This window comes from Streptopelia decaocto (assembly GCF_964273445.1).
Source record: "Streptopelia decaocto genome assembly, chromosome: 16".
Taxonomy (NCBI): domain Eukaryota; kingdom Metazoa; phylum Chordata; class Aves; order Columbiformes; family Columbidae; genus Streptopelia; species Streptopelia decaocto.
This window is the reverse complement of record NC_138671.1, coordinates 5,773,290-6,061,647: the sequence shown is the minus strand read 5'-3', so window position 1 is coordinate 6,061,647 and position 288,358 is coordinate 5,773,290. Positions and strand designations below refer to the sequence as shown.

At 39.4% G+C, this 288,358-nt stretch overlaps 1 protein-coding gene across 3 annotated transcripts; it reads left to right on the top strand.

Moving 5' to 3' along the window:
- The first annotated feature begins 85,365 nt into the window (after nt 1–85,365).
- On the top strand, nt 85,366–247,212 carry CA10 (carbonic anhydrase 10). Of its 3 annotated transcripts, XM_082067049.1 has the most exons (11): nt 85,366–85,425; nt 85,510–85,566; nt 86,251–86,722; nt 120,726–120,800; nt 149,654–149,796; nt 209,174–209,359; nt 236,871–236,966; nt 237,311–237,383; nt 242,476–242,630; nt 244,924–245,098; nt 245,999–247,212. In XM_082067049.1, the coding sequence occupies exons 3-11, from the start codon at nt 86,662–86,664 to the stop codon at nt 246,019–246,021; spliced, it is 987 nt and encodes a 328-aa protein (XP_081923175.1). In that variant the 5' UTR covers nt 85,366–85,425; nt 85,510–85,566; nt 86,251–86,661; the 3' UTR covers nt 246,022–247,212. The 3 variants fall into 3 exon arrangements, with proteins under 3 accessions (XP_081923175.1, XP_081923177.1, XP_081923176.1); XM_082067051.1 differs by lacking the exons at nt 85,366–85,425; nt 85,510–85,566 and adding an exon at nt 85,837–85,925; XM_082067050.1 differs by lacking the exons at nt 85,366–85,425; nt 85,510–85,566 and adding an exon at nt 86,059–86,154.
- The last annotated feature ends 41,146 nt before the right edge of the window (nt 247,213–288,358 follow it).

Genomic DNA, 288,358 nt, shown 5'->3' with positions numbered 1-288,358 from the left:
CAGGGTTCAGGTCTCAGTCCTACCCTGAAAAGCAGACAATGCCCAAGGTATCATGAGTGCCTGATCAGGGGACTGTGAAATCATGACTGTATTAGTTGGGGAAGGAGAGGAAAGATATGGAAGAGGAAATAATATTCCAAACGTTGATTTAAGATGAAAAGAATTAATTATCTGTTGTTTTAAGCTTGTATGCTCTTTAAAATGCAGATCTTTTATAAAAGAGATATGGGAGCTTCTCAAAGAAATAGCTAAACATATAGAAGCTTTTTTCTTTTAGAATATAAGGCTAGCTGATGTTTGCCTGTGTGTTCTGTACAAGCATGCTCTTATAGTTGATAGCAGCCAATTTTCTCGTTAAGTCTAAGAGACTCTTCCATGTTCTAACTCTTCAAGACCCTGAGTCATTCTTGAGTCATGTTCGCAAAGTAGGGCATGCAAACTAACACAGCTCAAACCACTCGGAGAACAGATTCCGAGAAGCCTAAAATAGGCACTTCAGTCATAAACGTGAAACAAGGACAAGTATTAAATCAACAATGCACAGAAGGCACGAGCATACAGGCCATGTTGAAGATGACACAAGGAGGACAGAAGGGAAATAATGTCACAAAAGTTTTGAAGAGATGTGGCACATTAAAGAATTACCACAATATTTTCATCTCTATTTTTACCTCCAAGTGTTTCACCAACATGAATACTGTGACTTTGGGGGCATAAATGGAATTAATGATTATAGGAAAAGTTCAGTTCTGCTCTAGCAATTGGATTATTAATTTGTCGTGCTTTACAACTGAGAGGAACATGTGTCTATAGTTGCAAAGAGTTTCTGCATTCCTCCCCAGATGAAGCACAAAAAAGTCATTTCTAGGTTTGGAGATGGCTGGATTTGAGAATGTGAGGAGACTTCCTATGAAAGACCTTGGCAACCTCAGAAGTCCAAACCAGCAAAATTCCTGTGTCGCAGGACATCAGTGTAGCACCAAGAGGGCTCTGGCAGCAGGAGGAGACATTCAGTTCCTCACAGAAGCAGATTCAGAGCACGGTGTGAAAGGCTTTTACACAAACAAGCAGAGCTTTATGTTGGTTTTGTATTTAGCGATGTGACAGATGATACCCATGAGGGGTATATTTCAGTTTCCTTGTAATCAAGCTGAACAACAGCACTTAACTTAATTCATGCAACTGCCATAGCCATACAGGAGATGTCACAACAATATGAAAATGGAAAACGTGACTGCTGAAAAGAACAGTTAACAATAACTTTCTAAAAATAATGTCACATTTTTAATTGTGCTCTGAGAAAAATTTAATAGAGATGCAATAAATGAGTCTTCAACATCCTCCCTATCCAAAGACTCCTATGAATTAGCTGCCTAATTCTGGAGAGGCATATTCTCTTGTTGGGACCTGGCATTATAGGTCTGCCTAGAAGTGTGGGGGATCCAGGCAGATGACCCGGAGCATCCAAACTTCACCAGGAGAATTGTTTCTGTACATCTCTAGCACCTTTGCTGCCAGACTATGATTGTTTTTATTGTCATGAATCCTCTATAAAATATGCATTATACCAGAAGGTAAGGACGGTTCATCCACCCAAAGGAGTCAGTTTTCCTTATAGAAATGTGCCTTCTGCAGCACAGAATTCAAGGGACTTCCCCGAGGCCATCCATAAAAGCGGGAAGAGTAGGGAAATAACTACAGCCCCACACCAGCACCAACTATTCCTATTCTTGGTGATTAGAGTGTTAAATCACACGTTGATCCAGGGTCCATTAGTTACTGATTTTCGTAATTAACCTCTTGCTTTGCAGATCATAATTAGTGCGCAAATTGCCTATGAGTAAAGCAAGATCACACAGAAATGAAAGGCAGTATTTCATCCCATGCAGGTATTCATATGGAAGGCATCAGATAACAAATATTATCAGTAAAATGTAATTGGGATAATCTCACTCAGCTCAGCAGCGTGTCACAACAACCCTTTGACAAAAGAAGAGCCCAAAGAAACAAAACGATTTACAACCAGGGATAAAAAAGATTAATCACTCAAAGACAGAAGAACTAGGTAGGCAAACATTGTACAGTCATCATAAAACATGTATCATAATGCCACAAAAGAAAATTACTAAATTTATTATCTTTTCCCAAGAACTCTTCTGTTCATTGAAGAAAAAAAAGGGTTCTGATTACACCGCATGCAAGAGAAAACAGAGAAAATTTGTTTTAAATGCTTCCCCACTACCACCAATTTCAACAGCAGCAAACGTGCAAATGTACCATCCGCAAGTCCTACCTGGCTGACTTCTAATGATTAGCGTAAGCTGATTTTCTCTCTCCCTGGGCACTAAGCTTTCAGTTATTTGTATAAATGCAAGCGCTTTCAACCCTGCACCCACTCGCCAGTAGTTTAGTCAGGTAGCTATTCATGTTGAAAGTGAAAAGAAATGGTGTGGTGCACATCACAGCCTGTAACAAAGTCTAAACAGAGAGACTCAGAACCTTTCTCAGGGGCTGCAGAGTGCCGGCTGTTATCACAACAGATTTCCCATGTGTTTTTTTCTCTCTGTCCAGTAGGTATATATGGCTTGAAACCATAGGTTGTCCTTTCACTTCTCCTCACCTCACTGTGTCTCTACTGCTGAACTCTCAGAGAGCAGAGACAAAGCTTGGTCCACAGTCTGAAAGAAGTGTTTATTCCCTTTCCATTCTTGGGTTTCCCGAATTTAGCCAAACCTCACTGGCCCCTCTGTGTCCAGGGTCTGGGGTCTAATGTGGAGCCCAACAGAGTGAAGCGGGTAGGGAGGAGACATTAACTTTGCTTATTGGCTCCATGACAGACCCAGATGAAAACCAGGAATATTTTAGCAGCTTTACTCACAGCTCTGTTATATTTTCCCATCCACCTTTTGAGAAAATAATCAGTTTTTTGGCAACAAATGACATTGTGACAAGTAATTGGAATCTAGGATGACATTGCCAGCAAACTTTGAAAGCATGGTTTTGCGGTACAAAATAAGCTATATGAGATTAAATCAGTATGTAATAGCATTTATACCAACCCTACTTTGTGTAGGAATCAACTCGTGTAGATCTTCAAGTCAGTGTCACCCATAAAGGCTGCGAAGCCAAAGGACTTTTGTTAAGTACAATTTAATTGCATGAGGCATTAGCCCTGCTGTCACCCTGGTCCTGCCTTAAATACGTCTTACAGGATTACCATATTTATAATGAGTCATTTATTGGCTTAATTAACGTGGAACAAAATATGGCTCACTAAAAAAGTCTGAAAAATGGCAACATATGTATATATATGCATACATGTATTTGTGTGTATATGTAAAAAATAAAATGGAAAACAGTTTTCCTTGCTAAACTGAACAAAATCACTACAAGCAAGTTTTCAAAAAAAAAGTTCATACTGTCAGAAAATGTTTTAGCTGTATTTTATAGAAATGAACACAGGAAGCAGTGAAATCCCAGGCCTTCTCTCGGGACTATGTAAGAGTTTAGAAGCTGGAGAACTAGTTCCTGTTTCTATCAAAGGATTTGGATTAATCAACTCATTTCCCTGTGCCTAAAATTATTATACGGCACTTGCATCTTTATTATCAGAAGTCCACAGATGAAACACACAGTGCAAGGATTAACTATTATGAGCAGAAATGAAGAAATTGCACACAGCTTTCCCTCTCTCCCTCTCCTCCCTTGTCCCAAAAGTGTCGAGGTTGTTTTTCACCTGGTGTTTATCAGAAATTCCTCTTAGCAGACATGCTTCTGTCAAGCCATAATTCTTAGGCTCAGTACTGTGCACTTGGCACTCCCATTCGAGTCACTGGGAGTTTGGAGACAGCAAGTGTTATGACCTTTATTATGGGCTGTCAGTGTGCCAGAAATACCAATCCGTATCGCTGACATTGAAAAAATAACTCCATTACTCGAGAGTGCTAGTAGGATCTTATTCCTTTTAGGCTCAAGTTCTAGAAAGAGATATCACCGTTTACTCAGTGCATTTTGTGGACTGTAGGAGAAGGTGGCTTATTTAGATATACTGTTCATGGAATACCTCAAAATTTTCATAAAAATAAGGAACTTATACTGCAAAATACTGAACAACATTTTAAAGACATTGCTATCTGAATATTGTGGGAAAAACACATTTCTTTTGACCAGCCTCTCTTTTGCAAGTACTGGCATGTGATCCAATTAGACCTGGCAATATCTGCTATTAACCCACAGAAGTGCTCCTCTCTTTCTATGCAGTTGCATCATGTAGAAAGAAATCCCTTCCAGCTCCTTGAAGCACCACCGATCAACATACTATTATTGGTAGTGAAACTTCAAGAAGACAGTTATATTGATCTTTTTGTATAAATTGATGCTTCCCAAATTCTGTCTCTTCCATGCTGTTACATTTCCTTGTTGCCAAGTGAAAGTCAGAGCTTCCATTGAATTTTTTGCAGCTCATAAAGCCCCAGATGAATTCATTCCTAGACCCGACTTTAATCTCATTAAAAAAATTTCATACATCGACTTCTATGTCATCGGGCAAATTAGCAGAGGAAGAATAATTTTTTTTGGACTGCATCTAGTTTAAAATGTTAAAATTTTGTTTGAACCAATATTGTCATAGGAAACCATACAAGTTAAATACATAATAATAAATGCCTATTGATTTCCCCAAGGATGTAATCTCAATTTAAAATGTTTAAGATTTTGTAGATGGCCTCTTTTACAGCTTTATCGGAAAAGTAGTATTATTTAGAAACATTAATAAAAGTATTAATATTTCCCAGGATTGTTTAAATAATTGCCTCTAAGACTATGGCTTAGTTTTTTCTACTCTAGTATACACAGTTAATATCTAAGCAACATGAAAATAAATCCGTCAACATGACTGGAGGCCTTAGAGGTTTGGTAAGAGGATATAGAACCTTTCACCCAAAGGTCATTGTTTCAATGTGCCCTTGGCTGGTCACAACAAACTCATCAGCATTCGAGGGCTCTTCAGTGCTCTGCAAACCTGGATCGTTCAAATTCAACTTCTCGAGCAGTCAGACTTGGCCTTGCAGGGGAAATTCCTCCAAAGAGGACCACATATGCACAAAAGTAATGGACTTCTCTTGCTGACAAGCAGGACATGTTTAGTCCTAAATGAAATTCAGAGGGTCATTTCTATCTGCCCTTGTAACAATGTTCAGTAGAAGATGTTTGCCTTAGCACTTCTGGGGGATGTGATAAGTGAAAGGAAATCACTGGTGAGGTACCTTCCTGCCTGTAGAGAGGGTCCAGCCCCAACAGCCTTGAGATGAAGTTCCAGAAATACTCTCAGTTAAGCTCAGCCTACTCAATGAATAAACAGAACTTGAGTCTCTAGGGCTGTCCGCTCAGGACATTTCATAAGCCCTCAATTCTTGTATGAAGTACAAACAGAGATATTTTATATATGAGAAGTGTAAGAAATAATTGATGGTTACAGTGCCATTGGCTGCAGTAGAAGGACGATCAGGTCCATCGTAAACTACTGATGTGCAGGTTCTAGCGACACAAATCAGCCGTGACAATGTGTCTTCTGCTCATTAATGCTCTATTCATGAAACTCCAAGAATTTGCCCAGTGGAACTGCACAGATGCCATTATTTTCTTCTCATCCTCTTCCATGTGCCAGGCATAAACCCAAGTCTTCCCTGGTCCTTTATTAAACCTCCTGAGCAGACTACTTGATGGAACTTGAGAATTATTTAAATTCCAACCTCCTGAATCGTTCTCCCTTTTGCTGACAATGTCAGATGCCCCTGTGCCCTTTCTACCTGGAAGCAACATGAGTCAATGGGAGCTGAGAATTTTCCTTCCCTTAGGATTATGTCCTTTAGCTATATTCTCAGACAGAGAAATAAAGCTCCCTAATTGTGTATATGGTTTATCTGAATATATTTGCTTGTAAAGTTAAACAAGCATTGCAGCAAATCTTGAACACAGCTCTACAGACACTTGAAAATCTGAATCAAGTTGTTGAGGCATTAAAAGCACAGTGAATAGCATATAGCAGATCACCAAAAGAGGGGTTTCCATTAATTCTTGGAAATAATAAATTTTTGGCAGAAAACTTTTCAATACCCTCAAGGCTTTGTCTGTTCAAATTTAATGAAAAACTTCACTATAGTAACAGAATTCCTTAGGGAACCCATAAGATTCTGCTCTTAAGAGCTAGGTAGGAGAGGAAAAAGAAATCAGAATAAATAAGGGAAAGTATTCCTGAATTAATTAAAATGTTGCTATTGAATTTGTCAGATGGGTTTGCTTTTTAAAATATACCCCTTATAGGCTTAGAAATAAGTAAGGTCAGTTTGTGAATTGTGTTTAGAAGCAGATGCAACTGAATATGTAAATTATGAGAAAATAATCACTGGAATGAATGGTCCTCAGCCTATAAGCAGTTCACAGTATATTAAAAATCAGCTTCTACTTTTTACACCTCCCTCTTTCCTGCCTAACATTCACAGAACTAGGTCAGACATAATGTCCTTATACTAACAATGTAATTTCTCTCTCCCCATTAATTAAATTCATGTTTTTAATCATATCATAGCATAGGTATATTAAAATATAGATGGAGCTCAAACCACTGATCAAGAAGATTTGTAGAATCGCTTCAGCTAATAGCTTCTACATCAGTCGTGGCATGAGAAACAGCTTATGGGCCAGATCTTTAACTAGAGTAACTCTTGAACGAGCCTGATTCTGTCTCACTGGAGGACATGTTGTTCTCCTCTGTTCCTGGGAGCTGTTTCGGTACCACCCGCCTCCCGCCATTCCCCCCGTTCCAGCCTCAGCTTCCAGTACGAGAGATTCATCTTGTCATTCTCTCAGGTACCACAGAAGCCGCTGTAACAACTGGCCGCACGTTTATAGCGCACGCGTCATTCAGAAAGATCTCCGGTTCTTTACAGAGTGGGTTTTATGGAATCATTTTGTTCACTGGTAAAATAGAGCCAGCTCTGGAAGGATATAAAGCATATATATATATATATATATAGCAGAAAACAGCTGCACAACACACTGAAATTTAGGAGATGAAGAGAATACTCTGTACACTGGAGTTTATGGAGGTAAATCATGCCAGACTGAAATATTTCATTGATAGCAATCCTACAAAAAAGTGCAGCTGTTGAAAACAAACTAAAAAATACAAGCAGAAAGAAGGTGCTTTTAATCTGGCATCAGAGGATGCCCATGAAGCTCTATGGGTTTTCCTGTGTTGATTCACACCCTATCTGATACCAGAATAACTTTCTGCTTTAGACAAACCCTTAAAACAATGAATACTGTGGGGAAGAGAGAGTTTAATTCTCTCTTTGTGTTGTTTCCAATATGCTGGGGGCTCATTCTTGGTTTGCAGCTTTGGTACCACCATAATAAACATGGCATTTCTGGGCTGGCCATTGTGATTCCAGCACCAAGAGGAAAAATTAATAATAAACTTGTATTTCAAGATACCACAAGTCTTCCAGCTGCGCAGCGCCAATTTTAATTTGCCCCGATATTTGAGGCACAGAGTACGTAAGGAACACGCCAAGCTGCCCACTCACATGGGAAGCCTCTGGTAAAGCCAGGAATCAAATTTATTTCTCCCAAGTCACATTCCCGTATTCAAACACAAAACGATCTTCCCAGCCTGCAGTTCTGCCTCAGACAAACAGCTGAAGAACAACCCTGCACCTGCAAGCTGGTACTTGACATGACATCAGGCTGGTGGGGCACAACTGGTGTAAAGCTGAACCATTTGCCTCACATCCTTCCCCACAAGTTTTCTCTCCCAGCCTCTCAGGAAGACATCAAGTTGCTTAAGTTATGAGATTTGACAAGACTGCTGCCCAGTGCTGAATGTGTGTCTGTACTGATTCAGTTCTCGGGTATCATGCGCTTTTTGTGCCAGCAAATTTTATTGCATTGCCTAGACCGAAGTTCTGCTTAGGACTTGATGCAGCAGAACTGACACTATCACAGAAGACAGAAACATTAATTCAAGACTTGCCAGCTGGCAGCCAACTAAATGGATATTTCCTCACACTGGAGGACAAAGTTCATCCGATTTGATCTAAGGAAAAGTCTGCATATCAGGGTGGCTCTTTGATAGTTACAGCACCTCCTGGATCAGAAAAAAATAGAAACCACATCTAGAGAAGTTGTTTCCAGGAAACCATTGGGCTTCCAATCTACATACATCTCCTTCTCAGAAACCATGTGTTATGTAATTTCAGACCAACATCATAATTCTGATTGGCCTGATTAAATTAATGTCTGAAATTGCAGTGCCTGAACAGCTTAATTGTGAATTTCATGTACATCAGATTTCTCCACTATTTTTTTAATTGCAGCAAATGAAAAATATATATAGTCAAGAAAACCCAAACCCCTTTATACAAAACTGTGATACGTTTGCGGATACAAGCTCTCCAGTGCCAGTTAAAATCTTACCATTTCAGTTCAAGGGGAAGCTCAAGTACTTTCCCTCTCCCTGAAGTTATTCACAGCTCTCTGGATGCTAGGTTTATCACTCCCGAGGAGAATGTTCTCTAGGGCTCATAAATTTTTTTATGGGGTACTTTTTCCTTTGTCTGCCCCAGAAGGCAAGTTTACAAAACTTTCTGACAAGACTCTCAGGTGTAAAATGACCAAGGAGTTATATAGGTTTCCCCCCACACTAAGTCACTCCCAAGCCACTCGTCCCAGCTGATGGGCAGCCTGGGCTGTCGATGTACTCAGTAGATGGTGTAACATGAAATGTGCTCTTTTCTACCATGTACAGTTTGCAAACCAACAGTCGGTCCTCTTTTAATATAAGCCACTCAATTTGTTTAATGTCCAAAACAAAACCAAACTAAAAGACTCTAATCAACCTAATTTGTCACTTTGTGACTTGCTGATTCTTCATCCCATCTGTCAGAGCCCCCTTTGCAACCCATACAAAGGATCTAGTCTGTATTTAGGGGGAAAAGCAAGAAGAAACAAATAAACCCCCGCACCACAAAAAACTCCTCCATGAGCTAATGAATAGGCCATTAAAAGCTGTAGGAAGCCCTATAGGGCTCATCCATATCATAACCCTCTGCTTTTATCTTCTGTCTTCTATTTCCACATAATAGATTCAAGAAACATCGTAAGATAATTGAATTGTGAAATGATCGTATTTGGAATGCAACAGACAAACGCTACGGGCAGCCTTGCATTAAACCCAAAGGTTCCCTCATTACCTCCATGTATAACAAGCAGGAAGGATTTGGGACTGTGACAGCATATCAACCTCTGATACAAACCCTATGAAGACGGAAATTTCCATCATGCTTAGACTTTCAAATAGCAAGCAGTAATGGGACTAGGTAAAGGAGTTCTGGCGTGGCCCTCTGTGTTTAATTTATGAGCTCGATTATTTGCCTTAGTTAGCATGCAGCTGCAGAAAGGGAGTAGGTCTTGATTATTTGCCGACAGAGGTGCAGAGCACTACTCTGAGCTGATAATCCTAACACTAGAGTGTACCTTTAGATTGTTATTTACTTAAAAAACAAAAGGAAGGCAAAGTGGAATAGGGAGAATTTCCCCAAGTCAGAGAGAAAATTCTCATTAGACTACATTTCTGAAAATCCTGGCTACCAGTCCTATGCACAAAATAATATGTATTTCTTGCTCTTTTGGGGTGATTTTACTAAATTCTCAGCTTGTTTTGGAGAAGATCCTGCATTGCTGGGCAAACATTTGCTACTTCCAGGAACAGATTGTGCAGAAATCTGGGAAGAGCACTTACCCTGGCCAGATTTAAACCAAGGGGTGACAGCAGAGATGATCAATGTAATCGCCACCTTCCATCAACACTCGTGTTAAGGGAGGAGCATGATCAAATAAACACGGATATGCTGAGAGAAACAGAAAAAATGCATCCTACCCATGCACCAGTCATTAATTAAACAATAAAGCAGTTTCTGCATAATTTCCAAAACACTCTGCACAACCAGCAACCACCTTGTAGTGCTGGGATCTGTGCAACAGCCAGAGTCAGGCGGTTTTCAGGGTGGATCAATGTAAAAGTGGAAATTAATTTGCCAGGTGAGAGCCCTCATCTGCAGCAAGTTGATATTCCCCAAGGGCCAACCACAAAGACTTCGCAGCTGTTGAGCCTAATCCCAATTTAGTGAACAAATCTCTCCAGCCACTGTGTTGCTGATCTCTTGTTTGGGATGTGGCGATGGTGCCAGGGCTGCCCAAACCCATCATGTGGATATTGGCTGCTTGGTACTTACGCAGATGAGTTTCCTCACAAACATGCCAAAGCCAAATGCATTGCTTCTCAGGCTACCACCTTTGGAAAAATGACCACCAGACACATTTAAAACAAATAAACCCACAAACCAACCCACAAAACTAGGCAGCCTCTTGCAGGTTGCCTCCAGAGTCAGCTGCCTGGTTTGTCTGCGCATACAGGCAGCTGTTATGTTGGAGCACCTTCTCAGGCTCTTTTTGTTGGGCACTTTGTTTAAATCCAGAGATCCCACAAACCTGAGGAGGTTTTCCTATAGAAATTTCAGAAAAGCCTGAGGAAGTTAAATGTCCAAATACCAATGGAAAACTCTTCTTAGCTTCGCATGCTCCTTTAGAAAGCCCAACCTGTTCTTTCCCTTGCTTTGGAGATGCAGTCATATTTCTCAAAGTGGCTTCCAGAAATTTTCAGGCATTTAAAGTATACTCTACCTCAGGGTCTCTTAGCAGCCTCATGCTTCCTGATTCATCCTCTCCCATTCCCTGGTGCTAAACTAATAAGGGCTCGAGTAGTAGATTAGTTCACGAATCTTAAGATGCTGAGTGTAGCACCATCTATCCTCATTCCAGGTCTATTTGACCTCAGAAGTTTTTGGCCACTATACCTTAACTCTATTATTCTTAACCAATGCCCTGGATGTATTTTCTTCTTGCTGCCTGGTTAATTTTTCTTGCATTTTCCTGATTCTTCCCAGACGTTGTGTCAAGTCACAGTCTATTCCCAGGCAGAATGGCCTCGGCTGGGCTTCTTTATCTGACAAGAACAAGTTCTCTGAGCCAAACTTCCTTATAATTTACCTATAGATGCTGATTTCTACAACATCATCAATACTAATGCAACTGCCAAAGGGGTACACAGCAACATCTCAAACCCAAGCTGGTGGCATTTGCACTTTATTATATAGCACATAATACATTGTGATACATTCCTATGAAAGAGTCAATAGAAAAATAAATAGTTTGGTATATATGCAGTTTAATTTTATTTCACTGGCTTTTGGAGAGTTTCCTTGGACACTTTATTGTACTACTCTATTTACTGATGTTTCCAGTGCTAGGAGCCTGGATTTCTTGTTTATTAGAGCTGGCATAATGAAAGTTTGCCACCTGATTAATTTTAATAGTTTAGCGGGAAACCTGAGGATAATGCATATTGGCTGCAAGGCTACAGATAAATTCTGTCCATTTGGTCGCAGAGATTTGGCAGAAATAAAACCTGCTCTTTCCTATCGTAGACAAACATTTTGTTGGATGAAGTAGTGTTTTCTAAGGAAGCCACAGTCTCATCTGCCTTTATTATGCACCAAGACTTAACGGTCCCAGACAAATAGGCTTGAGATGACATAACGTCCCAATTCTGATCTCCCTCACAGTGAGCACTGATATAAGAGACCCAATAAGACTTTGTGGGTCTAGTACTAGTTTAGAGTTTATTTACCTGGAAATGCTCCAAAAGAGCCCAGGGTGGGGAGTCAAAAAATCTGGGTCTTATTCCCAGATTTTTAATAGCTGCTTTTCTGTGCCTCAATGTCCCCAGCTACAGTGCCCATCATGAACCTGATTTCCCCCGCGGAGCACTTAAAGGTCTACTGATAAAAAGCACTATGTAAGTTCTCATTACTATCAGTTGTAGTAGCAGCGTGTTCCAGGAGAATTTGAAAAGGCTTCAGAAATCACTTGGAGAGACCATCTGCAGGTGAAAGCGTTACCTAATTGGCTCTGGACTGTAATCCTGAGCACCCAAACATGCGTCCAGTCTGCAGGGGAACATTCTTATTGAGCATTCAGACCTTTTGGAAGTTGTTAACACCCTGAGCTGACGGGCTGTATAGGTGTGCCGCTTCTAAAACAGAACAAAAATACTTTTAATGCCCTTGTGTTATCCTAAGGCCTTCTCCTTCAGAGACATTATAATGGGACTATATTTTCATAACATGTAAAATTTGTAACTGGATGCTATCACTGCTTTTGTTAGAGATGGTTGGCTTCTCTTGGTTAGGAACTGGGGTGGAGGAAAGAGGTGCCTGGTGGAATTGTAGGATGGAGACGTGCTGACAGCTCAGGCTCTGGCAAGAGGAATAACAATAATAAAAAAATGTTCTCGGCTCTTTTTCAAGCCACTTAATTTGGAATATAAATGATTTACACTGAAATGATTAATCAGTGCATTCATTATACTTGCATGGTTACTGTTTAGCACCGCAGCAAGTAAACAACAGCCTGCAATATAGCAGAAACGAGGAACAATCCAAGACCTCAAATCTACAAATTAATATATTAAGTGAACATCAAAATCTCTGAACAGAGACAACTTTACCTCAGCCCACACAAAGCAGCAGACAGGATCAAGGCAATAGTGCATCTATTCTAATATTCCACGGTGCAGATCTCAACTTGCTGAACATCATCTATTACAATTAAAGGGAGTCACAGAATTTGTTACTGACATAATGAAAAGAATATTTAATTCTATTAATATTTAAGAAGCACATCTATTTAATGTGATTCGTCTAAGTTTGTGTGGTGATGGGTTGCTTGCTTGCATTAAAGGTTTTTTTCAAATGTCACCTAAAACTTTCAAGAAACTTGACAAAACTGTCCTACCAAAAGCATCAAAAGTACTCTAGGGTGCTAAGTTTTTCTCATTTCCTACATATAGACATTTATTCCAAAATCCTGAAAACATTCATTTATAAAGTAATAGGTTAAGAATTTCAGTATGTTTATACTTTCTCCCTTCTCCTCAATTCTCTCTCTTTTGCAATGTGAATTTCTGAATTCTAGTACCTAGTAAAATAAGTAACCTGTATAAAACAGGTAATGAGAAAATAGGTGTTTGGATCTTTAAATTGTCACTAATTTAAAAGGTAATTGTATCAGACTCCACCTATCTAGAACAGAGCAGAAAAGGAGATAAAATGGAAGGATGCACTTCACAGTTGTGTTGGCCTGAATATACATATTGATGCAAGATAGAAACACAGAAAGCACAGACGCATAACGCACGATACCTGCAGATATAAATATACAAATCTTAACAGCTGAGCAGGAAAAACAAACCCTCATTTCTCACCATATCAACTTAGTGTGCTAATTCCCTGAATAAGGATTCGAAGAAAACCGGTTCATTATAGAAGTGTCAAGGGAACTGGTCAGATACAGAGGATAGTAAAGCAGAACAACACAGCAAAGCTCAGCTTAAATAGAAAACAAGTGATATTTCATTGAAAGGCCATTCACTTGAAGAAAAAGCACTAAGTGGATGCCTTAAAAACAAAGAAAAATAAGAATTTTCTCAAATTACTGTTTCCAGCCACATTCATTAAAGCATAGCAAAATTCCCCAAATCACAAAATTGTCACAGTATCATCTCCAGAAACCTTTGGTGGTATTGTTGTTGGCAATAGATAGATAGATAGATAGATATAGATAGATATAGATATAGATATAGATATAGATATAGATATAGATATAGATATAGATATAGATATAGATATAGATATAGATATAGATATAGATATAGATATAGATATAGATATAGATATAGATATAGATATAGATATAGATATAGATATAGATATAGATATAGATATATATCTTTGGCAGCCCCATAGCCCCCCCCAAGGCTCACTATTTGGCAGCCCCATTGCCCCCCAAGGCTCACTATTTGGCAGCCCCATTGCCCCCTATAGATCACTATCTGGCAGCCCCATTGCCCCCTATAGCTCACTATTTGGCAGCCCTATAGCCCCCCAAGGCTCACTATTTGGCAGCGCCATCGCCCCCCAAGGCTCACTATTTGGCAGCCCCATTGCCCCCTATAGCTCACTATCTGGCAGCCCCATAGCCCCAGAAGGCTCACTATCTGGCAGCCCCATTGCCCCCTGAGGCTCACTATTTGGCAGCCCCATAGCCCCCCAAGGCTCACTATTTGGCAGCCCCCTAGCCCCCCAAGGCTCACTATTTGGCAGCCCCATTGCCCCCTGAGGCTCACTATTTGGCAGCCCCCTAGCCCCCCAAGGCTCACTATTTGGCAGCCCCATAGCCCCCCAAGGCTCACTATCTGGCAGCCCCATTGCCCCCCAAGGCTCACTATCTGGCAGCCCTATAGCCCCCCAAGGCTCACTATTTGGCAGCCCCATAGCCCCCCAAGGCTCACTATTTGGCAGCCCTATAGCCCCCCAAGGCTCACTATTTGGCAGCCCCATTGCCCCCTATAGCTCACTATCTGGCAGCCCCATAGCCCCAGAAGGTTCACTATTTGGCAGCCCCATAGCCCCCCAAGGCTCACTATTTGGCAGCCCCATAGCCCCCAAGGCTCACTATTTGGCAGCCCCATAGTCCCCCAAGGCTCACTATTTGGCAGCCCCCTAGCCCCCGAAGGCTCACTATCTGGCAGCCCCATAGCCCCCCAAGGCTCACTATTTGGCAGCCCCATAGCCCCCCCAAGGCTCACTATTTGGCAGCCCCCTAGCCCCCCAAGGCTCACTATTTGGCAGCCCCATAGCCCCCCAAGGCTCACTATCTGGCAGCCCCATAGCCCCCCAAGGCTCACTTAGGTTACTTAGTTGGTTTTGTTTGGTTTTTAATGATTGTGGGCTTTGTTCTTCAGGTCCCCAGCTTTGAATATATAGTTGGGCTTGGGCCACCTTTTCAAGACTGATTTTTTTCGTGGAGATCATGTGCAACCAGAAGGCAGGCGTGGGCAGGGGCTGACAGTCAGCACGATTTGAAACAGAAAACGTGAAAGGAGACATCCTCTCTAACAGCATGGCCCTCAGCACAGCCCTCAGAAACATAGAAAAACTTGTAATTGTACAGGAAAGCCGTGACAAAATACTTTCTGAACAATTACTAAAAGCCCATACCCACTCCATGCTAAATAGATTTAGCTCGTAGCTTTTAACTAGCTTCACATTAACAAGCCCTTCTGTACAGCAAACCTCATCACGCTGGTTGAACTGGTTCGGCTCATCGAATCTCACAGAGGCAAATTTCAGAACACTAGCCTTGCTTCAACATTTAATGTCTAATCCTACCTGCATTAGCACACCTGCTTTCTTGCAGGTCCAAATGTCAGTTGAATAAACCAGCTGTGCAACAAGGTACAGAAATAACTCCTCTGAAGTTTACAACAGAAAAATAAAACCAAGGAACACTGCCCTTAACACCATTACAGTCCCCAGAAGTCCCATATCCAGGCAAAAAATGGAAGGGGAGTTTTCTGTGCACATAAAGAACTGCCACATAGCTTCTTGGGGTTTATTTTTAAAGGACCAAGGATTTTGAGTATCCAAAACTAGTTGGGACACCTGGGAGAGTTTCCACAAAAGCCAATTTTAGCCTGGCCACGCTAAAGCCTCTGGGCTCTCTGCGGGCAGGGAAAGCAGCTTCTGAAGGTAACTCAGGATGGGAATCCTTCATCCCTGAATCCTGAAAGCCCATGGTCTGTAATACTCAACCTAAAACGTATGCTGTTTTATGCTTCTAATTCCAGCACACCTACCTACACTGACTTTGCTGAAACGTTCAGCTTTTTTTGGGAAGGATCCCTCATTCTTTACAATCACAGGCGCATCCGTTGCTGTGTTTTTGCCCAGCGAGCAGAACCTGGATCCCTGCACCTTGGGGCGCAACAAACAGCACAGAGGACACGTCATTAGCTTGTCTTGCACAGCAGCACGACTGCTTTCCGACTTACAGGAAAAATAAATATTTGCCTCTTTCATTTGTCCCTGTAGGACTGCAAAAGCGAAATATTTGCTATAAGACTTGAGATAGTGACACAATTTTCCCTCTATCAAAAGAGAAAGGCTGATTAATGAATAATCTATAGCCACTATAGACTGAACTCTTAATCAGAACTACTCAAAAGAAAATCAAGTCTCTTACATAATTAAAGAGGAGGGCGGCTCTGAGAGGTACATAGTGTAGGAACATGCCAAATCACTACTCAAAAAATCTGTGCTTACCCACAAATTATCCAATTAAACATCTGACAGACACTGACAAACGTGATATACCACTTCCACACATCAGGTGAATCTTACTATGAAGAAACTCTGTGCTGTAGATTTGTATTTTTGAAGGGACTAGCAGAGACTTCACATTTATCCTGACCAGATTTCTTTCTATTCACGAATCTGTAAACTAAGGCTACAAACATAGCAATTAAACAAAACATCTTCTGTGATTCTATGATCCTTTTTTATCACATGATCAGACAAATAAGAAGGTCCATCCCCACTGCATATTGTGACCTACCGCATGTGTATGGCTGCTCCAGATGTTCCCTTGTCCCATGGTATCTGACACATCCGGTGTTCATGTCCTGGCTCTCTCAGGGAAGAGGAACAGCAGGGTGACTGTCCGTCTGTCCTGTAGTCCTGCAGCCACATGGGTTTGTCGTGATAAGCTCCTAATAGGAAATGTTGATAGATATCTTTGGTATTGAGTGAAATCTCAGCACAAACGAACAAATACACCCTTTAAGGCATTTCATTTCAATCATCGATCTGTGTTATTAATGTACTCATAAAATTCAGAAAGCGCATTGCACATCACTGCAAACACGGCCAGTGCAAACACGACAAAAATCGGAGTTCTGAAGCTGCAAAAAGCATCCAGTTTTCCATCCAGCTCTTCCATTATAGGCCACTGATCACCCCACTGAAGCCCTAATATGAAAACCAGCAAACCTCCTGTTTAGGTGTATGGGATGTGGTTCCTGAGATATCTTTAATTTTGAAAACTAGGAATAAGAAGAGAGAACTACTTCAGCAGCAGGTGTCACTTATTTTACTTGAATAAAATGGCAATAAATTAATCAAATCTCTGCCTATTTTAGCAAAGTTGTGGTGAGCTCCAGTAAGAATTCATGTGGTCTGAAACATCTCAATGCGTAAAGACAGCCTGACTTTGAAACTGCCTATTTGCTTTGCGACACACATAGCCAGATTTAAAATGAATAACTAACTAAATAAAATAGCTTCCTGCCATTTTCCGTTTTCATTAAAATCTTTGTCTTTGGAATGAGACATTAGAAACGAAATGCTTAATATATTCAGTGAAATATAATACAGCTGTTTGCCATGGTGACCTTTTCAGTATTCCATATTTTATATTTTGATTAGCCATGGACTGGTAGAAAATCCCTTCCATAGCTTTTGATGGCAGGTCTAACTCGTAGCTGTGCATGCTCTTGTGTAAAGTAAAATAATGCAAGACTGTCAACAGCTCGTTATTTCAGAGCAATAGTACCTCATGCCCAGAGCCACATTGCCATAAGCTTTGCAGGTTTATAGCACATGGGCAGTGTAGACAGCGAGTCTCAGCTGCTGCAACCTTTATGAAAAATTACTGTTATCAAAAGCAGTATTAAGGAATGATCGAAAATATATTTATTGAAAAGAACAAATACAGCTACAATGCACCCATGTTTTTACATTCTTAAAAGGAATTTTCAACTTGGGCATATTTGAATCCACTTCAGCCTTCTTTACATGCACAGGCAGAAAAACAGGTGGATTAAGTAAATTATGAGCACAGATCAAAAAACTGGAAAAGTATCCTTAAAAAAATCAACAGATTCTGGCTAAAAATTGCACCTGAATCATTTAGGCTTTGGTGTAGACCATTACAATTATTGATAATAGACAATGGCTTTAAGCTCAAAAACAGTATAATGGAATCAGAGAATTGTGTTTGTGTCTATGGCAGATGAGCATATGAAATGGAGATGTAGCCTGTGCCAGAACTATCACACCTCCACATATGATAGATGCAGCCTAAATAATTGGGAGAAGAGGCTGGGAGGGAGTGGGGCAGGTTGTGCTGTGTTGTGACTTGTGTGCATTTAAATTCATAACATTTTAGTTGCATCAGCAAAGGTTTTTCACATTTAATTATATGGCACATGCTCTCAAACATATAGACCCTTATGTAGCATCACATACTTAAACATATGGCTGTAAACAAAGCTACAATACCACCAAAAGAAATTCCAATACTGAATAAAAGACTTCCTTATTCAACATGAGAGTACATTATGAAGCCACAATTTTATTATTTAGTTTTATTGTTTTAAATTAAATAGAACAAAGTGGCTATTCTATCTTGCTGATTTAATAAGTTAATAAAGTCTGCTGGCAAACATATATTTGATGTATTGTAGAATACAATAGCTCCTTCTCATGTTGAGGAAAGTATTAAAAAAGAATCTGCCTAGGAGAGGTTGCATACTGCACTGTACTTGATGAAGCCAATATTTACCATCATTAAAGATTTAATTCATTCTCTAAAATAGGCTTTTCTCTCAGTATACTTGTGCTTTGACTATATTATAGTAAGTTCCCTCCATCCTTACAAGTATCTTCCTCCTTATAACACTTTCAGGTGTGGCAGTGATTTTTTTAAACGGTCTATTTTATCAATAGAGTTTTTTCTCCAGTAGACAAAACACTGCAACGAGGGATGCAATATCCCTTCCTCATCCCTTCAGGAACATGAGGTTCACTGCTACCGCATGGCAAAGGGATCGGAGCCCCCACTTGAGTCTCTGCTGGCTTGATACTCAAGCTGTGCCTTGCTCAGCTTTCCTGCTATTAGCTAATGAACGTGGGAGGGGTGTTGTGCAGGTCAGCATTGGCAGGGATGTGTGCCGTGAGCTGACGGCCGCGGGTGAGAGACACTGTGTGAACTACAAGCATCTTTTGAAGAAAGATGATTTATCTGAGAGACAGCACTACAAAAAGTCTGCAGGTGTTTCTGCTTTCCTTCCCTTACAGTAATACAAAGCATACAAATAATTAAGATAATTAAAATAGCTAAATTTATCAGACGCAGCTATGCACATGCTCCACTTTAGTGGGGAGCTGAACTTTATATTTGAAACTTGTAAAAACATCTAGAATGACATTCATCATTTAAAACCAACATAAAATGACAATTGGTCTGTCATGTAGATTGCCCCAAAATGGGGAGACTGTCTCTCTGCAGACTGCAGCAATGTACACCAGCTGCTGACTGGGAAATATGAAACCTTGAAAATAACTCTTGACCTGCCTCGGTACCAGGGGGCACTTGTGGAAGTGCTGAGCACCTCTCGAAAAGCAAAGCACACCTGAATGAGACTTTTCCATAGGCGCATCTTAGGGTCTTCATGCTGCACAATACTTAGTAGGTGATGAAAATTAATCAGAGACAATAATCGGCCAGAAAAGCAAAGCCAGACAGGAGAAAGAAAAATAGAAACGGACAGCCTCATATACCCACATGAGGAAATTAAAACTTGACTGGAAAGGAGTGAAAGTCAATTAGAGAGAAGATAATCAGAAAGAGAATTTGAAACAAAGGCTTTCATTTTCTTTGACATTGATTTTAAAATCTTGAAGGAACAAGGAGAGTTTTAATGAATGTTATTTAAGAAATAATTAATATATCACAACTAGGCATGTCAGAAAAAGATGAACATTACAGGCTTAGAAGTATTTTCTTCACGTCCTGCAGAGAAGTGCTTGATGTAAAGAAAGCCAGAGGTGGAGGAAACCAGAACTATGTGTGTGAGATGCTTAATAAAAGAAGACTATAGACTCCAAAGTTTAGGCGAGATAACACAATACAAACATTTGCCCTTAAAGTACAATGATAGTAATCAAATGATATCTGCTCAGTAATCTTCCCAGGAAGAAATGCAGCTTGGTTATGGCAATTTTATGCACATCTGATAATTAATTTCTGTAACATTAATGACTTCAAAGAGAGGCCAGAATTAAGACACTCGCTACGTACTACTCAGCTCATCAACCAGAAGAAAAGGGTTTCTCAAAGCAGTAGGATTGGACTATGGTTACCTGCTACCTGTCGAATGAAAACAAAACCCTAAGGCATCCTGAAATGCAAAAACAAAGACAGTGCTGAAGCACATAGTGTCCAGTCAGCTCCCTTTGGAAGTCATGTATCTGCTGTGCAGTTGCCACCAGATGCCCAAGCAATAAACACACTGGTAAGACTGGGCTTAGTCACACAGTTTTATGGGAAATTTGCTACAAATCACCAGAGATCTCAGGAGTTCAGCCCACATTAAAAGGATAAGCAAACTGGGAGGGCAGAACAATTTCAGAGAGCCAAGAATGACTGTTTAAATATTAAAAACCAGGAAGTGATCTCCTGTAAATAAAAACCCCACATAAATCCAATTACCTGAATGAGTGGGAGTCAGTAGATTTTCACAGCTACATACAAATAAGTTAAAAATGCCATGCAGACCACAGCTAATTAAAATATGCTGCAAAACACATAATCTTATCTCACATAAGTTGAAATCATGACTTCTGGAATGAGGCTAAGAAGGCATAGAAGTAAGATCTTTGCATAGGTTCCCATAGGAAGGGATCAGGCCCACAGTTTGGGAAGGCAGGGACTATGGAGGGGGTTATATATAAATATATATATATATATATATAATTTTTTTTAACTCCTACATTTTCCCATTTCCATCATGGTTGCACAATTTGGTTCCACATAAGTAATTATGGAAATGAGCTGAGGAGATGACATCTGAGATTTCAGAATTAACTGAATATATGCACGAAACCTTCCACTTCTGAGAGCAGACAGCACAGGAGGCTCCCCGTGGAGGACCTGTGAGGCATGAAGAGACCAGAAGCAGAATAAGAAATATGTTTATAGCAGCTATTGTAGCTCCTTTCCATGCCAGAGATAAAATTCACCCCTGCGCAAAGGACAGGACCCACAGCACCCTTAACTTCCACCTGAGCCCTTAAACTTGATGTTTGGGGGCATCTCCAGGGACAGCAGGCCCAAGGGTTGACTCAGCAAGCACAATATCCACGTTTACTAAAGCCAGGCTAATTTCTCACCCTCTTTCTCTCCTTCAAATCAGATTTCATTTTTTCTCTGGAAAATTAAAGAAAAATCAAGCAGTTCGGATTGACTTATCCAAGGCAGAGCCACCAGATGTAATCAAGAGCGATGGTCTCTATACTCAGGGATGCACAAATTATCCACACCTGTAGTGCAGAACCTGCGTCCCAGAGAACGAAAAAGCTGCAGTGTGGAGCCTCCAGCAGATTGCAGGTACCTATTGACATTGTTTGTGACCATATAGGGTGCATTACACTCCGTGTCTCAACATTCGCCAGAGTTTAACTACTTTCATAGCAAGTCCCTAATTCAAAATATTACCAAATAATTTCTCTGGTACATTAATCTCAATCTGACACATATAAAAGTAAAGTAACTTGGGTAAGTGTCAGGAGAACATTAATCTCAACTGTAATGAAAGAGGAAAAATGACTCTCAAATGAAACGCCCAAGAAATGGCAAATTGGAGAAATTACAATATTTCAGGTAGAACACAAATCTCTATCCTTTCCTTTCACATTTGTCCAGTATTTATAAAAACAGATATTCACCAAAGTGAAGCTAGATTATTTTCTAAATATTTAATTCTAACAAATTCCAAAGAAGCAGGTCAAAGAACCTCCTATTCACAGAACCACCTCCCAACCTGCAGAGTGGGTTCAACACACCGGGGATGCACCAGTTGAGTTGTAATGAGGACTGTCTGCCTTCCAAGGCAAAGCTGTTGGGGTATTACGTGTAACAAAAGGGGAAATCTATCTGCAAGACCAAATTGACCTTCAACATAAGTACAGTATCTCCAAAAGAGGAAAGTGAGCAGATCTGAGCTTATTAGATACTTGTCAATATGGGGAAATGCACTGGATACCGTTGAGAGCAGGGAAAAAAGATGACTTTAATATTGCTCACCTCCCAGGAGCGATCCAGTTAGGCAGGGAACAGAAATATTGGTACAAGTAGCAGTGCTACATATTAAGCTGGCCTTTACCTAACTTTCAGTTTTCCTATGAAGTGCTTGGTTTTTAATAATTTAGGCACGTAATTACCATGTGATTCATGCAAGCCTCCTCTATGACACACATAAATACACTTTTTGTGCATACAGTTCCCTAAAACAATCCCATCAGTGCCTCTATAAAGAAGCTGTACCTGATTTTGCATAGGCATTTGTCAGAAAAAGCAATACAAAAACTCATATGTGAAAGGAGATTTTAAGGCCATTATCATTGTGGAGTCCGTCCGTATTTGCTTTTCACAACCTTTTTATCTTACACATCTCGAGCTATTCAATGTCATCCATTCTTGTTTTTATAAAGGCTCAAAATACACTTTTTCCATCAATTTGGTGCAGAATCACCTCCTCCATAACGGTGCATCCAGATGTTTGCTAGACCCTCCAGTTCCTTTCTCACTTGAACAGTTTCTGTGCTGTTCCATTGAATATTTTCTATTTCATTCCACCTGTTTAATTTTTATTTTTAAAGGCATTTCAAGCTTAAACGACTTGAATGATTCAGCTTTCATCTGTCAGCAATGACACTACTTTGTTGTTGTTATTGTTTTTTTCCATTGGTAGGAAGATTTTACTACAAAGGGATGTGCGCCTTTCTGAATTAGTTACATACCAATGGAATCTAGAGCTGATGCTTAAAAAAAGGAAACATTATGAAAAATATTCCATTAAGCTTCATTAGATTTTTTTGCCTTTCATTTAAGCCAATTGCGTTTCTTTTTCCTTGTCTGAAAGCTACATTTGGAATTGTACAGTGAACACTCTCTTAATTATGATCTTGCTCAAACTCAATTGAATTTCTCTCTGTCTCTATTTCTTTCTTTTTCTCCTGCTGCTGCTAATTAAGATAAATACGTCAGAAGTGTTATTGCTGAAGGGAAATCTGTAGCAAGTGTCATTGGTCTCTGTGATATTTCCCATTTTGCCATGAGCTGTCACCAATGATTTAGGACCGAGTGCCAAGGATTATATTAATCTTGATGAAATTAGCAACTGCTCTGTGATGTTGACATCCCTTGGTGCTAAATGACATTCCCCTGGCTGGGCCATTACCACTGAGAAAAAATACTCTTTCTTCCTCAGAGGACAGCAAATGAGGGCATTAGGTGAAGATTGTATTCTTTTTCACAGAAAGGATGAAGGACAAATTCAAGTGTTAGCTGCTGTAAACATTCAGCCTTTACTTCAGCATCATTGGCGAGAATCTGTGACAGACTCTTGATATAAAAAAGCCCATCTGAGGCCAAGGGATGAAGGAGGAAAAGAATCCTACTCTATTTCTGCTTGATAAAGGGCCACTGTTATATAAGTAAATAGTATGCAAGAAAGATTATCTCTATAGCCCATGTACAATAGAAAGAATTAAAAATAGACATTTTTCTTTAAAAGTACATTGCATAACTTTACCTGCAAACAGACATACACACTTGTCCTCCTACTGTACATCTTTCTGGATACAGGATTTTCTTAATATTTTCCTAGACTGGTTCTGTACAGCAGCCACAGACAAAAATCAGCTCCAAAAATCCCAGTGAGTTTGGTGGTTGTGTCAGGCGGAGCAGCGTTGTCTCCTTCCTTTGTTCATTGTCCATTTGTCCACAGCCTGACTCCAGGAATCCGTGGTCTTTTGTTCAGCCCAGGGGATGCAGCAAATAAACCAGAGCTTTGTTGTGCTTAGATTAAAAGCTTCATTATCTAGCTATTAAAATCTGTTTTCTTTGCACCCATGGGCAGCCAAGAGGTCAATTTGTGCAATTTGTTTATCTGTGATCATCTATGCTTATTTATACATTCATCTGCATGCCTCTAATGGATGGTTCCATTCCTAACATGGGCTTATTTGTGACCTTACACACGACTGGAGCCACTGTGCACAGGACCAAAGACACCGATGCTTGCACAAGGCGCTAAATAACACATTGGACACTTCCAAAATGGACCCTAAGACTTTGAACGTGGTTCACGTAAGACCTGACAGCTGAATGAAGCTTCAATGAGCTCAGCTCCCAACAGATCTTTATTCCCACTGCATAAATGTGCTCATATTGTAGGAGGACTAGTGCTCAAGCTCTGTCCTTGGGAGAACCTCATAACTTCTGCAGATCTTCAGCTGGTTGCCCGTGAGCGTGGCCACTTGCAGAGCCAGGGTTTGCGATCGCTGCACTCATGTATCTTAATACTGCGGTGACCCTCAGTAAATCCCACAGTTTATGGATTTGCTGCCACTGCAATTCTAAAGTAGACACTTCTCAGCAAGGTGGAATTAACACGTGTCAGCGCAGATTTACAGAAGGATAGCTGGTAACTTCCTGGCAGGAAAGGAGGATAAAGTTATTTTAAAGGAAAGTCTGGATGTTGTAAGGAAAATCCGGAGTCAAGGGAGAGATGCAAACACCTTTTCAAAAGGAACACAGCACCAAGTCTCATTTTTACGTTTCTGATTTTCATCAATCTGATATCAGGAGGGATTCCATTCCGTTCCCTCCATTAAGAGCAAAAAAAAGCAGTTCCTACAGTTACAGGTATCTCTGCTTAACTGCCATCTGCATAAATTGTTTTCTGCTTCACATCTTGAATTATGCCACATTTTAATATCAAGTAGTGGGTTTTTAAAAAAAAAATGTCTACATGTAGCTGTAGCAATACATTATCACAAAAATTCAAACCACTGTAGTACTTGTAATAATGCTGTATTTATAAGATGCCTGGATAAACTGGTTTTGCTGGGACTTTAAACATTAAACATACATTTTAAAAGTCTATATAAAGGCTATAGAATGTGACCACAAAACCTAAGTTCAAGCAGATTCATTGTGTTTAGTAAAACATGTCAGACATGATGCCATACTCTCACTTAAATTGTTAAATGAGACTACATATAGTATATAAAATTGGTTGACAAGTAAAGAGACCCATGACCTATCCCATAAAGTGTATGTACTCTATTGACTAGCTGTTCCTTAGTTTGATTTTCACTTAAAAAAACAGTTAACGTGAAATAAAATATCTCTCAGCCCATTTAAGGCTTTCTGCTATGACTGATTAAATATACTACATTTGGTTCCTGAGTACATTAAAGCCAGCAATAATAATTTTTTCTAGCAATACTGCTTTAATTCAAAAGAATTGATTTATCAAAGCTTTGCATTAGCATAGTAGAGAAATCTGTTAGAAAAAAAAGCATTCAGGGATATTCGCATACAGACGCAAATGTGCGCATCAGTATTTAAACCTGAAGTAAACTTGTGGATGATTTAATACATATGCAGAAGTGTTTGAAAATATAATTATCCTATTGTCACACTTCTTATTTTCAAGGAAAAATATGTGCATGCAGCTTTTATAATTCCTGGTCAAATATGAATGAATGTATCATGTAAGTTTTAGATTTTGGGAGCTAGCTGCTATTGGAATAAAATATCTGCCTAGGACAAGAAAAATACTCTTCACAGAAAATAAATAATTGTCCAAAAGACCTCATCGGCTGGGGAGAGGATGTAGGAGCTGCTGTCCATACAGAATCTCTGCACCAAACCCCAGCGAAAGCTGCTCCATGGGATCTCCATCCGGTGAATAAGACCTCACTCCACAACAACAGGATCCAGCAGATAATTGATATCTAGTATTATGGTGACATGTTTCAAGGATGTGACCCATGATGAGGACTTTTACCATTGGCTACTGAGATGTTCTTCTGTAGAGCCACATATACTCTCTAGGAAGAGTCTCCTAAGATTTCTCAGCAGGGGACTTAAGGAACTGCAGCTTTAATCCTTAGCCACTTTGGATAAAATCTCCTATACATTTGTCTTCTGTTCAAACTATTGATGTTACTCATATACTTCAATCCCAGACTATTCTTGCTCCAGTGGACAGAATAAGAGGCAGTTATGGAACAAGTCACTTTTTGCCAAGGTTAATGCCGGCACATCAATAGGCTTTTGGAAAAGATGCTCACAGTTTGGAAAATGTTTGCAGCCCTGGTCAGAATCCTGTATAATCTGAGATCTGAAAGCAGCTAGAGACTGTCAGATGTAACCTGTGTGCACAGTTGAATAAGAATAGTTGTTCTAAAGAATTATCAAAAATGTATTTAAGTATAAGGATCTCTTCCTTGTTCTTGCATAAGAATTAGTGGTGGCTAGAAGTTTCTTACCGGGAAATTGTTTCAATTATCCAGCAAAACTTTGCAATAAAGCAAACACTTCTATGGAAAGGAAAATGGATTCTGAAGCAGGATGAGGAAAGAGAAAACACAAAATTTGCCAATAGGTGTGGTTTTCCTAATGTCTGCAAGTAACGTTTTGTGTCAGCTGTTACTGGAGATAATTTTAAAGACATTCAATATGTGCTACCAACATAGCAAGAGCTAAATGCTTTTAAAATCATGCTGTTTCTTCTTAACTACAACTTTTATTGTCAGTCCAGTTCTGAACAAGACATCCCATCAATCATTCTATCAGGAGGAAACTCTAAGTGAATTTGAAGACAATATTGAGAGAAAAGCATCTCATGTTTCATTCATAACATTGATATTTGTGCTAAAGCTCTCCTTGTACCCATGGAAAGTAATTAAAGCAACTATAAGCTATTAGAAAATTCAGTTTATAAGAGAAGATGTGTCAGCTTCTGTCATCCGTTTTATTTGTGCAAGACAGCAGCCGTCATAGAGCAGCTCAGCTCGCGCTGCCACACTGGAGGTGCAACACTGAAAAGATATGAGTGATCTTGGAGGCTCCACGTCCACGTGCTCACAGGTGGGAGCAGGACAGCCCCTGCAGAGGCAAGTACGTGCATCATGTTTAGTCACTGACCAGACTGCACTGACCCGGGCAGTAGCTAATTCTTTAGCTTTCTCAACATCAATCCCTTCTAATTCTCGTAATTCAAGTCAGCGGCAGCTCGGTGAGGCGGCTCGTCCTCCCATTAGCCTGCAGCGTGTGCCGCCGCCTCGCGAGCAGCACACAATTCACCCAGGAGATTGATATTATCGATTGCTTGCTTAGGGGTGGCATCAACAGTCACTCCCAATGAGGCCAAGCCTGCCTCACTGCAGCAGCTCCAAGTCCAGCTCATTCGCAACGCAGCGAGTACGATTCTGATGCCTCGAGGCACCGAGTGCGTACGTTTAAATTCTTCTGGCCAGCAGCAAAACCAAAACATGCTGTAACACAAGCACTCCTATTAAAACAACAAATAAGATAACTGTAATGATGCTGAAACACTGATGACTTGATCATTACTGTCAAGGGCAACTTGCTTTTCCTATAGCTTAAAACTAGACAAATTACCTTCTGTGTCTGCCTAATCTGGGTCCATTAAGAATTTACAAGGAAAATTAAGGGTCTCTTCCAACCAAAATGTCTCTACGATTCTCAGAACAGTGGTACGCAAAACCTTTCCCTTATGTTTTGGATCATGCAGCTGTCGACGTGAACCTAGAAATACTTAAAAAGATCTCGATCAAAGTCCAGACCTACATTTTGCAAAGCTTAGTGTGAACATAGAAATCTGGACTCATCTACTGTAGGACGGAACATAAGGAGTTGGGGTAAAAAGAATCACTTTGAGACTAGAAGCACAATTCAACTACAGCTTTCAAATCTCAGAGCTATGCTTTAATGTTTTTTTTTTTTTAGATTCCAATTATCACAATTAGAAGAGGGGAAAATTTACTAAGATTCATCATTTCATTTTCATTCATAAAAAAGGCAAATCTCTTGCTGATTAACTTTGTTCTGTGTTTGATGCTGCGGTGATGAGGCACAGTGAAAGAGGGCAAGTAAATAGACTAAATGGAAGGAAAATTGGTTTCAAGCTCCTACAAAGAATTACCGAGTGACATTTATGATTGTCACAACATATTTGTGGTTTCAGTGCCAGGTTTTCTTTTGCTGTTTGAGTGCTATCTTTTCCCTTTAAAAGCATCATCTTTCAGAGTTGCCCAACTGAAGTTCACAACAAAGCAGTACAGCTGAATAAAGCCTGGCAGCTTTGTTTTAATACTGGCTTTGCTCTGCAAAGACTAGATGAGCCCAAAACTCCACGCAAATCCCACTAGACACAAGCTCCACGGACCTGAAATGATCTGAAAAGTTCAAGAAACATCACATGAAGTGACAGAACTGAGTTTCACAAGGCAATGTTTAAAAGTTGCTTCAAACAGCAGCAAAATGGAAAGGAAAAAAGAGAGAGAAATGAAAGAAAAAGACAAAGACAACAAAGGAGATGCTGGTGAAATATCTGCCTTCCACTGGGGGCACTTCATCCTCATCTGTTTGGCTACCAAAAGATTTGGTTATTAATTGCAGTTTAGAAAAACCTTTTGCTCCAGGAAGACATTGGTAAAATCATCAGCTGAGGATGCATGAACTAACATGGTGATGGGCCAGCCAAAGGGCTGCATTCCGAACTTCATTTTGTGCCGAACCCTATTAGATAGCTGTCTTCATGGATGAAAAACAAGCAGACATAACTCATGGGCTTATGGGTTTCATTTTAATGGTAGTAATCAAACATTTGACAGAAAAGAAGAATAAGCACCCTAACTTACTATTAGGCGTCTTAAAACTAGTAGCAGATGGATATTCTAACCATGGGGTCAAGTAAAAATCTTACCAGGTTACACAGTCTCAAAGATCCTGCAGCAACCTCTGGGATTTGTGTATTAGAGATACTAACAAAACCCCAAGGTGCCTTTCCCTCCGTCCTTGCCTGTCCTTCCAAGGCACTGGGACAGGTAAAATACACAACTTGAGTTCAAAGCACAGACACTAGATGGACAAAAGGACTTGGAGGAGGAAAGATGCAGCTTTTCATCTGGGATTTGGGTCCGGCTGGACATTAAAGAGAATTGTGCAGCCAACCCTGCTCACTGAGCAAGCACGTCCTTCGGGCTTATGAATTAGCAAAGACACTGCTGTGTTATTTGCTGTATTAGTGATTCTGTAGGTTTGAGTATATTATTTAGTATATGCCCTTCAAAAATGTTTCTGCATCATTTGGGAACTATTGTAAAGAGCATTATTGGAGCAAAATGCAATTTAAAATACTTTATAATTGCTCTAGGATGTTAAGATTGCTCGTGAAAGACAAGATTTTGAGCTTTCTATGTCCAGGGACAAGGAACGCCTCAAAAACCTGATCAGTAGCAGCATGGGCAAAAACAAGGGGAAACTCATTAATTCTACAAACAAGAAATGTCAAAGCTCAGAAACAAAACTTAATGGGCAACTCTGATACGAACAACATAGTGAGTACCTGAACTACAAAGTGCGGTATCTGCATGGCCAGTCATTATAATGCTTCTGGACTGTCCTGTGATCACAAAATAACCACATGCAATGGTTGTATCCCTGATACTGAACCGATTATCTGCAAGACAGCAACTCCTGCAGATCTTGAGAACTTTAATTACTTAAATTTTCTGCTTATCAACTGCATCAGTGAAGCGCTATAGATCAGCCTGGATGGGCTGGTGATCTCCATGCAAGTCGTTCTCACAGAACAACGAAAGCTGCTTCTGTTTTAGCTCCAAGAACAGCTTTATCTCCCTTTAGTTCTTCATGATTTCTCCTTTTGTAGTATTTTACACAGTTCAACAAAGCCTATGGTGCTTTTATTTATTCCCTGTGCACAACCACAATCATGAGCTCTATCATGATTGCATGAATATAACACTTCAATCAGGTTTCTGGTGTGAATCATTTTACTTCCATGATTAACATGTTTTTCCCCAGAAAATGGCAAATGTCTGCCTTAAGTTCTTTGCTTCTTTGTATTTTTTACTAATAAACCAATTTCCCGTAACAGGTGTGGAAAAAAATTCCTCTTTTTAAAGGAAGTTCATCTCTTTCACCATATTAAAAAAGAAAGGAAAATCAGAAAAAAAAAAAAACTACAAAGCAACAATTCTGTACATGCAATGAAATTTGCTGGTTCTCAAACAAAATCCTCAAAAGTCAAACTCTTCAATTCTAGTCAAACAGACTGGTTATTTCACCAAAGAGCAAAACCTGGACTGGAATTAAGAAGTTATCCAAACCATCTCCTGGGTAATCTCAGAAAAGCATAAAATGAAGGCAAGACATTCTGAGGCTCCTATTTATAATTTATTCTGCTGAAAAATCAACATGCTTTCTGAAAACATTTTTAATTTGATGAAATTGCTGTTTGTGATCAAAAACAGTCATTAAAATTTTCAGCCAGCTCCCGCAAAGATGTTTTCAAATATGTTCTCTGCTGTTAAGTTCATTACTTTGATTTTATAGGACGGCAGACAGTAAAATTTAACACAGATAATTATTTAAATTAGAAAACCTTTAAGACTTAAATTGACATGCCATCTTGGAGACGGGAGAATATTTTCAGCTTATTCTTTTGAATACCATCCACTTTGCCATTCAGTTTAATGTAACTATCAAGAAATTAACATACCACTTGGATTATTCTGAAATTTTAATTCATCCTACCAGACCTCCACTGAGACATTCAAGTCATTTGCTTTACAGATTACCATTAGAAGGCCATTAAATTTCCCATAGAAAAGACTAGTAGCGACCAAGTCTTATACTGAGAATACCATTAAAGTTCAACTAAATGCCACTGATTACTCTATTTTAGCATCAGTAATTACTGTTTGTATCCAATGTGAAAGGGTTTCATAAAATTATTGAATCCTACTATTTTACGAGTAGTTGCACCACATCCATCAAGACATCACACATGGCCGGTGGGTCCAGTGTCAGACTTGTCAGTTTGTAAGACTTGAATAAATAAAAGGAAAACCAAATAATCTCCTACACTGTCTCCTTAGATTGACAAGAAATGTGACTTAAGTATGAAACTATTAGTTAATTAACAGGTATTTTTACTTTAGGCACACACAGATCAGGTAAATCCAGTCGATACCAAAGGCAGAAATTCTCAGAGAAGATAAGGAACTAAAACATGCGCATCGGTCTTATAGATAAACCAAGAGATAGTCTGAAACACACATCGATTTGGCCCTCTCACCCTTACCTATTTAAAATGTGATACAAACACAACCTTCTTTATCACAAAATGAGAGCGTAAGAGGCACTTTTGCCATCCAGCAGCTTCTGGGACAGGATATGTTGGTGGAGTGTTAGAGATGAGCAAGACTCAGAGGGTGAATGTTGCTTTCCAAGCAATAATTCCTCGTGAGCAGATGCGTTTTCCATACACATGCACAGAGGACAGACTGTTTTCTGTGATAATGTAATTGTAAACACACAGCATAACATCTCTGAGGAAAATATCTTCTTCCCTTCCAAACATTGGACACTTGAAGGAGTGCAACTTGTTTCTAGAGAAGTTGAGAACCTTCTGAAAAATACATGTTCAACATCCGAAAAATCAAAACTTTTATTTAGGTATCTAAATTCATGTTTGTGAGATCTGGCATCAGGATTCATTGTTTTTATTTTTTCCCCCATTCTTAAATTCTTAATAACAAGTAAGGACAAGGAAAAGTAGCTGGAAAAGAACAGTCCATTTCCCATTTCCTGTAGCTCTGCTCCATGAAGCAGCTCACATGCTTTCTAACAATTTAAAAACAATAGCAATGCATTTTCTACTCCAGCTGTATTGGGCCAAAAAAGTGTAAGAAATGTCCCCTTATGAATAATGATTGAGAGAGAAAAAAAAAAGCTTAAGATTTTAGAATATTGAAGAAGATCATTTCTTCTCTTTTCCCCTTTATTTTTTCCTTACTTGCAAACTTCTTCACAAAAACACAAGCATATTGTTACAATCTCAGCTTATGGTACAGTGTGATTTTACCTTTGAGACATAGATTGTCATTGCTCCAGGAAAAGAACAAAGGGTCTCATTTTCAGAAGAAGTGAACACACAGAATTTCTGCTGAAGTCAAGTATAGCTGTGGGCACTCCAGATCTCTTGAAACGAAATATATCGTGCTCAGCTATTGTTCATAGTGTTTTGCCTATTTATGCATAAACAAAAAAGAAAGAGGGCTATCCCCATAGGATGGACTAGTTTTCTTTTTAATATAAAAGAGAAGGCTCAGTATTTTAATTATTTTATGTGAAGAACAGACACTGCCAAATTCCAAAGAAAAGTCAAAATTCTCTCGAGTACAGTTACTTGAAGGAACAAAAAAAAAGGAAGATCCTCACCTTCATTCTAACTCTTCAGTCAAAAACGGGAAATGATAACGTTGTTCAATCCTGTATGGCAGCATTTGCAACCACCACCTCCAGTTCTCATCTTTCCTGTCACCAAATCACAGCTGGAGATACACTCTATGCACTGTCTCACCAGATCGGACAGCAAAGCATCATCATTATTGCCTTTTATGTCAGTTTTTTAAGTGTTATTAAAGCTAGGATGCTTTTTACCATGGCCCACATATTCCCAGAAACAGGATCTAACCAGGCACAGGTTTTCCTCAAGTATCCTTGCAGCATCAGGTATTATTTCTGTAACATTAGTAATTCCAGGTGTGTCACACATTAATTGGAAGAGGAGAAATAAGGTGAGAGCGCTACGTTTTTATGCTTGTTAATCTTCACTAAGTAATACATGTTCTTGCAAGGTTGAGTAAAACAGAAGATTTGGATTTTAGATAAAAGTAGCCAGAGAGAATCACTAAAAACAGACTTAATATTGAATTGTATCAGTGACTATTTCTTGAAAATTGCACCCAACAGAATAAAAATATTTACTTGGTGGCTTAAAAAAAATAAGTTAAAAAAACACATGGAATATTTTATAAGATATTTAAGATGAATTGGCAAACTTGATTTGTATTCATGTTCAGCTGCTTGGAAGTATGAAGAACATGTGCCTAGTTTACTGGAGGAGCCTGTTGGGAGCAGGGGCAATAGGAACACAGGGCTGTTCAAGGTGAGATGAGGGCACCGTGAACTGAGCAGGATCTAAGGGCAGAGACGGGGCTGCTCAGAGGAGCAGGAGAGGATCTCTGGCCACATCCCCTCTCCTCTCCTCACCCACCTCTCCTCACTTGCCACCTCAGAGGAGCGAACGCTTTACCCTCAATTTATTGCCCAGCGGGATGCTGAGGCGACTCTTCAAATCAATTCTGGCATCGGTCCAGGCCGGCGGCAGGGAACAACGGAGCCCTTTGAAAGATTTGTTTATTTGTTCAGTTGGCACAAAATGGTGATATAAAGCCAAAAAAAAAAAAAAAGCTATAAAGCTGAGTATACAGACTGCAGGTAGTCTGCTGCAAACTCTCAATGGTGAAGGGTGTGTGGGGATGATGCTGTTGCCCTCTCAGCCCCACGCTGCCCGGGATTTCTCACCGGTAAAAGGAAACGGGGAGACAAGCAGTGGAAGCCCGTGTCCCTCACTGCCATGCTGAGGCCATGGTACAGATTAGACAATCCTATTGCAGCATTACTGCCATTCTCTTGAAATAACAGTTTATAAAATGTCATAAATAAAACAGCTTTTCAAAAGACAGTTGACAATGTAACATAATGACACTTTTACAGCTGTTTGTTTCTGGCACAAACTGTTTTGCATGAAATTCAAACGTTGGGTAGATATCAAAAAGAAGATCGAAGAGACCTTAAACAGAAAACACAGCTTCCATTCTGCATTTTAAGACCCTTATTAAGTTGCCATCAAAGTCCAGAGAAAGGTTGTCTCCTCCCATCACTATCCAGCCGCTACCCCCTTCCCCCCTGAACAGTTAAACTAGAAAAATATTTCTATCTTTTCATATATTTGGGATCATCACATCGCAACAGTTTGTCATTTGAAGCTGCTTATTAGTGGCAGCAAGAGCCACCCAGGAATAGGTGCCTTTCTTGCAGTGTGAATACTGCATCACGTACAGGACAAGGGGTGATGGTTTTAAACTAAAAGAGGGGAGGTTCAGGCCAGACATGAGGAAGAAATTGTTGGCCCTGAGGGTGGTGAGAGCCTGTCCCGGGTTGGCCAGAGAGGTGGTGGGTGAACCATCCCTGGAGACATCCCAGGCCAGGCTGGACGGGGCTCTGAGCAACCTGAGCTGGTGAAGATGTCCCTGTCATGGCAGGGGGGGCACTGGGGGAGCTGGAAGGTCCCTTCAACCCAAACCATCTGTGATTCTATGATATCTCTGTTCACTGTTGCCATCATTGTGCTTCCTTTGCTTTTAGAACTTCAAAATCTAAGTCCTGAGATGTAAAAGAAAGGAAGAACCAGTTAAAAACAAAACAAAAGAAGTTTGAAAAATACTGTTTCCAAAAATGTCCGTAGTTTCCTTCTTATTAAAAATAATTCTCTCCGAAGTCTTCTAATGTTCCCAAAGCCATTTTGTTCAGAAACAGGAGCCCAGATGTTTTATTCTGGCCAATGATTTATTTCAACAATTAATTTTCAATAGTTTTTGCAAAGATTATATGGTTCCCCACTTCCAGACACCAACCACTTGCTATTGGTAGCAGGCTCACTGCATGCTCCCTTCGGATCAGCACTGCAGTGCCTCAGTCTAAGTATGGCAATTTCTCATCACCTGTATTTGGACTGAGATTTCACACAACAAGCAAGGCACTTTAATTCCTGGAGAAACACCATCAAGCCCAACAAACCACTAGAAGCAGAAATTGTAGGAGTTTTATACTTTGTAGGAGTTAGCTATTTTCTGAAGGACCTGAGTCAGTAAATATTAGCAATTAATATGGAGGTGGGTGTGAAATGCAAGTGGGAAATCAAAATATTCAAATAAAAAAAGTGCAATTCAGTACTTGTTTTATTTCATAGTATTCCTGGCGGATTGCTGAAGTTCATTGTATTTTCACTTTCCATCTTTACAAAATGAAAAGCAATATTAAGTCCACTCAACTTCTTTTTTTCAATCCTCAGAGTCTCAAAATCTTACTGTTAGAAACTTGTGGAATTTTTTCTCTTTTTTTGTCATTAGTGTGGGTGGGGACTTTCTGCCCACAGAACGGGAAGGTGTCATCCTCTGCTAATTGCTTGGCTTCCATAACCATCACAGTGTCACCCAATGGTTTTTCACACGGCTATCATGTGGAAGAGGATGCCACGTATACAAGATTAGGCTTCTTTGCAAGGAATAAGGAAACTGTGCAAAGATGGTACTTATGCAGAAGTGCTTGTAAAGGAAACCCTTAGCTGGAAGCTAGTTCACATAACACATAGAAATGGAAACTGTCACTTCAGTGTATTTTCTTCCATTACTCCACTTGCTTTCATAATGGAAGACTCTTTTGAACACCAGCATTAAATACCTCTTCTCTAGGGTGACAGTTTCCCTGCATTCTAATAAATGTGGTAAGCTAAATCCAATAACTGAACTCACCCAGAAACAGGCAAAAGTAACAAGAAAGGTCAGGTCCTAATTAGGCACGTACTTGAATAAGGACGGAACATGCAGCCTGCGCTGCCTGCACAGAGGCAGACGGGAGCTCGGTGTGCACAGAGCACAAGCCCTCGTGCCATCCCAAAGTCCCTTCCTTGCCCCCATTCCCCTGCAGTTAGTGACTTACGCTATGTCTGGGTACAAATGCCAACTTGAAATGCAACTCACTGGAACTCTGCAAACGCAGACATCAGAGTTTATGTCTGATAAAGTCAGTTCTGCATTCGGTTAAACTCTTGCTTGGGGCACGTCTGATTTTCAATGGTTACTAATTATTGCAATGATTTCTATAGCTCAGCAATTGCCGAGACACGAGGGAGCAAACACTCCTCACTGCACCGTGTAGAAGGAAAGTGATGACTTGTAACTCCCAGCATCCTTCTCCCTTATGCCTTGAATTATACTGTACTTAAAAGGCACAAATTCTTTTAGCAATGGTGCAGATAGCAGCTACTGCAAAACATTAGCAAAGATGTAATTTTATCTTGCCATACTATGTGAAGACTTGCAGAACTTGATTTCCAAAGGGACCAAGAAGTTAATCAACTCACATACATTTACACTGCCCGGTTATGAACATTTCTGTTGTGCCTTATTGAGACAGAGGATAATTCAGCAGACTCCAGATCACTGGTTCAGAGGTCTGTTATTTAGTACTAGTACTTAAAAATACATTTGTGTCGAACGTTTCTGTTGGATCTAAAAAGTCTGTATGTGCGCTCCTGCTAGCAAGGGCCTTGCAGGATTTCAATTGATTTTTCAGATATATGTGCCTTCTCAGCTAATTTATGTTTTCTGCCTGGTTTGCTTAAGGGCTTTAATTCAGCCAGCATGCAGCGTGTTGCAGGAGTGCACTGTTTGCGGCTGTACAACTGCATCACGTTGAGGAGATGATATTGTCTCCAGTTCCCCACTCTGCTGGGAGCTGTTTTACACTGTTAGTACCATGAGCTCTCTCTGCTTTGCTCGTGGGCTGTTGAGTACATTAAGCCCACCTGCCTGGTGTTGCAGAAGAGCCAGGGAGTCACAGGGATTAATTGGATAAGCCAGACAAGGGTAAAGCTCGCCTAGACAACTGCCAGCTCCTGCCCTCAGACATATTTCCCCCTCCTGTCCTGTTTTTCCCTGAAGTCCTAAGAATCGCAATTGTAAATTGTGATCGTTACCTCAGCTGTTTGCTTCCAGGGAGGTTTGTTAACTCTGGCTTTCCAATCTAGTTGAAAGAGCCAAGCTAATCTCGCGGTCTGGTGCAGGGCAATTCTAATACACAGAAAGGAGTAGTCAATTTTTGGAGCTTCAGGTACTAGGGACTGGACTGCGTTTGCTTTTCAAGTTCAGCTTTTATGCTTTTATGTACTGACAGCTTCAGAGAAAAAAATAGAGAATAAAACCCCAACACACAAAAAACACAACACAAAGACACACCACCAAAAAACTACTGCATTGTACCACGTCTGTCCGCCTACTGACTTCAATGTTTGCTATTCTAAATAAATAAATAACGCTCTGCAATTTTTATGTTACTATTGTGTTATAATGGCACAGGATCTCCTGTAGGTAAATGTCAGCATGTCCATTAGCAACCCAGAGATGCACTGGTGTGAAATTAGCTGATTTCTGGTCACGGAGCTGCTACCCCTCGCTCTCCAGCCCCGGCTGTCTCAGCAGGTGCACACTGGACTCAATGCATTGCAGGATTTTCCTTTGACCCCCCAGCCAGGCCATGGCTCCGAGCCCCCCCAGCCTGCAGGAGCCCGGCACTGCCCCATCTGTCCGGCTTGGGAGAAGACCTTCAGGATCCACAAACAGCACACCAAGCTGTTCGACAAGTCCTGACTTTGCATTTCAAATATTATCAATATTCGGCAGCAAACTTCATTTAATTAACCATCTTTTACTTTAAAAGCAGATATATTCTTTTAATAAAACAAGTCTTGCTGCTTTGAAGAATTCAGAGCAAGATGAAGCTGGCACCTAATGATAATTCTGAGAAGCCTCATTGCACCTTCTTGGCAAAGCTCTTCAAAAACCCTGTTTCATTCCCCGCTCTGATCAGTGAATTGCATGCTACTTTCAAGCTATAATATGCATTTTGCTTTTTGATGATGCAATGAAGAAGTTGATGTAAATAAGTAAAAAGCAATGTCTTTAGAAACCATATTTTTAGAGAAGGGGGACCTCAATGACATTGTAGGAAGCTGGAAAGTCTTTAAACTATATCATGGAACACTTTCATAATGGAATCTAAGATATATAAAGTGTCAGAGATTATGGTTTCAAACTTGAAAAACATTTATGCAATTAGATTTGTGAAAATGTTTGTAAGAGATTATGCAGCAATGTCACTATGTTTTTTATTCTCATTAAGACTCATAAAATTCTTCCTTGGTCTGTCCATCAGCACCGTTATCTCCAGCATGGCAGGAGCCCTAAAAGAGATCGCGAGATAGCTCTGAGGGACTGGAAATTCTCAAAGACACACAATCTAAGAAATCCGGCTCCTGAATGCTGCTAAGCAGGGCCATGTTTTCTGCTCTTCAACATTCAGCTTTCAATATGGATGAAAATTCATTAGTCTGATCTTTTGAGGAAACTAAATTATCACAGGTTTCTCTCATAATCAATGTGGCAGATGGCTTAGTTTTCCTAGATAGATAACAGCGTTAGAAACAGTTTTTAAGAGTCATATATTCACTCATAAAGGCCTAGCACTCATTATCTAAAAAAGTTTCCATTTCTGTTACCAGCTGCTAGTAACTGCTTCATGATATTAAAGGAATTAATTATTAGCAACTGATCCCTAAAAGGTAAATTACTTAAAGGGATCGTAATTCCACTGTGATCCGCATTAGAACTTCCATCTTGCTATTGATTTCTTTTAGGCTTCACATAGAGCTTATGTTTTAAAAGTAAAAAAGGAATGATTGGTGATGAGTTGACAGTATATTGAAGTGGCTTAAATTCTGAACACCACCCACAAAATCTTGCCTATATGTTACATAGTTATAGTTATTCTAAGACAGCCACTAGAGGTGTTTTCTTACCCACCCTTTGTAACAAACAAGTTTGAAATCAAGCTAAGTTAAACCTTAGTAGAAGGGCTCCAAGTCCAGCCCTACAGCCCACTTGCCAGCCTGTTAGGGCAAACACAAACTATCCTCAAGACATCTGGTGTGTATAAAGCTGATGCAGTGCTGAATTGCAGTTTTTTAATCTGAATCCTAACACTAGACAAGGATACAGATCCACAACCTGTGCTCAGAGTGGCAAATCCCCATTCAAAATATCGCTCCTTTAACTGCTGCCACCACAGACAGGGCAAAGGCTGCAGCTGCCTCTGCTTTTTGGGTACCCGATGTTGCGATCATGAAAACACCCTCTCCATCTCAGAGTTCAGAGGTACAGCTCTGCCACACAAAGGATCGGGACAGAAAGGATTGGGAGGAAAGAGGGAAAAAAAGAGGGTTAACCAGCATCCTACCAGTTCAATGAGGAGTTTGAAATAAACTGGTTTTTACCTCCTCAAGCCATGGATTCCCAGAGTTACAGTAGCACAAGGATTTGCATCGACACAATTTTATGAGAGTTTAATTTTCAGCTTTTACGAGAAAATTTGCTAATTCGCCATACGTTCTTCTCATGGGTATTTGCTTTATAGTTCAATAATGTCAGGGCACAGGTCAGTCACTAGTGCTCTGCAGAACATTTACCATGAGACTACTAATTAAATTAAACAATTTATGTAGTCTCACTTTCCAGTTCTCAACCTGAGCACAAATGCAAAGCAGAGAAAGAAATTGACTTCGAAACAAATGCCTCATAATTAAAGTTTAATTTTCATAAACATGAAGAAAGTTAACAGCATTCACTATCCCAAATTAAGAAGTCAGCCTATTCCCTAAGTGCACACGTATATCAGCCATTAAATTTTAACATTAAAGTAGGGCTAGCAGTTCTCATATGCAAGGACTCTAATCCTAACTCCAAGAATCAGCTGCTCCAACGTGATCCCCTCTACCACCACTCCCTGAAGTTTGTGTACCCTTTACATTGGAGGAAAGTACGGAAGAAAAAACAAATATAAATCTAACATAGTTCAGCTATGAGCAGAGATAAAACACATCATTATTTCTTAAGCATTAATTCAAATTAAGAACCAGTCTGCAGCGACAATGCTGATTTGCTTTCCTTGCTTTCTGCAAACAGTTTTGTAAGTAGAGAGGTTAAGTTACTTATAGAACAGTTACGGAATGACAGAAACAGGAAAGCATCTCCCCAAACCACCAGACTACAATGTAAAAGTCAATAGGGTCCCTCAGACTTGGACAATGTGTAAATGTGTGCAGCCAGAGCACGATGTTCTTGAAATCAAAACACAGCCCTCAAAAGACTGTACAACTCCTTACTGCAGGCAAAAGTCTGGAGGATCACCTGCTTAATCAACCAGGTCATGATAGGATGAAACCAGAGTAAATCCAGCAAACACATTTTTCTAGAAGGGCAGTTCTACTAATATACTCGCCCACTGTAACTTTCCAAATCAATATAAGCAGCCAGACACAAAGCTTTTTGTTGCAGACAGAGACTTGCCTTCCAGGTCAGAGCCATGAACGTGGCTCAGAAGTGAAATACCAAACAGCAGGGAAGAAGCAGAGCTGTACAGAAATATTTTTCTTGTTGAACATGGACAAGTTATATACACTTCAACACAGCCAGACAAGCCAGTTTGCCTAAGTAAGAAAAGCCAGGTTCAATTCCGTTTCTAAATCTGCAAACACAGACCGAGAGCAACCTGACCCCTTCACAGGCCTGCAGTGCAATTGGGGCTTCCCCAAAGCTTTGAAAGCCGTAGGGGGTTCTTGTATCGATACAGAACTGGGGCAATGAAATCTAAAGATAGTTTAAAAATTCCAACAGCTTTTCTTTTGACTGGACTCAGTAGACAAACTGAGAACTGCCGTATTTTTGTATGTGGAATTGTGGATCACTGCAGAATGCATCACCATCAGGCTGCTATCAGACTCAGCAAGCACTAGACCAAAATGGGAGCATTTTAGTGTTTTACTTCTTATTTTCCATTATAAAATATTAGGAAAATGGCCCCTCCACTAAAGAAAAAAAATAATTTCAAGCCAAAACAGCATAACAAGTCCACTAGGAAAAGCTGGAACAAAGGTCAAAATTCTTCCAGCATCAAACAGTTTGATCTTTTTATGCAAGAACAATATTAATGAAAGGACTAATCCCACTAAACCCGACATAACATTTACTTATTTCAATGAGTCAAAGCTTTGATTTTTCTTTCCAGTTTGATCCATTCACACCATTTGAAAACGTAAATCTGTGTTCCACCCTATGGGGATGCACAGTTATGTATTAGGGAATTATGCTCTGTGGTCCCTGCTATATGCTCCCAGTGTAGCAGTCAGCTTTTCTGTTGCACTTTAGAATAACTACAGCCCCTGATAGGATTCTGCTTGAGTCCTTGTTAAAAAATAGCAGTAATAAATTTTTTCCTTCAAAATGCAGGTAGGAATTCAGAGTCAGCTGTTTTTTAAATTTATGAAAAGAAGCAATAATTTAAATGTGAGATGGGAGCAATTTTATTCCCATTTCAACTAATGCTAATGTTCAGATTTTAGTTATTAAAATTAATTTGCTTCAATTATATTAAAATCAGTGGAATTGCGTGCCACTGTATTGATGGATAATAGCAATAAGCACTAAGTATGATGTTTGAAACCTCTACTCACTGTAAGCAGGAAGCACAAATGCAGCCACAAAGGCAAGAGTAGTAAAAGGCAAATACTCATCCCTTTCATAGTCAAAAGCAGAAAGCTACACACAAAAAATTGTAATCAAAAAAGTAAACTTCTGTCTGCATTTTAGGTGAATCGTGTCCTTTGATACTGATCTCATATTTGTGGACTTATCAAAGTCTGGCCAGATCTCAAACTTCATCTCCTACAAAGGTCTCTCATGTTCACCTTAAGATGCAGAGCTCATCAAATTCTACTGTGCATTTCCAGAAGGTAAAGCCAAAGAGTCTGGTTTTCCCCCTAACGTCATTGCAAAAAAAGCAGAGACAACTTCCCGGCAAAATGTACGGGTAGGGCTGCGCAGCAATACTTTCAAAAATGTCTTAATCATCTTGGTAATCTTTAAAGGAGCCCTGATTGATCTTGTTTACAAAAGGCTCACATGGATCTAGTTTTATTTAAGACTGGAAAGCATGTAATAGAAGACCATAAAGCTAATGGAGGTAAAATTCTTCAATATTGCGATCAATTACAAACTACCTTACATTTATCACAAGTGACTGTTTTGCTTTGAGCTGATTCTAAGCCCTTTATCTTCCAGATTCCCTTCTTCCTTTCTTTTAAAATATATTTATTGAACAATTAGAAAACCTTCAATAGAACACAGAAAAGCAGTGAGCTGGTAACGTATTTGTGCATTCAGGCAAATCCAACTGAAAACTGAACCCCTTCTTCATAGATGCAAAGATGCTTTTTGGTTCTGACATGGAACAGAATTGAATATATCGGAAAGACTTGCCACAGACCTAATTAGCTCTGAGAAGATGCCTTATTCAGTGAGAGCTGTAATACATCATGCACAAACTGTTTGAGGAGGATGATATTATGGGCCAAGCAGTCACATCACCTGTAGCATTTCTTCTTGCTATCTTTTGAGATCCCCATTGCTGTTAGGGAGGAACAGACCCCTACAGATTTCCCCGGGAAAATGATCACAAACCTTATTAGAATATTTGCAACTTAGCTATTGAACAGGTTTTACATGAGTTGGAAGTTCTCAGCCTTATAGTGTCAAGGGGCTACACCAAAGGCAGAACCGTGTTTATACGCATCCTCACCGTCCATCATCCATCCAGACTGAGCAGTGATTTCTCAGCCCTCCAGCGCTCCAGTAGAAGCCACAGCAGTTCACTGAGCACAGTGCAGCTCTTCATCATTGACTTTGAATTATGTGAAGAATAAAACCCTGGATCATTGGATTCAAAGGCAGGAATGCTTATTATCTACAGCTGAAGAGACTCTTGAGTTGTAGAGACACAGAACCAAATTGTGACAGCTTACCCAATTACTTATGTAGCCTTGAAAGAATGCATGGTACTTAAAATACACAGGGTATGACACCAGTCAGAAAGTTTTCACTAGAAGACAACAAAACAGGAACAAATTTACAGATTGCTTGAACAGTAGATTACTTGTGTGTGTTTTCATACACTTGCAAGCCAAGAAAGCCTTTAGACAAGGTAGTAGTCCAGAAATTAGTGTTTCAGAGCTTGGCATTCATTAACTCAATTGTGGTATTTTAGTTTAAAACAGTGTCTAAATATGCAGGTTGTTCCTAAGCAACATTAGTCCCTTAGTCCCTAAAGCTGAGAAAAATCTGCAAGAACGTAAATGTCCCTTTTGAAGTTATCATATCTTGCACAAGGGTTTTCAGACATGATAAATTATTCCAGTCTTTACTTTCACGTTTACCTTTATTTTTGTTGCCCTTTACTTCTTCATGGTAGCCTTAAAAAGAGTTTTCTTTAGGGCTGTAGTATTATATCATAAACTAATGTAGAACTTTGCTAGCATTTTCATTTACTCAAAGCGTGAGTTATGGACGCCTTCAATGATATTGAATGGCCAAATGATACAGGGTCAAACAGAGTTTGCCAAAAGCTAATGCATAATCATATGCTAGACTGCATATGAAACTTAACTGCTATCATTCTTCCACCATACTACTTTTTTTTTTTTTAATTTTATTTTTATCTTCTACCTTTGGAGAGGACAAGACAGTCAATAATACTGTGGGGGATTAATCACACAATAGGCAAACCTTTTTTTGAGCAAGGAGTTTGCTAATGAAAGTATTGCAGAATGATCTGTACATTTTAATGGACCTTGAACAAAGATTTGAGCTTTCCTTTTTTATTTTTTTTAAACACCACATGAATTTTTATTAGTATATTACTCCAGACTTGTTTTGAATACTTGGGGGTCACCTTCTTTGTTGGAGCCCGCAGAATGGCAGAGAGGGCAAAGTGGAGTGGAATGAATAAATAAGGAAAGATTACATTGTGCCTTTCAAGGACGGGAGCTACAAATAAAGTTTTGGGGGTTGTTGGGTTTTTTTTTCCTCCTCCGCCTAGTCTTTAGCTTTTTTGTTTTAGACTTGTCAACATCTCATGCACTATTATTCATGGAAAACATCTGTCACTTTGGGATTGGCGATTTTTTTTTTTTTTTAATAAAATTACAGTTTGTTGACAACTTTAAGCAGTCTTGATAATTCAAGCTTTAAATTAAGTTTGCCTAAGGGCACCAAATAAGAGCTAATGACAACTTAATTACAGACGTCATTAAACATTTAACCTTATCACATTAAGTAAAGCCCATCCCATGTTCTGCACTTGACAGTCAGCCAGGAGAAAAAACAAATACATTCCTTGAGCATAAAGTGCAATATATCCCAAAAGAATCAGGGTATTGCGCAAACAAAAGTCAAGCTATACCACTGATAGAGTCTACAAGTGAGTGTGTAACCCTGCCTCTTTGAATCTGGAAGGATCATGTGGAAATATGAGTTGACCTAACACACCAAAGTGCTGAGTGCCCTTGTCCGCCGTCGCTGCACGCGCAGGTGAAGATCCAGAGCATCCCCAGCAGGAGCTCCCGAGCTCCGGGGCAGACGACGCTCAGAGATAAGGGACTTAAAACTCCTTCAAGGGGAAGAAATATTAACAAAGGCCATTCCCTTGCTCTTTCAGAGCCTGATGGGATCTCAGGATCAGGGAAGAGGAAGGAGGAAGAACAAGGAAGCGGTTCGTATTTTTAAATAATAATCCAGATCGCCACCATCCAAGTTGTCTCCATGACAACTGAGCTGGATTGCTTTTGAATGTGATTGCGGATTGCCAGGTTTTAATTCTTGTGAATAAAAGAGCATCAGAGAAACACACTGTATGTGGTTTCAAATCTGGTTTTCAGAAAGGAAGTGATTTAACGTACACGTACTTTTAAAAAATATAATATAACAATTATTTTTTATTTGTTGGTTGAACCAATAAATTCAGAAGAAGCATTCCCAAAAAGCTGCGATAAAACATTCTTCTAAGGAACAACAAGCAATGGAATGGGCTTAATTAGCTTTTCTAAGAGTTTTTAGGAAGTTATTTTGCAGCAGTTCACCAAGAACTAAATTCCAAAACAATATATGATATATCAGTTGTGTGAAGATCAAACTACAGAGCATTCACCATATAGCCACAAACAAATCCAAGCATCCTGTATGACTTTCTACCGGCAGTTAGTACAATGGTCTTGTTTTCTACTAACAACAAGATTCCATGAAAGTTTGGCCCATATTAACATAAGCATCCACCTTTATGCATCCAAGTGAGGAATCAAGGTCGCCTGGTCCCCAGCACCAACTTGTTGCACTGAACAAACATCCACAGCATCACACCTGCAGATAGTTGGACTCTGGTTTCCCTGTTATTGCTAAACACCAGTTATTTTTGTCCTACTCCATTTTTATTCCAGTAGAGCTCAACTGAGTACAATAGCATTACTGTTAATTTACATTAGTATAAATTGAAGAATAATCAGGCCTGGAAGACTGATATGAAAAAATGAGATGTGCAGCTGTGGTTTTTGAGATAATGCTTTCTGAATTACGACAGGCATTGTGAAAGTACAGGGTAAATGTGTTCCCTCACCCCGGCTATGTTACTATGTTCCCTTGATTGTACTATACATACCAAAATGTAGACCACCATAGAAGAACAAATGAAAATGCACAGTCATGAAAAGTTCCACGGACATTAAACAGTATAGGTGCATTTTTAATTGTCATATTTGTCGCAGGGGGGTTCAACCAGAAACCTATCACTCAGTTCAAGCTACAAGTGATAGAGCCACAAAAAAAAAAAAAAAAACCATAACAGAAAATAACACCAAGACTATAAAAACGTAAACTCTAGAAAATGAAGAGCACATTTTACTGTTTCTTTTTTAAATATGTTCTCATAGATTTTAATAAGTGTAGGTCAAATGCTGAAAGTTTCTGAGCATATTTGATGACATTTTACTTGGCCATTGGTGTACCTATTTGAAGAGAGCAGTAGATTTTCCATGAGATTTCTATGAGAGTAAGATTAAAGTCGGATTTGACAGAGTTCCCACATGAGGCATCTCATCCAAAACAAGATCTACTAAATTTGCCAACAAGTTTGTTGCTGCCCTCTGCTGCTTCTCACTTTGGGGACTGATCCGATGCATTTATAAATATCTGGTGGCAAGTGAGATCACTAGAATAGTATTTATAGCGGCAAGCAGAGTTCAGGCACATGTATAGCAGAATCCAGCCATAAGTCAGGGTAACTATATCAGCAATTTCTCAGCCCTTGCTTTGCTCTGACCATGTGTTAGCTATTGGAAATCTGCTTTGCAACTGAACATTTTCTCCTTCAGGAGAGAAAAGTACTCCAGTTTTATGTCTTTAACTATCAAAAAGAACTAGTATCAAGTTTCTGGTTTGCCAGATTTTCATTTTAACAATTCATTGAGCTTCGTCAGCTTCATGGAAATAGAGTTGGGATTTTTCTAACTCATGAACACAATCAAGTTTTATAGCTATCTATCTTAACTTGGTCTTGACATTGATGGGAATTGCCTGATTTTACTCCATTGATGTCAACATTTCTGCAGCCATTTCAAAATCAGGTCCTGTCCTCAGGTATAGCAACAGACTCCTGGTTTGCTTCAGCAGTGTAAAACAGACTCAAATAAGAGTCCATTATTTCACATCATAATTTGTGAGTTCATCGATATAAAGGCCATTATCAGAAAAGCCACAGAACATCATGTGGGCTGCGGTGCATGTCAACGTTGCGGTAATTCTGTCATGATTATTTTATTAAGTGCATATTAGCATCAGCCCAGTTTGCCTTGCAGTCAATCATCCGGGGCAAAAGGGAAGAATATAGCAAAATTGAAATATACTATAGGCATCTTGTCAACCTTAACGAACTGCAATTAGCAAAACCTGCCTTTTCTTGCTTCAGAGGTGTCAGAATTTATGCTCTATCTAGACATGCTACTTTTAAAACACTGTCATCACCGCATGGCAGCCTCTCATTTTATACCACTTATAAGCAAAACATCCTTTGGCCTCTGCTGTGGGATGAGCAGCTGTAAGGGTTTGTTCTCCTCTTGCATTTCTTTGCAACTTCACAGAAAGTCTCTATTAAATGATTTCAAAAATCAAGGCCACTTTATTTTCGCAAATGAATTAGCCTGAAAAAAAATCATCTACAAAAAATAATTGAAGATGCCACATAGAATTATTTAAGACTTCATTTCTCTTCCAATTACAGTTTGATAGATTCACTTTATATGACATCTATGGACAACACTAAAAACCTTCATTTTCATCAAATACCAACTTAATGTTGACAGAGCCTAATTGAAATCCATAGTGTCACAAATTACATAGTACTTACCCTAGGAGTAGAATTACACTAAAACTACAACAGAGATGCCTATATAGAACTGCCAGAAAATCTTACACTTCTTTTAGGCTACAACGAAACCGTCAGCTCACAGTGGTTATAGATTAATCTGTCATTTTTCTGGCACTTTTGCATATTAATTTATGATATTGATCGTGCAGAGCCGTGGGGTGCGTAAGGGTTAGCTTTGAAAATAAAAACCATTCAAATATTTTTGCAATACCTGTCACTTTTTAGACTTACATTGAACCGTCCAGAGTTCTTGCTTATAGTATTGATTATTCTGTTAGTTTCTGCTATGACTTATTCTTACAGGTGTCTTACAGCCATAAAATAGTATAACATTTAATCCACATCCCACACTGCAGCTTCATAAAATCTGCCTTCTAATCCTGCTCGTCAGGAGTTACAGAGCTCAGGTAAAAACCTCATGTAAAATGTCAACTCCAATTTTTATTTGTTTTCAAGTATGTTTTAATTAAATATTGAGGCGTGAAAAATGTCAAAACTACCTCTTCATAGATCCCTGAATGCAGTTGTGATTAAAATGACACCTATTTATTTATTTAAAATGCAATCAACAGCGTAAACTCCTAAGTGGAAGCGGGGAGCCAGGAACAAGACACTCGAACCACAACGGATACTTTACAGGTGTCCCAAGGATGCTGCTCCAGGTGGTTCTGCTGGTCCAGACCGCACAGACCAAGCAGTGAGAGGTACAGAGCTCAGCACCTCAAATGGGTTGTAGTTGCTGGTAGCTTGTTATCCAGAAACTACCAGTTAGTATAAGTCTCATGGAGTATCTAGTATCCCCGCATTCTTGCCAAAATCAAAACTGATTACTACTTGAGTCCACCAGCAGCCTGAAACAACCGAGGTGTAAATTCACACATCCACCAGAAAGAGATATTAATTTTAAAGCTGTCGAGAAGACAGAGATTTTAAGAACAGAATTCTTTGATTCTCAGTAGATGAAGAAGGAATATCAAAACCAGAGTCTTGTCTGCTGTCACACTGGGTGGAGCTTGACGGTATCCATCAAACTCTCATAGCTAATTGGCATAGAGATAATGAACAGTTCAGGGTGAAGGTGACATAGAAGCAGAGAAAGCTGCAGGAACAAATATACGTTCTTTTTGAGTATGTGCACAGGACAGTATTAGATGCTGGTTTGTCCTGCCATTGACTAGCTCTTACTTACAGTCCCATACCACAATATTGCAATAATCAGGCAATTTTTCCAATGCAACTCCCCTCACCCCATCTCTCATTCTACAAAGAACATTAAACCAAAGAGCAATGAATTCAGTCACAGGTTTCCTCTATGAAAATATGGTATTGTAGCTTGAATACAGATCTACTAAAATTATTTAGTCCTGTAGCATTTCGCTTTAATTCTGCAATCGCTTCTAAATTAATATGAAATTCTTGACATGAGCTCTATTATGAATGCATCTATTAATGCTACCTGTATGAATGGTAGAGGTATTAACAGTGGTTAACTGCTGATTGTTTTGCCTATCATGTCATTTCGTTAACATGCAAAAACAACTAGCCTTATTAAAGCATGTTTTTGAGTCTCTAACTTCAGTCAATAAATCTTTATATTGTATTTTCTAGGACTGAGGAGTCTGAACAGTATCATGCAATTGTCATGCAAGTAAACTAAGTATAAATAAACTACTAAAACAGACTACCAATTAAAGATATAAAAAAGCCCTTTATTAGCTCCAGTGTTAATATTGTTTACTTGGCTAGAATCCTAATAAGCAAGGCAGGTGATCAGCAATTCCATTTAAGTAATGTAAGTGCCATCCTCTCGCTGTTACACTCCCCCACAAATAAAGAAAATACACTGGTAGGTTGATCAGACAAAGGAAAGGGTGTTCCACAGCACAACTTTGATAACCAGAAATGAATTAATGTTCCTACAGTGCTTTAGAAAGCATCCCACCAATGCTCTTAAAAATCAGCTGAGCTGTGTTCATATGCAATGAACACAGCACTTTACATTTAAAATCACCGCTGCCCATTCCAGCAGGACGGGCTGCAATTAAAAAGGAGTTAAGAACAATCATAATCTGGTTCAGAATTAAATGCATCTTCATACTACTGTTAAAGATTGTAAATTAAATAGAAGATGACTTCCTACCCATAAGATTTGTACTAGTACCTGTGCCCTGATGCATATAAACCAGCGAGCTCATTTATTAATACGTACAAATTGATTAGAAATGCCCTGACATCCCCCTCACCAGATACCCTCTGTCGCTAGGACATCACTCTGCTGGAATGAGAGATGCCAGCGTACCCCAGGGTTACGCACAGCCTGCCACAGCACTCCAACCTATAGCAGAAGAGTCCAGCAACTTACACATAATAGCAGTTGAAGAGGTTAATGGCTATCCTACAGCTGATGCAAAGGACAAAAAGAGCTGTCATTCTTCCTGGGAAAATAACATGAGGTCAAAATAAACGCGAATTACTCAATTTACAGAAGGTCAGACTAGCCAATCTGAATCTATAAATTTTCTCATGCTTAGATTCAGTTTCCTCTGGCCTATATTCAAGCTTGCTTGTAAATGCATTTTGATTGTGTCAATGATCACACTGATAAATGGATACAGTGCACAGGATAGAGTCTGAAACATGTTTATCTACAGAAGACCACAAGATTTGAACTTACGTAGCCTGAGATGCTTAATTATCTACACCAAGAAAATTTTCTTCAAGCAAACACCAAGATGCTGTCAGAGATCCAGAGGGCATCCTTGCCTTCTTCAATCCGATGGAGCACAGGTGATTTTGGATGCCTAATTTTGATTATCATTCTTTGCAAACTCAGGAATCCCACCGTTCTTGGACCTTGGCTGGGATTGTGAAGATAATGCCATAAAATTGGAAGGATAATAATAGCCAGAGAAAAAGTAGAACAGCAATTCTGAAGCCAGACCCTTGTGTCAAAACAAGGGCTTTGTACTGGAAAAGTAAACGAGCTTATGGTCTTTTTAGAAAAGTTAGTGCCTTCTCAGAAATACTGGTCAGGGGCACACAGGTTTTTCCTATGGTTCCACGATTCTTCAATGGATGCAAAGCAGGAGGAGGGGAAGACATTTACTGACTCATAGGCAGCTGGAAAAATAATGATATCATCCTTCTTTTAAGTCTGCTTTATAATTTTCTATCTATGGGGAGTAGTCTAATCTTCAGAGCACACTAGCCAGACCAATTAAGACTCCATAAACATCACGCTGAAAAGGAGACTGTCTCTCCAATAAACATCTACTCTAATATGATCACATTTCAATGCAGAGAGGGAGGAATGAAAAAGGAGAATGCCCATGTTTGATACGTTTATAAATTAAAGTTTTAAAGAACCCAGAATAAAAGGATGTAGCTCCACAAAGAATTGCAGCTGTAGGGAACAAGCTGATGTACAAAACCTTTCATCACTGCATAGCTGGGGGTCATTAACACAGAGGCCTTGGGCTAGGGCATTAATTTCCCTAGCTGTCTAAAAGTGAGAGATGCACAAAATAAGCTTTTAATTGCATATTTAAACAATGATTGAGGCTGTACCGGGTCTATGATTTGAGGTTTTGTTTTAGTGGGGTTTTTTGTGGTGGTTTGGGTATTTTTTAGTCTACTTGTTTTCACCTATGGTGTGATTCATTTGACTTGCTACTGCCAGGAAAAAAAAAATAAATAAAATAAAAAAACCCACACAAATTGGGTGCATTGCCATTCTAATAATCTAAGTGTAGACATTAGCGTTTATCGCATCTTGTAGGCAAGGAAAGGAACAAGATAGCTGAACACAAGCTCTAGTACCACTGCCTCTAAGTGCTAGACCACCCATACCCAGATAAATATGGCACAGTCTTGAGTCATTGCCTTGCAGCCCACTCAGCTGAACCAGTTCATTATAATAGCTTATTTGAGTACCTAATAAAATTACAGCATTTATGAAAGGTACCATGCCCCTACGCTTCCCACAGAAGTACATTTTTTGATCCAACAAAAGGCTATTTCACAAAGCCCTATGATAACATGAATGTAAAGAAATCTTTTACACTTTGAACAGGAAAAAATGTGTAGGTAATTTTATCTGGCCTATTTTTTTTCTTTTTAAATCTCTTTGAGAAATAAGTTTCAGTGATATTTTGAATATGTTGGCCAATTGAGTGGGTTTGCAAAATAAAGACAGATGGCAATGGATTACCCAAATGTCTCATTGTGGGAAGTCAGCCATGTGCTGCGCCTCCAACGTGACTGTTTCTGAGCTCCTACCCTGCTCACATACCACCTGCTGCTCTACTATGGGCCTATATGGTAAGAAGAGGGGTGTTGTGGGTGACCACTATTTCTACCAGCTATGGAACAAGAAGAGGATGGTGTGGGAAACCCTATTCATACAGTTTTCAGGACAATGTGTGGGTATGAGTGGTCAAGTCCCATTCGCTTTGAAGCTGCTAGATGTTAGTGTGACTTTGAAATCACGGATTTGAAGAAATCCTTGGTGCTCTGGGTGATTTCTGAATTTGTCTAAGCACAATGTGAATCATGTCAGCAGCTACTCAGCATTGTCTGGAAGCCCTGGTGGCCCTGATTCTTCACTCACAAAGCAATGCCAGACTAGACCCAAATTAAAGGGAAAGCGTAAAATTACAACCAGTGCCTGGGTGAGACACAGAAGTACAAATCACAGCAGTAACCAAACAAACTTTCCAGGATGTCCCTCAGACAAAAGGCAGCTCATGCGCCCACTGTCTGGAAAAAGAAACTCCCAGGCAATGCCATTTGGGGAACCAAAATCATTGTTACCGCTGCTCTAAAGCAGCCTCTCTTAACAAATGCATTTTAAAGAATAATGAGTATTGGAATATCACTTCACATATCTGGTTCTTTCCACTGCAGCACCAAAGAGGTTCATTTCAAGGGCTGACTGATGGTATAACGGAGCTAAAACTTTGAACTGGACTGTTCTTCCCATTCTTCTTTTCTTTAAATAGACAGACCAAAAGACAGGAAGAAGTTCCCAGTCTCTAAAGCCACATTTTATTACAAAAGACAAAAATAATAAAGTAAAAGATCAGCCCTTAAATATAAAGAAGTCTCAGGTCTGCTGAGGGAGACAAAGGCTCAGAAACAACCCCCTCCAGCAGCCCCAGGAAGGATGACAAGTCCCTCCTGCGGTGCTTTGCGGCACAGCTCCCCTCCTGCGCTGCTCGGGTCGGCTCTGTGACCCGAGCTGAGCCCCAAATCCCTCTCGGGGCTCAGTCTCTGCTCCCAGCAAAGTCCCTGCTGACACCACTGCCCTCCCGCCTCCCCAGAGCTCCCCTTCCCTGCTCCCCTGGGTGGCCCAGGCGCAGCCCACAGGACAGAGCAAATGTCACTGTTTTCTCTCACTGCCAGCTGCACTCTCTCCAAAAAAATCTGTAGGGTTTAGTGAGCTGTGAACCAAAACCTCTACCGGTATTCTGAGACAGGCTCATAAATGTTGCTGCAAGAGCATGACAGATTTCCCTTCTCGAGGCTGTATTCGTTTGCATCCTCATTATATCCTTACCTGCCTGATTTTCCCCAATTTTTCCACACAAGCTCACGTTGCCAACTCACTACAGCAACTTTGTGCTTTGCCAGAGCTGCTGCAGCCAGACTTGAGTTCTGCATGCACCAAGTCTGTGCGTAGTTTGTTCTGCAAATTCCTTCCTCTAATGCAGCTCTTACCATGTTCAGGTGACACTTATTTTCAGACTGCAATTCAATCCTCCCCCATTTTCTATAGCCATAACAGGCCATACTCAGTCACGTGTCATTTCTTCCCCATAACATTGAATAGTTGACCTATAATGCTTTAAAATACTGTGGCTACTTAAAAGTTCCCGGTCTGAGCTGTGACCAAACCACACAGGGCATTGATCCTTATGTCCCTGTCCTTTGCCATCTCCAACTTACAGCAATCAACTGCTATGAGCCCAGGGAGGTTCAGGGAAGGAGGCGGCGTCGCTGCTCTGCAAGCCATGGCTCTGTAAAACACACCCTGTCACCCAACACAGCTTTGAGGAAAAATGGCATTAGTCTATTTTTGTATCTGTACAGATAAGCTCAGGCAGTTTGCATCTTCCTTACAGCACTAGCAATTCTACACTGTCTATGCAGACTAATCTTCAGATAACATTCACACAGACTGGTAGTCATTCTCTTCTTTTTGTACCTCATATTCACACGTAATAATGAAGGAGGAAAGAGGCTGTCAAATGCAATAAGAAATCTGGAAAAACAGCTTTACATTTCAATTACTTTTACAGATCCTTAGGACTGCTTTGCAAATGTCTCCCTCACAACTTCAGGAAACCATTTAAACCATCACCTTCCAAGGGCAGCCAGTTCAGACATTCCTACAGCCAAGTGTCCCCAGTGTGACCATCTTTGCATTAAACCACCGAAACTCTGAGTGACGAATTTAGAGCAGCTAAGCCATAAATCTATTGTTGCATTAAGGGATTTCCTGTTAAAAATGAAGAGGCTTGTTTCTCTCTTTTGTGATATGACTGAGCACTGGGATCCTTTAGTGTAGATAATTAACATACCAGGATAAATCATTTTTTTTGCCAGTCAGTTTCATTCATGACCCCTGTGACACAATATGATGATTAGGAAATCTCAGAATAAAACTGTCAGTCAATTCAAACAAACTTTAAAGTATTACAGAACAATAAGGATGCATAAAATGTTGGCTTATAAAATGTTTGGCTTTTGTTTGGTTGGTTTTTAGTGTGTTTTTTTTCTTTTTTTCTAAAGGAAATCTGAGTGTGCAAACATTATTAAAAACAACAGATGTGCAGCTATTTTATGCAACATATAAAACCTTTTGCCTTTGACAAGATTAACACGAGGGCTGAGACTTTCATACAAGCAAGACCAAAAAGCCTTACTATAAAAATGTCAGCTCCACTGCAATAACAACCTAATATCTGAAATACCCTGATCTGTGGGAAGAACAGAACGAAGTTGAAGATACTGAATTAGCCAGTGCCAGTTTGGAAGGGGATGGGGGAAATGGAAAACCTTTCCCACCGTGCTTCACATCTCCCTGGATTGTGCCCTGTGCTCTTTGATCATGCAGGCAAACAGCTCCTTTGACAAGGGCATCACATGCCGCATTACTATATTTTTACCTATGTTGCAGTTAATCAGATGAAATGAAGAGGATCATTAGGTTAATTAGGAAAACAAGGCTCACTAATGGTTATCAGCAACAGATTGCACAAAACAGGCTTCAGTGGATAAAATATAGTGGCAGCTATTGGCACAGGGTATCCACAATTATTTAAATCAGCCTCGGCTGAAGAATGAGTAAAGTCCAGTCTAGTAAAGCACATAATGCACAGACAGCCATCCTGACCTCAATGCTCACACGCAAAGGCAAAGTCTGACCTGAAAATAATTCCTGAAAAAAGAGCACGAATTACAGCCTTGTTCTGCAAACCTCTTCACAATTTGGAGACACTTCCATTAAATTTCATATTCCAAATTTATAGTACGAAGTTATCTCAAGGAGAAATTAAAAGTTGCCTAATGTACCATGTGCAGCTCAGCTTTGACTCAGACTCTATTCTGGATCATTACATTATGCAAACTACTTCATAAAGCTCCATAATCCCCTTAATGCAGCCCACACTGGTTTAAGAATTAAAAATCACTATTGTTTCCATTATCCTTTTAATTGGATGATGGCATGACTAATATACAATATAAAAGTCAACTATTTAATCACACATAATCGTCCTGTTTTACATTTTATTCATGCCAGGTATTTCTAAATTCAGATGTTATATTGTCAATTAACATAAAATTTATAGCTTTTAGCTTTTCAAACACACATTACATCTGAATCAGTAAAATATCGAAGCAAGATTGCAATGCATGATAGGAATGCAATGTGAAAATAAATAGTTGCGTACCCGACACTAGATGTTCTAAACATTTCATGTCAGATTGTTATGACTCCTCTATGCGTGTGAGAGAGACGGGGAGAGAACACAAGGAGCATTCTCCCTAATAACAAGGCTTGTTGCATTGGCATCAGCTGCAACGCTCCTGGGAAACCAAGAAATTCCTCCCTGCTTCTCTGCAAGAGGGTGAATACAAAAAAGAATGACAAGAGCTTCTACTCAGCAGCACATAAGCACCTGCCTTACTAAGTGATTTGATGAGCTGATTTCTATGCTAAATTGAGCGCCATATACTGTTGCAGGAAGGAAAAAAAAGGCATCGGAAACTCATCTAGCAATGTTCACTCTTCAAGAGAAATTCTTTCTGGCTGAAGCAATTCCCCATGCAATATTACACTGATTCTGTAAAGATATCATCTGAGATTTTATAGTATTTAAGTGACTGACTACATAAATTATTTGGTTAGAGAAAGAACTACACATGCATTGTAGCAGACAGTATCAAAACAGTGCAAAAATATCCAAGATTAAGGTACACAGGCAGTTCTTTCTGAATTGTCAAAGGAGAGGCTAGACAGTACATTTGTAGTCAATGCTCAAGTGCCTTGTCTGAGTCATTTTCTCAAGCATCTCAAACAGAACTACTCATTAATTTTTAAATCATTCTTAATAAATATTGATTTGCTAATCATCTTGCGGAAACAGTTCTGCCTTTTTTTGTGGTGTTGTTTTCCTGAGGAATTTTCTGTTCTGCAGAAAAAAAATAAACAAAAAGCTTTAAGTTGCTGAAAAGTCATGTTTTGAGATTTTATTACAGATGTCTTCATTTAGACTTCAGAATTATAGGATGTTTTTAATCTTTGTACTAAATGTAAAAGGTTAATATCCCAATGAAATGTCTTCATTAACTTAGTGCATTCTTTTTTAGAGTCAGTTCACAAACGATTCAAAGGTTTGAACCTTATATTCCTGCTCTCTCTGTTCATTAGACAGAAAAGCTTTTTCTTACTCATTCTAGTTCCAGCCCGTCTCATATTCCCCTTTTAAAGACCCACTTGTCTGTTCTCCTCATGGTGAAATATTCATGGATTGCAATTTATGCAAAGGAATTAGTTTAAAACAGAGTGCTTCAAAGTTTCTATAAAATATGGTAGACTTCTTGAATGGTAGAGAGAACACTAAACCTATAGAGGACTCATTTATCTGGGAGGACACAGTGTGAAATATCTGAAATGCTCCAGTATTTATTAAGAGAAAGTTGAGTTTTAAGCATTAGAATACAGTTTGGAGTAAGGGAAAGAAGGTAATTTTTTCATAATAAAGTAAAAATAAATTACATGCAATTTAGATTGTAAAGCCATTACAGAAAGCAGTAGTTATTAATATCTATATAACAACATTATTATAAAAAAATAGTAATTGGCTTTGTTATTAGAAATAACTAGTAATTGGCTGAGCTGTAAAATTATAAAGCAGTCAGATGAAGTCAGGCTTCTCCTAAATTAAATAGCCACCGACAAAACAGACACAAAACCACATCAAATGTGTAGAAGTGAAGCGTAATCTGACACAAAACAGGAGGAAAACCAAAACAACTATTGAGAAAAGAAGTCTGCTGAAGACCAGAAATGCCAGGAGTCCACAATGTTTGCCAAACACGGTTTCTAGCGCAATTCAAAGAGTCTCCCAGTCCGTCACCCAGAGAAATAAACAAAGCTTAGATGTTGCTAGGTTTGCCAAAAAATAATAGGCTTTTCTAAAAGAAAAGGTGGGGGGGTTTTGTTTGTACTTTTTGCAGTAACTGCATAGCGTGGCACATGTAGTTTGTTTATGAAAGATTTTTTACAGTTAAGTGAGAATTGCCTTGTGAAGAAGAGGTTCATCCTTCACCTGCAAGGTATTATAGCTAAATTCTGACAATAGCTCTTGCAGAAGCTAAGAAATTTGTTGTGCTTTTTACATTATAGTTGTGCTGGAAATTCTAGGCTGGTTCCTAGAATTACTATGTGAAATCTATGGCCTCCCGGTACAGAAGGTTTGAGGGACATGTGCACATAAGAGAGCCCAGGTCAAGGCCTCTGGGGACGAGGCCAGGTCAGTGACCAGAGCTTCCCATCCCACAGAGGTTACAAATGAGCTGCTTCCCAGCCCTGTTCTGCCCCACCTTCTGAACAGACCCAACGGAGCAAAGGAAACTTCTTGTCCTTCTGTCTGCACTTATTCATTTCCTCCTCAGCCTGGTGCACCCTCTGCTCCCCATGTTCCCCATCAACTGCTTTGATCACCTCTCTTAAAAGGGAGGTGAAATAATTGAACTTTTGAGCTTTTGCACAGATTGGCCGCTGAACAATTTGCCCCTAGAGATGTCCCTGTCAATGTAAAGCCAAGATAGCTTCCCCAAAGTATTTAAAAAACAAGGCAAAACCAAAATACAACAAAAAACTCCAACCTGCTGCAAGAGCAACAGGGTTCCTGTCCTGAAGGTGAGTTGCAGAAGCTTCGATGAATATCGATACGGTGCCTGAGAGGGAATAAAAGCCTTCCTGAGACTGAAACAAATGAGTGTCAGCACCACCACAGCATGAAAGAAAACATAATTCTTTGCTCATATTTCCTCTTTCAAGTGGGTGGAAGGTAGCCCTCAGCATCCTTAAGTACCTTTGTCTACAGTTTGTTTGTTCATTTGGTTTTATAGGTATGGTCGTTTTTAGGGCTTTAATGTGTTTTCTAGATTCAATAAATCTAAATAAGTATTCATAAAGACTTCTGTTTCCCCAGGATTGCTCCTTTTTATGTGCCTGCATGATCTCTACCAGAATCATTTTACCTTTAATTAGTATCTTTTGTACAATGCTACCACACAGTGTTGTTTAAGAACCACATGTATCATTGGCTTTTCCCGTCTAAAATAAGAGGAATAAAATCAGCATGGCACGGCCCATGTTGAATCACAGATGGCTTAAAACTGGATCTTATTGAAAAGTTCTAGAAGTTATTAGAATATTTTATTAGCTAAACAATAAGAACAGATTCAGCTTCAAGTTTCAGACACTGTTTCTGTGTTTGGTAGGGTTTGCTGTTGTTTTTTTTCCAGAGCAATTTAAAAGTATATTTAATTTAAAAAAAAAAAAAAAATTACAATTCACTCCATAGAAATTTTCCTTTCTTTTTGTTTCTTGCTTTGCAAAGTCCATTGAAATGAATAATTGAACTGTTTGCAGTAAGATTTGAAAGGGAAAAAATAATGTAGAACAACACAAACACTTACATAGAAACAGACCAAAAGAATACTTTGAGTCTGGTAAACAAGCACTGCAATCAAGTCTGCATGAAAAATACATGCAAGTGTCTAATAGAAGAGAACCCAGATTTCCTTGTTTCTATAACGTTAATATCAAAGAGAAAAAAATATTGATACCATAATTGATACCATTTCAATGTGAATCAACACCAGCCAGTGCCAGCAACTCTTACTTCACATTTCAAGTATTCTGGGCTCTGATATGAACTGGCATTTCCCAAGAGCGATATCACACGATATCCTGCTGGGAAGAACATCCAGAGCCTGCAGGAGATATCCGAAAAGCCACCTAACAAGTACCTCATCATATTGAGATAAAAAGGAATTTGGGTGGCTTGAGCTTGCTTTTGCTTGGGACGTTCACTACTAATTCAACAGGTTGTTTTGGTTTGTTTTTCAGGCTTTGCATAAATTGTTCTGGGCCCTGCTCAAAGCAGTGCAGTCCTTTGAAAAGAACAGATTTGGAAAATGATGATGGGTTTCCAGGGTAGTAAGGGTTAATTTTTCTATTGATTTTTCGAGTGTAACTGACTGCTTCATGTATTCAGAATGAAGATGATGGTAGAAATAGATAATAATGTTAATGAAGCTTACTAGTAACATTTAAGGGCCGGTCATGAAGAGATACCATTGTGCTATGCACACTGAGTAGTGAACTATTCCTGCCCTGAAGACATTCTGTGAAGAGAAAAAATACATGAACCAACGCTGACAAACATCAGCTGTTTTTCTCAGCGTGCAGGGAGGAGTCAGTAAAGATCAAGTAAAGGAATGGGAAAAAAGAAGAGGATAAATGAAATAGAACTAGAAAAAGAGGTGACGGAATGAAGTGGAAAAAATACTAAGGAAATACTCCGGTAAACAGCCAGGAAGAGGGTAAAATCCTGCCTGAGCTGCAGGAGCCCTGTGTGGTGCTGCTGCTGCTCCCAGCTGGGCTCTGGCTGCTGTTCCTCCAAACAGCAACAAAAAAAGCAGCGCAAAGGAGAAGAACACAGCCTCCTATCCAGAAAGGATATTACCCAAGTTAGCCTTAGAAACTCAGAAAGCATACACTTGATGAAAACACCACATATGGTCCTCTTTTCGTTTATAAGCAATCTATACTAGTCAGAGACTCAGAGTGGTATGAGCAGATTTCAAAGAAACGGCTTGGCTGCATTCCCTAAGAACCGCAATTGCCCAATTCCTTCATTCAAAAGGAGAAAGGATTACTCCTACATTTCTGGGTACAATTCAGAAAAAATAATTCAAAAAAATATACATATTCTATGAATCAAAATTATCCTTCTTCAGTGGATCCCCAAAGCACCTGTACAGTGAGTACAAAAACTGCTCTCCATTCCAAGGGTGCATGTGTTTGCAGGCAGGTGACATCTCAGCAACTTGCTAATGTAGTGAATTATACAGTGGGGAAAAAAAAAAGGAGGGTAAGAAATCCAGCTGTGACAGCAGGCACACGAAATGTAGGTAAAAAGTTTAATTACCCAAATGTTGTCAGCGCCACAGAGAAACTGATGAAAGATTAAATTCCCTTTTTAATCCCTTTGCATTTCCACCCCACGTGAACACTCGCCTCCCAGAAGTACAACTCTATTGTTTAAAGTTAAATAAAACCAAATACAGCCTGACCATTCCTCCTCAGCTTCACTTTGCTTCAAATCAACCTATGGCATCTCTAGTCTTGCTTCTTATCCTTTGGATGAACAAATGTGTTTGAGGTAAATAAGATTCTGTTTTCCTGGTATGCAGTCAAGTCAAGGGGAGATCATTCTCTGTGGAAGCTCTCTGCAGCTAATCAATCACAGTTTAAAGCTTAAATAATCATACATCCTCCAAAACACAAAAGTGCTGCAAGACCTACAGCAGCCACAGGCTTTGATTTGGTTTCTGTTTTAACAGCAAAGCTTCTAGAAATTTCAGCTGAAAAAACAATTAGTTCCATTGCCCTTGCTCTTCCCAAGCTCCTGCCACCTCCAAGAGGTCTAGCCCTTGTCCATCTGTCCCTTTGCTACATTCTCCTTCCTCCAGCTCCCGTCAAACAGCAGCAGGTTGTGTGCTGTAAGTAAGCGGAGCCAATTGCTCAGAAGAAACAAGGCTTATGGCAAAGTTTCTGCCAAGCTGAAGAAGCAGATTTTACTATGCAAATGGCAATTGCAGTAATCTTTAAAGAGAAGATGTTTACAAGCTTTAGGCAAGGTAAAAATAGACAGAAGAAAGCAATTAATTTATTATTTTCCCCTGTAAAGAATGGTATATAGGTAATGGCCCATTGTAAGCATGAATAATACTGAAGCCGCAAGCAACATGGTATAATTTTAACATTCTAAAGCCTTTTTTAATCAATCTTATTGATGTTCATCATATCCATAAAGCTCAAAAGAATGAGTTTACTAAACTTAAGGAAAATATAAGATCTCATTTTAGGCCTTTCAGTTTCTTCATTATGTTGCCATAATGTCATCAGTGTAATATATTTCAGCCTTTTGCCTCTGATTCAGCATTCATTTTTTGATTCTGCTGGGATCATATCTGGTTCTTTGAAGCAATGATATGACTTAGGATTCCTGCCTTACCTCCACTACCACATCCAGGAGAGGAGCGTGATGTGCTGAGAGAGGAGGAAATAATAATAATAATAACAATAAAATAAAAATTACCTTCTTTAGGACTGGGAAGTCAATGCTAAGCAGCAGAACATCTGGCATTCTGGCCTGATGGAGCTGTGGGACATTAACAGTGAAAGCAAGAGCTGGGACTGGTAGAAATAGTTATAAGATCTGTATGGCTTTGTGGGAAGACTTCAGACAAAGATTTGCCAGCTTAGCAACAGGTTACATTCTGCTGAGTCTGCAGCGTAAAGTGAGATCCGGAGAACTGCGTTGTCTCTAGGACAGAGAGGTCAACGAATCTATTACATGTGAAACCCCAGACATCTGGGCAGACCTACTGAACAGCACATGGCTATTCCTATGACAGTGTCGGGAGCCTGCTGAGCACCTCAGTACAACGATTGCAAGACACAGTTTATTTAAGCCAGTTCTTCCACAGAAGATAAGCAATGTTGTAGTCTAAGAAGTGTAAGGTAGAGGAGCAAGCTGTAATGGGCAAGACCAACTTTGCATCTTCTTCTGAACCAGCATCTTGCTGTGTAGTTGATGGTTTTAACTACATTACCCAAGGTGGAGCAGCTTCACTGGAGGCACTGGAGTCTTTATGAAGGGCTCATTCGAAAGAGCCAAGTCCAAATCCCCACCCCCAAATCAGGCAGGAAAGGAATTTAAACTGCAGACCCTTAAGCCACTGGGCTATAGGGCAGTGAGGAAGAGCTTTGGAAAGACATTTTGCCAAAGTGTCATTCAAAGCCAGGTGGGAAAACAAGGGATTTGTTACTGTGCTAGGGCTCATCCCATGTTCTCATGTCTTCTTTCCAAATGCCACCCTCCTCTCACAAAACCAAGAGAGATCACTGCACAAGAGCTGAGATTTCATTAAAATAAACAAAGTTTAAGAACATAAATACATTGAACTTTGACAAGGTTTTCTGCATGAATGAAATATCAGAATCATTTTAGACTTGCCTTGCAATAGATACGATAACAAAGGGAAAGAAACAAAACAAAATGAACATGCACACACAGGGAATTGTTGATCTGATTGATTTTGTTTTACTTGAAAAGTTTGTGTTTTACCTGCAAAGTTTTCAAAGTCATCACTGAGCATCTAAAGTGAAATTATTCAGAAGTTGTTTGTAACCACATGCTTGCCCTCAATCTGCCTCATTTTAGGTTGCAATTCCTTGGGGAGAATGACACTTTTTTTTCTTTTAAAGAAAAAAAGCAGAAAACAATGGTTTGGAATCTTGCCACTTTCTTATTCTATGCCCAACTAATTGTGTGCAGACCAAAAAAATTGTGAATACATAATTTGAAGCACGACAGCATGCAAATATATTCAACAATTCATCTTGCTTAGGAAGCCTAAGGAAAAAGGCAAACTGAACAAAAAGTGTGTGAAGCATTCCAAATGCATCTTGCTATGTTTGCAGTGATCACTTAAAAAAAAGAAAGGCATAAAGGATGAGAATTACGTTACCTATTTCATAATGACTTTGTAAACCAGTGATCCAAAGAAAATGAGACCATAGTTAGATGTTCACCATCAGTGCTGCTTAATGAGTTTTAAAGAACATTATGAAGCTTTGAAGTTCTATTTTCTCTGCTAAATCAGATATGTAGTCTATTTTTCAATATATAATATAGTGAAATATGTAGAATTCATATCTATAACCTTTCCGTATTAGGCAATTAACAAAGTGAAGCCTTTTCTATACTAGAAGAACACAAGCATAACCCACACGCTCAACCAGACAAAAATCCAAACCTACATGCTTCCAAATTAGTAGCTACCAATAACTAGTGCCTATCAAAGGTTAATCAGAAAACCAAGCTTTGGACACAGCCTTAATAGAAGTTGTTTATATTCCATTCAAACTTTTTTCTCTACTCTCAAGAATCCAGTTGTTGCATTACTTTTATACACCTGTTAGCTATAGTAAGTACCCAGGTAAGTCCCCAGAGACCTGAGCAGCAATGTTCAAATATGCGCCACATCCACGCTCTCACAACTGGGAATGAAATCCAAAAGTGACCCAAGTCAGGTAACTCCTATTACTTTCTACTGTGGCTTATCATAGGATAATTAAATGTTTCCAGAACTTCACAGGAACTGTTCTTATTTAATCAAAATGCATTATGGTTCCCAAGACTTAGGTATTCAGCATACGTTTTCAGGAAATCTTTCTCATTTAAGGCAGATGTTTATAAGAAGGTTTTTCTTTTGGATAAAGGTCACTAGCTACAGTGGGACAGGTCATTCTGTGCCACACAGCAAATTGTTTCTTTGACTCCACACAAGATTTAATATCCTGTGAATCAAAGCGTAACATGCTTTTTGTTTGCTTACAAAGAGCTTTATCACAAGCACGCACCAGCGGTTACTGGTAGAGCAGACCATAACTACAGTGAGACAGACAAACCTCTGTATCCTAACAGTTCCAGGCAGTGGGCAGCATCTACTAAGTAGACACAGCACAGGAAAGAAAAGCAATGACTTCAGCCAGAATAGTAGAGACGTCCTTTCTCTGTCGTTCATAACAACACTTCTGCTTTTGGCCCATTTTTCTTATCTTCGTTGGGTGGTTCCATGGAGGGCAAGATATGTTTTTCCCATATCCTCTATCTAACCAATTTGAAATGTATTAATCTGAACAGCATCTAATGAAGGCATAAAACCCATGATAGTGACATTTGTGTTGGGGAAGTACACAGGATATCAGAACTTGATCTAATATCTCCTGATAGTTGTGGCTGATTAAATGCTTAACCTCTCAACTTCTTCTTTCTTCTTTATTTAACAGTTGATGCAAAATGAAAATGAAAACCTTGTTAACAAAGGCAAAAGACAGAACTCATCACCATGTATTATAGCTCAAGAAAAAAAACAATCACAATATTTAAGCTTCCATGACCAATTACTACCATTTTTATCCTGCCTGTCTTCCACACCCACCAAGAACCCCTGTGCTGTTTGCAAACCTTGGGAAAAATCCCTGGGAAAAACACACCAGCAGAAGAGGCTGAGCGTGTCCACTCAGAAAGGCTATAACCCTAGATGTGGTCTTTGAGGTGTTATCAAGCCCTTTATCAAAATGCATTAACTTTGGGTTAGCTATTAGAAAGAAATGGAATCTGACTGCAAGAGGAGGCTTTCTAACAATTGCCAGATAAATGCGGTGGGACCTGTTTGTCAGCAGCTGCAACCCCCACACACGCCGCTGCATCTCCCACTATGCCTCTTTTTAGAGCCCATAACTGTGAATACCAAGTGCCTGCTGTGCAGCCAAAGGCACAGAGGTCTTCACAAGCAGAAGGTTGAGAGACACCTCCATTGACTGCTACCGAGTGCAACGGAGCCTAAACCCACACCAGGACACAAACAAGGAGATGCTTTAGAGCAGGATGGCATACAGAGTTTTAAGAGCTAATTGGCTATAAATAATTTAATCACAGAAAACACCAGGACAGCAGAACAGAGTCATAGTTTGGAACAATTTTGCAAAAGATAATAATAATCCTATTATTTCATTAGCAGTGCTCTTTAATGAATTCATATTCAATTTCAAGGTCTTACATTCACAAAGTATTCGAGAAGCCTCAGCTATACTCAATCTAAAGACATTTTACAAGCAATCACTGATCTAAATTCCACTTGAGTTATTCTTTACAACATAACATACTTAAAAGGTATCAAAGTATTAAATATAGTACAACAAACAGTGGTATTTAATTCAGTTATATAAAATATTTTCATCTCCGCTCAAAAGATAATGCAGATAGCAATTATGATAATAGTGCAGATTATACACTACAGCACCCATAATTTACCTGCTACAATTTTACCAAGGCAAGCATTCTCCAAGTCTCCACACTACATGTCTATTTGCAAATTCACTGTTCGACCTGCTCCCTCTGATGTTAAATGTATTCATACATATTGAAATGAAAGCTGAGAAAAGTAAGTATATGACCATAGTTGCCTATTAGAATATGTGTCTCACAGAAAATATATTAACAGTGAGCTTTTGGTTATTAATATTAGCAGAGCACTATTGAAATGAGGAACGCTGTGCGCCTGTTCTGGACAGGTTCCAAGGCTGGTAATTGCTTTCTGCATACTAGAATCACCTCTGCATTTAGAGTCAAGACCTCAGGTTCCCAGACACTGTAAGCTAAAGGAGACTTTCCAGCAGCTCGCTGGAGGAACTATCATGTGTTAAATGACTTATTATACTACAACAGAAAGCAGTGTCACAAGCCACTGTAGTGTATATTGCAGGGATTAGAAACCTGTAAGCGTGATTTAGAGGTGGCAAGCTGCAATCGATTTCTAAAAGAAAAAAAAAGAAAAGAAAAAAGGCACCTTCAGTTCTCACAAGCAGCTGTCCTTAAAATCTGTACTATTAAAACAGAAGTACACCCACAGAGAAAAGGGCTTTAAAAAAACATACTACACTTACTGACTTGCTGGACGTTCATCATATTGCTCTTGATTCATTCTCTAGCTTAGTTTAGCCTCAGCATGGAGGAGGAAAACTAAAGGACAAGAGAAAGATTCACACCTGTCTTTCAGGATCTCTTGTTACTCGTTTGCTCTGTATCATTAAGCATTGCAAATAGTGAACTTGCAGCCTGGACTGCCAGGGAAGATCAGCCTCCTAAGGAGGTAGGTGGGCATTCCCTCAGGAGCCACCCAAGCACATCAGGTGCCTGACTCCACTGGTTGCAGATTCCCAGCCTATTTCTGCAAATTGCACAAGGTCCCTGTCTGAATCTTTTCATGTTTTATAAATGCCTCTGTGAATTTAGCCTTGGCTACAGTAAAGAAAAAACAAAACACAAAGCCAATTAAAACAAGGCTTCCAAGTGATGTTTTAGTTTTCTTTCTTTTCACATAAATGTGTAATATAATGCTTTACCTTCCTCAAATGAATGTATTCTAGAAGGGCAAAGCATTGTATCCTACACTGTTATTGGACTGGATTTCCGAACACTCTCCAACAATAATTAATGAACACCGCCTCACTGCTCTTCTTTAATCTAGATAAGCATTAGCAATATTTTACACAGCAGGGAATAGGGGAACACAGGTGTTAAGTGGCTTGCCCAAGGTCACACAGCACAGCTGTACCAGAGTTAGGAACAAAATCAGTTCTCCTTCACAAGACACCCATCCACAAACTTTTAAAAATACTACTGAAGTAATGCTGATCCCCTTAAATTACAAAGCCCTGTAAGTGTTGATGTGCAGTCTGTGAACATCTTTAAAATCCCTGTGAAGAGAAGACTCTCTGTTTACACATCAGGTTCCCCTGAGGTGGGATGCAGAGCTAAGGAGAAGGGGAAAGGCTCAACTGTGCTGTACCAGCTGTGCTGTACCAGCCCTTCTTGCACCTGAGCTGTACCTGACCCACAAGCTATGCATGGAAAGAAGGGCAGGCTGGAGGAAAACGAGCGTGCTGAAGTACAAAATATCACACCACGCAGTAAATCCTTAAAAAAAATGAGAATTCTGGTCTGTATTAATCTTCTATCACATCATCCTTTCCTAAACGTGATATTAGTGGCCAAAGAGCAGCAAAGAGTCATTGAAAGTTATGAGGAAATAGCAGATTTGGGGGCTTCATTCTTGTGTCTGTTTCTTGGAAATGGGAGAACAATCTACACCAAAAGAAAAAAAAAAAATCAAAACCAAAATCAACCAAAAAAACAAACCAAAACCAACCAAAAAAACAAACCAAAACAACCCCCCCCAACTCCAAAAATAAAGGACCCCCAAGAAACTGTTATATTTCCTCTCTCCTAGATGGCTTCATGATCTATATTGTTAATATAATGATACAGCTTGTTCCAGCCTTCAATTGCTTGTCACCTGAACTTGACAGACTTCAGAAGGCACAAACTGGAGAGGGCAGGCAGCCAGGAATTACCAGAAACAACCCCCCTATCTTACTAGCAGGGGAGGTAAAACCCACAAAGTTTCAAATATCTATCTGTCTATTTAGCTATCTATTTAAAGAAAAGGGCTACAGACTCATGACAATGAGCTTGTCTTATTCTCTTACATCAGAAGTTACCATAACCATTAGTTTTTTATCAAAATTTTTGAACAACAATAAGGAATATTTGTACTCCTTATGATCTTCCAGCCATATTGTTTGTTAGCTGCACCATCCCCTGGTACCCTGATATTGCTGTATTGATGATGAAAGCATTTTGTTATACAAAGATAAAACAGGGAAGTTTTGTTTCATCTGCTTCCCAGGTACCAGGTAGTTTCTGATATCCTTCTTTACCAGTTCCATAATATCTTTCCACAGTTTCTTAACAAATAATAAGACTAATTAAGCATCATTTTGAAAATTCATAATCTGCTAAGGGGAGAAATGTTTCCAAATATTATGGAATTATTTAGTTTTCGCTTGAGCTGGTAGAGTTGGAAGCAGACTGTAGCTCTTGGCATTATTTACCATTGTTACCACAAGCTAAAACTTTATTCACAAGAACAGTTCTTCATAAATACCAGTAGAGACGCCAAAAAAATAGATTTAAGGCCCTATTGCCTGTAACTGAGCTCTTTATGAATAAGGATTACTCACAGGAGCAGAAGGTACCCAAGGAGACCACTAAATCAAAACATAGACTCAAAACCAAAAAGGAATATATTATAACAAGAAGAACAGGAGAAAAGTAATCAGAGCAGACATTTGGAGCTGGAGAAGAGTTTTACCTGTTGCTGGTAAGAAAGCCAGATTATTGCTGTATTAGGACCAGCCCATGCTCTCATGTCTTGGCCCTTGCAGAAGTCCTCCAGACATAAATTATCTCCTCACGTGCATATTAGAGGCAGGTGAAAGTGTGGGTACAAACAGCTGCTTTCAGCAGATTTCTGATGGCAGAGATTTTCTCTTAATCAGAATCTGCCAGTACACTTCTTTAGATCACTTTAAAATAGACTTTACGTTGTGTGATTTCCACTTGGATGATACAAATTTACCTAGTAAATTTGAGAATTTGATGCTGTGCTATGAAAATATGTGAATCATCCAAATGCAATGCTAAAAACCCTTATAACTACAGAAGACGATAAAAATTAAGCTTGTCAAATCAAACAGACCTACAGACGTTACATTAGTATGTATGACATGGCAAAATTCACAGCAAATAATTCCTGCAGATGTTGGAAATGTGATATTTAAGAGGATATTCTTTGACAAGTGGTAAGGGGATTAGAATAAGAAAAATGAGGTTAGGGTAGTTGCATTTCAAACTTTCATAGCTTCGTTGAAAATAAAAGTCTACAAACTGACCTTGCAGTTGGATTACTGGGACAGGTTCTGAATGCGAGATGGAATGATCACAAATATTTTTTACAGATTTTTACACATTACCAAGTTCCCTTGAACCTGAGCATCCACTAGTAAAGAAACTACAGGGGAATGAAGTGTGAGAGAGAACAACGTAGAGAAAGTGGGTGCTGCTGGTCTGTCATCCTGGATGATAACGAGACACGTTCATTCTCCAGGCGACACATCTTAAAGACAAAAGAGGCTGCACTTCACAATAATATCTTCTTATAGTCAAACTAGAAAACTTCTGAAAGAAGTCACAGCTTTAGCTCTGCTTGAGTGCCTGGATTTTCCCCTCATGAAAACAAGGTAATGGAGTGGAAAGCAAAGTAAGGGAGTGTGGAAGTACACCTGGACCTTCAAGTTCTGAGATATTCCCAGGTCCTTCAGTTTAGGTGCAGCTAATGATAATGCATCATAGGTCACAAGTATTAAAAGAATGTATGTATAACTTATGTCTGATAAAATGTTTAATATGGCTGTACTAGAAACCCTAATTACGTGTGGAAAGTTTAAAGTGAACCGTCCAGATTGTATAGTGACAATTAACCAGCTGTGACTAGGAACAAAGGGAAAATAGCCTGTACTAAAGAAGAAACAGCAATGGCATTTACATAATTTACATACATTCTGATTATTTGTAAATCAGGAATGGGAAATAACAAAGCTATTAGCTCCAGATAGGATCACTGGGCATTTGTGTTTATATCCAACACTTAATTCTGAAGTAATATAGATGGGTGTAGGTGGGAATGAAAGTCATCCGGAACTTAAAGAACTAGATAAATGCCATAAAAATAAAAGAAAGCAATCTTATATTTACAAGATTAAAAGCTCCCCTTCAAACTGTAGTTGCACAGACACAATTATTTGTTTTGGTTATATTTGAAAGGATTGTATATTGATACTGAGCATTTCCTGAGACGATTTTAAAACGAACAGTGTCTCAGCCTCTCGATTACTTCTCATTGGGATAATTCAGGGACTCATGGTTAGTAAGAGCACTTTATCTGAAAGGGTAGTCAGAGTGGAACCCTTTACTCATTCTGTGTAAAGAATGTTTCTTACATCTCATCGACTGTCCAATGTTTGATTTAAAGCAGGAATTTTTCCTCAATTTGATTTGCAGAATACAATTGCCAAGATCAAGAAAGACATTTTATTCTTTCTATTCCTATGGAAAATTTCAGCCTTTGTACCACCTTCAGATACAGTATCATATTCCTTTTACCAATTCATAATTAAAATAAGGCACCCTTGCTTCGCTATAGCCTTACACTGCAACAATACACATTAGTTAGAGATGTCAATGTATGTTTCATTACAAAAGTCAAACTAAGCTTTATCCATAATTTTCTAAATCTCATTAAAGGTTCTTTCATATTCTAGATAGGATAAAGTAGCACTTTAAACTTTATAAATCTATTTCCGCTGGAGCAGGGAATCTGTTGCCATCTGTAGTTACCACATATGACAAAGAGATGCCTTGGAGGTGAGTCTGTTCACATGCAGATAAGGTGGCCCGCAATGAATCACTGTCCTCTGGAAGTGACTGCCTTGTTAATAAAAGGTCAGAGATCACAGCAGCGCTATTTCTCCAGCAGAAAGAGAAGCAATGCCTGGATTTTCTTTATCACTTCCTCTATTCCTTTTCCTCCTCACTGAAGTACTCTCAAGTATCTGATCTCGCTCCTGCCGTCTCTGTTTTGCAGATGAGCGCTGCTGCCTTTTGAGACAGCACAACTGAAGAATATACTTCTAACTAGGTAGGACTGCTATAGAATCAGACTGTATAGATTGCAGACTTCTTTGCAGAATGTGATTCGATTTCACTTTTGTTGTTAAGAACACGCATTTGTCAGTAGCACAAACCCTCCTTTTTAAAAATTATGCTAATAGCAAAAGATGTGCCTTGGAGGACATTTCTAATCAGGGATTATTCTCTAGGCCTGTCAATGATGGCAGGTTTATTTCTCTTGACTAATTCCCCTGAATTTTCTGAATGAAAATATAATAATGAATGTTTCTCCATATAACTTACTAATTTATATGTGGCAGTCAAGGTTAAGTTTCCATTTAAAACTTGTTTAGCCTCAGGGTCTAGTTCAGTAAAGAACTTAAGATCATGACTAAGTGCTTTGCAGAACCAGCATTTTTGTGGGTTCATCTTGGCTCAGCAGTCATTTCACAAGCTAAAATCCCATAAACACTAATCAGAGCTAGTTAACTCTTCTCACATAAGTTTTTATATGGGCAGAAGTCTGGGGGTACCCCAAATCCTCAGATAGATTTTTTTTCATTATGATTTACATAGTGAAGTCTGCAGTTAAAGACCCTAGGGCAGCTATTCATGTATTTAGACTAAGAAGACAGTAAGGCTTTAGCTAGCCAGGAAACATTTCCCAACAACATGGTATATAATTGATATAACCCTTCTTAAATTTATCATACACCCTAGGGAACCTGCTCCCAGAATAAAACAATCCAAAATAAATACGGAATCAGGTCCCAGACATATTCTTATTATTGCATTTTACAGCAATTCTTTTGCAAATTGATCCAAAAGCAGTAGGGCTGCAGAAGTCAACCTGATAAATGGAAAACCTTCCCTGAGAAGCCTTGTTGAGTGGCAGATGGGAGAGAAGGGGAGATACAGCAGAGTTGGGATTCCAAATGAAGCAGCTGCTCAGTGCTTAATGGATTTTATCGAGACAGGAGGATTAGATTTCATTAACCTGTAGAAACACAGTAGGTACAATCCACCTGAGCAGAGCAGTACATTTTATACTGTAGCAGACTTATGAGATTGTCAGTGTGTTGTGAGGGTCTTGTCCTGATATGAATTTCAGTGAAGAAAAGGAAATAATAAAGAATCTTGAAAGGCAGTTTCTCTCACCTGCTTTTCAGTTTCCTTGTTAGAAACTTATATTACATCCCCAGCTCCTCTGACCTCACCCTACCCCTAGAGAAATCTTAGGATTTTAAAAGCATCTTTCCAGGCTGGCCATCTATTTACTATGTAAGTAAAGAACGCACTCCACACAGTGCTTGATGCTTCTGATAGCTAAGAACTGCTGCCACAGAAGGCCAGCCTTTCAGTCTAGAAAGGAACCATAGAGAGAATCTCTCATTAGAGCATCCTTTGGTCTCAGTACCCTGGTTGGTTCCTCTAGCATCTTGGGGCATTCCTCTGAATTGATCTATACCAGGTAAGATATCACAGTCTGAGTCTCTTTTGCAGTTGCAGCTGAACAAAGTGGGTGGAAAATTTTAACAACACGATATTGCAGCATTTTCAACACCTTTGCGTAGATGACAATACCTGTATGAGTGATAAAGATGTACACTGAAGTCCAATGAAATTCTCCTACGCACAGAATGTTGACTCTGAAATACACATATTTTCCATAGGGGGAGATATGCCCTGTCACTTTTCTACTTAAAATTTTAGAATGCATTTGGAATTCAGAGGAACATGCAATCTACTCCACACTGAGCTCAATTCTCATTTATACAATGCTCCATTTATACCAGTCTGTCAGCTTAAAGGACCCTTGGAGTAGGAGTAATTACAGTTATGCACACTTCATGGCTCCATTATCCTGACAAAGTGGCGTAAGGAAGCTCCGATGCAGAAGAAAATCAGGTCTACTTATTTTTTAATACAGTGACTTTAATATGGTTGTGTTTTATCTTCAATTCTGTCTATATATCTCAGTCCTCTCCTGTGTGTTTTGTGTGTTATTTCTATCGCTTGATACTATACTCAGTCTGCTTACGCATACCGCATCGTCAATAAAATATGAGAACGTTAGGGGTGAAGAGTGAGCTCTTAATTCAAGTCACATACTGAGAGACAGGGGAATGAAAGCCTATGTGTTTTGAACTTACGCCATTTTCATCCTTTCAGATGTGCTTGTGGTTCTGCTCTGACTATAGGTCTGTTCTCAGTACTTTATTTATCAACAGCGACTCGATACTCACTGCATGGTGGAGATGTTCTTAACTCAGCTCCTGTGACATCTCATAGTTTTGAACTGATTTGATTCTCCTTTCTGGCAATATTCCTTGCTTTCATCCTTCCCAGCTTTAGTAACTAGTAAACTAATGAAAAAAGTTGATTTCTCCCTTTTAATAATCTTTCTCCCATAAAACAGCTACGGGGATCATTCTTGTACTTGATGGGAAATTCTTTGGACGATTTTTAGCATTCACTCCACCATATTGCATTTTGGAAAGTTCCCTAAAACTGTATGACAAAATGCAGGTGTGCTGGGACAGGCTATAGCTAATCATACCAAGGGACCCAGATTTCAAGGGACAGGTTCTAAGTAGCCATCTCCATAGAGCTCTGTCTCTCTTGGGGTTTTAGGTAACACAGTGGGGGTTCTAGGTAAACATGACAGGGATACCGAATCCATGAGTTCTTGGAAAGCCATTGGGAAATATCTGGAAAGCTCTTCAAAAATTCCTTGAAAGATTCTAGATCAGTGAAATTCTAGAAAAGGTCTGCAGCTAGGAATTATTAGAAAGGTCTGAGGAAATTCTAGAAAGATTTTGGATTTGGAAAATCCTAGAAAACATGGGAAATTCCCAAAAAGGTTCTACATTTAGGAATTCCTGGGGGAAAAAAAAAAAAAAAAAACAAAAAAAAAACAACCTGGGAATAAATAAAGCAGCAGGGAATTAACCTCCTTTGTATATTCTGGAGTCTCTTAGAGAAAGGATCAGGAGGGAGCCAAGAGGAGCAGACCAGACCAAGTGTAGGTCTCCACGCAGACTTTGAAGTCCGGGAAGGCTGACTGCTACTGAGTCAGCCCCTCTGCATGACGTGTCCCAGAGATATATGGAATGACAAGGACTATCACTGCTGACATAGGACGGAGGTCAGTTTGAGGGTAAGCAACTCCAGGAGGGAATGATTTTTTTTTAATTGGGAGCCAGAACACATCCCCCAGGTAGGAGACAGATGATTCATAAACTGGAGTGTGCTTATTATCACACCCCTCAGTGTATGCCAGCCTACATCACACCCCCTGCCAGAGCTTCATACAAAGAAGCCCATATGAACACAACTTATCTCTGTTTTCACAGGAAAAGTCCATGAGTAAGAGCTAGTGCTGCCAGAAGACAGAACATTCACCAGGCACTTGTAAGGGAAATCCAGGTCGAAGCAACAGGACTCCCAATTTCAGCAGTGGAAGCCGTATTTCTAAAAGTTGTGTCAAATGACGGTGGGGCTCAGCTGCGCTAGACTCTGTACATCAGAGCCCATCACCCAGAGAGACGTCGGTGCAGGCAGAAGAAATAAAGCATAGGTGAAAGAACTGCCTCAAACAAGCAGAGCAAAAAGGCCATGGTAGCAGAAGTCAGGTTGGTTCTGCAAAGCTGGGTTATTTGATGAAAAAAAATCAGAGTTCTTTTCCTTCCTATTTGCCATTGCTTTCTAAAGAATAAGACCCTGTGCTAGAAGCCTATTAGTAGCAACTGTGATTTAAATATCTGTAGGAAACAGGATTCAGATTCAAGAATGAAGGGCATGAATTCTACAAGGCATATTCATAGAAACATGTTTTTGTGATGCAAATATAATGCATGGGAAAGCTTTGTTCCCTGCAGCACCTAAGAGCTCCTATCTGACAATTCTGCTAAAGAACAAGGTAATTAATTATCACACCAGAAAATATGGTACTGGTGCTCCCCTTTTGCAACCTCTGCTGGGCATTTCCACCCTGGTTGTTCCAGCTCTCCCTGTGCGATATTTGACTTTTTGAAAGTGGCTTCCCAAATATAAATGAATATTTCAGATAAGAATTAAAACCTGAATGTGAATATGTTGTTGAAAGGCCACTGTTTAGAAAAGATTTCAGGGTAAAATGGAGTATTAAGGTTAACCTCATACCGTATGAAGTGATAAACATCTTCTTCCTGTGTCCCAGTTCACTATGGGTTCCCTTCCCAAAGCTTGCTGGCTGCATTCTGAGAATGAATGTCCTCCACACATGGAAATTGTTTTCTAAGATAGAGCTGTCCAGATAGCTAGAGTTAAGAGGGCACAATACTTTTAGAGGGAGATTTCTGATAACAATATATATATATATACATATATTCCATTTTATGAGTAAACAATCAGATCTAAACTCACAGAACACCACAGAAATCTCTGGTTTTCACATGTTGGTAGTTTCTTATTCTGATTGGCCTTAGGTCTCACAGTACATTAAAATATGCAAATGTTATAAGACTTTATAGGTACATCTTTTAATACTACACCACCCATGAAAGCATATCTATGAAGTAATCTGGTGAGGCACTGGCACTAAATAAAGAAACACATTCAATTCAGATTTTTCTGTTGAAATAAATACAGCTTGAACACATAATATATATATTTTACAACTATATCTTAGATAGGTAATAAAACCTCCATCTTTTCCATGCCCATTTTGTGTGTGCGAGGCTGCATTTGTACAGGCAAAAAAAAAGAAGGCCCCATCTATGTACCTGTGCTGAAACACTTTTAGACCGTCTAGTATAGGGCAGGAAGAAGGTATATTTGATTCAGATTTGCATTTCTGAAAATCTGAATGTTGATGCGAAGCGAAAAATGGGTGTGAGCTTTAACAGCCAGTTCCATTACCCAGTAAGATTTAAGTGCCTAAATGTCTGTATGGATCTGGTTTGCACAGTGTCATGAACACTGTTCTCATGTCTAAACTGTTTCTCAGTGCAGAAAAATCAATAACAATGGCCTTGACTTTAGACATTTCAACAGGAGTTTGAACTCCCAGGCATTCCTTCTTAGGCTAATAGGAATTTGTGAGGAATTAGCATGTTAATTCTACGAATTTCCTATTCCACTTAGGAGATCTGTCATCTTGAATGACTTCTGAATGTCAAGGCTCTCGTGCTTTACTGTGCTGTGCTATTAGAGACATTTATCAGCTAGTGGAAGACAGGACTTAGTTCAAAAGCTTTGCTACATGTTTCAACATTTGAAAACAAATTTAGTAACAAAAATCTGTTACCAGTTCTGTTTCAGAAGGCTATCCACAAGGATGACTTTGTAGTTTGCTGAACCACTCCGTGTATGAAACATTTAATAAGTGGGATAAAAAGTAAGACAGGAGTGCTAAACTGGAAAGAAAAATAAATAAAAACCAGCCTAAATATAGAAATGTTTCACTGATTGTAGCACTATTAATATGCGTGGCTAGAATAGCAATAAGTTCCCTCCTTGCCTTGGTGTTCCAATTGTCCCCTTCTTTACCAATTCATGTCACTGCAGCTCAGCTCAATTGTTACAGAGCTTTCCCCATAATGCTGTGATTTCAAAGTAATGCCTGACTACATCCATAAATTACCAACGGCTACACATGCTCCTGGATCTCTGGGGGAAACTAACCAGAGAGTTTACGTAAGAATGTTTTGCACATGGGAAAATGACTGTAATAAATAGATGCAACTTAAACTTGTTGGTCAATTCCTTTTTGTTTTATGTGTCTGAACTGTTCAGCTCAGACAGGACAGCAATTGCAGGCAGAATGTTCAAGGAGAACTCTCTGCTCAACATCTTAAAGATATCCCTGCTAACCTTGACGTTTACTTTTACATTGACATTTATATTGATAAAGGGACCTGTCTAGTGATCAGAGTTCTAAAATGGATGTTTTCTGTATAATAAGTAATACAGAATATGTTCTATATGGTATTTCAGACATCAATACTGCCATATAAATATACATTATGAAGATGCTTACTTCATGGTGGCAAGCGATGTTCTAGGAAGAGAGAAAGAAATTCACACAATGGCAAAACTGTAAACCCAAGGAATTCCTAATGAGTGTACTGTAAATAATAGAAACAGATGAGAAAAATGGGAAAATAAATGCAGATAGATTTATGGCAGTGCTAACAGATTGAATGAAATGTGGTGGAAAATGCAACAAATTGGGAAATAAATATTGAACTTCTCAGCTGCTCAGATGGATATGACTAATATTTACAAATTGAGAATGTATGTAATTCAAAGCAGCTTGCAGACGATAGAAAAGACAAGGCTTTTAGTAAGCCCTTTACCAGGTAGCAGGCCACTCTGATCCCTGAGGTGTTTTGACTTGATCTGCTAACTCATAGTCTACTCTGACTTAGGATTTTACTTCATTTTACATTTCCCAAGGGACGTTTTACATTTTCACAGTGAAGAAGCAAAGTATGCAAAGGTGATATCATAAACATTCAAGAAACAGAGTTTAGCCTGCTTCTACTATATTAATATAGACATTTTAATAAACTCATTTATAAATGATCATCTGTAATGCTACTGTACAATGCATAAAACCTAATTAACCATAGTGAGTCTAACGGCACTTCCACTTCCAGTCAACAGAGCTGCACTATATGATGAAATTATTACGTGTGCTATTTGCTCTATATACAAATTAATTGACATTTTGGATGCTTGCTACCATGATCCTGTTACAGACTGCACTAGAAATAAAGTAAAACACACACCAAATGGAATTAAATCTAATTGAATAACGTAATACTAGCCTCAGTCCATTTCTCCCCAATCAAAGATGTAATAGGTTTTGTAATACTAATTATTAATGACTTGCAATTTGTTGAACAGATCTTTAACAGTTGAGTTAGGCTACCTACCTGCCTGTAATTTTCAAATTATCTTTTAATTTACTGGGATTACAGATTTTAATGTGATGAAGTTTCTTTCGAAACACTCATGCACTTAACAAATTTGGGCAATACATGGTTCCTGTATCCCGCACATGCAGCCCTACTGAGAAATGATTATTTTGATTCTATTTGGTAGCAGGTCACTTAAATAGTATAAACATCTCTAAACCCAAATAAAAGCCCAATGGTTCTGCCAAAAATTGTGCAAATGGTTAAGATGAGTGCAGAGAAGATGCTTGAGATGATGAAGTAACAGCAAAGTCCAGAAGTAGTGTGGATAGATAACTTTTTAACAATTATTTCCTCTCCCATTCCTACCCCACGGGACTTACCTAATGACACAGAAACACAAGCAGAACGTTCTTGGTGTCACACGGTGAGAGACTGAGTGTAGCAGGGATTGGTTGTACCAAAGGTGACAGTCCTCAAGCATTTAAACCTCCAGCTCCAGTGAACGGCACCGTTAGAAGCAGTTTCCCCTCCTGGCAGACACGAGCAATTATGAGTGGTCACAAGGTCAAAACACTTTGCTGAATAATAAATCAATAAACTAATTAAATAATACTATTAGATAATACTTTTTGACTGGGACACAAATTTGTCCTTATATCTCCAATACTTACTTTAGCTTACCACTTATTACCATTTTTATTATTTTAATGAAGAGAAAAAATGTCATATTCTTGCTAATAAAGTGATTTACAATATTATACATGTTTTTGCACTTTCCCAGATTTTTTTGTTTCTTGATGCAGAGTAGAACTGAAATTCTAGCCTGTATAATGCAACTTGCTCATACTAAATTAGGCTTTTTATTTTACTCATACAAAGCACAAGGACAGAAAGCAAATTGTGGGACACCAAATAACTTGTTCGTGAAGGAGTTAAAGTATTCATCAACAGGAGCACTTTGAAAACACAGGAAATTCTGATCCATCACTTAGCTGCAGGCTTATGCGACATTTACAACAAGCGTGTATATTTTGAGATAGTTGACAATGACATCTTTATGTTTTTGTTATCAAAGCTTCCATCTTACAATCCCCTTTGGTCCTGAGTATTGTTAAAAATGTGCCAGGGTTATGGCTGTTCATACCTTTCCTCTTCTAAGTGGTACAATGATCAGAGAAGAGCAAAGTTTTATGATCCCTTCAAGGTATTTGAAAATGACACTAAATGACGTTTATAAAGATTCTAAAAGTCAGAAGAGCTTTATTTTCTTTTTGAGGGCTTGTTCTCATCCTTTTGAATTGTGTTAGATGCCAATTCCTCCACTCTCTTTCTAGAAAAATAGGAAGCATAAGTTTCACAGGTCCCATAAATCTACCGATAGCACTTGCAGATCAGCCATTGTGGACTTTTTCTGAGTAACAGCTTTTCGCAGGACTTACATAGTATTAATCTTCAGAGCTTACTGCAAGCATTAACTGCTATATTTTTGCATCCTTGTGAGGAGTATCCCCATCTTACCAAGGAAAACTGAGGAAGATTAAATCAATTTACAGCCAGGCATCAATACAAGGAATTCATCCTACAACCTGGAAGGTTTAGAGGAATGAGTGAGGAGAGGGTTATTTTCTTCTGAACTGTTGCAAATGGAAATAAAAGTTCGTTTTGCACTGTGGCTGAGGAAGCGCCACTCAGGCGGTCGCTATTCCAGTGTGCTGACTATCAACTGTAGTTGTGCTGTAGGAGACACTGCTCCTCTGGAAGCCCCCTACAAAACAACCTGAGTGCATGGTCGTTTTAAGCACATGAATAGTTCCATTTGCTCAACTACTTTTGGGTTAGGATTAGGGTTAGGGTTAGGGTTAGGTTAGGGTTAGGGTTTTCCATGTGGGCACAAACCTAAACAACATCCACACAAGGGAAGCCAGGGAACATCCTTTAGATTCAAGCGCAAAGCTCAGGAGAGAAAAACTTCAAATCAGTTCCCACCTTTCCCGCTAGGCAGTCAGGCAGGAAAGGATGTGCGCTCAGAGCTTCTGTCTTTCCTACCAAATGCCCTGGTGGCAAATTTCAGCACAATGGAAAAAGTTCCTATTACATCCTATCGGGAACTCCAGTTCCCAAAGCAAACCACTCTGAGAGCAGCATAGCCTGAAAAGTTACAGCATAGCTGCCTTGACTCACGCATACGTAATATTATTCTGATACTGCAACCACCATTACTCTATTTGGCATAAGAAATTATATTAAACAGGCACCAGATGACAACTAGCTGTCAAAATCTATAATGAGGAACCAGTCAGATCCATATCAGAATAATTTTCAAGATGTGCGTTCTTTTTTTTTTTTTAGATTGAGATGACGAAGAATCCTCAATATCAAAAAAGAAATATTGCTTTTGATCTTTTAATTAATCCAAACTTGCAAAAGAGAAGATGGAGGCAGAAAAACAGAAAGTGGGAAGTTCTCTTCACTGCTTTGCAGTTACTGCAGGTGGCTTTAGAAATAGTCAAAACCATAGGGTGACATGCTGAGGTACATGACAGCAACTTTGTCTCCCTTTTACAAGCAAAGCTGCCTTGAATGGTGCAGAAATGGTCTTGCATGGATTCCGGGACAAGATCTAATTGCAAGTAGTGTGCTAAACCAGCCTGTCTGTGGTGGTTGGGCCAAGCGTGTAGATAAACAAAAGGGGACACAGAAATGAGTATAGACCAAATCCTCATTTGCCAGAATGACCCTGCTGGATCACCAGGAGTTTGGCACAACTTATATCAGTCCACAGGGCCTCTGAATTGAGTCAAAGCCAAAAACTAGATTAAAAGAACGTCCTTTCTCATCATCCACCACTCTTGGACTACACTGCATTCAATTTTTACAAAAACAACCCCCCTCCACATCCTGTTCTTTTATCTTTTTGATTATTTTTAACAGGCAAGCTCGCTAATATACTCCTGGCTGTGGGAAATAAGAATATTACAAGGACTGTAATCACTGCACCACCTGAAGTCAATTTTATCTGCTGACTTTGATACTAGCAAAAAAAAAATCAGTTTTCCCACCCTACATGCCTACTCAGAAAAACCTAATTCTGTGGGTGCAAAGCTGCCAAGACTCTCAGAGAACCTACTGAGGCTTATTGAGGAGCTACAAGATAGCATGATGTTTTAAACACTTTTGTGACTAATTTCTCACTTCCAGAAAAGCTAAATCAGTTTACATATGTCTTTTTGAATTAGAAGAATTTTATTTCACAAATACTTGTTGTCTTAACACTGTTTGCTGGAGTTCAGACATGAAAAAGGGATTTGGACTGAAAGTAATTCTTTATGATAATGAATAGCCTGACTCACAGGAAAAACACATTGATTGACTTAATAACTAACTGCCAGTCATTTTCCTTGTTCCTTTATTGGGGGTGTTTTTAACTTCAAATAAATTGCATCATTATCTCTACCAGTAAAACGTAAATTCCACCTCCGTTTTGATAAAGACCATCAATACAAGAAAAGAATTACCTTAATGTCCATTGCTCTGATGGATTCTTAGAGGCTGTTTTTTTACAATGATACGTTAAATTTTTTATCAGTTTCCTTAGTGAGGTCAGCACTATTTATAAGCACTGAAGATATTAACAGAAAATACAAGAAAGCATGGCAGTAACAATGTATGGAACAGGAACACCAGAAATTAAATGGCACTATTATTGGTGAGTATTAATTTATAGTTACATTCTCAGCAACTCACCTGTTGCTACTGGCTTTCTGATGTGAACTTGCTTAACCTCTGAACCAAGAAGGCACTTGAGCATCTTTGGAATTTGAGCAGGGCTACCTAAAAGCTTTAAATGAGACATATGACTACGAGGACTGAGTTCAGGCACAGACAAATGGGAAACTGTGATGGACACAGGACTGCTGACAGTGAGCAAGTCCCAATAACACTCAAGTGGAGCCTTTGAGCCCCACCCTCCTTAGTTCACTTGGACCTCCAGGGCAGTACGTCCCATGCATCACGGAATCACAGAACAGTTCGGCTTGGAAGGTACCTCTGGAGATCATCTAGTCCAAGTCCTACTTTTTGCAATTTATTATTATATTTTATGCCTAATCTGAGGTTATTTGGAACTTGCATGGAAAGACATTTCAATGTACAGTCTAAACACAAAAGCCCTTTTTGTCTTCTACAAACAATTCACTTAAATGCAATGAAAAACTACCTGTGCAAGTTCCACCTGGAACATAAATGTAAATTCAGAAAAACCTGAGACAAAGAGCAACAGCGTTATATTTATGTGATTTATGACAGCAAGGTTCAATAATATCACAATGTTAATGTATCCCAAGCAACCACTTTCATTTCCACAGTGGTTAGGGTCCAGTTCTGGTAACAGATTGGTAAAGTCCCCTGAGCTGGACACTAACAAACTGCTGGTTTTGGATGATCTTCAAATCCCCATTTGGATTTGGAGACCCTTGAGCTTTCTTCCACCAGAGTGAATCACAGCATTGGCCCTTTCTTTTGATTTGGATTTCCCATTGATGTTGGTTCACGCTTACATCCTGGGCTGTTCCCAGTGGCAATCCAGCAGCTGATTCACAAGCTCTTCCATCAGCCCTGCCACGGGGCCAGCAGCACCTGGGACCGGGGAAATCAAGTAAGAGCAGGAACTGTTCCAGCTCTGCCAGCTTAATTGCTGGAAACACGCCATGAGTTTCAGACAGCTTCAATAGCAGGTCTTTGCCGGTCTGACTTATTTTGACAGAAATGAGCTAGGGAGCACACAGGCAACCTGCTGTACCAGATCAGTGGGAACCTGCAGCAGTGACGAAGGGCAGCAACCTCTTCCACCGACACAGGGTAAGCTACAGATCAACCCATTTTGCTCAGAATTTGCCCAGTTCAAAACTATTTCTACAATTGATCTTTTCCAAGCTAATTTTGAGTCAAAAGAGTCAAAATGCTGGCCGCTGTGAGAAGGTACAAACCTTAATCCTGCTTAACTGAATTGGAATGTGGTATGTTAGTATAAAAACCTTTCAGCATGTGGACTTCCTAAGTACTTTTTGAACTCTGCTCACATAGCTTAGCCAAAAAGGCTTTCTCTGTAAGTCTGGCCTGAAGAAACTAGGTGTCCATCTTGTAACTAATACATTAGGTACTTTTAAACTCTGACAGAAAACCCAGCTGCAGCTTCTACAGAGTAAAATCCTCACAATTAAAATATACAAACATCCTTGAGAGACCTGTCTAAAATCCCTTTGCAGTCATTTTTACCTCTAGGCACATGAGTAGACCAATGACTTCAGTACAGCTTAAAGGTTGGCAAGATTAAGTTTAAGAAGTTTAGCCAACTGTATAAATATGAATGGGCCTCAAATACATGCAGCAAATATCAAACTCCTTCATTTTAGTGAGTTACAGAAGGAGTTTTGAATGGAAACTCACACAACTAAAAATTGATGCTGCAACCAGCATTTTTGTCTGTTTTGAACTTAAATCTACACCAATGTACATAGGAGACTTATGTTCTGCTTCTACCCCAAATACACCCTGCTAAATTAAACCACTTCCCTTGGGATCAAATATACTGTGCAAATTCTACAGTGAAAGCCTGATCCAAAACGCATCGAAGTCTGCAGAAATATTCCAATTGATTTCAGTGGGCTTTGGAATAGGCCCATATTGACATCTATTCAGCTTTATTGAACTAAGCTTTCCCGTGGAGCTGCACAGCCAATATGGCCATAATGACTTCAAAACCAAGCCTTAAGGCCACTGCCAATCGAATAATACCACTGCAAGTAAATGACAGCAGAATGAACTCATTATTATTTATCTAGCTTTCTTTTAAATGTGTATTTTCTGAGCTCACTATTGTATTTTCCAGGTGGAGAAAACTTGGTTTGCCTTTGATGCCTCATAGACTTTTCAGTCCGAGTCACAAGCTACTTATTTATCACAGGCCACTGAATTAAATATAAAGTTTGCATGAGTACAACAAACATACCACACTAAAAAGATGCACAAAAACAAATGTATTTTGGAGTTTTGGCTGCTAGAAGCCAACACCAACTGCCTATTTTTTTCCTGCCATTAAAGTTCCACTGGCATTAATAGGAATGAAACATGGGCTTGCCCATTAGGATTTCACATTTTCTCTTGTCACTGAATCAATTATTTGCTGGCTTAATGGACAACATACCTTTTTACAATAGGTCATCTCACTTGCTTGAGACATTAATTTTCGCCACATGTAATGCCATAATTCCAAGGAGACTGGTTTAGGAACAAGGATGTCTGTGTAAATATGAGCATAAAAGATAAGGGTCTCTGCAGGTTTACTATGTCCTGGCTTGTTATGTTATCATAAGAAATTAGTTGAGAAATTCCAAAAGACAATTTACAGTCAAAACTCTGGAAAATGAATGTTTATCTGTTTGAGTAAAGGAGTTTAGTAAACATCAACGGAAACATTCACGGAACATTTCCTAAAGCGTGCTTGAATACATCTAAACTACGGAGAGAGGAAGCCACTCATGCCTGTTTTAATACCAGAGTAGGATTTATTAACCTGCATTTTAAAAAGGCATAAAGAAGATAATTGCATATACTACTTTGCATTACTCTGAAAACACAGAACACTCAACAAACAGGGTCCCAGATTCAATAATAATTGTTTCTTCTGCTGACTGGAGCCTTCCTTTGACAACATGATCTCAAAGGAATGATTCAGAAGGACTCCTTGCAGCCCTTGTTTCATTAACTTTTCAGCAACCAGATGCAAATCATATTTCAACCTCTTTAAAAATCCATACCAGTTTGGTGCTTCTGGACAACTCATTCAGTGCCCAAAGGCATATCTGTGTAATGGCACAGCTGATAAATGCCTGCTCACTCTCAGGCTGCCTTAGTTCCCTAAATCCTATGTATTTCATTTTGCCCAAAAGGGATAATTCTCAATTGCCTAAACTTATGCAAATAACACTCAGCATTCTGCAACCCGATCAAGGAAAGAAATCCCTCTTGCTGCACAGTCTCACTGTTCAATGAAAATTCATCATAAATTATGGGAATTTAAGTTATTTGTCCCTAAAGCCATGAATGACTGTGCCTCCTGTCCAGCCTCGCTGTTGTCACTGGGCAGATGATGGCAATTAGTTTGTTAAAATCCTGGCTCTCTTTATAACCGACAAGGAGAGATGGAGCAAACATCAGCAGAGACTGCTGCAGTGCAAAGAGCACTCACACTACTCTGAGAACTAACAAAATGAATACAAGAATCATATTGACTACTAAGTGCCTGCAGTCCAAGTCTTCCTTTCACGTACTGGTGATTTTATCCCATCCAGTTGCTTTGAAGCACTCAAGAAATCTGATCTACTACAACTACACGTCGTCAGGATAACTTGAAACCTATGACTCCTACACATTTCTCAGAGCCGATGAAAATAACAACCTAGGCTGTGGTTTCTTCTCTCATAGATCCTCTCCTTCCCCATTCAGAGATCCAGGAGTCCTCATTCTGGTAGAATCCAGACAAAGGTGCATTTTACAAGTATGTTATGGGCCGGAAAACTGTTTATTAACCCACCTATGTTGAATCTATTATGCATGCATCACCCACTGAAGTATTTGTAATATGACCTCTGCATACCTGCCAAGAGCTGGGCTACCAGTTTGAAACCCAAAGCATCTCTCTCTCTCTCCCTCCCTCCTCCCTGTGCCTTACAGTGATCAATGAAGGCACCCGCAGCTGAAGCAGTTGCAGCATCACCTTTTCACACCTGCCCTGAGCCGGGATTTTCGTTTGCAGCCCAAAGCCCCTGTCCCCTCCCTTCTTTCACGACAGACCGAGCCACCCGCAGGGCGCTCCGGCCCGGGACAGCCCCCTGCCCACCTACCGGCGCGGTGCATCTCCCCAGCCCGCAGCCCCTCGGCTCTGCCAGCGCTGCCTTTGAGCGCCCAGTTTCCCTTTCCGCAGGAAGGGAGCCCAACCTATCCCCGCGCTAGGTGCACCTCTTTTTTTTCTGGGGGAAAAAAAAAAAAAAGATAAAATTGCACCCACATTTTAAACAAAGTGAGCGGCACCTTCTGGAATGTGCCTGAGAAGAAAGACAGCCGAGAGGGAAGATTTTTTTAAATGTTTTTTGCTTTCCCACCCTCCTCCGGCTCCCGCCGGCCCGGTCCCAGCCGCAGACCCCCCAGGCGCGGTGCGGCCCCGCCGCCCGCCCAGGCACCGCCTCCGCGGCGGAGCGCTCGCCCGCCGGCCCGCGCCCGTGCGCGCCGCCGCGCCGCGCCGACCCAGCCCCGCCGAGCCCCCGCCGTGCCCGGCGCTGCCGCCCGCCGGCCCGCGGCTCCCCGCAGCACGGTCCGCCGCTCGGGGAAACGGCGAAATAGGCGGAGTAGAGGGAAGGAAGGGGAAAATCCAGCGAGCTATGGTACCTCCTTACAGCTAAAGGGGGTGGGAGGTGGCTGCAGCAAGCGGCTCGGAGCTTGACCTCGATTTGTTTTTGGGACTGCAGGCAGAAGTGGCAAATCCGATGAGCTGAAAAAAAAATAAAAAGCAGGAGGATTTGAGGGTAAGTAAGAGATTGCCCCAAAACTGCCACTGTTTTTTTCCTTTTTCTTTTTTTTTTTTCGGGGAGGGGGGGTGAAATCTATGCAGAAGTATTGTGGATTGGGGAACGCAATTGCAGTGCATTGCAGTGCAAGTACTTCGGTAACTCTTCGCTGCATCCTCTTATTGCCCTTCCTACCACCAAATCCGCGAGAAGTTTCGCTTTGTGTTTTCTTTTCCTTCTTGTTTAAATAAGTTTTAAAATATTGACATTCTCAGCGAAGCCCGGCCGGCGATGCACGCCAAAGCCCCGCTGCTTGCAGATTCTCGGCTTCTGCAATCCAGATTTGGAGTGGGGGGAAGACGGGGACGACCACCCATGTAATACAACCCTCCGCCCCCGCCCGGGGCGGTTTCGTGCCGCTGAGCTCCGGTGCCGGCGGGGTGGTCGCGGCGCCGGGGCCATCCCGGCCGGGGAAGGGCAGCTCCGTGTGCGGGGCAAGACCGACCCCTGCAGTCGGCTGGCGGAAAGCGCCGGGGCTCGCCGGGGACTGCAGACACCCCGGCAGGGCTGGGGAGAGGCGGCTGCTACGTGCTCCGCGCCGTGGAGGTGCGGTACCATGCGGGGAAACGGGGGGGACGGAGGATGGGGGGTGGGAGCGGATGCGTTGCAGCGGGTATTAATCTCTTTCCGCTCATTTTGTAGCAGCAGGAGAGGAAACCCCCTCCCCTCCCCCCGGCATGCTGGCACTGCCCCGCTGAGACGTGCAGAGTTTGGGGTTAACTTGCACCTGGCCACCCTGGAATAGAGACTCTCCGGACCGGATCGGTTGGGGTTTGTTGTCTTATGTCTTGTTGGGAAATCTGGTGGATTTTTTTCTCACTCGTGGAGGAAGAGCCCGGTGCTGGCAGTTGGCTTCGTGGTCTTTTTTGGAGGGCGAAGGAAGGAAAGGGATATCGCTTGAGCCACGCAGGGAGCTCGGACATGTGTTGTCAGCACATCTGGGGAATACAGTCTGCAAGTCCGAAAGGAAATTTACTGGGATCGTTCAAAGTGCGATATTGATCTTTGTTATTTTTTTTCGCCGAGGGATGCACTTGGCATGAGAATCGGAGGATGGAAATTGTTTGGGAGGTGCTTTTTCTTCTGCAAGCGAATTTCATCGTCTGCATTTCAGGTACGCAGCTAGCACAGAAAGGGCGAGGGGGGGCAGGGGGGAAAAATACCATACAGAGTTCTCAGGCTTCCCCGCAGCAAGGAACAGGAGGTACAGTTAAACACAAATCAAAACAGTAGCTGAAAAATACGTGAAGGATGTATTGTCAGTGGGTCGTGACAGAAATCAACAACTATCAGTCCCCCCCTTAATTCCAATGCCTGTGTAGTAATTATGATACATTGGTTGCAATAAATAACCACAGTGTACTGATTAAGCACATGCTTATAATTCCTAATGTACCTGATTGTGATAATTAATCTCAACATTTCAGTAATCCCAGAATTTCATAGCTCCTGAAGTTCTTAAACTCAGCTAATCCATGGATCTTAAAAGGTTCGTAGTTGATTGGTGGAGTTGTCATGTTTTGGTGCTACAATTCAGGGTCTGCAAAGGAAGGAAAGACACTGAAGAACATGCTTCTGCTTTTAAATGGAGCTTTAGTGTGGCTGTGCTCTGAAAATAAGCATTAAAAAAATATAGCCCCATCCAAAGAACTGCTAGGTTCGAGCTTTAAGCTTCTCATTTTAGGCTTGCAAAGATCTCTCTCCCCTCCAGTATGCAGAAGTCGGGTAATTTCAGTTGTCACTAGAGCTTGTCCAATTAATGAATAGGCACGGCCGGGTGTCTAGCGTAAAGGATTGGAACAATTTATTCTTGGGGAAAACACTCCCTTCTACTGCAAAAGGCCTGGCTGCCTCGTTAATTTGTCATGTCAGTCATGCTGGAATAATGATGTTGCAGGAGGCAGGAGTGGGGAGGTGGCCAGTTCTCTAGGTTGGGACACCTCAGGAAGCCCTGTGGGGATCCAGGCTGCCTGTATCTCCTGCTGTTCCACTTCTCTGCAGGCAGCTTCTGCCCTCAAGTCATTGCGTAAGTCTGGAAATGGGAACGCCAGCAGCACAGGGGAGGCACTGCAGGGGAGAGGCAGGGAGTCCTGGTAGACATCTCGGTGTCCAGCCTAGAGGTGCTTAGGGAGATGGAGCTCCAAAGCTCCCTTGAGATGCTGGAGAGGCTGGCCTGGGCCAGCTCGCAGCCCCCAGCCCCTGCAGCAGCTCACTCTGGCAGTGCCTGTCCCCACTGTGCTTTCTGCAGCACCTCCTGACTGATCACCCTTACAGCCCTTGGACTGGTGACACACTCACATTTGGGGTGGCAGCATTTATGTTCATTTGTATTGCCTGCACCTACCCCAAAACTTTTTTATTCCTGAGCAAATAGCATTGCTGTCGGCCTATGAGGTACCTCAGCCCTTCTTTTATCCCTATGCACTGACACCGTCTGCCACCAGGCACCTGGGTGACACTGGCAGCACCCCAGGCTGACCTTCCACTTGTGCCCATTGGTACTAACAGAATAATTCACTCTCTCACTCTTTAGAACAGCAAAACCTGCTGCCTCTTGTCATTTAAATCTCACACTTATCTATTTAGCTCAGCGTGATATGTCACCTGTCCAGTTCTCTTCAAATTAGGCACTTCTTCAGGTACCACTGTGAGAATGGAAAAATGAAGCTCGTCGCTTTCTTGGCCATTCTGACAGTAATATCCTGAGACAGAAAGAAGCTGTCCCGGTCTGTGCAGGTCCTTATGGCACGCATTTAGCTGCCAGTGTTTCCTAATCTTCCCCCTCTTTTCCTCATCTTCAGATGTGGGAACCCAGGCTTCTGAAATGGATAGTGGGATCAGTTCTGCAGCAGCTCTCCATCTCCCTCTAACACTAAGAACAGACTGATATCTGCCCTGATATCCGCATCTGTTTTCTTTTTTACTTTTTTGTTTTGGAGAGGGGGGGCAATGAAGTGAAAAAGTGAATGATGGGATGCTTTTGCTGCATGGTTAAAGCTGTGGTTTCAAATGATTGATTTTAACCACACAGACGATGTGTGCATGCATTTAGCTTTTTTTTTTTTTTTTTTTTTTTATTCCTAAGGATTTTATTTTTTCAGGAATCCTTAGTATTTGTCATCTTGGTAAAAAGGATCAAGATCTGTAGATATCTGACTGGCAGTAATGCTTTGTATCTTTCCCCTGCCATCCTCTTTACACTATGTTGTGTAGCATATAATGTAGCTGGGATGTTTGGCTAACAGTGGAAGTAAGAGAAGGTGTAATGAAGCCTGCTAAGGTTTGCCTCAACACTGGATTCCAGGAACTGGGTATTTTTAGCACTTCAGCACTGGTCATTCATTCAACATGTTACTTTAAAAACCCACTAGTTGAGCACACTGCTGCAATAACAGGGATGCCAATTAAGGAATGCAGTGGTAGCATATTTTTTTTCTATCTTATTAAATCGGTTCTTTCAGCAGTGAAGGTACACGACTGGTCTTCTGTGCATGGATCTTTCCTGAACATTAGCAAACGCTTGATTCAGTGTCTATTTAAACCTGGGATGGCCTTCCTACTAATTCCAGTGGTTATTTGGATTAGGGCTTATTAAGTGCTGCTGTTCAAAGGGATGATGTCAGTCACTGAACTATTACATTAGCTTATCATTATTAGTAAACTTATTTATTAAACACAAGTTCAATGTTATGTCACATTGTCTTTTGCTATGTATTTACATGATGTTTAAATATAAATTATGCTGAATGTAGCACTTATGCTGTGTTTCTTAATTAAAATAAATAATGAAGTTATACAATTGGCTTTTTGGTTTCTCTTGCACGAATTTTTGTGACACTTAATACATGGAAAGTAATTGCATCTATTAAAAAGAGGCATATACATTTTTAAAATATTTTATACCTAACATTTTTTATCAGTCAGTTACCTGTATGTATGGTAGATTGCTTGATTTGGAAGAAATGATACTGAGATTTAGGAGTATATATTTTTTCAGTTACTGGCCCTTATGTTTGGGAAATAATATATCTGTAAACTTTGTAAAACCAATGTTGGTTTTTTCTTGACATACTGAATTAAGGCTTTTGCTACTTGAAAATGCTTATTTGAAAGTAGAATCTAGTTTCTTTGTGCAGATGCAAATAAGAAATAAAAGACTGAAGGACCACAAAACCAATTTCTAACCTTTAGAAAGAAATTACAGCCCTGTCTTTCCTTCTAAGTCATGATGCATATTTATGCCTTTGAGTTGTAGTCCCTGAGGAAAAATAGTCATGATTTGTATTATGACTTTTGAGTTTTTGTTCCTTTTAATGATATTGCAGCACAGAAGGAGCACAGGGTAGGGGAAGTGAAGATGTCCTGTAGGCAGAATGCTGAAGTAAGACCTCTCTGGTTGTGGTTCCTTTGAAGATGCAGATAATCATGGCATGGGGATTATACTGTTTATATAGGAGGAGGATAAGTGGTGTTTGCATGATGTCCAGAATTTCCTTCCTGAGTAAGAATACCACCAAAGACTAATTAGCATCAGCATTCTCAGGTGGGATGTTGTTCATGCCATTATGGCTGCCACCTTTGCTTGCACAGTCATTTGTATAAACCAGGAGCAATTTTTTGTGATTCTAGTTATTAAAAATCAATTTCAAGAAACAAATGAGGATGCTGTTTTCAAATCCTTGCAGGATACTTCATTTAAATAAGGAAATGCTACTGTCGTGGGCATTGATTAAGAAGGTTTCTATGTACATTTTCTGTTAATCCATCAACAAAGTGATCTATAGAACCTGCATGTTTCACATCTTTGTGGCTTCCTATGAATTGATGTATTACCTCTTATTGTTTTGGCTTGTGGGAACTAATATGGATGAAATCCATGCAAGCCCTACAGCTCTCTTATTATTTGGAAGTATGTTAATCCTTTGGTGTCGTCCTCAAGTCACATAGGGGCAGGTCCCTTTTATGATGTAAATTCTTCAGCCTATTTGGCAGCACACAGGGGTCAGAAATCATGTATTGTGAGCAACTAAGATGGTATAAAAAACATCCTGTGTATTGAGGAATTCCACTGTCTATTGAACATATGATGTAGCATCTCGAGGCACTGAGGGCTGAGGGTGCTGTGTTCTTTTTCTTTCCCACATTCAATTTTCTGTCTTGCTGCTTCTGTGGTCTCTGAGCTCTTATTACCTGGCATAACACAGAGTTGTCCTATAGGAACTCTAAATTATGCCAGGGCTTGAATTATCTGCTGAATGATGGTCTGTAAGGTCTGATAGCTCCTTCTCTTAGCATTGTACAACCTGAGGGAATCCGAGCTAAAATAGTCTTGTTGAAGAGAAGAGTATCAAGGCTCTAATGTCCATCAGTAACTAACAGGGAATGGTTCATTGTGTTTGGACAAAAACGTTGACGCCAAGTTAAATTTTCTTGAATAGTTTCACAGAAATAGCTTTTTCTGGTAGTTTTGTTAAGTAAGAAATGTAATATCAGGAAGGAATTATTCATAGCAAAGACAGATATATATATATATATATATCTGAAAGTAATTGTTAGGCATATAGGAGGGTATAGCATGCAGCCTGGTGCATCTTGGTAACTAAGAGCTTTTGGCATCCAATCCACTACAGTATTCTTTTCTGCTTTGTCCCATATCCACAGCTTCATGTGTGTGGGCAAACCGTCATGCCTGCATGGAGTTTGTTGATGTTGCTGCAAATCCACGTGGATTCAGTCCTCCTGCTCACATTCAAATACAGGATGGAGCCCATATGTTGGCTCCAAAGACTCTCAGTTCCTTAGCACTTGAATGCTTTCTCACTTCAGAGATGGTGCTGCCTTTTCAAAAGGTGTGAAGATGTTTCTGCTTTAAAATTCTATGGAAATAGCCTTGTAGTCTCCTATAAATGTGTGCTTTACTTTTGTGTGTGTGTGTCCTGTATTTTTCAGTATTCTATTTTTATTGTTAGTTTTACAGCTAAAGTGTGACCAGATAGGCGCTAAAGTGCCAAAACAACACACATATATTTTTAGCTTATGTAAAGGTAGTAGAAGGGAACATTTATGAATACTTTAGCACATCTTATGCTGAGCTATTTTCCATCTAATAAACTGACAGAAAGAAAGTGGTAACTGCTTCTTTTCCAAATCTCAGTGATGAAGATACCCAGTTTTTGAAGGGACCTCTTCACCCTATTGTGTTGCCTCATTGTTAATGCAACTAACTAGATACCAAGCATCCCAAGACAAAATTATTATTATAAAAACAGGAATAAAATCCCTACTCAAATGAGCACTCTCAATTTAAGGGTATTCTTTAAATCTTTAAGATACAACTGATGTTACAGAGAAGTTTTACCCTTGATATTCTTGGAAAGGTTTCAGGTTTTAAGTTTTGACAGCTAGATTTTAAATTCAGAAAGAACTGAAATGGCTTTCGATTTGCATTATGAATATTCCTTGTATACTAATGAACGAGGAACTCCCGCTTAACCTAAAAGGCTGTTTTGCTTATTTGTTGCTGTTGGTCAAAGTATCGCTTTCTTACTTGGGTGAAAGCTTGTAATTTAGCTGAGAAGAGAGCTGCTGTTTTCATCCATACTGATTGTTTGTGGCAGAACTTAACATGACAAAGACTGAAGTAGATGATTGGCCCATCTGGTCTGTTAATAGAAGACTATATAAAGCTGTTTTATCATTATCTCATTACCAGCACAAGCAGCAGACAAAACTAGATGACAGTTAGTTACAGACAACACTGACATACTGCGATAAATGATATTTTGCTCCTATCTTGTTTTTATCTTAACTATACTTCATGTTGGAAGGAACTGGAAATTTTAAATGACTTGTTTAGAGGGAACACAATATAGTGTGCCTGCATTTCCATCGTAATGCCATCAGAAAGTGCAAAAGTACCTGTTCATATAGTGGAGACTATCAGCAAAAAAGCTTCCATTGTGATAGGTAAGTTGAAACATTAATGGTAAATAAATAGGAAATACATAATCTGGTATTTAGGAGAATTTACAGCCCAGCCTGTTTACACTTGAATTCAAAGTAGTAGAATATCTTATTCCTGGGTTAACCATGGATGGTTAAAAAAGCTGTTAAGGGCCTTTCCATGGAATTTCTTGAAGATAAAATTGTGAGTTATTATTGCCATAAAATTGAGGACTGAAGCATTTTAGACCTATGTTCTGTGCAGTACAGTAGCCTTTCTGGTGAGGTAGGCAAGTACTGGGTGCCTCATAGGCACGCAGGTGCCCATAAGTGTAAACTTCGTATTTGTCAATATGGGAAATGTTTTCATGCACTGCTTAGCAATGGGCAGGTGAAGTAAGAAGGCATAAGGAAACCTATGTTTACACACACCTTAAAAGATGCTGGAACTCTGAAGGCGTTATAAATGGCTTTAGTGTTAATGAGATGTAGGCCTCACAAATTGTGAAAACTTAAAGCTTTAGATGGCAGGTCTCTGTGCTCCTGTTGGGTACCAGGTACAGCCTATCCAGGATTACAGCCCTAAAATATTTAATTTTCCTTTTTCTTTTATTGTTCTTGAAAAATGGAAGGTCATCAGGTCCCACATGCACAGCATGCTGAAAGCAATGGCGGGAACTGAAGAAATGCTTTAATCATTTGATCTATTTTTCCACATGAAGATGTTTCTGTTTTAGATACATGGATCTGTAACACTTGTATTTCTGTAGTAAAACTAGTATTAAATGCCCACAATTTATATTTTGTAATATTATTGCCAGAAAAATATCACAGCAGCTGTAATTCACAAATAACTAATTAGAATATACTTTTAAAGAAGATACTAAAATAATGAGAGATAAGATAAAACCCATAATGTTATCTGTTCATTTTGGCATTCTTTCTTCCTCCCTTTATCATTAGTGCTTTACTTGATGAAGCTCAGAATACTGGATGTTTGTCACCTGGCTTTTAAGTATGGAACAGATAGAGTTGTTCACTGACTGGTCCAAAGTGGCTTCTAAGCACATGCAGGGAGGAGGAAGCTAAGCAATGTTATCCTTTTTTTCCCCTCTAAATGTGTTGACATCTCTAGCTTTTCAAAGTGGCGTTTTAGTAGAAAGATTTAGAGGGAAAACATAGTTTTGGAAAAATCATCTTGTCAGTTTTGTGGGTTGTTTCTACTTTATTTCCTACTGCTAACTATTACAGTGCTCTGTTCTGCTTCAAGAACAGTCCTTAGAATGGAGTGTTTCTGTTCTGCCATGAGCAGAAAGACTAGCACAGCAGGAATCCTACAGAATTTGCCATATTAATACTAAAATAAAAAAATAATGAATAATGGAAAAAGGTATTTTGGTACGTGTGACAGTGGAAAACTGCACAGTTTGAAGTGATGTTGCAATGACCATGTCCTCTGGCAAACCTGCCCAAGAGCTGTACTGCTGGTAAGATGGCGCTTGGGTGGCTGAAGAAACGGGTCAGGACCGGTGGCCACGGCCACAGCTGAACTTTGTTTGGCAAGGTGACATACCTGGGCTACTACAAAGAGCATCTATTGGCATTTGTCATTATGGCAGAGACAAGAAAGCTTCTCTCTTTAGGAAAAAGGTGCTGCTGAAGATCTGTGCATGTTGGCCGAAGAGGATAACGATACATTAGTAGTGTCCCCGAAAGTGAAATTTTGTGGAGAATGAGCTGTTTGCTCATACATAGGTGGAAAGCCATACCTTTTGCTGGCAAAATGTGTTATTTCCCATGTGGGAAGCTGCAGTCATGGAAAGGCTGATGCTGCTGGAAAGAAAAGGTGTTTGATTGAGGGTGTGAACAGCTACTGACAGATTTCTCTGAATGGCAGTGTGCAGTCTGAATTTTTCTAAGAATGAAAGGTATGAATGAGAAGAGCTTTGCATTATATTTCAGTCAAAACAGGGGGAAAAAAATTTTGGTGGCGGATCTCGGAGCAGTTTGCAGGGAGCATGTAGTGATTGCCACACTTTCACAGCTGGAGAAACTGAGGTAAAATGTCATGTGAAAGCTCACTCAGCAGCAATTTAAGTAGTTACAGTCCATTTTCACTCTCATTTCTGCCTTGCAGCGCTAGGATTACTCTTGCACCTTCTTTCTGGTGGGACTATGACACTGAATCTCCCCGCTGAGCAGTGAACCACCTCGCCGAACTGGGGGAGCAGGAGGGCTCCATGGCACCAGGTTTAGGCGGGAAGGCAGTGACAGCCCCTGGGACGGGACCACAGGCGCCTTGTCGCCCACCCCAGGGGTCCAGCTGCTTCATCCATGTCAGCTCTGATCCTGCACAGCAGAGTAGCCTTGGGTCGGGCTGTGGGGACAACTGTGAGCAGCCATGTCTGGCGCTTCAGCAGCTCTGAGCTGCTTTAAGCCTCGGCTCCTCACCAGCCCTCATCCTTCTGCCTGCTGCTCCTCACCTCACCTCGCTGACTGGATTAACCACCCTGACCATGGACCTGCCTCTCCGCTAAGGACATGTTTCCTCACCACAGATGTCCCCGGCGATGGCAGGAGGGTGGCTGACCTGCATGGCTCTCCCTGCACCTGCTCCTCATGGTGGGAGACTTTCCCGCTGGAAGGTGACCGCTCTAGCAAACCGCTAGAAACTTCCTCCTGAAAGGGGTTTCTACGAGCCCTGTGCTAGTGCTGCCTTCTGGTTTCTGTCTGGAGGGGGGATGGCTGCAGCTGGGCACACTCACATTCAGTGGATGATGAAACCTGGCAGTCTGGCCCCAAGAAACAGAAAACTACCATTTTTAAACCTCTAGAACTTGAAGCCCAGCTGAGCAGCGAGTTCAAGGTCATTTCCGCTCCCTTGCCTCTTGACTTCATGCAGTTTGCTTCACCGAGATTCATCCCCAGTGTTTAAACTTGTGTGGCTTCCCTGGGAGCGAAGGGTCACAGAATGGGGCTTGATGTGTCCTCTCCGAGGCCGGGTCCCTCCTTCTCTCTCTGCCTGGGTACTACAAGGTATTTTTCCTCTTCATAGTAATAGCAGTAAAGTTACCATGGGATATAGTTATGATATATTTAAGAATTACATCAGTTAGAGTTTGACTTTTTTTCCAGGTAAATTTTTTTTAAGGTAAAATTTAGACTGATGCAAGGATTCTCCATTAAAGTGTGTTGTTTAAATTCTGCTAAAATTATTAACTTTCATTCAGTTGGCTTCTTTATGGCTTTTTTGTGACTACGAGTAACAAATAGGTTCCTCAAAGTGCAGGACTTCGCTTGCCTCATGTTTCACATCCACTTGGCGTGGATGTCGGTGACAACAGAAAGTTAAGGGCACCAGAGGTTTTGGCCCTAAATTTTGTCTTTGAAATCTATTCTCTCAGCAGTATCAGAACAACAGGTTCCTTTACGTACTGATGCTGTTGTTGGATAGTCTGTGAATTGATTTTGGGGGGTGAAATCCTCACCCCAGGGCATTTTGCCCATGATGTCTCTAACTCCCACTTTTTATTTTCCAGTGCATTTACCGTTTGCTTTTTTGGTTTTGTTCACATTTATATTTATAAGCAGTTTGTTATTGTTAGAGTATGTTTGCATGCCTGCTGGAAAACAAAGTAATCTGCAAGGACTCCACAGTCTCCTCTTGTTTGCTCAGATGATCCTGAGGGTACTATGTGGCAGTTAATAATTGCAAGTGGGATTTAAAGTTATCTGCAGATGCATAATTTTTATCTTCAGTAGCCCCCATGGCACTCTCTCCAAGTTGTTAACAATTCATCTTTGCCAGTCTGTAATTGTGCCTTTGCTCTAGAGTCACAGGTATTTAGCTCACCGTGGAACAGGATGCAAAACAGAGTAATAAATAATATGATTTATTTTTGTTAGGTAACTTAAGTATGTTTTCATACTTGTGAACTAAAAACTTAGTCATTCTCTCTAGGTTTTATTGTGATACATTAATACGCAGATTCAGCAAAATGCAAAACTTGAAAGACATGCTTAAGTGTTTTGCTGTATATAAGTCTTAATAAGTCATTGTATAAAACAACTTATATTAAGGATGTGCTTAAGTGCTTTACTGAAGCAAGGAGGGGCAGTGGTATACTGCATGAATAATACAAAAGCTTTGGAAAAGCCCAGCTAAGATGAGCAGAAGTTCTCATAATTCCTGATTAAATTACACAGTTGTGTAGAAAACAGTTTTTTATCCAGGTAAAATTGTGTCAGTTCTTTGTGTGGTAAAGTGAAGATACAGACTTTTCTGGTATGACTAACGTCACAAGAGAAACTGTACAATCAGAATTAAAATAATCTGGATTATAGTTTGTTAATTCTTGCTTTATGGATGCCCTGAATGAAACAGACACCATTTCTCACAATAGTAAACAACTTTCCCCTGTGCTATGGTAAACAAAACCAAAAAGCTAGGAAGTGAAATAACAAAAGATGAGCAATAATACACGATGCTTTTGCCGTGTGGGCTTCTCATAAACCATTTTTTCCCAGCCCAAATTTGAATTTTATTTTGATCAGGCCTTGAGTCCTGATACAAAGAGGACCCCGTGTGTCCAGACCTGGGCTGTGGGGCTGCACAGGTGACTGGTCAGGGACGATTTGCACAAGCAGAGTTTAGTCAGACCGATATAGGAAACTTCTTGTGGGGGATACATACAAATACTTGAGGTTCTGTCTATTCCTTTTTCTGGGACCAAAACAAGCCAAACACATCCTCTCTGCAGCTGAGAGAAGGTGGTAGCATATTAAGTATGTATCAGTAGAAAAATTCCTGACATTTTAAATGCGATAAGGCTTCATATAATATACGGTACTATGAATAAATTTCTACTATGGTCAAGAAAGTTTACATAAGTACTGCGTTATTTATAAAAATGGCTGGACAAGCTCTACAATACATTTACAACATATTTATGTATTGGGGCTAGATCTACCAAAGGGCACAGAGCCTGCAACCTTTCTCCTTTCCCTCCTCCAGCCACTGTCCTGCTTTGGCTCAACTTGATGCCTCACAAACAGCAGCAAGTAGCTCCCACAACTCCTGCTCGTAACTCTCCCATTTTGATTCTTTATGTACTGGCACCTTCTGTGTCTATTGTGGTTTATGTTTTTAAATACTGATTTACTTTGCAATAATACAATAGAAGAGCACATCTGACAAGGTAGTCAGCATCTTCCTTTCAGTACTCCTGAGAAGGAACCTGTGACTCAGATTTCAGACCACAGCAAATAACAGTTGAATTGAAATCCTTTTTGAAATGTCTCCCTTTCAATGGCTTCTTTACTGATGTATATAGTGATAACTGTTGTGGAGGACCAAATGATGAAGCGTGTCTTAATCACATCATCATAGTACTGGGCACCTAAGAATTGATTCTAGAATTGATTCTAGTCAATGAATACTCCAGAACTTTAAATCTTTGAAATAGAGCGTTCTTATGGATAAAAACAGAGTATATGACATAATACTATTGCATTATTTTTAAAACTTCTAAGTGTTTTGGATATAACATTCACTTGTATTATATAAACTGCACAGAAATAATCTCCTGGCATTTGCTTGGAATGACAGTCATCAATTCCTACACGTTTATTTAAAATCTTATGTAGAAACAAAAAGTATTTGTTTTACACAAGTTTTCTTTGGATATTTTGCCAGGAAACAAAAAGCAAACTTTGCTACTAGAGGCTGAAATAAAGTGGAAAATAAAATCTTCAAATCAGCTCTTAGTCCACAGAGCAGTGTGCAGTGGAATTACTCTGCCAAAAATGTGGGCCTTGGGTTTAGTTAAGTATTAAGCAGAAGTCTCTTGGTAAATAGTCCCATTAGAAACATCCTGTGACCTCTGCTGCAATTCAGGTATGTGAGGGAACCATGCGTAGGAGCTTTACTAGTCATGTGGTCAGAATGATTTTCAATCACTTTGGTCATTGCTGGATTAAAATTGAGGCTGCAGAGATTAATGGTCTGTTGTTACTAATCCACTAAACCCCTGTTCCTGGATCTTTTAAATTGACTGAACCTATAGATTGTTAAGTTGCTGAGAGATATGGATTTGTAATGGTTTTAACTATCTTTCTTGATGTTCGGTGTTAGCAGTATCCTGTTATTTATTGATCTTTGAGACAGTGATCTTGGCTATTCTTGAATGGAAGTGAACTTGATACTTTTTTATTTCTACTATTCTATAGCACAGTAGAAGTGTGTATCATTTTAAATGAATGTGGGTGAAGAAAGATTTACTGTGTTTAGATGTGAGCTGGCATTAGTAGAGGCTCAAAGAAGAACAATAGAAATGAAACATATATGTATTTGTAGTTTGTATAAATTAATAACCCAGTAAAATAATTGAGAAACAATGTTTCTGATTTCAAGGATCAATTTTTCATATAAATTTATGATTATTAAATTACTACATATGTATTCTGCATGCTTATATTAATATATAGCAAGGTAACATGGCTTTGATTTTATAATTGACTTACAACTCTGTCAGTGAATTCTAGTGATTAAAATGTACCCTTGATTTCATGCAGCCGTCTCTGTTTCTGAGCCCTAGTGACTTGGCTTATTCTTTTGCCTTCTGGTTATCTCAGTAATAGTATGTTTTGATTAAGGACTGCAAAGAGCTTTTATATCTGTTCTTGTCACAAAGATGCGTAGGATAAAGTAGGCCAGAGATAACTTATCATGCAAACTATGGACCTCCAGTTATTTCTTTCCCTCCAGATTTAATATTGTTTTCAAATAAAACTGGGACTGTGGAAGTAAACCCAAAGCATTTAGATGGATTTTTGGCAATTTCTCAAAGCTCTCTTGAGGAAGAAGAAAATATTAATGTAAGACTGAAATGTATATGACTGGATGAAAAAGATGAAGTTATTCTCCTGGCAGCTATTAGGAAATACAGTCCTTGTCCTATAGGAAATTAGAGTTCATTATAAAAATGAAAACAACAGTCACAGTGGCTGAGGTGAATAGATCAACGAGAATAGTTATTGTGAAACTGAAAGGAAGAAGTGGCTTCTTTCTTATTTATGATATAAACAGCTGATAGTAGCTAAACATGAGGCATGTCCTCAGGTCATGTTCTGTAGGAGACTAATTTGTGAGAACTAGACACTAATTAAACTCACAACATAACGGAGTTAATGTTTGCAGGTTCACACACAGACTTCAAAGCTTCAACTGCATGTCGCAAGTGATTTAGACCTGAGTCTAAATTATAGGCCCACAGTAGGGTGGAAAGCAGTATCCTGATCTTTCCCTAGCACTTAGGCCAGCCACTGAGCAGTTCTTCCTGCCTCATCAGGTTCACATTGCAAACAAATGAAGGATTCGTTGAGTGGAGAGACACCAGGTAGTTTCTCTGTGTCCCTGTAACACATTTGTGACTGAGCGACTTCACAGGGTTACGTTGAACTGCCCAAGCTAGTAGCTGAAAATGTATTGTGCTGTCAGACAGAGCGTTCTCTGTTTAGACAGTTCAGGGACCAGAAGCTTGACTGTCCACTGTCTGGTGTCCAATGTAGTTATTTATAACCCCACTGAGTAAGTGAGAAATACTGCTCTATTAGAATGACAGCAGTTGTTACCCGCTTGGCTTGAGTGTAAACTAACCAGCAGCCAGATCCTGTATTTAGGTAAATCAGCGTAACTCAAAAGATCTGTTCTAGTTTGTCAGAGAAAGGAGCGGGCCCAGAGCGTGGGTACTGCAGGGTCAGGTCTTGGGATGCATCACGGTGGCAAGTTTGGCTTTTGATCAGAGGCAATGACCCCACTAGCTCTGTTAACCTGAGTGTTAAGTGCATGGTTCTAATCCGGGTTTAAGACTGACTTATATATTTCAACAGTTGTAAAATAAACATGTGGTCTGCTCATTTTGGGGTGTTGTTTTTACAGCAATCATACACAGAGAACCCTATTATTGATAGTCCATTTTTTTAAAGCTTCTGCCATCTCTTGCACTCTGGTATTGCTGTTTTTTTCTCAGTTGCTCTTAAAGGCAATATTAACAGATGGTATGCATTGCTCATTAAATCTGCATTTACACCTCTCCAAGGACTGCAAAGATGTTGGGAAACAGACCATGTTACTGCAGTAAGCGCTTAGAAGCTTGGAACTTGCTGTGCTATTCATGAGCAGTTGTCACTGTCAGTGTGTTTTGAGTGCTATAGCAGTAGAGTTACAAATATATTGGTGAAATATTTCTAATTTAGCCAAGTCCAGGTATGAGCCACTTTCTCACAGACTGGGTAAAATGTCTGTGTTTCTTTTATACTTTCTGTATTTGCATCATGGTAGTGGCAGAGACAACAGTTCTTCCCTTTTTGTACAAATGTCTTAATGCTGGACATAAAACCTACAAATCAGTTATATGTAATTTCCCACCTCTATTTACATGTGTCATCTGAGGTACTTTTGCTTTTCCTTGAGATCACTTTCTCTATAATGCTTAGCTCTTCTGTCCTGTCTGCAGTGATGACATTCTTAAATAGATTAGATATATAGATGTTACTTTTAGGCTTTCTCAACTTCAATGTATCTTTGTCTGAAGAGGCAGCGCTTTGATGTGCGAGTCAAAAGGCCACAGTGCCAGTGTGGAATTCACTTTCCACGTTTCACATTGGTGGAGAGAGATGCAGAAATCTAGCTAGCAGATAAGAGTTCTCATTTTGGCTTCTTTATTACTCTGATTTGGAACTGATGGGATCTGACTAGCAATCCCAAACACATCAATATAGCCAGAAACAGGTGCTCCCATCTCGTTTCTCTTAAGCTTTTCTTTTATTTTCTCTGGTAAAGTGTTGGATCAGAAAGGTTAAGTTGTTGTCGATTCTGTGGTTCATGAAAGGTTAGGATCTAGTTCACATTTCTTTCATAGTTGACCTGTGTTAGGGATAAGGAAGCTATAAAGTGGATAGTACATTAAGTGGAAATGAGATCTAGCTCTACTGTTGTTACAGGAAAAAAACACTTCAACCCTTCTGTGTTTGAGCTGGTCTAAATGGGCATAGAGAGGAGTGGAAATTCAGTACTCTCTCCCAGTATTTTGTATTTGTGTTTATGATTTTCTATTGGCTAGGGATATTTCATGTTCTAAAAGCAAAGTCTAGGAATAGAGAAAAGCATGAGGATATAGACCATCAGGTAGGATGCTGGCAGTGGATAATAGCACTGAGATTGGGGCTTTCATAGTGCACTTTGCCAGAAACAAATGAGGAAGAGCACTGATGACTTTCCGCTTTCCTAATTGCTTTTGGTTCTAAATACATAGGAATCATGTTGGTGGCTTCAATATGAACAAGACAAAAACCAATCTTTTGGTCTGAAGAATTACAGAGACAGAGGTATAGAGAACTTGACTGTTCAGTTATCAAGTCTTGATTTTTTTCTTAAACCCTTAACTTAGAGCGCAGAACCTGTCAGAATCCTTGAAGACAAAATTATTAATAAAATAAATGCTATAAAGTTCTTCACTATGTAGCTGTTGACCTTTGAGGACCCTGACTGCTTAGTGAGATTGTTTCATTAGTATTTGCACATTGACTTCCTGCCAAAAAGTCAATCTGCTTTTCTTTTGCCTGGTTTTGCTATTTTGAAGGTCTTCAGCTGTGGAATAGAATCCACTATGGAACAAAGAGCTGGCAGAGTTGGAAGCTTTCCAGTAAAAGCCTTCTCAGGTTAAACTCTGGTGATGCTGAAATATTACAAGTGTTTTATCTGGCCTCCTTTCCCTTGTGCCTTGCCTAACATAGCTGTTCCCTAAGAAGGGCAACAGTTAGTTTTAGTTCCCACTGCCCCCAAGAGAATGTTCTACTTGTTATTTATAGGATGAAATTTATACATCATTTAAACTTGGGACTTGGACTTTGCTTCTGTTCTTTTACCAGCTTCAAAGCAGTTCCTTTAAAGACGTTCATGATGAACTTAATGATCCCTCTTATAGAGTTAATTAGTTATGATGTAAACAACAGTATGGATCTCATATCCTATTTAGATGATCAGCATTTCTTCATTGTTGAAGACACTCAAGTTGTCTAAAATAACACATAAATATCACACTGAAAAAAGCACGAGGAAAGGCTGTAGCAGAAAGGGCTGACTCAAGAGCAGATTTACCTACCAGTGGCCACCAGAAAATGTCCATTTCTTTCTGATGTGGGATAAAACAGGAGGAAGATGGATGTACACTACCTCATCTTTTTTCTCTTCCCCAAATTTCCTCCCCAAAACGAGAGGAAGGTCAAAATGTCACCTGAAAAAGCTGGATGGAGCTAGCAACTTTCTGTAGGCAGCTAAAGATGTCTGAACTATGAATGGTCTATTTATTGAGCCTAAAGGGCTGAGATCTTTTCTTTTATGATAGACAGAAATTGATGAGCCTGTCAAATACTGAGACTCTAGAGGATGAAGGTATGTTTTATACCTTAGCATTAGACTTGGAGTTCTGTCCTTTGGCGTATTAGCAAGGCTTGCATTTCACAAGGGATAGACTAAAGTAATTCTCATGTTCCAGTCCAGTGGAGTAAATAAACAGCTACATTCTGCAGATGTTGCAGATTCAAGGAGAGCCCAATTAGCAGCATCTGAAGGCAGCCTGGCCTGTCTCCCTGGGATAGGGCACGCGTGACTGTAGGAATTCATCTGACAGGATGGAGTTCTCCTCCTAATTGGAGCTTTTGGTTGCTACTCCAACCTAAATATTGTGCACAGTAAGTCAGCACAGCTCCACTGATCTCGCTAAATATACATCTGACTTGACTAGCTGTAGGCTGGCTGTTCCCAGAAATGAGCGCCGTGGGCCTTATTTTGCTCTGCAGGTCCTAAGGGAACTTGAAGCAAGTGTGAGAAGGCTTTATTATTCTCAGTTGTTCCCAGGTTAATACAGTGGAACCTCTGGCTCAGGAGATTCCTGTAACTGCTGGAAGATTTTAGATTAAGGATCTCTTTTTACTGCCTATTTTTGTATTCTTTCTTCTAATATTTTGCTGCAGATAAACAGTTCCCAAACTTGTTTGCCTTTGCATCCAAGGTATGGGATAGTAGGAGATGAGGCAGCTCTGAAAATCCTTTGCCAGAGAAAGGAGGAGAATGTGAAAGATCTGGAACAAGAAGTGTCCATGGGTGTTGGGAGCTTAGAGCTTAGCCACCACTGCACAGTCTTTCCCCATTGGGATTACTTTCAGGACCTTTGCCAAAAATGAGGGTCTCAGCTCAGCACCTGTGGCCCCTGGTTCTGTCCTTGCTGATGCAGTGCCTTCCCCTTTCCTCAAGTTTCTTTTTACCATTGCAAGTGCTGGTCTGAGTACTCACTTCCCCAGCACATCCCATCCTAGTCCTAGAAGTTCTTCAGTCACCCACTTGTAAAGGAAGCTCTTATGTCTCATCTACTGGGCTCTTCCCAGGTTATTTGATCTGATCAGCTGTTGCTTTTTCATAGAAATTACATTCACATTTATTTTGGTTGCAAATAGTATGCACATTTGTACACAGATGTATACCGCATCACACGCATGCATATATTTGCATATGCAAGTATGATAAAAATGGAGTCAGCATCTGAGAGAAACAGATTTCCTTGATGAGCTTGAAATATGTTACAGATCCTACATTTTTATCAAGTGAAGTGCTTTGAGCTGGATTTTGCTCTAAGCGGGAATGGTTGAGGACAGCTGCGCTCAGTGCTGGGCTGGGAAGACCAGCAGAGAGTTGGTGCGGAGGAGGTTGCACCCGAATGAGGTTCTGTGGAATGGGGCAGGCAGAGAGAAAGAGGGGAGAAAATCAGGTACAGGAAAGAGAGTAGAGACCTGACCTCACAATCACATTGGTAGGTACAATAATTTTGCGATTTGGTAGAATTTTTTTTAGTTTTATTAAAAAATAAGAGTAGGGGAGATGCAAGTGATGAATTCATGCGCACTCACCATCTAAAGTTGTCTTCACACTTTGAAAATATCAAAAGTATGATTGCCCATGCAAGGATTGTGTGGGAAAAGACACTGATTTAGCACATTCTCATTTTATTGCAGAGGTTACGGGACACAGTGAATAAAGGAGGGGATGGCAGGAAGAGGAAAAGCTTATCACAAAGGAATTTAAGGCTTCTTTAGATAATAGACTTTTATCACTGTCTCTGCCAGATTTTGTGTTGCTTGGCAACACACTTTAATCAAACTTTCCAAGGGTGGCCACTAATTGTATGTTTCTTGTTTCCCCCAAGTCCTGATTTGCAGAAGTGCTGAGCAGTTACAGTTAAAACAGGTCAATGGGAGAAATATTTTGTATGTATCAAATGCTTTGCAAGTCGAAGTACTGTAAAAATTGTACACTGGGGCTACAAATTGGCTAATAAAAGGTATGGAACATGTTTTTTTGGCATTCGTTTGCACATATGTAGAAAAGGGACACCACTTCTTCAGGAATGCCAAAGAATCAAACATTTTGGGACGTTGAATCTTGTTCTAAAATTCCATGATACTTTTAGCTTGAAGTGCTGGGAAGACTGGCTGGAGTGGCCTTTCATGGCACTGCGTGGTTGGCTTCAATTACTGAGCCTTTGAGGGCTTTCTTCTGCACGGGGGGTCTAAGCTGAAACACTTTCTATCTCGGTCACAAGTGTTAGGCTGAGGAAAAAAAATACTCAAATAATCATCTCGAGGGGAACGTAAAGCAAAACCAGCCCCTTCCTTTTACTCAGCTTTCTACTTCCAAGCATTGGCCCCATCTGAATTTCTCCTATCTTATCTAACCTAAGAACCATTAGGTTCTTAGATCATTGTTAGGTGCAGGTCTGCGTTCGGGTCGTGTTCTGTTGAAGTCATCATGCAGTTTGGGCAGACTGAGGTGGAAGATGAGACCCTTGGCCAGCCAGTTTTTGCTGTGTGCACAGGAGGGAGCCATGCCCAGAGACATCGTAGCTTTGGAATGACAGCAGCCCTCTTGCCTGCTGTGGCCTAAACTAAAGTTTGGAAACCTTTTCTTTCCTAAAGTCCAGACAGGTCTCTTTGATATCTTTCTGAGGGAAAAGAGCAAACATCAAAATCAATCTTATTTTTGTCCTGTTGCTATAGGATAACGCTAATGTGACTGCAGGCCATATGTAATGTGCTGGCTCGCTTCATCCAGCCCCTAAAGTGCTTCTTAATATGTGTATTGATGATCACAGACCATCTAGCTCTGCTAATGCACGGAAGACTATTAAAGAATTTCTGTATTAGCCTTTTATAAAAGGACACAAGCATGTGTAGGAGGTAAGTAAAACATGTAATGTTTTAATCCATTAGGAGTGACTGTGGTTCTTAATTCAAAGCCTAGAGAAAGGCAATTTATTTAAAAGGTACTTTCTATCTCTACAGTACCGTTTACTGAAATATCTCAAAATGTTTTCCTCTAACTGTTATACAAAAATAAAGGGATGCTGCTGCTTAATGTGTAGAACCCTCTTTGGGTAGGTCAAAGATGGTTGACTCACAGCTCACTGCCAAATCAGAATAGTGGGACTTTGCACTGCACTTCACAGAAATAATTGCCCAGACAAACTATAAAGCAATGAAAAAAGCTGCCTTGAGGGTCTTGAGGCTTCCAGGTCCAAATTTTGTATTGCTCTTAATGTAGATTTACGTGAGGCAGGGTAGCTTACAGCTAGTTGATACTCAAAGTTGAAATATTGTAAATGATGCCAGTTTTTTATTAAGTTAGTTAAACCCAATGCAAATGCCTGTGTTAGCATTTTAAGTGGATTCTGGCCTCATTTATGTTGATTTGTGGTTGAAATTGTGTTTACAGTTGTGACACTAACCTGACTAGTACTGTACTAGTTTCTGTTGACTGACTTCATGTGAATTGATGGCGCCTCTGTGTTTGCAGACCAGACTTTGACTTCTTCGGGAAAATGTGCCAGGGAGAGGGGTACAGGGTGTTGGATGATGAAGCAGCAGCTTTGACACAAAATGCCTGTTCAGGGTGATAGTTGTCCTAAGGAAACAGGCCAGCGCTGTGTCCCTCATGTCACTTAGTACTGTCAACCCTTTTTCACCACAGCACTTGTGCACATGATGCCACACTAAATTCAAGAACATGGCTGGATGGAGATGCTATGGTTTAAGCAGGCATTTGGAGTTTAAGGTTTGATATTTTCCTTAATTAGTCTGCTTTAGCATATCTTTGGCATTTTTTTTTTAATCTGGAATGAATTAAAAGTTGTTCAGGGGAGAAGAGAAAGATTGGCTCTTGAGGTCAGAGGTGACATGGTTGCAGAACTGTTGTGCTTTTGGAGCCAGTTAAAATTTGCTCAGCTTCTGGATCACCTTGACACTTGCTCAGATTACAGCAGTGCTGTCAGTGGATTACCGCTGTGTTTAATGGCAATGGACTGGTTGATGCCTAACATTTTAATGTGCACTTAGCCTCTGATCTGTGACAAGTCTATAATTGTCTATTGAAAATTCTTTAAAGTTGTGTGGTAAAAAGCGATTAGTGATCACTTTTGGATTATTGACTTAATTTCCAAAATTGAATGCCTAGTCTTCTGGGTTTTTGTTTGTTTTTGATACTCAATAATGTAGCTTGATGGTAGAAAAAACTGTAGGTGTTTTTTTGACTCTTTGATGTACACTAGCTAGCAAAAGAATTAAAGAAAATGTTGACCTCATTATGTGGTAAACATACAGTTTGCAAGTCATGCCAAACTGTCATTTTGTTCATGCCAAATTCACCAAAAACTTTTGCAATTGTAATAATTAAATACCACTCAAAGGAGGAAATATGCTCTTTTACTCTAAGCTATTTCTGTGTTAGGGGGAAGGGGAGGGTGAGGATGAGGATCTCCTTTCAACTCAAATCCAATCCACTGTTATCCCTACAAAGACTGTTAGAATAAATACTGCCCTGTGACTGCAAGGATAAATATTGGGAATTATGAGGTTGTCTTTGAAGAAAAGCATGTTTTAAGAAAGCATGAACCCCAAATTGATTATTTTTGTTTGAGTAGTCTTCTGCTTTTTGGGGAGTAAACAGACCTCGCTTACTGCTTTAATATCAGAGGTTGTTGTTTTATTTACTGTCCTGACATCTCCCACACACTCAGGCTGCTTCGTAATGGCAGAAAATAGTGAGAAGAAATGGTGAGTGTTTGTAAAGTAAATATTATCACTATTGGGGGAATCTGCTGCTGGCACAGCCCCACATCTAACCAGCTGAGCTGTGCAGCGATAGTGCAAGTCCAGTGCCACATTCTTTCTATCTGCCTTGGCTTGCAGTTAGGGAAATCACAGTTAAAGAAAGATTGTGATACAGATGGGTCAGAAAAAAAAACCTTGTTTGTTCTGGAACCATATTCAGTGTGTATTTGAAGTTGTCAGAATAATTCCTATAGGTCTAAATGTTTTAGAATGCACCTAGTGTAAGCTGCTATGAGAGCACCATTTATCAAAATGCTGTGTTCTGTGGAGTGCTGCATCACTCTTGTTGAATCTTATTAGTTGTTACTTGTAGAATCTTATTAGTTGTTACTTGTACAAGAAAACTGAGTTACATTAACTGCTTGTATTACTAAGAGTTATAGTCTCAAGCTCCCTATATATGATGATGTACTGATAAGAAGACCATAAACGTGTGAAATCGAGAACCAGGAGATGAAGACAGGACAGGGGCAAACATTTCAAAATGGACACACATACAGAAAGGGTTTGGGCTAAGGTCTGAAGGTCACTAGAGTGGTTTGAAGCGGGTGCAGCCATGGTTGAACTGTGTGTTCTCCAGCTAAGTAATGAGGTCTCTCAAGTTCTTGGATAGAGATGATCCGTATTTTGTACTGTTTCTAGCATATGACCTCTACAAACTTTTTGATGCTGCAAAAAGTACAAAAAATAAATAAGAGCAGTCTTATCAACATATTGCTGCACAAAGTTGTGTTGGGGAAAAAACAAGCAGATGCCACATACACAGCACCATAAGGATTTAAGAAAACACATGATTCCTTTTAGGTATGTGGCTGGATCAACTCCAAGCATGCGTGGCAGGGTGGGGATCAGTCTGACTAACATGAAATAAGTTGGCATCTTCTGGTACTGAGCTTAGTTTTCTGTGTAGCTGAGTGAAAACCTGGCACTGCAGCACGGCAGTTGCAGTGAACCTGGCCTGGTGTGAAGCTCAAAGCTGGATAAAGGACCCTGGTGGAAGATCCTTTCCATGCATCCAGTTTTGTCATCCAATTTTCACCCTAAGCATCCATCTAACAGGGCTCAAAATCAAGTTTACAGAGTCAGTAGTATTGTTCATTGCATAATTGTATGGTCACCCAGCCAGATGCAGTGAACTTTGATCTGTGTGCATTATTCATCAGCCATATAGAGTTTCATGAACAGCTGGCGGGCATTTGTGCAAAGGGGAGAAGTAAAATGTGCAGAATTTGGTCAGTTTCTTCTCACTGCTACTGTGACGTTTTTAATGTCTATGAGACTAATGTCAAACTTTCATCATTGTTTTCAACACAAACAAAAGTTTGTTTGCTTTAGATTAATTTCAGTATTCCAAATATGTTTTTAATAAGCCTGCTAATCTCCTGACTAGTTTGCCTAACATTCGGGAGGCTATTTCAAGTGGGTTTTGAGTTTATAGAGTAGCTGAGACGTTATGCATAAAATTCAGTCTGTTCCAGTGGAAGATCAAAGGACTGGAAGTAACTGAACTTCCTACAGAGTCTGACTTCTCATATCAGCATTGTACTGACTTCTACATGCCTTTCCACCCATTCCTTATCTACTTGTGCTCCTCGCCACCAGGACACAAGCCAGATCTGATCCTGCAGCCCCAGAGCCAAGTTAGCCTGGTGTTGTGTATTATAGCCAGTATGACCTGCTGAGAAACACAGCAGTCTGGATCTGCTTAGATATATACGTCATGTGTGACTTCAGCACATCATGGTAAAGGGAATGACAAGTCAGTTGTCAGCAGAATGTGGTTGATGCTTTCTTTTTAGCTCTGCAGATGCTTTGAAGTGGGCAGTCTGGTCAGCCGTGCCTTTTTCATCTCTACCTGCAATGCTTTCTGCATCCATAAATCAAAGGCTTAAGTGGCAAAGGCTGAAGTACAGGGAAGGAGGCAGGTACAAGACACCAAGACATGATTTTTGTTAGATGCTGTGTTTATGGAATAGATCTATAGGTCTGCATATCCCATTGTTCTCTGTTCCCATCTACAATGCTCAGGATATGTGGAAGACTCAGCTGGCATTTGTTTGTGGATCATCGGGTCTGGGATGTCTGTGTCTCCAGGGCATGTAGTGTGTTCTTCAGGCAGCTGCACAGCAATGAATTTGCCAGAGTTATCCTGAATCATTCTTTGAAGCATTCACTGATCAGAATTGAATACAATAAGAATCTTATCTGAAAGAAACAATGCTTCTCTGAATTGACCTGAATTCAAGGACGTTTCTCCCTATTTCTGATATTTCGAAAGCTGTTGTACTGAGGTTCTTGGACTTACTGCTGTTGGAGTATATTACTTTGTACTATTGCGCTATGGTTGTGTTTTTGAAGTTTAGTATCTGTACATATCAAGAGATGGACAACTGTTTAGCATTTTTATAAACTAAATGATGTGGGCAATGAGTCTCATTGATGGGCGGGTTTTTCTGAACTGCTGCCATATTCAGCAGTAGTTCTCACAATAGTTGGTAGGCAGCTGGTGTTTATGGCTCAGCTACTGCTATGAGTCTCATCTCCAGAACTTCTGCCCCATGGAGGGTGCAGGAGGCAAAGCTGCAACAGCTCCCAGGATTTATTTCAATTCTTTCAGTCAATGTCTTGGCCAAAGATGGAACATTTAACAATAAAAAGGGTTAGAAAAAAAGATGACCTTTAGAAGTATTTAGAATAGAGGTAAATATATATATATATAAAAAATATGGAAGAAACCTGAGTAACGGGTGCAATGTGTCTGGTTTTCAAAGGGCGCTGGAAACTACCAGGTGTCTCTGCTTTAGATATGCCAGGCTGATAAGGAGAGAAACATACACATTTAAAATCTACAGCTTGCACTTCCAGTCCTGAGTTGGTTTTGTCCTCACTAAACAAAAATAAAAAGAATCTTTCTCTTGCTACAGGCAAGAATAAAAGACTGTCTGAGACTTCTGTAGATTTTGATTTGGAAGAAACAGTACCACACAGATGAGAAACAGGCAAGCTGGGAAATCCCTGATGAAATCTCTGCAGCGGCATGTTCCTCCATACAGTTCCCTTGAACTAAATACAATTTTTTAATTCCTACCTACTCTTTTTTATTTTTCTTTTATCTATATCCAAAGTCTCATCTCTCAAAGACAAGGAGAGAAAGCTATGAACAACAGATACCCTAATGAAGGTGCTTTTTTTTTCCCCCTACCTGGGATTTCTGCATCAATAATTTAGCAAGTGATTAAAATTCTAGATCAGCAAAATGAAGCAGATACAGGCATCACAACCAGGGTGAAATGCCTTCCATCTTAACTTCAAAATTAAATGAGAGAGAGGAAAGCAGCATATCACTGCTCTTGACTAATGGCTAAAGTGACTGAGACTGAATAGGGGACAGCTTTGCAAGGACCAAGAAGTCGAGAAATTTAGTAGAGTTCAGAAGGGTAAAGCTGCTCTCTGCAGTCACCCAAGGCAGACACAGCTGCATCATTTCTAGCCAAGAATATTGTTGGTTGGGATTGGAATAACAGAATAGCAGCAGAGTGCCAGAATAACACTGCTACCTCAGGAATCAATCCAGAGAGGGGGAAGGGGATGACTTCTTCCAGGATCAGTGGATAAACACAACGGTGGACAGATGGATGATTGAAGTAATCTCTGAGGGATATTCCACAGAACTGCAGGGAAGCAAAAATGGTGTGTAGGGGGAGGCACGGAGAGTGATTTGTCTCGTCACGACTGGGAGCATGACAAATTTAAAAAAAATGAAAAACATTCCTCCCCATCTTCACCTGACAAGTGGGATACACAAACAAACGATGCTTCCCAACTAGTACATTTTTTAGGAATGTCTGTTGAAAACAGTCCAAAATAAACCAGTAAAAGCTCTACATTCAGGTATTTATATGGCTGTCATCACTGTAGTATCTAAGCAGTAATTAATGAATTAGGAATGTCGATATAACACAACATGGCTGGCAGCTGAGATGAATTGGATAGGTTCTTTTCTGATCTGTCTTGTCTTACCCTGGCAGCTGATCTGACTAGAATGATTTTTCTCTTTTGCTGCTCCTCGGTTCCTCCACTGCAGTGCAAATTTTCCATAATTATTTCCCATCTCTGATTTTAGAACTCTGAAAAAAAGCTGCTTTTCTTCACTTTTTCCAGGTTTGGGTAACCTTTCACCTTAACATTGTTGGTTGCTTAAGGTAAGCAGATAGTAGTGAAATATACATATTCCATTTTATTTGTCATCATTTGGGTACAGGGACATCAGTGGATTGAGGTGTTGATAAGACTACTTTATTTTCTTCTCCACTTTCCTAAGCTGCCTCTTGTGTTGTACATTAAATTTATGCAAACTTGATGCTGGTGATACACAATGTTCACGTTTATCTTGTGACCAGTTTAATACTAATGGGATTCTGATCTGTGAGCTTTGTTTTATTAAATAATTTGTGGTTCATTAATGACATAGTGGGGAAGTATAATGGCACTTTGCAACCTTGGATAGCTTTTCATGATGCAGGGCCAGAGTGTTTGCTTGCTTTTGGGGGCCTCTAACAATCATTACTTGTTAGTTGTTGCTCTGGCTTGCCCCAGCTATCTCAGAAGCAGCCATCCTTTAGTCCTTTTTCTTGCCTCCAGTAATATACACTTATTTCCCACAATTTTTTGCAGGAATGTGAGTGAAGGAAATGCATATCGACCCCGTGTATTGCTAATATGGACCTTGGAATTTTTGATAGCACATGACATCTCGTTGTTTGGTAGCACACAGAAACAAACCCGATCATCCTAACCCTTTTTGGCAGTTTAAAGGGAATTTAATGAGCTCATTGATATTTAAGATTCTTCTATGCTTGCCATGTATAGTAATGGGAATATGCATAAATTAGGCTCTTTTGAAAATCTGCATGATGTAGAAACATTTTGAGCAAGTCAAGATCTGCTTTAGTCTGAAACAGTACTTTATGTTGAAAAATACATCACAATCATCTTAACACCACTGAAAGTACTTCTACTTATTGGAAGAAAGGCTGTCACTTATCAATTCAGAAAAAATAGCTATGTAGTTGTTTTAATTTCCCCCCATTCTGTTAAGAAATGTCTAGTAACCAAGAACCAACTATTGCTAAGAAACTGCTAAACTGCAGTGGTCATGGTGAAGAGCAATTGCAATAAAGGCACATTATGATGGGTTCATTTTCTGTCCTGATGCCACTGCCTGAAATGGATCCATATCTTGGCTTATCCTTTGACATTAGATTTCTTCTTGATGCTAGCAGAGCTGTTGTTATATGTCCAGAAAAACACTTTTTCTGACTTTGTGATCTCAGAAAGCACCAGGACATAACGTTAAGTGCTGAGGATTTAGGTAGTGCCGTGAGCTGTGAGATGATCTGGATTAGAGCCCTGCCTGCCCACCCCAGGATCACTAGAAATCTGGGTCTCTGAACACAACTCAGTATAATAAGAATAACTTTGCCTCCCCTTTGTTATTAGCTTTCGAATGACTTTGTGTTATTTGTTGTGATGGTTCTCTGTAGCTATATTAGCCAGGAGAAAATGATTCTTCCTGTCTCAGGAAAGCGCATCATGTTGTGTTGGCTGAATTTAGAGTAATATATATACAAGACCTATAGGTTGCCATTCATAGTTTTGAAGGGAGACTGAAGGCAGCTGCCTTCCCTCTTATTCGGATATGTCCCTTTGTTAAGATTGTGGAAAAAGCTCATAATATTATTGCTTAAGCATTATGAATTCTTTGCATATGCTGTAGCTCTTCAGAATGCTTCCTTATCACGTTCTGGACCACAAGTTTTCATGTGCAGTAGAATTCAGTGGGATTTGAGGCCACTGTGTATTTTGTAGGATCAAGCACCTAATATTGATGCTGTGCCATTAGTCTTGAGGTTAATTGAAAGACCTTTATTTTTTCCCCTTGAGTTTGCCTAAGCAGTGATGAATACTTAAATTCTAGGCACAGCTCCCTCATGGGAGGACTACTGAAGAAATAATTTCTCTTTCCTGGAGCCAAAGATTTGGGAAAAGAAAAGAAAGACCTGCCTGTGGCAGTGAACAGGACAGTCCCCAACTGTTTGTACTGTTCCTGATGGGGAACTTTCTGTTAGAGAATACAGAGAGCAGCCAGGGTCAGAAACCTGATGAGACATCAATATCATATGTGCTTCTAAGGAAGGAACTTAGTGGTTTCCTTTTAAAGGAAGCCCTATTAATTTAGCATTAATAATGTATTGAACTTTAAAGGTTCAAGGATATTGAGGCCATTTCTTTGAAGTTGCTGAGTGTCCCCAAACCACATTGAAATTAATGGGATTGGAGGGCATGCAGCGCCATGCAGAGCTATTCTGAAGTGAGTATCACATGGTAACTTGCTTCTTCTTTACTGCATTATTTTATAGAGCTCTTCAGACTTTATATCTAGACATGATTAAACAACTCATTGGAGAGGAACCACCCCATCTAACACAACACAGAGTGGGCTATTGTGTCTGCTGACACTCCTGTCAGAGACTTTGGAAAACACTGAGACCAAATTGTATTCATGTGGTTTTAGACACGTTTAGCTATGTTGTAATGTTATGCCAAATCGTTTGTCACAACTACCAGCATATATATGAGACTGCTTGTGTGAAATCTCACCCTTTAGTCCAGGTTTTTAATGGGAATCTTATCAGGAAACAAAATTAAAATAAATAGAAAATGCACAGAATAGCCAAGTCTGTGTGTCGTAGCAAAGTTCCCATGATAGTGCCTTACTTTTGCCCTCTGATGTGATAAAAACAGGTCACGTCCATTTTGCTTGCGTTGAATACTGTTTGGCATTCACAGCAGCAGTGAGAGCTTTTACACATGGGGATGGTAGAAGAGGGATTTATGGAATTGGAAAGTATTAACTTAATGAAAGAGCATTTGCATGTTTTCTGAGCAAAATGTTATCAAAAAAAAAAAAATCTGGCATAGCTGGTGAAAGCATTTTATTTATTGATCCCTTTATAATCCTTTGTTTTCTTTTTCCTCCTTCATCATATGGTGATGCATACAATGTAGGCTGTAATATTCATAAGCAGACTAACCTTTCTTGTCCTGTAACTATGCACTTATAAATGATGCTTTATATAGTGCCTGAAGTGTGTGTTGTTAGGTTCTTTTGATATAAAAAGGCTGCATAAACACATCTTAAATAATAGCTGCAATTATGTACAGACTTGTTTTAAACAAACGGAACATTAATTGTAGAGGGCTGAATCTTCAGCTAATTGCATCTGCTTAGTTCCCCTGCTGTCGGGTCCTCTTCATACACGTGTACTCCATTTGCTTTAAGAGGCAAAAGCAGCTCCTTCTATGACTGGAGATGTTGAAACTGCTTTTTTAGAATGAGAAAGCCTGTTTTCCCTGCACATTTTAGGCAGCCCATTCCTTGGGTTTAACAGTGTGAAAAATATCCATATAAAATGTAGTTATTAAAGCTATTTAAATTAATTACAAAGTATGTCCATTACCTAAGATTCTGGAAATGGAGTTTAGCAAAACAGATTAAACTTTTCCTTATAGCTTTTTTCCTTTTGTGACCACCCTGCACTGTTCCCTGTAGGGCTCATTTTCTATTAGAACACATGATCTTCTGAAACACTACAGGAAAATTCCTCCAATTTTAATTTCTGTCACAGGCACAGCCATCTTGGACTGCTTGTCAATGACTGCAGAAGGTACCTTGAGAGCGATGAAGCTGCTCAGAGCAAACTATGGAAATCTGGATGGAAAGTCACATAGTATTACAAGCAATAGCTCCTGGTGGCTGGGAGAGAAGCAGGATCAGGCCTGTAAAGCCCATAGTCTGTGGGACACAAAGGGTGGATCTAAGTGAGGATCATACCACCTTCTAATACCTTATCATTATATCTTTCATTTCAGTGTTCACCGTTCTGATAGCAGATTTGAGGATTTATTTTTCTTGTAGTAAGCACTAGGTAATTTTTCCATGAGTTTCATATTAGATTATTAGCAGTGAATTAATGTTTTGCACTAAGTTTATTATGAAACTATACGGCTCATAGTTGCAGCTTCTTTTAATCTCATAACTATGCAGAAGAGTTAACAGTGATAAAAACCTTATTATGCATTTAATGCCAGGGCAGTGCTAGCCAGGTTATCAGAAGCAAGACTCTTAGGATGTAAATTAAGGAGGGATAAGCAGGCAGAGTGATTAATATAGCAATCAGAAGAGATCAGATCAATAAAATTCAGATGAAAAAAAATGTTTCCTAGCTGCTGTGAGCCTGGTTCTCCTCAGTGCAGCATTTTTTATCTGTGTGAAATGGCAGTAAAGTGAATGGAGAATTCTGATCTGGCAGGATTCTACTCTTGGCTTATGCTCACATGTGAATGACATAAATGATGGCATCAGATACAAGGCTTTTTATCTTTTATTTAGTTATAGAAAGTAAATAAGTAATTGAAGAATGACTTGTTGATATCTTGCAAATAAGCATATTTACTGAGGGGTATTTTGTATTAATTACAGCATTTTATATTATGTCAGCATTAGCATTCCAATGAGATGAAGATCTCTTTGTGCTGCAAATTATATGCAGATATTTGAGCATCTGCACCATGGTACCTGCTATGTGATACAATGTTATCTGATGATTTTAAAATAGTTTTACTGACTGAGCAACAGATTCTCTTTGAAACATAAACCTACTCATTTTAACCTCTAAACTGGATAGAGTTAACTGATGACTTTATAGGGCATTGGCATCTTTTGCTGTTTGCATTTACTGTACTTTTTTTATAATCCTGTACAATGCTGTTTCCCTGTACATGGAAGTCACTAGGAAACAAAAATGCACGACGTCTTGCAGAACTTAGCCTGTGATTTTATGCTCCACAATGAGATATACCTACAATAATCTGACAGAATGAAAGCAACACGTGTCATATCAGCTCCAAATAAATATCCTGTCTCCTCCACAGCAGCTGCACTGAAAGAGATCTGACATAATGGTGTTATATCAGCAGAGCTACTAATCTCAGATACTAGTGATTTCAGAGAGGACGCTGTAGCAAATGGAGGTCATCCAATATCCTCTAGCACTTTGCACAAACGTGGCATTTTGCACTGTCCCTGTGAATGGCAAAATCCAGCGCTGATGCTGCTGTTGCGGAGCTGCTTGTGCAGGTAACCTGCCCCTAACAGCCCCGGGGCTGTTCAGATGGGCCTGGTTACTTTGGTGCCTTGCAGAAGCAACAATATTTCTTGGAAGCAAATGGCATACTCTAGGTTTTAGTGGTAAAACCAGAAGTCTCTGACATATCAGATTTTTGGGGTTTTTTTTAAAGATATTTAACCCTCTTGCGGAATACAGAATTGCTTCCTAGCCCTTTTGTCTCCTCAGTACCATGTGTAACAGGTCCTGCCAAAAAACAGTTGCTGACATAGAAGAGTTGCAGAGTTCTGGTGGGAACATAGGAGTATCAGGATCCACAAAGCAAGCACATGTTTATGGTCCTAAAGAGGGGAGAATTGCGATAAGAGGTACAGTAATTTAACTGAAAGAAGAAGAATGTGGAGAGAATTTTGCTATTTTCACTGTCATGAGGTGGTACATACGAAGAATCCTTTTCCTTGGCAACAATTCCTGAGCCAGAAGGTTGAACCTGTTTACCCAGGCTCAGTGCCATTCTGTCAGATGGGCACCGATACACCAATTGTAGAGACCTCGTGTTGCATGTGCAACAGGTGTAAGTGTCCCAGATAGGACTCCCAGCAAGGACTGTCCATATGTCTGCTCATTCTAATTTTATATTCCCTTGTCCCATTACTAATCCAGGTATGGGTCTGAGTATGATTCAAAAATAGAGAACAGCTTTTTTCTCCTTTAATAAGACCTCTTGCCCACTTGTGTAACATAGATTGAAGTAATGGTTTAGAAGAAGATTTTGGAAGACAAACTTTCCACTCTGGCCTTACCAGACCCCCTCCTTCTGCAGTCACAGAAATGAGTTTTATACATCTTTTTCCTTTCTAAGCAAAGTCCCTGTAGGATCCATCGGAGTCAGTCTCTGGCGCCAAGCTAGGTTTCATATGCAAAGCAGAGTGAAAATCTGTGTTCCCTCACTCTCCGCACTATTTTGCAGGATGTTTTGCCTGAACTGGTATAAAACATTGAGGCTTCAGGGTTCAAGAAAGAGCGTGGCACTGGGGACTGTCTCCTTCGCTGCTCTCTCACAACCACCACCTGCCTTTCCTCTTGATTTCCTCAGTGGCCTCAGTTCTCTGTAAATCTGCAGGACTCCCGGTGTTGCTCTTGCCCCATCTTACATATTTTATGTGGCTATGGTACAACATCTTATTTTGCTTATCATACTCCTTTTTATGCGTTTCATTTTCACGTGTATTGAAGAGATAAGGGTCTGGTATCTGTGGGATGTGCAGAGTAATGCCAGGTCATGCTCTTCTCTGATAGCTGAAGCAACTGCACAGGCATCCAATTATTTAGTACAAAGCTTTAATAATCTAATTTTCTTGCACATCTGATGCAGTCTGTTCCATACTAATGCAACAGATTGGGGAAAATATGACAAAAATCGTATTTTTCATGGTATTTCTTTTGGAAGTAGCTTTACTAAGTGTTGGGGCAACAAACTGAAGCAGAGCTGCAGAGACGGCCTCCTGTGATTTTGCTTTAATTTAAACTCTGAATAATGGATTATATTTTTCTTCGGAGCTGGCACATATATCATTTAGACTGGCCACAGAGTGGGCAAAAGCAACACATTTTTGATTGTGTATGTTCCGATGAACACTGACAGAAAGCAGGTGCATTTGAAAATACCCATCCTCCCTCTATTTACATACGTGCTTTTTTCACCCACTTCTAAAATGCAGCTGCCTTTGGTTGGCTGAACCAGCTTTAGCTCTGTATATTGCTGCTATAGATGCACTTCAATGCAATGGAATTTTCTGGGGCATTTTAAGTAGAAGAATGATTGCTGTGCTTTGTTGAGACTCACATATTAGTATCCTCTCCTATTGCTGAAGCATCTGGAAATCTTTAAGGACTTCTATTGCAGAGCGTAAAGGCATAAAAGCAACCTGCATAAACCAGTGCTGAGATCCAAAAAAATTGCAGTTCAGACTGGATATGAATATTTTGCTGCTCATATATTTTTGATTATGAGTTGGGATGTGCCATTTTCCAAATGTTGCTGTAGTACATTCCAGTGCAACAAATCCATACACAGTTTGAGTTCTCTAGGCAATGGTATAAAAGCTAAACTAATGAAGATAATGTCATCTGCAAACTGTAAAGAATGCACAGTGGAACGGTCCTTTCAGTTTAACATGTCACCATTCAATTACTGGAACAAGCATCAGTACTGCATGAGAAATGTGCATCCACTCATAACTCATTCCACTGGTGTGTCTGGATTTCTGTTAAAGCAGAGTGTTGGTCCTTCTGTCAGTATGTTTAATTAACTTCAGCTTCACTTTTGCTTCTGCAATTTACAGTCAGTTAAATCCTAAATATTGTTTTGTTACTGGTAGAACAGTATGTAATGGTCCTCGTCTTGTATTCTTTTTAGTCTGAATGTCACATTCTCTTTGTAATTTTTAATGACAACAATTTTTATTATATTGCTGGAACTATTCCTGGGGTGATTGTGTCTTTTGTATATAACATGTGATCTACAAATGAAACTGCCACAGAAAGGTGCTAAATCCAGCATCCTCTGTACCTGAGTATTTGTGTTAAAAAATACTGGATGTAGTGCAAGAGACTGAAAATATCTCATCAGATAAAACCAACCCCAAATTTAAGCTAATGATACACAAGGTACCTGAGCTTTCTGTAGCTCAGTGAAAGAGACTTGCTCTAAATATGAAAACATTAAGCAAAATACAAGTGGAGGCAGAACATATTTCCTTATCAGCTCTGTTCTGCTATGGAAATCAACTGCACATTTGTCTTGCTGTGTGTCTCTATGCGCTTTGAAAGTATTTCCAACTAACAGGGATCTTACATTTTGACCACAAAATTTGCTCTGGTTCTGATTTCCTTGAAGACAAAGAGAAGTAGCGACTTTACGGGAAGCAAGCTGACTGATCAAGACCTTTCTACTCTTGGCTTTTCAGGAATTTAGAGAAGTCATTAAGCAACAGTCTCATCAGTGGCAAACCTTATCCAAAGTTTACACTTTTATTGTTACAGCCTTCAGAATATTGGTCAAAGAAACCTTTAGATGTGTTACTGCGCTGTGCTATCAAATGCATCTGTAATGGAGCTGGATGTCACACATGTGGAACAGAAGCAAGTACCTTGCCTGGCTACCAGGGTGACACAGCAGAGAAGAGAGCAACAAAAATGATAGTCCTGCCTCAGCATTATAGCATAAGCCAAGATCTGTGAAGCTATGGGCTTTGAATTTCTGTTCCAGTTTTGGAACTCATGGGAACATGGGATGAGAGGAGAAGTGGTTATAGACACACCTTTGCCTGTGGTTCACTCTGTCACTTCTCCAAAGTCAGAGATTGTTGAAGTTGGGAAAGGAAGGGGAGAAACCGCTTTTCAGTCCACCAACTTTGACTCAGATATTGATTACTGTATCTGAGCCCATTCTTTTTCTCTGCATTTTTATCCCATACTGAATTTATGGGTGGCACAGAAACCATCATTAGCGCTATAGATCCTCATTTTCTACCTGAATTTTTAAGTTTAGTAATCAGTTCTTTAGAAGCTGAGTATGTTTTTCTGTATGAGAAGCAGGGAAAAGGTCCTGTAAGATACAGATGTTGAATAAACATCACTCAAGAACTTGAGGAATGGCTCTTCTTTAGAAAACTATACCCTGTTTAGAGTTTTCAAAGTTTATGTAATTAAATATTTCCCATGCCTTGCCTTAATTTTCTGCTGTCTTTCATTATGTCTTTCTAGCTCAACAAAATTCACCAAAAATCCATGAAGGCTGGTGGGCCTATAAGGAGGTGGTCCAGGGAAGCTTTGTTCCAGGTAAGTGTAATTTAAAAATCTTAGTTTTTATTAAATATTTTTTCACTGGAATTAGTATAGTTGGGTTTGGAGGAGATTTTTTGGGTTTGTTTTTTTTGTTGTTGCTTGGTTGGATTTGTGTGTGTGTGTGGGGAGACACCTCCTTTCTGAGAAAACCCTGAATTACCCGAACATTTTGAATATTGACCTAATCTAGCACACATCCTCAAGAATTGGTCCAGAAGGACAATTATCAGCAGCTCACTGAAGCAGCCATGCAGAAAGCCAGGGTAGTTTGGGGCACCTGTCTTGCAGACTGTCATGTTTCTTTCAAATTCAACTCTGAAACCTGCAAGCCTCAGCAGAAGAGAGAAATCCCATGAATTTTTACAGAACAAACAACTGTTTTCAGCACCGTCTAGATTTTGGAGTCTTTGAAAACCATAAATAAAGCATTTCAAGGATGTGTTTTATGGTTATGATCTCAGACTAGCGCATCACAAAGGATGTGGTAGTGCATACTAAGTTGATCCATAATGTCAGCAGTCACATGTGGGATCTCGCATGAGATGCTAATTAGCAGCGGAGAGGTGATGGCTGCGGGGCAGTCTGAGGAGCTCGAGCCCAAGTTGCTGACTGATGTGCACCGAAGCAAACGGCTATAGCCATCTGCTAAGATATTTCCTTCCCACAGCTGTTTTTCCTGTCCCAGGGCTGAAGTTACCACCCCCAAAGATATTAGAAAGGAATTCTTGTCCAAGGCTCTGTCACTGCAGTTCAAAAGTGGCACCTAAGTTAATATGATTGACACCAATACAGCTCTTTAGCTGCCTGGGGGAGCAACCAGAGGCACAGAGATGACTAATTGGGGGTGCTGGCATTGTGAAACACTCCAGGATGAGCTGCTGGAGTTTGTCTGTCACAGCTTTGGCTCTGCGAGTACTTTTCGCCTACTTCAAAGCAAAGGCACTGTCTGTCTTTGAACTCTCACTTCTTTCATGTCTAGTTGTGTAAGAATGCATTCAGGAGTATATCACAATACAGCGAGGTTAGAATATGCCATTCATTAGGTTTTGCTCTTAATATTCTGTTTTCATAGTATTTAAGTCAAGTCCTAACAAATGTTCTGGATCCTGCACAGATTTATCTTTGAGCAGCTCATAAAAATCGAAACATTCTTCACTACATTCCCCAAATCACAGACTCACTATATTCTGGGATAAATTTTTAGAGAAAAAAAATATTTTAAATCCCTTTCTAATATAATATGTTCATCTGGATTTTTTTTTTCCTCAGGTTCTGGGATTCAGACCTTAAATGACATGTTGTAAAACATAAAACTTAAAACCCAAACATAACATAAACTTTCTGAAAAGCACATGTATTATGCCATCCTCCAGTCACATAGGGGTCTATTTTATATCTTGAGATTGGTTAACACTTAGTTTGGCTGCCTAAATAATACAAAACATAAACCTGCTGATGGCTACTCCTGCATTGCTCCCTTTTGTACTAACCGTAACATTTCTTCTAGTCTTATTTTGGGACTTGAGGAGGCTGCAGCATCGCTCACCGTCTGCTGTGTTTTTCTTGTCAATGCAAACAGTGGTGCTGTCTGAGCTACAGCCACGTTTGGAACAGCCTGCACACACTCTGCAAAATCACTCAGCCTGGTGCCAGCTCTGAAGAATTAACCAGCCATATATAATTATTTACTGCAACAATAATAGCAGTTTTTCTTTTAGAAAGCAATATATTGGAACACTTCATTTCTTCAGGGTGATAAAGCATAGATTCTGGAAATCATTCACTTATTGATTGGAACTTAGGTTAGTATGTATAATATTTCAGCTTTGGTTGTCAGTTAAAGACAGCTTGAAGGAAATATATTCTGTACCAAAGATTTTCTTGGTTTCTTACTTCCTTTGGTGATTCTGCAAAAAATGACTGTTTACAAATTGTGTAAATAGAAAGGAAACTTTTAAAAAAAAATATAATTAAATATAATCAAAATGTAAAACCATTGTCTCCCTTTTCAGTGAATTACTGATACAATTAATTGTTTTAAAACAGTGAGGAACAGATGAGGTCGGTGCTTTTAATTTGGAAGAAGAAAGGAACACTGTTGAGGGGAGACATTTGATGGCCTCAGTTCTAATACAAATATGGCAACATTTACAGGTCTTCATATAATATGTAACCAAATTATAGCACTGAGGTTTGAGACACTCTCACATTAGTAGTAGCACTGTACTTAATGAGACTATCAGAATAAGTCTGTAATTTTGAATCTTCCATAAAAATGTAAAGAGGCTGGTTAAAGAGTGACTCACACCTCAAAGGTTTGATTCATCCCTGAACTTAAATATGAACAAAGTGGAATTTAGCATATTAGGATCCAGTTGTGGTTCTATATAATACTGTACCTTCACAAGGAAGTACAAATCCATGTGGTACAACTTGGTCTCTAGAATTAGTCAACATTTAGCCTTATTAGAAGAGTTACATAGGTACTATGTCTGAATTAAAGCTGAGTTTACCAGACTATTTATTTCACGGGTTGGATTTTCCTGACAAAGCCTCCAATGCTGCTGTTATGTGGATACTCACATTTTACTGAGGGATGAAATGTCCCTTGGTAAGTCAGTGATATAACTGAGAGAACCATGCCATATGTATTTATACCAAGGAGTGTGTTTAACAATCTCTACCTGTGTCTCTGAACTTCTGATCATGCAAAGCTTCAGGCTTTGTGAGTCATTTTATGAATTTACCTGTTTTTAATACAAATGTGAATCTGCTTGCTTTCACAAATAGATGGATAAATAATTCAAGATACTATGTAGCGGTGATCTGTAATGTTCTCTTTCAATAGCAATCGTAGCAGTGGTAGAAGAATCAAAGTTGACGTTGATTTTGAAGATGTATGTGTGAGAAATAGGATTTGCTTTTTCCTTTAAGAAAATGCTACAAGTGGCTGCTGAACAGAAGTGCCAATTTAATGATATTCTAGGATGTGCACTAGGGGCGTCTTGCCCGTGTAACGGGCACATTCTTTGCAAATTCAGGTGAGAACACACCAGGTGTTCATGCATCTGGCTGTGGTCCAGCAGTCTTTTGTCTGTCCAGTAACTCTTAGTAATTAAGCAGGATTAAGGGCTTTGTCTTAAACACTTTGGTAGCGATCCCTCTCTGGGGCTGCAAACCAAGCTGAATGCTGAACTCTCATCTACCCTGTAAGAAATGCAGAATTAACTTCAAAGGCAGAAGCCACTTGGGCTGATAGGACAGCCCTGTTTGCTGTAATTTCAGTCGGGCCATTTGTGCTGCCAGTGACTACCCTTAGAAGAAGGTGCCAACAAGAATTGCTCCATTAACGAGCAATATGCTAATTTTTTTTCAGCTACATCCAACTTCTGCAATGGCTTCCCAATATGCACAGGAACTTTTCTTCTGGTGGGTTTCCAGTTTCTAGCTAGCTTTGAATTACCTAGAAATCTCCCTAGAGGCTTTGGGTGAGACTGTTTCCTGAATTAATAACTACAGTCGGTCGCGAGCCAGGAAGAAAAGCTGCTGCTACACCCTTCTGAATGGTCTTATCCAGCGATGCAAAGGCGATGGGCAGTGAGAGGTTTTTAGAAACTCCCTTTCTAAAGGGAATAAAAGGGAGGAACAAAAGGGAGGAAAGGGAATAAAAAGAGGAGATTGGTGGGGTAAGTAGGTTAGTCAAATTATCTTGTCCAAACTGCGTTATAAAAGGCTTAAATGTATCGGTTTCCTTCTCCTGTTTTTGACCTTTAATGTTCCAGTGGTGCGTAGTCTAAGCTCACTCTTAATAGGTGGAGTCAAAGAGAACTGACTTTGTAGATGCTCTATGCCCGATAGTAACAGGTAGACTATTTCTTTTCCCTGTAGCTTCCTTCACTCCTTCAGCAAACGAATAAATAAATTTTACATGGCAAGCAATATGAAGTAACTATAGTAAAGAACGCTCAAAATCTAAAATTTTAAACCTTGCCAAACTTGTGGTGGGACCACAGTTCTTTGCTGAAGTGGTCTCAGATCCTTTTTCCCTTCACAGCCTTATTATCTTTCTTGGGTGTGTTTTTTTTCCTCCTAAGTTGTGATTAATATCCACAGAAGAAAAATTGCCTGTAACAGTTGTATCTCAGGCTTTGCTTCGTTATAATGGCAGGAAGAAATCATTGAAGTTGTCTTCCTCTCTGTTTCTGGCACTGCAGGGACCAAATCCTCCCTGTACACCGCAGACTGTGCTGAGCAGGCTGATGCATCCCACTGTGGGACCAGCTGCTGCCTCTCCTGGGGAACCTGCAGGTTCCTCCTGCTGGGACACAAGCAGTGTCCCCTTCCACTGCAGGAATGTGCTCATATGGAGTTCCTTCAAGGCAGTAATCTGCAGATCCTCGTCATTTATTGTACCTCAAGCTCTGCTGTTAACATAGATGCCAATTTTTGACGTTGAAAGATCTCGTTCCCACTCTCCTGAAGTGGTTGCTGTTTGCCTTGCAGTTACACAGCACTAATTCAGGGCTACCACAGGGCTTCTAGCTGAGAGGAAGCTGAGATGTGGTTACCATTTGGGCATTTATATCCTCAAACAGGAGAACAGGGCACAGTATCCAAAACATCTGCTGCCCTACCCACTATGGAATCTACAATCATTATGGAATCTTGAAGACCTACACTTACTGTTGGTTAAGTAACTGCTCTTTCTGCAAATGTAATGCCATTTATTTTTTTTAAATATTATCCCAGCCCACTTTGAATTTGTTAAAAGTGAAAAGCCAGCAAGCCCATCTCTGTGATCTTTCAAGGGTTCATCATGCTGTCACAAGCACATCCTCTTAAGCTTTTGCATAAAAAAGAAGGATCACTCATGTACAGTACCTTAGGTGTATCATCAAAAATTTGGGGGTTGGAATAAAAAAGTAAGGCTAATATTAGGAATCTTTATTTTCTTAGGTTCTTCACTGTGACCTAAAAGCAAAGGAAGGAATTTCAGTTATACTGGTGTATACAGGAAAGGTTTTATCATATTCTTGACAAGCTAAATATAAAAAACAATTTAAACAGTGGTCCATGACTAAGTCATTAATAACTGAAAGGTTGTCAGTCCTTACTTTGAAGGATTATTCAGGATAGTTCTAAGTGCCAGATAGCAAGGCTCCTGTGTCTTGATGCCGCTGAGTGTATGTATTGGTATATTTATATATATAAGTTTATCTTATCTTACTCCTTGACAGGCTGCTCTTCATACAATTTATTAGTACTTCTTGTCACCCTTTGTCAATAGACATTTTGATGGTATCCATGTCTTAGAGGAGTAGAATCGAAGCATTAAAAAATCTGATAGAAGAGTTAGTGTTTGCTCAGAGACCCAAGGAACTTTTCTAAGCTAATAATCCAAACTGAAAGTGAGTAATGACATCTGCCATGGCTGATTATGTAAAGAGGGGACTTGGAACTCCGGCTGTTAATTACCTCCTGGTAGTAGTCTTTTTGTGTGTGTGCATGAGTTTTTATACAAGACTGATAGTAACAGTCATGACTCCCTACATTAAAACCACCCTTTCTTTATAGTTTTTCTCTTGTATAGTGAAAATTAGTGTCTTGTGAAAAAAAGAAGTCAAAGAGAATAACAAGTAATAGTATTTTTCTGTGCTAATAATGGTCTTGTGTGGTGGCATGTAGTTGGACTTAATCAGAGAAGGTTTACAATGCTTCAGCTGATGTTTGTTTAGCTTCTTCTCCCATGAATCTGTATGGGATGAGATAGGGAGGGATTACAATACAGCGTGGAAATAGAGATAATGAGTGATACTAAGAGATTGCTACACCAATCCTCCTGTCATTATCCCACTTACAACAGATACTCTTGTAAAATGCTTTGATGAAGACAATTATATTTAAAGAGTACTACAATTACAGTTTGCAATTATCAATTAGGAATCCATCTCGTATTTCACTGAGACTATTTACATTAGGATATTTTAGTGACTTCAGGGAGATTATTCTTAACTGTTCCATTGGTGATGAACCCAGCACTACAGAGGACTTTATATTAATACAGCATGCGGTTTTCAATTCGTGCACCTCATTAGTACAATTTAGTGTCATTAGGGTAGAATTTGCCACTTCATACACAGGAAAATATAGTCACTGCAGCTACACCCTTAACTGTGGTTAAAATAAACTCCCATGAAATAAGATCACACCGCTAGTCTGTGTATGATTACACAGAGTAACTCTGCTTGTTTGTTGTTGTTAATAAAAGCTTTAGAGTTACTCATAAAGAACCTCCCTGTCAAATCCTGTCCCTTGCCTAATGGGGAAAGGGCTCAGAAAGAAAAGGAAATGTTACCTACAGATAGATACATCATGTAACATGCAAGTACTTTCCTCACAGACCGCTATGATTTACATTGTAAATATGGAATCAAAGGATTGTTAAATCATAAAATTTATTCATCAGCCTGCAAAAAACTTTATTTCTGAAAGTACCATGTATGTGTAGGATTGCTTAGAGTCTTCAATTACAGATTGCTATTGACTTGATAGTCTGAAACTACTCATTTGTACTCAGTGAAAATTTCCTCCTCTTGTAAAACCTCTCTAAAAAGGTCAGTTGTGAATTCACTGAACCATGAATCCATTGAACACACTCGGGAGCAAAATCCATGCTCATCATTTACCATGCCTGCCTGCCTACAAGTACGTGGAATTATTTGGAGAAGTTTTACTGCTGTTACTTACACACATTAAAATACAGCTATCGTATAACATCACCCCACCATGGCATTTCTGGGTACATGCTGCTTGTGGTCATCGAGAGATTTACTATCTCTTATGAAGAAACTCACCGTAAAATACAGTCACCTACTTAATGCATTTCCAGCTACCTACCGACCCTGCTCAGAGCTGTAAATCACATTATAATTAATGACTCTGGCCAGAGAAGGGAGCTTCCTGAATGTTATTGATTGTTTTTTTCTGCTACTGAAAATATTACTTTAAATTGTCACTTTTTCCTTTCTGAATAGAGTGGAGTTTTATATTACGGCGCTTTTTCATTTTGTATTTATAAAATGTACAAAAATGCATTAGTGTTTCCAGACCAAGCAGTCACCAACTTTATAGTCAGGACATAAACCCTGAAAATAACAGCATAACATCATAATGGGAAACCTGACAGGTCGTTAACTACAGCTGTGCAAATGGCACTGCTATAATTCACAAGTGCATGTAGGCAACACCGCAGCCTACAGCCCTTCAGTATCGGGTCAAAAGAGAAAAATACTGAAGTATGTAGCAGAAAATAACCAGGTCACTCTGGAAGTTGTTCACTTGACAGCAGAGCACATTGCTGAGAAATGTTCCACCCCAACACAGAGGTGGTTCTTTAGGACCTTCTTATGACCTCCCCTTACTTTACTTTTTCTGTGTCTCTAGTTAGGAACTTCAGTTCTGGGGGCTCAGGTGGAGAATGAAGGTCTTTATAGAGAGAGGTCATTTTATACATATTAAATGAGATGTAGGTAGAGAAAGATGGATAAAGGTGAGTTCAAGGCAACAGTCTGGACGCTGGGAGAGAATTAAACAATACCTAGATACCTGTGTCATCAGGCTAGTCTGCCTAGTGCTCCTATGCTGGTGATTAAATGAGAAAACAAGATGTTCCTGCTGATCTTTTGGAGGAAGCCGTGTCTTTTGGCTGACTGAAACGAGGCGGGACAGCTGCCCCAACAGAGACGCACAGGAGGATGAACCGAGCGTACCAGATTTGCCATTTCAAAAGCTCATTTTAATAGAGCTGAAGAATGCTACATGATTATTTGCAGTGAAGGTTTGACATTATCTGATACAGTATTATCACTTCAGAAGTAAGACAGGTGGATATATGCAGGGCAAGTCACAGCTAATTGCACAGCCACTGTGTTTCAGTTAAAAATCAAACCCAAAGGCTAAAAAGCACGAGCATTTAAACAATGACATTTCAATCAGATGGTGAGAAGATGAGGTTTTTCTTCCTTGCATACAAGACATACTTTGTTACTTTGTTTCTACACTAGAATAATCAGAAAGCCCATCTGGCTGATGCAGTCCCTACCAAAGCCACTGCCAGGGGTGAAAATCCTAGGTTATTACTTTTGTCTGAAAATGGGTCTCACTGAAGAAACTGGGATTCACTTGCTGGTTCAAGGGCTGCTTTCCTTGAACAAGGAACTCAAGAACTGATTCTTAAAAAAAAAGAAATATCAATATTTAAAAGATCATGTTCTTTTTACAATGGTTTTATTTAAAACCATCTCTTTCCAACTTCTTTAACTGGAGTGAAATTACTTACTTACACAGCTGTGCAGTGTGGCCTCTCTTATCTTCTAAAGTGTTTACACCACAGTTGCATTAATAATGTGATTTTTAGCAGGATTTAGCTGCTCTGGATAACTCGGAGAATATAGCATATGACATAGGAGAAAGCATCTCAGATAATGTAGTCAGCCTTTCTGTATTTTCAAACTAGGCAATGTTGGCCATGGCTACAGAATTCCCATTCACTATTGCATTTCCCAGTAGTGAGTTCTGATGATATTTTACTTTCCCCATCCAGCAGTTGGGCATCTTCAAATGGCTTTTCTTCCTAGTCTTAAATTAGGCTTTCTTAAAATAAAGAAATAAATTACTGAATTCTAATAGGAAATAGCTGAAACACTTATATTACATGGCCTTGGCAGGCTCTATTATCCACATACTGACATCTTTAGAATTACCCGGTATTTTAATGTGCATTTAAAATTGCTTAACAGGAGTATAAATTAAAGTAATAGAGCAAGTAGTCTCTCAAGATTTTATTGCTCATTGTAATTTCGTGTTTATGGGCTTATTGCTTTGTGGCAGGACTTGTGGCTTTTTAGTTTTAGAGAGTATTGTAGTAAAGCAATGGTGTCTCACTTGGAGCCCTTTCTTGGCTTGAACAGGCTCTGTCTCAGGGCCGTAGTCACGTTAATCTCACTGAATGCTTGGATCTAGTTTCCCAGTTAAGAATGCTGTCCAGTGCAAGTTCTGGAGAGGACCAAAGGAAAAACATGACGTGGCAAAGTTGCACTGATTTGAAAGACATGAAGTTCTTCTCCTGTATTAATGATGCTCAGATTTCTATCTGTCTTACCACTGTTTCTCCTTTGATGCTGATTCCATAGTTATTTTCACACCCTTCTTTGAATTAATAGTACATTTGGGCAGGCACAGATACACACTTAAGGAAGGATACAGAGCTACAAGTAATATTTGTAGAAGATAACATAGAAATTCTCCTAGCTTGTTACATCAAGTCATGAGTATTTATGTTTATTTGTATCCATTAATGATACCAAATACTTTACGTTTGCATAGAACTTGCCTCAAAATTCTACCTAAAACACTACTAGGTTCTAAAGATAAAGATGTGAAGGAGCTCTAGAATGTACAAATCATTAAATACTGCAGAAAAAAATTACTCAGTTTCATAAAGACCACTTCTTGATTTAGACAATCCAGCTTGAAATACAGAATATTTTCTTCCTAACCATTTTCACTTTCAGAACTGGTTTAGCAGTCTAAGTCCCAGTGGCTTTTAAAGATTGATGGCTAGATCTGCAAACTCTATTTAAGTGCTTTAAAATGCAAAGGACTGGCCAAGGCAAGGGAGCTAAGTGCATAAGATACAAGGTTTCTCCCCAAAGGCTCCATGAATTGGGCATCCAACTTGCTTAGGCAAGAAGATAAGAAGATCCCAGGAGGCACCTGCCGTATCATTTAGTGCCTGAAGACCATCATAATTCTGACTGTAAAGTTCCAAAGTATCTAAATCATCTTTAAATAAGAACTTTAGTCCCTGGAAAAAAGTTCTCTATTCTCTTAGGGGTTGAAAGTGGGGTAAATAACTGAAGTATTAGTTAACCCCCTGTCTCCCAAGCCCTACCACATATTAAATGCAAATCCAGAGGAAGTTCAATGACAACAAAGCACTATAGGCAGAAGAAATGGGTTCAAGTGAAAGGTGTTCTTGTTTCTTGCCTCCTTCAGGGAAGATTTCTGGTAAACTGTGCCCTTCATGAAGCTGAGATACTGTCATTTAATTTTTAATTTCCTGCTTGACCTTGTTCTGCAACATGGGTTTGCATTGTTTTTCATGCATAATGTCCATAAAGACACCTTCAGCTACTTATTACATAATACTGCTCCTAGGACATATATTTACAGTGAGAATTTTGTGGAGCGTGCTGTTCAGAATTGGAGTAGAGGGTATTCTTAGTCACAGGCTTTTAAATACAAAGCTGTTGGAATAATATCAGCTGGCTTTAATAAGAAAATATTTTCACAAGTGTTTTAAAGATGCATTTGTGCTTACCAACCACACACCTACAGGCACATTTTCCAAACTGTATTAAACTACAGAGTATCATCTGTGTTACATCAGCCTCTGGAGAGAAATAGTGCACTAAATCTGGCAACGTCACCTGTCTGCAAACACTGTGTTTGTGGGATTGGGGTGTTACTGGGATCTTCTTTGCATTCTGTATGACTCCAATGCTTATATATACAGAACAGCTGTCGAAAGCCCTGCCATTTGCTATCCCTGGGTAGAGAAAATAAATGTAGACTTTTGTCACGCTTTTCTGTACTGAAGGCAAAAGGAATAGCACAAGAACTTCTGTTTTGTTTTATGTCAGTAAAGGAAAGTTCCGCTTTCCCTCCACATGGCTCGATATATTTGTTTTTATAGCCAGAATCTGCTGTGAGACAGTCCAGCCCAGTACATATTCTTCTATGATTATGAGATAAAGTTTTTCCTGATGTGACTTTTAAAACTCTCTTGAACTGCACTAGGAGTCCTCCATATTTCAGTGTTAAACATGCAGGAATATTCATGTTTTAGTGGAGTTCTTTCCTTTTACAGCAGAAGTTTAATAAATAGAACCAGATTTGAGTGTCCTTATTCAGAGAAACTCTAAATTTGGTTTGTGTTTTCACTCCCTAACTTGCCTCTTCACTTTGTGTTACATTCAGTGGCCCCAAGATGATACTGTGCATCACCTCTGGACGCTGTGGGTAATCTCACATTACATGTTTTTTTTTTATTCTCTCCCTGCCATAATTTGCATGAAAGCAACTGTTAAATATATGCAGAATTTTGTATTATGAATGAACATAATCCCAAATATATTTACATCCCCTCCTTGGCTTTTTGAGCTAATGCCCAAATGTGTTCTTTGTCAGAGTCTGGATTCACGATAAGCTTAACAGAAATGATCGAACTTCAGTGTAGGTTTTTCAGGAGCTCAGTTCGATTTTTCATCCTGAGCGCCCCATTGCTTCAGTGGGGACATTCAGCCACCTGGTGGAGCTCACAAACCTGCCTGGCCCAAAGCATAAGCAGAAATAGCTGTAGCTTTAGGTATTGCACTAGTAAGTGATCAAATTCTGCTGCTTCTATTTCCTTCCTCTAAAATGACCAAAACCTCCAAACAGACCCAGCTACTGTGTAGTGTAAACCAAAGTACCAAAGAAGAACATCACAATATTAAATTTCACTAGCCTCTAACACCCTACATTAATTATTTTATTCATGCTTACATTAGGTTTCTGGGATTTTTTCAAGTTTTTCAGAACCACCTTCTTTACTACATGGCTCTCCAGCTGAGGTGCAAACAGACACATGCATATATGTACATACACCTATATCTGTAAAGAGTTTTAAACATCTGAGTGTTAAATGTTAAAAAGATTATCTATAGCACTCATTATGTAAGACCTACAGCAGTATTATTTATAAAGAATACTTACTCTGTTCTTTTTTGTAGTTTCATCATGCTTGGGTAGCAGGGCAAACGTTATGCACAGCTCTAGGTATCTTCATGTAATTTCAGAATACTCTTATTATTATCATTATTTTAAAATAGCCTGTACATTGCCATTTGCCAATGATCTAGAGTACAGTATCCAAACCAATGTTTTCAGTGATAGCGGAATTGAGAATTTGAGCTGATTTTAAATTTCAGACACAACTTGAATCATTCAACCCTCAAACAACAAACCAGCCTGATCCTACTTGCACCTACAAAAATACACGCCAACTTTAGAGTTGTGCACTATGGGAAATTTTGTACTTATTTCTAGTGTTGAACCTACTGCAAGTAATTCATTTGATAAATGATCAGAAGACTGTGGGTATTTGATTCTCTCTTTTATAACCTAGTGAGCATTGCAGCGTTCCTGTGCTGACACAAAATAGAGCTACTAGGGCTCAGCAGCAAAGGGAGAATGGGATGTTTGGGGTAAAAGAACAGCATATCCAGGTTGTGCAATGGACAGCAATAGAAAGGAAGAGAGTTATCATTTTCACTTGGATTTAGCAATGCGAGTGAGCATGCACTTAATCCAACATCATTTCCAGCTGCTCTGTCCAAAGTTAGGAATATACTTGTGGGAGGACCAGCAACCCACAACGAAGCAGAAGAATGTCAACACCAGACTTAGCTCTGATCACTAGGTCCATGAGCAATACTTTTATGCAAAATTAGGTTTTGCTTTGACTGAAATAAGTGGAAAATTTTATTTAGTAAAAACAGTAAGCCCAGAATTTTTTAACTTTCACAAAACTGGCAGCTAAATCCAAGAACATATGTGCAATTTACTGTGTGGGCAAGGCATTTCTACAGAACTCTAAAAATAAGTTGTTGTGTATGTTTTCTGAAGGTGGGAGTGACCTTCTGGAGATACTTGAGCTTTTAGGAATCATCTTCAACAGGAAATGAATCACCTACTGAGTTCAGCGTGTTCTGTAGGTATTTCTTGTTCTAAATTTAGAGTCTGTGGGATTAAGTCTCTTCTCAAAATTTTTACTCTGGATTTGTCCTAGTATAAAGGGCACGGGCAATTGCTTTTGGATTCTACCGCAACCAAAATAGTAGTAATACGAGTATTAGAATTAGTAATACGAGCCTGGTATGAGATGCCAGGATCTGGAAAACAATGTAAATGAGTAGATGTTCTTCAGCCATAGTCTTTAGAATGGGTCATGTGGAACTGTTCATGTAGGCAAGCCAAAAAGATTGCAGAAGAGGCACCAAGACCTAAGTAAATACTTCTAGTACTACTGTCAGCTCTCCTGAGACTCGCCCTGCCATGCCCCCAACACAACCGGTCAAGAGAAGCCCTAGAAGTCTAAGCTTCTTTGGAAAGAAAATCTGCTTCTCATCACCTTTGAGAGTGAAGAAATATTAAGTGGTACTTGTTTAGGGATATATGCTATGATTTCATGGGCAAGCTTCCCAGAGCTCATTTGATGGAACAGAGAAGCCTCATGGCAGCAGGCCAGCTGGCATCCTCAGCAGCACTTCATGATCTTTGGAACCCATGAGAAACAAGCAAAGCTTCCTCCACAGATGGCTATCAGCCTCCTACTCATCCGCTCCTCAGTCTGTGACTCTGAAATCAATATTTTCATAGGCAGTTCAAAATTCCAGCTGAGCCTTCTATGGACATGCATTCTTCCAGCATCTGTTGGTCACCATTTCTTCCATTTTTACATGGGCTTAGCCAATGGTTCTTGGTGTTGAAAGTCTTCACCCCCAAGCAGCAAGGACTGCAATTCCCAAGGTGGAATTATTGTCTCTTTTGTCCTCAGGGAACCCTGCGCTCCTCACAATATCTACCAAAGCAAAAGAAATTAACTTTGCAATGGCAAAGTGACTCAGATTCTAACTTGAAGAGCAAATAGTTTTCTAGCTCTAGGTTTTGTATGTTTGCCTTTCATGCTTGTTCTGGGTTCCTTGAATCCATCCTTCAAAATACAGAAAGAATCAAATGTTTCAGAGAGGGATCTCCTCCTATCATCTGTTGATTAAGATACTTTGTCTTTCACAGTGCTGTGAAAGCTGAATTTTCATTTTAGTCTGGCTATGGCACCATCATATTTAAGTAGAAGAAAAATCAAGAATAATCCTGTCTTGTAACCAGCTAATATTATTGACACTCCTCTGGTTTTTGAAAGATGTGAATAATAGGTCATTGAGACTGTTTCCTGGGTGTCGTTGTGAGTTAAAAGAAATTTACCCTTAGCTTAGATCTGACTGAACTGTTCTTACCTCCCTCCCCTAAATCTTTCCAGCAGGCCTAACACAAGGCTGAGTCTTGTCCCCACATGAGGAAGAACTTGCTTCAAACTAGCATAGTGGTTCTGTGCATCTGTAGTACATATTATAAAAGACTTCATATGTAAATAGAAGGAATCCAACACTTCTGTTTCTGGGAGTTCAGTGCTCCATCCACAGACCATTTCCATTATTCATAACTGTATGTGCAGATAACTGTTCTCATTATAGTTCTTTTGTAAGAGATGTCTCAGTATCAAAATGTAAACTTGTATCATGAAACAGGATTTCAAATACAGTATTTGCATTCTTGGAATTTTGTTTCAGAACATTGTAATTAAAAGAATACCAAGGGAAAAGTCATGTCAAGCAATGAATAACCTCAATTAGAGGCCTTGCAGTACCCTCTGACCCTAACTGAAGGTATTTTTGCAGTTTGAATTAAGAAATACCTGATTCACTTTCATTAAACAATGTTTTATAAGCATTTCCTTCGCCATTTCTGGTTCTAACATCAACTTAATTAATAAAAAAAAAAAAATTTCCTGGGGGGACACAGGTGTAAGCAATGGAAATAAAAAAATAATCATAATACATCTATTCTCCAGTATCACACCAACATTTGGGAAAACCAAAAATATATCAAAGGCCAGTACAAGCAGGAATAGATGGGTACATACGTAAGCAACCTGAACAGATGGTTAAAAAACCTGAAAGTAGATGGCTGAGAGAAGGTCCCTCTGACATTCACTATTAGAGACAACAGTGGCTGTTAATAAAGCAGAGTTAATTCTATAGCAAGGAGTGAAATATTATTTAATCAGCAGTACTTCATACATAATTCAATTAACTGCCTTCACTCATCAGTATTAACGAGAGCTGGAGCTTGGATTAATGTGCTTGAGCTTCATAACAGCACTCCCAGTCTACTTAAATGCTGCCAAAACTTAATAAAGCGCTGCCAATCAAATTACAGTATCTGAGCCCAGTGCATCAATGTGCTGATATTACAAATCATCCTATGCTCGCATCATTGTTTGCTAATTCCTTATTTATGCTGATCTCTGCACTAAATAGTTTAATTAGTGTACAGTGGTAGAACAAGTTAAATTTCTTATCACTTTGTTGGTGACATCTTTAGGATCATTCAAGTTGTTGAGCAATAACTATAAATGGTGTATCCATGTGCTTTCAAACACATGATTTTGAAAGTAATAACTTAAATCAGATGCATAGACTGCCATAGAGGGATTTCTATTAGTTAGAAAATAAGGATGCTAATTTAATTTCTGCTTGGGTTCTGTCTGCAGAACTTTTCTACTGTGGTCTGTGCATTCCTAGGCAGAACAAGGATGTCAGTGAACCACCCTTATGGTGCCATTACTGCTGCTCATACTCCTTGTGCTTTCTCCCACTCCAGGTTGAGAGAAGGGACAACAAAGGTTTCCAAAGTATTTTCTCTGTATATCCCTCTGCCATTGAGGGATTCAAGTCTCAGACGCTGATGAGGCTGCCTCAGCAGAAGCTGAGAAAATGATGCTTTGGCATTATGACATAATCAGTGTAACCTACAGCCAGCCTCATGGAGGAAATTTCCGAAGAGCTAAGCCAAGCCTTACAGAACTGCTGAGGGGGGAGTCTGACTGATGCTGCTTACACCACCTTTAACTCTTCTGAAATAAATCTCTGCTGCTCCTCAAAACACTTGGCCATGTTTCAGCTGGGTGAATTGAGGCCAGAGCATGGCACCCAAAAGGAGATTGAATTACTGAAAAGTTCTTTGAAGTGTAAGCTCTGGAAGCATTACAAGCTGTCAGAAGACTCAGAATAAGATAAATGACGTTAGAGAGACAACGCAGAATAGCATGCTTTTTTTTTTTTTTAATATATTTCTTTTTAATCTTAACAGAAGAAATGAAGATGTCAGAGGAATACAGTTTTTGTATACAGCAGTGAGGGGACATGGAGAAAACTGTCAAGAAAAAGCACCAAAAAAACAAAACAGCATGTCAGAAGTTTTAACAGTTTTAAAAAAAACAGATCCTTCTGCCAACCTTTTCTGCTTGTGAGTTTTGTGCCCTCCACAGGGGGAGCGACACAGACCCCACGCTGAATGGCACTGTTGGCCATAGCTCCAAAGTCAGCTGTAAATTCACAGATCTCAAGGCTAGAGGATGCTGGTAGATAATGGGTATGGATTTTCTGTACATCATGACTGCGTGTCATCCACCTACCACCTGTACTGAACCTAATAATTTGTCTGAATAAAGCAGTATTCCATAAACTTTACTGCTGAGCAAACAGCACACGGTTGGCAACATCATACTTTGCTCTCCTTTTCAGCTCATCAAAAGATGACTCAATTACCATTTAAAAGTTTATACTGCCTATGAAGTCAAGGACTGTAGAATTAGCAGTCAGCTTGAATGTGTTTTGAAAAGAGTAAATGTATCTTAATGTGAGGAACTGACAGGTTTGAATGTAAGTGTTAAAGGACAAGCTGCAAGCCAGTGTTGGTGTTAATTTTAACTAGCATTAGGCACACAGTGAATAATGGGCAGATGAAAATGACAGATTCTATCAACATTTAAGGGGGAATGATCATGCTGGTAATGAAGAAAACCTTGGTAAAAGCCTGCCTAGCTTATGCAGCTGCCCAAATTCAGAGATACCCAGGTTCAGAGATTCAAAATGGAGACATTTTTTCTCCCCTTTGAAATCACAATTTCTTTTCCTACTGGAAAAGTCAAGGCAAAAGGTAAAATTGGTAATTAGAAACATCCTTCTGAAGGCTTGAGTATTTTGCTTGCTAAAAAGCTATGATAGGTATTTGCCTCTAAGGTGCTTTAACCTTATGGCAAAGTTTCAGGGAACCTGCCTTAATTTTATGTCTTGTTTAATGTTGAGCCTAAGCCTGAAATATTGACATCATCTTGTTTTTAAGGAGTGAAAAGCAGCCTACTTATTTTCAGGTCTGTTTATTGTGCCCAGTACCACCTGTTCCTGTACAGTCAGTAGCCAGAACAATCATTGCCAAATTCGGGATCTGTGGAAGTTGTTTTCCAATGCAAAATTTAATAGGATTTCTTCACAATTTAGAAGTGCTAATGCCAAGGGGTAAGAAGAAGAACTAAGATAAAGAAGGAGGAATTTAAAGACTCTTTTGACAAACTTGGGAATTTCAGTGTATTTCATTAAACCTCAAGCTAGCTGCATTCATCTGTCATCAAGGTGATGCACCAAAACTTGCTTAATGAATGGTTTGTTACATTCAAGTTTTCACACACCTTAGGCTACAAAAAAAATAAACTAAATGAGAATATCCTGTGTATCTCAAGTGAAGTGTTTGCTGGTTGGTTTGGGGTGTTTTCTTCCTAAACCTCTGTCTCAATTAAGGTGTGATTTTATTCTGCTGCTAGAAAGATCATCAAATGCTGTATCCACAGCCTGAAATTATTCAGAAAATAAGATGTATTCAGTTCTGTGTGAAGGTCACAGGTAATAAAGCCTCCAAGGCATTATCTTCCAGGGAATCTTTGCTGCCAAAAAGGCAACATACATTATCTTTTACACATCTCCCTTGGAAGCAATTGATGCTCATTCCTTCTGAGCTGTTACAGTCTCTGGCAGAGAGAAATAAGCGGTTGGGAGCATTCTAGAGCTACAGGCCCTCTGTTCTCCCCATGACGCGCTGGGAAGTAGATTATGGTCTTTGTGCCTGTAAGAGATTTTACAATTCTGCGTTCTGTGCATTGCACCCCCGACTAGTCTCTGCACCGCTTTGCTAAAGCATCTTGTGTGCTGCTGTGATGCTCTTCAGGGTGGAGCAGTTCCCTTACAGATGCGATGACGCTCAGCACTGCTGTATTTCTCACATAAACAGCGTGCTTGCTACTGTAATCTTCCACGAGCTGAAATAAGTCATTACAAGCCACAGAAAGAAAATGTCATATGGTTGTGGCCTTACAAACTTAGGCCACCTGCCAGTGCTGGTCAGATGAGTAGCATTTTCTGTAGGGCTCTGTGACTGACACTAGTTCGAGATGTGCATACGCACGCACAGCTTAAGCAAACAGTGAGCTAAGGAGGGTTCTAGAAGGATTACTGCTGTGCTGAACAGCTTTCCAGTCATAGTTTGTGGTGTTGCGAGTTGGAAATAATAGAGGGTTCACCTTGCAGTGGCTATTTGACCTGACCTTGGGCGCACACCTGACATTCACAACTCAGCTACCCCACTGGCTTTCCCCATCAAGGCAGTGCACTTCCATTGCCATGTGCTCATGCACATTTCCAGACCTTATCGTAAATCAATAAGGAACGTCCACTCCTTGCCCGTTACCTGCATCAACTCTTACTGATGCATTCAGAGCAAATTTGATCTTACAATCCAGTTGCTAGACTGAGTTGTACAGTTGTCTGCAATCAGAAGCTTCCAAAACAATTTGGGGGTGTCGCTGTGTCTGTGCATGTGTATGTTCACAGTAAGATCAGGCACCATCAGACCAGAAACAGCAATAACAGTATCGCGGTCACACAAGAACACAAAAACGTCATCCTGTAACACTGAGGGGAGACAGTTCCTTTAGCCTTCATCTTTATATTATCCATACTCTTCTGGTCCTTTGGCTTACACTAACAGTGTCCCTCCTCCTCTCTGAGCAACGCGTTATTAGTACCTGTAATGTCACTAAATAAGATACATATGTACATTTAGCTATTTTTTGCAGAGAGTCGATTTAAAATTTAGGCAGCAAAAGGGTATAAGAGTAGGGATCAAAAATCTGCATTCTGTCCTAAGTTCAATATAAATTTCAGCCCCTAGGGGCTGAATCTGTAGCTGCTGAAGCTTGCAGGCTCTCTTTGTTTTTCGCCAGGTGTAGAATGGCAGTGGATGGTGTGCAACCCCACACTGTGCACTGCTCCTCCCCACACTGCTTTCCAGATCCGTGTCTAAATCTATCCCTCTCATATCCCGCACTTTCTCCTCTCTTTCTCCATTCCCAAGCAATGCATAGAGTATTTATGTGCTTGCCTTTCCCCCCACCCCGTTCTGTTTTTTGAGGGGTTGGAGGGGGCTTGTCTTTTTTATTGTTGTTTGCAGACAAAACCAGCTTGAGAACCTTCCCAGTTAGCCTGTCTGATGGGAGTGCTGCAAAACATTGCTCTGTATTTGACTGCAAATACAGAAACTTCAAAGTAAATGAGAAAACACTTACTGGTGTCATTAAATACACATTTAGGTGAGTATTTAAGAACCTTCACAGCCTTGTGAAAACCAATATATTTGCAAAATGTTTCCTCGCTGACAGCAGAACTCAGCAGTTTCATTTGCTGTATCTCTGTTGAAAAGCAGCCTCAGCAAGATCAACAAGGTTGTTTGGAAGCTCAGATTCACAGCAGAATTCATAACTGAATGCATTAACGGACCAAAAGGTTTGAAATATGACCTTGTCATTAGAAAATCTGCAGTACATTTGAGCAGCACATATGGCAATTAATCCAATGATAGAGGAGTTCCTAATAATGGCAAGTTAACAAAGGGTATTAAAAACAGAAAACTTGTTTCAATAATAGGTATGCAAAAACTTGAGTAAGGATGTAGTATTTGCCTTGCATTTGCTACAAAAGCCAATAGGACCACGGACAAACCCTCCTCAATAGCTCTAACGAACAGAAGCAGGTTTGGAGTTTGAGTAGGGGGGATGTGGATAACAGCTGCCATAAGGACCTCTGGCCTTTGCAAGAACAATCAAAGTTACAGAGTTTTGGTAATCGCACAGTGGAAGCAGCATCCCCAGGCAGGGCCAGACCCCCATGGAATGGGTCAGAGAAACCCGATTGCTCTAGAAAATACCAGAGTGCAGAACATCAGTGTTTCTGCCTTGAACTGTCATTGCAGGTACGAACTGCAGCACCCAGTGGTGAACTCTGTGCTCGCTCCTCACTTGTCTTTGCAAGTCAGCAGAGCGAGGACGTTTCTGCGTCACTTGCTGTCATTAGCTGTAAGAGTCTTCTGGGAAACCAAAGCAGTATGTGGCCACTAGGAATTCTCCAGAGGCCACTGTCACACACAAATGTTTTGCAGAATGGGACTGGTTAACCATTACTGGATGCTCCTTACACATGACCCTTATGCCACAGTGCCTGCCTTCTCCAAACTGAATCCCTTATTGCCCTACAGTTTCAGCATGTGATGCTCATTATATTCATCCTAACAAAGTAGGTGCTAACAGATGCAGACAGAGAAAATCTGACAACAAACAGTTAAATTCCAACTTAGTACCCAAGAGTTATGTTTGTTTTAGTAACAGCATGCTGTGAAGCACTGGGATATCCAGAAAGAGCACTTTTGATAGAATAAAGATGCTGTCTTCTGTGATTTTTTTATGCTCCTTCTTTCATTTATATTTTTCAGGAAAAGGATCGATAGTATCCCAAAGACATTAAAATAAAGCTGAATCTACAGAACAGAGCTCAAGTTATCTGCTGGATAAGCAGTCTTTCACCCTTTCCTTAAAAGAATAAGTTCCAAATTACTTTTCTTTGAAGAACTTTCTCCTGTGTTCCAATTTCATCTCTGTGAAGCTTTTCTTCTGGATCTTCTTTAAAACCTTAGATCTCACTCACTCTGCCTCAGAACAGTCATTCATTTTACTAGTAACAGCCAAAGTCCCCAGTTTTACAGCATGAACCACAGCACAAACAGAAAAACAAAAGATAAAGAAGCTCAAAACCTGGGTTGCCTGTATTTCACTGCGAGGCCCTTCTTTAAAGGGCAGAATGACCATCACAGCTTTTTTGCATTTCATCTTTTTCCGTTTCACTCTGCATTTAAATCCAGGGCAAATTCTCCCTCTTTTCCACCCCCCAAATTACAATGAGTATCAGGCAAACTCAGTTGTGGTTGCAGACTTGTTCTTCGTTTGCTGCAAAGGGAATCTGTTGAACCCTGGCAGTGATTCATGACTGAGGGACTGACCAGCCCTGATTAGGGCACCTTCTTCCCCTCCCCTTTTTCATTTCCAGCTCTTTTACCAAGGATTTCCTTTACCCAAGACTGACATTCCAATGAGCAACCTGTGCCAAATCCAAACATCCCACTTTCTTTTTAACCTTTAAACCAACCTGTCCTTAACCTGTTTCCATTTCCATTTCTTGACATAATTATGCTAAATCTTCCAGCACAGACAGTTTTCCCCAAGACTATACATTCTTTCGATTGGAATGAAAAGAGTACATTATGTTTTCAGAATCGTAGTAACAATGGCTCTACAAGATTGTTACTCAAGATGCTTAGTTTTGCCCTCTATATATCTCTGCCTATTGATACACCCCTTCCTACTCCTGCCGTATTGATAATGCAAAAAGAAGTAAGGATATGAAAACCATCTATAAGTACCTTTTAAGCAGCTGACTTATATTTTTGCAAAACATTAAAGTAGTATTTGATGGTATAGTTTTAGTATATGTGTTAACTCACCACAATGTGGCAGAGAAAAATCTTATTACATGCTGTTGTATAACCGCTCTTTACCCTAAGATTAATGGAATTTATTAAAAGTATTTATTTAAAGTGATTTATTCTGGTTTAATTGGTGTAATGAAAGAAGTGGTTCTCTTTTCTATGCTGGTATCCCAAATGTGTAGATGAAAATAAGCAAAAGCTTTGCGAGTTTAGAGGTCACTAACTGTGATTGCTAAATACTTTTTTTCCAGATAATACTCTTAATTGAAGAAAATATTTAATTAGGCAGAAGTAAGTAGCTATAATTTAAAAGGTAAATTGAAGTGGGTATTGGAGAATGTCTCTATTAAAGACATAGCAGAAAATTAACACTTTTTAAAAGAAAGTATCTTTCCAGAGTCTTAACTCCTCCTTTCGTCCTCCAAGTTTTCTGTTCTTTCTCATTCAGCCAGTGCCGTTGTTGAACCTTTCCTGTCATTGCGAATCCTTCCTACAGAGGGATGATGACATTTGAACAGACCAGTATGGAATTAGCAGTATGTAATATGATGCTGTTCGAGTTCTTCACAGTTTTCATTTTTTTCATATGTTTCAAGGTTTATTGGTGAAAAATTTTCATATTTTTAACCATCTTTTGAATAATGGTAATGCTGCCTTACTCTCCAGGATATATTTCAGCTGTCAACCTTTTGCTTCTTCAAAAGAAATCAGAACACTTTCAGTTCTCAAATTTGAAACCATCGTGATAGCGTCTAATATTACTGCAGTCTGGAGATTTCTGCGACCAATTACTTACATGAATGCCATTCTATACTCTGGCATTTCTTTGGTGTCCCCGATTTATCTCTCAAAGCCTTTATGGCTTTACATTTGGCTTTTATGTAGAAGCAGAGCAGGTCATGTGGTTATCCAGAGGCATTAGTATGGTAATTTTTTTCAAGTTGAGTAGGTGGAAATAATTAATGGACTGCTTTATTGATTTACATAGATAGCTGATTCTCTCTGTGGTTTCAATTCCCAGCTTCAATAAAGTAGTTTCAGATTTTATCTGCAGGACCAGTAATTACACAGGGCAAGAATAATTGCTGCACAAATACAATCTGATTGTGTTTTACGCTATTGCCAGGGCTGATGTTAAAGCTTAAATGTATAAACAAGGATCTGCTGCATGAATAAATTGACTCCTTTTAAACTCCTGAACTCTAGAGTGACTTCAATTCAGAAGATCTGTGCTCTTGAAAGTTGAGCAAACTTCAAAGAGAAAGTTACAGTCTTAGTGCTGCGCAACACAGAAATAACTTTACTGTCTTGCATCTCCTATTACTGACAGTGACCAGCAGCAAATCCCTTGGGGAAAAATAACCCCCAGAAAAATTGGATCACATTTGCTACTTTTAGTCTCTCGGAGACTGATGCAGACTTTAAGTGAGGATTTGGGCAATTCAAGTCACTGTGGTATTCCTACTAGTGTTCCAACTGACTAATGAATTTGTTCATTTTATCAATTTATAGTAAAAGTCATTTTTTCTGATGCTTGATTTCAAGGCACTTTCTCGGATTAGTTCCTCATAAAGAAGCTCCTGTGTGGGAAGCTCCCTAGGCACTTCTGTAAGCAATCAGGAAAATAACTGATAGAGCTTTGTTGCTCCATAATCTTTCATGTGCTCCTTTTACAACCTGATCATCAGCTACAGACTCAGTCAGGATCCTTGCCTCTCATAGACTTGAAAAAAGTTATTAGTAGCTTTTATGCCTTTAGAAAATTGTTCTTCAGTATCTTCTTTTCACTTTTATTTTAGTTTTATATTTAACTTGTTAGAGCACATAATCTTTTCCATTTTTCCTATTTAGACACCATTTTTTAAAAGGATGCTCTCTTACTTCTAGCCACCTCCTTCAAGCTTCCTGGCCTCTCGGCCCTATTTAAACAAAGGTTCAGAATAAAACATAAGGCCTTCAAATTTAGCTTATATTCTGGCAGTTCCAGTGTCCATTTCACCATTCAGGTGTTCTTTTTAAACAAGATTCTTTATTTTTATGTAGTTCTTCATTGGTTACATAAAATCAACTACATAAGGGTTTTCATTCCTATAAAGAAGCTGAGTTCAATGTAGTACAATATCTGTTATACAAAGTGTTGCTTCTGTAGTTACTCCTAAACCAATGTCCCTGCATTGCTCAGACCTAAATCAGAGGTTGTTTCCTCAGCAAAAGATTTGCACAAACGCTATTTTAATATCCTACTTATTCCAAGTTCCCGAATCATGATCATCAGATCAGTGAGACACACAATGTAGACAGGAGGTTGGTGGCACAACAGCCTCCACTTGTATCGAGTTCTGAGGGTGGCAGCTTTTTAAAACATGCTTTTCTTCCAGATATCTTACTCTCTACTTGATTTGCTGCTTTACTATCTCATCTACTTATCTGAGGCAACAGAAGGAGCACAGTACAAAGTCTGCTTACTGTGTTCTGCCCTGAACTGGGAAGCCATACTGAGAAATATGGGGATATTTACTGGATATTACAAAACCTGGCAATGATAGAAATTATTTGCCTACTGTGCATGAAACCTGCCTGCTCTTTGCTTTTGTTCCCAAAGCAGTAATAAATCGTGCGTTGCCAAGCTTGAGCACTTTTAACAAAAGTTAGCTTAGCAAAAATAAGCTGTGAGCATAAGAGAACCCGGGAAGGCACCACAAATGTATGAGCAGGAGGGTGGAGCAGGGAGAGGGGGAAACTTCGGATTCTTTGGACAACTGAAAGTGGCTCCTGCCAGTGATTCATCATGGCACAAAACAGAGATCAGAGCATCAGGAGAAAAGTAGGGAGAGAGTCAGGATTTCATCTTATATAAATTCTCATGTTTTACGGCTTAGAAACAAATATTTTTATTTTGGGGTAGAGATCTTGCAGAGGAACTCTGCAGTTGCCAGCACATTCCTGCTAAACACAAGTATCTGTAAGGAAACCTTAGATTGTGTAGTTGAGAGCTGATGGGGTAACACTTCACCAGGTTGGTCATGGCCTTCTCGTCTTTCTCAGTCATTTCAGACTGGAGAACGCGGCCAGGACCCGAGCGGAGCCACAGACACGGCCGGGGCAGCTCTGCGGCAGGATGAGCCCCAGGAGCGCTCGGTCCCCAGAGCCAGGTGTGCTGGGAGCACAGGCTCATCCCGCCCACCCCCAGTGATGATTCTGTTCTCCTCTGAGCCAATCCAGACTATTGCAGTCAGAGCATCACAAGGACCCTTCAGAAAGAGCCTCAGAGAGATTGTAGCTACAAACTCCCCATGGCTTTGCTAAGAGCAAGATGCAGAAACAGAGCATGGGGTAGAACGCTGAGAAGCTTTTTTATAAATAAGCCCTTGACAGCCAGACAAGCGAGTAGGAGACACTGCGTAACAATCCACAACCCTCTCATGACCTAAACCTTTGAGTCCAGCATCATTTTTTTTCTAAGATCAGCTATTTAAGATGTGGTACACAGCATGCACCTCTGGTCCCATCCTCTCACAGCGTGGATGCAGACGGTTACCTCTCCATCACCTCCCATGGCACACAGGGCCATTATGCTTATCTGCAAGTTTGCCTTGCCTACAGAAGGCCAACCTTATGGGACACTGTTCCCTCATTGCTTTTCTCTGGAAAGGGGAGGCTTGTATTTATTTAGGGAAATCCTCAATACTCATCACGAGCAGAATAGGATTCAATCCTTGCTTTATTGTTCTAGCCACTATTATTTCACTGTTATGCAGAGGTTTGGTAAAAGCCATCAGAATCCCTCATTCTATTGTGTCATGCTGATAGCAGAGCATCTTCGTATATCTCAATATAAATTGTTCCCAGTAAATTGAAAAAAAAGAGCAGCTGCAACAGGATACTGACTGCGTAAGGATGTCAGAGATTTTTGCAGAGGTATAAAATATAAATTATCCTCCTCACCTCTTCCCCACATAACACACACACACACACACACACACACAAGATCTGTTGCCCATAGTGCACCAACATACAGAGGAAACAATCTTTGAATTTATCCAATTTTCTTTCTGTTATGAGAAGGTGAAAGGCATGACATTGATCAGACAAAAACTTATCACCTTATGTCTATGTAACATGTTTTCAACAATTCACCTCTCAATCCGCTTAAATTTAGGAGGATTTATAGACGAAGGCAGAGATGACATGATCAGTATACAGAAACTTTTGGTAGAATAACCAGTAGCCAGAAAACCTTGTTAAATGAGATTGTGAGCTGGTATGTGGGCTGCATGCAAACTGGCTCCGAGGAGTTGCCACCGCCCAGCGCAGGAGCCAGGCTGCTGCCTGCAGGCTGCAGAGCTGCCCGCACAGAGTGCAGCAGATCCTCACTCATCACAACTAGAGTTTTATGGAAATGCAACATAATGGTGGGGAAGGAGATGCTGTTTCATTCATGACTTAACCCCAAGGAGAACCCTGTCTGTTAGCTAAGCTGGAATAATAAAATAACAAATATTGTGATATGTTTTCCTAAATTCATACACCAGTTTCGTCAGACTAAAGAGTTAATTCAGTACTTGTGTTTAATTTAAGCCTTGGTTTCCTACATGAAGCCTCCTCGGATTTTTCCATTATGGCTCTGACTACCTTTCTATTACTTTTAGCATCTAAGCAGCAGCACTAATTACTTTAATTAAATGTAATCAGACATTAATATTGCCTAATATCCCCATCCACTGGTCAACTTAGATGCGCAGTCTTAGGTCAGTCATCCTTAATCAACCTTCAGTTGAAGCATAAGCAAAGTCGTTCTGATCACTGAGGTAACTTTAGCATTGCCGCACTTTCTTTTTCTCTAACTGTAAATACTGAGCTAGTAGCAACAGCCACGTTCTGGAGATATTCTTCAGCATAACCATCCTGAGCATTTAGAAAGAAATCAAACACAGACTTACGTGTCTGGGTGACAAGTCCAAGCCCTGCAGTACAGATCTCCACCTTCTTGACTTCCAGGCGACAGGCTGGTGGGACACGCATAGCACAGAATGCAAGGGTTCCCTGTCAAAAACAGAAATAACATTATAAAACATCAGCTCATAGCAGCTGTTTTCCAGTGCAGCTTTTCTGGGACAATCCCAGTTACATCATAAATTCTTGAAGTAATACAAACTTGAAGGTAATGGACTTCCCTGGCTGGCTTGCCATTTTGTTGTACTTACCATACCTAGTTTGTTTAGTTATTTTTTTAAAAGCTTGCTAGATAATTCTTTTTTACAAATAACAAAATTATTTCTGCTCAAAATATTGTTTTAGTAATACTAGAAAACATTCAAGCAACAGATTTCCCTTCTAATGTTTTCCATCTTGAACCTACAGTTCTACACTTCCATCCTTTTTTAAATAACAACACAAAGGGATTTATCAAGGGAAACCAGGTATCTCGGTTAACCTCAACTTTTGTCTTGGGCCTCTTCATAAAGAGAGATTTTCTCTCTGACAAGAAGGGAAGTGAGGTCCTATGGTGTTCCTCTTAAGAAAAAACACAAATAATTGAGCTCTGCTTTATTTGTAATTGCACCACATTTATTCATTGTCAAAGCATTAGCACACTCTGGGAACTTCTACAGTCCTGGGAGTCTCCAGTGGAAGTGGGAATTGCCTGGAAAGTTAAACAGAGGAGCCAAATAAATTTTTAAGAACATACCACCTGTTCATTTTGCTGATCATACAAAACTTATTTTAGAGGCCTCGCATCTGACCTTCTACAGGGTGGTTGCACACAGGGTTTATTATTCAAATAAGAGATTACTGACATAATTTGATGTGGGCATCTGCTGAAGTTTTGCTGTGCAAGCAGTAGCCCCAAAAGAACCATGAAGTATATCTTGTAGAAAAGTTCAGTAAAGCTACATATTAACCCAGCCAAAGTTTTACACCTAAGTACACCCAGACCTTGAGGGCAAAAGGAACTGAGCTGTTCTATAAAACACGATAAGCAAACACTCACCAAGACCAACCATTTTCCTGAGGCTACACTACTCACAAGGTATTTTCTACCTGTCTCCCCTCCAAGGAATAGCTTCCCAATGAGTCAAGTCTACTACATATGTGAGGTTCAAATGCAGACAACACTCTACAGAACTCCCACCAGAGTAGCCAAACACTGCAAGCAGAAGCAAGCACTCAGACTGCAAAATCCCCCACGCAACTAACTACAGCTACCAAAAAGCTTTTTATAAGCAGCTGGTGGGTTTTCAGCTCCACCCTTTGGGCAAAACACCTGCGCTGCTCCCCATAGACTCGGCCCCATTGACACACACGATTTGTAGGTTAGAAAAATGCTTCGAGGCTCAAAGGTTATGAAAACTTAAAACAAAATGTAAAAAAAGAAAAAAATAAAGCCAAAAAAGGCATCAGCATTTGCACCTGTGAAATTTTCACCTGCTATACAAAACTGTAGAATAATTCTGATAAAGTCAAAGTTCCCTTAGATACTTCAGAGAGACACAAAGTCTGCAGACACAAACGCGTCCTTTATGTATCTTGTTACTTGCTCTTTACTCAGAAATTTTTTCAGCGCCAAGAAGTTCATGTTGATCTTGTCTATAAATTGCAGATTAGATGCAGTATGAACCTTCAGCCTGCAATTACCTGATGAGAAGCAATTAATGGTTACAACACATTTTGTTCTAATTAGGGGTACGGAAAGTAACTCAGCTTGTAAAAATCAGGGGTTCCTCCATGTTCCAAAGCATTGTACACGCAGGGAGGACCTGGCCCTCTTTACCACCAGAGTTTGGCTTTTCCAACAACTGTTTTTTAATATCAAAACTTTGACTAAAGAAAGGTTTGGGTGAATGGAACAGAAATTAGTAGAACCTGACTAAAGGGCAAGCCTGTCCTCTGGGGCCACAGTGTGTTTGTTTGTCTTATAATAATTCTGTGGTTGTTAATGAATTCTAAATGCAAAGACTTAAAAATATACAGCAGAGAAGCTTTTTATTATTGAATCTGAGATTATATGCAGGTACCTTCAAAAGAGGAAAGAAAAACGACCTTCTTTTCTGATACAAAAATACCTGAAACAATATGTTTTGGTCTTTGTGTATGAAGTTTTAAATTTGAAGTCCTAGATGAATTTGCCTGTTCTCGGTTTCAGTGTCTGTGTGCAAGACAATGTGACAAGTTTAATGATCTGCCTGTCTGCCTTGCGTGTGTTCCTGTAGTCTTTCCAGACTTTTCTTAAACTTGCACTTTTTTATATTTTGCAGTTCCCTCCTTTTGGGGTTTGGTGAACTCAGCTTGGAATCTTTGCTCTGTTGGGAAAAGGCAGTCACCTGTCAATATTGAAACCAGCCATATGATTTTTGATCCCTTCTTAACTCCACTTCGCATAAACACAGGGGGAAGAAAGGTAGGTGTTCTATCATGTTCTGGCATCAAAATAAGAAGTTAGTAGACTTAAAAAAAATTTGTTATATTGTGTATTTCTAAAGCATTTACACTTTTATCTCAGTCAGCTCGGAGGCAGAGTAACAACACAGTGCTTTGCAAATCACACAATTTCATCACTGCTGGAGAGATAGAAACCATAATTTTTTAGGTGTCTCTAGCACATATTTATATTTTCCTATTAACCGTTACTTGAAACTCTGCTGTCTGGAAGAATAACATCTCACTTAGAAACTCTACATTTATAGTTCAATTTGCTGCTCTTCCTGAGTGGCATTTTAAAGGTGCTATTCTAAGAGTGTTGTTTGAGATGGTCAGGACCTTCTTTTATTCATCTAAATGAGGATATCATTCCAGTGCCACCATGTTAAGGGGCAGGAAGGGCTGAATGAGCCTCTTTATGTTATCAAATAAAAGGAACTATGAGATACATATCTCAGCGTGGGACAGGCAGATGGATGTGTTCAAAAGTAATCTAGTTTCTATGTTATCTAGAGCATTTTGGCACTCGTGAGATTTTTTTTAATGGACTTCTCACATATTTTAACTAGAAAACAAAATGGCAACATTTATTTTAATAGATCATAAGCAAATCTCTGAGGATATTGGATCAGTTGGAAATGATAGGTTAGGGAAGACTCATCTAAAACCAGCTTATGATTTCTTGTTACAAAGTGACTGCCACAGCTTATTAACCTTTATTTCTGACCAAACAGAATCTTTTTGACCCAGATTTGGAGAGTATGTCTTGATACACTGAGGTATGAAACCAGAGCCATTCTGGGATAAATAATGTGCATACCTGTGGCTCAGGCACCGTGACTCCCAGGCCAGTCCACGTAGATTAAAGGCGGAGGCAGGAAACAATCTTAACAAAATGATGCTCTGCAAATGGGTGAAGATTGTTGTCTGAGAGATGTGTACATATATTTTACAGATTTTGTTGCTTATTCCATGCAGGCAGTTCTCTTTTATGCAATCTGTAATACAGAACAATGCAGATGAAAAGGCATTGTGACTCACAATATCCGAACGAGCAGAGACTCTAACAAAAGGTTATTTCAAAATGATTTATCTTGTCCTGTTTTGACAAATGAGATTTCTGCTGGAAACAGCTCGAGATGTCAGGAATGTGCTCTGTACTTCCTATGGAGGTTCTGATGGTACATGGGCACACACATCAGAGTCCATGTAAGCTTCAGCACAGAAGTTATTAAAATTGGGGTATCATTATTGCTTGTGAAACAGAAATGCATTGAGGTTTTTCATTTTGATACAGAAAAGACTTTTGTTGATTCTGCTATTTATGTAAAGGCTGACATATTTCAGATTATTTATAAATTACAGTATGACATAGTCCAACAATGCAGCGCAATATCAGGTCATGCCATTTACAATTTGAGCATCATCAGATGTTATTCTGAATTGTGCTGTGTTGTTTTCTATGTTTGTGCTCCTCTGTTTCCTCCGAAAGTGGCTTTTCAGGTCCTGAAGGCTGAATATCATTGATACAGATAATTGGATTTTAAGATCCAGAATCTCAGCACAAGATATTTAATGAGTTTACATGCAGATAAATTCCCCAGAAGAAAAGCTGATTTTGAGGAAACTCCCTAAGTTTCAGTTCTCTCTCAGGCCCAGCTTTGTCTCTTGATTATCCATTTTAGTCAGTTTAACATTCAGCTCATTTCAGATAAATGGCACTTTTTAATAAACAATACAAACCTTTATTAATATGCAAATCACACTCTTCCACTCTGTCACAAAGAAAAACACCATTTTATTTCCTCCGCTTTTTTTTCCTTTGGGTCACATAAGCATCAAGGCAATCAGCAACAGGATAACAGAATTAATGTACTGATGAGCCGCTGCAGTCTAGTGACATTTAGGCAGCAAGCACCATGGGTTTGAACCTCCGGAGCCCGGATGTCTGGACTGTCGGGCAAGTGCTACTACTAGTAGTGGACAAACCAACCACCTCACCCCGCACTGCAGTTCTCCTCTGCTGGGCTTTCCTCCTCCATTCCCAGTGCCGACAGTCTCTCTTCACCAAGAGTTCTGCCTTTGGTCCCCCAAAATTTGTCTATCGACCTGTAGCCCATCTGCCTTTGATCTCCTGATTATCTGTGGAGTTCAATTCCAAAGCCTTATTTCCAAGATTCTTTAAGACTGAACTACAGTTCTTGGCCATGGTCATCCTTATTTTTTTCCCCCCTAAAAGTGTGTTAAGTAACAGTATTTGCTTTAGACTCTTAAGTGCATCCCTCCAGTTAATTAAACCTTGTCACATGATACTGTGTCTTACTAATCATTTTAGGCCATGCTCAAGGACTTAAATTGTGACTTAAAGTAGGTGAAGTTCTGTTTAAAATCCCCTTATTTTTAAGACAAGGAAGGCCATTGTACCTGATGTTGACCTCTGGGGAAATAAATAAATCACTATCTGCTGGCCAAAGACTGTTATATACATTCTCTAGCTCAGTGTGCATAAATGAAAGTTACTCGGTAAGATCCATAAGTCTGCTTTCTCATATGTGACATTAGTGAATGCAATCGCATATTATTTAAATTAATATCTTTATAAATAATTGATTCATTCTATGCATCATGAGATAATGGCAATATTTAGCAGTTTCTAAACTAAAATAGGGTAGAAGAAAAGAGATTTATGAATTGGAATCAGTTAAATGGTTTCTTTGCCAGCTAGTTCTGATTCCATGCTGTTCAATCAATTCAGAGTATTACTAGCATTTTTCTCAAGAGTGCTGTATATGACAACTCCCAAGCTTTGCCTTGGTGATTACTAAAAGGACAGATACTGGTATGAACCATATTTCAGCACTGCAGGAATATAAAAAATGAATTGTTAGAAATGGTCCAGGAGGAATGGATAGCAATAAGACATCAATGTCATCCGTAAACTGATTTGTGATGAATTTTTAGAGGGGTTAATAATATGATGTTTTGATTTAGAGTAGCTTTAGAAAGTCAAAAGTCTCATGCAAACTTCAAAAACTTTAATGAATAAAAAATGAAATATAATATTGCTGCTTAAATAATTGTTTAACATTTCTAATACTTCTATGGTATTGCATGTTCTCCATTGTGTTAGTAAGTGACATGAGGTGAAACCAACAGGTTAAAGTAACTTGGCAGCTCTGAAGTGTGAGCTGGGAAAGCCCCAGATCCTGATGAGCTGGAGCTGGACGCAGCCATCAAGCAACCTGGGAAAAGGTTCTCTTCCTTTTGTTAACTAACTCGGACTTTCATCTAAAATGTCTAAAGTGATGAACTGGACATTTGTTGGGTTGCAGCAACCCCAAATAAGTGAAAGCAATCAGGAAATAAACCAAGATCCACATTGACTTATCATCAGTTCATTCATGTAAAAGTTAAAGTTAAGTAAACCTGCTTTATGGCTGGAGCACAAAATAATTGCAGGTCTGATGCTTATGAAAACTTTTTCTTTGGTTTTGTGTCTCCAGCACGACAGATAACCCTTCTCTTAGTCACATGTCCCTTTTACACTGAATGTAATCAAGAAATCACCATATATTTGACAGAGATTTCTGCCTGTCTTGCAGCTGGAGTAGCTACTTTCTAATAGACACATGTCGATTCTGCTGTAAGCGAGAAAAGGCAGGAATAAATAACACTGCTGCCGGGGTGAGATACAAATTGCTGTGGCAGTCGATAGTGCCATGCAGAATTTTGAGTAGCAGTTTGGTGTTGGGGAGAAGTGTAAGTTCATTTGATTTGCTCCTGTTACTGTTAGTTGTTGATTGTTGAAGGGTGAAGCAGGCACGGTTTGCTTATAGATAGGAGAATTAATCTATGTATTTTAGGATTAGATGCTAGAAAGGAGCTTAAGGGAAAAAACTGAAGCAGTGGTCAATGAACTGTATCTAATAATCAAAAACAAATCTGTGGATCAGCAGCTCCTTATCAAACTGAGATCTGGTTGGTAAAGCTCCACGTCACTCAACAGGCTAAGGAGAACTATTTGTACTTTATTTTGGAGCAGAGGAGGAAAATGCACAAAAACTGGGTGTAAGAAACTGTTCTTAATGTAAGGGACAGTGTATATTACAGGGGGTTGCAGGCCTAGCAAAAAAAATGGAAAGAGAAAATAATCCTTTTGCATGTACCCCTTTTTTATTTGGGTTATGTTGTTCCTGCACAGAAAGAGACAGTAAATCAGAGCTCATAGTAGGATTGCTCAGCTGTGTGGTTGCCCTCTGTGGCACCTGGGTGAGTATTTGAACCCGTAACTATGGTTTGTTTGAGGTAACTTTAAAATGAAAACCATTATAATGGAATAGTTTTGTCTCCGCTTCTTTATCAGGTTATTGCTTGTGTCCCTGAACAAGAAAGAGTCCCAAACTATTGATGTAGGCCTGACAATGGTAATTGTAGCTTTTAAACCAAAAGAAGGAGAAGGAACTTGAATACCAAAAATTACTGGGGAGTCTGTTCCAACTGGCAAATGTGAAGAGGATGATTAAAATAAACAAAAACATTTCCTTTTGTAAACTCGCACAGAAGAACAAGAAAAAAAAGGTAGAAACTTTTTACATCAGTAGAAAATACCAAATACATAACGGTCCCATTTTCATGAGCCTTCTCTAGGATCCAGTTCATCTTTTCTGTCTCAATTTAGAACCTTTGTCTTATAGGAAAAATAAGTGTGTTTGTGTGTACACCTTTGTGTGTATGTAATGAGACTCTTAGCTTATCTCCTTTTTCTAAAGCTGTATCCTATTACTCATCATTTCAGTGGTCAGATAAAAGCGAAGGAACACATAAGCTTTCTTCTGCCATCTATTTTCTGGAATTTTTCAGAATCCAAAAACTCACTTTAAGACATTTGATTAAACCATCAGTCTGAAAAAAGAGCATAATTTATAAAGAAAGTCAATAAACTGTTGACTTTTTGAATTTATGTTTTGTCTCCATTGCATCACCTCCAGCCCTGAATAATGCTCTAAATAGGTAAAGAGATGACTTCAGTAAAGTAGTCTTGAACTTAAATCTGTATAACTTCCATCACAGCTTAAAACCATCTGAAAGGAACTCATATAGGTGCTCATATAGCCTGAGGGGGTTGTTTCACAAAAGCAGTTGAAGCATCTGAAGTGACTATTAAAAGATAATTCTGTGTTTTAAAAAAAAAAAAGATGACTCTCTATTTCCATGTTATGAATTTACAAGGTCTGACTTTCTTGAAGCCGCTTTTGGGATCAAGGTGAAAACATACATCATATAAATATAAGTAGTGCTAATCTCTAACCTGTGGCATACTGCTCAGAGAAAAAAACGTACTGCATACTGCACTTTTATTTATTTTAACAACTCAGTGCCGCCTGTCTCTATTCAGCAGAAGAGGATGTTGCATAGAATACACTGACTTATATGGCATGTTGCCACACAGATACATTTGAGGTATGTTTATATATATATATATAGAGAGAGAGGATGAGGAGGAAGGAGAAGGAGAAGAAAGAAGGAGAAGGAGAAGGAGAAGAAGGAGAAGGAGAAGGAGAAGGAGAAGGAGAAGGAGAAGGAGAAGGAGAAGGAGAAGGAGAAGGAGAAGGAGAAGGAGAAGGAGAAGGAGAAGGAGAAGGAGAAGGAGAAGGAGAAGGAGAAGGAGAAGGAGAAGGAGAAGAGCAGGCAAGGGTTAATAAGGACAAATTGTGCTTCTTTACTTTCTTTGGATGTGCAGTAAAAAGGAATGGGTGTACCCTTAACTCCCGTATCTTTCTGTGCCCCAGCCAGCAGCTGGAGGCAGCGTATCAACATCATAATTTGCTCCTGATAGTATTAAATCCCTCTACTCACACTCTTTGCTCCTCTGTTCCCTGCCACACAAACAGTGCAAAGAAATATATCACAGATGTGACTTTAAATCACAGCATCTTCCAGGGCTATGCCAAGGGCAGCTCAGCTGTGCTGAGCTGGCACTTAAAAGTTCCTTTGAAGATACTTTGCCTTAACTAAGTATTTAGCCTTAACTAAGTATTTCGTCTAGTCCTATTTCATCTAGGACTGTTTAAGACCTCTACTCAAAATAGTGTTCAAATGTACTGTGCAAAGATTAAAATGTGAATGATTTTTAGTGACACAAATGTACTTTTGCTGTCATCACAGCCCTTCTGTGTTTAGTTTTGTAAAGCATATTATTTATGTGACGGACATTAATAGCTACTTTTGAGTGACTTAAGATTTTGTTGCAAATATACATTCATGATCTTCTTTCAGTGTGTTACTAAAAATGACAGGCTGCCGGGGTTTCAATAGCCTGAAGATGGATTGGGATGTAACTCCCTGTTTGACACATATGAGGCTATTTACTAGGTATTGCTCAATTAAAGCACAGAAACACTGTTAAACAGGTCTCCACATTTGATGTTGCCCAGGGGCAGATTTGAACACTAGTGAGAGAAACTCTGCACCCAGAACCTCACTACCAAGCTGGATTTGGCATGGATAGAAGGCAGTGGTACTGGACAGATTCTCGGATTCATTAGCCACCCAACAGCCTCTAAATCTCAACTTCAGGCTTAAAACTTTGGCACTTTATCTTGTCTGTTTGAAATCTTCTCAATGAAAGTAAGCCACTGTCTACCCATGACCAGATGGATGTTGTATCCAGACTTTTTATAGTACTTACACCACACTCCTTTTATGTATATATAGTTACAGAAGGATATTGTTTGGAAGCACAGGGATGAATGCCAGCATCTGCGGTCAAATTTCATATGGAATAGGCCTCTATTATCATGCAAAGTTTTGTGCCATCTACTTACCCATTTGTCATCACTCAAATGTCCTCAGTCCTTGAGGCAGCTACATGTTGGCCATAAATGATTTGTGTATCTTTGACCTTTTGGGAGGCCTCTTTTTGACAAATCTTCTGTTAACACAAAGTGTTCCACAAACAGGAAAAATAACACAGCCTGGTTTCCTACAGAATCTCATTTTAGCTTCTTTATAGCCTCTGTCCCCCATTATCGCTTCTCCACTACTCCAGATCTCCTCCATTAGAAGGAAAAGGCAGAAAATGCTGTGGTTATTTCCAAGTTCCTTTGTGCCAGCCAGGCTGCAAATGCACCTGCTGATTGCCCAGCTGCCTGCTGCTAACAGCAGTCTGTAATACCTGAGTTTTACCTGCCTGTCCCTCACTACAAAATTGTTTGGTGCTTTCTTCTACGCCATTTTTGCAAAACACTGAGATTTCTTCTTCTTTGTCAGAGTAAAGTTAGATGAAAGTGGCCAGCAGATACTGGGGTTAGTGCAGGGAAAGTGGGAAACAAGTCAACAACCAGTTTGTTACTATTATGCTGAATTATTTCCAATAGCTTTTTGTCATAGGCATCTTATTGCAAGCAGTGCGTGTCTGTGAAGGCAGGAGCTATCAAAGCTAAGGACTAATGTAACAGGGAATTTCACAGGTAGATGTATATTAAAGAAAGCAATTGCATGCCCTGTAGATTGCTGCTGTTAACATCACCATTTTGCACGTCAGTGTTTGTCTGCTATTTTCTCCAGTGAAAATGCATCATTTTCAATACCTTTCAAGGAGTACAGCACTAAGAACTCGACATCGTAAGCAAAACAATAAACTAATAAGGATGTGACATCACATGGATAAAAAACTTAATGTACCCAAGAAGTGTCTCACTCAAGGAGTTTTCATTCCTCTTGAAAAACATGCTTTAGAAGATGCAGCAGCATTTGAATATAAATGGTCTGCTGTTTTCTTACTATTGTGATAAATTCTAGTTAGGGAGCTAAACATTGCTAAGCCTTCTGAGAACCATTGCAAAGTGCAATGCAAGGACACGTGTAAGGGCCACTGTACGTACACTGAGCAAGGTCACAGCTAAAATCCTCTGCCAGCTGTGTCGTCAGTCCCACAGGCCAACGGTGCACTACAAGAGATCTGCTCAGAAGTACCAGAGCTGCCTCACAGAAGAAGAGGCAGAGGTATCAGCTCAAATTGTGGAAACAGGGAATCTGAGTTGGCACTCACGGCTGGTCTGGAGCTCAAACAGCCGAGGTCTCCATGATTTGGGGAAAACTTCTGCCTAAACAGCTCAGGATGTTTGAATGGACTGATATTTTTCCAAATGTCATGTTCTTTAAATGCTGTTTGAAGTTGAAGCTTTACTCAGTTCCCCTTAGAATATCACTGCAAATATCACCAAGATGTTTATAAGTGTCCAGCTGCTTTATCACCTCCTGTTCCTACTCTCCCAAAACAGTGCAAGGGAAGAGGAGAAATTATTGATAAGAAGCCTTAGACCAGTTTCATGATGAATGCTCATCTCTGCAAGTGAAGGCTTAATATCCTCATGGAAGGACCAATCCTTTATTCTCCATGACTGTCATGTTGTATGTGTTGCTGCCTGGACTGCAAACAATCACCCCTCACCCCCTTCAAACCAAGTGAAAAATATAAACTCAGAAACACTGTTGTGAATAGATTCTGGACCGTGAACTCCAAAATATGTTCGGTCACTGAAGGCTTTGCTAATGAAAACCTCTACAAGGCACTAGATGAGAACCCAGAAATCATCGCAAGTCAGGGAGTATTTCAGTTGCATCTCCACCATTCTTTGGATAAAAGCCTGTTTTGTTTCCAGATCTCTGATAATGCTGTTAATAATGAGGTATTCTCAATTCAGTCTCTTTCCTCAGCTCGTTCTGGGCTCTCTGATTATCTCACTGAAAGGATTACGTGTTATTTGGCCAATAGATTTTGCCCATATCCTCTCTTCCACTTAGACTTGTCTTTTCCTGAAAGCCCTTTAGCTGTAAAACCACATATCCGTTTCAACATCTAAAATCCTTTGTCTAGTAACGTCTGTCCTTTTCCAGTGCGCCCTTGTGCCCTGCATCACTAATCGTATGAGGAAAGGGATGTACAGTGAACTATTTATTAAAGAGATTCCTAAAAAGAGGAACTATTGGGAGGAGCAAAATGTGTGTCAGCACTTGGACTTTTCTTCCTGCCTCTGCCAGATACCATCTGTCATCTTTAGAAGGTTTGGGATGACCTGTGAGCACCCTAGAAGTGATTACTGAGGAGAGAGCCGTGCTGTTGAGCTGCATGGGGTGGAACTTTGCAGCAGCCTGTCACCGAACACTCCACACATCCATTAGGAACAATATTACAGCATCTGGTATATGGAATGGGAGAACAAAACAGCAGTGCTGGATGAAATATTGAGTATGTCACATTATTACAACAAACTTTGTAAATATTACTGTTAGCCTGACTGCAACCTTTTTTAATACCGTGAGAAGACAGAGAGTTCTGCACATCAAATATTATGAAAATGAATAATACTGCTGTAGAGAGCATGAGGAGTAGCACCCAATTAGAACAGACAGAAGCTGGCTGCGAACAAGAAAGAAACTGGCACAGTAATTCCTGAATGAAAGGATAGTTCTCATCTCAAGATCTGCCATGTTAGCAAGAGTCCACAAAGCATTAAAGAGATATATTTTGCAATTTTTTGTGAAATGAAAGCTACATGTCATTAGCTTTTTATGGTATTTTGAGGCCAATCAATAAACTTTACTACCTGCATCCTCTGTTGGCTCATTGATGCTAACTGGGCTATCAGCTCTCTGTCTTGATGCACTATGGATGGGCAATCACACCTCATTTAATGACTAAAATGGACACCTTCGGTGATACTGGATTCTTCAATGAGATACGTAATTGTTCCCAGCTTATGCAGCTTTTATTGAATTATTATTGAAAACATAATTTCATGCTCGGTTAAGTGGCAAATTTAATTCATTTGCTAGCAAGATACGGTAACAAATATGACATTCCCAGTATTACTTCTAAGAACGGAGAGGAAGTTGGGTATAGCTGGCCAGCACGTACATATGAGCTAAGCACTCAGTGGGTGGCTTTTCTGATGGATTTAAAAGTGCAGGAAAAAGATTTTCCGTCTAAAGTAAGTCAGTTGTGACTGAAAGTTTTCACTTAGCTGTAATATACAATTTGAGTCTTGTGGGTACACATTGCAATCCCAGTTAGTTGGTAAAAGGGAATTGCCACTGGTCCCACTTTTCGGTGGCTTCAGGACACAGATGAGTCATGGATTAGGCAAAGGACTTGTGGCTGCTTACAGGATTTCATTAATCACAACTGAAAATTTAGCAAAAATTAAAGATAAATACACAAAATGTATCAAAAGCCTGGTAAAAAAAATAAGACTGAAGTTAGAATTTTCCTGGCATGGAAATATCGCTGAACAGCCAAATTTCTAAATAAAAGGAATATAAATTTTTTAAAAACCACACAGGGGAGTAGTAAAATTATAATTTCTACTGGGCAAGAATTGGCAGCCTTATTGTCAATAGCTATAAAATGCCTTCTGTCTGGAAATATTTCAGGACATTAAGGACAAAAAAAAAGGTATTTGGCCCAATGCTTTTACCTCCGATATACAATTTATGTCAGTTTTATCATTCCATTGTTTGACACGCTGGCTTTTTTCCATCTCCTCCATAAAAAATGGCCACACAGAAATTGGAAATTCTAGTGGCACTGGACTTTTTTTGAAATAGGTGCATCACCATCATTGCTTTGATGTTATGCTGACCACTATTCGTATCTTTGTTATCAAACTCAGTAGCAACACAGTTGCTGCATGTCTTGATATTATTATGTTCTTAACCAAAGTAAAAAATACCTGCAAAAAAGCTTTAAAGATATCTGAATTGAATTCAGCCATCTTTCTATCTCTGCTGCTGCAGGAGGAAAAGCTACTCTTTTATATTAAAAAGCCTTTGATTAATTGTTCCTGGTCTTGATACCCTTTTAGAAAAGGCCCTTTACAAGTGCGTGTAGTCCTTCTCTACTGATAAATGAAGTACTCTAAGTAATATCACATTTTCTCATTTGAATACTTTCTCAGTGTTCTGCTTTTTTTATTATGTTTGCAGCTGTTTTAATGCACCTTAGCTGAAGCCTTCAGAAGCAAAGTAGACAAAAAAACCCTTTATTAGTCTTTCTGGTTTTGTCTATCAGGATCCCTCATAATTTTCCCGAAATTCATACATCTTTCTCTGATAGTTGCACGGTGTGGCTCTCAACAAACAAGGGTGCGTTTTAAAGGATAAGCAGAGTGCCTGTGAAATCATTGCGCTGCGTTGCTATAGCTTATCTTTCCGCTTTCATGGTCTGTGGTCCTGTTATGGATTTATTTCATCTGTGCCCGCACGCAGCTTTGATCGTTCCTGGTGCCCTTGCATCATTTGGCCTGCTTAGACTCACCGTAAAGCCTTATACTTAAAGGATAATGCTCATGATGGGGGACGTATACAAGGCAATAAACAGCTTTTGCAGGTGATTAAACACACTGAAGCAAAGCTGAGGCATTTGAAAACCCCAAAAGCTGTTTATTGTAAGCACGGCAACACGTCACAAAGAGAAGCCGTGCTCAACAAGCCACAACATTCAATAAAAGCTTTTCTTTGCCTTGCCTTGCAATGACTGGGAAGTTTTGTAGTGCCGCCTTCATTTCGCCAAACGGATCTTTCCTTCTCATGTTTAATAGTGTGGGTGGCTTTCATTGTGTCACATGTGGTGTAACAGGAGATAGTTCCAGTGTAATTGCTTGGGATAAAAGGAGCAAATTGTCTGTCTTTGAATCACTATGGAAGTTCTTCAGGATAGTCCTTTCCTCCTCTCCCCCGCACAAGCGGCCACTTTAATCCCAACTCCTTTTTTTGTTCTTGCTACTACTTCCTTTGTCTAAGTTTCATGATTTGGCTTTTTGTTTGTTGTTTTCTGTGGTGTGGGGGTTATTTTGCTGGTTGGTTGGTTGGTTGGTTGGTTGGTTGGTTGGTTGGTTGGTTGGGATTTTTTGTCGTTGTTTCTTTTTCAGTGGTATCCTCACCTCTACCTACCCCAGCATTTCAAAGTTTTCCTAATATGAATGCTGGAGGCTGAAACATTTTGCCACTTGAAGGAAGAGGTTAGAGGCAGGAGCATTGTGAGTCACAACATTTTTAATGCTAGGGAATCTCTGTTGCACAGGTAGTATTGCTTCGGTAATGATGAGTTACCTAAAACTGGACAGCCTATTTTAGCAATGACGATCTACTAAACCACCTTATCACCAAGAGTATTTTCTTTAAAATGTGATGAGTCTCTTCTGGTTTTTTAATTCCAAGAGAGAGCCATTTGATAAAATCCTGTGGATTTCTGTGGAGGCTTCCTATCAGTGAATAAAACCGCACTTGCAGTTTTACAGCCTCAAGTTACTGGCACATGTACTAGTAGTTGGACATCACCATGGCTGTTTGTGCAAGTCAGGCACTTAAGTGATACCTTAATAAACTACTGACACAAACTGTATGACAGAAAAATAAATCATAGGCCAATAACCCTTACGAAATACTTTAATTTTGTATTAATATTAGTGGAAGAAAACTTACACTTTAAGGAAATATTTAATGTTTTGCAGTGGGTCACAAAGACAACATTTTTGCTGTTTATTGCTGAGAATGACAGCATAGTCTTTCTCACTTATAGATTAGTCCTTAAGGCAGTATCTTCTACAAAAGGAAAATATGAAAGGACTAATAGGAGCTGGGTAACTACCTTGGGTTGAAGCCATATGCTGTAAACCAGAATTGATCAGATAAAGCAATAGGCAGGAAAAAAATCTGGTTAGCAATTCCAAGTAGTAGTTAGTTAACTGAGGTTTTTTTTCTTTCATCTTGTTCTTTAATCATTTCTACAAGAGCAACGTGTTTTAGGGGAACTGATATTCACTCATGTATGCATATAAAAACATTCCACTAGTGTTGTAAAAAAAAAACCCTGTGTATATAAATCCAGTATAATTCTGGATTTGCACCAGTATGACTGAAACACAAACCTGTCCTTGAATATCTTTATCCGTTGTGCCCTGTTGAGTTTATCTAGGCCAAATCCCAAATCGCTAAAATTATGGCTAGACAGGGAGAGGTGACGTTCCTGAGCCTCAACGAGAGGCAGCGAGAGCAGGAATTTGAAAGGACTGCATGTTTGGTGTATTCTGACTTATTGAGAAGGCAAATTCTGAGCAGACACTGGTATCCCGAGGAAGGATGCACATAGGAAAGATGTGTCTCGTCTCTAGGCACTGGAATACGTTCCAAGGGAACTGCTTATCTGTGCCAAACCATTTGGGGCAGACAGGCACGAGCCTGCGCCCAGCAGAGGGTGAAGGGCGGAAAGAGATGTCGGTCCCTGGCTGGGAAGCAATATAACAGGTAGTATTTGTGTGGATGTTCTGGGAAGACATGTGTCATTTGAAGATGTGCTGAGGACTTCAACTGTCGCGTTTGGAACAGGAATTAAGACTAATGGTAGTAAACATATTGCCTGACTCTGTTTGAAAAATCTCATTTCCCTCCAAAAGGAACATGGCTTGTTTGTTCCCATTTCAGGTTAGGAAAGGAGCTCTCACAGGCTGGTTTGGATTGTTTCTCACAAAGGTTAATCCACAAATACTGTTCTCCATTTACTGTTTTCTCATCAGTCTGTATAATGAACATAAAGTAAACATGTTCAGGTAGCTTTTAATATTAATTGTATTAATATACTTTCGAATATTCACAGAATAACATGGAGAACTGATTTGAAGGAAATAGAATAGGATGCTTGTCTCTTGTAATTTTGAAATAATTTAGAGTTAACCAAGACTGGTTTTGTAAATGGATGTACCTTTATTTTCTTTTGCCAAAGATGTAACACGTTTCATGCATGAATTTGACTAGTGGATTATATAGAACTAAAAGAATTCATTCTCAAAGAGCAGTCAGAAAAGCCAGATCCTTTCAGTGGGAGTTTTTTGGTTGAAATAGATTCGGAGCGCTTTTTTTCCCTATTGCACTTTCCATCAAAATGCTTGTTGCTCATTTTAATTAAAAACATTAATTCTATTATTTTCTGCATAATAGGGATGAATATCGCAGTAAATAATGTTTCAAGACAAATAAAGCCATTCCATTAAAATGTTTTTTTCTGAAACATAAAGCCATTTTCATTACACAATTTTCAGAGGAAACTTTGTAAGAATTCTGGGACCGTATTTTTAACATCGTTACGTACCTAATGAAGATTTACAAATGTTCTGAACCCCGTTTTCATCAATGGAACTTAGTACCAGAATGAGTCTGTGTCTTTCAAAATCACTTCAAGTGTCTGTTTGCATCTTAAGGACTGAATTATTTTCAACACTCTGACCCCTAGACCTCTGTGAAGTAAACGATCACTTACGACAGTGTTTTCCTCCACTAGATTAAATAGACTTCCAATATTGTATCTTCATCTGAATATATTTTCACTTCAGCCACAGTTATTATGAAATATACTGCATTTTGTATTTGCTGCATGAAAGGAAGATTGATTTACTTCAGGTAGCTTATAGACTATTTTATTATTCACATCAAGATCTCATCTATTCCCTCTGCATTCATATTTTATAGCACTTTAACTGATTTATTTGATTTGACCCAACACTTTGATGGCACCTTTGCCATGCAGGCTGCACACATAGAACACAAATCATTTACCTGATTCATTTCAAAACTATTAACCTTGGGTTATTTTGTGAATTTCTGGCCTTTTGGTTCTGATCAAATTAACCAGGCAAATGCAGGTAAAACACAAGTCCCTAGTCCAGGGGTAAATGCCTTATTCACTAACTTACATCATCACATTTACAGTACTATCCAGTAGGATTGTATTCATACCAATGCAGCAAAGACTTCCGAGTTTACGCCTGAATTTGCCTAATTTCCAAAGCACCTCTTGGTGTGTGTCTGGGCTGCTGGAAACAAATCAGGTCTGGCATAAATGGTTAAATCACCACCAAAGTCAAATGGGTAATATCGGCTCTCACCCGTGTCTGAATTTGCCCATATTGTGGCACAGAAAGCTGTTGGTTTATAATTTCTAATTCTCTTTAAAAAAACCCAAGCAAACAAACAAAACCCACCTAAATGCTGGAGCCCATTCTTCAGCCAAAGTCTTTAAATCACAAGGATGAAAAACTGATGGTGACTGTGTGTTCTCTAGGCATCTTTTTTTACAAATCTGGCTTCACTTTCATTTACAAACATACTAGAACTATTTTAAATCTCACAAAAAAGGTAAAATGAAGTTTCCAAATAACAGGTTATGAGTTCTCAGCCTTTTTGTAGTAGATGCGCTGAGGGTGGATGACTTATTTCTTTCTCTTTAACTGAGATGCTTTCAGCATCTGGCTTTTGCAAACAACAAAGGCCGTTCAAAATGATTGTGTCTGGGCTGTGACCGAAGCTGTGCGGCTGTTATATTTACAGTACAGTAGATGTCAAATAACAGTCAAAGTAATTTGGGCATCACGGGAAATAATAGGAGCGATTCTAGTGCTTTCTGTGAAAACCTTCAAATTCCCATTTCATTAAAAATTCCACTCTGCAGCTGGCAGCAGAGATTACTGGGTTTCACCATCTGTGCAGATTAATGTTTCCTAAAGGAGAATGAATGCAACAGATGAGATGGCTGGCTTTTCAGATCAAACAAAAACCCAAAGTAGAATCTCTTCCCTGACTCTTGCATCTTACACCTGTTTCCTTTTAATCACATGACTGAATTGTTTAGGACAAACAATTCCAGCTTTCCTTAAAGCTGATTAATTTTAAGATTGCAAATCACCAAGATGTTTGCAGGCTTGTGACTATATAGAATTAGTGATGGGAAGAGGTAGATTTTATTACAAATTGGCTGAACACCTTCTTTAGATGTTATTCTGCTCATATCCAAGTAAAACATCTCTACCCAAACGTGCACAGTGATTTAAAGGAATCACACTGTGTGCTACAGGCTGGATTTGCAGTGACAAACCAAGAAGGGGAAGCGCAGTTGCTTCAAGCCCACGCCCCTGTTGTTTCCAGTCTCATTTCTTTCTTTTCAACTGGCCATAACTAATCTTTCCATAGGAGCAAGCATGTGATTCATTGAAATGGCGTTTTTAATCAATCCTATGTCACTACTTGTCTTCCAATGTTATAATTTTCAAATTACATTAGCTTCACTGCACACCAAACACCAAAATAAAATCTTGGCAGTGATCACTGTATTAGGATGAATCAGTAAAATTAATAGAGTTTCTAGGTTTGCCAGGAAATGGGATCATTAACTTGATTATTTCTCGAGGGCAAGAAAGAAAAGCACAATAGGCAATTAGGGTGACCTTGGAACATGCACCATGTTTACCAAGCCTGGTGTCAGTGCCTGGTTGGTTATCCTGGTGTACAGACTTGTCTACCCTGAAATATTAGATGTTTTGCTTCGCTCTGTCCATAGACAGACACTGGTGTGTGAGACAGCAGTGTGGCGGGCTCGACAGCCCCCACAGAGGTGACACAGCGGGACAGGGAGGGGACAGCTGCCTGGTACAGAGCCCGGCATTGCCAAAGCCTCTCATGGTGCCTGCGGAGCTCCAGGTTTGGTCTTAAAAAAGACACTCAGCCATGCGTGAGGAACGGCAGTAGCACAGGGTATTGCCATCTACATGGATTAAACATTACAAAAAGCCAACACCCCAGAAACCAATTACTAATACAAACATGAAAGTGGATAATTAAACTCACTGGCAACATTGGTCCTTGCTCTCCCTTGCATTTTCCTTTTATTGAAACCCAGCTGGTCTTTGGCTGTTGCCAGGGGTAACCAGCAGTGACATCCACGGTCATCAATGAAAAGCAAGCCTTTTTCCCATGGATATTTTCTACTTTCTCTGAAACTTGTATCTTAGAATAAATTCCTTTAAAACAACATATTTTGGTCAGTGTAGCACTCGGAGTTTTTTTTTTATTTATTTCCATTCACTCTGCTTCTTGGGGCTCTTGTGCTCTTCTGTGTTGATTGCAATGAGCGATATCCCCAATAGCTCGTTGTTCAAGTAATTCTTTTCAGAAGTGTATTACTGTGTCACCAAAGCTGTGTCCTTCTCTAAGACAGATTTGTGACGCCATAGGAATGTATTTGTAAAGCTTCCCAGAACCACCGCACTGTCAGGGCTCGAGTGGTACCAGCAGCCCTCATCCCCATTGTGTATATTCTTCCTGAGCAGCAGCAAGTCTGCTCATTTGGGTGTTTTGCACATTACAATTTTCTGTTCCGCTTTCTGTATCTTTGGTGATTCATTTTTATATAGTTTTCTGGCAAGCAAATAGCTTAGAGAGTTCATTAAAGCACTGTCAGAGGAATGAAGTCAAGAGTTTCATGGGAAGATAGGGAAAAATCCATTCTTTTAAATGGGAATTCTGTGGTGATCCATCATGCAGTTCTGCTTTATATGATTTTGAAGCGGTTAGGAATATGCTGGATGGTTTAAACTGGGTTTTATTCTGCTTTTATTTAACCTGTATTTGTCTGTTGCTCATTTTACACTTTTTATGTAAATAAGATTCCTGATCATGGACTACAGGAAAATTAATATTTTCAAATATGTTTGATATTGACTGCAAGTTCCGCACACATTTTTATTATTTTGTCAGCTTGCCAAATGGGTGTTTTTCTCTAAAAAGAAGCTGCTTAAGAGATGAATATTTGGGAATGAAGGAACCAAATTACAGCTTTGCTTAGGTAAGAGTGGCTTCTTCTGATGCAAGTGAGAGTTTCGCTTTTTTATGTGGTATATAATTTGGAAAAGTGTATTTTACATCTAGTTTGACCCAGATTTTCTTACACCATACTTGGAAAATAGAGGGAACAAGCACAGCAGACATCAAAGTCTGCATTGGGTACCTCCCCTGACCTGGGAGCGTAAGTTTTGAAGTGTTTTGCAGCCAGCAACTTGAAGGTGAAAAGACACCTTCCTGCTTACCTGGGAGGGAATTCTCTCCCAGACTCAGCACAGCTTTATCAGAGCTGCTTAGTTGGCGTCTAAAAGCACTGGAAGTGGTTTAGGCTGGATTACAGGAGGTGCGAATGACAGTATTTACCTATTTTACATGCAGATTATGATGATTAAGAATTAATTGCTTGCAGTGTAGGTGAATAGATTTTAAAACTCACCAGAGGGCTTTACAGCTTTCCCGTGAAGCCTCCTCGAGGGATAAATGTCAGACCCCGTCTTAGCAGAACGATTGTCACCGTCAGAATGTTGCCAAATGCCGGTGTGACAGCTGACAGCGCAGGCAGCTTCCCTGCAACCGAGCTGGGCACTTAACTAAAAGAGATGTAGCTGTAGGGTTATCCGTGCCGAAACGTCACCGCGCCGGGGTGTGTCAGCAGAGGGATCAAACCTGCAACACAAATGGAGCCGTAGGTAAGAAGGGGCTTATACACACAACCCAGCATCCCACAGTAAGAGTTTCAGATGGATGGGGTTGTCATACTTTATAGAAAATACTGTCATTATTTTATTTTTTGAACATACATATGCATAGCCTTCTCTAAGTGCTAGGGACTGAAAGGTGCCTATGAAGCATGCAGCCTGGGTTTTGAGAGAATGAAGAGGAGTTTTTCTGAAGCCTAGAGCAGCTCATGGATTCTCACAGAAACTCAGAGTGTGTAGCTTAATTGGAGGAGTGTTTGTGCTTCACTGCGGGACTCAAGGCTGCTCTTCTCTTTTGTTTCATCTTCCCTCCTTTCTTCATTTCACAGTCTAAATACCTGCAGTGGATTTTGAATTAATTTGCATCCTGCACAAGGTAAATGGCAGAAACTATTTCTGATGTTACTGCATTCGAACTGACTGTTGGCAGTTTTGCAAGGAAATCTTGTCACTCCTTATTCTATCAGGAGAGAGATGCATTAGTTTCAAGTATGGTTATTATATGTTACCTGTAAGGTAGATTTTCTCTAGTGGGCCTCATCTTCCACTCCCACCTGGCTGAGGTGGACATTTGCATCTATCAAAATGTGCTTGTTTCATGCTATGAAAATTAATTAGATGGACAATGGAGCAGCTTTTGATAATCAGAGCAACGATTCCTCTGTGCTCTTGAAATTTCTCGAAAATACATGCAGGTTCTATTTTGGTTTGCTTACAGTTCTCACACACACACTTGGGATCACCGGTAATATGTGTTAGAATTACTCCCCTGGGTAAATTGTGAAAGGGTGGGTCCAACATCAATATAAACTCAATTAACTCTAGCATATTTTGATTTGCAGAAGATTAATAGAAGGATATAAGGCCCAAACCACCTTTTCCTTCCTTATACAGATTATTGCATTTATTTTAATTAATTTTTCAAATGAACAATGAAATATCAGGACATGATCCATAAACATCTTATAGTTGGCTATGAACAGAAATCAATCAAATGCTTTGCTCAGTATTCATTTTCCTGCAATATATCCACAGATAATTTGACACAAACTAAGCATCTTTTCTGACTTGTGAAACAAGATGTTTCCACATATCGTGCCTTTTGTGCCACTACACTCTTTCTAACAGGATTAAGAAATCAATAGTTGTACTGTCAAGGGAGTGTAAACATTTCAAAAGATACTATAGGATATTTCTGTTCAGAAATTAAAAGTATGCTGACTATACTTCAGGTTAATAATGAGCTGGAATCTTTTCACATCTCTAAAATTTGGGGAAAAAAATTCAGGTTAAAATACAGACCATACATGACTAATTAGAAAAACGAACACCTGTAACACAAGTTAGGCTTATTGGAAATCCCTAAAGTGCAGACATTTACTGATGTACATCCAGGAACATATAGCTACAGTTTTACTCTGACACTGTTAGTTTACATTGTTCATTGAATTAATACAATGCTAAAAAATCCCCAGTGCAGATACATTTAGAAACGCTTGGGCTGAGCACGTCACATTACTGAGCCAAAGGACTTCAGCTCTGTTGAACATTCACAAACCAAACCTGTTTTCTCACAGCTGAATGCCAGAAATCTGTGTTTTTAGAGTATTCCCATAAGAAGCTGTTTCAATTCTCTGATCTTCCCACCACTGACTAGATTGTTTTATGCTCAGCTTCTTTTTGGGAGACAACTGACTGATTAGCTAATCAGGGAGATAGTCACAGTCTTGCCTTCTTGCAACTACAGGCAGTTCTAGAAAAGCACATTCTGTCCTTTATATGCTTTTGCCTAATATTCCAGTCTGAAATTGGTGAACCTGATGCACATTCCTGCAAATCCACTTTATCCCATTTAAAAATAGCCATGCTCTTACTGTGGTCTCATCACAAGACAGAGTTGATGCTCTCTGTATTAAAACCAGTAAAAGCTACATCAGTAGTAAAGATTGTATTCAAGAAGAGACATTGGCCAGCCTAGAGAAAGTGGAACCATAAAAGAAAGAGAAGAATGTCAAGGGAGTGGTTGTATTTCACATGAGTAGTTTATAAATAAATAGTGCAGGGAAATACAGATGAACAGAAAATACACAACAGGTTTTCAGAAAACTACAGAGAAAGCTCTTTTAAGTGACCACGCATGCTGACAAAAGAACAAGCGCCTCTTGGAAGTGTTTTGCTGGTTGTGTGGAGATCTCTACTCTGAGCATTTGCAACAGTCTCTCAAAGCAGAAGCTTTACTAGCAGAGTTTTCTCTTCTACAGCTTTCATATGTGCATCCTGTTCCACCTGCGCTTGTGTGCAGCCTCTGCAGAAAGTTGTCGTTATATAATCCAAACCACTTCAGCACTTAGAAGTGCAGCCTCTCTGCCAGGTGCCGTGAAATACACTTGAAACGTGCGCTGCGGGGGCTGTTTCTGCTGTCTTCATCTTGGATCAAGGTTAAAGACACAATACAAATCTGCAAAAGGCAAACTATTCCCTAATCAGCAATTCAGTTTTCAGAATTCTGGCCTTGAAAGCAGGAAAATATAAAGGAGGTCATATGAGGGGGAATTATGGAAAAGCAGCAGCAGACAGATATCGGATAGATTTGGAAAAAGGGGAATGTTATCTACCCTTTACCCATCATTCAGGCTTCATTGGGGCTGCATCTTTATCTGCTCTGTGAAGAAACATCAGGAGAAGCTCAAGGGAAAACCCATCTGCAGATCAGTTGTCCTTTTTTGCCTGCATTTCATCCATTTTCAGCGAAGCTCACAGACCCTCCACCAACAGTTTACAAGTAAGAGGCTTACTCTTATCTCTCCCTTCAAGAACTGGAATCACATTCAACCACCTATGGGGAATATAACTTCTTACTGCCAGAACAGACCACCACAGGTACTGGTAGATAAGTAGTGAGTGTAACCCACTTGTTACATCCAGTTCTCAGTCGCTGTGTCCACATGGGAAATAACCAGGAATGAGAATGTAACACACTACAAAAGAGTCTAGCGCTAATAGCATGTTTCCCACCTGAAGAGATGGACATTCAAGATGCATTTTTCACCTACCACTATCTCCTCAAGTACTTCTTCAGACATCTTGACATAGCAGCTGAACCCATCGTAATCAACTATAAGAACCATCCTGTTGAAAGTATCCCTTTTTACCTGTGTGATCAGCCTCTTATAATCCAACTGAGCCAATACAGTTTCTACACATTTATACGGGCAAAGGGAGACACCACTGTAATAGCTCAAAAGCCAAGGGCATGGCACTGAGACATGAGTGGAAAATCACTGCCTTCTTGAGCAGATTTATCCTGACAGCCCTGTACAAAAATTAAGAGAAGTAAACCCATGACTTTACACACTACACAGCTGCCATGTAACAAGTGATGATGGCAGGAAAGAAAAAAAATATCTATCATATATATTGTATATAAACCATCCTTGCTTTTGCCATGCTCATGACAGATAGCCATCAGCTGAATATTCTTATTTTTATCCATGTTAAAAACAAGTATTTCCTCCAGGAAAAGCAGAATTAATTGGAATTCTGCACATGAAAATGTCAACAGTCTGATTCATCCATTGGCCTGCTATACAGATAATTTTTTCTCAGAGGAGCTGGATTCATGTTGCCTTTGTGAACTCTCATTCCCTCGTAGCCCTTCCAGTTTCATCTAAACTCATATCAGACTCTATGATATGTTATTCAAATATCCAATCAGGTGTTTACAAAGGAAGCCCACTTTTCTAATAAGTGGTTTGAAAAGCCACATGTTCTTAGCCATGTGTTTGCCTATAGCATCATTTATATGTATTTTCTTTATCAATACTTCCTCAGAAATCTAGTCTGTTCTTATCAAGGTTATTATTCAGTATATACTTACACTGGGATGCTCTCCCGTGCATTTGTATAGTTTTAACTTCTGGTTTTATTCACACAGTATCCAAAACAAAAACACATTTTTAAAAAGTTGAACTTAATCATGGTCTCAGTTTTTGCAGGGCTGTAAAGTCACTATAGTCTCCTTGGCAGGATTACTGATACCAGAGTCTGGGATAATGTATTCAAGAAGGAAAGGGGAGTAATGCTCAGCACCAAAAGCACTAGAGGGTCAAATCATATATATATATATATCAGTGCATCTAGTAAAGACATTAAGATTACTCCAGGTTTATACTACTAAAAGTAACATGAAAATTTTCAGTTCTGTGGCCTTTGTGCACTGTTCTTTGTGTTCATCTGTACACCACTAGCATTCCTCAAAGCAGCCTCAAGCATCAGTCTGAGAAACACATTTCCAGAGTGAGCTGCGATGGCAGACAGCTACAGGGAGGATTTTAACAGTTGTTTTAAAAAAAACACCACCTAATGGAAGCAGTCTCTTTGGGAAATAGCTTTACATATTTCATAGCACCTGGCTCAACAGCGGTGATGCCCAATCTATGTTAGCAGTCCCTAGACACAACAGAAAGACAAACAGTGAGCAGCTGCTTTGTGGAGACCACAAACACATCATCAAAAATTTAAAAAATGGTTTGAAGATTGTATAAAGGAGATTTACAGACGTACAGCAATATTTGGGCAGTTTTCACAAACACTTGTGCAGTCAGGCTCCTTAGACATGGTTCTTCTTGTCCTAACTTGATTCCCATAACTTCTCTTAAGACAAAACAAAAGAACACCTAGAAGTTTCGGCTTGATATTCTGGGATGATTCTCACCTGAAAACAACCCAAACATGTCCTGGGAAGACTGAATAAAATCTAAGTGTCACATTGTCTCATTGGAGTTATGGCTAAAAGAGGGAAATACATGAGAAAAAGACATCCAAAACTATTTTCACATAATTTTTCCCAATTCCCTCTTACAAGTAATAAACACAGGGCCTGTCTTTAAGTCTCTTTTGGATCTGAAATTTATGAATTATTGGGGATTTTTATAAGAGGACCTTTTGAGATACTCATCTTACATCCGTCTCAGAAATTCCTAAACTGGGATAATCTGCCTTCTCACAGGAGTTAAAATAGAGTCCAATATTTCTCAGCTCTGCCTGCTCCTTCTGTTCCATCCTGCATCTTTGAAGCAAATTAGTCGAGATAACAAAACTGAAAAACGGCAAGCGCCATAACTTCCTGAAATAAAGCAGCGTTGTTTCCAGGTTGCACCTGCTCCACTGAGTTGTAAAATATAAGCATCAGAGCAGTAATACCCTTTATTGCCCTGGAGAGCGTTGGTGCCGGTGCTTCTCTGGGTGGGGAATGGGAGAGGGAGGACGATGCGGCAGGCGGCGGGAGGAGCGCTGCCCGGGGCGTCAGCGGGGCTGGCAGCCTCAGACCCGGCAGTAAAGCTCTACACTGGAGAATAACTGTGGTGTTGAGAAGATTCAGTAGAAAATAAACTGCTGATGAAGCACATGGGTTAGGAGTTTGGAAAGCAGATCAACGATATTTTGTCTGGATGAATCTGTAGATTTTTTTTTTCTCTTTCAGGCTTCTACCGTGAGTTGGAAATTGGCCCCAAACCAAATCATCCAGACAGGCCAAAGTCTAAATGGGTTAAAATCAAACTCTTTCTAGCTTTAACAAACCAAAAGCGTAGCCCATCTTCACTAGCATTTTCCTTTGCTTTTAGTTTAACAAGAACCGGATTTTTATGGGACTCTTTTTAACTTAGTTGTCTTATTTGCTTTTTAGTATGGCTGAGTAAAGAATGCTTGAAACATGCACTAGAACTATATTAAACTTTAATGAATAAAGTGCTGGAGTACCACAGGCTTAGTGTTAGGCTAAAATGTTAGGTCTGAAAAGAGGAGACCGGATTTCCATTTTTATTTACTAGTATAAACACTGGCATTAATAATTAATCTAGGATTCTCTTAAGGAATATTTGTTGTTCAAGGAAAGGATAAAAATGGGAGCAGTGTATACAAGTCAGACAGGTGCGACATGGCATAGACTTGTTTGGTCACCAGAGAAACCAGCCTAGTGTAACTTTATTCCTGATAATTCAGAACTTCAGAAAAACTTATTAGTTTTGCAAAAGAATCTTTACAGTTCATTTTTAATGCCTGACTTGCATACCTTGCCAGCAGAATGAATAGGTACTACCATTCTGCTTTTGTTTGTATTTCCTTATAGTCCAACTTATTCTGCAGCATCAAGATGAGACCAGTAATAAATTAAACGAGCTGCCATGGCACCTTCATTGTTTCTCTGAACTGCATCTGTTGACACTAGATGAATGGTACAAGATAAAGAAAAATGCCCATGTTAAAAGCCACAAGGGGAGATTCAAAATTTTCTGAGCACCTGAGTTTGATTCAAATGCTGATTCAGGTTTAAGTCAAATTAAATGTTACTTGTCTGCTCTGAACCATCCCAATAGCTCCAAGTACTACTGCTCAGTGGCTTTGTTTCTATGATGTTAACCCACAGCTCTGAAAAGAGGAACCAGAGTCCAATTTAGCCCTGGATGTGTATTATAACAAAAAATTCATGCTCCCCATGGGCAGAGTTATAGAGCTAGGATAGCAGATCCTGTGCCTATCAGTATATCCTTACTCAGAGGAGTAATATATAACAGGTTATCTTGCCTCAGGTGACAATCCCAAGGCATCAAAACGTCTTGTCTTTTCCTGTAGTCAACTTGAGTATCCCTTAGAGAATTTTGCAGATTGTTAATTATAAAAAGGCAGTAAAATTGTAAAAGAAAAGACCAAAACTGTGATCCTGGATTACACTGCTGAGCCATAAGTACCATATAACTAGACTTATGGGAAGAAATTAATAGAAAATTGAAGCTGAATATCAGGAAAAACTTTGAACAGTGAGCAATACTAGACCATGAAAGAGCCTCCCACATGTAACAGTAGATGCTCTTCTTGCTTTAGAGTCTCAAAACTGAGCTGGACAAAGTGTTCTATGAGGATCCATCCTGAAGAAGCCTTGCAAATTGGTTTGTTTTACTAATGTACTCAAAGCACTTGGAGAGAATATGAACGTCACTATGGCCTTGACGGGAAGCCCCTGTTCCTTTGCTGCCCTTGTCAGTCATGCTCATTGACTTTGTTATTACATGAGGTCAAAAATATTCAGTTAAAATATTTAGTTGCTCTCACTATACCAATCAATGGTTGCTGCAAGAGGAGAAGGCTTCTAAACGTGCTGGTACATGTTGGTGTCCATTATACACAACAGAATGCATTGATTTTTCAATCAGAAATTGCTCTCAAGCTTACTTTACTCGTTCTTCCTAGTCACATAGGTCTTGTAACATTCATCTTGAATGTTTTAACCTAAAACATATAAGTGGGCTCTATAGAGTTTTTCAAAGCAATTTTTGTTTTTATTAATGACATTCCAAAACCAGTTTATAACCATCTATATGCATTTCTTTCAAGTCTGTTTTTTGCAGGCCTAGGTTACATAGCACAGGATGTGACAGTTCCTATCTGGTTTTATTTTTATTGCTGAATACAAATGTAGAGTTTGTCTGTGAATATTACGCTGCCCTGCAGCTCTGGTAGTTTTTTATGCTCTGTCTTTTTAATGATTATATGTAGTTTTTCTTCTCAATGCCTTTTCTACTGTTTACTGGAGTTGTGAAGTATTCACTGCCTTCATGAGATGTGGCCAATGCATAAGGAGGAAAGGGGATTTGATTATTTAAATTGCATGGAAAAATATGCATACTGTCAAAACGAAGAACAGCGTAGGATTGTATTCTCACTTAAACTCGTACAAATCAGGACTAACTGCATTGAAACTAGTGGCCTGATATCACTGCAAACCCCATTTAAATATCAGTAAAATCAGGTCTACCAATTCAATGTACAAGAATAGTGTAGTTTTAAAGATCGCATTTTATTGTAAAAACTGTTTACCTTTTACTTACCTTGCTGTCAGCAAAGTTAAAAGTAATTAGAACTTGCATAAAATATTTTCCAAATCCTGGTTACTTTTTTTCATTTAACATCACTTCTTACAATCAGTTTCATTTGATGTAGATTTTTTTTTGCAGTAGTGCTAGCATTTTACTATTATTGCTTTTACTATTCATTATTGTGAATATGAAACTGCACAAATTGGCAAGGATCTCAGGAAATGTTTTCATATCAAAGCTGGTTTAAAACTTTTCTTATTAAGCTGTATATTTCAACTTGATTGAGGCGTCCTAAGGTTTGGATTGGCTTGGGTCACACAGCATAAATTGAGCAAGGCAGTTAAAGTAGATTTATACTAGTGCAACTGAGTTGGTGATGTGATTCCTACAGCGGGATTCATCTTCTGTAACTATAACCATTGAGTTCACGTAGGCTACATCAATGCAGAGATGCACATTTCAGAAATAATTCATCCTACTCTAACGTAGTCATAAAAGACAGGTGAGCAAATTGGAGGCACCCCTCACTCTCCCCTAAGTATAGTGGTAGACAAGACTATTAGTTTCAAACAGGGTTTAAGTATTAAATAGCAAATATAAGGCAGGAGCACTCTAGGCCCTAACATCTGAATAAACTGTTAAAAAAAAAGCACCTTCATTTGGCTGATATTTATGTAACTGCAGAAGCATTTAGACTGTTTATGAGCTGGTTCTCTTTCCCAAACCACGTCCCAGCCTTCGGGCCCCAGCCCAGGACGGGGCTATTCCAGCTGCAGGGACCCCCTGAGCTGCGCTCGGGTGCTGTGGGTGCTGGTCACTATACAGCTTGGCTATAAATCCTGACATAGAAACAACTCTGAAATACTATGTAATGGAGAGAAAGGACTTACGTTGATTTAGTTTCTTTTTTAAAATTATCCAGGTTTTGCTTATTAATGATTTTATATCATTGCTGAGGTACAGTGCAGCTTATAAGACAACAAACAATTTATGTTTTCTTACAGTTATCTCGAGTAAAGAAAAGATAGCATTGAGGCTCATCTGATTATATTATACTTCTGTAGTTTAAAAGATTTTCCAATTTTATCTATTTATAAAATTACTTGAAGCTGAGGATTAAAGAGAAAGGTTTAAAGCAGAAAAGCTGATTTAAGACTGAAGATCTTTCTTAGCAGCATCCATTTAAAGTTAATCTTTGATCATCTGTGAAGCTGATTACCTAACATATCAAACCTATAAAAATTATCCTCTCTTTTATTATGCAATACAAATATTGTATTCTTTCAAATTCAGTTGATCATGAATAATATTCAGAAAATCTGTTAACAAAACAGTAGTCTGAAATGTTAGAAAGGGATGCAAACAGACGTGATGGAAGGAGGCAGAAGGATAGTGGAAAGCTTTGTCATTGTCACTCACAGCAGTGAAATAGAGTTAAAGAATCACAGAGAGGGCTTGTAAGGCAGAGATAGATTTCTCACAAGATAGTGAAGGGTTTAAAATTTAAACATACTTGACTGAGAACATACAAGACGTCCATGGTACACTCTTACGATCTATCTATTGATTTCACATGCTCTTCTGCCTGGACATTAAATCCTGCAGAGGCTCCTCCATGCATCATTGCCAAAGTAAAAATAAAAATGTTCAGGTTGCCACATTTTCTTGTTGGACCCCCTGAATATTTGCTTTCTGCATTCACCTCAGTAACTGTGTGACTCCAGCTTGGTTTCTCTAGTGTAGCTCTCAATAGTACCAACACTACCAACATCCACCAAAGGCAAAGACTGTCCATACAACCTCCTAATAGCAGAGCTCCTAAACCTTCTGGACTTCGGCATCTCTGCTGACCATTTTTGCATCTTGGAAATCCACTTAATGTGAGGAGGTGTACGCAGCAAGTAGGAAAAGTTTTCCCAAGTTTTCACATCCTCAGACTTACTGGACATGGAAGGGTTTTCAGATGGTCTTTTACTTTATTTCCACCAGCCAAGAGGGGAGGTGGGGAGAAGGTGGGAATCAAGGACAATGCTACTGAGATCAGAATCCAGGCAAAAATTAAGCAACTTAAGAGTCATTTCTGCACTCCTATTTTACACACATTTGGTTTTTATATTATTCTCCTGTGCTATTTGTATCCCTAAGGTTCGGTTAACAATGCACCATGCCAAATAAATGTCAGTCTGGAACAGTTCCGAACAGTTAGGAAAGTGGCTGAGGTTTCCTTTTTTCTGTATCTTCAGAGTGCTCATCTCTTGTTTTCATATACAAAATTAGACAGAGCACATGAAACCTAAGCTTATCGTTACTTTAGCTAGAAAACAAAATCTTGCTTGCCACAGATCAAGATTTCACATTATCTAGATATGAAACCTTTCCATATGATTTCTCTGTTAAACTGTGATAGGGTGTTTGTTGTGCCATCTGTCACACAAACCCATCACACATGGGATTTGTTTTTGTGTCTATTATGTGCCCCCTAGCTTGAAATTAAGGGCAGGCTTAGTTAGTTTTCTGTTTAGGCAAGGTCTGGATACCCATTTTGAGAAAGAAAAATAATCAATTTTCAACATCTAATTTGGACAAAAAAGTCATAAGTGTAGGATATTTCAGGGAAAAATGTGTCTCCGGCAGATCAGTAATGCCATTTGCAAAGTGTTTTCATGATGTCTGAAACTGCAGCTGTTAAGATGATTCTAGATACAACCACTTTTCTCATTCAATGTGGCTTCACTAGCACAAAAATCGGTCCCATGGAGCGCATTTTCTGAACCCAAATAAAATTAAAGAGGTTGAACTGGTGCAAAGATCCAGCCAAGGGAATCGAGCTGTGGGGCTTGTGCTGCTCACAGTACTGAATCCATGGAAAACACACAAGACGGATGTGAGTTGGTCACTTTTGCCATTTTAGGAGGCCTGGTATCAATAAGCATTAAATTCAGTTTCATGGGGTGTGTAAACTTACTTTCTCACAAGAATGCTACTCAACGCACAAAGTTACTGGCACATCCAGAACAACAATGTACTTCTGTTGAAAATATGTGTCTATTTCTAAATGGCTTGGACTGTTTAAAGAGCTTGTGTTTTAAATAGCCCAAATAATGTCATTTGCTTACTTAGGGAAATAAAATCTATTTTATAGTAATTAAAGCACATTAACCTGATTAAAATTTATCTCCATCATCCTGTGTTTCATATGAGCAGTTTTGTTGCCAGGACAGCGTTGGTTTATGCTAAGAAGGGATTGCTCTGTCAAATGGGCACATTCAGCAGCAAATAAAATAGGAGGAATTGGAGAAGTTGAAAGTGAAAAAGGAGTCGGTAATTTTAGAAGCAGTTATTTAACTTCCCATGTGTTTATCTGGCCAGCAAGAACAGGTTTGTAGAAGGAAAGCAAGAATATCCTTTAGAAATTACTTGAAGTACAGGAGGGTTTTTCCACCGAGATGACAACTCATGGAAGATTCTTGAGCATGACGCGTAACTGGAACAAACTGCTGGAGGCTCCAAAAGCTCCATCCTGTCCTGGTGCAGCTGTTCTACAATGATGTATAAGAGCCATGCATTTGGCTCCACCTTCCATATCTACACTGACTCTCAATTAAAAAAAAATAAGTAAACTGGAGTAATGACAAGATTTTCAAAGTGGGTTAACCTCTGAACTCCAAGAGAAATGTAAACATGTTAACATCAATTTCTGCTGGTTTAGCACATCTGATTTTTGTAAGTGGAACAAATACTACTTCTTTAGGTATGAGTAGTACGATGGGATCCTTCTGGGAGAAAGCATATTTAAACCTGTGAGTTGAACTCAATCCACTGTCAACTTAAGTATCTTCTTGGAGGAGAGACAACAAATAGATATTTTAACCCTCTACAGTTATCTACTATCTGTAACTCATGGTTCACGTTTCAAAGGAATGCAAATTATGCATTTTGAGTGAATTGAGAATTCATTAGTTAAACAATATGGAATTTCCCAGAGTCACAGATCCCATGTAATACAGAATGTATAAGGAAATATGTAACCTGATAGGTGTCTATTTTTTCCAGATTTCAGTTTGTAACGAGTAAAAAAGAAAGTGCAGTGTAGCATTATACCTTATAAACCTGAAGTATATCAGATATAAATCATTCTCATGCATCATATTCTACTTTTTAAAGGAAAAATATGCATTAAAAAGATTTGTTCAATCTTAGGTCTGCCTTCTAGCATCAAAGATCAATGTGCAGTCTGATTAAGTTGTGCTCTATAGATTTCTGCAGTCAAGTTCATCAAAGAACCCATTTCTCTTCCTCTAATGATGCTTGAACCTCAAGTTCTTCTCTGAAGTACTTTAATTTTCAGTTGGTCATTACAAGAAGACAGTGACTTAATGAACTGCAAATAGGAGAAGAAAGTAACATAAATCATTTTTGCATCCTTTTTTGTGGTATTAGCATAACTCTTCTTTCATCATTTTAGTGCCTCCAGTGATTTCTCCACATATGATGGTAAAAATTAAATTATACTGCATTTTTTGCAACCCAGTGCACCAATAAAAATATAAAATCATTAGAATAATCAAGATAAATTAATGTCAGCAAGCTGTAATATTATTTTACATTATGCCACAGTAACTGTTAAAGTGAGCTTCCTGCTGAGATAATAGTCGCTAAACATTTATCATAAATAATCAGTAAAAAAATCTGTAAACTATTAGTCTGTGAAGACCTACTCCAGGATGCTTATTTAAAAAATATAAGCCAGTAGTTTCTTGCCTTAGTGCTTCTGACTGAAGTTAATATTCAAGTAAGACAGTAATTCAAGATATTTTCTTTGTGGCCTCAAGTTTCTGGCTTCTCGCTGTGCGTAGTTTTGTATAACCTTACAAACCACGTTTCCATTAAGTTCTTCTAAAATGGAAGACTAAATCAGTCATGAAAAAGAATATACCTCAAGATGTAAAACCAAAATAAAAGCACGAATGACATCAAAAGGTAGTAAAAAAGCAGACTGAAAGGACAAAAATAATCATTGGGGTAATTTTTCTCAGTTTAGTGCACTTATGCTGATCTTGAATATGTTCCACTCATTTTGCATCCATGTTTTCATTTCTGCAATCTGCCTTTCTATGAGCGGAAAAAGAAATTCAAAGTTTAAATAATTAGGACATTCTCAGTACCAGTGGAGTGCTTGTTTTTATTCTTCAGTGTTGATTATAGGTGATAAGGTCCTCGCACTTGCCTGGAAAGGCTCTGACATATATGTATAAATAAAACTAATATTTATGATCACTGGAGCCTATTAACCTTTTAAAAAACGAAATTAAAAGCTCGAATTAATTGCAAGTGAATCATTCAAAATTGCTATTTACACTTCTGCAACATAATGGTTTGAAAACGGTAAATATTTTCAGCATAATTGCTCAGTGAAAACTGAAATAACGGACTAAAAAAGGATTATATGTACCTTTTGGAAAATAAGAGTTTTCTGAACTTGGCATCGCTCTACTAAGTCTATCTGAACAGCAGGTGCTTCCAACACTGAAGTTCCTTGTAAAACCAGGATGGGGTAAAAATCACTGCAGGAGCTGTGCAAATAGGTCCCCCAGTGGCTTTAGGCATCCATTATTAAACACAAACTAACACTTAAGGCACTGAGCAGCTTCAAAATGAAGGCATAAATCTTTCACTGCTTGGGCAAGCACCTACACAGGTAATAATCCAACAATAGGACCTGTTTAGCTTCATATGCTTTGATTTTTTAATGCATATTTTCTTCATGTATTTTAGAAAATGGTCTTATTTCAATAGTAGTTCCAATGGAAGCTATTGTATAGTATTAGGCAACAAGAGTGGCTTAGTCCTAGTATTATACAACACACCTTTAAAAATCATGTGGTATTTTTGAACAAACATAAAGCTAGTAGAGATTTCAGTTCAGCCCTAAGAAACTCTGTTGTAAATACAGAATAAAGCAGTTCTTTATTAGTCTTCTCAGTTACAAAGAGCCAAATGCTGTTACTCTTGCTACCTCTTGGGATTTGCTCTAATAACCGTCAGTGAAGGTGAAGATATTTTTCCTTATACACAGTCCCAAGCCACTGGCATCTACCTGTATTTAAGAGTGGAATTTAATCCTAAAATATTATTTCCATCTTAAAAAACTTATCAATTATTCTTTTGTGTATTACGTGTGAGGGAAGCTTTCAGATTTCATTTTCAGAAATATGTGCATGTCTGGAGAGCTGGCCAGGCCAGGCCAGGCAAACCAGAGCCCCAACTTCTTCTGCATTATGATGATGCATAAACTTGGTTCCTCCGCCACCTTACACTGAGGAGGACTAAGATTTTCTGGCACTAATCCAAAATACAATCTAAGGAAAACACTCTTGCTTATGTGTACTTGAAGACATAGCTTATCTGCCCATATCTGTAACATCTGTAGTCACACGAAAGAAGAAAAATTCAGTTAGTGTCCTGGATCCCGCTCAGTTTTCTTGACTCATTAAAATATTGTTTTGCTGACAAACTGAGATGACAGCAGTGAAATGTGAGATGGCAGAATCCCAAGATGTCTAATGCACTTACTGAGCTATGTTGTGTTGTAAGAAACTAAAATAAGTTAAATCATGCCACTTTTATTGCCATACTTCAACACTGCAGTATACAGCCTTACTTTCAAACCCGCTCAGGTCATCCTGAGTAGTACCAAAAGACCTGTTGAGAAGATTCCTAGCTAGGACCTACAAGGAAGGGAATAGGTTTCTCCTCATTCTCTTATGTCTCTCTTGCACCCTCATCAGGCAAGCTAACAGAATTTTTGAGCAAAGCTCTCCCTTATTTTCAGTTCATCTTCCCCAAGAAAAAAATCCCAACCTCTTCTTTCTGGGGAATAGAGTTTGCATTAATTGCTGCTTCAAACAGCATGTACTTAAACATGGAAATTCAGTCTGAAATGAGACAGTAATGGAAATCTTGCCCCCAAAAAGGCGATGGCTTTTCTCATAAGGATTCCAGTGCAAAAGAAAAGAGATGGAGAAAATATGCTACAGGGCACATAAAGAATCGATTCCAAATAAAATGTGTTTCAGAGATTTCCCACAAGGCATCAGCAGCTTCTTAATGCAGTTCATTCACAAGTTCCTTCAGGGTGCTCAGTAAATAAAGTCAAATGATTCCTCGTCCATGTTAAAGACTACATTAAAATGTACCCGAGGATTCAGAGATGCGGGATTTTGAGCATCCCGAGCAGCTGATACGCAGTTAACACTTACTGGCTTTGGTCCTAACAATTTAGGCTGAGTTAGGTCGAAAGTCCCTAGGTGAGCTGGGTACCATTTTCTAATTGAAGTTCCATGGCAGCTGGGTAGTTTGCTCCCCTGAATGTCCAAATCGTGAGTCAATGATGCCGAAATGAAGAGAAACTACTCTCACAGAGCAGTACTCTATTTGTAGCTCTGCAGCCACCTATCACTCTAGTGTCTAAACTCATCTAAACCGTCTAAACTCAGTAACAGTTGCTGATATCCCAATGAATTTCAAGAACTCTCAGCAGCACCTCACGTTTTTGGCAGCCCAAGCTAGGCTGTAAGCAGTAACTTCAGATTTGGACAAGATGCTTACCTGTTTTCTTTATGCACATTAATTCAGGTCAAAACAGGTGTAAAGAGAAATTGTAAGCAAAAGAGTGAATGAGAAAGGAAAGTACCAGAGGAGCACTGAATCCAACTACAATAAACATGAAATTATTTCCTCTTTAAATCTCGGTTTTAATATCTGTGTACTAGTTATTAGTTCTAATACCATAAAATGCTGAAAGCAACAGAAGACTTACTGACTTTATTGGTTTAACACTCACCACTTCTCCTCCTGAAAAACTAATGAAAACTTGCTTACTTATTATAGAAATATTCAACATAAAGCCTGCCATAATCTCCTACCATGTTCACAGAGGACATTCTTTCTTTTATGCCTAGGGTAAGCAAATAATAAGAGTTGCGAGCAGTTGTGTTTACTATTATTTAAATAAGGGAAACCGGTGGTTCCTTAGAGAAGCCGAGCATCCCACCGGTGCTGTGTTCATTGGCAGAATGAGCTGCCGCTGCACTCCAGACACAACCAGCCCTGACTCCAGATTGGTAACGCACATAAACCCGAAAAAGTCCTTTTTGGGAACTGGTGCCTTGGCAGCCTGCAGCCTGGTCCTGCGTCATACCAGCTCTGACTTGATGGAATTCGCTGCCCAAAGTATTAGGCAGACGCTGAGTATTCCAGTAGCATCCGACTGCCAAAAACCATTCTGTGGTGCTTCTAGACCTGGGCAACCAGCTGTGAGACATGGATTCAAATGACCTGGAAAGAAAATTTGGCTTCACTGAAATCGATGGCAGAAGTCTCTTTTTCTTCAGTGGAGCCAGGATTTCACTCCTGGCAGTTGCAAAGCTTCTGTTTGTACTGAATTGTTTTCCTGCTGTCAAGTGTTGTTAGATTTGGGGCGAGGGGGCTGTTTCTCTTGGAATTATTTCTGTAGCTGAGCCAAGATCTAGAGAATTTATCTCAAGCAAACCCTAGTTTTAATTTTGAAAGGAAACTTGGAAACTTTTCTTGCCTAGTGCCAAGGAAATGAGATTTCTTGTTTAGCAGAAAAACTAAACTTGGATACAATATTATAAGTCAAAATACATTAGCAATGAGGGCTTCAGAAGTGGGAGACTTTATAAAGCTGTATGCTGAGCTATAGGCAGGCCCTATGGAAAGGGTCTGCATCCAAAGCTCGGAGAAGTCAGTGATCAGTTACCCCATATTCTTAGCAGCCCATTCTTGATGAACATTAGAATTTGAGGGCTCATAGTGTGCAGCTTTATGTGCCGATCATTGAAGAGCCTGGCTGTGGGATCAGACCTCTTGGTGCCTGCTCAGCTCAGCTTCTGCAGTGTGTTTACACACACTGAGATGAGTGTCTGGGCTGCACAAGTAAAATTCTGGTTGTCTCTATCCCTCCTCCAGCCAATCTGCGTGGCAAAGATAAGCAGATCTCAAACACAAAGAGGCAGGTAGCTATATTTTGCAGCTACATATTAAACAGAGTCACAATACAGCTGGAAGTCTTGCACCCGGCTCCCTCGGCACTGGGAGCAGCTGCAGCCCCAACCAGATGCAGCAGAGAAGGTCCAAAGCCACAGGGAGGAATCACATTCCTAAGGACCCTTTGAAATAATTTGGCACTAAATATCTTTTTTCCCTGCTGGAAAAGCCCCTTTTATATGTCTTAGTGGAACAGGCAGGAATTTTCTTTCTTTAGGTTTTCCTAGTTTGTCATTCATATGCCATTTCGTGTCTGTACGTAACAACTCACAACAAGGACACTAATACAAAAACTCATTATTCCAGCAAACAGAGTATTTTTTTCTGGATAGAGTCACACAGACCTAGTAGAAAATGTATCAGACCAAATCACTGGGGTTGACTCTATTTTTATTAGTGTATTAACCTCTGATCTTTCCATATACCGTGCTATTCTTGCTGACAATAAAAAGGGAGAGTTTCAGCCTTTACCTTTATTTAGTTGCATCTACAGTGTGTTTTACAAGAATGTATTTGCTACTGAATGCAGTAACAAATCTTTAAATTTATTGAACCACTTAGAGCAGCCACCACTTTCTGAGGAAAATAACCCTCTGTGGAAAAATAAAGCCCAAGTTTAGAACATGTCAGCAACTTTAGTTGTTATTTGAATAGTAATTATAACTTTGACAGAACTGACAGACCACTTTAGGGGTATTTGAAAATTGTTTTAAAAGCCTTTGAAAAGTATTAAACTGGTGGAGCACGCGCTATTGGTGACTTACGTGATCATATTGCTTTGACACAGCAATGTTCGCTTTGCCTGGCCATTAGTTCCCTTGCTCATGTAGGTATTTGCGTAAGGGTTGGAGACTGTCTGAAATTTATTGTTCACTTAGCTCCTAAAAAATAATCTAATTTCTCAACTCAATAGAAGATGGTGTGAATTACTCACTTTGGTTCATTATTAGAAGATATTTTATGGTGACACCACAGAAATAGTTATTTATAATGTATGGGATCATCTTTTACCAAATGTTTTCTCCTTTATTTTCTTGTAAATGTCTTGAAACCATGAAGTAAATCTTGAATCATCCAGTCAAAAGTGCCCAACAATGATAAATAGTTGCATTATGTGCACAGGCTTGCAACTGTAATGTTTCTCCCAAAACTGTGTATTGGCTTTTACTTCTGAGAAACAAGACTTTTGATAGGAAATTTTCCTTAAGTGCTTCACTTTGTCATAACACTGAATATCTAGCCTATAGTTTAGATGCAGATGGAACAAAAATTAGTGTTAGGGAGACTGTAGGCTTCTGGTTTTGAAAGAGAGTGAACTAAAATTAAAACACAGATTTAAGTGTGAAAGAAAAGCCAGAAATAAGCCAGCTGGAGTTGTGTGAGACTCTGTGTGTGTTTGTGTGTGTGTGATAAATTGTGGGAGTGAGTTGAACTGCAGCGGTTGGACTTTGGCAGATTGATGTAACGTAAAGAAGGTGACTTTTAAAATACTGACCCAGAATTTTTCTTCTGGAATTATGGCTACAGCACAACCAAGGATACTGTGACACTGAGTTGGAAAACTCATTTTGTTTAAAGAGAAAATGCTCACCTACTATGTTACTAGATGTGGTCAAGCCAAAAGAACAATGGTTAAAATTTGGTGAAGTCTTTTCATTTAATTGTGTTTGTGATACTCATTCGGATGAGATCAGCAGTAACTTTCCCAGTTTCTGCAAAATCTGTTTTCAATGAAATATCTGCTTAGAAGGATCATTACACGGTGTTTCAGAAATGCCACATTCCTCACAACATTAGAGGCTTTGTCTGAGCACTGACCTGCCAACCCAGTCGAGCCATCTCTGACGTTTAAGTAGATCAGCACCTGGTCCTGTTCTTTCATTGTCTTCACAAAGAAGCCTAAACTACAACAGATTTCTGGTTCAAGTCTTGAAAAAGATACACTGGCCAAAATTAAGCCCTTTTTTGTTTTACGCTTTATCATCACATCTTCTTTCTGGCTTTAAAATCCCAGAACCAAATAGATAGGGACTTTTTATTTATTTTGAGACTAGAATTTCATTTTTTTTTAATTTTCTGCCTTTACAAATGTCCTTAGACATGGAGAAAGCCAGAAGACCACTGTTTGAATCAATGTTACCCAGAGCAGAATCATAGAAACATTTTGGTTGGAAGAGACCCTCAGGATCATCGAGTCCAACCATAGCCTAACCTAATTCTAGCACTAAACCATGTCCCTAAGAACCTCATCTAAATGCCTTTGAAACCCCTCCAGGGCTGGTGACTCCACCACTGCCCTGGGCAGCCTGTTCCAATGCCTGACAGCCCTCTCCGTGAAGAATGTTTTTCTAATATCCAATCTAAACAGCAACGTCATTCCTGTTGTATGTGTGTGAAACATTCTGAAAACAAAACCAACAGGGCATAAATAAGAGCAGAATTTAGTTAATATTAGACAAAATATCCTTGTTGCAGAGAATGATGAGGTGATGTTTTGCTGATTTAAGTCTCTTGAGGAGCGCCCAAATTGTAATGTTACGTACTGTATTGACAGGTTCATGTAAAATTCAGTGCAGGCTGCTACCCCTTGGCAGCCATTCTCTGCAAGAACGGACGTGTCAGCCCCAGCAGCAGCCGTGCTGGCCGGTGCCAGATGTGCCTCAGTGCCCCCCAAATTTCCTCCCCCCAGGCTGCTGGGTGGGTGCTGGGACACCCTTGTCAAACAGACAGGCGGCTGCTCAGGGGGGAAGGACCTTCCCAGCGGTACCGACGCTGGCAGATGTTTTCAGTGTTCCTTGCAAAACAGTGACAGTTTAACTGAAAAGAAAAGACAGCGACATGAGCAGCAAAACGCGCTCTTGAACACCTTGGTAGGTGACCCCATGGGCCTGCAGAGCTACTTTCCGTCCATATAGCATTGGGAAGGCGGCAGGGGGGGCGTGTAAAGTCAATATTTCCAATAGATCAGAAAACTCCAAAGCACAGACCAGCCCATTTTTACAGCTATTAACGATCTATTCCTACTTACTGACAAAACTCCAAAGTGTGAGTAGAGCTTGCAGCAAAACAAGACATTTAAATGTTGTTTAGATTTTCTCCCTGAGCGCTGAAAAATCTTTACTTATACACTATTTTGACTAAAAATACCTGCCTCTTCCAGTTACCTTCCAGAAATCAATAGCCAGTAAAGCAAATTACTGCTCCTTCTCTTATGTCTCTGCTATTATGGTCTCAGTGGACTGAAATTACTTTACAGTTAATTAGATTTTTAAAAAATATAGGATGGTCTCTGTATAATTCCCTTGGGTGTTTCTGCACCTCCCCAGCTTTTAAAAGCCATTTCTGGGAGATGAGGCATTGATTTGGAGAAGATTTAATAACCCATCGGTAACTGTATAACCACCTGTAGGTGCCATGCTAGCATTGGGTAGACTTTCTAATAGGTGTAAGCAGGAGGTCAATACTTTCAGCAAAAACATGTATCTGTTTTAGCAGCCCAGTTCTATAAAAGTCATCTGCAGTATTTAAAATGTGCATCTCCTTCAGAGTTTTAGTTTAGCTCAGAAATGTGCTTTCAAAGCAAATCTCCTCATCTCTGCTTACTGAGATTTAGTTCACATCTGGGGAAGCACGTAACATGATAGCAGAAATAAAAAGATCTGACATCACTGTGTGTGGGCAGCAGCTTGGATGAGGATGTGCGGGGGATGCAGGGGATTTCAAAGACATCTGCAAACAGAATTCCCACAACAAGCTCCTCCCTCCAGCAATCCAGACCTTCTGATGTTTGGGACAGCGCATCTTCTCACCCAGGTTCTCACAGCTAGGGAATGGTAGATAAATAGATAAGTTTACAAGGCATACTGAGAAAGAGACTGGAAGAGTTTTTTTAAGTATTTGGATTTCTCACTTGTAGCCATCATAAATCTATTGCTGTAATTTTATTTGGGTTGCTTATGCTGGTGCCTTGCCCTGGATTTTAACTTTATCTCATGGATAAATTATAAACTGAAACTAAATTTTAAAATAACCCTCACATGGCAATCGTTGCTACATGGCTGGCCAGTTTTCACCAGCCACGCTCAGCGATGTCTGAGCACGGAGCTGGAGTTTGCAGTGCAGATGCACCCTCAGTTTCGATCTCCTGTTATTTCAACCACTTTTCTTTGGAGGCCGAAGCGAGCTCTGCCGCAGGCAGCACAGAGAGCCGGGGTGCAGTCAGCACGGCTGTTATCACAGAATCATAGAATGCTAGGGACTGGAAGGGACCTCAAAAGCTCATCCAGTGCAATCCCCCCATGGAGCAGGAACACCCAGATGAGGTTACACAGGAAGGTGTCCAGGCGGGTTGGAATGTCTGCACAGAAGGAGACTCCACAACCCCCTGGGCAGCCTGGGCCAGGCTGTCAGCCTTACTGAGAAGAAGTTTCTTCTCAAGTTTAAGTGGAACCTCTTATGTTCCAGCTTAAACCTATTACCCCTTGTCCTACCATTGGTTGTCACCAAGAAGAGCCTGGCTCCATCCTCCTGACACTCACCCTTTGTATATTTATAAACATTAATAAGGTCACCCCTCAGTCTCCTCTTCTCCAAACTAAAGAGCCCCAGCTCCCTCAGCCTTTCCTCACACGGGAGATGCTCCACTCCCTTCAGCATCTTTGTCACCCTGCGCTGGACTCTCTCCAGCAGTTCCCTGTCCTGCTGGAACTGAGGGGCCACAACTGGACACAATATTCCAGGTGTGGTCTCACCAGGGCAGAGTAGAGGGGCAGGAGAACCTCTCTGACCTACTGACCACCCCCCTTCTAATACACCCCAGGATGCCCAGGACTGTTGGAAACAGCCCTCCAAATACTATTACTATACTTGGGCAGTGAGCGATTTGAAACAAATAGGTGGAAAACTGTAATTTTCTAGGCTGAGAGACCACCCTGGGAAGTGCCTTCGAAATAGTTGTCATCTTGTGCAATTTAGTGAATTTTGTAGCAAAATATTTGTTCGTTAGAAATCCCTTTATAAGTAGCAGAGGAAAGTCTTTAGCTGCTTAGCAGAGTAGCACCTGGAGCATCAGGAACTGCATCAGCTTCGGGGAAATCATCCTCATCTTTCCTTTTGTTTGCACTGACATTTTTATAGGGACTTTCCTTTTAGTGCATCATTGATTGAACTTGAAATAGCATAATCAACTCAGTGGGAATTACCAATAATAGATTACAGCCAAATTCTACTTTAAGTTAGAGCCGTCTGAGTCCACATAATTTTGCTGCAGTTACTGTGTATTTACCTGGGGGTAAAGCGGAATCCGTGAATCTGCATTCCCAAGAGCACGTGAGATTTTTAAACCTTGGATAGTAACTACTAATTGAACCTCATTGTTTAACTGCAGGCTGTTTTCCTCCTGAAGAGAGCTACATATTGTCATTAATTAACACCATTTAATCAAGATTTTACTTCTGATTTTTGTAAAAGATACTTGCATTTCCACTGAATACTTTCAGTAATAAATTCTGTTTCCTTATGTTTGCCTATAAATATCTGTCACAGTTTATTACTACATTTTCCTTCAATCTTTGTATTACTTTCTTTTCTCATGTGTAGTTAATTTAGTTTTGTTGAACTTGGTTCCTTACAGGAAAAAGAGAGCATTAAGCTTGGGTTTAAATGCTTTTGCCTCACTTTACTGTTATTGAAGTTGTGCTTTGAATACTAGGAGTTATTATTTTCAAGGTAGCTCAGTTCCCAGTTAACAAATACAGGAACCATCACTCTTTTTGAACCCCCAGCAACTTCTGTTGTTCCCAGTTTGAGTTCTGGAGTGTAAAACTCTTCTGAAAATACAGCTCTTGTTGGATGTTTCTCAGAACCAGCCAGACTACAGGTAACATTCACAGGAAAAGCAATGAGCATTGACTGGAACCTGCTCTGCTGTCAGCAGACGATGAGGCAAAGTTCCAGTTCCAGCATCTGAACTCAATCACATGAAGAAGTTTGAGCGATACATCTCAAATCTGCTCACTTTTCCCGGCTTATTAAAGAGTTACGGGCTGCCACTGGTTGCAATAAAGACCAGAGCACGTGCGAAAGCCGAGCGTGCCTGTCAGGCTCGTGAGCAGAAGGAGTCTGGGTCTGAGCATGTGCAGGGGGATAAATGCAAACCCCACCTGCAGGGAGCACCTGGCAGAGATCAGGAGTGAGACTGAGAGAAGCCACAAATAACACAGAGCGTGTGCTTAATAACACCAGGGAGGACAAAACTCTTTTATCCACAGATACACTGCTTCCATATAATAGTTTAGTTATCGATGTCTATTCAGTTTTTAAACTGCTTTAATACTGCCTGACATTTTATTTAAATTGTAACTCAGGCAATTTAATGATAACCTCTAATTTTCTTCTACCTTTATAATGCAATGGGAAGCAACTCACCCCCCACAATTAACAAAGTTATAAAATTTCTTTCCTTAGTTTTGTTAAAATCAAATAGACTACAAGCCAGCTCAGACTGAAATTTTAACAATTCCAATGCAAAACTCTGAAGACCTTTTTCCCAGCTGACGTCAGCTGCAGAGTTCTCGTTGTGGTGAGTGCGGTGATGCTGACATGCAGATTTAGGTCATCTGATGTCGACCTGATTCTGCTGATGTGCTGCTCAAGCTCTCACAGCGCACCGAGCTCACATGCACCGTCCCATCCTTTTAGCTAAAGTGCTGAATTCAGTCTGTATACATAAATAGCATTATGATTCAACTTGGCTCACAGAACCAATCAGTTATTACGAGTCCATCCTTCATTTCCTAGACTGTCTATGAACATGTATGCATGTGGACATGAGTGCCTGTGGGGCTGACTTAGAGGTTAGAAAATCAACCAGGGATACAAAGGTGCTTCATATGAGTTCATTTATATTTCTTCAGACCCAAATATTTTTCCGTTAACAAGAATTTTAATGCCATCTGGACACCTACATGACCTTTTATTACAGTCTGCAGGATGCAACATATTTAAGAGTGCAACATATTTAGCAGACTCTACCCCCGCATGATCCAGCCCTCCTCCCAAGCCATCAGCTCCTATGGAACCAAGATCCTTGACTCTGGTGACAACCATGAGCATGAGGTCTGTGCTTCATAAAGATCATGAATCTGTGCATCCTCACAGACACACCTAAGTGAAAAATGGGTAAATCAGAGACCCAGAGTGAACTGATAGCAGAATTGGAGCCTTCATTCATCTATATTAAACAATAAAACAACTTTGACCTGAAAGTCTCCGTGTGTGTGCACCCATGTGCACCTTCCTCCCTCACCCACATATCACGTGTGTAACAGTATTGTGCAAACACACGTATTTATAGCCTGCTGTAATGCTATTGCTTGTTTTACTTTCCTGTGCACATGAGCTTAATTAACAGCTATCACTCAATTTATTCTTGATTTAAACATAATTAACAATATGCTTAAGTAATGATTTTGCTTATGTCTACTAACTGAAGCCAAACTTGTCAAACTATTGCTCCATTAATTTAATTCCTCCTCTTGATTTAGGGAAATTCAATTACTTTAATGCAGTTAGTCATATAGTAAAAGTTGTCAGATCTCTTCTGTTGCTTAGACACTTCCAGAGTATTTTCTAGATTATTATAATTTGTTGCCTAGGGAGCGCGTAAGCAAAAAATGATATCTTTATAAATTGTCAGATGTACCTGACTATTCTGTACAAGTTCTGTATGCTAAAAGGCATTAGCTTCATTTTGATTAATAATCTACCCAATATCTTTTCTTCTACAATATTATTTTACACTTGGAGAAGAAATTAATCCAAGTAATGGTTGTGACTGATGGTCTTATCTGTCAGTGTCAGCCCAGCACACGTCAGCAGGATGCTCTACAGAGAGGTTTTCCTCCAGAAATGCCCCTTTTCCCTGCAGGTTGCTGGACTTCAACAGCTGAGGCTCCAGTGACGTGTTGGTGCACAGGGTGATTTTACAGGCGCCACCTCTGCACTGTGTGAAAAAGCAGTGTGTTTGCCTAAAATCCTTTCATTCTGCCACACACTATTGCTATTACATGCATTCCTTCTTGGCTGTTTTAAGCATATGTTTATTGAAGTTTTGAGCCATATGAACCTTGTTAAAATCATGGAATGGCAACTGTTCAGGTTGTTAGCAATTCCTTTTCCCGCATTAGCTGGAGGGGACTCTTTCAAATACAAAGTGTGTCACCTCAAACTTATTAATATGCTTGAAGATACAGTTGCTTGTTGCATATTCTAGTTACTGACGTCATCTGGGTGTTTAGGAGCAGACGTAGTGTCCGTAAGGTCTCTGAGAATTCATTCTGTGCTATGCTGGTTGACTAATGCCATTCACTTCCTAGTAAAATTCTGGTTCTTTGACTTTTTTTTAGCTGTATTCCTCTGTTCAGCTGCCTGGAACAAGGCGAGACAGAGATGCTGTTATGATGTCTCCCAGGACTTGAAAAGATAGCCCAGTAGCACTCTCTCTATTGATGTACAGATAGCTGTCTTGTGAATATTGCTGGCAGTTAAGTCGCTAGCAGTTCAAAATCTATGCTGAATAAGAGAACGGGTAGGAAAGGACCTTGTGGGAATCCAAACACAAACGTTGCGCCTTAGAGAGCAGCGTGTTGTTAGCTGCCAGCTTTTGAAAGCTTCGTGGTCGTTTGGGGGGAATCTGCAGCCATCTACCCTACGATGCTCCGGGAGTGCAGCGGAGGCTCATTTTATTCAGCGCAGCTGAGAACAAGGGCCTGCGCTTTCTGAGGGATCGGGCCTCTTAAAATCTCCCTTGATAAATAAAATAAATGATATGTCCCTCTGCTGTCATTATTTGACTGAAAAAGACCTTGCTTGAAGCTTCCCCAGCTCCCACTGGTGCCAGCAGAACTCCAAGTGTCCTGCCTGTACTGCAGTTCCTGCCCATTTAACAGTAAATCTGTTTCATTACATAGATACAGCCCCTCTTAAACCGTGATCTATCTGCCTTGTACTTAGTATCACTTAAAAATAAATTCATGTAAATTATTGCATAGTTTCCAGATAAAGGCTTGAAGCAATTTAATTAAACTGATCTAAAAGTAACCAAGTCTTTCACATATATATACACACACATACCCACACACGTATATTTGTATACTATATATTAGGAAGGCAAAAATAGTGGGAGCCCACAAGAAACAAAATGGAAAGAGGAAAGGGTTTTGAAGAGCTCTAAATTTGGCAGGGCACAGAAGGCAGAGGAGTATCAGGCAAAGAGAAGTCAAACTGTGAATACAATTTCTGTGCCAAGAGTTTTGATTAAAAGACACCTGACCGAGTTGCTGCCCATGAATCCCTTACCCCACCTGGCAAGAATCTTCCTTGAGTCCATTCTGGTTGGCAAACATGATTTGATAAATATATTTTAATGAGAGCCTTTTAAGGTGTGTTCTATTTCACCTACTGTTTATATGGTAATTCTTAGAAACCGGTTTACCGCATGAAATATAAGATGCTTTGGTGCAGTCATCTATGTGTATATGCGAGAACAGGTTGGGTGTGCCACATATGGAGAAGAAGTACAATTTAGAGGCACCGAATCATATTGTTACATAATTACTATAAGACTTAGAGAAACTGAATAGCTGAAGTGGTTAAAGAAAAAGAGAGAGAATCATAAAGCTAATGATAAATGTTTGCACACACATGCTACACATTAATTACTAATTTAATGTTAGAAGACAAAGTGGAACAGCTGCTAACTGTATTTTCTATAATAAAAAAGTTCATAGGAACTTACATGTGATACTGATAATAGATTTGAATCCCTTCCTGTATTTTGCAGGTATTGTTAATTATTCCCTGAAGTTATCTTTCCATATACATTTTTAGTAGTAAGGAAAAGTTTTTCTTTTTAATAGTATGTGGATTCTGTGAAATGGCAGGTTTTGCTGTAATTAACATTTTGCTTTAAAACAAATAAGATGAAACTAGCTAGTTGTCAATCCAGCGTATTGCACAGATTGCAAATACCTTATATCACAGAATCACTGGGATTCTGTGTGATTCTGTGAAATACCTTATATATTAGGTCTCTCAGCAAAAAAATAACACAATTTGACAGTAGCTTGAGAAGAGACCTCTTGCATGTCAGAGAGAGCGTGAATCCACGGCTACACAGGTTTCAGCCAAGACAGTTTCTAAACAACGTCCTAGTATGAGCTCCCTGAGGCCAATTAGCTGCCAGTGGGATCGTTTTGTTTGTGGCTCTGGGGCTGCCGCCGTCAGCAGCAGCTCCGTGTTCTCTGTTTGAGAACGTCAGGAGCCTGGACACGCTCAGCGCTGATCTCATTTTGTTTCACTGAAATGCTGCTGTTTACACGGGAGCAGAGTAAGCCCGGTGCTGATACCTCGTGCAGACCCAGCCTGGAGGTTTCAGTGCTGAGGTTCGGAGCCAGAGATGCTGCTCTGCAGGTGCTGCTGACAGGGGGTTATGCAGAGGGAAGAGAGAATGAAGCCTTGTGGGGTGTGATGAACGTGTCAGTGTGGATGCAAAGTGTCCTGCTTTATTCCCCAAACACTGCGGCAGAGAAGGCAGAAGAGAAGAAATTTTCATCTCTGCTAGAGCAGCCCATAGAAATATGGAAATGTGGTAACCTGCAGCTAAAAGTGGAAATTTCAGCAACTCTCAAGATGTATGCAAGAGAGAGCAGGCTCCTCTTGTGGATTTGTGCTGGAAAAGGGAACGTACTAAATAGCACAGAGCTGAGCATAACAGCTGTATGGAATTACTCATGGAATTTTTTGTAAGAAGAGATGAATGCTTTGATTTTGTCTCAATTCATCTTGAATCATGTTGCATCCCATAATAATAATCAATAGCAATTTTCAGGCACCAATAACATTTTTTAAAGCAGCTATTTAATTATTCAGGGCTTCTTTTTTGTCTAATTAATCAATGTCATGGTTTTATGGGGTTTCAGGGTGGTGTTGAATACACACAATCAGTAAAAATCTTTCTGCTTGACAAGTCAGCTTTTCCCTGCTCATTTCCAGAGTTTTCATTTGAAACCAACTGGCTAATCTTTCCCCCAAAAAATTTACTGCTCTTTTATCACCACTTGCTTTCATAAATGTCAGTGCATATGATACCCTTTCTAATTCAGAACCTACTCATCGCTGTACGGTCACAAAGGTGATTTTCACTGAAACAAGCTTGAGGGCCCTGTTGATAGTATATCTCATACAGCCATGCAGTACTAATTCCATTTGTGTGCAAGTTGAGCTGTGAATTCCAAACAAAATAATAATTGTTCTCCCTCACTGGGGTGAAGGTTGAATTTTAGAGTATAATCAAGTTCCGGTAAATTGAAACACCCCATGTCATAAATGAGAAACTCTCTGCATAGTAAATACCATAATTAATTTTAAAATGATTACTACTAAATAGAATTAATTAATATCAAGCAGAATTGATTCTTCTCTGCTGCATACTCTTAACCTGTAAGCCGAGCACATATGGTTTAGAACTTTTCACTGCAAAGCTTCAATGAAACCTCCTAAGATGTCGTGTTTTCCATGTTAGTGTCTAAGTCCTTGGTGGGTGGTGTATCTGCTAAACCATCCCACAGGCGTCATGCTCACAAAACGGAGCCCAGGATTAATTTTGCTTGACTTTGGAAGCGTTTGCTCCGAGAGGAGCTCGTGTCTGCCCCTTGTTTCGTGAGTCAGTTGATGGTTCTGACCTGCGGGGCTGTTTCAGAGCTCTGCAGCCCCATCCCTGCCCACTGCCCAGGAACTTGCTGGGAGCGACGTGAACCCTCAAAGTTGAGCTGCTGTAGCCTGCAGATCTCCTGCTGATCCCCGCAACAGATCTGAACCTGTGGAACTGGGAAGTAAACCCCAAGCTACAGCATTTCCTAAAGCACAACGATAATCTTTTGTAGCCTTTGTGGTTTGAGCAATCGCTAACGACTGCATCAGTAGCAGAGACCCTGAAGATAGGCTGGTCACAGATCAGAGGGATATCAGGAAACATGAAGAAGCTCCTTAATTAATTTCTAATCCTTTTTCAGCCTTAATCTTCTCTTTCACGGTAAGATCTGGCATTACACATTTTCTGCACACATGCTTTCTAGATGATGTAGATTAACTTTTAGGTCTGTGATTTGCTAGAAACAGCATGTCGATAGGTTAGCTCTTACTGCAGCCTCCTAACAGAATGCCGCAGGATTACGCTGTCTGGGCTGATATATTCAGCTAAATATTAATTAAAAGTATGTGAAGTTGGTCCTGTCATCCAGGATTTTAATCTGTGGCTTTGTTCTGTGCTTTGCGAGGGTTTGTTCAATCTCTTTGCCATAGCTGGTGCTGTTTTATTTGTACATTTATTCCAGAATTAGACTTTGCATGTAGCAGTGCTGGGGTGGGGGGCAGGAGGCCTTCGAGTACCTCGTGGCCAGGCTAGGCAGCACATTTCAGAAATGAGAACAAAAATACTGCAGATAGGTATTTGGAGTACATATTGGTCATGCAATTATAACCAAAAGGTGTTGGGTTTTTTGCCTTACTAGTTAATGGTGTAATATCTTCTAATTTATGATGTGAATACAGAAAATAAATGGATAGGCCTCTTCTACTAACATAATAAATATAGGTGTAAGAGCAGCGCATGCTGAATGGTGAAGCTCCATAACCTTAACAATACTGAACTTTTTCAAAGCCTCTTCCACATACCCTGCAGCAGAATCTGGAGTCTCCCAGTTTGGGATGTTTGACTGCCCCTATAAAATTGTGTAGCAAAGTAGTTTCAGGATCCTATAGAATGATAATATTTGCCTTTTTTTTTTCCAGTGCTTTCTAGAGAAGCCTCTAGATTTCCCTACAGTTAAATAGGAATTTTCCATAAAGATAAGGAGGTTTTTTAATAAGGAGTTAGTCAAACTTACAACTATCTGGACAACTATCACCTGATCTCGCTGCTGCTGATCCCAATAGGAGAATATCAGGCTGTAACTACAGTAGATAGAGAACAATGTGTTCATCCTTTCAACCTCAGAAATGAAGGTGGGTCAGTGCTGACGATGTGTCTTGAATTGTTGCTGTGTCATATGTTCTTATGGCACCCTCAGATCCACATTCAGATAATTTATAATTACAATAATATATAATTATGATTTATAATCTGTCCCACAGACTTAGGACAAAACATGGGCTGAGCAGCCTGGATGAAGCAGTGCACTACAGAAATGAAAGGTTGAACATTTTCTGAGTATTTTGAGTTGGGTAGAACACACACGTTCCTGTGCTACATGCTTTTGTCAGGATTCAGGTATTTTTCCAACAGCAAATTACAGAAAGCACTCAGAAATTCTCCTCCAAACATCACAAAGAATAGAGACACAGAGCAGATGGTGCTTTTGCCCAGAGGAGCAAAGACCCCAGAGACCTTCCCACACGTGTTTAACTTGCTGCAGAGGTACAGGTACTATAGAAAAAGCGGACTTACAATTATAACCGTGCTGACTACACATATATATACAACAGTATAAAAGAGCCCAAACTAATCAAATCACTGAAGGATTAAGGGAAAAAAAATCACTTTACACAATTACAGATGAAAACATTAGGATTAACATTTTCCTAATATCCTAAGGGACGTATTTAGGAGTTTCCTAGATTATTAAAAGCAGCCCTCTCTATTGAAATGTTATCACTTAGAGAATTCTGTTTACTCAGCACTTCTGAGAACCAGGTCATGTCTCCAAAGGTGCCTGGATGTGGAAAAAGTTGACCTACATCAGTATTGCTCAGACTTTCAGCATATGTGAACCACTCCTGATGCACAGGGCTTCATGCATCTGCAGGTCCCTGCAATGTCCCCACTGCCAGCAGCCCCACATCTGGGGGAATTAAATTACATTTGTCACTTTGTGCCTCCTTGTTTCGTTGTGGGGGCATCAGGGGCCAGAGTTCGAGGAACAGTTTGGCCCAGAGTGTAGAATTTTTATCTGAGAAGCTGTTGGTTTGATTTTGCTTTTGTGTGACGGGATATACAAGGAATGAAAGGCAAGGATTTAGGAGTATTAATTCTTCCTTTTTGTAATATATGAATGAAAAAGACAACAAGCAACAGTATTTAAACCATAAACCTGAAATCCCTTAAAGGTCATCTGGCCATAACATTTTTACTCAGGTTTTTGCTCAATAACTATTACTACGTTGTCAATTGTCAGCTTGTATATATCACATTTTGTTCAGTAATCCCTTAGTGGTTTTGTTATGCTTTATCCTTTGTAAATTTACGTTGCAAGTCTTTCGTGTGTGTGTGTGTGTTAGGAAAGCATAAGCTGGTAGGAAAAAAAAAAGAAGAAAAAAAAAAAGAATGCTTTTGTAAAAGAGCTGACATTACACCCTGAATCCATATCCCTGACAAGACATGCAAATAGGCACCTATGCATTTGCATAATTACGTGTATGCTTTTAGTCCCATAATGGATTTGTGTATATACAAACCCACAGTTTTAATACACGTTACACTCACTCTTGAGATGGAAGTCAGAATATCAAAAACATTTACCTATTTGAAACTGAAACATTTTAGGATGTTTGCTTCTACATGCATTTCATTATTATGTAATGTGCAAGAATTTTGTATTGTTTCCATTTTATTTGCTTGCTTTGGTAACAGATACATTATCATTGTATAAACCTTTGGCCCCTTGCTCGGTGACATTCCTGGGTGGAAATTACCATTAAGACTCTATGCATAGTTCAATGTGGTGACTGAAATCACCTCTGAAATGAGGAAATCTACCACAGAAGCTTGTAGGCAGCCATGCCTGCTTGGTTTTTATATGCAGCAGGTTTGGCCCAGTGCAAATGAATGTCAACAATAGAAGGATAATGGATTAGAGTTCTAGCAAAAACTTCCCTTATAAATTCAGCTGTTTGCCAAGTCAGTTGATGGCCCACTTTCCAGACTGTCAGAACAAGCAGTTCTGAACAGTCCCTGCTTATTAAAAACAGAATACAAAAATCAATATAGCAATATCTTGTTGGAGAAAATTCAATTTATCAACAGGTTTATCATTTTAAAGATGATTAAAGGGCTTGTTTATTAGGGATCATCTAGACTTTAGAAATAGTTGATATAAAAATAATAATATAGAAGCCACAATAGACTTACAAATCTTTCAGTTACACCAGGGAATGGGTATTTTGCTGTAGGAGAAGGCCTGGAAGCATTTCCTATCTTTACTTCAGACTATATCAGTCACCAATTACATGTTAAAAACTGATACTGCTCACAGATTTCAGTAGCTCAGACCCATTATTCAAAACCTGTGCATTTAAAATTGTTAAAAATCAAAAGTGTGCTGAAATTTCCATTAACATCTTGTAATAAATGGTCTGCAAGAATTAATTTTTGAAAGCTCCAGTTCAACTTCTGCCTAAGTCCTACCTGGTTAGTAAGAACATAAGCACGTTTGAACTATTTTCCTCTACTGCAGGTGAGAATGAACTCTCAACTCATTTTCATCTGGGATAATGAGAGCGAGACTGGCTTTGTGCTGTAAATAAGGTGTTCAGAACCTTGCCACTTCCCAGCTATAATTCACATCCCAAACAGGAATGTGAACACACAAGTGTCTGTGCAGACACCCGGAGTTGGGAACGATCCCACCTCACGGGCATTTGGGAGCGTTCAGCCTCCGGTTTGCATGTGACACAGAAGGAAAAACATATAAAAATAGGAGGAAAAGCAATTAGTAATAAAGGAATGCTGATCCATAACTAAATAGGAACTACTGTTTCCAAAGGTTCTTCTTGGGAAGATAATAAAGATGAACTTGTCAACATTATTGTTTCAACGGATTACATATTCTTGAAACTCTTTGTATTGTTTATGATAAAACACTCCTTAAAAAGCAACTTGTTTTTCTGTTGGGAAAGCTAAGATCCCGTCTGGTCTAAATGGTCTCCCTCTTGGAAAAGCATTCAGTCACGTGCTGATTCCCAGCCAACTTTATCCCATAACCTCTTTCTCTTTTCCTTATGAACTATTCTGTAAAGCCAGAGAAATCTGTATTTTGGTAAGCACAGTGCCCGAGAGAAACAGAGGGAAACTGATGGTGAATTGGCATGATACGAAAATTGTTCTTCTAATAGCCTTTTTCAGAATAGTTTCTCACCATTTCTCTCCGATTTGAGCTGGCGGAAAAGCGTCTTTCACTCTGCGTGGAATAAAACATGCTTGGGAATGATGCGAGAGGGAAAAATTGCTTTTTGGTATTCTGAGCTTTGTGTCATTTTGATTACTTGTAAAAACAGTAATTTACACAACTCCGGTATACATGGAGCTGTACAGATGTTTAGAATACCAAACAAAGAAACAGCTCTTCCCCCATAACCATGCAATCTATGAACACAGCAGGTAATGCCCAATGGGGAAGAAAAAAATAAAATGAGTAGAGTAGAGTAGAGTAGAGTAGAATAGAATAGAATAGAATAGAATAGAATAGAATAGAATAGAATAGAATAGAATAGAATAGAATAGAATAGAATAGAATAGAATAGAATAGAATAGAAAAGAAAAGAAATCTCCTGACCAGGCTTTAGCAGAAGAGTTCTCATAGGCAAAGTCTCAGGAAGATTCCTGATAGGGAGGGTTTTGCATGTACATCTGCTGGAATGACAGTGGCCGCACGTGACACCAAGTCTGGGCACATGGGAGGAGCTGAGCTCAGCCTCTGGCTGTCGCTTAGTCTGGAGCTCAGGCTTTAGCCCAGATTTCCCAATCTTCCAGCCAGCTCACACAATGACTCAGACATGTCTGAATTAGAGGCATATCGGAACACAGAAGATTCTTCTGTTTAAGCTAGAATTGATAATTCTTTAGGGAGCTCTTGGGGTTTTTTTAAGTGAATTGTCAGGAAAAAAAAGAAAATGAAGTGTTTTGGAATAGAGTGAAATGTCAGGAAAAGCAAAGATCAGTTCAGGATAGGATGTTTGTTTGTTTTTCTTTTATTTCTGCCCCTACACAGTTCCACTGTTTTCTCAACATGAAAAGGTACACAAATGCTTTTGAAGCAGATAAAATAGGAAAAGTGAAACAGTCCTCTGCTCAATGGGAACAGGAATATTTGTAACTGGAAAGGCTAATTTATTCACCTTCTCTACAGAACTAGAAAAAGCAGGCCAGAACTGCTGCTCGAAAAACCCACAGTGAAATATGCTACTAGGCAGAATAACTTGTGATTTCTGCGTGCCACAAAGGATTTGCCTTGACGTATAATGAATTTTATTGAGGTCGAATTTCAAGTTACCTAAATACTAGTTTACCTCCAGAGATATGGGGCTCAGGAAATTATTTTGTGATATCTATGCATTTTTTTCCTTGGCAGTAATTTGGGAAGCAGCTTGATATTGTGAAATATACTGCTTTCAAAAACTTGTTCCAGCTCTGCTGAAAAGCTGATAAAACTTTTGTCCCTTTCATGGCTAAAAAGCTGAGTTTCATAGATTCTTCTATTCATTTCCACTGACTTATAATTTCAATAAAGCATTCCCATGCTTCCCTGGCTCCACCACCACTTGGACACTGATTTCCCTTAAACAGGGCTCAGTACATGGCATGTTCTTGGAACTTCAAGGCTTGAGTGGTCAGAAGATTTCAACAAAGTCATTTAATTCTTGTAGAAGGCTTATGAAAACTTAATAGGCGTAGAAATTTAGAGCTTCCTGGCAGCAGAAGAATTACAGAAATAACTACAACAAATGGGGTTTTCTGGCTCTCGTAAAATTGTATCATTAACCTTAATAATGATGTGTTTTGATTGCGGTGTAAAAGAGATGAACTGACTGCGCATCCTTTACCCTGCTCCTTTACATCCTTTACCGCAGCTGGATGCTGCTCAGTCATTCCAACAGCAATCGACCGCTCGGGCTGCACCACAGCAAAAAGCCTGTGCCAACTGATTAACCCAGGCCCGCCTGTGAGGACACATTGTCTTCCTTTTTCTATTCACAGAAGGCAGTAAAAAGGAAGATCTTTTATTTCTGTCGGTATGAAATTCACCTCCTACATATGGTTTAAATATAGTTGGAATGTTTTAGATTAAGGGAAGGCCAATTTCACTGTAGAGCATCCACACGCACACAGTTACTAATGCTACACACCATCAGTTTGGCTGTATCTGCTTTAGGCTTCATAGTTACTAACAAGGAAAGATCATTGCATTAATGGAGGAGTGGAAATACAATAAAGTACTTTATTATCCCTAAAAAGCAGCGTGTGGCATATAGACTCTGGGGGGTATTACCTATGAGCAGCTTCATTCATTCACATCCTGTGGCATATAATTATCGCAGACTAACCATGACCCTGCAGGTCCTCTATTAAAATTATATTTTTGTTACAGAATGGTGCATACATTATTGAAGCACATTATTTTGATCACTGAAAATTGACATATTGTGCTCATTAGCCAGTAAGCCTGAATATTTAATTTATGAGGTTTGCTCCAAGTTTTTTACAGATCAGTCACTTAAGAGAAGTAAACAGGCAAAACTGCAGAGCAGTGAATGGGAAGGATTCCTACTGAAAATGGTGCTTTAAAAGGCAAAACAAAGTGTGTCACGCCATATGCTGATACCTGACACATTACATTAGGCAGGTAAATGGGTTAATTGGACTCATTAACATCATTTCCTTTTCAAAACTTTTCCACTAAGAAGATGAAAAGCTTATTTTAATCTTTACACTTCTCTCTTGCATTTTACATTTTTCACATGGGCCTTTTTTAATCAAATATTGATGATGATGCCTGTTGTTCTTCAAAGCTCAGCAATTACATTGCAGCTCCCTCCCAGTAACTGGCACTGTATCAGACTCTGGTATTTCCTTATCTTTAATTCCCCCACATACTTCTTTTTTTTAAACACAACTTAAGATCTATTGGATTCTTGCCAGAAAAAGCACCCTGGATATTGGGCTCCTCTGCTGCTCTTCGAGCCGCCTGCTGAGCCAACATCCTTCCAGGCACCTGCTTCACTGATGCAACAGACCCCACAATTCTGTCCCCCGGCTGAAACCATCACTTCTGAAACTAAAGCCACAGATTCCAGTCGTGCCACACACACAAAAAGATGAGTTTTAATGTTCTTCCTGGCTGTGGAAGTCCCCTGTTCTATAGGTGAGAGCTGTATGGGATGGGTCAACAATGCTCTCTGCTGGCAGCAAGGACGGCTTGCAGGAAACGTGGCTGGAATTTACCTTAAAAATACTTTGAATATGTATCTATGTATAAGGCCCCGAGGCATTTATAGGCAAATCTATAGAAGATCATGATTTACAACGTCAAGAAGCCTGCTGTATATTGCAAACATGATTTTGGAAATTATGTTATACTAGCACTTCCCACCATTTCTTTACATGAGGTTGCATACAATGATTAAGCATAAGGATGAATACTGGGAAAAAGTATTATGAAAAATAACTATTCAAATGTACAAATATTAGTCAAATACACAAATAAAACTGAATGCTCTGTAGAAAACAATTGTTTAAAGCAATTAAAAAATTCACATGCGTGCACATGTCTCTGTATGTATGAGCACAGAGGGGATGGCAGGACAAGGATAGGGCTCTCAGAAGTCTAGAAAAATCTATATTGTCTCCTATTTATTATATCAATCTCCTCTTTAAGAGAAGACTTTGAAAAACAAGAATACTCTTTTTAAACAACTGGTAAATAACTCAGATAACTCTGTAAAATAATTTTATTTTCCAGCTTGGGTCACTTCTAGCAACAGCCAGAAAATCAAGATAGCAGGATAAACTACATCTAAAACTATCCGGATACCATAAGCACAATATTAATAAATGTTCTAGTATAGCCATTGCTTTGAAGTAGGGGAATGTAGTTCTGCTGCAGAGAGCTAAGCAGTCTGCCTTAGTAGGTTACATTTTAAATTCTAGTTTGGTTCGATGCTTCGTCGCTATCCCTAAAGTCACATTTCAAATCACAGACTTGCCATAAGTCTATGTAAACTCTGTTTTCAAACCCTGGAGCAGTGTCTGCTTTGCACAGCAGAGGCAGAAGGTACTTACTACAGTGCAATCAGTTTAAATCAATGAGGACAGCACTTTGTATCACAGAGTATAGCCTGGTCAAGATACTATGAACAGCAATCAAAAAATGTTAAAACAAAGGAGGGACTCAGATAAACATGATTCAGTTCATTGTTGCACTTAGAAACTCAAGTGTGGGTGACCTGAGCTCTAGAGTGAGATTTTGCATAGGATGATGCTGGAAGATCCAGGAAGAAAACAACTTGGCATTAATGTTGCCTTACCCAGTGAGGTGAAAGACAATTACAGATTTATCTTTGCATTTTTAAGCACTTTGAGCCCCATAGATAGCAGATGTGAGGAACAGATTAACGTTATTGTTAATGTTTTCATGTTTCCATGGAAAGTTTGTGCCTCACCACCTGGATACTCAGAAACCAAAGGTAATGACAAAGTATTGGCATTAGTAGTTCAGGTGCTGGTGAAGGGGGAGGAAAGGCCACCCCTCTCTGAGCTTGCGGAGCTGCTCTCCTGTTCCACCAGAATATAATGTAGGACTCCAAGAGGAAAGTGTGGAGACCAGGTGGCAGATGATAGAAACTTGGTTATTGCAGGATATAAAACTGGGACACTATGACACCTTCAAAACACTCTTCAATCCTTGGTGATTTGCTTCCCTACACCGTACTAGGCTTTCTTTGGACTGTATCTATTTTCATCCTAACGAAAGGAACATCTAATATTGCAGATAAGATCCAAGGACACCACAGCAGGCAGCCATACACAATTGATTTTCTTGCTTCCTTGCATTCAGTGCTGCTCCACTGGCAGGTACTGATACAAGTTTAAAAATGGTCTTGCAACTAATCTTCAGACCAGTCCTACCTGAATAAATCCAAACTGCACCCTTTCACTGTTGGCTAAAGGGTCCTGGGAAGCAGAGAGCTGCCCCTTGGAGAGGTGACACCAAACTGCTAACGTGACATGGGATTGGAAGGCAGAGAATCCACCTCAGCTCCTTCTCCTTTCCTCTTGCATGCCCTGCTTACTTTTCCAGCACGGCTTTGCCCTGAAACAGGCTGCTTTTTCTATCACTTCTTTTTTGAAGGCTATTTTAACACCGACTGTAATGTAAAGATGTAGGCCACCAGGAAGCTGTGAAAAATACTTAGTTCAGAGCTAGTTGTGGAAGAAAGTGAACAAGATATACAGTTAACTAGGCCACAACACAAATGCTTCCACAAATGCAGGGCTAAGGAACATCATTAGGAAAAAAAGTTTCAGGATTTTTTTTTTCCTAATGGTCATAAAAGTGTATAGAGTTTCAAGATAAACATGTGTCAGAGTTTGTGATTATTAGGGCTGCATTTTGCTTGTGTTCTACCTTTCAAAGAGCAGAATTTGGACTTTTTTCCTGTGATCACAGGTCCAGCAAGTTATACACAGATACCACAAGAGTATTCAGATCTTACTTACAAACGTAATATAGAATATATTAGCAGTGTGTGCCTGTCTTGCATCAAGATAAAGAGAGAGAATAATGCTGCTGGGGAATTGTGTGCACAAAGCTCTGTGAAGCAAGAATTAAAATGAATGAGATTAAATAGAAAATAACTACATCAGGAATATGTTAATAATTTAATTAAAGTCTACCAAAGTTGAACTATTCCGTAATTAAGGTTGAAGCCCATCAACGTGCTGTGTTCTACTTGGGGATTTTGCCACATGAAAATTACCTATTTTGGAAACATTTCTTAAAGTATGAGGAAGTGCCCATTAAAAGCTGCTGGTAATGGTGGTGAGTGTTGACACTCTCAAGAAAATAAATGGGAGAAATGGGAATGTCCTGAAGGTGCAGACTCGTCCTGAATCTGGACTGGTCTATGTGGCTGCTCTGTCCTTGGGCACAACAAGAAGAAAACCAGTGCTTCCCTTAAGCCTGAGGAGGCAGATAAAAGGGCAGGATGCTGCATTGTTTCTATCCAAGACCTTGGGGTTTGTCCTTGCTGCTGAGCACTCTGTGTGCCCGTGGGGAGAGTTCTAGAGTCTCACTTCAAGTGTTCCAGCCTCCCCGCCGGTCAGAAATGAGGCACGTCAGACACTTCATTGCCTTACTAGTGTTCTTTATCTGCAGTTACGTAGGGAAATTCTGTTCTAAAACAGTCAATACAATCTCATTACGAGCACTGCATTTTTATGAGGGGGAAATGAGAAAGACAAATGTTACTCCTGCTTGTGGATTTGCCTCTTGTTTCCCCTCTATGCTCTACAGAGAGCTATTTGATTTGTATTAAGGGTAATTTGGGTCTCTTTTACCTTGAGAGAGAAAATAATAGTAGCCTAATTTAAGAAAGAACATGGATTCTGGATGTTTTGCATAGCTGCTAAATTTACCTGAGTGTTTGGTGAAGCATGAGTTTCCAAGGGTGAACAAGACGCTTTAAACCATTTCCCCTATTTGTTTTTTAACTACATTTGTTACTTATGATTAGCAATTTTGTGCCATTCATATGAAGCGTACAGAAACTGAAGTCAGTTAACTGACCTTCTTCCACCTATTAAACTTGGTATTTCTTTATTATGCATGCAAAGTCAAGCAGAAAAACTAAGGAGCATTTATAAATAAGATCATTGTGGTTTATTCGCAATGAATAGGAATATTTGTGTTTACTACTTTTCATAAGAAATTTGTTACTGTTTATTTTGAATTGGAATAAACATAAAAAATACAACATCTGTATCAAAGTTTAAAACCCACAAACCCCAAAAACTGTTTAATCTCATCCATTTAGTTCTATTGCACAGTCTGTTCAGTGTAACTTTTTACAACATCGTGTGCAAGAAAACAGGTTATTTAAACTCAGTAATTAGTATTACAGATAAAATGACACTGCGGCAATGTTAATTACTATAGTACTGATGTAGTATAGGATATAATACATAATAAGTCATGTCTTTAATTTCAAATTGAAGTGCAACAAAGCATATTATTGCTACACTTCCTCTTCTTAAAGTAAATGGATGTTATTCAAGTGTACTATTTGAATCCATGCAGGATGTTTTTAAACAAATCACAGTTGTACTTTAACTCAGACTGGCATATTTCGCTTTCTAATGGCATAAATTAAGGAACCTCTTGCTATAGGAACTTTTCCTATGGCAGTAGAAATTATGACAGAGTTATATTATACGTGAAAAATTTCCACAATCATTTTCTTTTTCAGTGCAGCAGCTGTAAATCACTTTACAAATGAGGCACAACGTTCAGACTTTTTAAAAATAAAGATGAATCTTGAAGAGCAATACAGCTATTTTAGGGGTACTAGGAACTAGAGATACTTGATCAAATTGTAATTAATACTGTACTGCTATGGGTGAAATATCTGGCAACTGTAAACATAAAATACTCATAACAAAACAGGAGGACAATGAAAGTTTCTCCCTGCAGCCCCAGTAGGAGTAGGGCTCTTTATTTCTGAATAATTATAACCCTGCATTTTGTAGCACCTTTACTTTTGGATAACTTTGTTATAAATATTCAAAGAAGAAAAAAGTGAGTTAAATTTCAGATTTGTTCAAGCATACTTAAATAATTTATGTCAGCTGAAATGTTCCCATTTTCAGTGCAGAAATTTTGTAATGAAGCCATTACTCAGACCTTGAATAAAAATATTCTAAGAGCCTACTTATTTAGAAGTATAATAATCCTATTCACTGTGTTAACCGTGTGCCACTGGCTAAAATATTTACATATGGATTTAGCAAAATATTTGAATATACAGTATAAGATTCAAAGCAGAAGTGGAAATATAACCTCAGGTTGTGTATTTCATCTCACAACAAAAGATGTATTGCTACATTTAAATGAAGGTGCGTAAAGAGCAAAATCTTGAAGTATGTAGAATGAGTTTCTAAGACTTACTAATTGCTTTGAAAAAAACTCTTTTTCCACCTCCCCCCCCGCCCTGTTTTGTTTAGGTCAGCGGGACGATGTATAACACAGGGAGACACGTATCTCTACGGTTAGACAAAGAGCATTTGGTCAACATCTCCGGAGGGCCGATGACTTATAGTCACCGCTTAGAAGAAATCCGGTTACACTTTGGAAGTGAAGACAGCCAGGGCTCAGAGCACCTGCTCAACGGCCAGGCCTTCTCTGGGGAGGTACGTCAACACCCGCCACTCACCGGCCCACCACTAGTCATTACTCACTTTCCACTTCTGCCCCAAGGTATTGGCAAACCAATTTGTACTCATAAAAACCGTTTCCTTTCAGCCGTTCTGAAAATCGGGGGATTACTTTTCACGCGCTGCAAATGATGTGACTCGTATAAAAATGAATCCGTTGTATTTATTGTATGCATAGACAGCCTATATTCTCATATGCACTACTTACAAAGTAATCAAGTATCTTTTGATGGGTCCTTTACATTCCCAGCAAGCGCAAGTACAAGATTAATCACAAAGTAACGCTGAAATGCCTCAAGTTCTTATGAAAGTGCTACTTTTGCTACTTGCTGGTGTGTAACACTTTACACTGAGTATCATTCTGCCTTTGATTCATACAATAATAAGGTGATACTTAATCTTAGAGATGGTTCCACAGAAATCTTCTGGTCAGCTCAAAAATTCAAGTTAACCACACAAGTCAAACCTGGCAGAATCAGTACTTGCTTTGTATTTTAAATACACACCTGTAATTGTCCCAGAAAATGTAATGATCCTGATAACTATTGCAGAATAGCCCATTACTCTTGCTGGATAAATATGCTAGTCTTGTACATGGAGTACTTTTTCAAGATGTATTGTAAAGTTTGCAGACTTACTAGTAGACAAAGCAGAATCTTTCCATTCGTCCTATGTAAGAGCATTTTTACCCAAAAGAGATGCCTGGGTTTGTAGCACCCCATCCTTCATCAGCTTGTATTCATCAGCACACAACTCTGCTCCACAACTATCAACACAATAATGCTTCAGAATAACTGTATATTACCGCAGGGATTAATTTTTAAAAGATACTGTAGGTTTCCCTGTTACCATTCTTTCCGAAGACCAAAACGAATAGTTTTTCAGAATAAAGCACTTATTTTCTTGGAGATGAATAAGCAGGTTACCATCTGCACTATCTATCACAGACTCTGGTGATGAGTCAGTTAGTGCATGGCTTTTTCTTTGGCACTGTGCATCAGCAGTCATTTAAGAGTGGGAAATTAATTACAGAGTTGTCAAATGATGGTATTATAATTGATGGTAATCATTTGCTTTGTTTTATGAGCTACATAGATGTATAATATAGCCAGTGGCAGCTTTTTCATGAAATTATTCATGTCTTACACAACTGACTTCTGGTTGCCTTTTTAAAATTCTATGATAAGTGAACAAATAATGTATTACACCTTTAAGAGCTGGAAGTTAGGTATGCTGTGGCAAATAAGGTCTTTGCTTTGCTAATCAGATTTACAGAAGAGCAGTATTCAAAAGAAAGCCAGTTGTCTGAACAAGAAAGCAAAAATCTGGTTGAAACATACTATTGCACTTGATTGGATGTATCATCATAATTTCAGATTTTTTTAAAGAGTTTTTAAGTTATAAATTCATCAGTAAGGCTATAACAAAAGGTAAAAATGTAGAGGATTGTTTGCAAGACTTAATAGTTAACTAGGCTCTCCTTGGTTTTGAAAGTAAGAATTCTGAAGTGCTATTAACATTTGGTATTATTTGCTAACAGAGACCTCAAGTTTTTCTTAATAAAAGCAGAAAACCTCGCTAAGTGGAAACCACTGTCAGGCTGTCATGCACAACTGGATCTGCAGTATGTGCAGGATTCATCTTGTTCTCTGGATTCTGCTGCAGTGAACAGACAGGGATTTGCATCTCCAGAGGGTGATCATTCCTGATGGCCAGAGACACATCGCTTGAGACAGGACAGGTCACCCTGTGAAGATGCATCTCCCTTGGCAACAGAGCAGAGACAAACAACAGGCCAAGGAGCTCAGACTAGACACCTCCATTCCAGGTGGTGAGATGAATTCTGGCCTTTGAGGACGCATTTTTCAGAGTTTCAGGTAGCCAGTTTAGACAGCTGGACAGGAAAGTTCCAATAAAATCAAATATTATCTACTAATTTGAACCTGCATCTCCACAGTTCGGTCTTATTTATAGAACGCATGCAGTTTCCAAAATACAAGCACAGATTCAAATCAATCATGCTGAATAGCACAGGCAAAATTTGCAGCAAAGGATGGCAGCTGATGGTGTTCTTAGAATATACATCCACCCATACAAGTGCTGTCTGGATTACTGATTTTCAATAACCTCTCAGCACTGCACGATGTGATGTCTACAGTTCCCAACAACTCAATAAGAAAACTATAGACAAGCGAGTTGACTTTATGATCGAGTACCTATCTTAATAATGTAATATATGCTTTCAAGACTGCTGATTCTAACCGCTGTCACTTCTGCATTGGACAACACTGTCAGAGGAGAGGAGATAAAGAAAAATAACTGCATGGGTGAATTAGTTTAATTTATCTAGTGCAGGTAAGAATAGCAATGAATATTTGCTGGCTTAGGCTTTAGCCAGCGTAGGTAACCAGACAAAAACCATTGCAGAATTATACTGTTTGACGGCTAATTGCACGAGGCTCCCATGACGTTGCCTTATTACTGCTGTTCTGATTTGTCTATGGGGTTTGCTGCGGAAACAATTCCCAAGGATGAAGTTACCCAAGAAGTGAGATCTGTCCCAGTGGATCCCAACCAACTCATTCCTGCTCCTCCTTCCCTCCGCTGCCCCCTCATTCTCACCGAGGTCTCCAAAGCACCTGAAAGTCAGGACATTGCAGAGATGGGGAACACAGGGACAGAGCAGCACTTCTCCCTCACAGCATGGGCAAACCATTACATTGGCTCAAACAGACCTAAATTATTAATAAATGCAAGTTCAGACAAGGCAGAAGGTTTTAAACAGCCCGGATATATGTTGAAGCCACTGTAATGTTCTTTACACATCTGGAAATCCCACCTAACATCCATACTAAGCAAAAGGTTTTTTTCTTAGGGACCTTTTCTTTTTGCGTGGTGAAGATGTTGTACGGGTGGTCAGGCACTCAGAGCAGGATGGAGAGCACTGCACTGGTACCCTGGCATGAAAAACAATCGTGAAACAGCAAATTGCTTCAAAACATACTGTGGTCAGAATGATACTAAGAGGCTTGTAATTTCCAGGCTTTACCATTTAACTAGGTGTTAAAGGCTGTCAAGAGACATCTCTACAATAATCTGGTTACCTTTTAGCTCCTAATTATCACTTTAGTAGGCAGAATAACTGAACTAATGCTTAAATAGTTTGAGTGCAAGGGTTTTAAAACTGTGTATCAGATTATCATCAATATGTTTGGCACTGGTAACATGGAAATAAAGGCAGGATTTGCAGCGCTCAAATAAATAAGCATTCGCTTGCCCCTCTGATACATACTTGAGTGTGTTTAATTCCCTACTCTTTGCATAAGCATCTTACCATATTATAATGATTAAAAGAAAAATCTTGGCTCAAGCGAAGTCCCCAACTAAGACACTGATCATTGGTGTCTGCTGCCTAATGTCTCTCTGCAGAACAGTTTTTAATGCTTTGAAGTCTGTATCATTTAATGAGAAAGACCGTCTACCTTGTTAAAATACAAAGGCAACAATCTCCAAAAGGTTCATGGTGAAAATGAGAAAATGAGACCCTTTAGCTTTACCATGTGGTAAAGTCATAAAAACCCATACCAATTCTTTTTCTTAAGGAGAAAAATGAAAACTGTGCTGCAGGAGACAGTTTATGGCTGTGCATTGTAGCAGCCATATCAATGTAAAGCCAGAAAGTCAAGGAGCTTGATTATTTAGGGTTATGCACTTTTCACAAACTCTATAGCCAGAGACTTTCAAACGAGACCATAGTCCACAATCTGTAAAAAAAAAACAGATTTCTTCTCTGCCCACCAAGTCACTATTCGAAAACCTATTGACAGAGACTGTAAACACACAAGGATTTCATCTGCTACATAAGAAGTAAAATGACAGCCAGAATAGTATCTAGATAAGTGAATACATATTGAAAGCTACACACACGGTTTCGAACAGAGATTTACTGCTGCTAAAAGCCACTAAGAAAACCCAACAAAATACAAGGAAATGGGAATCAAAAGGGGATGGTTGGAAATTCTGAAATAACAGCCTTCTCCTACTACTGCAATTTCTTTAACTGCAGGCATATTCTAGCTGAGTGGGCAACTGCTAGCGATAGTAAGGGATTACTTATCAGAGAGATCAGTGTTGCAAATCCAGCTCCTGATATTTTTAGAAGCAGGGCTGTGAGACAGCCAGCCTGGGAGAGCAACCGGCCAGCTGTTGGCTCTGCCTCCTCCTCTAAATCATGCGGCACTTCTGCACAAAAGCCCCTGTTTCCTCCATGCAGGTGTTCCCTACGCTTACCCAACATTTCGATTCCTCTCGCAGGTCTGTTTTGCTGTTTTGTTCTCTACAGGAAGCCTCACGGGTGTGAGGATTTGTGGCTCTATCACACAGTCCTTCCTCAGGAAAGGAGCATTAAATCAGCTCGGGATGTCCCTGAGCAGAGAGGACAGGAATCTCCTGCCTCTCCATCACCACGTTCCTACAGGTGGTCACAACACCAAAGCAGAGATGTGAGCCAGCCCCTACTACACCTGCCAACAGTTTGCAGAATGAAGGTTGAAATCCAGACCTGTCTGTTGCCACAGGCCATCTGTATTACATTTTGGAGACTTTATTGGAAATGATGCAGGTCATTTTTAAGCATTTCAGCCAGAAGATAAGTTTACTGTACTCCAGTGCTTATTAATGTTGAAAAATAAGCCTCTGAGGAAAGTACCAGATGAGGGAACACATGTGTAATGGAAGGGTGGTTTAGTAAAATCTCTATAACCTTCAGATTAATGTTCAGCTTCAGAGGAGAAAGTCAATAGGATAATGAATTAAATTGCTATAGGAACAGAATATAAATCAGGAAGAGGTGGTGGTATTGTCATCACTACACTATAAGGAGACTATTCATATGAGTAATTCAAAACCAGTGGGAGATGAACATGTGCGTTAGTTGCGGGAATGCAACTCTGTCCACCCTAAAGATTACAAGTGGCTTCATCTGAAATCTTATAAAATATTCATATCCATAAAAAGCAGAGTTAAAGTCCAACACATGCTTATTGTGTTTTTCTAAACCAAAATCAATTTTATATTTTAAGTTAAATTGGTTGTTATTGGCACTTAAATGTAACAGAAAGCAGGACTGAACAATATATTAGCACAAATAGAGGGATATTCACACCTGAGTGTGGTCTGTTAATTTAAGAGCTCTGAATCTGGAAATTCCTTTCCTCCCCCTATTGACTATAAGGAAATTGGGCTTTTTAGCAGAGTTGTGTTTTAGTAGTAGGTTGCCTGAGCTGTCTCAGCTCTAACACTACGTGGAGATGAACTGGCTGCCTCTCCCTCTGCACAGCAGGGCCCTTCAGATTTAAAAGCATGGTCCACAGGAAAAACAAACCAACAAGCAAACAAACTATGGTCCTAGGAAGGATGCTGCTGAGATAACGTAGACAGCAAAGCTTGCAGGGAGGCACACTAGAAACCTGTTCTTTTACGAAGTGGAACTTACCAAAACATTTTAAAATGGTCCCAAAAATGAAGTGATAACTCAATATGCTAAACAAAACTTTAGTTGACTAAAGAGTCATTAAGGTGCTAATGCACTCACAGGACCTGAAACCAGCCATAAAATAGTAGGTGACAGTAGGACAATATAAATGGAATAGGAAGATAAAAGTAATGCTTTAACTTATGGTGTATTTTTCTCTCAGATATTGTTCATATTGTTCCAGAACTACTGCATGAAGTAACACACAATAACTAGCCATAGTTTGTTTGTACAAACACATAATTTAGATTGCTCAGCCTGTTAAACTGTCTGACTGTGGCCAGCCCAGCACCAGCAATCAAAGTGAGGATAGAAAAGCTGGGGACATGAAGCAATTGAACAAGTAAACTTATCCCCCAGTGGCTACATAGGAATATATAAAGGGACAATCTACAAAATATCTGCAAGTTTCATGAGATACTGTGAATAATTTCCTAAAATCTAATACTGAACATCGGAATACTAGATTTAATTTCCCAGATTTTTCATATTGTTTTGTTCTGACCCTTATGCACTTACATTTCATAAACAATTCAGAGCATCTGAGTTACACACATTTAACTGCTATTTTGTTGATAGATAAGGAACACATCTGCAGATAAACATGAAAACTAATTGCTGTGCCCAATTCCATTGACTTGATTTCATGCTCCATTAGAAGGGTGGGGTTTTTTTCCATGGGAGATTTTCAGCATTATATACATTTACATGAATTATGGACAGCACTGTGGGGAGAAGAGATGACAGAGAGTGATTCCTTGAAACCAAAAGCTGAAAGGGTTTGAAAGCCAGGCAGTAACTGAAGCGTCAAAATATCTGTGGCTACATGGTAGTGATATCAATTTTAAAGTACCAGTCAGAGTAATGTGTTGGCATCCAGATATTTTGTAAGCAGCAAATTGGTGATATTTAAAATGCAGTCGGCGTTTCTTATTGAGGAAGCATCTCTGTTCGAACTACTCTGTTGGAAACCAGGAGAAAGATGACTTTCCAGGAATATGGAACAGAAATTTTTGTGCTATATTTTACATCAAAATGCAGTAAAGTTCCTACACTGGCTACGTGCTAAAAATGCATCTTAATCCTTAGTGACCTTCAAAAGCAGTTTCATCTTTAACACTTTTGAAGTGGAATAGTTGACTTTTAACTTATGGTCCTTCCTGTTTGGGTGGGTGTTTTTTGGCTAGACAGTCATCTCGAAGTCATGAGTAATATATGATTATTAAATAACAATTCCCAAAACTCAATAGCCAGGAGAAGTTGTAGAATCAAGTGAAGGTGTAGCAACTATAAATGATTGATCATAAATATATAAATAGAAAAAATACACAGCAAGAAAGACTCATTTTTCTATGAATGGCTGCATTGCCAGGCAGTGCCAGTGTACCCTTGTAGGCAGTCTTGCATTTAGAGCTGTTGTAATTATACTACCATTTTTTAAGGAAAATGAGATTCTAGAAATAGCCTGTTTTATCCTTCCCTTAGGAAAAAAACATTAATTACACAAATAAAGTCATATAATGTTCAAACTTTATATCAGCTATAAAGAATTTTACTTCATGTATAATCAGCTGCTCATACCATAAATACCATCCATGTGATTTTTTTCCGCCTTTCTTAAACTTGATTAGCAATGGAAATACAAATGAGATTTTTGAGTTTTGTTTGGGTTTTTTTTCAAGAGGATGAAATTAGAGCTCACACCGTAGAGGTCTAAACACACATTTTATGATAGCACAGATAAAACTGGAAAATTCAATAGTTTTATTTGAAACAAACTGTAACAGGATGTTTCTCTTGGTGTATAAACCACAGAAGTTCAGTTATTGCACCATCAGGGAATCAGGACTGGACCTAGAAACAACTATAGCTCTTCAGAGAATACAAACTAAGAAAAAGATACAGGGGGAGAATTATGTATTTGCTTCTTTTAGCAGAAAGATTAACAATAGCGCATAATTGAAAGGAACAGTCATTTAATTGCATAATCCCAACGAATCATTAGATGCCGTCTGGAGATTGAACGATGCTTTAGAACAAGTGCTAAACCACTTACAAAATTTGAGACTAAATTTCAGGTACCCAGGCAGGATTTGGATCTTGCTTATAGGCACACACTTTCTCATTTTATCAGATTACTGACGTGTGTGTAGGTTTTCTTGTGGTGTGGTTTATTTTGGGGGTGGTTTTCGGTTGGTTGGTTTTGTTGTGGGTGTTTTTGTTCGGGTTTCTTTTCCTTTTCCCCTCTCTCTCCATTTTCATTCTCTACACAAATGCGGGTGTTCCTTGCCAGAAAACTTTCCTTCTTTGGAAACTGCTTTTCTGAATCTTACTGACTGTCCATCCACCAGCAGAATTGTAGGAGCTGTCCAAACAAATTGGGAGCTCCATGACAGTATCAGCTTATATCAGTATAGCACGGGACACAGCAAAATATCTGCTGCATGGAATAATAAATACTGAATTTCTTAGATACTGAGTGAAACAGATCCCTTTTGTAATAAATATATTTTTGCACATGTTTACTTCTCAGTCACCAACTGTTCTCTTTTTTTGGGGAGGGAGAAGCAGAAGAGAGTATCCATGTACTGAGAGCACAGTCTGTCACAGACCATAATCTAAATCCCTTCGGTGCCTCAGTTTTAAAATCCAGCATCATAAAGCAATAAGGTGGAGTTTTTTCTGCTTAGCGTAGCAGCTGTAGGATTTGCTCTTTTAAACTACTGGGACATTAAAACATTCAGCACTCTAAACCTCCCGTGTCACTTACGAAGTATTCATTTTGCCTTATTCCAAATGATTATCATTTGCTTGGGGTGACTTTACTTGCTACAGGATGATTTTTTTTTAATTAAAGAGTAATTTACCTCTGTAGTAAAAAAAAATACACTCATTTTGAAATGGGTTTTACGTTACTCAGTAATGGTTTTTCCATTATGCTTCTTGTAAATTTAAACTTATCCCCCAAATATATTAAGTTTAACATTGTAGAGAAAGGAAGGATCAGACTAACTTCTTATACTAAAGCTCTTGTAGCTATTATGGACAACCAAAAAAAGAAATTAAAAAGCAAGCATATATGAATTTTCATTGTCTTTGCAATTTACCAAAACAACAGAAACAGTGAGCAATTACTGTAAACATCACCCTGGACAAAACTCTCATGAAAGCAATGGACTTTTGTCTGAGGCAAAACTATTATTTATGTACTAACCATGGACATGAGACTGCAAAAAAACCCATAATACTCTTTTAGGCCAGTGTCTCTTAACTGAAGCTGCCTGTGCACTGGAGGATGAACACTGGCAATCGGATCATAGCAGGAGAACCCAAAGCTGATAACAGATGAGACACAACGCTTTGAAGATGCTGATCCATCACCAGCAAACAGTGAAGCTCCTCAGGCACCTGGTTGGTGCTGAGCACTCACATATCCACATGTCTTGATGTTTAATGCCTGAGTTGAGTCAAACCCAACTGGTTGACAGCAAGCATGGCCCTTACAGCCCAGAGAGTGGGGGTTCACTATGTATGCTGTCTCCTTCAGTCATTTTTTTGTTACTCTGTACAAATGGAAGAGCTTCAGACAGTGAATGTGACTGATTTTCAAGAGCCTAAACCTTTCAGTTGGGCAGGAGTTCCTAGCTCATACCATTTGCAAATGGGACAAAGGAGGCAGCTGAGACATCAAAGGTCTTCCACGTCCTACGTGGATGCTCTGTTCGCTGTGACTTGGGGCTGAAGTGGGTGCACCACATCATTGTGGCACCAAATGAGCCCAGGAGTTCCAGCCCAGGAGTTTCCATCCTCCCTGATAACAATCACTGGCTTCTAACACACAGCGGCAGCTGCAAACCCTTCCCCTTCACCTCTCTGACCTTCAGTTTATTTCTGCAGCTTCAGCTACTCCTTTGTTAGGTCTTTGTCCCTTGCCTTATGGTTAATAGTTTCTTATGAGGCATTTTAGTATCTTAGTAAAAAGCCAGCTAAATCATGTCAATTCTAGCTGCCTTTTTATTGCATTTTCAGGGAAGGCTGTGAGGTTGCAGAGTTACAGTTTTCATTTAGCATACTGACTTGACCTTCCACCATCATTGCAGACCTTTCCTTAATTAAAAGCACACAGGCATACACTGCCTCCCAGCCAGTCCAAATACTTTACATTTAGAGGTATTTTATTTTAGCCATCTAGGGTAATTGACCCTTTCAACAAAGACTGAGAAGGGAAGACTTCTAAATCTTGTTTCCTTTAGACAAAATTGTGATAGATAATGGGCTGGGATATTTTACAAACAATAAAGGGAAGCAAAGTTTTCATTATCATTTCATGAGCATGTCTTTCAAAATTATTACAATTAGATCAGTTTCTCAGGCACACCTGCTTTTAAAATAGCATGTGAGTGGTAGCAACAACAGCACCGGTGTTAACACTATGGAAAATCAGAATTGACAAGGCTAAACCGCATTTCTTTAAAGTCCATTTTCTTTCCATTTATCTTTTAATATCTCCCCTTCATCCATCTGCTCTTTTATCTCTGTATAAACTAACTGGACATTACCACACACACCTGCCAAGATTTGCTGGATTAAAACTCAGTAGAAATTAATTCATTCTATTCAGTTACTTTTCAATAGTTTGGTGGGGTTTTTTTTTTTAATCCAACTGCCATTAAAGCATTTTCTAAGTGACAATTTGCCATAGGCACATTAGAAAAACACCATATACAGGTTATAACTCTGAAAGTTCTATCAAAGGAAAGAGAGTTCTGGATTTTAGCCAGAAAGGGCAAGTCCATTACTGTCTATCTCTTCCCATCATCTTGAATTTTATTTACTCTTTCTTATCAAAATATGAACATGCTACTGCCATCTAGTCCCTGGAAATTCTGCTAATAACACAATCAGTTGGTAACAGTCTTAATCTGCTTTAACCTTCAGTATAGGACTGGTCAGAAACAGCTGTCACATTCCCTCAAATGCATAGTTCCTATGAATAAAAAATAAATTTTTATAAAAAAACTTTTCAAGACATAGTCAATGTGGAAAGTATACATTTGTCATATTTCAATATGCAAATTTTTGCTCTTCTCACCTTTAGCAATTATTTTCTGATTCCCTCTGACAATCTAAGCACAAAGTGATGAAGGACTGGGCTTTCAATGCTATACAGCTATCTCCAAGCATCATTAGAAATACAGAAAGGGTTTGCAGAACAGCCCATCATGGGTGAAACAAAAAACCCTCTATACCACACATTCCTCTAGCAGGACATGCTGATACTGCACAGAAACTAATGATCAAAGACACAAATATAAATATATATAAATTCTGCGTATTGTGAAATTATGTTGTGGCTTTGTGGACTGTGGATTGTTTCTAAAGAGCAACGTGGCATTGACCTGTGGAGGCGGTTTTACCTGAAATACAGGTTTCTACACCAGGAGTGCTGCAGTTAAGCTGGGTTTTAGCGCATTTTGCTCCGTCTTTACCTTCAGAGCAGTGGTTGCAGTGAGGTATTTCCAGTGAGGTGGCTAATGGACAAGCTCAGGAGAATGGTGCTGCAGTGATTTGAAACAGTAGAACCCATCCATGACCATTCCTGGTTTAGGAATGATCAGTGCCATAAAAGAGGCATTGGACAGGAATATTTCCATGGACATCCAAGGCTGGGAATTACAGCCTAACCCTGGGAGTTTTGGTTTAAGACAAACCCGCAGGAAATCAGGGAGATTTCTGATGGCCTCTGCTTGTGTTTCAGCAAAATGTCTTTGAAATCAAGTTCCCTCCACGAGGTACGTTCGGTTTTGACACGTAAGCATTTTCCAGCAAAACCCTGTTTCAGCAGAAAAAAAAAGTCCCAACTAGTTCTGCTTCTGATGAGCGTAAGGCCTGATTCGGTGTGGAGCCCAAGGGTGTGCTCAGTTAAGAGGATTTTCACTGTTTGATTTGTAGCTTAGAGCCTCCCCGGCTACTGTTCCTAAGTCACAAAAGGCACAATAAAGGAGCTGTTCTTCCTCCTGACTGGTAGAGCTATTCCCTGGGGCAGTTAATTAGGGGGGGAAAAAAATACCCTTATTATTCCAGATTCTAATGAATGTCTGTCTGTTTCGTTCTCATAGGATTTTCTTTTAGAAATCCAGGAAAATGATGAAAGGAAATATAGCAGGGTAAAAATCAGTATCTGAAGTTCCACAAGCCTTTTTCCTGTGGCCTATTTGAAAATACATACCAACTTTTTAAATATACTCAGGGCTGGAGATGAATACTTCAAAGAAAGTTGGAAATCTTTTGTTAGAACTCTGAGCTTTCAGGCAGCACGTTTGGGGTCTATCCCCACAAATCTTTGTATATATTACAACAAATGTAAAGTAAGGTGAGGTGTGTGTTTACAATGCAGTGGTTACTGTCAGGAGCACAGTACAGTGGGTCATGATACAAGGAAAGCAGGATGCAGTTCCTAGGATTTGAAATATTTAAACACATCTAAATTTTTGATTTGGCTCCACTCTGATCTTACATATGTACTTCACATTCGTTTTTTCTTATTTGATGTGCATAAGGTATTACCAAATAATAAAGCATCTGGAAATTGCTAATGCTGTAGAAGTTGCCAAGTGATGAGAGTGAAAATAGAATTTTTAAAAGGACAGACTTCTTCACTAACACAGAAGAACACATCAGTTTTGTGATGCCATCCCTCTTTCAAGTGATCTTGTAAACTCGTCAATATTTTGGTTGTGATCATCAAACAGTCTTTGGGCAGCTTGAAGTCGATTGATTTTACCTGGGTACTGTTGGATGGTATTCTTCATTTTGTGCTCTGAAAGTGGCAGCTAATAACTCAAAGTGAATGACCATCATTAAATCTAAAGGCATACCTTGTTTAAAATTAAAAGAAGAAAAAAATCCAGAAAACCAATGGAATTACTGAGCTGTGTCATCTTATATCAGCTGAAAATCTGTCCTTTAATGTTTATGAAGAGGAAAATAAAAGTGCAATGAAGATCTGGAAGAGACCATCTGTCTCCTTTTGGTTGGTGGTTTTGTTTAGAGTTGGACCTGAACCAGAAGCGTCTTTCAGACATGTCCAGTGTTTGGAAGCAGTCACACCATGGTCCCCTTGGATATTCAGAACTGCTGATAGCTGCTCACAACAGACACTAATGATAGCCCTCGTAATGCTCTTTGTCAATTGCTTTATGGTCATTAACACGTTCCTCATTAACTATCAATTACCTTGCAGTACAATTACTTTGCCGATTTTACAAATGGGTGGACTGAGACAGAGGCCGAGTCAACTGCAGTCATGACAACAGACCATAGTGGCGTGATGACCAGAGCATGAGATTTCATGGTGTTTTCAAAGTCCACAAAATTTTGGGCACCTGATTTCTCAAAATTCATTCGCAGTTGTGGATGGATATCTTAAATAGGCAAGTCCTGTCATTGTTATTTCTATAGCAAAAGTTAATTACCTCAACGCACATTACACTGTGCAGGCTACAACATCCAACTATATTAAAGGGCAATCATGAATTTCCCATCATATATGCACAATATTCTACCACTGAGAAAATATTTTATCACCTGTACGTGAACCTGTCTCTTACCAGCTACTTTTTAAAGTTCCAAACTTGCAATGTAAATATAGTAAAAGACACAGATAGAAAAAGTGCCAAATAGAGAAGGCTGTAGTATAATAAATACACCAAGCTAAGTAAATGTCAAAATACTTTCTTCTGAATTGCAGTAGGGCTGTAAGCATTGACAATATTAAAAGTCAATGAAGCAGTGAAAATAATTTACAAGATGTATCCTCAAAGTTCATGGAATGCTGATATGGTAAATATCTTTACAATGTCTCTAAATATATAGTAATTTTTCTTTGGATGTATAGTCTCAGATTTATTGAACCATTTAATTATTTTCACAGTCTTCAAACTTTGAAATGCTGATTGATTCTAATCAGTAGATCTGTAACTGGGTAACTGTTTATCAAATTGCTGTTAATGTAGCAAATAAAACAATTTATCCTTAACATGCACACATTTCCTTTGTATACATTATCAGTTTCTACAAAACAAACTGCACTATGGTAACAACAGCAACATAACAATAGTTTTCCCCTGTAATTTTGATTCGTACTGGCAGTCTAATTTACAGCAGTGGCACTATGTGTAAAAATAGAAAAGTCATGCATGGTTGTGTGAACACCTCCAACTAAACCAGTAAAGCTATTGCCAATTACGTGAGAAAGAGCAGCATAGCCTGTGTATCTGAAGTCTGTGACCTGCTGGGATGCATCAGCTTTCAATTATTTGGGCCAACTCTTCTAGAGTGCTTATTCCAGCAAGAGCTACGATAGATAGATAGATAGATAGATAGATAGATAGATAGATAGATAGATAGATAGATAGATAGATAGATGAGATTTTAAAAGCAGCAATTGAATGCTGAGCTATTTTGAATTAATTATCCACTATCAATAGTTAGCTAGGTGAAAATATTTTCATTTGTTGCTTAAGAAGCTGTGTTGGGCATTTTGATTCATAGAAAATTTTCCTCCTCCACCTATTCTGAAGCAACATGAGCAGCTCCTGCTTTAGGTAGATTGTCCTGTGGAATTGCTAAAGTCTCTTTTGCTTTTATTGCTGCTGGCAGTTTTACCCCTGTCCCCGTTTGTTATTAACAGTGGAGGAACCAGAAGGAAACGAGTGTCTGAGGAGCTGACAGAAGCCCAGCTGCTGGTTGCCCCCATCTTATTGACTGCAGATGAGTTTGTCATGGCAGCAGCGTCCTCATTTTTACTTTTGCTTGACCTAAAGTTTTGTCTGTGCTGAGATTGGAGCTTGGTTTTGTAATATAGATGGACCTGTATGGTCAAAAGTACTTTGTTAAAACAGTTCCTGGAAAATGCAAGCAGCTACTGCAGAAGTCATTGGCAACTGAGCAATTCAACAGCATCACTCACATAATATTGTCTCATCTACTCTGCAACAGTGACCTGTAACTGAACCTCAGCCAAAGGGACCACAGTGTTTTTTTCTGGGTCTTTTTAAGGAATGAGAATTACATTGTCAAAGTAGATCTATTTTTCTCTGTTATGAAATTGTTTATTAACCAGACTTTCTGCTGGCTGAGAACCATGTAAGTGTGATGAGTGAATAAAACTGCACAGAACTGTGAGCAAACTGTTGCTGATCTTCTAGGTCTGCATAATCCCTTGTCCCCGTTCCGCCCGTTAAACTCCCCTTGATATCAGGAGCATTTGTGATGCCAGCCCCAACTCCAAGGTGTTCCTCTACTACTGGGTGTTGAATACATCACTTGTAAAGTACAGCAGAAGCATGAAAGACACTAAAAAAATAAGTTCTGTTTAGTTGTTTCTTGCTAAAAACTTACAAGTTCTAGCAAAGGTACTAAGGACATCAACTCATTAACCAGAAGTACAAATACGGTACTTCCACATCACTACTCAGAGCAGGAGCAGATTTAGCCTACGTCTTTTCTCCCAGCTATGTTCTATGTGAAAGACAGTTCTTGTGTCATCTTTCTTATACAAACAGCATATGCACTTTGTAGTGCTTCAGATAACACAGAGTAAGCTTTGCTAAAAAATTATGGAATGTAAAAGTTTAGTGCGCCAAAGTTGGGAAATGGGAAGAGAAAAGCCGGTTGTGCATCCACTAGTTAGTTTGTCCACACAGTCTTTTTTGTCCCTCACCACTTTCTCACCTGATCTGCCACAAAGAGACGTCAAATGGGGTGAATCAAAGAAAAATTCAGGAGGTTGGAGGTTTTTTTCAGACACGACATCAATTCTGTTGAATTGCAGCATCACTTTGTACATCTAAGTTGTACATTAACATTGCCCCTCCTTATATGATAAAAAGCTATAGAATAATATTTTAAAAACACGAGTTAATGCGACATATAGGACCTTCTGCATTTCTGAAATTTAGTGATTCTAATTATGCAGCAGAGCTAAGAAACAGAATGCAAAGATGCAGTTTGGCAGTACAAAGAAGAGTCACGATAGTGTAACCCACCAGAGCACCTAAACTAATTTTTGTGTGCTTTCAGAGCCACTTACAAGATCAACCTGTGACATCCTCAGAGTGACGTGGCCAGCGGAGCAGCAGCGCTGCCCTTTCCCACTGTGATGGCCCCTTGAAAAATCAGCACTCTGGTTTCAGACGTATATTCACTCGCCTCCGAACACCACTGCGAAAGGCACCTAGGGTATATTTAAGGACCATTTTGCTTCTCTGGGAAATGCACAGTGAGAAATGGCACAGCTGGGTAGCAGCGCTGACATTAGAAGAGTGACAGATTTTAAGGGATAGGAAGATTTAAGTGGCAGGAAGAAGCAGGACAGAAAAGGGCAGGGGAGAGCTTCATTGTTGATGAAAGCAGGGGAATATATGGGTCTGAACGTGGGCAAGGAACACGTCATGGACTGAGGTGGCACAGCCGTCGTTATAGTGAAGTCTGAAACAGCGCGCGGCTCAGAAGGGCTCCAGTCCATGCTGGGACATTCATCCACCAGCACGGTTTTGATTTTGTCCTTTCATCTGTAACCAAAGTTGACAGGACTTGTTGAAGCAAAATTTAAGTCTATTAAACCAAGGTGAGCATCCTCAGTTCTGCAGAGAAATAGAGACTGATTTGATAAAACAAAAGATTTTAGTTGAAATTACAGGGAAGGAAAAAAAGGTAGACAAATTGAAATTTGGACTGGAGCACAAGAGCCAACAGCAACTTTAGGTAATGTTTTTGAAAGATATAATGCCCTGAAGTACTAATAAATGCATTCTTACATCTCATCCTGAGAGCCTTACAGATTTTTTTTTTTCTGGAAATGTCCTAAAAATCTCAACATTGATGTTCAAACTTACAATTATTTTGAGCAAACCTTTTTCCCTGGTGAGTTGCCCCCTTTTCTTCTGCAGCAAATTTCTTCTACTTGACTCCCAGTTCTGCACAAAGTGATTTGTTACAGACATTGCATTTTTTTTACCTTCTGGAAAGTGTCAGTTTCTGAACAAGATCAAATAATCTCCTGCGCTTTAGTATTGACTAATTTTAATTATTAAAACCTTTCTCCCAGGAAAAACTCTTCATGCTGCTTGCCGAGAAACCAGCAACTTTTAATAGAATTCAAGAACTTATTTTCTTGAGGAGGTCAGGGAACACTGGAGAGACAATTCTGACTGTAACTGGGCTCACAGTTCAGTGACATTTTTATATGGAAGAACCAGCTTTTTCCTTTACCTTTTTTTCCTCTCAATGTGTCTTCCTTTAAACTTGTAATAATGTGCGTTGCAGAGGCTGGAGTAATAGCAACACCTAATTTCTTATGCAGTAAAACTTAATCATATATATTTAAAGGAATTATAAAGCTAAATGCATACTTTGCATATATACTGCAGTTATTAAAATCAGAAACCAATCTTTTATTAGATATCATTCTAGTGATATGCAGTCCCCATTGCCATAATTTTATATGGGATCCTTTCCTCACAACAGCCTAGCAAACTGATATTTTTAAAGTGCCAATGAGAAAAATAAACAGCTATATTCATATTATAATTTCTCATCTTTAAGTTCTCAGGTTTTCACATCATTGACAAATAATTAGATGTTTTAGCAAGGTAATAGGACAATTACACTGTTGCTCCATAACTCAAAATCTAAAGGCAGCACTATAAGGCAGCTTTGCCTACAAACATTACAAACCAGCATATTTAACAACAAAACCAACAACAAATTGTTTACTGCAGGGTAATGAAATAAAATACATGCTTAATGATGTCAGCTTGACAAAGAAATGAAGTAATATGTAGAGCCAACCTTATCTTCAATTAGGTGTCTATTTTGGTCAAAGAGTTCTTAACAATACAGTTCAAAGAGCTGGATTTTTATCTGCTGTAATTTTCAGCTCCATTTCATCTGTTCACTAAGAGAAAGGTAAGAGAAAGGTTCTCTTTTGCTGTGCAAGAGCCATACCACAGGATAACGTACATAACAAAGACATTAAAGAGAGGAAGAGGCACAACAGTCAGACTGACAACACTACAGCTGGTCAAACTTGTGCATCTCATAGGGAAAAAAGACAAAACCCGCAGGAGCCGTGGCATGTATTAAACAATCGTTTCTTGCACATCTAACAAAGACCTGCACCATTCCACTCACTGTGCACCAACATTTGTAAATATTTGCATGATTCCATGAGCCTGGCTTGAATTCAAAGCCAACCACAGCATTACAGTCACGCTGCCAGCACAGGGAAAGCAGGACCCACGGGTCACCCTCAAACCACCGTCCTCCCACGGGCGCTCGGGCAGGCGGAGGTGGCTGCTGTGGGGATGGGAGAGGAGCAGCCACCATCTCCTGCTCTGCACCTCCCCTCCCATCAGCCACAAAAGGCAGCAGCACTGTGCCGGTTGTTGCAGAGCAGCGGCTGTACCTCTCACAATCCCTCATTGCAGTCAGACCCTGTGGAGGTGACGCTGCAGGTCCCCATTCAGTCAGTGCTGCAGGGGCTGGAGCTCCTCCAGAGAAATATGATGCTGTGATTCTATGATTCTGAAGGCGAGGCCCTTTGCCAGCAAGAATAAGGAGCTGCTTTCACAGCCTGACTGAGGCCAGGCTTTCTGCCAGCAGAAAATGGAATCATAGAGTCATTTCAGTTAGAAGAGACCCTCAGGATCATCGAGTCCAACCATAACCTAAGCTAACTCTGGCACTAAACTGTGTCCCTAAGAACCTTGTCTAAACACCTTTAAACCCCTCCAGGGATGGTGACTCCACCACTGCCCTGGGCAGCCTGTTCCGATGCCCAACAACCCTTTCTGGGAAGACTTCTTTCCTAATATCCAATCTAAACCTCCCCTGATGCAACTTAAGGCCATTTCCTCTTGTCTGATCACTTGCTACTTGGGAGAAGAGGCCAACACCCTCCATGCTACAACCTCCTTTCAGGCAGTTGCAGACAGTGATAAGGTCTCCCCTCAGCCTCTGGTTCTCCGGGCTAAACAGCCTGATTTCCCTCAACTGCTCCTTATCAGACTTATGCTCCAGGTCTCTCACCAGCTTCATCACCTCCTCCGCACTCTCTCTAGTACTTTACTACACGGACAAAATGAATTTCAAGGATTTTTGTAACTGGATTTTCCTTTTCTAATTCCAGAAAGTCCAACAGACAAAAGATTTCTTCAGGAGTTCAGCATTTTGGTGCATTCTGTTGTTTTCTTTCATTAAGTGAAAATATCTGTTTGGCATTGCAGGTATTTCCATGCTCGGATTTTCAGCATTTCATCTATGTAAATTAACCTGCAAATAAATACAGACTGTGTTTTCTAATGAAAAAAAGAAATCTTTGCAGTTGTGTGACGTAGAAAGCCTGCTGATACATTTTCATGCCTTTTTAATTTATGCTGCACTGCATTTGTCAAGCAGTGTTTGCCAATATCCTATTTTCTTTCAACAAATCTTCAGATAGAGCTAAAGGGCTTACTTTATAAAAGATAAGTGGCTTAGTTATGACTTCTAAGTGTCAGTTATCTTTCCTACTGAGTATAATGCCACTCAATTCATTTAGAAACAAGATAATTTTATAGTTGTTCGCCTTAAGCTGTAGTATCTCATGCTTAGATAATGCATGTCCTCTCGTTCTGTCTGTGCCCGTTATTTCTCAACTTCAAACTTACCTTTTAAACTACAAATGTGAAACTGTCTCTTATGCAATTTACATAAGCAACAAAAAGGAGTTGTACTTCCCTTAGCTTTAAGAGAAACTTCCAGCATATTCTTGGGAAATAAATATAAATAAATAAATAAAATTGCCTGCAGGGCAGATCTGTACCTTCTTTCAGTCTCTGACAATGCACCTGAAACAGGAAATCCTGGTGTGAAATTTCTTCAAATGGTTTCTAACAATTTGGCTCTGTAATATATCATGTCATCTACCACAGCATTAATATCCTAAAGGACCTTCAATAATTCAATAAAACTTTCATTCCAGAAATGCTTTTGGCTATTTTGAGTCAAGCTGGGCTTCTTCAAACTTCTCTGTGTTTGAGCCCTCAACTTACATTCAAAGATTAAATGCTATCATCACTAGCAAATATATCCATTTCTAATTATTTTCCTCTTTTATCAGGCTTTAAATGTTTCCTTGTTATCACTCTTTAAGGTGCTGGAAATGCAAGTGTCCCACAGTCCCCTGCCAAAACTATTTGTATTCTGAGCTTCCTTTTGCACCTTTTATGGGTGATGTGTCACAAATTGTCATGGATCAATAGCACAAATTGAACTTCATAACATGACATTCATTATCTAGATGCTTTTCCCAACACCATTAATGTTTCATTTGAGCATTTCACAACATTGTTACCGGAGAAGTGCAGCTATTCCCATGTCATAGACGGCAAGCTGGGCAGAAACGGTAGGAAGATTTGCTTAAGGGCAGAGATGGAGTCAAACGTAATTTTCTTAAGTCATAGGTGAGCAACCCAATCACTAAAGGGGAATGAGACTCTTGAGAGAAAATGAAGTGTCAATAAATCATTCAGAAAGATCCCATGAGACCCCGTGTGTGTTTTCACATTTAACTTTCAGTGGGTATACTACCAATATTTTGCAATTCTATTAGTAAAAAAAACAGAAAGTCTCATCTTCCAAGTGCATATGTTCATCCTCCATGCTTATGTGCTGCTTTCCCTTCCCGAATGTTATCCTCAATGTTACTCTGTGCTTTCCTCATATAAACACATTATTGTCATTTTAAGAATATAAAATCCCGTGCTTCAAGTTCACTATGGAAAAATGATATTCTTAATTTAACAATATACTCAATAGATCAGATAAAACTGATAATTGCCTTGTTTCTACTTCTGGTTTGTAATCCTAACAAATAACTTTTCTTTTCTTGCTAGTTAACATTGGGTATATTAAGCTTGACCATTTTTTTCTTACTAGTATATAGAATGAGGACAAATGGAATAAGGCCTAGATCAACAACCAGATTTTCACTAGTCCAAATTCTATTCATTCTTTTTTACTCATCCTTTTATTCATCGGTCTGTGATGTTTCTTAGTCTGCTCTAGCCCATCATGCCCATCCTTTGAACAGGACTGTAGCTACAGATGGTACTTTGGCAAGGTAGACCAAGAGCAGTAGTGGCATCACGCGTTGTTATGCAGGGCTTGAACTATTAATGCATCCCTGTTGCACCGTTCGGTGACCTTACACATGTGTCCTTTTGACTCAATATCTCAGGGTAACACAGTGACCAAGAAAAATATTGTCAGTCACTACTTCAGCATGTTTTTGACTTACAGGAACCATTTTTTGCTGTTTTCTGGACTGATTGCTAAAGAAATATAGAATTCCCCCAGAAATTCAGAGCACCATTATGTAACTGAATCTCCCAAATGGAGCATTTATCTGAATTCATCATCACAGCGTCTGAGCATCTGTTGTATTTAAAACAAGAAAACAATTTAAATGTAGTGTTCAGTCAGAAAATCCTGCACGAATCCAGGAATGATGATAGGCTCCTCTAATAGCCGTTTTTTTCTACATTACCCCTATTCTCTTTTAAGATGTAACTTTTGTAGATGATGGATTGGGTCAGTGCCAAATTGCAGCTTGCAATGAAATTTAGCATCAGCCAAGACATAATCAACATTAAACATTTGAGTCTAAGACTTCATTTTGATCCTCACACAAAGTGAATTGCAGAACAGTGTCATTTATTTATGTTTAGCCAGCTCTTGCTCATCTGCTAACAGTGAATGACAAGAGTGGTTGACTGGCAGGTCAGCCAAAAATACCCCATGTTTAGAGGAACGGGCAGTGGAAGCTTCAGCAACGACTGTCCTGTCAAAAATTCTCCTGAAGCCACAGAGCAAACACCATCACAGACACATCTCTGTACCTCTGGGGCTTAATCTGGATATTTCCTTCATTGTGTTTCCTACTGTCTGGGAGAGTACAAATGATTGTGACACTTGCAACAGCTTCAGCAGCATTTGGATGGCAGGAAGCCATCACCTTTCACGTTTATTTCTTTAGCCCATCATTTACTTAAATTTTTTGGTGTTAGCACAAAAGTGAAAAGTCCTAATAGCAAATTCTGAGACGCGCACAGCCAACCTGACCTCTTAAGCTACCAACTTGTACTTTTTACTGTAGTCCTGTGGATGCTTAAGAGCAACATCAAATTTTAAGTATTGCCTAAAACAGCCTTTTTTCCTACTTGCAAATGTATTAAAGTAAGACTTACTAAAGAAATAAGAGCATATAAGAATATTAAAGAGAAATACTTTTAAATCTTCTGCACTTCATTCAGGTCATATTTTTCATAGCAATGGTTGCATATGAGCAAGGAGTAAGTACTGCAAGTTGGATCTTCTTGCCAACCAACCTAATGAAGTGTTAGACACCATTTGCAGTTTAAGTGCTAACTTCTGGCATATTTCTAGTATTTCTAGCATTATTTCTAGTCAAGTAGATTTTGCAGCCCACTATAGTTAACCCTTGACTGCATTTCCACTTTCCTGCATGATGCATTATTGTATTTCTCTGCACGTGTTTTTGTAGAGCTGTCTGCTCCAAAGCAGGAGAAAACTTGTTCCTTCATTGCATTTTTAGTCATATTCTTTCAAGGAAAAAATAATTGTAATCATTTTTATTTATCTAGGACACCATTGCTGGCCTATTGCTATAAATGTGGATGACAAGACTGTCTATTAAACCAGTATTCTATAAACATTTATTTTAGATCACTAAATAACTGTCAAAAGCAGTAAAAAACTACAAGCCACATTTGTCTGCAGCAGCTTCAAGAACACGTTTTAATAGAAAGAACAAAGAGAGTCAGAGAGATAAAATTATTTCAAACAAATGGTTTTTGCATTTGTCATTTGGTATATTGAACTAAGCTAATCTTTGTAACTGATTTTAGTCTTAAAACCACAGCAGTTTGTTAAAATGCTAAGTAAACAGCTGGAAGTATAGGTGGACATGTAAAATTTATGTTACCAATTTATCAACAACATAGGAGTACCTCACTGCTCTAAGCTTCTACATAGAAAATAACAGACAGGTAAATCTATGGCTTAATTAATAAGTATGTTGTTAATACCACCTTGGCAGATCCTGACATTTCATTGTAGAGTACCCTGTGGCTGAGCAAAACAGTTTTGTTTTTCAAAGACAATTACTATGAATCATAATTTCCGTCTTCTCAAACAGCGTTCACCTGAGCCCACCAACAGGCCAGTTCTCCAGCTGGTACTATAAAGAGACTCGCTGAACGCAAAAAAGGGACTGAGAACAGGACCAGAGAGTTAAAGGTCTTGTCCTGCCTGAATTGCAGTGACTTGTACCTTGAGCAGGCCAGGAGTATCCACCAGGATGCAATAACTAATTATGTGCAAACTTACTGCATTCTCCTTGCATGTAAGTGTGTGAGGATAAATGAGTTTCAATCATTATAAGAATTCAGGAAAAGACAACATTAACATCCAGCTCCAAATTCTAATCAATAATGAAACAATGCAATTTTTTTTTCTTTCTCAAATAGTCCATATGACATTTAGGCCTACTATTAAACAACATATCATAAAAATACTTCATCTCTTGCCAAAGATAGGAAAATTTACCACATATTGGTCCAATGAAACACAATAAATCAGGACCACAGGTTCTGAGAAGCCTGGTGCATGTCCTCACAGATGGTGCTAAACCTTTCCAGGAAGCAGGAGATATGTTTAATTTCATTAAGACAAATCTTAAAATGTTTATGTCAACCACAAAGATTTTACATTCTAGAACAAGGGGACATTTTAAAAAAGCACATTTATTTCACACTTGTTCTGATCCACAAAATTAATACCATGAACAGTTCTTGGGTGGTACAACAAGACTGTGCTTTCCAAAGGGTTTTGCAAGATCTGTAAGAGCAAATTTGTTTTAATATGATAATATCAACTGTTGTTATTAATAAGTTTTAACTAGTCAAAATTATTTTCCTCACTGGACACCTGCCATGCAAAAATTATATTTCTTTTGCTGTTTTTATTAAACTTTGGATAAACAGAAATGTAGAAATTTTTTTCCTTAATGAGATCTTAGCCGTTTTTTACAAGAACTCTAAATCAAAACAAACATAAAACTTGTCTTCTCGAGCAATTTCATTTGCTTTTGTTCCCTGCTGTGCGGGAAACCTGCTTTGCTCTTGCTCTCAATCAGGTATCCCAACAGTTTCTCAGGTAGCACAGCATAATACAAATATTATAGTTACGGATTAGCTGTTCCCTGCTGCCGTTCACTTCATAGTTTAGATCCCTTGTCATATACAAATCAAAATGTTTATGCATTCAATTATAACACTTCCAAGAGAAAAATAAAGGCTATTCCATTACTCCCAAGAGGACTGTGTAAAGTACTGTGATACTCTAAATTCGCTGTTTCATATTTCTCCACGTCTCAGTGCAGCAGAACATCTCACAGTGATCTAACATTTAGAACAGGGTTATGCACGCACACTAGTTCAGAGCTCTGTAACTCACAGAGAGCCTTGGTCCGAGCCAATAAATTGCTAAAGGTTGCTGAAGAGAGTCCCTGCAAGGGGCCATACACAACCATACACAGCAAACTGCCTCCTTTTGCTCAGCCAAAGACCCCACGTCAAACGGCACCCAAAAGAGCTCCTGCTGCTCGCTCGGCCCCACCATGCACCTTGCACCAAGAAAACAGCAAAACATTGCGGAGAAAAACTGTCCAAGCAACCTGAGTGCTATGAGTACAGGGCTGAACTTCAGAGCACGGGCAAACAACAGGTTATTATTGTTATAAACACACATGCACCTGTGCTGGGAAAGGGAATTTTCCCCACAGTGGCCAGAACATGACCCACGATTTCACCCTATCTATACTATTTTGCCCCAAAGACACAGCCTGTCCAGCTGAGAACATGCTCAGTGGGTTACCCCCAACATTTGGCATCAGCTTCTACTGACATTCCCGACACAGCCAACCTCAGGTGTTGTATCTGCTCCTGGTCCATTGCACACTCTTGGGTGATGGAACAAGGGCACATTCTGGATTTTCATTGGCTAGAATGAGAGTAATTAATCTTAATTCTCCTCTTCTCCCTGAAAAATAGAACTTCTATTGCTTGAGGAAAACAAAGAGCTATCAGTTGTTCTGTGGCAAATTAATCTTAAAGGGGGAATCTTCCAAAGAAAATCAATAGCTTATAACAAGATTCTGTATCGTGTTGGAGCCCTGAAACTCCAACCAGAACCAAAGGGGACGTTCAGCATTGCAAGTTTGCTCTTGTTGTGCTTTGTTTTTAATACAATGGCATCATTTGGAAAAGTGAGATTTTCACATATGAGCAATTTTAGTTATTTGTGACTTCACCTTCATGGAAGACTCTAGTAATATTTAAATACAGACTGTTCTTATTATTCTCAAAAGAAGGAATTGAATAAGGAATTACAATTTTTTATCCTGCATGTAATATTCTACATCTAAGACATCTTTAGTCATTTGTACCTTTCTAAATTAATCTATTCCATATGAAAAACTTTAAAAATTATGTCTCCTTATGTGGTCGATCTTTTTAAAACAAATGGACAAAAATGAAAGTTTGACATTGACTCAGGGCTGCCATGGGTAGGAAGGAGAAATTGGTCCTTACTTTCATCCATTCCTGTGCCAGACATTTTGGGTTGTTAGATGAACTAAATTAATCTAATTCATTGTTATTCGGGGACGTTGTACAGAAGGAATTCTAGTCTAAAGCAGATTTTGTCACTTATTTCCTTGATCATTCACAAGTTATTTTGGCTGCCAGAGTGAATAGTTGCACATAAAAAGAAAAATATGTTACTAAGTCCCCAGAAACATGATGTTATCAAAGTTCAGTAGTACCACAAAGTGATGACTAATGAGCCTATAACCTCTATGTGCTGTAGAGTAAATGCTCTCATTAATTCTTTACAAGACTTTTAGAAAACATACTGCATTCATCCTGCTTCTGGCTGTCAGAATTCAGTAGATGACTTCATTGGCTACTTTGACATTTTTACTTTTTAGTTCCAGTTTGGTTTGTTAGCTTGCCTTTAAAAATGCCAACTGTGTGAACTGCAAAAAGCTCAACCAATAGTTCCCAACCCAGACAGGACAAAAGTAACTGAAATTAGCACATTAGAGGAGTAATTTTGACCCTTACCTTATTTTTTTGGTCTGTGAACAACCAGCTGTAAATAGTAAAGCTATGTGCCAAAAATCTTCTAATCTTACTAATGCAAATATTCTCTTTCAGAATTTCCAGTAACCCTTTTTGCATCAATGTGCAAGCATTAAAACAGCATCACTGAGAGATTTGGGTGGTAGTGGGAGGACAATGTGTGATGGTTTTTTTTATTAGTAAAACTCACAAAATCTGATTCTGAGTAATTGACTTACATGAAGCACACATTTTTCAGGCAGAGCAGAGTGTAGGAAATAGAACTGTCTGAACACTCCCCGAATTAGAACACATAATTTCTCAGCTTACCATAGATTGAAATCCTACTGGTGTAGGTTACACAGAAACTGGGATGCTGTTGTAATTCAAATCACTACTAGTACACGTGTTGCTGAACATACATCTTTGCATGGCAAAGCACTTGATTGTGGACTGCAAATTGTATAGGGAGGTCATTCTTGCAGAGAAATCCTTGCAATTGTATTTCACTGCTGAAGACATTGCATTCATCCAAAACACAAAGTCACCAATGCAGGCGGCACTAAACCCTATTTCAGTGGGTTTTGACGGAGGGGGGCTGGTTTTTTTCCTCTTTATTATAAACATGGAAAGCACACTATGATGAAATTTCTTTACTGGCAGTGTTAGTCTTTCATAATTTGTATGGCTTAAAAGACTACCAGACACGGGCCAAGTCAATACTGGTCTTGTTCACGGCATTTAAGTTGAGACATTTCAGTGGACAGCCTTTAGATTTGTGCCGGCACATGGAAGACACATCTGATTTTTAAACACAAACATCAGGCTTCTGCAATTCTGAAAATGCCAGAACAATGACTTTGCTTTTCTAATTGACATCTAAAAAGTAAGAAAGATATCGTTAGGCTAAATAAAGCCAACTAGCCTTTCAAATACTTAGAAACACTCAACTGTCTCAGGAGTTCATTGAAGTTGTTCATCGTCTACAAAAAAGTGAAGCTACAGATTGCAATATAAATGGTAACAGTGTCCAGTGATCCCAGACAAATTAAATACCATTGTCCTGGGTAGAATATTTACATGTGCAGCAAGAGAGATGAACTGTGCCTTCTTAATTTAAAAATTAGAGCAAATCACAGAACTGAAAAGCAGAAGGAAAGCTGTAGGACTTAAGGAGAACCTGGTTAACAATAATACACTAAGTGCCTAACTGCAGGAGCTTTTGCAACCGAGTTTGTAAAATCTGAGGCCAACGAATATCCGTATTTTGAATTCTGCAAGTGCTGGTTTAAACAGTTCCAAACCCGTATCCCATATGTTTCTTCAAATATTTCAACCCCTGACTCCTCTGTGTTTGGCTTGAGGCGGAAAAGTACAGATGACTTGCTGCCCGTGGCAAGTGCTGCTGCAACAGGGAAATGATGTCAACCCCTGCAGTGCAATTCATAACCTGATGTGAGTAAATTCACTTACTGGCAATTTAGAAGAAAACATGCTGGTGCTGTGCCAGTTGGAGCCAGATGGTGACTGAAATTATTAAAATCATGCGTGCTGCAAACGTCTGAAAAATTGCACTGTTACAAAATATCCTAAGCGTAGATGGGATCCTAATACAAACTAATTGGTGTATAGAGAGCGTTTGCAAACACTGCATGGTATGATTTGCCACTGTTCAATTGAAATCTTTTCCTTTCCCGTTTTCTAGGTTCAACTAATCCACTATAACCATGAGCTGTACACAAATGTCACAGAAGCTGCAAAGAGTCCTAATGGGTTGGTGGTAGTTTCGATATTTATGAAAGTAAGTACTGAATATTATCAATACCTCATCTATAGACAATGGACTTCTTTTCCTGTGAACTGTAAATCTAGGAATTAGACTGTACTAACTCTAATCTGTACTAAGATTTGTAAACCGAGCGTTCCTTTCTATTCATCTTGTTCTCCCTTTTCCTGTTTTGTTAGATTTATTTTAAAATACTAACTTTCTAACAAGTTTTGTTAGAAAAAAGGCAGAAACAATTTGGAGTGGCAGGAGGGTGAGAATGAATGCACATGTGCATACACACACCAAACAGCTCCATTCCAGAAAGGAAACGTTTCTGAAAGGTTCTGACATTGTACTTTTTCTCTTCTCTTCTCTAGGTATCTGAATCATCAAATCCATTTCTAAATCGTATGCTTAACAGAGACACCATAACGAGAATAACGTATAAAAGTAAGTTTCTTTTACTATGGCTAACAGATGGGTGCTTTTAGTATCAAATAATGTATTTAAGCAATCCACTGAAGCAAGAGGCACTTCATTATGGGCAAAGTTTGCATGGCCAGGAACTCTGCACAATAGACTTGGGAACCTGAAAAATCTAGTGAGGTCATCAGTTCATCAAATGAATTTTGAACTTCAAAGTCTATTTTATGTTTGAACAAGCAATAAATTAATGAAATTATACTTAGCAAATACATATACTATATTCATAGAGAATACTCAGGAGAAGCTGCTTACTGTTAGTAATAACAGTAACGTGCAGAGCAGCCTGGATTATATCAAATCAAGTTATGTCAAGATGCTGGATTCAGTATTCATTAATGCTTTATTTTTGTACAGAAAAGTTATGATATTTCTATTGAACTATTGCTGCATTTAATGGATATATAAAGAGGACATTAACATAGCGTGTATAGTAGTTGTATTCACATTTGGAAAGCCTTTAACTCATAATGCAATAATTCCTTGTTAATATATTGAATTTGTGGAAAACTGGAGATTGAATGTCAAGTGAAAATTAGTCTAGTTTAGACATATATCTCAATGGAACAAATTAAGCCTCTTCTCCTAAAAACCTTATTCCTTTTGTCAAATATTCACTTGAAAACACAGTGAAACAGTGAAAACACAGAATTTTACCCACTCATTCCTGAACAAGAGAGTATTAGAAACATTGAGTCTTGCAAATGTACCTTCCCAATAGAAAATATTTCATTTGTACACTGCACTTATAAGTGGACACTTTTCCTCTCTGAAGGTAATAGCATCCTACAACCTTTCTTTGGTTGTTTTACCTCTTTACAAGGAAAATGCAATTCTAATCACACTTAATTTGGGTTTACTAAATGAAACTTCGCATGAGGAGGAACACATGATACGGGCTGCAAAATCAATTATTAACAGAACAGTTTTAATTTTTAACCACCGCTATCACTAATGAGTTTACACGTTAAAATGAAATCCTTGGTAGATACAATGCACATAATACTCTGCAGGGCATTGGGTTGCTTACTGTAGTAACAAGTATTGACTGGGAATTTTTTAGTGTAAATTGGGAACGTGAAAGTGTTATTGAAAGTAATTTTGCAGTTGTCCTGTGTGATGGATTATAGCATCATTGCTGAAAACTAATTTTACCTCTTGCATTGCGAGGATTTCTATTCTGCCTTTAGCAGCTGGAGTTTTTTAGCTTGTGCTTTCGGGGTCCACTCCTGAAGTCGATACTCAGCAGGCTGCTGACAAAATGACTGGTCCCACCATGCTCAATAACAGCGTGGAGCGAATGATAAATGGAGCATAGGTTCAGAGTCAGGACAGTTAGTAACATAACTGAAGTATAAAGTACGTCTTCTAAAGAACAGCGACAAAATTAAGAGTTATCTACACTGCTGCGTGAAATTTCCATGGGCAAAATGCGTTAAGAGGGGAATTTCTGCTCTTAGATATTAATGGCTACAGTGAAGTAAAGTGGACCCCAAGGAATTTTTAAGCAGATTTTAAATGCGTGTTTTATTCTGTTATCACAGCCCAGATGATCTACTGTGAACTAGTTGAAGCAAGTATTCTTTCAAACTGCCTTTGGTCAGAAGCTATGTGTGAATATCTCTGAAGAAAAACTACTTTAATATTCCTCTTTAAGTATGGCCTTTAAGGGGATAAGTTAGCTTTCTTTTAGAACAGTTACGCTACATTACCTATTTCCTTAACACTGGAGAGACATCATGTTTTAGATTCCCAAAACTCCATATCAAAATTTTGGCTTATGGTTCTCTACCAAAATACTGCCACACGTTCAGCTAGGCAGAAGAGCTGTACAATTCTGAATTTCCTCAAGTTTGATCTTTAGCTATTTTATAAATAATGTGCAACAAAGTATTCCAATTCCAAGAGATTATCCTGAAAAAGCTCAAGATTCAGATATCTGGAAACAGTTCTCCGAAGGACTGAGCTCTCGCAGCTCTGTCACAAGCAGTAAAAGCTCAGGAATCTACAACCAGGTCCTGAGGGACTAATCTCAGGTATTTCAAATGAGTCTCTACCAGCCTGGCTCTGGGTGCCTTGTGAAGGCTGGTAAATGGAAAAACTCTGGTTCAGGGTTAAAAACCGGACCATTTCTACATTCCTTACCCTGTAAATCTAATTTAGATCTGTACTTTCCCTTTGTGAGTTATCACCATGTGAACTCCAAAAATCAAATGGACTTCCCTCATTCAGTAAATAATTTATTCCCTATAAATACTACTGTTTTAAAGAGAACATACATAGAAATTGCTGTGAAAGCAGACCACACACACCTACTACAAATCCAGGGATTTACATCATTTGCTAAGAAAACTGTCAGAGTCAAGGCCTTTGTGTAAATGAATATGAAATCTAATTTGTATAGAGAAGAGTTCACGAGTTCAGAAATCTCCCTAAGGCACAAGCAGATAAACAGAATGTGGGCTGTAGATAGGAATGATGCTGAGAATCTTGTAAAGGCTGAGTGGGTTTATTAAAGGAAGTTTATTACTGGCAAGAGATCACACATGGCGATTTCAACCATTTTGAACTACATACTTGCAATAAATATAAGAGAAAACATTAAAGTGTTGAAGTCCAGTATGAATGCAAACCCACCAGTTCTGTTTCAGTTCCAGAATGGAGAACTTTATCAAGATGTGGGGAAGAGGAAACAGCAGAGCCATTCATGGGAAAAATGCAGATAACCAAATGCTTACTCTGCACTCTTTTCTCAGGCCATTCTCATGGAACCATCTGACTTCCCACGGGAATATAACCCACATACCAGCATGAATAAATACTGCTTTTACTTGGCTGCCAAATAGTGAGCTGTAGGGGGCTATGGGGCTGCCAAATAGTGAGCCTTTGGGGGCTATGGGGCTGCCAAATAGTGAGCCTTGGGGGGCTATGGGGCTGCCAAATAGTGAGCCTTGGGGGGCTATGGGGCTGCCAAATAGTGAGCCTTGGGGGGCTATGGGGCTGCCAAATAGTGAGCCTTGGGGGGGCTATGGGGCTGCCAAATAGTGAGCCTTGGGGGGCTATGGGGCTGCCAAATAGTGAGCTATGGGGGGCTATGGGGCTGCCAAATAGTGAGCTATAGGGGGCTATGGGGCTGCCAAATAGTGAGCCTTGGGGGGGCTATGGGGCTGCCAAATAGTGAGCTATAGGGGGCAATGGGGCTGCCAAATAGTGAGCTATAGGGGGCAATGGGGCTGCCAAATAGTGAGCTATAGGGGGCAATGGGGCTGCCAAATAGTGAGCCTTGGGGGGCTATGGGGCTGCCAAATAGTGAGCTATGGGGGCTATGGGGCTGCCAAATAGTGAGCCTTAGGGGGCTATGGGGCTGCCAAATAGTGAGCCTTGCGGGGCTATGGGGCTGCCAAATAGTGAGCTATAGGGGGCAATGGGGCTGCCAAATAGTGAGCCTTAGGGTCTATGGGGCTGCCAAATAGTGCCCCTCAGTTCAGAAAAGACATTGAAGTGCTGGAGCAAGTCCAGAGAAGAGCAACAAGACTGGTGAAGGGACTTGAGCATAAGACCTATGGGGAGAGGCTGAGGGAGCTGAGGTTGTTCAGTCTGGACAAGAGGAGGCTTAGAGGTGACCTCATCACTCTCTATAACTACCTGAAGGGAAGTTATAGCCAGGTGGGGATTGGTCTCTTCTCCCAGGCAGTCAGCAATAGGACAAGGGGGCATGGGCTTAAACTCTGCCAGGGGTAATTTAGGCTGGATATTAGAAAGAAATTCTTTACAGAGAGAGTGGTCAGGCATTGGAATGGCTGCCCAGGGAGGTGGTGGACTCGCCGTCCCTGGAGGTTTTTAAACTGAGATTGGAGATGGCACTTAGTGCCATGATCTAATAAACGGACTGGAGTTGGACCAAGGGTTGGACTCGATGATCTCTGAGGTCTTTTCCAACCCAGTCGATTCTGTGATTCTGTGATTCTATTGTATGTGTACTTTTTTCCTTGCCTTCCATTAAAGTCAGTGCTAGTTCCTCTTGTGTATTGAGGGGGAAACACACCTAAATATGCAGCTTTTCTTGCCCACATTTTAGCACTCAGTCTGCAAATGAACCATATAGAACACACTATACGCAAGTGAAAGCACGCAAAGAGATTTCACAACGCTGTGGCTCGTAACCAGCCCAGCTTTCTCTGAGATACATGAATGCAGGAGTGAATCACAAATAAAACGTGTATATCCCTGAGTATTTCCTATTAAGGAACTCCTACAGCCTAAGATTTGGCAGGAAAATCTGAGCTCTCGTTCTGACAGCACTGCAAAAAATATTGTAGGGCCATCATTACACAAGGGAAAAAAACACACGTGGTACAGAAAAGGCTGAGGAACTTTGCTGAATTTTAAAAGATATAACCATATCTCATTATATGTTGGTACATGTCCACAGAGTGAGTTCTGTTGCAGAGGAATGCCTCATTAATTTCCAGGGAGATTTATGATAAAAGCAGGGACCCCCGTAAGCTGCTTCTCCAGCAGCCTTTTCCACCCTGATTTTAGCATCCTGAGCTTGCACTGCATCCCCCCTGCTGCGCACATGAAAGGTCACCAGGCTCCATCGAGCAGCTTTATTATCATGCATTAACCTCAACTTCTTCCTGTGGTAGAAGGACGATTATGTTTTAACACTTTAGGTCTCCTCAAGGCTTTGTTGAGCAAAAATTGTTAATCATTCCAAAATATGGGAAGTCAACATTCTCCAAAGACTGCTACATCTAGTCCAATCACTGCAACTTCAAGAAGCTTTAAGCTCCAATTCTTACATGAGGTTCAGAGATTTGCTGTGAATGCTTGTGCTAAACCCGCGGAAGGTGTGCACGGGTATCGAAGAGCAGAACTCAGCCCAAGCAGGATTAGTGAATTCATGTTGCAGCATTCAGAAATGTACATTCATTACACTTCATATTTCGGTAAAACTGATGATGATCAGATATAAAGATTGTACATAAAAATTATAGGATTATTTTTTGCGAAACTATTGTTTTACCTCAACTTTTTTTCCTTCTTTATTCTGCAGATGATGCATACTTACTACAGGGGCTTAATATTGAGGAACTTTATCCAGAGACCTCTAGTTTCATTACGTATGATGGGTCAATGACAATTCCACCCTGCTATGAAACAGCAAGCTGGATAATAATGAACAAACCTGTCTACATAACAAGGATGCAGGTAAAAGCGAAACAAAAATTACTCAATCTAGTATAGGTACAAAGGAATATTTTAAATCTATAACTTTGTAGCTTTATATACAAAATCAGATTCAGCCTTTTGCTGTAGGGATCTCTGCCTGCAGTTTATATAGTTTGCAAAAGCATCGAATAACTTTATTTTCCAAAATAAAAACATTACCTATTTAGAGCTCCCTAAGTATCTATCACAGACATATGTACTTTGAGGAGAGTCCTACTTCCAGTGAGGGTTTGAACCAAATGGTTTCTAGCAGTCTCTTCCAAACTCAATTATTCTATTATGCTGTGAATAGATTTACAGGGATTCTAAAACAAATATAGCACTTAATAACTTCAGTTACTTCCTCATGTCAGAAGCAAACAGTCAAATTGTGAGTGAAACTTGTGGCTATTTAAATATGTGTTGATAGCACATTAGTGTGACAGAGATCCAATATCTGAGGCCTTCTTGAAAAAAAAAATCAGCTAGTGCTTTCTGGTAGAGAATAAGATTATAGAAGAGATATTGCAAATACCTCCAGAAAAAAATCAGATTCACCAATTGAAGACCATATATAGAAATATGTAGGATGCAAAAGAAAACACAATACATTTCATAGTCAAAATTATGCCGTTGTGGAAACACACCCAGTGGCAAAGCCATAAAAACTGCATTTCTCTACGACTCTTTTACGATCCAAGGCCTGACATCAGAAAACAACAAATGTAATACCAATTGCAGTCTTCTCCAGAGCTTCCATCAGCAAGTTGCCTACTGAGCTGTGAGCTGAGCTACAGCCCATTCTCTTGTATATCAGAATCCCAAAGGAACACTGAACCACCATCTGCCTGTCCCAAGCACGCAGCAAAAGCAACCTGGCCCGAGAAATGAAATGAGGAATGATAAAACAACACTAAATATTACCTTAGGATTTAAAAATCATGTTAACATTGTAAATAAGATGACTTTTTAAAGCCCGAGAGATGTTTTATCTTTGTGATATTCCTTCTGTCCAGTTTTGTCTAGCTGCAGACAAAGCACTTTGTTTCTTATCTAAATGGGTAATTTGGCAGCTGAGCACAGGCAGACATGCTGAACCTTTCAAGCAGGAGACCTGAACATTTTCCTACAAGCAACATTTTTAGTTATAACATTAAGTACAAAACAAGGATTAGAATTTTTCTGGAGTCTATGCTAGTACCTATGGGTTATAATCTCATGATAGTTACTCCTTGTCATGCTTTACTGGTTAGTTCCATCCTCCATCATTAGAGCTGCAAATTGATTTCATGGAATGCTTACTAATTACGTTGTGTACTCAGACTGAAAAAGTAACGCACAGCTCGAGTTTCCCTGGCAGCTGTTAAAGATTTTCAGTATGTAAAGTGCAGCTATTGGATTTCCCCACTGAAGCATTAAATGCCACAACGAAACTTCTTAAACTGTACACTGACACAGAAAATATTTTCTTTTCCTATTTTTAAACCAAAATATTTTGAGGATTTCTGATTTTTTTAATTGCAGGGTGTTTTGTTTTGTTTTCTCTCCATTTTCCTCTACAAACTTTGAGAGGTTTTGGTTGACTTGGAACGATTAATGTGCTTTTAGCACGGTTGCACAGTCATCGTTAAAGACACTGCTCTCTGCTTGTAGTTTGCATCCAACCACTGCAGGGTGTGCTGAAAATCCTAGATTCCCTCTCTGCTGAGCCATAAAACCATCTCAAAAGAAGGTCAGACTCTACCATAAGAACACTATAGACACAGCACAGACAGTATCAAGACAGACCTGTCAACAGAGAGAGGATTTCAGTTTTTAACATCATTAATTTCATGACTTTAGCATGACTCTGTCAGTTGTCCTCTCCATCCTGACTGGCCATACCAGGTTCTTGGGCACCAGCATCCAAAACTGTGTCTTCTCAACTAGAAGCTACACTGATAGCTACAAAACTTTGGAAATCAGCTCTCATCATTCATCAAGTTCATTTTGTCTGTGCCAGCTGCTGCCATCCAGTACTCTGGATTCCATTTGTTTCCTGAGCAGCCAAGGACACCTCATACCATTTTCATTTGCTCCACACAGAACTAGTTACTGTTGTTTAAAATGGGGCTGAGAAACAGAGGACCACAGAAGAAACAGTTTTACATCAAGTTAACTCTTTCGACCCACCTCTGACTACAAATCACTGAGTTTAACTTTCATTTATTAAACGGTCTATTTAATAGTGTTGTATGTTGTTTACTTACAGGAAAGACCAGTACTAAAAATCCTTGTTTTGTATTTTGTATAGATGCATTCGTTACGACTGCTAAGCCAGAATCAGCCATCACAGATATTTCTGAGCATGAGCGACAATTTCAGACCAGTCCAGCCTCTCAACAATCGATGTATCCGAACTAATATCAACTTTAGTTTACAGGGAAAAGATTGTCCAAACAATAGAGCACAGAAACTACAGTATAGAGGTACGTCCTACCTCCAGAATAATCCTTTCTATGCTTACACTGAGCTCTTTTCTTTGAGAAACCCAAGTGCATAACAAGACATACAAATAAAAACAGATGAAACTCCAGATCTCGGAACCAACGGTATGAGTCGAACATCACATATTCGAAATGGATAAGGAAATTTGCCCAGGAACATGCAGGAGAAACATGACAAAAAACAGTCTGGGACATGTAATATTGTCTTTTAAGAGCAGATAGGACAGGCCTTCAGTTTTCTAGCCTCATTTTAAAGTCTTCTCACCTTACAAAGTGCATTTTGCTCTGTTTTACCCACCTTGGAAAGCAAAGGGATGAGCTAGTCTTGATGACAGCTGATCTCAAACAAAAGAATGAGTTTCACGTTGGAGGGGCACCACCATAACAAAAACCCAATTTGGAAAGCGCTGTATTCCACAATGGATATCAAAAACCCAAACTGGAAAGTGCTGTATTACACAATGGATATTAAACAATTGAACCAACCCCGTCACCCACTGGTAGCGTCTTACGCTGCCAGAGCCAGGTGCTCACAGCTGAGCTGTGCCGCATCTTATGCGTCTTTTAGCCCATGCACACATGGTTATATTACCTACAATAATGGTGTAAAAATGCCTTCTTACCAATAATATTGTGGTAATGAAAGAGTACTGCTGAAGGGTGGAAAAGCACGCTCATTTTCAGCAACCAGCCTGATAACTGAGTCGCAATGCTTCAAAAGAATCAGTCATTGAGCCTTAATTCTTTTCCAGAAAGAGGAGGAAACTGAGCTTTTTCAAGACGTTTTGTTTAAGTGGCTAATACAACATTAAACCCAGCCAGTTTCATATTTGGAGTTTATTAAAGCATAATTGGTTTTGTTTTGTTTCTTTTTCCTTTCAGTAAATGAATGGCTCCTCAAGTAAGTACGGCAGAGCAGGCAGAACCCCCAGCCTCAGTGGAATGCTACTACTGTGAATTGACATAGTCTCGAATGCACTCAACCTCCCTCGCTCTGGGTTCATGGCAGCACGTGCCAACGTGCTGTAGGAAAAGAGCTGCCATGTTGGAAACTCAACTCTAAATTCATTCATATGATCAGTGGTAATAAAAAAATAATTAAAAAAAAAAGTTAAAAGACAGTATTACAGTAAACGTGATTACAATTTTGATACGGTTTTCCTGAACTAATTTAGCTTCACACAAAAAAATAAAGACTTTTCAGCCTTTGTACATATGAAATTCTTCCTCTCTTCCCCCTCCCTCAAATTAAAAAAAAAAAAAATAAAAAAAAAAGAAAAAAAAGAAAAAAAAAAGAAAAAAGGTGGCTCGGTACAGCATCAAAGTGGAGTTGTGTTCTGTGTGCCAAGTAATCCTTGGAAAGCTCTCATTATTTCACTATCATTAATGGATACAGAACAAGAAGACTGTAGAGGAAACTTATTTCCAGGTTATGAGCCTTCTGTTCATTTAATTAAAAAAGGGACAGACTTTGAGAGATAAGTATTGTAAATATATCACTGCGGAATATAAAGGAAATTGAAATATTTCCCTCTTTGTCACATATCTGTAGTAGGATTTGCCAAAATCAGAATTGATCCATTTTCTGTTTCTTGTTTTACAACAGGTCATATATTGTGTTGGTTACTATTAACAACTCAATAAATGTGCTTAACAAATTAATTTAGTAAACTTGCTTTGATTTATTTTTTCCTTTCTGAAATAATAAGCCTCTACTATTTGTGGCTGCATTATTTGTGGTTTTCTTTTTTTTTCTACCCCATTCTTTTTTTGTTTCATTTATTTGTTTGCAGCCAATTTAAGTGAGTTAATGGCAAGTGGGAACGCACTTAAAGCTGGTATAACTTTAACTCCACTTTATGGTCCATCATTAATAGGAGTTGGGCTCAGAAACAGAAAGCATTTGAAACATATTGCAATTTAAAATTGCCATTTTCCCTGTTGAATCCATTATTGGGACAAGCAAATTCAATCCTGTGAACTGGTGGTGGAAAGGGATATCTTTTCTTTACAGATAAAGCAGAAGCTGACCAAGTAAAAGCAAAGCGAATGCCTTTTTTCTTGTTTATAATGGTCATTCACTGTGTTTGGTTACTGTCAAGAACTCAATAAATGTGTTTAAAAAGTTCACATAGCGCATGTTTCCCCTTCTTGCACATTAAGGGATGTTTTTATTTTTATTATTAACCTGGAGAGGGGGCAGAGCTCATGTTATTCTGTTTCTAACACTCACTGTATAACCCATAACATGTTCAAGTTCACAGAAGATGAAGCTAGAAATTACCACACCTGACCAATGAATTGTGAACAGTGCAGATCACATCAGACAGAAGCCTCCTGAGCCCTTGTATTTTTGAGTTGCCATAGCGATCTGTAACTTCTACATTTGTGGTGTTGGGATAACTTCCACTAGTTATTTGGGTGGTTTGGGGTTTTTTAAGCTTTTCCCAGGGTTGTTAGGGCTGTAAAGTTACTGAGACGACAAAGTCCACAATGCTTCAATCTATATTTTTGGACAAATATCTGGCAGTTGTTCATCCGAGTTTGTCAGTGACAGAAGGTAGGAAAGATAAGCCAGGCCTCCATTATAAAACTTTTAATAAATAATAAAACCCATTTTTTATTTTACTGAAAGCTGATTGAGGGAATTTAAGAGGAGGGAGAGATACGATAAAAGGGCTTTGAATTAGGTGAAGCTGTGATATAGAAGCCCTGCAAATAGAGAAATGGGGTGATCATACTGGGAAACCACAAATATATTTGTCAACATTTCCAGCACCATTTTGTGAACTGCTGAGCTCCATTTTGCCATGATTTGTTTAGGTTTTTGTTTTAATAATAGATTGCAGTAGAAGAAAAGACCAAACGAAAGCTTGGAATTAAAGATCTTACATATTTCTCACATTTCAGTAGTGCTCCAATCTAGACATCTAGCTCCAGTTTTTTAGATTGGATATGTTTCTGTGTGTCCAGAGACGCTCAGCATCCAAAGAAAGCAATACTTTATCACAAAGCCTTTAAGCAAAGAGATAAAGTCTCAGTATGAAACTGCTGGCACAGACACAACCTTCTCGTGTTCAGTTTCTACTCAGCACAGCAACACGTGCACATACTAATCCCTCCAACTCGAGTGCTTTCTGCCCGCGATGCTCACCTGAAATCTGGCTGCACACAGAGCCCGGGTACTTTGTAGTGAGATGCGAATTTGTTGTCTTGATACCATCCCTTCCCAAACTGTTCAGATTATGAGTGAGATTGTTTGCTTGTGATAAAGCGCAGTACAGGCACGAGCCAGCCGGCAGGGAATGGAAACCTGGCAGCAGCCCCTGATGAGCCATCAGCACCCCGGGCAGGACCAGGTTGCCATGCCATGATAACAGACATTAAGAAAGTAATCCTGGTAAGAAATGCTCAGATTCGATCTTCTGCTGTCATGGTTAAGAATGTGATATCAAACTAGGCACCAAACTTATCAAGCTCATCCGATGATAAAAAGCATAAGAAAATTTGAATTTACGGCACCGTAAAAGCCTCACTTTCAAGCAGCATTCAAAAAATGTAACAGCTAAATATTATAAACTTTGTTTTCCCTATAATTTAATCAAAAGGTCAAACAGAAAATAAGAACTAATTAGGATCTGTGGGATGAAGACAGAAAGCAAAGACTTCCAGCATAATTGTGCCTCTAGATACCACACACTTCTGCCCTTCTACCATTCTGTTCCAGCTTTGAAAGCTGAACCAACAAGCTTCCAACAATGCCTGGAAGCTTGGATCTTTTATTATAAAACAAACTCCTATGCATCAAAAAAATATCCTTTCTCACCAATTAAAACCTCTCATTTCTCTATAAAGTGTATACTCTAAAATAAGAGAGCAAAATGGAAATGGTGCTGAGTTGGAGGCACTAGTGGCCTCGAGCAAGGCTGGGAACAATTGCACTGCAGGTGTGCAGGGCTGTACTGAGCCAAAAATCAAACAAACAACTCAATTAAAAAGGTAAGCTGGCCAGCAAAGATCAGAAGAACTTAAGCATCACCAACATTAATGTTTTTATGAATATCACTGCTTGCTCTGAGCATCTGTACATTGGTCCAAATCTTGGCCTTATGAAATGTCAACACTAACTGCTGCTTATGCGCCATTAATTTGTCAGGTACCTGAGACACCAGGCTGCCAGCATCATTTTAAGTACTTTGCATCCAACGGTGTTTCACCCATAGGAATTTTCGAAACATTTGTTACAAAACCAAGAAAAAAACCCCTTGGGCTAATAGTTCAGAATCCTTCCTGCTTCTGCCAGACTCTGCCTTTACTCTCCCCATTTTGATTTTCTGGGGGTTTCACGCCTTGTTACTTCCAACCCCAACCTTCCCTTTCAAACTTATCTGAGCAGTGCCATGAAGACTTACCCCACAGAATCACATTACAGCCAGAAAAATACAAGTGTTCACTAGTCTCCTGCTATTAACTGTTGCTGGTATCAACATATTATAGCTGAAATTAAAAAAATTAATAATATAAAAAGAGCTGCTACATCTATTAATTGGTGAAGACAAGCTGGAAAGCAGGATGGTTGCACCCCAAAGACTACGAACAGAAAGCAAATAAAATCCCTCCATTATTTTAAGTATTCTTCATAATCTTTAATATTAAGTGTTTCATTTTTTCTTTTATTTTTTAAAGCTCTCATGGTAAACAAGACTAAAATTCCACCGAAATCTGAAAATAAATCTGAAACTTTCCTTAGCTGCTGCTTTCGGAAGCTGAACCTTCTCCAAAAGCCAAGAACTGAAGGGAAAACTGCAACTGATCAGTATATTTTACTGCAAATACCAGAAATACAGCAAAAATGCAAATGTTTTACATGTTCTGCTGTACATCTCAAAGCTTCAGTAATGGACACTGCCCAACAAATCCCAGATGTTTGGTTCCTATACTTAAAACAGTATTTTTTCAGAGATCAGCCACAACTGCTCCATGTTTTGATTTTTTTATTAGATTTTATTCCCTAGATGTAATGGTTGACAAAGCATAGAGAGTTTGCTGTGAGAAATGCTGATTTACTAGCAAATGGCTTACTGCAGTTCTCAACAGCGTGCTGTAAAATTATTCAAGGAGCCAGTTTGCACGGTAAAGAATAAGAACCATTTATAATGTGAAACATAATGCAGGCAAACATTTTCTGTTTCCTACAGTGTCAGGCTTCTATTCTAATAACTAAAGATGTGTCAAACACATACTCAGAGTAGAAAATGAAAAACAGGATAGTAAATCTTCCAAGGATGGGAAAATAACCCTCAGTATTTAAATAGAGCAGAAAATCCTTAGAAGTTTGGTGTGGGGGGGGAATAAACAGTTTATTAATTTAGGTAGGTGCACCCACCCTGTAAGGGAACTGCCAGATCTACCGCTGAACTCTGTTTTTCCACCACCCTGTGCCAGGGGGTCCATGCCTGAAGGTTTCCATGGCATTTGGGATACAGGCTCACTGTGGATGTACAGCCCTGGTGTTGGTTTTCAGCTTGGAGCGCCTGTCTCCCTCCTCCCTGTATCGTTCTGGCTCAGGCAGCTCTTCAGTTTATTCATCTGTCTTTCAGACTCTTCTATTCCCATGTACTTTCCATACACAGCGAGATAATTATTCCCAGGGCAGGGATGTGTTTTCCTACCAGTCATTTAAAGCCCTGTTTTCTCATCCTCTGTTTGAAGAGTAATTAGCCCTATCTTTAAAAATTTAAAAAAAAATCTAAACTAGATAGAGGAGATTGGCTCATGAAGTTGTTACAGCACTGTCTGGATTTCCACTGCACATGCAAACTGTGGCTGCCTCCGAGCTAAGGGCAAACTGGAATATTGTGTCCAGTTGTGGCCCCTCAGTTCCAGCAGGACAGGGAACTGCTGCAGAGAGTCCAGCGCAGGGCAACAAAGATGCTGAAGGGAGCAGAGCATCTCCCGTGTGAGGAAAGGCTGAGGGAGCTGGGGCTCTGGAGCTGGACAAGAGGAGACTGAGGAGTGACCTCATTCATGTTTACAGATATATAAAGGGTGAGCGTCAGGAGGATGGAGCCAGGCTCTTCTTGGTGACAACCAATGGTAGGACAAGGGGTAATGGGTTCAAACTGGAACACAAGAGGTTCCACTTAAATTTGAGAAGAAACTTCTCAGTGAGGGTGACAGAGCCTGGCCCAGGCTGCCCAGGGGGGTTGTGGAGTCTCCTTCTCTGCAGACACTCCAACCCGCCTGGACACCTTCCTGTGTAACCTCATCTGGGTGTTCCTGCTCCATGGGGGGATTGCACTGGATGAGCTTTCCAGGTCCCTTCCAATCCCTGACATTCTGGGATTCTGTGAAACTGCACGCTCAGTTCTGTGAGCGAGGACTCTCATTGTCGCATGGCAAGCTGCCAGCCGACCCTTGCGACTGGCACTCAGGATTGTTTTGCTTTCGTACCAGCTCCATTTCACAGGGGCTCCTCTGCACAGCCCTGAGGCCGCACAGGCCCGGAAGGCTCAGGGCCGCAGCAGCCCGGCTGCAGGGCCCGCAGGAACGCGGCAGAAAGCCGACGTACGGGTGTGCTGTTGTGATTCACCGTGTTGCTGCGCTACACATCAAGCAAAGCAACAGAGATCACACCAACCGCTATTACCAGGGCACAACAGTAGGAACACACAGCATGCCTTTTGGTTCCCTGCCTCGATATGGCCGTGCTAGTTTTCATCACAAAAGTTTCAATACCAGCTAGAGCAGAGAGCAAATACAGAAGCTGGTTACTATGATACCAGCCCATCCTGCTTGCCCACACCTGAAACAGTTATTAGTGACAAGCAAAGCAGGTAGTGGGAGCAAGCAAATTAGTCTGGCCTTCCTTACCGCTATTGTTCACCTATCAGTTTTGTTTTCCAACACAGAAGTGTTTCTGCAGAAGTACAAACCACATATTCTATTTTGACACAGGTTTTTCATTTGCAAGCAGCGCACACAACCATGTGAACAAAAGACATGGGAAAACCAGGCCCAGTTCAAGCTTAGAGCAACTGCACTCAGTACTAACAAAAATGTTGGTGCTGTATTTAGCTCTATTTGATGCTGCACTGTGATTTGGAAAGGACTGTGATCTTGCTGCCCACAGAAAATGGATGAGAAAAGAAACCACCATCTTAAAGGCAGGAATGAGTTTAGCTTGTTTAGATTATAGCAGTTTGCTTTTTTAGGATATTTGCGCGGTTACTGTCAATTTTTGGCTGTTTCTACCTCTTCAGTGTTAATATCTCAGAGTAATAGTACCAAGTTCTTTTTCCTCATATTTGTTGTTTGCAGCTTTATAATATATTTTCACACCTTAATGAGAAAGTTCCTTGTCTGAGCCATTTAAGGGGAGAATATATTCTATGAAAATTATATTGAGGCTCCTTACATGAAGGATTATTCAAAGACAGACTGTAGAGGAAGAAGGTGACATATTTGATATCATCTTCATGCCTCCCAAAGCCAAAAACACTGAAAAAGACAAACACAAGACAAAGGAACTTCTCCAAACTTTACAAACTGAAAATATATTTTCTTTTAATAGAATTTACCCTTATTTGATTTACAAAACAGAGCACAGAAATAATGTTCTCTGCAAGCAGCTCCATAAATATTGTGAAATGACTAACAAGAGACATGCAGCAATGGAATCTAGTTGCTTTTATAGTCTAGGATTTGTCACTGAATCAGAAGGTATTGTGAAAGGGTAGTAAAGTCTGGTGAGTGATTGTGACAGGCTGGAGCTTAGCAAGGAAAGCAAAGCCTTTGCATTTCAGGAGTGGGCATCTTATGATGGGGAGAAGAAGGAACAAATAAAAAAATCAGACAAGATTGACTTTGAGATGTTTCTCTTAATGAAAGTTTTCATGTCACAGTCATTTCGATGCTAATGTCAACATTTTTTTGGAAGAAGTAGCACCCTGTAACATTCATTAGGGATGTCACAAGCATCCCACAACATATGGTGTCTCAAATCCAATTACTTTTCTATTCAAACCATGACCTTGAACAGGTTTTTAAAATAAGAAAGAACATCGAAACAGAGCTCCCTTGCTTATTTTATGGCTCAGTGGCATACTACTGAAATTCAGAATTATGTCAAATTGACTTATTGTTTGTTTTGCTTTCTTTTTCTTCTCCAAATTTAAAAAAGTTATGGAAGCTTATTTTAAAAAGAGGTAGTGGTGGCAACATCTGCTTCTTAAGTCTATTTGCACATTAAATGCCTCATGGACATAAAAAAGGGCATTTTGAAATACTTTAACCAGCCATTGGCTAGATTTGATTTAAAGTCTCTCTACTCAGAAGTTCCCTATGTCCTACATAGCCTGAAGCTCAAAAGTCCTCTCCACGTCGTGATAACCTCATAACCCAGATGTACGAAAGGCTCACAATCACCAGGTTTTCCTCATTTCAGCTGCCTGCTTGGTATCATTTCTGAACATCAGCCCTTCCAGTTCAACCCATGCAAAAGAGGAGAGAAAAATTTAGAAGGGTGTCTTTCTAGGGCTATTATTTCAGCCCTACACCTAATTCAGGAAACAAAAGAAGCCCTTTCCTCTATATTTTACCTTTTGAAAGTACTAACCTCACGCAAGGATTATTTGTCAATACTTGTTCACCGGATAGAGCTTTTCATCTGTGAACAGCTTCCTCTACATGATTTTAACAAAAGCTGTAAGGGTATTTTGCTTATGTGAAGACCTAAAAATCTGACCCATTCTATGTCAAACACGTCATGCCTCCAGAAAATTTATAAATAGAAATGATATCATATTGGAACTTCACCACTTTGCCATCTTTTTGCAAGCTCTTCCTAAAACAGATTATATTGTTACAATATAAACACCCATGCCTTTAACAGTACAATTAAATCCAGAGCAATTAGTGTAGATGGTTACTGTAGTTCTTTGTTGAGTTTTGCTTAAATATCCTCAATCATTCTTGCACTTTAATGCATTCAAATATGTAATTATGTTTAGCATACATCCATTTATTATGCACAGCCACTGGAAATCAAGTTCACTTTGAATATATTTTCTAATTGATATTTAGAAACACCAGCAGACAAAGTAAGTGCTGGAGCTGTTTTAACACAGATAAATACACTAACATAAAGCTCTGTTACCCTTTTTAATGGTGAGGAGAACATTAATTCAAGACATTCACTCATGGAAATATTCATAATTTCCCTCTTAACTTTAAAGTAACCTACAAACTATGGAAAGATCAAATACGATTAATATTTTAGAAAAAGAAATCTTGATGAAAGAAAAAAACAGGGAAAAAAGAGAACCCAGGGTATATACCATGCATAAAAATGAACTGAAAGGGCTGGCTTGTCTCAGTAGCAATCAATATAATTCATGGGAATAGAGCTCAACAAGAGAGGCCATCTTTTAAAATATTCCACATTTGTAGAGTTATTTATAATGTGAACAGAGCAGAATGAGAAGCTGACAGCACTGCAATAGAAAATACGGTCATTCAAGAGCAGAAGTAATCAGCTTTCTGGGACTTCCCCACAGCCCGGGGCTCGGGAGATGTTTGTTCCACCAGAGACTGTACTTGCAATCTGTGACAAATCACCGTCCCCTCTTATATCTCTGCTTACACCCAAAAAAATGTAATAAAACCTTGGCACAATAGGGAAGGGTTGATATAGGAACAACCACATAAACAATTCAGATACTGCAGTAATGGAAGCCCTTATAAAGTTTTAGATAGATCCACAGCCAGAACAGGGCAATATTTCCCATCACTGTTTTTTTTAATGCCTCCAGGGATACGGAAAGAGAAACCTAATCCCCATCCAATGCCATGAGAAATTGTTAGATCTGCCTGACCAGCAAGAATTGAGCTGTAAAACTACCACCAGCACTGTTCAGGTAACAGTTTCTAGCATTTAGATAATGATATTGATATTCTAGATGCCTTGAAAATTACATACCACCCTTTCTAGGTGAGGTAACCGAGGCAGACTTCAGTACAGGGCTACTCAAAAAAGTAACTCTACCCAAACACCAAGTTGTGTGCCCATACCGCACCGTCAAATAGTTCTTTTCCATCTGCAGCCCATTTAACTGCTTGTGTGTTTTTCCCTGCATCTACTCGCTGCCCATAGCGAGCACAAAGATGAGCACACCACAAAGTTACTGAGCAACATCAGATACTGGGGAAAAAAATAATGATAAATCAAAGCATACCAAAGTCTGTTTCATCAAAGCTCAGAAAGAGGTTTTCATAAAATCCACAAACAGCAAGATAAACAAAACATTGTGAGAAGAGGAAAATGCCACTTTAAAAGCAAAAATGTAAGGCTAAGAATGAAAGAGAGATGATAGTAAAATGAAATAATTGTAAAACAAAACCAGTAGTAAATATTGTTGTGTCATGTTCAGAATAACTCAAGATGAATACTGTCCCTTCAAAATGAAAAGCATGAAGTACCATACTCATTAAAATGCCACGCTGTGAATAATTGCTTCGTTTATCCTCTAGAGTGCATACATTATTTAATTCTTAAACTGAGTTATCCTACTGTAGATAGTAAACACCCCTAACCCCAAATCCCTAAGTGTTATTTTATTTTGTTATTTATTGCCTCCTTTACCTAGACGAGACTGAGGAGCCTTCTCTCATGAACTATCATAATTGCTTTTGCTTTATTTCCTGTCAGCACTGCACAATGACTGTTGCTGTTCAAGGCTGAAATTCTCATCCTAGAATTTTGTTCCCCCTTCTTATACCAGTAGGTGAAGCGCTCCTTTCTCTGGTGACATTCTAGGGTGCATTCTGATGCATTTCAGTACCCAAGAAATATCTGCATTTGATTCCACTGTGAAAAACCCTCCCCTAACTGGTAAACCTTTTGTGCTTCTTAAAAACGGACAGTGATACAGAAATGCAAGATGTGGAGGCTGTGAGAGAACACTCACAGCCCACTTGGTTACAGTAGCAGGAAAAACTGGCACTAAGACCCCGACACTGCACACAAACATACCGTGTACGTACAAATGCATGAGAAACAGCAAGCTAAAAAATTAACGTATCTCGTCACATACACCACTATAATGCTTGTTGACAACTGAAAAATAACCCAGGACCTTATCCCTGGCAGTGACATAGTGACACATCCTCTGTCGCTGAAACCTCACCAGGTGCTACCTGGGGCCATCGTCCCACCCCTTTCCTCACACGCTGATAGATCCATAGGCTGGCAAAGGACACAAGCACTGCACTCATCTTCTCTACCAACATCAAACACAAGGGAGACTACACAGGCAAAACCTTCATTCAAGTTCATTCATTTGACACTCAAAACTAGAGCCAAAGCCAGCACATTGCTTGTATTCATTTATAAGGCATCACGGATGGACAGATTCATGAAGGAGCTTGCTGAGTCTAAGAGGAAAACACAAAGAGCACATCGAGCTAGGACTGGCCAGTGTTCACAGTGAAGGGGTTACAGACAAGAATGCCTCAAACCTGATGGCACTTTCTTCTCTCAGATTTTTCATAAGATATCTGTGATCTCATCTCTCTAAGACAGTCAGTCCTTTACCAAAGAGCAAAGATGTAACCTAATCATGACCCGTCATAGAGCACTCTCCAGTTCCCACCAAATCCCAATGATCCTGATTTGACCACAGAGTCTCATGAATCCCAACTCCAAAACTGCTGAAAGAAGGGATGTTACCTGCAGGGTGAAACGTGATGAATCAGCATTGTATCCTCCACTCTGAATTTCTTGGACACAAAGCAGAATCTCTTCAGTTTTCCAAAACTTTGTCATTCAAAGCAGATGAGCAGAAGTTCAAGTCCTAAAGGCAGAAAAGAAAAACGAATAGAGATCAGATAGAGGCACTGTTTGAGTTCAGGTTGCATCACCCAGACTTGAGAAGAACCCTTTTTCTCCACCTTTGCTGAGTCAGTCAGAACTTATTCCAAGAACCTCTCCCAGATAGCAAACCCCAGGCAAACATTGCAGAATCTGTATGAAGACTTAGAGACCAAGTGAAACACGCTGTTCCCATATGAACCCATACAGTAAGCCTATACTGTAGTACATAAACCCGAGAGCAGTCCAATTTTAAAAACAAACAGCAGAGTCAGCCCAGGGTTGTGTCCTCTCTTACATCCCTGTAGCCAGCACATTTGAAGTTCATTCGAGCACTGTAAGCAGACTTATATTTATTCATTTCATAGCAAAATTTTCCTTGTGTATTCCAATTTGTTTCTTGATTTTATCAAATCAAAGCGAGTTCCTTTCCACAATCTGCATACTATTCTAAAGGACAAGATGAACATGTTTGTAAAAAGCTCATTAAGTTACCACCTTGTGCTTTGTAGTATTATGCGAGTTAAAATTTACTACAGATTTCTCTTAAACCTGTGAGATTTCTTTGATATTCACCTATGTGCTCGTTTGTTTAACCAGTGTTAATAAAGAGATACCAGTTCTTCTCTCCCCTACAGCTCGAAATACTGTAACTTTCATTTCTATTTTTATACACACACAGTGCCATACACATGGCACTCCCTGATTATTCTATAATGGTTAGGGGGATTCATATATCACAACTCTGGCATACAGATGCTATCATCTTCATCTCATGTTTTCAGAGCCCTGAGGATTTTCATTTTTTAGGTTGATACCATAATTTTTCATGTTGTCAGTACCAAACATGTATATTGACAAGACTGTCAAGAAGTCGCCTACTGTGCATTTATTTTCTCTCCCTCGGTTAATTCAAAGCTTTTTGACTTATGAGAAAGATGATTTATCCTTTAAGGTGTAAATAAATGCAGTTGAGAAAATGCATTTACATTTATTTTTGTTATAGTACAATTAGCTGTTCCTTTCCAATGAAACGTTATTTTTAAATGGCCCATTGGCATTCAACTAACGTGCAGCTTTTTGGTCCGGGGCTTTGAAAGATGATAACTCAATGGATTATTTTATTGGATAACTTTCTATGCAGTTCCATGCTGTAGCAAAATTATAATTATGTAGCAAAATAACTATGTATTATTAACATTGTACCTTTACACTCTTAGTTTACTATTCCTCATCAAAGATATCACCATAATGAAAAATACTTCAGGTGAATGTCTAGAGAAAAAAATATGCATTTTTCCTTCCTTTTCAACAGCCAACAAACAGAAACATGATATTTCCCTAAACCAACCCTTTCCATTAAAAATCACTGCTACTCATAAGCAGAGTCCAAATACCAGATTTACCAGAACTGAAAACCATGTGGCAGTAGGACACTCAGGTAGCAGGATGGATGGTGTAGGATGATCAGTTGAGAAGGAGGCAGGTTAGTCCTCAAGAATAACAGCAATAATTTTATAACAAAGTTGCTTTTTAGCTGAAACCAAACTGGTCATGAAAACCACAAAACACTAATAATTTGTTAATAATCTTAATTTATAATCAAGATATTATTTAACAATATTAAAACTCGCTCAAGGTGACCCTTGACATGTAATCAAATCTTCCCATTTTACATTCATATATTTACAAAGGGAAGGGGTGGAGTTTGTTCAATTTCCACAGAACAGCTTTTCTCAATGTGAGAATAAAACTACTAAGAGCTTCTCTTGAAATTTTACTTGTATTTTCAGTGACCACATGAAAAAACACCAGCTCTAGAGAACACTTACTGCTGCCTGGTAACCTCAGTAGTCACCATGGTTCTCTATTAAAAGGGAAATCTGTAGTGTTAGTGTGGATCATTTTGGACCATTTAACCACCTGTACAAGCCATAGGCTCACGCACATTCGCCAGGCAGACTGCACCACAGATGGCTCTGTTTGTAATAAACAGCTGCTGCTATTTATGGAGAAACATCCAATCCCTGGTACCCTCACACTGACAATAGTTAGTTGGTTTTTTTTGTCTTTTTAGAAGAGCCCTGTTTATTTAGAGTACATGCAATAAATTAAGTGGGAATTATTCTGTTCACACACTGTTCCAACCCAACATGGACACGTCATCTCTGGAACACCCTCTCCATAAAGGCATTTCTCAAGCTGAAAAATAAGGTTTTTCATGCCAGCATCACCTGAAAAAGGACGGCAGGTTGACTATATTGCTATTAATAACCTAGACAGCTTAAGTGAACTGGACACAATGTACCAGGTGTGGTCTCACCAGGGCAGAGAGGCAGGAGAACCTCTCTGACCTACTGACCACCCCGCTTCTAATCCACCCCAGGTACCATTGGCTTCCTGGCCACAAGGGCCCAGTGCTGGCTCATGGTCATCCTGCTGTCCCCAGGACCCCCAGGTCCCTTTCCCCTACGCTGCTCTCTGACAGGTCATTCCCCAACTTAGACTAGAACCTGGGCTTGTTCCTACCCAGATGCAAGACTCTACACTTGCCCTTGTTCTATTTCATTAAATTTTTCCCTGCCCAACTGTCCAGCCTGTCCAGGCCTCGCTGGATGGTGGCACAGCCATGGCAGCTGTGACACACATGGGAGGATGCTGAGGGCTGCATTAAAGTAGCAGCAGTTGATCCCATTATGGAAGAGAAGAGAGTCCAGGCGGGGAAGTTTGGTAGGATCAACATCTGCCTGAATCTCTTCGATTAAAAATCCCTGTACTTTAAACTAACCCCAATGCATCTTTAAAAAGCTAAAATGTTCCTTTAAAGTTACAGCTGTTGCTGTTTGAATCTTTCCTTTCTTGATGATATTATGTGTATCTGTGAGGGGGATTTCCATGCTCTCAGTGTAGAAGAAAGAACTGATGTTTCAATTAAGGCTTTTAAATCTTATGTCTCCAGAAAAAAAGTTCAAATCTCTGCCACTAATACTCTTTTTCTTTACATAGTCTGAAAGCATGATCAGCCTGACCTTCAATCTTCTTTGCTTTCTGCACTTAACTGCTTTTTCTCCTTGTGTTTCTGTATATACTCCCTTTCCGAATAGTTCACATCCTCAATTTCCCCCACAGATTTGATGCTCATAACCTTGATTAATCAGCAAAAAAGAAGAATCAAAAATAGGTTTCCTCAATTTGTTTCAACGTAAACATTTACTCAGTTTTGTGGTTTGGTTTGGGGTTTGTGTTTGTTTTTTTAAAGAGCAGGTCATATAATTTTTTGAGACGCAGAGTCTATCAAGTAATTTCATATTACTGAACTGCACTCATTATAAGAACAAATACAACCACCAGAAAAGCATAAAAGGCACCTGGAGAGTAAATTGGGGCGGGGGGAGGGTGCGATTTATATTACCCCCTTTAAACACACATAAACATAGGTTATAAAGTATAAGAATTGGATATTAAATTTCACATTCTGAATGCAATGTCTCTTTTGACTAAAGGGTCTGAGGCATGCCATAACTTTGATGGATTTTTAATTAGTACGATAGGTCTATCCAACTGAATGATGCACTGAAGTTATGCTTGAGATGCCAGTAAGTTCACAGGGTAATACTCAATACACAATCTGAAGCCAACATTTCTTGGTCGCCGAAGGATTTAGTAAATTCAGCTGCAAAGTTAATCAAAAGGTGTTGTATAAAACTGACACCTTAAAAGTGTCTTTTAGAAAGCACTAAGTACTGCTAAAAATGATTACTGGAAAACATAAAACGCAGTTTGCAAGGATCTAGTTCTTCTCTTCAAAAGGAAGATGATGAAAGAGAAAAGTTTAGAGTGTCTATACACCCTTTTAGAATCACTCTTTAAGAAGCAAAGTAATGACGTGTCCTAAGAGGCAAGCCAGCAGACAAACTATAAATATCACGACCAATGTACTACTAAGCTAGAACACCTTCCTTATCCCACACATCCTCTTTCCAAAAAGAACAATGTGGCCAGTTTAAACCCCCTACTTATATGGCATTAAAACACTTAACACATAGAATCTATACATCTACATTTCAACCACTAAATGACAAGAAAAAATTCATAGCATAGCAAAGACTTTGGAATAAGTTTATTCAAGTGTTTGTGAGTAAAGGAGTGGGCTTGCAGGTATACTTTACTTTCAAGTCACTGTTCAGCTTGTCGTCTAATTCAGTATTCAAAAAGGCAGCATCCCTTCTGATTTGCATTCAGCAAGGGTAGCTTCTTAAGTTTAGTATCCAAATTCACTGCTTAGGTTAAAAAAGCCCTGACAAATAATCCCAAAGCAAATAACAGACATTAAGTTACAACTTCACCACAGCTGTTTTCGAGTTGGTGGTGTTTACATTAGTTGTTTACTGTTTTATGAAAAAAAATCATACAGGTTTGAATGAATCTACTTTGTATTTGAGGTAGAGAAAGTCTTTTATTATTCCCTTTCAATTAAAAACAACAGGGTTGCAAGGTAAGAGAAAAGCTGGGGAATTCCTATAGAGCAAGAAGTAAGTTCACAAATGTAGCCTGGTTCATTGTTCCCTCCCTGTAGGTAGGTGATGCTGGTGGTGTTTGTAATTATACATCCATTGACAGCAGCACAAAACATTTCATTATATTTCTGACACATTTATTTCCATACCCTCTGCTTCCCTCAAGTGCTGGATATAATCACCCAGCTGGACTCCAGCCTGCTATAAATCGCTTGCTCAACATGTTTTATCACTTCCTTTGGATTAGCCAGAAAACCCCCAGTAAAGCTGGAAGCACCAAACCACCCCCAGCAGCTGCTTTACGTCCTTGTACACAGACATGAAAACGTCAAACATCCTGCTGCAAAGCTAGAGCTGAGCACCTTTACTTGGCTCAGCGTAACACATCAGATCTCTTTCATTAGCATAGACATATCCTTTATTATAAGTATTATTATTTTTAAGGGCTCGGAGCTTATGCAATACCGAAAACTTGCAGTCTTCATTTCTTTGAATCAAAATAGGGGAGCTCACCCCCACAAAGTTGCCATTGAAGCTAAAAATCTTCATTTTGCTGTAACTAAACTGTAAATGTTTCTCGGTTACTTAAAGAAGAATGCAAGGGAAATAATACACAGCAGTTCTTTCAATACTTCAAACACTATGAAAAAATCCACTACTTTCACATAGTGTTTAGGTGAGTAGTGACCTAAAAGAGCCAGAAGGTGGCTGTTGTTTGGGGATCTGCATAAACAAGACCTATTGTGTAAACAATATATACAAATATTTTTCCTACTGCAGTAAAAACTAAATATTACTTGGTGAGGGCTTCAACAATTCTGAATTTTGTAAGAGTCAATAGTAGCTATAATTGTGTCCAGTATGTTAGGGACTTAAATTTCAGACACATCCAGACACTGCCACAATAAATTTTACTTTTGAACCCGGCTTCATGTCAGCATTGTAATTCTGTTTCTCTTCGCACTCACAGAATGTGTCATGCAGGGTTCTCAAACACCAAGATATTGGTGAGTTAAGTCTCAATATTCTCCAGCATCCTTAAGATATATTCTTTAACTAAGATGGGGTTTGATATGGCTTCAGCATATACAAAATGTACATGAATATATCAACACATTTTATTAACCAAACAGAAAACCCCATGCGGTAACTATAGCAATTGACTGTTGTTTTCTCTGGTTTGCTACAAGGCAGTAATGGCTTAGTACACATTCATTTGACATTCAGCTGTTCCAAAAGCAAATAAAGTACCTTTTGTACTATCTTTTGTACCATCGCTGTTATCCATGGTAATTTATACAAATGTGATTGTACCTAGAATCTCAGGTGAACAGAAGAATGAAAAGCCAAGACCTTGTTTTCCAGCACAAATCCATCCTTCATGCAGCGGGTGATTCTAGAGCCTTTGGTGTGCCCAAAATTACCGGAGAACACCAAGCAGGGCAACACAGCGCTATGTGTAAACTAACACGCCAAGGTAAATGTGTAACTGTACTACATCTATCTCAATAGTGCCACGTTAGAGTCTCCATATGGAAACATATGACGTGTCTCAAACTAAATAAACATACATATTTTCTACAACATTTTTCTGCTTTTAAATAGGCAGTATGATCGTTTTCTGGAAAATAAATCTTGTGAAGCAATAAGTGTTATGGTGTGCTAGGATTTTTGATAGCCATCTGGCTTCGAAACACGCACATTGATACAGAAAACTAATTGCCAAACTATTGTCTGTAATCATCATTTCAAGAGCATATGCTTATACATTTCCAGGCTTGTTTTCAGTGCATCCTCAACAGCCAGCAGTTACATTTAGCACATACAGAGGGGAGAAAAAGAAAGAGACATGAGCTGCAAGAAAACCCACAAACACTGCATGAATTCAATAGCACTGCAGCAATGTATTCAAATGAGCTACTGCACTGCCACGATCCAAAGAGGGTCCAGAAAAACACACAGCTGCATTCCGACTTGATAAGTTATCTGCAGCGTTTCTAAATCACTGCACTTAGAGTTGTTTATGAGCAAAACCAGGTACAACAGGACAATAAACTTACATAAATCTGCATACTTTAATAAGGCAATTAATTTATAAAGTAGTCTATGCAACAAGGCAAGTAAAAATATATTGACGCAAAGGGGAATTTAAATGTTTAGTAATAATTCAAGGTCTAGTATTCTACTGTATGCAAGGAGAATTTTCAGACGTGTTGATTTACAAAGAACATGTAGATTAGATTTCAAGTCAATATATGTAGGCGCTGATTTGATTTGCTAGTTCGAGAAATTGAAGTTTTCTTACCACAGCAAAAAACGCTCTAAGGAGGAACTGATCAGTCAGTCACAAGATATCGTTTTAGAGCCCTTTAGAGCTCTATGCATGGAGCACCTTTGACTTCTTTTTTTCCTCTCCCATTTTATCACTAAAGTCTTTTTCACTCTTCTCCTGTATGCAAGTATCGCTGTGGCTACAGGACAGTCCTGGGCCATTTCAGCTCCTCTGGTTTCAAGGCAACGGTTTTGGAAACACCTTAAGCTGCATAAGCCGACACTGAAGTTAGAAGCAGCTTTTAACTTGGATCACAGCCTTTTTCCAGTTACCCCTCCCCAAACCATTCAGTCTTGCCTCAGAACTTTGTACCTGAAGAGCCATTTGTGAGACACGTGAGTTAGATCACAAAACCAAATTTAAATATGTGTAAATATATATATACACATATATATATTAATTTTTAACCTGGCTCCCTAAGCAAATGCCTCTGCTAGCACAAAGGATGGGGCAAAATGAGCACAGAAGCAAATAGCAGAAGTGCCACCTTTAGTACGTCAAAGCATCAATGAAATGACAGCTTTAGTAATTTGATGGAAGTGGCACATACACTCATTTGTTCAATTATGATGGCTGTGTGATGGGATTAAATGGAGTACTCATTTTGGACTGCTGCTGAGCATTTAGTTCTTCCTCAGGTGTTCAGACTGAAATAACGCAGAGTTTGCATTAGAAGACAAAATAAGGAAGGCTGAGCAATGTGACCTAAATAAAATATAAGGTGCTTAATACCTGTAAGGAACCCCCAGTGATAGTATCTTTTATGCTAAGAAAAGGCAAAAAAAATATTTTAAGTCCTAATGTACTATTACCTCCTTCAAAGTGTCATTACATTTCCTTCAGCAAATGCTAAAGTTGCTTCAAGGGCCATTTCAGGGACAGTTTGGTTCTTCTTGGCACCCTGGTATCAGTGCTGGGACAAATTGAAGTGACAGCTTATTTTAAATATTACACGGTTTCTCCCTGCCCCCTTCCCATGCTAACCAAAGATCACTGGCAAACCGGACTACATCTAGAACATACTGGGTGAGGGTGGAGGGGGCGTAAAATGAAAATAGGTACAAACAAAAACCAAGATGCTTCTTGGAAAAATGTCAAAACTTCTGAAGAATTTCCCATTTTGCAAGTTTCTCAATATTGCTGTGCTCAGAAAGCCAACTGCATCAAGCACCTGTGTTTGTTCCACTGGGGAACATCCATCTTTTCAATGGGGAGAATGCCAAACAGCTGGATCACAGCAGGGTCATGAGATTGTATTCACATCTGTCAGGTGCCCTGAGCTTCTCAAATCAAAGACTTCATGTAAGTGCCAAATCACTTATAGGCAGAAAGTTGTCTTAATACAAGAAATCACAACCTTTTGTAGCAGCTCAAAGCAGCACAAAGCCAGAGCCACATCTTTTCCAGCAAAAGTTTAGTCCCTGCTGTGCAAGTTAAAGGTCTTTCCACCCAATTACAAATTTCTTTTTGCAATTCAAATAGCTTTGTGTTTAAGCTCTCTTTCCATTGTTTCATTCACCTACAGCATACGCTTAGTGATAGAGTGATCACAGAGTACTCTGTGCTGATGTTTAGCTTACCTGGCCACTATATTCAGCCTGTTTTAACAGGCAGACAGCTGTGTGTATACTGGATGCACAGCTGAAGAGCAGAAAGGCACAGCAATCCAGGAAAAATGTTACAGTTATAGGTTCAGAAAGATCTACAACATTATTGGACTCCAGCTGCCTTCCTACCCCACCACTCTTCCAGAACAAGCTTCTAAATGCTTGAAAACATGATATTGTGTAAAATATTACATGCTATAATCATGTTCATCCCGTCTTACTCCTCCTTATTGCCCCTTTCTCTGCCCAAGCCCAGGTTCCCCCACCCTTGGATAATCCACAAGGCCAGGTCATGTCTCCATTTCCCCAGCCCCCCAGTTTCACAATCCTCCTTGGGAAATCAGCCCCCAGGGCTGTTTCTGGGCCCTGCAGACCATTCACTCAGTTAATCCCCTTGCTCACAACTTCCCTGTGCGCAGTGCAGACCATCTGAAATACAGTGATAAATTACAATATCAAGATCATTAGTGCCATGTTTATTATAGTATGGTGTTGCAGAAAATTTGTTTACAACTTGCTTTAAAATAACCCATATGGTTATTGCCAGTGTTCAAGCATTATTTTATATGCTTCCTAGTTCTTTCAGATTTTACATTTGATTAGAATCAGATTTAAGCACCCTATAAAAGAACCTGTCCTCCACAGGGAATTACCAAATCACGGACAAGAATAGTAATACAGAGAATAAAGAAATTACCCTCTTACCATATAAATTGGATTAGATAATCACAAATTTATCATGTGGTCAGAGATGCAACTTAGAATTTTAAAAGACTGAGATTCTTCAGATTCCACAGAAGAACAAGAGAGAATGGAAACAGAAATCATTAATTGCTTTGTATAATTTTCACCTCACATCTCCATGTTAATTTTCCTTTGGGCACTGGTCTCGGTTACCAATAGAGACTCTAATTTCAAGCCCAGGTTCATCTAAATCCACCTGCATTACTTTTGCCTCAATGACTACACATAGTTTATGATTATCTAATAGATGGCTTAATCCTCAATGATAAATCAGAAAGAGACGATCATTGATAAAATTCTGTGTAAATGCAAAAATGCATACAATGTACAAAAAGCTGTTTGTTTTCTAAATTCCATTTCTCCCTTGACTATACACAACAGCACTTTTTTCCCTCAGAAGTTCTTTACTCTCTTCACTAATTTAAAAAAAAATGCATAAATTATTTCACCAGACATTGACAGTAAATTTACACTTGCCCAACTGGCTTCAGATCTGATTCTTTCAGGTGGCAGAATAGGAAAAACTTTGATGTTTAACTAAATCTTAAAATTTTGCCATCTGTTCACAAGCCATTTATCAACAGAAGGAAGCCAAAATCCGTTTAATAATTGCCAGGAGTTGCTTCCTTTGTTATTGATTGTGCATGACCATAAGACAAAGCAGCTCATGACCTGCCTGGATTACAACTGACAAATAACCAGACTCACACGTATAATTTACAGGGGAATTCAAGTGGATAAAAGAAATAGCAGCAATAATGCCAGTCCTCCCACATATTCAAATAAATAAGCAAAGGTTTTATTCTTGCAGTGGAATGAACTGAAAATTCACCTCTTCACAAAATAAGGAAATGCTCACACTAGTAACGTTACTGACTTCAGAGGAATTGCTTCTGTGAATAAGGAGCCAGGGACGCGAATAAAACCTGAACAATCTGAACCACCAAGCAAACTCTACTTGCCAAGTGCCTCCACTGAGCCGAATAAGACTACCCAGCTTGGCTTCATTTTTGTCATTTAAGATTTCCTTTCATTCACAAATTCAAGTGAGTCTCATTCATGCTGGCTCTGCCAGGTCTGCCCAACAGAAAAACCTGTCTAGATAAAAGCACTGAACAACTCAGTGTAGTATATGCAAAGGTATCTTAGTAAAAAATATCTATGTACAAGGGGAATGCAGTCAATTTGTTGAAAGTATTCTTATCTCAAATATTCAAAATGTCAAGACGGAAAATAACGTTTCCCAATATAAAAATATTTTGATTAAAAAGGCTTATGCACTTTATTGTGAAGGAATTGGAATCCTAATAAACCACCCAAGTACAGGAGAGGAACTCTGCTGCTCCCAAGAGCATCACAACAGATATTCCACTTCCAGTTTTGCCAGCTGGCTTATACGCTACATAATCTCCTAAGCTGTTAGAGCATTTCTGATGGCTTAACATTCTTAAAATCAAGTGACACTAATTATAATAGGGACTTAAATTATAATAGAGTTGCAGAAAAAAACATCTTTCTGTATCCAGATTTTGCTAAAATTTTAGATTTTTAAGCTCAAGAATAAATTCTCACTCACTCTAACTGAAGTTTTGGTCAGCAAGCAACATGAAAAATACGCACAGAGTTTAAAATATTAACTTTTCCCTATTCATAAGTCTTCCAAAATTCATGTTTATTCAATCGAAGAAGCCTGAGCCATTTTCTTCAGAAATTGATGAAGAAAGCTTGAAAAATAATGAATACTGGTGCAATTACCTCCAAAGTTGTAGCCAGATGACTTAATTCAAAGTTGTTTGGACCATCCTTAATTGCAACTAATACTTTCCAAAAAAAGCAGTGAATTAAAACAGGCATTTATTCATTCAGATGAGGAGTCACCTTTTTAAATGTGATCAAAAAACCCTGACATTTAAGGCCTGACTCTAAGATGAGCTGAGCATATTTATTGAAGTAAAGAGAAACCCCAAAAGCTTCAGAGCTTCAATTCTGCCCCACTCATCACATGGCCACACTTTCTGTGCCAGATCAGCAGAAATTAAGCACATAACAAAGCCGAATTTTCTTCTGCAAATCCAGGTTTGAATTTCCCCAAAGTCTGACCTATTTTTTATTTTTGTCATCCCTCACAATGAAAATCCAGGAATTGAATCAGAAGCGTATAGAATCCCTAAATAGTTACACTTTTTTCAAGAACAAAGCAGGTAGAGCAGCACTCCAGAGGGATTCTTTTCACTTATAAATTGCTTTACGTACAGCAACGATCGGCTTAACTCTTCTCTGTAACTTCACACAAAACCGAGCCCTCCACAGTTTGGTAAATCGGACTGAATAGGTGTCAAAAATTGCAGAATAAAAACGTTTCTGGTCATGGACACGCACAAGAGAGACACACAAGTAGATGCAGTGTAAGAACACACAGTCACAAGGAAGTTTTTGATTGAACAGTGAGGATATCTGATGGAGAAAGACTTGAAGTGCGTAAATGTGCCTTTGTAGAGCAAGCTGTGACTACATCAGGGTCTCAGTTCTTCAAATCTGAAAGAAGAGGTCACCAGTCTAGAAGGCGCAATCACACATCATAGCTTTGCACCTGGGCCAATTTAGTTGCAAACTGTAAAACAATACGACCCGAAGTAAGGTCCCACAACATACTGGCCACTGGAAAAATAATCAAATTGCAATTAATTAGATAGTATCTAAAACAATAGGCACGTTGTAGCCCTTTAGAGATCACACCACAGAAGAGGATATATTAAAGACATGTAACCACACTTTCTCCATCTAACTTGGAACTTAAAAATACATATTCTTCTATGCTTAAAATCTTGATAATCCTGCCTTTAGCTCCAAGTATCTCTAAAGTGTAATAAGTCCCACTGGTCTAATTTCAGGTTACCAGCTCATTGGTTCCTGTTAACAAGACAATTTTCCCAAGCATTTTTCAAGTGTACTTATTTAATAGCATTACCATTGTCTTCCAACTGTGTTAATGGACTCCACAAAAATAGACCTTTATAATGAGTATGCCTGCTCTCACCTCACTTTTTAAACTCTTCGAAGAATTAGTTCCTCAAAGCTGAAAAAGCAGTTCATGTGTCAAGTTCTGCTCCCACTGAAATCAAGAGGACCATTGGCCACAATATTCATCCAGTGTAATCAAAAGTAAGAACCACATTATAGCCAAAATTTGTGCTTTGTACTGCAGTACATTTCTCATACAATGAACACACAGCCTTCCTTATGCTCAATGCACGATCCTCTGTGTGTTTGAATCCCACCAGTGTAACATACTCTGAGAGACCTCCCCAACTTATTTATTTACCACCAATTCTCCTTAAACTTTAAGAGGCAAATATATGTTCTTTCTTGTCTGCTTGCTACTTCTAAATCAGTCCCTCAGAGAGTAATATATTTGAGTATTTCATCAAAGAACAAAAGGAAATAACTTACTGGCTACTCATGACTTATGATGCATCTTCAGGTAAAGCAATCTTACTGCATATTTTATTCAATTATAATTCACATACTTCAATGACTCCTGTCAAACAGCAGACGAGGATAGACATTGTCTTTTGATGAAAAGCCTGGATATTTGATACAACCATATGCTGCAACATCAAAACACATAATCAAATAGATACTGTACTGAACAGGCAGACTTATGGTTTCATGAAATCAATGCAATAGACCAAGAGAGGATTTAATGTGAAAGATCCGATCATGTGGTGTTTATAGTCTGATACTGAAGACGTGTCTGCAGCTTGTTCTACACAGCACTAGGACTGGAAACCAGATCTGTCGTCCTACAGATTTCCTTATGCAGGAAGCTTAGAAACATCGCAAGTATTGTGGGATGCAAAAAACCCTTTCCCTCCAAATCACAGGCAATATTTGGTAAATGTGAGATGCTACAATAATTCTGTACTCAAAATCTGGGTGCTTGCAACCTCTTCCAATATGATGTATCACCATCTACCAAGACATACTTCCCTTACGTTATTTTACGAATGTAAGCTGTTATTTTCTTGCAATAGGAGACCATGAATGACAAAAAAGCCCCATCCTGGACACAAAAGAAATCTGTAAATTGATACCACTGTTGTTAAAGAAATTCACATCTCTTCCACCTTGTTCAGACATGTCTGTACCACTTTAGCCTCAAACAAACCAGAGGCAGGAATACTGAAATGTTTTCATGGTGTTTCCAGCTCATTCAATCGTAAGGATTACTAGAAATTTCTGAAAGATGGGTTACAAATCTTTCAGCTTATTTATCATAGCTGTTTCAGAAGCAAAATTCTGACTGAAGCTGCTTCTCTGTCACTCCACCCCCTCATAAGATTTAGAGGAGGACAGATTTCAATAAACCAGCTGCAGAAAATGGAAACCTCACATATAAAGGGTTTCTAAACTTGTCAAGTTTCTTTAAAACAATACATTATTCCAACTTGAGCTGTCGTTTCCAGCCTTTACATAATAATGCTGATTAGAATACCATCAATTACCTTTCCAGTGCAACAACAGATAGTTTAGTCTGCATAGTAGCATGCTGTTAATTTCAGTTACTTCATTCAAACTTAGTCTAGAATTTTAAGCAAAAACCTTCATTTTAAGTGGAGCTTTATGGCTTTGACAAGTCATCCCAAAAGAAAGTAAAGATGCAAAGCAATCACAAGATATTTTTTACCTTCAGTCATATGTAAAGTTTGAATGAGAAACACTCTAAACCCCCACAACATCTGTATTTCTGTAACTTTATCTTTTTGGATACGTTTTGACAGGCACAGTCCTGGACTATTACCATTTTTAATGATAACAGAGGTGGAGAAGGAGAAGCAGAGGCTGATCTATGAAAACAATTAATTGCAGGCAGATGCTAAATATTTTTTCCCTTTGGAGATTTATCATATTACTTTGTGAAACCTTCCCACAAAGGAGCAGGTACAGTGAAGGTCTGAACATCTGTGGGAAGTTCCAGTGAACCTGCCTCAATATTGCTTTTAATGAGAAAGATAGCAGAACGACTCCGGCTCGGAATATTACATCCTCTGTTGCTCATAAATTCTCTGTATTTATTAGAGCTAGGAAATACCAAGATAATAGGGTTAGAAACACATGCATTTTACCATTATGTGCTGAGGAAAGGACAGTCACTGATGCACGCAATTTGTTTCTAATGGGCCTTGTTGTGGAAAATTAAAACTACAGCTCTGCAAGTCCTGCCACTCAGAGGTTTCTCCATTCTATTTTTGGCCTAATTTACTAATGAAATGAGGCTCAAGCAATTACTGTACCTGTGTGTCTATCAGGCCTTGTAATAATGACTTAGCCTGTTGGCTGGCCTTAATAAAGTCAGCAAAAGGGTAGCAGTCCCAAAGATATTAAGTTCCCATAGGTTTAATGAAATAATGGATGACTCCATTTCATTTACGACCCTGTTCTTCCCTTGCAAATCCCTTCAAGGTCTTTCAACAGAGGATAGGACTTAGTTTTACTTAGTTACCAACATTTATTTTCCTGTCTGAACACAGTTACCACTAGTGAACCATCTGCAGAGGTTCTTGTCACCACTTCAACGTTAACAGCTGACTATACACATTCAACCCTTTTACCAGTGGCCTTCCCAGGTGAATATCTGGAGTGTTAGCCTTAATAACCATTGCGAGGTGTGGAGGTTTTTTGTGCGTAAGTGTTTTTCGGGTTTTTTTTTTTACATTTTCTAGACCAGTCTTTAATTTTCAGCAATTGTTTGAACTGATATTTAAGTGTTTAAAAAATGTGTTTTGTTTGTTTGTTTTTTCCCCTCTTAAGAAGAAAACCTTATGCTCTTGGATGGCACCACAGCAAGAAATTAAAGGTGAAACTGCTTTTGACTTCGTACCTATCTAATAATTTTGGAAGAGTAAATGTTCAAGGGGTGCCTAGATCCTGTGCCACATTCTTTTTGAGCTAAAGGCTGGTCCTGCATGCAGAATATTCAGGTCTTTAGAAAATAAAACATTCCTACAAACATTTTAGCTGTCTTTTTTGCATGTTAGGTCCCCAGAATGACCTGTAAGTGATATTAAAATGTCACAAAGCAGCTGGACCCAGACCAGAGACCAACCTCGCCCTGGTATTTTCTCTTAAACCTGCCTCCCTCTCAGATGTGCTGTGCACAGTTAACCCAAGCTCGGGCAGGGATCCTCTGGTGGATTTCTTCTGCAGTGGGAGGCAAAACAAATGAACTTCATTTCCACAAGAACAAAGGTATGTATGTTGAAGGGAGACGTGGGCACCTTGCTAGCAGAAAGCTGCAATAAAACGTGAATTATTATCACAGCGCATTTTGCTCTAGAACATTACATGGTAGTTTGGGATATGGCAAGTTGAAACTTATGAATAGTAAACTGTGATTGATTTGTTTTCCCCACATAGCTTCAAATCACCATCATGATAAGAGCTCAAAGGCTGCTTTTAATGGAATGAAGAGGTACACAGTAATTTCTCATCAAACTAACATGGAATAGAAAGTCTGATACACTGCAGATATGCTATTAATTATGCAATTAACAAAAACATCCTCCTTAAATGATTGTGCCTTTAATAGAAGTGTCTGTACTAGTTTTTACAGTAAACCTCACTTTTACTTCAGTCCTCAAGTAGGGCATTGTACCCACTTTGCTTTTTTGCCCACTATGTCTGTAGTTACAGATTTTATCTGCCATCATAGAATCCCAGAATGTCAGGGGTTGGAAGGGACCTGGAAAGCTCACCCAGTGCAATCCCCCCATGGAGCAGGAACACCCAGATGAGGTTACACAGGAAGGTGTCCAGGCGGGTTGGAATGTCTGCACAGAAGGAGACTCCACAACCCCTCTGGGCAGCCTGTTCCAGGCTCTGTCACCCTCACTGAGAAGAAGTTTCTTCTCAAATTTAAGTAGAACCTCTGGTGTTCCAGTTTGAACCCATTACCCCTTGTCCTACCATTGGTTGTCACCGAGAAGAGCCTGGCTCCATCCTCGTGACACTCACCCTTTAGATATCTGTAAACATTAATGAGGTCCCCCCTCAGTCTCCTCTTCTCCAAGCTCAAGAGCCCCAGCTCCCTCAGCCTTTCAATGAAATGTAAAGCAGCCATCATGAAACGTAAAGCAGCAGAGGATGGTGTCTCATCCTAAAGCAGTTAACACTCTGTGCATTGCACGAGAGATCCAGGGAGGCAGAGCCCAGGCAGAGGGAGAAGGATTCCTAAACATTGGGTATTCCTGCAGAACATCTCTCTTCTCTGGGCCCTAATCCTGGTGATTTGCTTAAGGAAATTCAAGAGATCTGTGGCCCAGCAAAAGTCAAATCTGGGTAATTCAAATCCCACGTTAGTGTGTCTCACACAGCAGGCTCTCTTTCCTTTAACACTATGACAGTTATGAAAAGAAAGGGATATGCATGTTTATAGTTATAGTCATGAAAGAAAGGAATAAAAATCACAACAAAAATCGCTCACTGGAAATTGCAATTTCTTTATAGATCTCTTTATAAAGAAAACTTCATTCCTGAACAGGTCTGGTTGTAAGAAAACACACTAGTCTATGTGAGGTGACAACTCTCATCCCATCTGCAGATTAAATGGTGATTATATATAATTTCTTCCTCATTGACATGTAGCGAATGCTTTGATGTTTCTGAGTTACATATCTCCTGCAGAAGTCCTAGATAAGATTTCTGAACTCTTAAGGAAGCTGAATCATCATTAAACAGTATATTTTCTTTTTTGTGCTGGGGAACAATTGGTGACACTATTTAAGCCCCTCCCATGGGAAGCTTTATTAACCTCTTGTCTCTGGTAAAGTTTGACTTCACCAAAACTGCACAAATTACAAAAACACAGCATAAGAAATACAAACCAACATATTCAGTTTTTCCAGACATGAGGTTGGTCATTCAAATGCAAAGCAAACACATAAGGGCAGTTCAGCATAGTCCCTAGTGGAAAATTATAATGGTTTCAGGGCCAGGAGGGTGAACACAGGAATGCTAAAATCCTCAGTTCTCATCCTTGTCTACAAAATCTTCCCGTGACCTTAGTAAATACGGATAAGTCACACAAAGATTTGCTCGGCATCTGCTGATGGCTTTAAGCACTCAGCACTTCAAAGAAAAAACCATTCTGTCTACAAAGATAGATCTGTTTAAGTGTCATTAATCTGGTGGTTGTTCTAATCTACTCTCCCAGGACTTGATAATAATAAACAAAGAAATGCCATGAGAAAAGGAAATATACATGTTTATCTAAACTCCCTCCCCCATTTACTATGTGAAATTACATTGGAAAATGCTCAATTATCACCCTCTGCCCCCAGGATGTAATGGGGAGGTTTAAGGGTTTCACGTAAGAAATTCATGGAAATCTATCTGCAGTAAACAGCTCTTCTTCCTATTCTGTCAGCGGCTATTTCAACATCAAGCAGCACAAACACCTCCCCTGGTGAATCCAATTTTGTATCTGCAATCACTGCTCCCAGATGGTGGATATTATCAGTCAGGAATCTGGTTTTAATAACAACTTGTTTGATCCATACAGCCTATTGCAAAGAGCAGATCCCTCTGGCACAGAGTACTTTGCACTCCTGTTTTGCCATTATCATAAAAGCAGGCTGCATAACCCCACCTCAGAAAGATTCTTCACAAGGTTAATTTGAAAGGAGTGGAAAACAAAACCAGATGCTAGATTAGGGCCAGAAGAACTGAATGCCTTCCAAATATTTTTAGCAACAGCGATGTTTAATGGGAGTAAATAATATACCCAGAAATACATGCACACAAGCCAGGACACCTAAATTTTTACCCTCCTATTATCTGACTACAGATACTTTGTATCTAGAGTTGGAAAACTGTATTCCATTTCACAGTTTCTTGTTCAGATCCAGGACTTCAGAGTCGGCTAAAATTTTAACAACAGGTGAAAATAAAATATCTATAGCATGAAATGCCATTAGCCTGAGCATGGAGAAGTTCTTGGTTTGCTCCGAGTTTTACACACCCCTGCCACAAGAGACATAGTATAAACTCTTCCCATGCGCTGAAATGTTTAAATATCACAGATCCTCCAGTTCTGGCCAATCCACTCAGGAAGATATATGTGATAAATAAGAGTGAACACAACTTTGCTAGTTAAGCCCTCACGAAAACTACTTGTCTTCCTCACTTTTTATTAACAGCACCTCTTTAAATGTGGAATTCCATTAAAGCTTTTTTTTTCCTACAATATCCCTGTCTTTGAACGCAGTATGTTTCAAACGGAAAACAAAAAGAGAAATGCATTAAGGCTCAAATATAAATGAATGAAATTAACTGTCAGTTCTCTTCAACTACATTTCCAGTGAGATGGGAACCACAATTTTTAGAACGTTCAGTACGTGATCAGGTTTTATTAAACAAGCACGATAACTTTTGCAGCAGCGAAAAAATAGAATAGTATCATCAATGGTATTTCATATTCTCCAATTTGGTCACTACATGGGGTCTTTTAGACACTTTTTTTTTGTATTGAAAGGTAATAGAAGCCTATGTTCATGGTTTGAAGCTAGTCTGGCTCTTGGATTTACAGATGGGTTGCAGCATTATTTTATCAGCATTACTTTATCAGCACCGCTGACAAATGCTGAATTCTGGAAGTCTGGATTTCTAGCCAATGTATCTCCTGAGCCTGTTTTTACCTGAAATGGGATAACTTTTTATGCTCCATCAATTCATGACACATTTGCAGCTACCAGGAGGAAGAGGGCTCAACTACTCGTAATCAACTCTACCTACTGAAAATAAACTGTGTATTTTTCATAAACATCAAAACTATAAAGACAATCAAAATTAAAATATTGGTTGATCTTCTTTTATTCTCCAGATTTATGATCCTGTATCAATGCAAGTCTGCTATTCTACTGGGTGCAGTGTAAATGAATGCATCTTCATAGACCAATGTGCATTTTGATGCTTAGGTTTTGTATTTATATGTATACATGCACATATATATGTATATATTTCATATATTTTTTTATATACAAATAAAATCAAAGTCAGTTCCCAATTTAATGTTTGAAATCAAACAGCCTGGGATCAGCATGCTTAGAATTTTAACAAATCCCTTCAGGGCAATGGCAGGTTATGAATACACAAGTTCTGCGCACACATTTCTAGAGCTATATTCTCATTTAAGCATCATTTATTTCCTGCCCTACGATTTAAGTATAAAAGCCCTTTCCAGTTTCATTTGAGATCAAGCTCTTGATCAAAACCCAATGACCAGCGAAACAGAAACCTTTACCCTCCTATGAATCAACTCTCTACATTAAAGCGTATCACATGTCAATACACAGTAATGTCTAGTCCACAACAGACAGTATGACAAGCAGCAAAAGAATTAAAGTTTCAAAAAGCCGCGTAAGAAGCAGCATTCTCAGAAGATCAGGTGTGTCTTGGCTGTTGATGTGAACCATAAAAGGAGGGGTGCAGAGGGGGACAGATACTTTGGATTTATCTTCTCCATAGCAAGAATTGTTAGCTAAAAGCTTGTAAGTAGGATTTAAAACAAACCAAAAAGTAAAAGGATTGTGATTTCAAAACAGAGACAACAAAAAGCATGACAAACACTGTTCCTATGGTACACACACCTGCACAGAGCAGGATGGGGTAGGTGGAAGTGGCTGATCATGCAGAAGAAAAAAGTCTATTCAAGATGTTATATACCCACTCCATGGAGAGATACTTCAATGTGTTTATTTGTGAGCCCTTCACAACTCTGTCAGGAAGAGTTAGGACACCAAGATGTGTGTGTTACAACATCCATATTTCTGCCTTGTTAATAGAGGGGATTGCCCAGAGCTCAGCTAAGCCTGTGTGGATTCCTCGTGTTCTTGTGTGTCTGTGTTACAGTAAAAATGAAGTACTTGCAAACATGAAAAGGATGGATTTTGCATCAGTGCCTATAAATTTGGAACAGAAAAAATAACTGGGTTTTGGGATACACATAGCTCCATTATCAGTTACCTTCCCTAATTCAAAGGGACACAATTTCCTCCACTTTGCCAAGGCATGCAAAGACCTGTTTAATTAAGGACTTCCCAAAGACCATAGCGTTAGATAACCATAATGTTCAAGTGGTAACATCACTCATCTTTCCAGAAGCTTACCAAGGTATATGAATCCTTGAAATAATTCTGTGTTTCTATTCCAGACTTCTAATGAAAGACCATTAGGTAAAATCCAGCCAACTCATTTTCCCTGTATTATAAAAGCTTATGAAATGTTCAATTTTTATTATGTGATGACACCTTTTATAAGAGCTTAGCAAAACAACTGTAACCACTGAAACAGCCCCTTAAGAGAGGCTCAAATCTATGCCTAATAAGATGGTTTATAATTATTGCCATATCCATCAGAACCAATCAATTAAGTAAATGAATTACAAACACAGAAGGTTCAGGCTCTTATGGAGTTTTTCTTTACTATTAGCCCAGAACTGGCAAAATCAGACCCATTAAAACTCTTCCAAACTGTGAATGATAAATCCCTCTCATGAGTGAAGTCAGGCAGACGATTCTCAGCTGGGTAGTTTTCGTCTGTCATGTTGATATTTGTTGTGCTCAGGGGACGTTAGCAGCACAGCATGCAATGATGGAAAAAGAGCTGAGAACCCTACTACTAATAGTCTTTAACTGCTTTAAAAAACTGGTTACAGCTCACATGTATATATACACACATATATAAATAAAATATAACACATATAGAATACATATAAAAATAAAAATGTGGCTTTGGACAATCCTTATTGGTTAAAGAACAGGGGATGAGGGTGGAAGAAGAGCAAGGAGACTTGAGGATGCCACAGGATACAAAAAGGAAGGTGGGGAACCATGCTCCTGAAGCTCATCAGGAACCTTCACTGCAGAAGAACTTGCTCACAGAGAAATTATCTGGCCAGCCTCATACACAATTCATTAAGTAGAACAAACACACCCATGAGGAGAAAGATTCTGAGATGTGGTGTGAGAGAGAGGAAAGTTTCACTGCTTCCCCAGCACATGAATTAATACAGGGAAAGTTACCCCCACTCCCAATTAAAAGCTTAACAGGCTCAGATTTCACATACCATTCTCCCTTTACACCTTTTGAACAGACAGTCACAATAAACAGCTGCATTAATTCCATTAATAAAATGCACCTTTAATGCAGTTAAGAAAAATATTTTCCAGCTGCTTATCTATGGAACTGAGCAGAAACACTGAAACAAATGTAAAAGAAGCTGCAGATCTCTACGCTTACATGTTTCTGAAGTTATTTTTGCAACCCGAACTCAAATGTGGTCTTTGGATTAGAGGACAGAAATGGGATCAAGAACGGAAGAGTCATTTTCATGGCTCGGTGGATTTGCCGTGCACCACTGGTCAAATCTCTTAACCACTTTGGGCCTCGCTTACTTGTATAATGGGGTTGACAACATTCCATAACCTTTACTAAAATGGGAGTAAAGCATAATTAAGGGACTTTAAGATGCCCACAGTAAGGCACTCATAGGAAATGCAACCTCTATATTACTTGTCTAATGGCATTGCAGTCCGCAGCATTTACTGTCGTTACCCGTGTCTGTTAGACATTAGGAATGTGACCCCACGGGTTTAGGTTTTTAGAGCTCTAATGCCACCCGGACACTGTAACAGGCTTCGTAGCCTGACCACAGCAATAAAGTAGTAAACTTTTGGTGCAGAGCAACAGAAATGAGTCACAGGCCACTGTCACAGGCCCCACTGTGTGGGATTTGTGTCTAATTCCCCAGCTGAGAACATCCCACAGGTGTCACAAATGGGCAGAGTTCTGCTGCTTTCCTGGGGACAACGTAACTTAATGCGACTTTGACAAAGCCTTGCACAACGCACTCACCTATCAAATTCCATTTCTAAGTTTTAAATCAAACTGCACTTCAAAATTTTATAAGCCTTATAAAATTAAATCACAGATTATGAAAAAAAAAAAAGTTGTTTGCAATTCCACTGTGATAGGTACCTAAAAAAATAAAAGCCTAAAAGACCTTCCATTTAGCTTTGAAAATACTATTTAACTGGCAAAAGAAAGCCAAGTATGAAAACAATAGTTTCTCCCAGTACATAATGATACAGTTTTGATCTTGATTGAGAAGCTGGTAGAATAGAAATACCGTGACCCTTTTGGAGTGATATCACCCGGTTAAACCACAAGATAAGATCTAATTTGGTTTTGTCAGTCACTGTCACAAAGAAAACATTCAGTAAGTTTGATGTACCTCCTGTAGAAACAGTCTCAAAAAAATATATGGTGTCAGCCGGAAAATGCCAGACAGATAAACTCAGCCACCATTAAATCTGAAAAGGTAGCTGACCATTGTGTTTCTTACAATGTCGCTTTGTATTTGGTATTGTCTCAGAAAACAATACCTATATGAAGACACAAACACCTAAATGTTATATTTTTAGTTGGGGAAAAAACCTCTTCTGTCTAATGCTTTTTGGGCTTGTTGTAGGTGGTTGGTTTTTATTGTTGTTTGTTTGTTTGGGGTTTTATTACCTCTAAGAGAAGCCAGTTAATACCATCATGACAAGAAGTGGCTGTTTTCCATGAAAATATCAAAACTATTAAAAACCCACAGCTCTTCTCAGCTGGCAGTACAGAAAGAAAGGCTGCCCACATTTTTCTGATGGTTTTTAAGACAGAATTCACAGTTTAGGGTCCCAAAATAACTTTAATCCCATGCACATTAAAAAAAATAATCCCAATGCTCTGACACACCGGAGAGTTAGCAAGAGATAAGCAAATTTTTAATACATTTTCACGAGAGCAGAACACATTGCTACACCCAATTCAATATAGCCAACTCCACGCATTCATAAACCACGAGTGAAGCCATAAAGATTATGTTACTTTTTTTTTTTTCCCTTTTTATTTAAAACTGAGATTCCCATGGTTCCAGGAGCTTGGATTTTGGTAAAAACAGCACGTGCTGTCAGATTCCCACCTCTGCAATTGGCTTCACCACCAAGGAACGTAAAGCAACCCAGTCCCAGGCTCCTTCCCCTCTGCTTGGGTACGTTTGTTTCTGTCACTGCCTGCTGCCTTTTATTAAAGTTGAGTTATTGCACCAAGTCCTGAGCCGGCTACCTGCTATCGGTGTACAAATAGCAATAGTGCTTCCTACGCACTGACAGACACAACCTAACACTCATTTCTTCAAGAAAAGAAAGTGTTACCGCCATCCTGCAGAAGTCCACGTAATGCACCACTAGTTTAAATGACGTGTTCAAGGTCACAGAAAAGAAAATAAATAAAATAAATTATAAATCAGAGTTTGGGTCTGCCCAGCCCAGCGCTTCTGTGAGATGAAATCTCTGATCTGCTGACACTCATGTCTTAATTAGAATGTTGATCACTTCAGTTGTTTAGTCTTTATTATTTCAACTAGTTATCTGTATTTCAAAATAATAGTTATAAAAAATCTAAACCAAGAAAAGGTGCAGCATTAAAATTTATTGCTTTTGAGCAGAAGCATCAATTTCCATTTTACTACAGTGGGGATCCCACCAGATCCCACGTAATATTCATCATCGCTGGTTGTCATTTAAAATCCTTTTCACTAGCAGAGTCCATCAGTTTCAGAGTTGATGTATAGCTGTTGGAGATGGAGATTTGCTGCTTCAACCATGACCCTTTAAATAAAACAATAATCCTTTTAATACCACGGAGATGGTTCTTTCAGGTAGTACAGGAACAGACAAAGCTATCTAAGAACATTCTTCAGCCTTGGCATGATCCAATTTAACCACATTTGTTAAAAGGGAGAGGGGGGGGCGGGGGGAAGAAATAAAATAAAAACAATTACAACAAGGCTGGTTCCTTAGACAGGAAAAACCCCCACAGATTTATTTTATTACTCTAGGCTAAAGTGATATTAATTTTGTTTGAATTGTGGTATATGCTGCTACTAGAAGGAATTACTGCAAAAGGTTCAAATCCTAAATCAAGCAATGCTTCAAATAAGGTCACTGGTGACAGGAGGAAATATTATGAAGATGTGTAACCCTGACTGTTACGCACATGTAATAGAAAAGGGTTGGACAGGCACCGGTGTAGCAGGGGTGACCAGTACTAAATTGCCTACAACAAGGTAATTGTCAAATAACATTACTGAAATTTTAAAACAGAATCTGCTGAAACTTCACAATTTTTCACATTTTGTGAGAGCTGCACTGGAGGCTGTATTCCCTGTAAACTAATTCCATTCATTATATTAAGTATGACCTTTCATTCCTTTCCCATATCTTTCTGTACACGTTATGCCACTAATCTCTAAAGCATCACCTACACTCCACATACGTTATTTAACATTGCTACAACAATGCAGAGCACTTAGTTTTATTATCACAGCATAACTGCAGAGGAAGAAGGGGTGATAACTTTCAGTCACAGTTGTTGAGATATTATATAGAAGAGTTAGATTTTCCTCTGAGAAACCAACAGAAAGACTCTGAATTTAAAATATCATAGTAAATTCTAAATGAAAAAAAACCTCAATGCTCATTTACTTCCATTCACGGTCACTGGGCAAGTTTGACAGTTTTGTGTATCCAGCATTCAAGACAAAGATAATCACATCATCTCCATTTACTATATGGTAGAAAACACCCAAGGAGACTGGGCTTCCCAAACTGAACCCAGTCTTTACTGGAAGGAGTCACAAATATGCCGCAATCACAACAGCTCACTTTCCCAGCCATGCCTACGCATGTTGACATCCCAGGGACGATACAGCCTGATGCATTAACTCAGTTTGGATTGCTGAGTCCACTGGAAAAGATTTTACTCTGAGAACAAACACACCATCCAATCAGCCCACAAACTTTTATTTTAAAGTACGAGACATTGGGATTTTTGCATGAACTGAAAATAATTAGAAAACTCTCCTCTGGACTTAAGTTCTGGCTATAGTTTATGTTGAGACAGTAAAGCATCCCTGCCTTTCCTGACCCCCCATCACATTATGATGAGAAGGAAACATGTGGCAGGCAACACAACAAACTCTTCCTTAAGTGTCCAAACATCAACTAGCATTTGTAGGAAAAAAAAAACAATAGTGAGCAAGATGGCAGCTGATGCACGTCGACAGTATTCCCATGGTGAAGGGCTGCAGTTGTGCCAACAAGCAAGTTTTTCCAGCTGTGAACAGGTTGCCAACACAGCTTAACCCATCCCTGGTTTGCATTTGTCCTGCAGCAAAGCTGGCATATCACCTTCTGAACAGGTTCCATACCTTTAGAACATGAGCTTCAGTATTCATAGCCAAGTGATTATGCATCCCTCCTGGATGCTCGGGGAAGGAGTCCAAGCACTGGAAGCTAATACAATAGCTTTCTCTTTTGGACTTTTAACACTTATGGCTTAAGGGATACTACATTTGCTATACACATTCTGAGAAAGATTATTTTGGAAAAAATCAGAAATCACTCCTGCAGCTGCTGAAGGTGAAGCTTTTTCACCAATGAAGCTATTGCAAGCCCACGAGAGAAGAGACGGGCACAGGCAATATCGCCAGTTGCCAGATTTCAGCAAATTAGTTGAAAAGCTCAATTTTGCAGTCTTCTGGGGATCAGCTTCACACATGGAAGGGTAATGTGTTCTGCAGAGAGCCCCATTTTTCCTCAGCTTCACTCTGTGTACAAATAAAAACCACATGGCAAGACCATGGGACACAAGGGAGGTCGATCCACTGCTGGGGACCGTCTCTTCTGCAGGGTAACATCTTGGTAGCAGACCAGCTCTTCTCCACAGTTATCCACTATGGAAATTCAATGTGATTGTGTTTCAGTGGAGTTTTGTATCTTATTTAGCTTCAGACAAAAACTCTACCCTTGACATGAAATAATACTTCAAAATATACTTGCATTTCTCAAACTGGTGCACAGCTGTACACTGCTGGCTCTGGCGAGTACAAGGCACATGAAATTCGGGAAGCTGTGCTCAGCTTATCCTTGCAGAAAACTGGATTGCATGATGGACAATGAGAGAAGATACCTAAGCTAATGTAGAAAAGCAGGTACAGTTTCTGAGCTAATGTCAAGTGATGTGGGCCAGTTTTCCTACTTGAAAAAAGGTTTAAGGATCCTCAAGAGAACTCTAATTGCTATTGCAAATATAAGTCCTTATGGTAAAGCTCTGTCAGTTTAGCATTTTAGACGGACAAACTGCAAAATAGGTAAAGTCTTTAACTGCATCTAAACAGCAGTACTGGTAGAAGACAGAGGAAACACTTAAAATGTTTTCAGGGCAGAAAAAAAAAAAATCCATGAGCAACACACACAAAACAAAACCACAACCAAACATACAACCCACAACTGTGACTGCTGATTTAAAATCCCTTTTATGGCTATGTTGATTGCCATTCTTATTGCAATGTCTGAGCTTGCTCTGCTGCATGAGCCTCAGGCCTCTCTTCCCATCAACTTCAAACAGGGAATTTATTACAGAAGTAAGCATGGCTTTGGCCCAAAAAACTACACCCAGAATACTGCTAACAGCAAGCAGCTGTAAATACAAAACACTCACAATATAGCCCTTCAAAAAGCCAACCTAACAAAGCTAATAAGCAACTGTCTTAGTTATTTAAAACACCTGACAGTGTATTTCTTCTTTACAAAGCTGCAGATTGTTTACAAAACATTGATGTCACATTGTGGGGAAAAAAAATCCGGTATCCCAAAAGTCGGATGTTTTGCTGGTGTCAACAAGTCCCTACCCTTTCTGTGCATGTGGTAGAACCTTTATTAATGGGAGATTGAATGGATTTCAAGTCCACATGATCAGAATGAAAAACAGGAATAAATGATGCAGTATATTTAGGGACCAGGCTTCCTCGCAAGCCAGTGACAGATGAAGCAGGTTGGCTTTAGTATTTTAACGGGTCAAGGATAAAATGAGCCCTTCACAGCTGGAGGGAAGTCCCAGTGCAGACGACGTTTTTAACCTCTGCTGTAAGCTTCCAATGGAATAGAGTAGAAGATGATAAAATTCAGTGTGTAACAAGCCACTGGGCCTTGATAGCTCAAGATAGACTTGACACTACCAGGACAGCCATATCAGCCTGAAATTGTGCCAACTCTATTAGGGAACATAAGCCATATTAGATTCAATGTCAAAAAAGAAACAAAACAGAGATGTGCTCTGGGTAGCAGCTATGGTGACAGATACAGAGTGTTCTGTGTTCAGCTCTAATACAAGCTTTTCTCTTTGCCTTGCTTGGTCACAATTTGGATCCCACAAAACTGAAAGAATTTAATGCAAGACCTTATTCCTGTAATTCTTTTTAATCAAAGCAATGAAATGAAAGACTGGTTCTTTAAAACCTAATATTTTCGTATCTGCCATATTCCAACCAAGAGAAAGGTATTTCTTTCAAGACCTTCATGTCTGCTACACCTTGACTCATATTCTACAAGACTAGCTAAACTTGAGACATATATAAAATAGGATGGAGATACCAGCACTATTACTGTTCATTTTTAGGCTTTGCAGAGTTCAGAATTCATTTCCTGGGGGTGGAAGGAAAAACAACACCACCACATACCACAAACAAACCAACCACAACAGTATTTAGAACTGTTACTTATTTGGCCTGCTGATGTTTGTTGTACATTACTTATTGTTAGATTCAGTTTCTCCCCAGGGTTCCTAAGTGCTTCATTTCCATCCTCCCCATGTTCCTGTACTTTCTCAAACTTCTTTTGCAACCATTTCTTCTAGTAGCTCACAACACAAAGCAATCCCTGAGCGCCAGATACCCTGTTCACCCCTATTTTGGGGACACAAGCATCTTCTACTGCAAGTGGAACAGAGTTACATGAGAAGGCACTTACGAAAGACCAGATCTAGAGCGGCAACAATGCTGTGGGCAGGCACAGCAACACCCAAAGAGATGGGTACGAGCACATCGGGACATGCATGAGGTCTGGGGGCTGCAAGCAGGATTTCCAGCCGAGCTCAGTAGAAGTGCTGCCCGCTCAGAAGCCACACACCTCTGCTTCCGAGGATACTGTCCTCTGCAACGTATCTTAACTTCCAATAATTTCTGAGACCACGTGAAGTGGTGCCTGACCTTTGCAGATCGAAGCACAGAGAGGTGTTTTGATGCAGTGTTTGCACTGTGTGGGCTCTCTGCTCAAATCCCTACTGGAGAGACCAACACTAACTGTTGTTTCTGTAATAGTTTCATCAAAATCAGCACGCAGCACCACAGCCAACGTTGATAACACTTCCATATCCATTCACACAGCAAGAAAAATCGAGAGAAAGCAGAGGAGCTATTTTGCAGGATGTGAAAGTGGAACCTATAGCAGTGACGTACTGCAGGACTTGTTATTTTCTCTGTAGAAATATTTCACGTCATGCCTCTGACCCGTGAAAATAGTTTAACAGGGAACATTCCAAGCCAATTTTTACAGTGATTTTTTTTCCCCCCTCAGGACTGACGTATGAAAGTAACCAGGCAATTTGTGCAGCTTCTGGTGAGAGCGCTGAAATAAAATGGCCACTATTACACAGCTTTATAGTTACTACAGTACGCTGGAATCATCATATGCATATTAGCATAATACTACTGCCTTCCGCTTGCCTCAGTCCTAAAGTGATGAAGATAAACTGGAAGAAGTCACCGCAGCAACTGCTTGAATCATCAAACAGTATATTTACATAGTGTACCACGCATTTGTGGGGCTTAGTGAAGAAATATCACTTAAACAAGCACATGTACATTTCACATAGATACTACCCAGTGCCTTTCTCTACCTGCTATACCATTTTTATTTTATAGGTGTCTCTGCAGTTCAAGGAGCACAGTGATAATCTATGTCATGCCTCCTGCAGAGAAGAGTGTCAGCTGAAGTTTGCTCTGTGATTGCCACCTTGTGGCCACAGAAACCTGTCCTTGGTGTTACCTGCTCCAAACCAAACCCATCCTGGATAAGGCAACCTTTTTGCTATTTCTTGGGCTGCAAGGGACTATTTAGGGCTCTGGTTACCAAAGAGACAGGTTGTGGTGTTCTAGTAAACAGCACAACCAAACCCCCCAGCCCTGTGCCCCTAAATATTGGTGGAAAAGGATTAAGGTGAGCAGCTCCCAAGCGCCTGCTCTGTGGCTTCAGCACATGTGCAGCAGGGCAGGAACTGACTGCGCTTTCCCAAGGACACTGGAACGGCCTCTCATCGTTATCATTGATGATACCATGGAAGTCAACATCTGATGACACACGAAGTACAGGTGAGGCCACATAACAGGTCACTACAAAAAATAGATTTAGCAGTTCTGACAGTGGGACCCTTCAACTTCATTTCACCCCACCTGGGAAAACATTCATGTATTGTTTTGAGTGACATTTCACATCCATTGATTGAAAAAATACTAAATGCTCATTATGTTTGATGAACATATAGATTCTGTTTAAAAATACATCACTAAATATATACATTTCAGAGTACATTGGCTGTGATTCGCACACTGCTACACAGCATAACCACACACACCAAAAATCCATTTTATTAAAATTACCACCCATAGAATGTCTTGCTACGAGTTTAAGGTATTTCATACAGTGTGACACCACAAATCTGAAAGCAAATAAGACTTTTCTGCTGTGGTTATAAAGTTTATCATGCAAAACATCATTTTATCCATGCCACCAACTCGGTAATTTGATACTTGCTCTCAGACTCATTGTGTAGTTTAGCACATCTCCAGCATGAAATACAAATACATTGTAATTCTGACAGCCACAAAACCCAGAGGCAGAAGCTTGGAAGGGCTCCCAGTAAGAACTGTGAGGGAGAAAAATCACCAAAACTCTGTAATGCTCATTAAAGGGACAAAAGTAATTTAGTCTTAAATTTCACTAACAGGTTTCAACAGAAAGGCAGCCTTAAGGCTTCCAATGTAAGAGTTGAAAGGCTAAACAAACCCCCACAACAACGTCTCCCTTGGAATTGCCCTCTGGATTGGACACCCTTCTAGATACCAGAGTTTGCTGGTCCCTCCTACGATGCTCTGGGCTCTTCTGAAAGCGCCCACCTTACACACCTGCAGAGCTTTATTTTAAGAATTCCTATTTTAGTCTGTGCTGACAGGTGCGAAACAGAAAGAATAGTTAAAAACCAACACCACACATATCCTAATGACTCCTTGTATGAAAAGTGCCACATGCAGATAACGTGTTTTATCTTTCTTAACTCTTCTGTGCACGTGTCCTCTAGAGCTTCTCTGATTTAGCTTAATTTCGCCAGTCCTTGTAATAAATCACAGGACCTACGTGTCTTACCCCATCTAGGTACATGTACCACTGTGGCTACAGTAAAATCCCACAAAACACTTTCCCTATTTCATCCTCACCCAGGTTGCTTCCAGTCATCCTTTCAGCCTCTCCCTTTCCAAATAGGTGACTGGAAACAGAAACATCTTCCAGTGGTACCAAACCCAAAGCTGGGGAATGGCGTTTGCAGTCTCACAGCACAGATCGATATGCAAGTACCCTCCAAATTAAAAAAACCTACTTATTCCATCAAAGGCTCAAACACAAAGAACAGACTCATTGGTTTAATTATTTTGTGGGAGAACAGTCATTTAAAACAAACAAACCAACCAACCCCAAAACACACCCCACACATTAGGCAGAGCTTGTGCTCTTGAGATCAGCACTAATCCACCATGCACAAACCAGGAGGGCATTAGATTTTCTTACAGGAAGGAGCAAAATCTACAGTTAAGCAAATTGCAAACAGATTGAGGAGTGGAGTCCTGGTTTGCAGTGCAAGCTGCTCTGTGTTCATCTCCCTTATGATGTCTGCAGCTCCAACGCCCAGCCAAACCCACCCATCTAGGACATCTTTCCTACAGCACAACTTCTCCATAACTTTCAACCAGACTGAATTTGCAGACAAGAGGCAGCAGGACATTAGATGCGAATAAGGCTCATTGTGGGGAAAAAAAAAAAAAAAAAAAAAAGGCAGCTTTGCAGTACATTAGAGAGAAAAGTGAAGAAAAGCTGTATTAAGAAAGACAACTAGTAATAGATGTAATCGAAAAAGCCACTCACAATTCTACACTTAATCTGTCTGCAGCTTTGCCTCAGAAAT

Coding starts and splice junctions, on each gene's coding strand:
- CA10 (XM_082067049.1), top strand. CDS start 86,662: ATGGAAATTGTTTGGGAGGTGCTTTTTCTTCTGCAAGCGAATTTCATC. Junction 86,723..120,725: donor TTTCATCGTCTGCATTTCAG/GTACGCAGCTAG, acceptor ATGTCTTTCTAG/CTCAACAAAATTCACCAAAA. Junction 242,631..244,923: donor TCTACATAACAAGGATGCAG/GTAAAAGCGAAA, acceptor TATTTTGTATAG/ATGCATTCGTTACGACTGCT.